Source organism: Xiphophorus couchianus, chromosome 16 (genome assembly GCF_001444195.1).
Source record: "Xiphophorus couchianus chromosome 16, X_couchianus-1.0, whole genome shotgun sequence".
Classification (NCBI taxonomy): domain Eukaryota; kingdom Metazoa; phylum Chordata; class Actinopteri; order Cyprinodontiformes; family Poeciliidae; genus Xiphophorus; species Xiphophorus couchianus.
In genome coordinates, this window is record NC_040243.1 from 13226564 (window position 1) to 13510889 (window position 284326).

The following is a 284326-nucleotide window of genomic DNA, read 5'->3' on the forward strand; positions in this document are numbered from 1 at the left end:
AACCAGAACAATAAAAATTTTGAATTTAATGAACATATTCATAAATTTTTGGTTCTATCTTTTTAATTGTAAAGTTTTCAGCAGCAACAACTCCCAATGTGGTGGTGAAATGACAAAAATATAAAACTTTGTCGATCTAAGCTATGTAAGGCTAACAAATATTTGCTTTGCTCAAAGGAAAGCTTTAGATTGCTTTGATTTATTTGTTTTATTGTTTTTTGTTTTGTTGTTCTAGGAACAGAGCAGAATTTAAGTCATTTTGCTTAGTGAAAATGTTAAAAGGACAATGTGATCCTTCATTTCATTGGCTCTCTGGTGAAACTCAACCTCATTGTTTTTTTTTCCTCTTTTTTTCAAAACTGTTTTTAGACCCACACAACAATGAATGATCTGTCATGAAAGTTCCTGTTTGTCACTAAAACTGGAAAAAAAAAGTTTGCTTTGAAGAATCAGTAGCAAAGAGGACAAATTTGTATGTAAATTTTGCTCACTATCGGTTAATAAAATACATTTTTCTTAATTTTATTAAAAATAAACAGAAATTTGGCCAAGTTTTAAGTTTAGCCCAAACTGGCTAAAGGTTTCTAGTCCCTAAAAACAGTAAAATATTATTTAAAACATAACACCTGTATTGTCATCAGTTTTGAATAGTTGCCATGAGTTTCCCCCCCTCAGGGGTTTAAATTAGTAAAAGGTGTCTGTCTGTATCAACCTCCACAAACCATCTTTCGTCAACCTCAGGCTAAAGCTACAACCTTCTTACTTGCAGCTGCACAGTTCTTACGTTATTGGCATCCTGGATCAGCCCCTCCTTCTGCTGTTCCCCAACCAATCAAAATGCAGGAACTTCTGGGGTAAAATAAAACGTAGTGTATTTCCACAAAAAGCTTGAAAAATAGTCTCACTTTTCTTAGCGGTAAACAGGCACCAACTCTCCATGTACTGCATGTTCATGAAAGCACTAAAAAAACTATTCAAGGCAATTCTAGCACATAAGCTACATTGCGCCCCTTTGCTAATGCCACCTTGGGCAACCACCCATATCAGGAAGCGCCACTGCAGATGCAGGCCTGTGTCATATATTGGGATATTGAGCATATAAACATGTCTGTTGTCGGTTTTGTCCTGACTAACTGGAAAGGTAAAAACTAAGAGCACATTAAGTTGTTTGTAGTAAGAACTTAGTCAATGACTGTTCTGGGAAGAGACAGACTCAAACCCATGAGCAGTGAGCCAAGAGTAGGTTCTATAAGAAATAAAACAAAAAGAATCCATTGGAAGCTATTGGTGCTTGGATAAACATTGCCAAATTTGTCCATACGTTTTCCTTCAGATCTATCTTTTATTACTTTAGATATTTTGGCAAAAATACGTGAGTAAAATACACAAGTTTCAAGATCATGAAAGAACAAATCAGTAAAAAATAATAATTGTCGTAAATCTGAAGGGACTAGTGAACACCGAGATATTCTTTATAAGGAGATGTTTATCAGACAATCTGGCAGCGATGGTTGAAGACAAGCGTGTTTTGATGAAACATGGCAGGAGCCAAATCCCAGTCAGCCCTCTTACTGAACCTACTGATGGAGCAGGGTGTTGGGGAAAAGACTCCCCAAAGTGGCTCAGAAGAAATACACGCTTTTCCTTTGGTGAAGGAAGAAAAACTGCAGTGATGGGGAATAATGTTTATATATTAGATTTCAAAAACTTCTTCCTGTGAAGGAATCCAGATGTGAAGCCATGTTCGTTTGCCTGAAGGATCTGACGCATTTCTTCTTCTTTTTGGTGTTGTGATGGAGTGACAGAGCCGGCCTCATCTCAACCTGCAGAGGGTGCATACAAGTTATAGAAATATATATGCATTTATTTAAATTCCTCATAGGGGAAAAGTGTGTTTTCTTACAGTTTCAGAAGCCTTTAAGTTTGTGACGGGAATATTAAAAGTGACTCCCGCTGAAGCTCCGTATAGACAAACCAATTTCGGGACCAGTTAAGTGCCTTTCATGGAAATAGGCCGTCCTGCGAATGCAACACAACTTTAATCTTCAAACGTGGTCTTATCCGGCTCCAAAGAGCTTTTCTCACCGCTCTTATCTTCTTATGTGCTTTGTCGTTGACGTGGGTTTCTATATATTCTCACTTTCTTTGTCAGCATATATAAACAAAACCTGAAGCCTGTGCAAAAAGAAAAAAAAACTACATCCTTCTCCCTCCAGAAGTCTGATAAAGACCTTTTTTCTCTCGTGTGCACACTGCTCAGAAAGCAGGTTGTTGGCGTGTTTCAGTAGAGTATCAGAAAATCTAGAAAGGAAAAATTACGCTGAGCACAGCAGCAGATCACTAAAGGATGATTTCAAATTAAAATACTGCTTTTACATCAGGGGAAAGCTACATGGACATCTTAATGAGCAGATTGCTGGAGCTTCAATATGTGTGGGTCCACTGTCTTTGAAGGAGAAGAAAGTAGAGACAGGGAAGTTTGTAATCCTGACAGATGAATTCAAGCCATGCTGAGCTGCTGACTGAGACCTGTAGCTTTCCTTCTGTGCAACTTGGCCTCTCAGGAATAGACAGCATTGTAGTTTATGTTTACAATGCTGCTTAATGTTTAAATAGAATGAAATATATAACAAAGCAGGCCATATCTAGATATGAGAGAGAAATGTAAAGACAAAGGTACATCACAAATGTACTATGCTCAGATCTATTAATCAGATAATTTCATCTTTGGTCAGTACATTTGCAGATTGTGCCAATGAAAAACAAAACTTGGTTTTGTGTTCAACGTATTTTTTCATTTGTCAGAAATTTGTGCCACCCTATAGACCATGTTTTTGATATTGCCAATATGAAAAACATGCTACTGATCAGCTTCTATTTCTTTAGAGGGAAATAGAAGCTGATCAGAGCTTATTGGAAACGGATGGAGCTAAAGAGGCAATCTTGAAAGGAAACCTGCTAGAGGATGAAAAAGACTTGATTGAAATTCATCTTGCTGCACAACAAAGATGAAAAACATACAGCCTGAACTTCAATAGAAGGGTTTAGATTAAAGTCATGAGTAAAACTTTATTTGAAGGCGTGTGCATAACACTGTCATAAACATGACATAACACCTGTTATGAACATGAAGGAGTCTTCATGAACATTTATAACTGTTGTCATGAAGTGTCATTCCGTAAATAATGACACTTTTAATGCAAACTTGACACTTTCAATGGACATTTAATGCAAGTTTTAATGGAACTGTACATTAATGGTGCCATTATTTGCCCAATAATGCAAAGTTGACCTTTTTTTATGGACTTTTATTGTAACTTTTAGTGAAATTTTACGTTAAAAGTGTCATTATTTACTGAATGACACCTAATGACAACAGTCATAAATATTCATGAAGACTCCTTCGTGTTCATAACAGGTGTTATGTCATGTTTATGTGAGTCTTATGCACACCGCTTCAAATAAAATGTTACCAAGTTATTCAGTCTTACAAGTCCAAATCTGTACTTTGATGTGGCCCAGTCAAAGTCCAGATCTGAAAACTGAGACACATTAAATCCGAACAAACTTCAACCATTTTGCAAACAGTGAGCAAAAATAACTGTCCTTTTCTTTCCATTATGCAATCATATGCTACTTTGTATTAACCTGCCTATCACACACAACCCCAATGAAACATTTTGAAATTTGTGCTTGTAACGTGGCAAAATGTAGACAAGCTGAAGACGTATTAATATTTTTGCAAGGCACTGTACCCGCTACATTAAATATTGAAAAAGCAATGAGAGGGAAATAAAGTACAACGAGGCACCGACTGTGAGGGGTTTGCTCCAAAAATAAAACAGGGATGAAAATAAAAGAAGGGGAGCAGTGAAGCAAAGAAAAGAGGCTGAAGCAGGAGAGGAAATGTTGAAAGAGAGCAAAGCAAATGATAAACAAACACGGGGAGGGAGAGGGAGACGAAAGTGTTGTTCCTCCATCTCAGCAAAGCAGCGGGAGTCTAGTGGAGCTTTGAACTTGGCCCCCATTAGAGGCGTGATGACGGTTTGAAGTGAATGGTTGAAACGAGTCGGAGCATTTTAGATGTTAATTTGTTTTTGTTGCATGGGGGCGTGTGGGTTGTGTGCGGGTTGTGTGCGGGCGTGCACCGGCGTGGGTGTGTTTTCTCATCCTTCTCAGGGCTTCGTTCACAGTCACACCCAATTTAACTCAGCAGGATAAAAATGCTTTCTTTGGCTTTGTTGTTTTCCTTCCATTTTGCCCTTCATCTCGCTTCCTCTTACTTTTCTGCATCTCAGGAAGGAAGACAGCGATTTATGGTTGTTACGGCAAAAACTTGTGTTGGATTCAGATGTTTTATAAACCACAAAAAGGATTTCTGCTGAGATGTTATCATCAAGTGTCACAGTTTTGATCTGACATTTCTTTCATCTTTTCTTCCCGTTGTCTCATTTATCACTTCAATCTACGCTGATACAGATGCAATCTTTCATGTTTAAAAATTGTCTGTCAGCACAAAGTCATCATGTTTGTGCTTTACTTTTCTGGCCCATAATCATCATGTACTAATCCGTTTTTCTATTCAAGAATTTGATCACAGTTTTTTTTTTTTATGTTGGCATAATGACGCATTTTGTGGTGGATTGACTCCACCTTTTCATGAAACATAGCAAAGAACTAGGAAGCATTTACCAATGGGGCCCACATGCAGGTAAGATCAAAATTATTCTGGCTCATTTGGGTTTAAAGTAATTTTTTTCATTCTACCAACATAATTATTCTGACTGGAGAAAATGTAAATTCTCCACAAGCCTCCTGACCTGAACCAGAGGAAAATATTAGAGCGATGGGATGGAGGCCGGCCAACCTTAATGACCATGAGCTCATTGCAACAGATGAATCTGCAACATAATAAAGGAAACATGGCAACAGTAACTTTTTTACTTTTTTATTGTTTGAGAGATGGTTGTGTCATTTGTTATTAGATAGATTTTTTTTGGTGGAATGAAAAACCTTTTAAAGATTTTATAAAATCCCTCTTCAAGTTTTTGCTTGCATTCTATCAATCTTCAGAAAACAAATGGCCCACTATCTCTAAATTTAACTCCAATTCTCTTTCCAAATCTAACTCCAACCCTAATTCCGACTCTTTTTCCAGCCCTCATTCCTGTTGTGACTTTACCGTTTAGATTTGTAAAACATGTTCTGCATGAATTTCTAATACTCTTTGGGATGATTTTTGAGTTGACTGAAAATTTTCACTCCTCTTCTACAGTTTTTCTGTTTTCCTTTATTCTGCTGCTTCTGCCCATTTCTTACATTTCTGCAGGTCTCCTGCAGTTGACTTCAAATGCTTCTGCAATTCTCATTAAAAATATTCAGCTTAAGGTATTCGCACTGTAATTTCACCAAACAATCAAATTTTCGCAATTTGCTTAGATATGCATTTTAGAGATTCTTTAACAGGTGTATCTGTATGTAATTGATGTATTTCATGTGTCTTATCTGTTTTTTTGTTTCCCCGTAAAACATGTTGAATTATCTCGGATGAAGAGTTTTGCACAAAGATGTCTGCTTTGCCTTTCCTAATGGTTAGCTAGTTGTTGGCTAGCCAAGCTGTAACTTTTTAAAGCCTAATCTGAGTTAGATTAAATAAAATTTGTACCTAATTGTGAGATCATATCATAGAGTTTGTTTCATTTACATTTGTGATGTTTTCACTTGTTATTGCTGAAATCACAAAAAAAACCATTTAATGAAATATGAGTTTGGTCAAGACAGACGGCAAATGAGACAAGGTCAGCTGACTCTTTTTTTCCAGGCTTTTTGACCTCTGCCCCCTGGTCGTATCTCACATCAGCTCAGTGGCAGCCGGCCAGTTCAAAGAGCCCGTCTGGCACCGCAACCTCTGGGTTGGACTCCCAGTTTTTTTTTTCTTTGTCCCCAAGTCTCCCCCCAGCAAGGGTGACAGATTCTGAGAAGGATGAAGTGCGACTGTGAGCACGGGTTAAAGAGTCTGGATGGTCGTACGTTAATACCAAGCATCTGTGATGCAGAGACACATGAAAGAGGGAACGACTTTAGGGCTGTTGGTCCATTAGCGGCATGTTGTCGAACGCCCTCCCACTCACCCGTACACACACTGGCAGTGACGCAAGATTTATGTATTTATGCATTGCTAGGGAACAGCGTTGCTTGGTTCGCAGATGGTGAATGATGAGTTAGGAGACAGCTAAAAGGTGTTAGGAGAGGCTGAGAGGACAGGATGAAGAACTGGGTCAGGGGTGTGAGACATCTGGTAAGCGATGGCGCTGATTCATAGGCTAGAGCTTCATCTGGTCAGCACTTTAAATGGTTCAAGGTTCTTTTCATATGATGTTAATGAGCTACTGAATTTTGTAACATATCCTACTTATTTGTCAGCACTTCCTAATACTTCATACCATTTGTTCTTATTTATTTATTCAATGTGCAAAACATATATATATTTTTTTGTTCTGGAGAATCACTAGTGCAACAATTCATGGCACCACTAAAACTCCCTGTTACATTAGATGTATCTGAACTGTTTTTTTTTTTTAATGTTTTGATATTACTATTTGTCGTGCATTACTTCTTGCTTGCTGGATTATAAATATATTGCAGCACAGAGTTCCCTGAATGGGAAAGACAAGAGAACATACTGTTTAAGTAAGGAATGTGATCATTCATACTCATCTTAACTTGTCCTTCAATTAAAGCAATAATTTAAATGTTGAAAACAGGGGACAGCAACATTTATCCAATGTCTTTGGTTTATCTAAATAAAATATGTCCAACCACAAAAAAAAAGAAAAACACAACTTGGCTATTTTTTTCTAAATACCTTCCACAGAAAAATAGTTTTCAATACTGAATTAAAGGACGGCAAATTTCTTGTAAAGAAAAACATCAAGCTTTGCAAAAAGTCAATGAATGCATTTTTTTTTTACATCTGTGTTTATGAAAAATTTGTTTAAAAAAGCACATTTTGCCACAGAATTGTGATTAATTTTTTACATTATACTTTTAAACTTATTAGCTTCAAATTTAAAAGCATTGTTTGGTTTTTAATTGTTTTCAGGCAAAGCTATTAGCACCAACTGTGGAGTACCTTGAGAACCACATGTAGCTCTTAAGTCACAGTTTGTTGAGCCAATAAGTTCCCATAATTACTATTAACAACAATTTGCAATCCAACCATTTATTTAAAATTGCTGGAAAAAAAAAAATCTGTTCTATCAACTCGAATAAAAATGCTCAGTTTGCTAAGTGCTACTGTGACTTTTCACTCAAACGTTTTGTATATAAACAAAACTATTTCAGCAGCAAACACTCCAGTTGGGTCCAGAGTGAAATAAAATCTGACAACGTGGAAAAGTAAATTATGCCCTTTGTTAAGCAAGGTGGAGGATCTGTGGTGCTGTGGACATTTGTTGAACGGCCCTTGCAAGTTATTAGACTGCATGGCAGTGAGCTGATGGACTGTACCAGTAAAGTGAAAATGAGTCGCCATGGAGACTAATAGGATAATGATCCAAAATGTTTGGACAAATTAATAGATTTCATTGAAGCAGCAGCACATGGCATCTGTTAAAAGTGTCACCTGGTGTTGATTTGGCTACACTTCAACATGAGTAAATGTTAACAGAGGTTTTGTCAGCGCCACCAAGTGTCATTGCTGTAATGTTCCTGTTGAGCTCAGAAATATGCAGCCTAGTGAAGAAATGTCTTTGATAAATGTAGTTAAATGTTGATAAATGTCCTTAATTGTCACTGTGCATAGAAAATACACAAATACTTGAAAACAGCCAGTACACACAACTGCAAATAACAAGATTAAAAAAAAAATGTTGATGATATAACAGTAAGATGAATAAAAATTAGCTGAACAATCAGATTAAATTTACAGTTTGGGAAACTAACAACAAGAGTGCCATTGATTAAGAATGGATAGCCATATTCCAAAACAATTAAACATGTCATTAAATCAACTCAAGGCACATCTTTCTGTGGGAAATAAACTTTGCCTGAGTCTGTTAGCCCGAGGTTTAACGGATCTACAAAGCTTCCCAAAGCACAGCAGGGTGAACAGCCTGTGACCTGGATGAGTGATGTCACTGATGACAGCAGAGGCTCAGCTGAGGTACCGGATGTTGAAGGTCTGGTCCAGGGATGGGAGAGAACAGAAGAAGAAAACAAGGTGTGACAAATTGCTGATCAGTGTGTTTGGTTGGATTGTATTAAATGCAGACCAGTGGCAGTTTCTACACACACACTGGTAGATATATTATGTAAGCATATGTAGTGCAGTTGTTGCACTTTTCCTTACCATTAGTTGTTTTCTGGCAGTCTGTATTTTTATTATCCCCACCTATGCTAAATAATTTTGACTGAATATGTTTCTCTGATGGAAAAAAATATTGGGATCTTGATTACTGACCATAAATAGTTCTTATGTTTGCCTTGGGTTTGGAGCAAGGGCTATTGTCCAAACCTTGTGAGCTGAGTTTTTAGTAGTAAAGAGATTGTAAACAGAACAAACTCTGATCTGCATCTGTGTATATGTACGTTTGATTTGTTTGTGCCATTTTTTTTAATTAAAATGACCATTTTCATATTGTCCCAGTAGATTTATAGGCAGTTGACATGCAAAAATTGTGAAAATGTTCATTTAAATATGATCTTGGTAAATTTAACAGATAAAAAGTGTTTCCTTGTTGCTAAAAGCATGTTGTTGTTGTTGCCCTTCAGTGTGGTGAAAACCCAACCAAGGTCGCCAATAGTCAAACTCACAGACTACTTTCTGATCACAAAAATGTACACTTGAATTATTTCAGCTCCCAGAACAATCTTTTACTCCTTTCTTCCCTCACAAACAGATTAGGCTTCAAGAGTAGTGAGAGAGAGAGAGAGAGAGAGAGGAGCAGAGAAAAGGAGAGAAATAAAGAGGATGTCTGGGGACCTTCAATAGCCTCTCTGTGTCCATCTAATATGGAGCGCTAACATGCTGGGAGTTGGCCCTCTCCTTTCAGACAGACCTCAAACTCATAAAGACGTTCTCTAAGGCCCCCAACCTGAAACCCACCCACTGAACCCCTCACTGGTCCAGGCCTCTTCCATGGGAACTCGCAATCTGCAACGTAATCCTAGTTTGGCTCCTGGAGAAGCCTTTCCAAACAAACCATGTGAGTCCTAATACCCAGAGCTTCACAAGTGGCTCCTGGCTGGGCCTGAGCTCCACCACCAACAACAGCTTGGCCCTCCTTTTTCTCTTCTCCTCATCCTTTCATTTTCTCTCTTTCCACGGATAGACAACAAAGGAAAAGGATCTCCTTCTAATTGCTTCGAAGATTGAAAAGCTGGGAGGGTCGGTGGGCGGCTGTGGAGGGAAATGAAACAGGGGCTCAGAGGGCAGCGGGGGACCGCCAGTCTGGCTTTGCCTGCCCTGGTTGTGAGGTAACTGGAATAAAGGAGCTGGAGTGGCCACCGCGTCCACTGCAGAGCCGAGCTGAGTGGATCAGAGCGGAGGCGAGTGACTCCCAGGGCCTGGCTTTACGACTCTGGCCAAACGGAGGACTATGAGAACGTTGAAGAGCAGCAGCAGCTCTGCTGGAGGCCTTCTCCACACATGGGAAAGGATGCCTGGTCTTTACAACTGGGATTCAGAATCCAAAAGGCTACAGCTTGCTGTTTGAGCCAAGTACAGTGAGACGCCACAAAGTTGTGTTTTAAGAGTCAACCAAAACTAACTGTTCCTTGTGAACAGTTAGTTTTGATCAGTGTGGTATATAGATGATGAAACGTGTGAACGCACAGCTGGGTGGTCCATGACCTTTGGATCTGTTGCCATGACATGCGGAGTTGCTAATAACATTCACTTTCACTCTCAGACAAATACTTTGACCTCTCCAGAGAGAGCTGCCATGAATTCAAGCCTCTTTGTCTTACTCCTGAAGCATCTAGTGGCAGATCTGCTGAAGTGTAGCAGAGGTGTCTGTGACAGAAGCCAGAGATTTAAAAAAACCAAAACTTTTCTAATCCTCAGAATTAGTAAAATGTTCTTTCATCCTTGCAGATTGAGGGATGTGAGAAAAAAGTGATTTATTTCTAAGAGGAATAGAGTTCAACACCTTATATATCCTGACAACCACTAACTGCAATGTACTTTATAAGGAAGGTGTTGCATATGGATATATTCCTCCCACTGTGAGAAAAGATCCTGTGAATCATCTTTGGTTGCAAAAACAGATGCCATGCAGTCTACTGGAAATACTTCACACATTTTGTACATCTAGAAAATAAATTTTAGCACATTCTTCTTTGAAAAAGTAAGTAAATTATGACCGATGGAGAGATTCTGTGAACACCACATTTCAAATCTCGCATCAATTCTCAATTGAATTTGGGTCTAGACTTTGACTGGGCCATTAAAGCACATGAACATGCTGTGATCTTGATCTAATCCTCCTCTTCTCTTCTAGAAGGTTTGGCAGGTCTTTGACCTTTGCTTTAGTCTTGAGTCTTTTGCGGCCACTAACAGATTTGCTCTGTATTTAGCACCATCAATTTTCCCATAAAGCCTGAAATACATCCCATATCATAAGGCTGCCACCACCATGTTTCACAGTGAGAATACAATGTTGAATTACAGTGTTATTTTTCTGCCAAAGGTTGCAACTTGCATGATGGCCAAAACGTTCAACTTCTGTCCTCTGTGACTTCTTTCATTTGGATCCTATGGCAATCAGCAAACCTGTCTTCTAATGACTTTTTTTCAACAAAAGATCTCCTGATGTCATTCTTTCATAATGACTGCACAATTTCAGTCCATTTTGTGTTGATCTGTGACTCAAAAACCCAGAAAAGGCGATAGAAGTCTGTAGTTGTAACGTTGCAAAATGTGAGCAAGTTCAAGGGGCATCAAGTTCAAAGGTTGAATATAAAACCGCCCTCTCTTCTACATGTGTAGTGACACAAGATCCAAAGGCTTTTGGCCTTCCTAGCTCCCAGAAGTTCCCTCAGTCTCCCCTCCCTGACCTCCTTTCATCCCTTCATCCCTCCGCCTTTCTTCTTTTTTATACAAATCAGCCACTCAATGTCATGCACATGTTTTACTGCTATTTGAACTCTGGCAGCGAACTTCAAACAGCTTTCAAAGTGAGCTGAGTTTTTTGCCTTCCCCCTCCCCCTCCTCTTGCTCCCTATCACTGCCTCTTTTTGAGAGAACACAGCCGTGCTTCCAAGTACACCTGATCAGAAGGTCGAGAGATGGGGGATTATGATATGCAAATGAGACTTTGTTATCATCGCTGACATTCGTTATAAAGCCAAACGGGAGGAGCGCTGACATGAAAAGGTGGCAACTCTCCCCCTCCTCTGCCTCTTTTTGCATAAACTCCCCTCTGCAACACATTGGCCTACCTAAGCCCCTTTTTACACTTAGATCAAAAGGTTACACACAACAAAGGAAGGTTTGTATGGGGAAGAAAAAGCACGTTGCACACACTAATATCTACTTTTACACTGTCAAAACAACTGACTGGTCAGCCAGCATAAGATGTGAAAAAGTGTTGAAGCAAAAAGAGAAACTGTCCCGATGAGACCTGTCGACTTGTCACTTGTAGCAGAATCCAGTTTCCAATCACTCCAGAAGACTTTTAAGTCTCTTCTTTACTGCTGATTAGATGCATGCTCAGACATGTTTACGTTTTAAAACAGCCCTCTTTTCAGTGGCCATATAGTTCTGCTCAGAGAGCTAAAGCAGAGTGGAGGTCTGAGGTGCTTTTCCAGCTGCTAGCCCAGCCCACCGCCTTGCTGTTGGAAGACGGGGCTTCATGAACTTCATTAAAGGATAGTTACCGGAGCAGCTGAGAGCCGATTGGCCCGGTGGCCTTTGAGGCCAACAGCAGGGGGTCCCGAGTGCTTTGATGTGTAACAAACTGTTAAATAATCTCTGAGAGCTAGAAGCAGCTCCTGGAGCCTCACAAAAGGCCAAGCACCTGCTATGTAAGTAAAATCCTCTACTGCAGTAGCAGCACCAATTATTTTTTTTTTTTTATTTTCTTAGCTGTATTTGCATTTAAAAAGTTACAAGGTTAATAATACGTCAGATAAAAACTCTGCTCTGTGCCCAATCAGTTTAAGAGTCAGCGGAGCCGGGTCAGATCTGGTATGAGGATCTGAGCTTAACTTGATTTGACGTTCACCTGCACATAAACCCACCATAACACCACTAACCTCCCAATTAATATACTTGATCTTGTTTATTTATTTGTTTGTCATCTATGCTCGATGTTGCATCCACTGAAAAAGGCTACTGCTTGATTATATATTTTCAAACATTTCATGTGAATTTAATATTTAAGAAGTACTAGAAATTATTGAGTTGGCTTCAAAGTAAGACACTTAAGAAACATCTCAAACTCTAAAGATTGAGGGCTGCCATCACGGGAGGATTATTTGGAGGCCGAATAACCAAATTAAGTAAGTAGAAACCTTCAACCTACATCTGATTAAAATACTGGGGCGTATATCTGCAAACTTAAATCAAAATGAATCTATAAAGCTGATTCAAGCTGATGAATTATTTTTTAAAAAATTGCTTGTCCAACAAGCTACTCCATCATGGTGACGGTGTCCTTTCTTTTTACCACAAGTGTGCAAACATTTTTAAATGTCTTTGCCTTTTTCTTTAGAGGCGGTATTAATGACTTTCAGATGTAATACACAAATGCTGAATCCTTTAATAACACAAAAATACAGATCCAGCTTGTTGTGATGCAGCAATTACAGCTACAATTATGTTAAATCAATTGTCATTTGAGTAAATGTTGACTTTAAAAAAGCATTTAAAAAAAATCAAAATCAGTTCAGGATGTTAAAGAAATGGAACAAATCTCAAGCGTGACCACTAGGTGTCTCCCTACACCACCCACCCCAGTACTCCTGCTCTCGTGCTGATGAGGAAAAAACAGGCTGTTGATGCATTCACCTGACGTAGATTAAAACTGCGCTTACATCATCAATGAACTCGGTTATTTCTCTTGTTTAAGTTATGTTTGCGAAATGTGTGTGGGCTACAGGGAAATCAGAGCTGACGTCCTATCTTTCAGGTCAAATTTAGGTGGACATTTCTCCATCACACCAGCAGATGGCGCCATTTCCAAGCAAATCTAATCAGATTAAACGAACCCAAACTTGGACTCAGCTCTTGTCTGTCTGCCAGTAATTCTGTCAGCTGATCGGAGAGAAAAATGAAAGCTGGTGTTCCGTGTTGATTTCGTTCCACAGTTTATTTGTTTGCGGGGTTTTTTCCCCCCCAGAGCAAAGAAAATGTCATATTTTTGGGGGGCTTTTTCGAATATGACTGTCCACATTTTTTGCTTTTTAAAGACAGCGCAGGGTACGTATTTTGTCAGCGGAGGGAAATCCGCGTCTTACTGGCACGCTGCAAAGCCGTGACGCAATCCACGCTCCGCTGCTGCAACACAATAAAATATGAATCGCCAGTGCGCCGACGGTCCGACCGCTCCGTAAGAATCATTCAAGGAAGGTGAGGAGGGGGGTGTGGCGCCAACCAACCCACCCGTTTACCAAAACAATACACGCCCCATGTCCCTTGCATGTGGAGCGTTTAATAAAGCCGGAACTAGGAGCCAGGTGTGATCAGCCAGCCTTCAGCAGCTCAGCGCCCTCCGTCTCCTCTCCTCTCCTCTGCAGGCTGCAGGGAGAGGAAGGCGCTCCAAGCGGGGAATCTCAGCGGATTACGCAGATTCGGAACCTCGATGCTGAGCAACGCAGTAGATTGAGGATGGGGATGCGATAAGTGGAAGGTAAGACTGATCACACGCAAAACAAACGAACAAACAATAAATAAATGGGGAGAGGACCTTTAAATAGATCCGAATTACAGGAGGAGAGAAATCAACAGGGATGTTGTCCTCCTTTTTGCACCAGCCTCGCTGTTTCTGGATGCCACAGTGCTGTCCAGCATCATGAAACATGTTTCTGTGCCTGCACTGTGTAAGCCATGGATTGTCTTTTTAGCTCTGTGGCGTGGGGCCGAATAATTCACGCCTGCCATAGAGAATGGGTTTATTCTTGGAAGTGTCACTGGTGAACTCAGTGAGCTCCTCATTACCCATGCAGCCCACTGTGAGCTGCTCAGGTTGGTAAGGGCTGCTGATGCTGCTTCTCAGTCCTGTCTCCTCCTCTGGGTTCCCCTCTGAGCAGCAGGCCACAGAATCACAGCCACTGGACAGATCAGCAGTGGGTTCATTCTACAGGTCTGGAGGGAGAGGACTTCTTCCATAAGTCTGATTAATTACAACAAAATGTTAAAATATTTAATCTATCTATTTGAAATTTCTAAATTTTTTGCATTCATTTTTTTCTTAAGGATTTGGCAGCCACTAACATATTTTGTCAGTATTGTTTTGTATTTACCTCCTTCACACTTCCCACAAACTCTCACCAGTTTCCCTGTCCTGCCAAAGACAAGTCTCTCCACTGCATGATGCTGCCACCACTGTGCTTCACTGTGAGGATTGTGTTGGAGACATTTACTTGTTTTTTTGTCAGAAAAAAAAAGTAGGTTTCTTTATTAAATAACTTGAATACCACCACTTGAAATGGTTAATGTCTTTTGGCAACAGCTCTCTCAGATCAAGTTAGTTAAATCTTGATTTCCATTGGATAATCAGGGACCAATTAGTAACAAGCCTTGTTAAGCTTTTGACCCGTTGTTTAAATTGCTTTAGACATAGAAATGTGCTCTGCCCTGTTACAGTGGATGCGGTGTCTGAAGAGATTAGACTCCAGCCTGTTTGGAATATGAAGCAAGACATTTCTGTTTTTTCTGATCTTTTCATTATTAGATTATAAACCACTTAGCATTAGCTATATTTTCACTCTTTCTCTTTGTATTTTCCTTTCAGTCAGGCCTTCTTGTAATCTTTTGAAGTGGATTGTTGTTGGTTCAACCTTCTGGTTAAAATTTGATCAGGAAGCATCAAGAGAAGATGCATCCTAGATGTACCGGGTTAGACGTAGCTCTTTGTTTCCGATCCAAACATCTTTTTTATCCCCTTCACAGCAAATGAGGATTGAGAGTAATTACAGTTATCTCAGACAGATGGATCACACTGCCACTAATATATTTTAATTATGTAATTTCCTGCCCTCGAGTAACAAATTTAGCAGATTATCTTTTTTTTTCTCTCTCTCTGTATGTGCAGGCTCATTCCCACTCTGATCCGTGGCCAGGCTGTCGGTGCAGATTGTGTCTCTCAAGAGGAGAGTGAATGCCTCTAAAACATCAAAGTAAAAACAAGACACCCTTGTACTTTCCTCCTTTAACCTTGAGTGTTCATGTGTGTTGGTGGTGATGTGGGAAGTGATTCACGACCTTGACCAGCCTCGCTTTTCCTCACTTTAATCTTCTCCATCTTAACTTCTCCTCCGTCGCTGTGTCCAGAAACACAACACGCTGCGTTGTGTTTCTGGATGAAGAACAAGTTTGATAGGGAACAGCGTTTCCTGTATTTGATGGGATAAACTCCTGTGAGGATAGAAACAAACAGTGGCGTCTGGACCATTTGAATTAGCTATTGTTGTTGGTTGAATAATGGCTTTGACGACGGCAGGTTGTGGCCTCTGTAACCCAGGAGATTCTGGGAAATGTGTCCAGTTAACACAGAAATAACAGTAGATTAGGGCGTGCAGGACACTAAAGCTGATTGGACTTGCCTGTGTTTATACCATGTCTGTGTTTACAGGCTTCTGTGATGCGGGCAGTGAGCGTTTCATCTTTAGCTGCAGCTCATATGCTGTTAAATTCATCCTCAGGGTGTTTGGCAAACTGTCTCTTAGTCATCCGTCAGCCCTATGCTCCATCCACCTCATCTTTAAAGCCATGTGTCGGGGCTGGAATATTTCATATTTGCTGCCGTGGTGTTGAATTTGAAGTTTACTGGTGCCGATTTATATCTCCTGTTTGACTGTAGCACATTGTGGGCAAAGACAAGAAATGGTTTGAATGCAATTCTTGGAAACAGTTCCCTTTTGTGTGAAAACACCTCATATCTGATGCACATCCTTTCTTGCCATTGACACTGTGATACACAAAACCTCAGTTAAGCTACGTAGCAGTGCTTGAAAACTGAACAAAAGTGAAAAGTTGCCACACATACTCACATGCTTAACCTCTTGGTGTTTTACCTGACAAATATTTGATGTGCAACACATTTTGCTGAGCCCCAGCATGTTGAGGCCTCTTGAATGCTACTCTAAATAATCCTGTCCTCGAACAGTCAGTCGGATTAGACTGATGCTCTTGTCTTTCAACTCAATTTGATACACCCAATTTGATTTAAGGGTCTCAAAATAAATATATCTGAGCTATGAAGGAGAAGAAATAACCCCAGCTTTTGAAGGAGTCCTAACATTTGCTTCATATCATGCAACCTGTCAGAATGCAGCTACATTGGGAGTTTTACTTTGCAGCTGCTAAATATCAGATGTCCCCTCCGTCACACATATATCTACGCTCTGATGTTAAACATAGCAGACAGTCTGATTTCCTTTTTTTTAATCTTGCTGAAAAGAAGCTGTCATGCAACACAGTTTTGCCACGGATGAATGCACGAGTGGATGTATACATAGAGCATGCAGCTTATAGCACTCTCACTGTCAAAATGAAGCTGCTTGTGGGGTATCCGTCAGCGCTCGTCACAGTGACGGGCGGCCACAACTACTACAGCTCATGAGTTTTAATGGTGCCACAGCTGCTAGTTTGGTGCTAGTACACATATAGAGCTGAGAACTGCTCTTTGCCAGGATATGAAATAAATCATTCTGGGCCATGACAAATAAATAATCCACTTCTACTTTCAGAAGATCTTTAGCAGCTGGAAGACAAAGCTGTTAAGCAGAAGATTGTTATTAATGGGTAACTTAAAAGGAAGCAGTTAGGGGCTGGAGCTTCCCTCCTGTTGTGACTATCGCAGCAAACAGGAAGTTCCGGCATCAGATAGAAACGAGGACGTTCGCGCGATCATACACAAATATTTTATCAACACACTAAATACAACCTTTAGGGATAAAGTTCACGAGAACTGACTCAAGAGTACAGAAGTGCACACTTTCGGTTCTTTCAGAATTTCCTTACATAACACTGATGAGATCTAGCATCTTTGAAAAGTTACTGTTTGAGAAAGATATATTTGCATCTGTGTTGTGTCGTCTACTCTGCTGGGGAAATAAACTGCCTGGATTAGCATGAATTATTTCACCATTTAGGTTTAACGGTTTTAGTTGCTCAAGAGGATGGGCCCGCTTTGTTGTATTTTTTGAAAATAAACCTGATAAGTTTCGCTCTTCATCCTCACAGAAGTAGCATTAAAATAAGGCCATGCTTCAGAACTTCATTTTAAATAATCTACAGGTTGATTTATTAACCTTTTATTGAAGATATATGTGGGCCATTGATAATCCAGATTTTCTATGTAAAACCTGAGCTTATTTCTACTTGGGGCTTGACTTTGCTCTGAAATACTTGGTATTTTCCAGGTGTAGTCTTTGAGGGAAGACAGTTGCATTTGTGCTTATGCAGATGTTGCAGTTGTGTTGGTAATTTAACCTTTAGCAGGCCAGGAACTTGCTCAGAGTGGCAGGGTTGAAAGTTACCTCCACATCAGGGATCATGGCTCTTAACAGAAATATTTATTAGACTTCTACTAAAACTGCCTGGCCTCATTTTTTAATCTGAAATCTCATTTTCTGTGCTACAAAGCCTCAGTTGAAGTACCATCCGGCACTTGTTGGTGGCCTAAAGGCAAAAACATATTTAACTATTCTTGTCATTCTGTAAATCCACACACACATTTGATGTTTTCCTGTTTTTCTTTTTCCTTCTTCTGTGTGTTATGCAATTGAATGGATTACATCTAAAACCAAAACCCTGAAGCTGTTTGGGTTTCATCAGCAGCAGTTACACAGATTATAAATTTCTTAATGCTTGTTTGTTTGTTTGCATGTTTTGATCTCTAAACTGTCAAAATGGGTTATGTGTCAATATCCAATGCAAATCTTTTACTTGGCGTGAAATCCGCTTGGCGCCTCTTGAGCAAATAAGCTCCTCCTAATGATGAAAATCAGCACCTTTTTATCTCAGTGTTTACAGGCAAGTGAAGAGCGGGAGTCGTCTGAAAGTGTGTCCCAAATTCACTGAAATGATGTAAAAATATTTCTCTTCCTTCCATCCATCTCATCTAAGATTGAGGATTTATTTTGCAATCCAAACATATTTGAAAAGCGCACGCTGTGTGTCTGTCACTGCAGATCTTCTTCTAACTCTCTTTTCATAAAGTGAGGAGAACAGAACAAAAGGAGGACAGAGGGATAAGTGCAGACTCAGATAAAGAGCTTCACTGTTGGCCTGGCAACCACCCGATCATGTGCATCGTGATGTTTGAAGTGATGACGATGGTAGATTCTTGGCTGGAGAGGAAGGAAAACTTGCTTCATCCTGCAGAGTACTGTCAATGCTCTTCATCTCTGTTTGTTTAATTGTTTTTTATTGTTGTCCTGCTGGAGATCCATGACTCATAGCATGGATGCTCACCGTCAAAGTACTCCTTTGAGGCCTGCTGAAGCTCATTGTTCTGAACCCAGATTTAGGGTTGTGTTAGGATTGGTTTCTGTCTTTCCTCCCATGTGGGAAGGATTCACCGCAGGCAGTGTATTTTCACAAAGAAAACTTCCTAAGTAAAGTCCAGGAAACTAAGTGCCCTCCCAAGTCTGGTAATGACTAAACAGACACTTTCTGAGGTTTATCACAAATCATGTCGGGGTCACACCAGGCATGTAGAAGAAGGTGCTCTTGTTAAATGAGTCTATAATTGAATTTTTTTGGCCAGCTCTTTAAATGCTTTGTGTGACAGAAAACAGACAACTACTAAATATACCATGACCACCCGTAAACATTATGGTGGCAGCATTACGCTGTGGGGAGGCAGAGAAAGGTTGATTGAAAGATGGACAGAGCTATATGTTCACCAGGTAAACATCACTAAACTTAGAAAAAAAGTTATTATTGCATAGTGTAACTCAGAGAATGGTTATGTGTAATTATGGCCTAGTCAAAGTTCAGACCTGAATCCAATTGAAAGTCTGTGTCAAGACTCGATTTATATTTATGTTCATACATATTGAAGAAACATGATCCAAAAACACTTCCACCTGTAATTGCAGCAAAAGGTTGCTTTACAAACTGTTGACTCATGGGAGGTTGAATACAAATGCATGCCAGACTTTTCAGATTTTGCTTTGTAAAAAAGATTCTTTTCACTTCACAATTATGCATTTTCTTCCCTGTGTTTGTGCAAAACATCAAATCTAAACGCAATTCATTGAAGTTTGTGGTTGTAATGAAAAATGTGGGTTTACAAAACACTGTACAGGTTCTTGCTACCCAATTATACCAGTTTAACCAGAATTATGACACTTTAATCCTGAGCTTAAGGCCATCTGTGTTGCATACTGTTAAAATAGTTGAGAATCCCCTCTAGAAAAACAACTTCATAAAGTTAAAGTCTTATCATGTGTTTTTTTGTGTGTGTGTGTGTTCTCTGAGTGCTGGCCGCTGTTTCTATTGTGTTAGAAATCTTAGAGAAAATATTTTCAGAAACAATCAATATTTGTAGCCTTTTTCGTGGTTTAATGTTCAGTCATTTTTGGTATTGATCAATCTGTAAAAGTTGATTTGCTTTCTGAATGAGGATATTTTATCATCACTAAGCAATGAAATGCTTTTTCTATTAACATTTTGTCTCCTATAGTGAGTCCTTTATGTGGGCATGGAGGTGTCAGGAGATCAGCACCATCACAGCCACTCTAAGCTATTTTTAAACCCTGCAGAGTTTGTACAGATGGGCAGCATCATGAAAATTTTGGCTCTCTTCTTCTTTTTCACTTCCTGTGGTTGCCATGTTGCCATTGTAATAGTTCTCTTGGCTTTTCCACCTTTGTCTCGTTACCCCTTTATGTGCAGGTGCATAGAATGTTGTGTCATTATTACTTCCCTTTTTTCCGGTTGTTTCCCAGCCTGTTTCCTTTTTCATGTGTTCTTTGATTTGTTCAAATTTTGGTGACTTCTGTTCTGGACCAAACTGACAGAAGAGCCATGCAAGATTGAGAAAATTGTTGCAATCGAGCAAATATTTTGTATCTCTGTTTTTGTTTCTTTTTTGTTTTTACACCTTATACATCTGCCTGGGGTTTCATCAATAAATCTCAAAACAATATAATTGTTTATCACAATAACTTCTAGGACAATTTATAGTCCACCAGAATTTGTTATTGTGACAGGCCTACCTCCATCTATATGCAGTGAGAGTGAATATTTATGAGGTTACAACCTTTAAGACAAGTTTCTTATGCATGTATGTATAAACATCTTTGACTCTGCAGGCTTAATTTAACATTAAAAGTAAAACTTCATCGGTAGAACACCGATTTAAAACACAGCAGAAAATGTGTAACAGATTGATGGATTAGTTTTTCTTGCGTACATGTAGAGATGTACGCAAAGAGAGACCATCAAAGAGAGACTAACATTAGGTCCATATAAAACCAGACATGTTGCTGCTTTTCTCAGGTTCATGAACTGATTTGGCTCATTTAACAATAAAAGATAAAATAAACAGACTGCTTTAGGAAAGGCTCTCAGTTACATCAGTGTGGAGCTCATTCCTTTTTGGTGCACAGAATGGCTGGACAAAGTATAAAACAGGGTTGCTCAAGTCCAGTCCCCAACGTTCTGCAACGTTCTTCTTCTTTTTTTATGGTGGTTGGCAAACAACTTACAGCGCATTACCACCACCTTAAGTATGGATCAAATGTTTTATTTACTATATTCTTCCCAAAATACCCGTTCTTACTGAAATACTGCTAAAAACTATATCCCAAGGTGGCTTTTGAAGCAATTCTCTTATATCTGATTTACTTTTATTCTTATTTAAGTTTCTAATTAACACATTTCTTTCACGAATATACTTATTTCATTCAAAAATACTGTTTCTATTTGCCCACAATAATTTCAACACCATATACATGTTATCCTGCAACATTTAGGTGCATTCCTGCTATAAAATAACTGAGTCAAAAGCCTGAATTCCCTCTCCAGCAGTAACCCAGCTCTGCAGAGGCCTGGTAACGAGCCATTCATTTGATTCAGGTGTGTTAAATAAGGGATGCATCTAGAAGTTGCAGGATGGTAGCACTTGAGGACTGCACTTGGGCAACCCTGCTATAGCTCTGCATTATTAAGTTTAAAATATAATCAATCACATAGTAGGATGGACATTTTATTAGAAATATTTCATACATTATTCAGAATACAAAATATGGGTTTGATAGTTATATTTGTGTGGGTTACAGCACATATTGGGGTAGAAGAAAACGAGAGGGCAGATGAAATGGCAAAGAGGGCAATTCAAAATTCTATTAGTTTTACAGTTAAGTAAATCTGAGGGAAAGAGTATTGTTAAAGAAAAACTGATGGAAAAAGGCAAAAAAGGTGGGATGAAGGAAAAACAGGAAGATGGTTTTATAAAATTCAGAAGATGGTAGGAGAAAGAAGAAATGGAAGACAAAATAGAAAGGAGGAAAGAGTGATAACAAGGTTAAGATTTGGACATACAGGACTTAATAATACACTTTTTAAAATACAAAAGCATACTACTGGCAAATGTGATTACTGTGAAAAATATGAAACAAATAGAACATGTTATATTAGAATGCCATAAGTATGAAAGAGAGAGAAGACATATGAGGAGAGAGTTTGAATGTAATAAGGAAAAGGTTAATTTATTAGATATTCTGAGGAAGAATTTGGGGAGTAAACATAAACAAATAGTTATTCAATTTCTAAAGAAAACTTAATTATTTCATAGAATTTGATTATAGTAGGTGTGTTTGTGAATGTGTGCGTGATATAGATGGGTAGAATATAAAGTTATATATAAGTATGTATGCGTGTCTGAGTATTGATATGTATAAATATTTATATTTATATGTATAGGAAGGATTTATTAATTGTATTTATTTATTTATTTATTATTATTATTGTTATTATTATTACTAGGAGTTTATATATATTTATAAATCGATAGACCATCACTAACCACACTCCATACCAGTAAGTGGCGGTAATGCTACTAAAAGTTTGTTGCCAACCTCCAATAAATCCAACAAGTAGAAGAAGAAGAACCCTGCTATAGAAAATACATTTCCATTTCTGCTTTAGTAAGCCCATTCTCTTTACTAGAGTAGTAAGTAATATGTTTTGAATTTATTTTTAGCAGTGGTGTTGGAATGGATATTATATATGGAAATTTTCTGGGTTACTTTGCAAAGTACTCCTTACAAAGCTTTATTTCCTTCTTTTCCATTTTTTTTTCTTCCTGAACCCAAGTCTCTAATATAGTCACCTTTCTTTTATAGAGTCTTTCAGTCTCGTATATCATTCTTCTACCTTGCTGCTTTAACCTCCCTCCCTTTCTCTCTCGTCTCCCGGGTTCTGGCTTTAGCTGATTAGAACGGCCCTGCTTGCTTTGATTAATTGGATGAGCCTTGTCTCACTGCCAGTCTCTTCTCCTCTCTGCTGCTCTCCAATTGTCTCCTTCTCATCCACAGGCAGCTAAAACAAACACAAAGCTTTTAATGAAAATGGTGCTTTGAAAACACGGACTAACTAAAGCTGCGGGTGAGCCAGCAAACATAAAGAGTATTTCTTCTAATGTTGATTGTGGCCTTTATAGAAGACTTTTAGCCAGTACGTAATACTTATAGAGAAGATGTCATATAAACTACAAAATATGTTATACATCTTAAGAAATCAATATACAGTTAAAAAAAATCAGCAGAAACATTGAGGCCCATGCTATAAATTGTGTTTATCCACTTTCTTAAAGGGATATTTACTCATCAGAACCCTGTATTTACATTGATTCAGTGGGCAAAGCTGTGTCTCATTTGTCTTTTCACTGCACCCTGCTGAACTTGACTCCAGGAAAGCTTGAAACCGTCGTTCTCTGCTCACCCTGTCAACCTTCTCAATGTTTCAAATAGTCCTTCAGGCGTCAGACACCACAACAACCACCTCCATCTCTGTGGCCCTGTCTTCCAGCCCATTTGTCTCCTCTGTCTATTCCCCTGTTCTTTATTTGCACACATCTTTGCCTCTCTTGTTTCTCTCTCTCTCTCTTGGTCATTGCGTTTCCCCTTGCCTTTCTTAGAATTTCTCTTAAGAGGTTTGTCCATGAAAGGTCTTCTGATGACTCCTCAACCCCCCTCAGCCTTTTCTTGACCAATCTTCCCTTTCCTTGTTTTCATTCTGTCTGATCTGCCCTTAGCTGCCCTTAGCAAAGCCATACCAAAATAAAAACATGCACGTACAGAAAACCCCATTGTACCACAATAGAGTTGAATGGTTGACCGGGAAAGTCAAATGCTCTGTTATTTCACCCAGGGAAAATACAGTCTCTCTAGATGCGGTGCCAACCAGAGAGCCCCCAAGGGGTGCTGAGGCTTTCTCCGAAATGCAGGCAATCACAAGAGCTAACTGCTATGTTGTTTTGCTCCGTCCCTCCCCCTTCTTCCATTACGAACCATTTCTATCTTCAATCCAAAAGCCTGAAAGCCACAGGCTTGTTTGCAGAGTGTGTGTCTCTTTGTGCACATGTGTAATGTTAACCAAGGATGATGGACTCTATACAATGTGGAAGAATAAATGGGCGTAATAAAATAGTATGAAAGACTGCTTCATTTTGCAAATTCTTTGCATGACAAATGACTTTGTTCCAACTTTACTCAGAATATCCAGTAAATACTTTTTTACTGTTGAACAGCCACTTTGTAGCAACATTATGTCCTATGGTTAGTTTTGCTTGTAGTTGTCTTTAAAAACTAAAAGGTTGTGGATCAACGGATGAACCAATTGTCATATGTGTGCCTGTTAGTGTTTTTTAATTGGATGTTTGCCCACTTCCCTAAATCCGTCATGGATATTTTTGTTTTACCAGATTAGAATTATTATTCACTCTTAATTTGCTTGAGAGTGGTTATCGAAGTTTAAGACCTCCTAGTACTCATTCATAAATCAAAATCATTTATATGAAATAAAACAACATATTGTTTGTGTAAAACTGTTGTTAAAGCAGAAGGTGAAACGAACATGAACCGGAAGTGTTCTGGTTGACTTCATCACATTGGCAGCTGCTGATGGAGAAGCTGCTGCTACTGAAACAATAGCAGCAATTGTGGTTTCAGTAAACAACTGTCTGTATGTCCGATAAAGAGGCACGTCCTATGCTTTCAACTAACATGTCGGATATGTCGAGAGGTAAAGAATTGATTATATTTTTAAAAACTTACTTGAACTACTGAAGCCTTTCAGCCAGCAGCAGAGTTTATACAGGGGTCTACAAAACTCAGCTTTTATTTTGATGTTCCACTTCTGCTTATCAGCAAGCTAATTTGCATTATAGCTAAATGAGTCTAAATATTTTATGAATTAAATATTTAGTTTGAAAATTAAATGTTTAATTTGGAAAATATTTAAATTATTACATTAAGTTTTAAAGTAATATTTAGCTCAGACTTAAACTTTTAGTTTGAAACAAAACTTTCAGCTTCCTAACTAAATATTTACATGTCAAAAATATGACTTTGAAAAATGAACACCTGCATTTTTTTGGCAGTTTAAATAAACCAAAAATATTGCTGTTAATTTCTTTTTACTGTGTAATCTTACATACAACACCCCATACAGAGCTAGCCTGCCAGTTTCATCTTTTTATAATGAGGCCTAATGGGTCGGGGAACACAGACATACTCTTCATCTTCATATTAAGATGAAGGGAGCTCAAGGACTCTAGGAATCTTACCACATCCACCATAACTTCTCAATGCTCCTTACTTTTATTCATCTTTGAAGCTGTTTTTGGTGCTCAACAGTTGCTATCTCTCTATGTCTCTTTCAGGCTGTGAGCCCTGTGGAGGGTGACGATGAGCAGCCACGGCAACAGCAGAAAGGGAAGTGGCCAGCATGCTGACACTCCTCTACGTCATGCACCAGGACCCAAGTTGCAGGTGCAGCGCTCCCACTCTCGTGACACTATCACCATCCACTTCTCCGCTCTGGGAAAGGAGGAGGAAGATGAGGAAGAAGAACTCTATGGGTTATCTGTTGAATGTGCGGCTGCTAAATCTGTTCTCGATGGTGCTGCAGGACCTCAAAGCCAAAGCACAGGGACTGATGGCCAATCTCTTGCCAAAGGCTTGGAGGCAGAAGAGGAGCTAGGGCTGGAGTCTGTTGATGCGGAGATCTTTTCTGGATCTCTACTGCCCGTTTCATCTGCCATCCTTCCTGCACAGCCGTTGGACTCGCATCCACACACACCCTCTCTTGCAATGACTGTTAACCCTGTTTCAACTCACTCCCACCTGAGCTCCACTTCTCCTGCCAGCTCCTCCTGGGCATCCGATCGACCAGCCCAGCCCCCTTTGATTAGTTCCACTTCTTCTTCTCCTTGTAAATCTGCAGCCCTTTCCTCTTCCAAGCCTTTTCTCAGCCTTGTTAGATCTTTGTCAAATGATGTCGACTCTCGAGAAACTGCTCCTGTAATTGCTACTGTCGTACCCCCACATGCCAGACACAGACACTTAATGAAATCTTTTGTTAAGTCCCTCTCCACGGACACTTCAAAGGGCGAACATCACGAAGGGCCTCTTCAGCACCATTCTCACCACCAGCAAACACAGCCAACCCACCGCACTCCGCCTCGCAACATGCAGCTTTTCAAGCAGTTCTCCCAGCCTCGTTTGTCTTCCTGCCCTGTCACAGTCACTCAAGCAGGCGGAGACTCCAAAACAGCACCTTCTTCGCCTATTATGTCCCCAGATGGGAGATCTTTCTTTAAGGTCCAGGAGGTGGAGGCCAGGATAGAAGACACCAAGAGGCGGTTGTCAGAGGTGATGTCAGATCCCTTGCAGCTTTTTAGTAAAATTATTGGGGATGAGTCCGGTGTGGGGCTTGCTGGGAGTGCCGCTCATCGGGCCAAGTCACTCTCCTCCAGTGCGTTGGAGCTCAGTGGAGTGACTGCGGTAAACGGACATACAGAAGCTAACAACAACTATAGCATCAAAGAAGAGGGGGCTGAAGGGGAAGAAGAGGAGGAGACTCCTACAGAAAAGGGCCCCGACTCGTCCTTTTTCTCTTTCCCATCACTGTCTCTTGCACCAGCTCTCACCCAGGCCTCGTCATCTACTCTCCACAGGTCTCCCTCTCTCACTCTGGGACGCTGCTCCATGTCAGCCCTTGTCGCTCGACAGGAAGATGAGGACTTCTGTGAACTGTACAGCGAGGACTTTGAGCTGTGTACAGATACTGAGACACCAGATGGTGAGCAATCCATGTCTCAGCAGCCTCATACTGGTAGCACTGGTTTGGGTAGTGAACTGGATGCAGAAGATGAAGGACTGGTGGAAGAACTGGAGAATGTGCCTATGACTGGCCTCATCTTCTTAACACAGTTGTTGTATTTGTACTTAGTCCTTCCAGTGCCTCCTTGTCTATGTTCTGTGTTACATGGGATAGTAGTTGGGTTCATGCTGGCCCTGCTGGTCCTTTGGCTGTCTGCTCCTCGATGCTCCTCATCAGGGACCAGAACAAGGAGATGGAGGAAAGACCAGCGAAATGTTCCCCAGCTGGATGTCAAAGAACCAGGAATATTCAAGGTGAGAGTCAAACAAAGCACCACAGAGTCAGATAGGGGAAACAAAGTAATCAAAGGGACATTGTATGAAAATTAAAAGCCTGCTTTGAAGGATTTGTCTAGGCAGGGATTTTAGAAGATCGTCTTGTCTTTGTTTTGAGTGTAACTACAAAGGAAGTCAAGTTTTACCATCCAAGCAGCATTTCAGGGCAGTTTTAAGATAACATCTTGCTGCGTAAGCTTTCAGATGTTTGCATAGCTAAGTTCAGATCTGTTTAGATGAAAAATTATTTCTGCTGCTTTTATTTCAACTGTGGATAAACAATATTTTACCAGTACTGACTCCTGCTGTCCTGAACAATTTGTTCAGTGCAGCACATTTGAAGCAACCTATGCTTTTATTTCAAATCTTGGGTTAATTGGATGTTGATCTACAGTTTTTGGACATTTGGTGTGGTGATTGCCCACAAAATTAATAGCAGGATTAACTGTAATTCCTCAGAAGCTCAAATTTTGGACTTTCCCATGCCATTGTCTCGGAAAGTACAAACATCCCTTCTGATATTTTAAATAAATAATCTTTTTGTGTGTGCAGTGGTAATCTAAGAATCAAATTGTATCCATCCTCATAAAAGTTGCAATAGAATATTGATATCACTGCAATTATTTTTAGATCCTTAGTCAAACCCATTGAACTCTGCAGAGAGTACGTGGAGAAATGCTTGGTTCTTCGATAAAGTTATGTAAGCATGTGTGCTTGTAGGTGCCAAGCTTGTTGCAAAGGAGAGCCTCGTGGCTAAAGGGCACAGCTGTTCCAAAACAGGAGCTCTGTGGATATGTTAAACATGATGCCTGATGATAGAGCCGACAGCGATCAGAATAGAGAAGCAACAGCAGGAGGAATAAAGTTTCTATTTTATTTTTCTTCTAAGCCTGAATAACGATTATGACAATATTTTTATGTTATGTGGCACAAAAGAATCTGTTCCGATTTTGTAGTAGAGAATTCATGTCTTGCACCTACAAGAGTGTCTTTCTGTTTGTAGCTGTTTCCGGTATCGGTTGTTATAGCAACCTTCTCTCGCTGTAACCTGCAGGGCTGGATGAATGAGATCCAGAGCTACGACCCAGAGATGTACCACGCCACCTTGACCCACTCTGTTTACGTCCGCTTGGAGGGTTCTGTTCTGCGTCTTTCCAAGCCCAACAGGAACATCTCCCGCCGTGCCGCACACAATGAGCCTAAACCTGACGTCACCTACATTAGTCAGAAGATCTACGATCTGACCGACAGCAGGGTGAGGTGCTTATGGAGGCATGCTATTTATTAAAATAGGTTTTATTTATTTTTTAAATGATTTAAAACATGAGTCTGCATGCAAGAAGACATGAAATATTTATTGTCCAATTTGTTTCTGTGTTGGATTACAAGCACAACAGATGGTAACACTAAGCAAGTTGCCTCATATTTGCTTTCACCTGATTGTGTGTTTACTAACTGGCTGAAATCATTGCTGAATCTACTCATTTTAATGTCTTATCTAGAAATGAAATTCATTGTACAACTAAAACAACTTTTGTTCAGCTTACATTGATTTAAACAAAGGCAGAACACAAAAATAAACATTACAAACGGGAGTTTTAAAACAGCAACAAAATAAAAAGCAATAAAATGGAACAAAGCTTTAACCCTTTCATACATAGTGGTCACTACAGTGGACAGCTATCTAAAAGCCATTTTCTTGTGCTTCCTGTGGATTTTTATGTTATAAATGCACACAGACCACTGAAGTGGACACTAATGCATCATAAAATATACCATCAACTACTGGCCATCAGCTGCAAATGCAAGAAATTATTTTTGTCAAATACAATATGGCCGACAGACAAAAAAGCATGAGAACCGACCCGGTCCCTCCTTCTGCTGTAGACGACTCTTGCAAGTAAAAAAAATATTGTGACATCAGATAACCCCTAAGGAACAATACTACTGATGTATTTTTCAAATAACAACTTTGTATTTGGACAAAATTACAATTGATCACATAAAAATAAAAAAAAAATAAAAAATTATTTTTACAAAAAAAATTTCCTACCTTTTTTATGCCTTAAGAAAAAAATTTTAAAAATGGAAAGAAAATTCTGACACAAAGGATCATAATTCATGCATGAAAGGGTTAAGCACACAGTGATACTTAATGTAGAACAGATCTTTGTTAAAAACTAGATGCAATTCAAATTTTACTAGGCCTCAACACAGAGTCATCTGACTGAACACCCAGGAAGGCACTAGAAGCCTTAAGTTTTCATTCAATAGAGGTCAGAATGAAAACACTTAAACGGGAGAAATGTGATTTCCATTGGCTCGACCCATCTGTGGCCCAGGAATGGCAGTCAAAACCAGAAAATATACACATTTAAAGGTTTAAAATGAGCCCATAAAACAATAATATGTAATGTGTTTGAACACTTAGGTTGTAGGATTTATGTTTTCTTAGAAATGTATTTTAAATTTATATTTTTTTTACTGATTTCTATGATCATGTTTCAAAAACAAGATCTGATATGAGCAGTATCAATGGTAGGATACACAGAATCTGCTGGAGAAACTTTATATTCCTTCTGAGCTGGAAACGCCTGGCAATGTCCCAAAATGAGCCCGAGAGTCTTGCTAGAAAAAGAGTCGTTCTTTCAATCCGAGACTTCTAAACCCAGCAAAGCCTGGTTGGATAAAGTATGTATCTGTAAATCGTGGTTTGGACCTCTTTTTCAAAATAGGTGTCCCTCATTAAATGATTATTTATAATTAAACTGTTTCACTTCATTCAAAAGTGAAAATATCAGTCATTAGTTGACGATGACCCAGATAATCCTACAGAAAACTTAATTCAACATAAATATCAGAGGGGGACATAAAAAGACCCAGTTCATCTTTAGAACCCTACCTGTATGCAAAAACTTGAGTATATAAAAATAGGCATTCAAGTGTCCAAAAATCTTTAACCTGTATGTTTAAATTATTTCACTCCCAACTCAACAGATCTACCTGATGCCCCAGAGTTTGGCTAGGAAGAGGGTTTGGAACAAGAAGTATCCCATTTGCATTGAACTGGCAAAACAGGAGGACTTCATGTCAAAAGCAGAGGGAGAAAGATCTGAAGCTGGGGACGAGAGAACCACTGGACTGGGTGAGAAGCTCGAACGAACGGACAAAGCTGAAAAAGCAGAAGTTTGCACTTCAGCGGAGGACCAGAGAAGGCCGACCGCCGGAGGAGGGGATCTGACAATCTACTTGTTTGGGAGGACCGGTCGGGAAAAGGAGGAATGGTTTCGGAGGTTTCTTCAGGCATCCCAGATGAAGTCGGAGGGGAGAGGTGGCAGCCTGTCTGGCATCTGCAAGAGTGGTGAGATGACTTCACGGTCACAGCTCTTGAGGCGTATGAATGACATGCACAGTGGAGTATTTTAGATTAACCATCTTTCTCCTAAGCACTCCCCACAGTCAGAATCACCATTATTTTGAGCATGTAACTGCACTGCAATCAGATCTGTGTGTAAGCCTCAGCTTAGGGACTACCAATCCCCTGAACTGAGCGAACAGCAGAGTGTGAAAGGGTCAGCAGGATTACATGCACAGGGGAGTAGCATATTATAGCATTGGTTTCCTCAGTGAGATATAAGCCTTTAAGGATAAGACCCCATACAAAACGATGCATAGCATTTTTGAGTCCAGTGATGTAAGCAGAACAAGTTGGACTCAATTACTGTAGATGATTTAAATACGTGCCGTTTCTGAGGTAATATAAATAGATTATGCTAATATTGTGCTGCAGTGCATTGTGAATAAGGAATACAAAAGAGATGCTAATCAGTCAAGCTTTCTCACAATCTTTAAGAAATTCATAATGAATGAAGGAATAATTCTTCCTGATGCCTAAACTGTGTCACAGTTCTCTGCTTCCTATGCTTCCATTACATTCCGCTTTTTCCTTCTGCCTCTTCCAGCCTTCTTGTCTGCTCACAGCCGCAGTGGCAGCATCCAGTCGGCCGGAGGCCCTGAGGCTGACAGCAGGGGCAGCAGCAGGGGAAGCCAGGAGGAGCTGTCTCAGCCTCGGTACAGAGAGACCCCCGCCTCTCTCTCCAGTGGCTCAGCTGGGGGGATGAAGCAGAAGATGCTGTTGGACTATAGCATCTACATGGCCAAATACGTTAACCCCCAGGCACCGCCCGGAAGCCCGCCAGCTGTCGACAGCCCCGGGCACACCCCTGAGAGCAGCCCTAAAGCTACCAAAAAGGTATGATGGGTTCATTTGAAAATGAAAATGCCTAGTGAGAACATCTGCTCGGGGGCTGCCCACAAGTAGACCGATGGGGTTCCCAGTGTGTCCAGCTTTAATAGTAATTTTGTCCTGCTTTGACATTTTGTTCTAAATAAGTTAGATTGAAATGGAGAGCTGTGCAAAACTCTTGACAACCCTTGAACTATTCCACATTTTCTGCACATCTAGAGTTAGAAATTCTGTCTCATCTTTTTTGCTCAAATTCAGTCAGGTTTGTAGTTAGCTTGTAGATTGAAACTCTGAACAGCAGTTGTCCATATCTTGCCATAGATTACAAAATGGATTTAGAACTTAACTTTTACTAGGTCATTCTAATGCATTCTGTAAACTAACCCATTTGATTGTAGCTCTGGTTGTATTTCAGGCTTATTATCCTGCTGGAAGGTGAATTTTTGACTCGGTTTTTGTTCTGTTGGAGAAAGTGTTTTTGAGTCGTGCTTGTTTATGGGCAATGTGGCTTCTCACCCAGGACATCACTGTATGATGACTGCACAAGCTCTCAAACAAAATAATGTTTAGCTGCACCCTGAACACATTTTTTTAGTGGCACATTTAACTAAAGGGAACTACTTTTGTTATGCTCAGTGTAAGCATTAAACATAGCTATAAACCACAAATGAGTATTGATGTTGAAGTTAACATTTGATTAAAGTTGTTGAATGCCCACAGTAAAGAGAGAAGTAATAATATGGAGTGACATTTAACTGTTTTTTATTTTATTTTCAGTGTTAGTTCATCACCAAACAGTGTTTTGCAAATAACCAATAAAAAGTTTCATTTTGGTCACATCTGACCTTTTTCTTCATGTTTCCACTTGGCAATCTGTTGACGGGACTCATGTATTCTTTATCTACAAGTTTTAAACAATATACTACTACCATTGTTTCACATAAAGTCTCAATAAAATTCATTAGGCTCTTGTTGTTTGTAATGTGAACAATCTCAATTCAGTTTTGGTTTCTTGTATGACATTTTGGTTTCTTTGGGGTTTATTTTCTTGGGAACAAGTCACTGTGACATTTTCCAAGAGCATGCTGGAAACAGAGGGTGGCAGGGTTATCAAAATGGTTAGCAGGGTCACTTCACTGCTCATAGGTGCTGTCTGTTGCTGCTTGATGCCATATGCTGTTTGTTATACATCCACATGGTATGTTTAATCCTTTTAAATTCAGATAGCTTTTTAGAGAGCTATCTGCCCTTTCAGACACAACATAGAGCACCTGAGGCAGCAGAGAAGCAACAACAAACAAAGACATGATCAGATGCAGTTTGATAAGGTGGAGCTGGGTTGCAAGGAGAAACTGCAGAGGTAGCCAGGCAGCCGAGACTGGTACTGTCTCCATGGAGGAGAATGATGATGTGCTGGCAACCTTGTATTAAGAAGACGAAAGCTGATGTGTGCATCTCCTTCAGTTACCCAGGAGTTCAGAGGAGGCTGCAGAGCCAGAGGCCTGGGTCAATGCCTTTCTGGGGAGGATATTCTGGGATTTCTTACGAGAGAAGTACTGGGCCGATGTTGTCTCCAAAAAGATCCAAATGAAGCTCAGTAAAATCAGGGTGAGTTGTGCCACAAGTCCGCATAAATTACCCTAACAAGCAGAAGCAATTCATATAAAAACTCTACAAGCAGTTGTGTGACTGTAAATCGTGTTGATGTCTGTTTTTCACCTCTTAATCTCCTAATTTGACCCCTGTGCTTCAGCTGCCATATGTAATGAATGAGCTGACTTTGACGGAGCTGGACATGGGATTCTCAGTTCCTAAGATCCTCTGTGCCTCCAAACCCTCAGTGGACCATCAAGGTAGGGGACGTATTATTTTTATGACTACACTAAGTAGTTCAGACATGTGAGGAAGAAGAAACCAGACATGTGGTTTTTATATTATTTATTTACTGTACACCTGAAAAGTGTGGCTTGCCTTTGTAATCTGCACACCAGAGATGATGTGTTATAGAACAAGTTTTTGCTGCAATTTCCTGAAATTCTTTTTATTGATCTTTCTATCTAACAGCTTAGGTCATTCTTGGTTCTCTATTGGTTTTAGGTCTGGACTTTGACTGGGCCACTATAACACAGGAATGTGCTTTGAGCTAAACCATGCAATAGCTATTCCATTGTAGTTGTGAGTTTTTTCATTTTCAATATTCCCCTGTATTTATGTCCATACATCTTTACGCCAACTTTGACCAATGTCCTGTCCTCGATGGGGTGAGGTGTGTAACATGTCACATCATCATACTGTCACAACCATGTTTCAGCATGGTGTGGGTGTTTTAGTTTGCCCCCACACATAGCACTTTCAATGCCTACCAAAAACTTTAGTTTTGGTCTCAGCTGACCAGAACACCTTTCACACATTTGCTGTACACCCACACCCCCACCATGACGTGTTGTAAAACTACAAATGGCACTTCCTCCATCTTTCAACAATTGTTTACTTATTGACTCACTTATAAAAGCCAAGTTTTGTGTGATCAATAGTTAGCCTGTCAACAGATCTCATTACCTGTGCTGTAGCGCTCTGTATCTTCTGTAGAATAATCATGGGCCTCTTGGCTGCTTCTATGATTAATGCTCTCTTTGCCTTGTCCATTAGTGTAGGTGGACAGCTATGGCTTGGTAACTCTTTTCTTTTGCGGGAGCAGTCCTCTGTGAGATGTTTTGTGCTTGTGATATCATTTTATTACTTAACCCTGCTTGAAACTTGTCCACAATTTTTCTACTGCCCTGTCTGCCAAGTTCCTTGGTTCTGAAGATGTTTGTTCACTGCTGTTCTGTAAAAAAAACTTCAGAGGCCTTCCCAGATGATCTGAATTTATGCTGATGTAAAATTATACTTGCGTCACTCTTCATTAACTAGACTTCAACTGACTGCATCAGGTTAGATTTAAGGATTAGAGAGTAAATGGGGTAGAATACATACGTATGCCACAAATGTTAGAAGTGTATTTGCGCACTCATATGTGTTGATTCTGCCACACAAAATACAAATAAAAAGCATTAAAATGTGTGGTTATAATGTGACAAAATGCAGAAAGGTTTAAGATACATTACATAACATATCTACATTGCATTTTATAATGCAATGTAGATATGTTATTTTTCTCGACGTTTAGGCCTTTTTTCTTCTTCTTCTTTTTTTTACTTTTCATCTTAGTGGATTAAGACATCCTGCCTCCACTGTAGTCCTGCCTGTTTGTGTGCTGTGCAATATAAAGCCACAGTAATTAAACTTCTCATCTTGGATCCCTTGATCCTTCACTGAAATGCTGACTCCTCCTGCCACCCTTAGCCACAGCTATGACCAAGAAACTGAGTTTTTAAGTAACAGGGCGCACAGGATTGTTAGCCAATGTTAAAAATGTTCAGGTTTTGTTGAACTCAGTTAAGAGAAGCAACATAAATGCTGACAGTGTAATATGAACGACTTGCTTTCATCTAAGCCTTATTTCTGCACTATCTGCAAGGCTGAGAAAACAAAACACAGGAAGATTACTAAATAAAATAATTTTATTACTTGCTGCAGAAATGAGGACTCACTGAGCAAGCAGCAGGTATTAAAATGTGAATTATTATCCCCCCACCTAACGATAAGCATAATGCCGCAGAGCTTTTGTACAGTTTTTAATAGGAATGGTCATTCTTCCCTTTATCTATTAAAGGCCTTACAGCAATTGCACATCAGAGTCTCTCTTATTTTAATGAGTGACAATTGTAAAGCTTTCTGCATCTGGTAAACGCTTGATTACCAGATGTTTTCTGTATTTTCCCTCATTCTCCTTCCAGGTCTTTGGTTTGATCTGGAAGTCTCCTACACAGGCTCCTTCCTCATGACACTAGAAACCAAGCTGAACCTGGCCCGCCTGGGGAAGGAAGGCGAAGGACTCGGGGATCATGGCAAAGAATGGTGAGAGTTTTACTTACAATTTTAACTTTTAACTTTAAGAGACCATGGCACTTTCCAACCACTAATTTCAATGTGTTTTACTGGTATTATATGTGACAGTTTTAAGTGAAGTATATTGTGAAATGGAACAAATTTGTTTACTTTTACTCAATTTACGCAAAAAGTCTAGGAAATTTTGCATTTACATGCATTTATCCTCCTTTAATACTTTTTTTTTGCAATCAATTGCATTCAGAAGACAGCCAAATGACAGAGATCCAGAGCTAATGTGCAATAATTGTTACATGGCAACTATTATATGTACACTCTACAAATGTTGTCTTTATGGAGGAGTGATAAAAAGAAAGTTACCATTGAAACCACCATAGGAAGTCCAAGACCTAAACAAACTGGATGCTAACTCTGCAGATCTGCACATAGGACCATATTTGCTATTGTGTGTTTTTCACCATTCCTACCTTTTTCTTGTTGACTCTTCATCCTCCTCCTCCTCTCTTTGTACACTAATCCCCTCTTTTGGACGCCTACACTCATGGATTTGTCCAATGAATGGTGAGTTTGGGAATGGATGCCTACAACTGCCTGTCAACGAAACAATATATTGTGTTTTTGTTTTTTGCACTGGACATTTTGGATTTTTACTTTGGATCAGTGGAGTTTTACCTCTAGAGATTTATTTTAGTTGCAATTCATTAAATAGAAGTGGGTCGTGTCCAAAACTGTTTTGTGTGAAGCTATCATGGTCTGACCTTCAAACAGTCACTGTATGTTTATGCTGCCGCGACAGGTCCAGGCCACGGACGTACTGTCTGGCCGACAGCGATGAGGAGTCATCCAGTGCTGGCTCATCAGATGAGGAGGATCCCCCTGAACTGCTCAGTGACAAACCCAATCTGCCTGCATCAGAGGGGTGAGCAAGTGTCTCTTTACGGGAGACATGGACACAAATCTGAATTAAAAACTGCTCAGATTTAAATCAACAGTGATGTTTTAAAGCACTCCAGGTCCATTCACCCACTCATTCCCACAGGTTTGAAGGCTTGCTGCTGATTTAATGTATCACCCGGTCCCCTCCCTATCATCATTGTGGGTGCTGAGTAGCAGGAGATGCTGTTATGAATAAATGATGAACCTGACTCACTCCTTTTCTAAACCCCTCCTCCTCCGTCTTCTCTCTTTCCATCCTCTGTCCTTGTAGCTATGTAGGAGGCCACAGACCCAGCAAGATCATGCGCTTTGTGGACAAGATAGCCAAGTCCAAGTACTTCCAAAAGGCAACTGAGACAGAGTTTATCAAGAAGAAGATGGAGGAGGTGTCTAACACACCCCTCTTGCTCACTGTGGAGGTGCAAGAGTGCAGGGGGACGCTTGCTGTCAACATCCCACCTCCCCCTACGGACAGGATATGGTATGTTCAGGAGCACACCAAAAAATGGGTTATTGTGGGCTGGGATTGAGTGGGAGTCCTAGCATAAGAGCATAATAGTGTGCCCTCTGCTGGACACCTGTAGGCACACATATGTTCACAAAATATGAATGCTACTGTAACAACAACAGCATTGTTTTTGATCCAATTCAGTATTATGCATCACTCTTAGTCATACAATCCCAATAAAATACCTATTGGGATTAGATCAATAGATATGAAAAGTCAGTCAAAGATCTTGTAACCTAAACATTTTAACAACTTGTGGCAAGAAAAATATGTCCAATTGATTTTCAGGTACGGTTTTCGGAGTCCTCCCCATCTGGAGCTGAAAGCACGACCCAAACTGGGTGAGAGAGAAGTCACTCTGGTTCATGTGACGGAGTGGATCGAGAAGAAGTTGGATCAGGAGTTCCAGGTAATCAAAACTCAATTTTCCAAGCTCAAGAGACCAATTGTTTAGTTCACAAGGATAAAAAGAACAGCTCCTGGGATATTTATAAGGATTTAGATGAGGATTTCTTGCTTTCTAGAAGCATTTAAAAGCTGTCTGTCTGTCTTGACTCTTTACCAATAATCGCAACCAGATTAATGATATGCCTGGTATGTGAATGCAAACTGCTAAGAGTCTCTGTTATGTTCACCACATGTCTACATTTACCTCTGCCTGACTCTTCTAGGGCTGTTATTATGTCAACCCACTTCAATCAGGGCGCCAGTAAAATATACCACTGTGCTGCACATGGTTGTCTGTTGTGGATGAGCATCTGTTTTTTTTATTTAAAAAAAAAAAAAAATCCTAACTTCTGTTTTAGAGGCAACAAAACTGGATTTGAAAATTCATTTTTCTTTTTTTTTTTTGTTAGCTAACCATCTTTCTTTTCCTGCAGAAAATATTTGTGATGCCAAACATGGATGACATATGGCTACCCATAATGCACTCTGCCATGGATATGCGCTCAAATGCCAACTTGACTTTGACAAACGATGCCTTGAAGGATCCAGAGCCGGAAGAGTCTGAGGTCTCTGATGTGTGAGGGATGTTCAAATGTGGGGCGGCAGGCATTTTATGACACGGTGATACAGGATGCCCAAAACGTCTGTTGGAAACTAAAGGTGCAGCTGCAACCCTGGCCAGCTCCACGGTTATTTTCTTTGTTTTTCAATGCTACTGTTTCAATAGACGGTTAACAGTTAAAAAAAAAAAAAAATCATCCAAAAAAACTGAAAAGCAAGTTGACGAGTTCTCTTATTTTTAAATAAAAGCAGGAGAATAGAAGGAGAATGTGATGCTGTTACCATCTGACTACATTTCTTTGATCTATTTATCTGACATTCAGTATTCGTTCAGTCTGATGAAGCAGGGTTCGTGGGTCAAGCTAAAATACAGCAACCTCCACAATTACTGGAATGTCAAGTAAACTGAGCAAAAATCTCACAATAATCCCATTTATCTATTACTACAGTTACATAATCTCATGCTGAAAACCTCCCAAAAAATCCAACGCTTAATTTGAAAGCATTTATTTGACATGGCAAGAAAAACAAACCTCACAAAATAATTGGTGCTACAATTTTTGACACTTCCTTTAAAAAAGTAACTAACATTCTTTTTTTCACTTTACATTTTACTTTTAAAGGTTGATCAGTACTTTGAAACATTTGGTAAGTATGACGAAACTTCCGGTTTCTCTGTAAAACATATGACACAAAAGAATATGTATTTGAAGTACTTTTCAAAATGGGAAAGACAAGAAAGCATCTCATTAAGGTATGTGACAGGAATGTGTTTATCTGCGTAACTAAAGACATGCCAACTTTGCTTAATTCGTCAATATCTACAATGAGAGCAATATTTAAATTTTTGAGATAACAGTTGGTGTGACAGATGAGAATGGATGACGATCTTCCATTTCTTGCCACAACACTGTGAGTAGGATTGGAAGGGAGGGAAAGAAAATGTCTTGTCATCATGTACCAACCCCCTTCAACCAGGGCAACAAATGGTGACATTTTGGGGTTACCAAGACTTTGACCCAACCAAGTAGACTCCATGCAGATGTCAACCAGTTGTTTCAAAGGATTGCAGGGCAGAAGCTTTTTCTGTCCTGTCATAATATACATAATTATGTGGAGTTATGTGCTTGGTCTAATAAGATTTCTTTTTTTTTTTTTTGCAAACATTTCATGAGGTTTTGGCATGACACAAAAAAATTAATATCTTAAAATGCATTTCATGCCCACTCTTACACAAGGGGGTGGACATGTGACACTGTGGGTCTGTTTCCCTTCTACAGCCCATTGAAGCTGGAAATGCTAAGAGATTTTCTATCAAAATCTGGAGTGCCCTGCCAGAAAACTAAAAATGGACTGTAAAGTTATAGATCAACCATGTGCAAGGTTGTGCAAATTGTTAATGGAAGAAAAGTAAATAAGTGTCGCCTCCTTGCCCCCACCTCCCAAACAATGTACCCAAATTAAATGTTTGGGTTTTTTTCGTTTATTTTTTTCAGAGATGTTGTGCTACTGCAACAAAAGGTGCAATTCTTTTTATGTTTTTTTCCTCCTTACCAGTAAGTGTGGAGGATACTGTAACACAACAAATAGCCATCCTGAGTCAGCAAGAGGAACCATATAACCTGTGATGTGTAGCTGTACCTAACATGATTGTTGGACAGTGTTAACTTTTTCTGTGAAGTTGCTAAATGATGAGTGTCTTATTGTTACTGTTATGAGGATTAGCTAGAACTGTGGCCACTGATGAAGACAAAGGGTAAAATATTTTTTTAAAAATCCCTGTTTGAGGAGTTTGCTTAGACACGATCACCTATCATTCATACAGTGGATTGCAAAGGTGTAAGATTTTGCAATACAAAAAATATTCCACCTTTTATGCAACGTTTATGCTGTACAATTCGGCTGAAAATCATTCAAATCTTTTGGAGATAAATAATTTTGAAAAAGGTGCAAAAACAGATAAAATTGCATTAGTTGTCTAGCTGGTTTCCCATACCAGTCACCTACTGTAAATCAAAAGTTGCATCAAAATAATAATAGTTTCAGGGTCTGCAACCAAGTTATTGCACTTTTTTTGTTTCGGTGAAATTGTACATAATGTCACATTGAAGGTGGAAAAAGTTTGGAGACGATTCCTTTTTTTTACATCACAAATCCCAACAGGGGTATGAACATTTTTAGATCCACTGCACTTTTCATACCATTCTTTTATCAGCAAACCACATTGCTGCCTGGAACATATATGCAAACTAATCCATGGTTTATAAATGGTTTCATAGTAGACAGGTGGTCCAGTAAAATCCATCATGGCAATTATGCTGTCATACAGCATGTGTGCTTTGTACTATGGAATAGAAATTCGAGCTAAAATGGGCTGGTTGTAGGAAATGAGGCAAACAAAATGGCTCAACCTCTGTTGGTATCTTGAATGTATAAATAAAAAGAACTCCTCACCTCTCCCAGGAAACACTTTCACTGAAAACATGTTTCTGAGCAACATGTTTAAAGCTACATCCAGAGTTGACTAAAAGTAATAATTTTCTATTTGTATTGCCAAAGGGAATATAGAAGGTGTGAAATAAAGCAATCTGTTAAAAACTTTCTGCTTTCGTTGAGGTGACGCACAGCCAGTGTTTCAACAACTGCAATTGAAAAAAATGAGAATAAATCAGAGAGTGAGACTCTATCTGTACAGCAGGAAACAGAAACCTCAAGCAGCAACACAGAGCTGGAAGTTTTAGGTGTAATAAATCTAGTTTTATTGAAATTAAAAGCATTCTGGATATCAGCCATATTATTTAGTGTTGTCTGCGGTCATACAGCTAAAGAATGCCGTTTCGTTTTCATTTATTTGCTGTTCTGTTATTTGTCTTTAAAGAGCAGCTCCACCAATAATCTAGAAACCCCTGGAACCTTTCCTGTCTACTTCAGAGGTGACTTTATGTATTTTTATGTTCAAATAGATGTGTGTTGGCTAGCAAATGAGGCAGAAAGTGCCTTTGAGATAATCAAACATTCCTTCATAGTGAGCCACCTCATTTCTCGCATCAGTTAATGAACTGTTCTTGTGCCATCACTGTCTGTTAAGACATGCCTGTTGTTTTTCACATTTCTTTGCGGTTCATTTGCACATTGACCAAGATATCAGGCTATTCTGTTCTGTGATATTGCAGAAATGTTACTGTTCTGTGTTATTGTGGATCAATAAAAACAATTTATTTGGAAAAGAAATGTCTTGATTTTGTGGAAAAAATGAGAAATGATTCAAGATGTGCACCCATGTTTGGGCAGCAAGGCATGCAAACATACGTAACATCTTGCGATTCAGCGAAACATCAAATGCGTGGTTTGGTTTATGGAGATATATTGGTTCAGCTGCCTTAAATTTCCAACATGAAACAATAAAATTTTGTGTCACGTTTCTAAAAGTATTTTAATGACTTTATTTCTTCCAAGTTAAAAGTAAAAATCATTTTGCTATTGGACATAATTTTAGAAGTTTCACAAATTTATGGTTAATAAAAATACTAAAATGTTTGTGTAATATTACATGTTATTCTGAGGAGAATATTAGTCAAATATCTTGCACCATTATACAAGAAGCTTCTTGAGGGATATAAAATGCATGCATTTAGGAGTAATTCCTGGACATCTGCAAGTATACTGCAGATATCCATGTGGAGTAGAGAAAAAGAAGTAAAACTTGTGCAGTTTTTTTTTAAATCATTGTAATAACTTGTTGCATTATGACACCCAAAAAAGACCGTTGAAAACATTTAGAGCCCCAAAAAGTAAAATGATATTCAATGTATGAATGTGAACTTTAAGTGGAACTGTACCATCTCACAACACCATAGATTACTTTGATATGTTTATGGTTGCCAATCAAATTTAGACTTAAACCATCCCCAAATCTAAAAACTGATGGAAAAAGATTGGGCCTAATCTTTATCAGCAATTTTTACTTTAAGCTTAATTGCTACAGGAGAAAAATTACAGATCTAAAAGTTAACATTCTGAAACTCCCTGCCTTGGTAAGAAATTATTTATTTCTACCATTGAGCTTCATTTAGTGGTGTTGATTGGGTTCTTAATTGTAAATGCCATTTAATAAGTTGCTTTATTTTATTCACATACATATCACAATTACATTATTTTTTTTATGTAGTAAATTTCTTAATCTGGGACCCAAGTCCAAATCTCATACCACAAACAAGCAAGGTGGCAGGACAATAAAATATTCTTGAATCAAATCAAAGAATTTTCTCCATTTGTAGAGATTATGCAACTTTTACATTTGTGTCTTGCTTTAAAAGAGCATCTTGGTAGAAAATGCCAAGAAACCCCAGTTATGACAAGACTATAATGTAGCACTTATTTTCACTACTGGAAGTGGCTAAGGAAGGGGCCATTCCAGTTCAAAAAGTGCAAAAATTGGTTTAAAGAAATCAAATTCAGACAAAGGTAAACGGGAATGTTTTTCTTTATTATGAATATGCATTGTAAAGTTATGTGAAACACTGGAAACTTGCTTCAGTTCCAGGCTAGTCACCTTCCATTTGATGAGCCACAACCTGTAAGAAAAATAAAAGTCAACACCTAAGTCACCTATGACAATTATGATTCATGAGTTATAAGCATTACTTACCATGTTATTTTGTTAATCTGTGGTTTCAGCTCCTGCAAGAATACACATATTCTTCAGTGTTTTTAGTTATTGGGACGGAGTACAGGCTTTTCTTAGTAGAACCATGTCAGATGTTAAAGATTGACTTCATTATTATATCAGAAGTCTAACACGCAAAATATCATCACTCGTGATATGAACTGTAATTTTCCCCGTTTTGTGAAAACACCTAAAAAGCGTGTATCCAAATCTTACCTTCGTGTTTCACGGCCTGCCCACGCTGCTGCCACGTGAGCTGCTCGTGCTCATTTACAAAGCGAGTACGTGTAATTTGTTCAAGCTTGAATTCACGTCACATCAGCTTTAATACCCAATATGAATGCAAGTAGCTGAAGAGACATACTTAAGATCAGTTATTGCAAAATATAGGGTTCAGCTAAAGCAGCACATGACAACTGCAGCGCATGCTCTTGAGGAATAAAATGGCTCCGGATGTAAATGCTGCGTTTTTTATAGCACATCCGGTGTGTGGAGGCGTGTTTTCATTGGCTGAGAGGCCTATAGCGTTCCCCCTCCTCCACTCCTGTGGATATGAATCCAAAAGTCCAACCTCCGCAGTGGTAATTTCAGGAAGAAGCATCTCTACCAAAGCTGTAGCAAACATTTCGACCCATCTGTCTGTGGAAGTCCGAAACGAATTTTCTATGTAGCGACCAGCCGCCCTGGACCACCCAGTCAGTCTGTCCCGGTTTGAGACCCGATGCTGACATGGACTGGCCAGTGCGAAAACGGGCTCTACTGTGCTGCATTTTAGCCTTGTTTTTCTACGCTGGTCCCCAAAAGGTAAGAAAGCTTGCTGAATAAACTAACTTAGACGGAATGAGGTTATTATTGTCGACTAAACAACAAGTATAACTTATAGTGGGATTATTTTTTTTCTACTTTGGGACGTTTTAATAAAAATGTTTGTGCTTCAATGAAGCTAAAATTCAGTCCATATGCTGCATGTTGACAGCGGTTAGCTACATACGAACGTTAGCTAGCTTGCTAAACTATTCATTTGACAAGTTTTGGGGTCTAAAATAAACTCATTTGACGCATTACAACCTGCGTAGATACGTTTGTTTTTTTATCTGTCGAGTTCCAGGAAATTACGGGAAACCATTTGTCCTTATGTCTGTACAATTTCAGATTTGTAACACATCACATTAATTTTTTTACCACTCACTAATACTGCATTGTGCTTTATTTAGTTGTTATTAAGGCTGCGTGATATTAGAAACATATGCAGTTGTGATGTCGTCACAATCTAAATTTTTCTTTGTTTCTTTGCAGTGATCAACAACCAAACTCAGTTCAGCTTAGAATAGACTTGACAGCCCAACACCATGTGATGGTAAAAATACGCAGTCAAGGGTTGAACTTTTGATAGGTTCCTTTTTGATAACAGATGCAAGATTTTGTGTACAGATTTTTGACTATAGTTTCAGTATTACTGGACACAATTACCCTCAACTAACACAAACAGTGGATATCAAAAGTTTACCCCTACTTTTAAATCCAGTAAAGCCCATTTGCTGATTAGGACTAAGAAAATTTTAGGTAATTTTGAGTCCGATTACAACATTAATTGTGTACAGATGTCAATATGATGTTTCAAAGGCTTGCTTATCTCAACACTTGAATTCAACAACTTGATGCATGTGCACAAGGCACAGTTGTACTCCTGAAGGATGTTTTGGTGTTTTTGAGGGATGCTCGTTGTAAAAGTAGCACATAGTGACTTCTTAGGGAAACTTTAATATGGTACTGTTTCACCAGAAAGTCTGTCTATATTAAGGTATAATTAAAGAATCCAAAGTCCTTAATTAAAGTCAATTAAAAATTGGTGCCAGCCATAAAAACCCAAACAGTGCAACTCTTAATAATCATGTAGTTTTAAAGTTTTTACCCCCCCTAATTTCAGAATTTTTAATTATATTAGGGCATTACACTGTTACATTGTTTTTTCAGGCATTTAAATTTTTGGAAATATACATAACAAGTGCCTTGTTTTGAGTGTTCAATAAATAATGAATTGGTGGAATCTGTGGTATGTAGTTGTGTACACTTGAGGTTAGATTTAAATAATTTAGAACCCTATAAAGCCCTGGTCATTCATACTTTGAAACCTTGATGGTGTGTATACCGTCTGTTTACGAGGACTGAATCCATAACAGACAATGGACCTGTGACCATTTTCAAAAACCATTTATAAGTTCATGCAAATCAAAGTAATATCATATTGGGTATATGCTCTGTAAAGTACATTAACACCTTGGTTTTTGATGGTTGGAATAAAGCATTGATAATCTGCTATCTTGGCTTTAATCTTGATCAAAAGTAATTAACATGTTTAAAATGAGCCAAAACCTTAAAAGCCCCGAGGCTGAGACCCTTCACTGCTACATGAGTAAACCAGCTCAACTAAGAAGCAGATTAAAGTGGCTTTATAATCCCTTGTCATGTCTCGGGTTCTTCTCTTAGCCTATTAGAGTAAGCAGGTGTAGTGTGGGTGACAAATGATAGTCCAACTATATATTCTGAGAGAAACTTCATGGGATTTCTAGAGAAGAAAAGTTCTTTTTGACAGTGTTTTATGTCACAGTTGACACATTTCTTTCTTTAAAAGCATGACACATCAGTGACTCCTTTGTGCGTTATACTTACACAAACTTAATTTAATGGTTGACGGGCGTAATAAATGATGTAAGTTTATAATTGCTCGAAACTACAAAGAGGTCAATTTTACACACTTTCTGTTCAGTGCAAACATATTTTGAATTGCTACATCTAAAGAAAAAGTAGATGTAATGGAAATGGCTGTGCTTTATCTGAGTCTGCCAACACGTGGTATTGCTTTCTTTGTAGCAAAACCCCGAAAGTTCTCTATAAAGATGTGACTTGTCATTTTAGAAATATTATAGCATCCTAATTCCTTTTTATTGTTGCTGTTGAGATGTCTAGCAATAAATATCTGATCCTACTCTTATGAAATGGCTATGGTGTTCTTTACAGAAGAAGGATGTATAATTTGACATATTTGTTGATTAGTTATGCACTTCCCATGACACATACACAGATGTGTGAAAATATATTTTTTTTCTTGGTTCCTGTGTTGGTTTGTTCTGCACACAGGCAAGCTGCAGAAATTGCTGATGGCAGCAGACAATGTGATTGCTTCTACAAGAAATTCACTTTTTACCCTGATGTTTTTGTTGTTGCCGTTTCATACTTTGACCACAAGGCTTTTTTTCATGCTCTTTTAAAATGTTTGTTGTAACTTGAAGAGAAAGCCGACAGTTCTGAGCGGCTCTATGTTCGGTTTGGTTTGCCAAGCAGCAGGCTGCGAGGCGCGGTGACCCTCCGCTGACCGCTGCCGGTGATAACACAAGCATTGAAGTCCCTTTTGAAGCTGACCTCAGTTAAAAAAAGGTTGAAAATTTAGATTTAGGAACAAGAGTGAAGAGTTTTTTTAATACCCAGTTTGCAAGTATTATGCAACCCTTATTTTGCAATGCTATTTCTGTGTAACGCACAGAATGAGGAAATGGAAGGGTGTGCATTATTTTAACCGTTGCTTTTGTAAATCACATCCATTTTGAGCAGAGAAACTGTGAAGCAGATGTCGCTGATATGCAACACTTCAACATATGCATCAGCTGCTAAATGTTGGTGTCCATGCAAACCTAGAGGGCCAGCAGATGTTTGGGAACTCATTTGTTTGTGAAACCAAGAGAGCTGCTAGAGGTTACGAGGGGGGCGAGAACAGATTAGTTATGACTCTTCCCAGCACGCTTGTACGGTGCTTTGTGAGGTTGAGGCCCAGTGGGAACAGTTGCAGGTGCATATTATTGACACGCATGCTCATAAAGGATGGATGAGACCACGGGGAGAGAACTTAGGGCCAGAGTCGAACGATATCTTTTCTCTCTGCAGATGATCTGAAACCTTCAGTTGTTTTTCTTTGTCTTAGTTTCTGTTCATTTTGGTGCTAGAAGTTTCAGAACAGTGTGATGAATAACTAGAGTACACAGCTTATTGTGAAATGGCCTTTAAAGGGTGTCTGCCACTGGTCACTGACGGTGTTTACAGAGGAATGGTAGGCTGTGTCACTGAAGGTGGAGACAAACTGCAGTAGTGGTTCAACGTGTTCTTCATTGCACGTGCATTAAAGGCTGGATGGATGGAAACCCTGCTGGTTCTGTTACTTTAAAAACATTTTTTATTTTTCAAAAAAAAAAATTCAGAATTCTAAAAATACATCTTAAAATATCAAAAGGACGATCTGATTGACCTTATTGAATATTAGTGGTTTGGTAAGCAGACTGTGTTTGTCAAACTCCTGACTGGAGGAGCCATTAGCTAATTTCTGCTTCTGAGGCTTTAAAAAGATACACTTCCGAAACCACAAAATTTCTCAGCATATTGTTCCCATGTCTTAATAAGATGCAGGAGAAATCTGCACACTGCTAGTCAGCTGGCTGAAAGAAGACTCCTGCATTTAGATTAGACCCCTTTCTGTGACTGTTAGTGGTGGTCTATTTGGTCCAGATAGGGCTCCATCTGAGGCAGACCCTGGCCCTGGTGCCATGTGCGCTCCAGTGTCACTTGTATGTGAGTAGGCGTTGAAGGGTTTGGAGAGAGGAGTGCCCATCTGGGCTGCCAGCCCACTATTCAGCTGTGTGTGCTAAACTTGAAGAGCTCCTTTGGCGAAGTCCTTAGATACATTTCAAAAGGCAAAACCAACGTTACAAGATCTACTGGAAGGCAGGAATGCAACTTTTACCCTGTAAGGATTTACCAACCATCTATACCATTATAGTATGTTTGAACAGTAAAGCTGGAGACACAATGTGTTAGAAACCTTCCACTCTGTCAAACCAAACACTGCATGTCTTTTTGCTCCTTTTGCACAGATTGATCAGGTGATCCTGAGGGGATGCAGTGGTGCATTACATGATTCTCCCCGTTGTGAAAATCTAGCTGCTTTAGAAGTTGTGGAACTGTCCAGTTTTGGGGTAACTACATGTTCTGGGACCAATAAATAGATGTAAAAGCATACTTCCCTTAGTCAGGATAATTTCTCTGAGGAAGCTATTTTCAGTTGTCCAGGAAGCTCTTTATAGGTAATGCCTTTTATCAATATTGCTGTGGTTTAACAGGCAAATGAGCACAGCTTCCGCTGCTTAGATTTCCTGTGACAGAGAAGTCAAAATCAAAACACAAACATTTTTGTTCTTATATTATATAGGGGGACATATTGTGCAAAATTTACTGTTTGTACAAGTACCTTTATGGGTCTCTATGGCTTCTAGAAACAGTCAAAGCGCTAAAAAAAATAAATAAAAACACCTAACCATTTGCTGGCAATAAGTTTGGTGTATGATTATTGTTACCTAGCAACCCAAATTGATGCCAGCCCAGGTGGAATTCCAGCAAGTCTGGTCAGCTGGTTTTACCGCTGTATGCGCTGTGCAATGGCTGCTGGAAAAGACAAGTGTTTTATTGATAACTTACTGTTGCTGCGTCCTTGATGGTTGTGCAGGAAGCTCCATTTCTGTTTGCTTCTGGGTATGACTCGGGGTCAAAGATGTCCCATTGTATCATTGTGCAACAGTTTGCAGCCATTTTCACATGTATTAGTGCTGCCTTCCAATTACCTCGGAAGTTGTAACTTGGAGCTGGGTTTGATGTCAGACCTGAGGAAATGGCGTTCTAGTTGACAGGCTGGAATTTCACCATGGCAACACTCAGAAACATTGTTTGCAGTACCGTAGTAGCATTTTAAGCTTTTCTTTCCATAACAAAAAACACTTTTAATGAGTTAATTTTGGAGTTGCAGGTTGCATATGTAACATTAGTATTAGACACACTTCTACATGTGTGTCTTGCGAAATAAACATGTTTCCTCCACATCTTACCACTGTAGATGTAAGAAGCAGCCATATTGAAACACGAAGTCAACCTTACAAGTCGGCTAGGAAACTAGGCCTTAAGAGCTTCTCCCTTTTCTCAGCTGGAAATCCGACTTCCCGGTAGATTTTTCCAACTGGGAAATCAGAAGTTTCCAGTTCCTAGTATAACTGGAACACAGGAAGTGTGCAGGTGTAAACATAGAGTTGGGAGGTGTGGCCAGCAGCAACTCATTTTGATTTAATGTGAAAGAGCCTTAAAACGGCTAATTGTAAAAGGAGCTGAAAATAGGCAGAACTGAGCAGGTGAAATCTGATCATCCGAGAAAGATTTTGTGAAAAGAAATGCAACAAACGTGCTTTTTATAGACGTTTGTTCGAGAATAGGCCCCCTATTAAAGTACTTTTTAAGGAACAAGAGAAAATTCAGGAGTGAATAAAGTTTTCGGAGGCTATTGTGGAGCACTGCCCCTTCTGCACATTGCCAAGTTCTGCTGCTTATATTTGCAGTAGTGATAAACACACAAACATGTTATGGAAACTAAAGTGGCCCCACTCCCAACTCTTAAGTGACATTGTTTTTAACTACAGTTGGAAAGCTAATAGGGGCCAGTCCATTGAACAGTCTCCACCCATGCTGGCAGTCTGACTGATTGACCAGCTAATATCAGCTTGTTATACAACTAAAATTACTCTGTGAAAAGGAGAATGGTTAATAAGGTTTAATATTGTACTCAAAAAATGCTTGTTCAATATATTTTTGTGAGTACGTTATTCAGAATCTCAAGTCCAAGATTAATGTACACACCATGTGAATAGAGATTAAATGAGTTCAGCATGTTAAATTTTCCTCTCCATTGCCACCCTTTGCTAGTTTGCTAGTTAAGGCTTGCAGCAGCTCAGTAGACTAGCTAACACAAGTCTATTATCCTGAGCCAGGTGTCTTCAGATCATTACATGATTATTTCAACATTTTGATACTGTTTGCTGTGTGTGACGCTGAGTAATAGTTGAGCAATTGCAGACTTATCCACTGCCCAAATGCAGGCGCACATGTTCTAACCTAACCTGGTGGTTTAAATGGCAGGATGCATGCATAAACACATCTACTGGTTAAGAACCAGACATCCTGCCAGTGTTGCATGATGATCATTTATTTGAGATGTTTTCTGTTTTTGTAGGGATTTTGCAGCGCTAGCACAGTTGCCCTTCCTGAAAGCCTGCTCTTTGTGTCCACACTGGATGGAAACCTGCATGCTGTTAGCAAAAAGTCTGGCTCTATCAAGTGGACTCTGAAAGAAGGTAAGAGGAGACGACTGGTGTCAAGTTAAAGTGTTTGTATGCTCTTCTCCTTGTTATTCATACCGCATTTCATGCACAAAGTACAATTGTTGTCCTGATGCCCGGTTGAAAACAGTGGAATCCTTGTTTTGCTTTGTTGGGATGCAGCTTTCATTGCAGTAAAGCAATAAATTGATCACATTGTAGGCAACATTTTATTGTATTTAGCTAATGTGAATCGTCCTTACAGCATGTCTACACCTGAACTTTTTTATGCAATGTAATTAGTATCACTCCCTGGATCATCTGGTCTAGCCAGGGTAATTAGGACTTTCTAATGCCTCATACACCTGGAATCTAAAAACAGAGTTTGTCGTTGTGTGTCAAATCAATTGTATTCCTTTAAAAACATATTTACAGCCCTGAAAAAAATTAAGAGACCTCATGGTTATTCCACCAAATGTTGATTTCTGAACTCTTCCTGAGTAAAAACATTATCATTGTTGTTTCTAAATGAATATGAACTTGTTTTCTTTGCATTATTTGAGGTCTGAAAGCACTGCATCTTTTTCATTATTGTGACCATCTCTCATTTTCTGCAAATAAATACTAAATTTTTGCTCGAAATTTCAGAGACAGGCTGTCTGTAGTTTATAGAATAAAATGACAATGTTCATTTTACTCAAACACATATCTATAAGTAAAACCAGAGAAACTGATCATTTTAAGTGGTCTCTTAAGTTTTCCAGAGCCGCATCTACTGCCTTGGTGCCTAGATTTATTATTCCTATTTTTATTGTGTGGTCAAGTCTTGTTTTTAGACAGTACTAGAAGAAGCTGTTCATTCAGGTTCTCTTGGCATTGGGAAGCGGGTAATTATTAACGGAGAAAGAGGGAAATGCTGCCTCTAATCAAGGTCTGAGTGGGCCGGGATCAGCAACTTTGTAGTGTCACCTGCACTCATGACCCGCACCATGGTTACCATCGTAAGGCTCTGTATGCTTTGGAATTGCATTAAGGAGGCTTAGAAAACTAGCAAAAGAAAGATTTTAGGGGTGTTTGTCTATGAACTCACAATTTTAAGTGTGTATTCTCCTATTTTTGTGGATTTATTTTAGGCTTGACTTTTTAGGTAAAAACAAATTTAGTTTGTGCTTGTTAATCCTGCCTGGCTCTACTCAATAACCAAATCTGCGATGATGAGGCAGAGGCTGCCTCCTCCGCATCATCTGTTTTCCTGGAACAGCTACTGAATATAAATTTCACCAGGCTTTGCACACACCTGTTGCATTTCAGTCAGGAAACGATGAGAGGGAAGCAGAAATCTTCCACCTTTGTCAATACTGAACAGTGCAGTTTAATATCAAACCTGTCATAATGCTGCTCGCTTCTCTCTTTGCAGACATGTATTTATATTTCAGCCAGTCAGATTTAACCCTCAAACATTTGCTGAAGACTAATGTTAACTGAATAAAACGGTTATTTAACATCTTTGGATTATCTCACACCTAACCCGTCCCATTGTGGACACCTTACAGCTCCACCTGCTCCACACCCAGTTTGTTCACACTGGTGGGACTTGTATGTTTGTCTTTTTGCAACAGACACTTCAGGGTTGGGGTTTGACTGGTTTGGTAACCCCGTTGAAAGATGGAAGAAATCTTATGTAGGCTCCTCCCAACAAGATTATTATCTTTTTTTGTTGAGGACAACTTTTAGCAAGACTTTATTCCATGCATTTATACTAGGATAGGTCAGTCGGATGTTGCGATCACATTGAATGATTGTTATTCTTGTTCTCATTGCTGGTGTGTCATGCCTGATTTACTCACAGACAGCTTATCTGTTTGCCCTTCATGTTTGCCACTGGGGCTTGCATGTCCATTTGGACTTTGTGTCCTTTGCAGTCCGACGTCTCCAGCGTTCATGTCGCTCACTTACTCAACGGCCGCTGGCCATGTTTTCGTCTGCCGGATGATATTCTTGTCAGTCCTGACTATCGTCTTTGTGTCCTCACAGATCCAGTTCTTCAGGTCCCGACACATGTAGCAGAGTACGTATCCAAGTTATCTTTTTTTTTCTTTCTTTTGTTTGATACAAGTCAGTGTTTTGCAAAAGTGTTCACACCCCTTAAACGTACTGGCTGTTCTCAAAGTTTGTCACATAAGATACAAAATATTTTTTTAAGATAGCCAGCATTTAGATTGGGAATAAATAAAATGCAGTGCAACCAATTGTCTTTAAAAGCCATCTAATTAACAGGGAGGTAATTTAGCTTCAGAATAAATCCAGGTGTTCTGTGAAGGCCTCAGCGGTTTGGTTTAAGCTTCCATTCCCACAGTGAAACATGCAGAAAAATCCTTGGGGAAAACAAACCACCATGACTGAAAAAGACTTCAGGCTGTGGTGGAGGTTGCTTTTCAACAGGACAACTACTCTAAGCATGCAACCAAAGCTGCAAGACTTGAAAATTGTCTGATAGTCTGAGCTGACTGAGTTTAAGTCATTCAACTTTTTAGATGTTTATTGGTTTAAAAAAATGACACAAAATCTCTGGTTGTTCCAGTTCATGTTGTGCTGGTCAGTCACATTTATGGCCGTAAAGTGGCAAAATGCGATAAAAGTTTACAATTTTTAGAATACTTTTACAAGACACTGTGTTCTACTGTATCTTATCTCTATGTAGCAAAAGACAGTATATGCTATTCAGTATTGCCACATGTTGAGCTCGACCTGTGACTTAACAATAAACTCGTTGCCTTTACTCTTCTCACCAGACCAGCGTTTCTGCCGGACCCCAACGACGGCAGCCTGTACTCTCTGGGTGGAAAGAACAACGAAGGCCTCACGGTAAAAGGAAATGCGTTTTGTCAAAGCATTTTAATCTTCCGTCTTTGGTATGATCCACCACTCAGTTCCTTGTTCGGTAGAAAAATAGTCATGCTTTCTCATTATGAGTTTGCAGCTGTGGTTGTTTATACTACGTGGTGCTATATTTTGTTGTTAATCCTTAAAACCACAAGGTTTATCTGAGGCTTTTTGTTGTAACAGAAACTACCTTTCACCATCCCTGAGTTGGTCCAAGCCTCACCATGTCGCAGTTCTGATGGAATCCTCTACATGGGTAAGACCCAATCATAAATTTCTCTTTGAGTTGGCCACACTGTGGTCATGGCATACGCATACACGTTTGTAGATCCGCCTGTGTTCCTTTCATAAAGGAGTGGGTGTTATCTGGTGTCAGCAGAATACAACACATTGTCTTCTGGTTCCACTAAATCTACAGCCTCAGCTCTTTTAAATTTTTAAGTGTTAACGAAGGAACGTTGATCTACCATTGTTTGAACAAAAGCTAGTCACATTTGCCTGCTTATTATCATCATCAGTCAGGCATTTAATTATATAGATGCAAACTGTTGCTGGTTGAATACTTTAATAGATAACTACTTTTCATGTGTGTGGCTTCACATTTTGTGAAACTACTGTGTAAAGTGTAAATGCAAAACTTTGAAGGACTATCTACCTCACTATGGAGTGATAAAACTCATTAACATTAAGGTTAAACGGTCGCAGGTTATTTTGAATAACTGGTCTTGTAAAAAGTGCCTCATTTAATCAGATTAACAGTTCTGTTGGCAGGGAAGCTATAAATGGGTTTTTTTCACAAGTGGGACAATTTCACATTTGAATGCATTAGAACCACAAACCTCAATGTGTTTTATTGAGGACCAGCAGTATTTTAAAAGGCTTGCTGTTTGGGGCATGTCTCTGCCTGTTGGGGCATTTTTACCTATTTTTCTTTGCAAAATTGATTAGACTCAGTCACATTAAATGGAAGGCTTCACCAACTTAAGTATTTTGCAGCCAGCAACAGGTTTTGTTTCCAGTGTTTCCTTTTTATTATATTGCCACCTATCTTATCAGCTTTCACCAGCTTCTGTTTTTGTTTTCTAACCCAGTGTTAAACTTTTCCCTGGCCTGCCTGCTGTGATCTTTGGTCTCCAGGATGCTCTTTGTTCTCTAACAAGCTTTCAAATAATACCTGCATTTATACCGAGATTAAATTGAGCACAGGTGGAATCAGTTTACTAATCGGCATTCATTTAGGTCCATCAGACTAAATGGGGCTGAACACAAACTATTTTCTTACTTTGTTGGTTGACTGCATAAAATCCCAACAAAGTACATTGAAGTTTGTAACACGACAAAATGTTTTGTAAGACTGCTATCGCCGGGTGCAGTTTTAAAGCTGAAATCACCCAACTAATCAGTTTCCTGTGTGTGTTTGTCTATGTGCTCTCCTGCAGGTAAAAAGCAGGACTTGTGGTATGTGGTGGATTTGCTAACAGGTGAAAAACAGCAGACACTGACGTCATCGTTCGCTGAAATGCTCTGTCCGTCTTCATCCCTTCTCTATCTGGGACGAACGGGTAAAAACAAAACTAGCTCAGCTGTTGTTTTTGTTTGTTTTTTTTTAATTCTAACCAGAATCTATGACACACAAGATTTAATCGAGTTTACCAGAAGGTTTTATTTATTACCTTTTTTTGGTGAGACTGTTATATAGTCATTACTCATTAGTGCAGCCAATTTATTTAACTTCCAAACAAGACAACTACCTCACCAATAATTATCTCCTTAAATTTTAAGGGGCTAAGAGTGTTTTCAAGTTGAAAGCTCACATTAGCTTTTGTTGAGCATTGTTAAGGAAATTTTACACAATTCAGCTTTGCAGTTTTCTAGTAAAACTGACACTGAAACCCTGCAGTGTGTGTTGCTTATGTAACCATGCATGTTTCTGTTTTTGTTAGAGTACACCATCACCATGTACGACACAAAAAACAGAGAGCTGCGCTGGAATGCCACTTATTCGGACTATGCCTCCACCCTCCCTGATGATGACATGAAATACAGTAAGATTCCTACTCAAGCATGCTCGTTGCTAGCTTAACTCTGTAATACACTGGGTATGCTAATTGCATCTCGTTATTCCCTCCACAGAAATGGCTCATTTTGTCTCAAACGGCGATGGCCTCGTGGTGACCGTGGACAGTGAGACGGGAGACGTTCAGTGGATGCAGAACTACAATTCTCCTGTGGTGGCGATGTACATCTGGCAGCGGGAGGGTCTTCGCAAAGTTCCCCACACCAACGTCGCCGTGGAAACACTGCGGTACCTCACTTTCATGTCCGGAGAGGTCGGACGGATAACCCAATGGAAATATCCGTTTCCAAAAGAGAAAAAACCCAAAAATAAATTTATGTAAGGAAAAGCTTAATTTGCCTTAGATTTTTTTTTACATTTTATCTTCTGTATTTCCTTATGTATTTAGTTCCATTTTACATATATGTTCAGCGATGAATAAATAATCTATGTAATGTAGCTAAAAAGCTGGCTGATCAGTCTTGTATTAATTAAATTCATAAAATGTTAAGTGGAAGGAAAATGTCTGGTTGAAAAATCACTTCTTTGGCTGGAATTGGAGCTTCTAGAGGCCTCTTTTCAAAATGAAGTAAATCCTTATTTTTTCTGCGGAAATAAAGCTCCAAAAGCCTGGAGGGAAAAGCTGAAAAGTAAAACCAGGACTTGTTGGTTTTCTCTGAATTGTTTTAGCCTTGTCATTTGGCTTGACAAGATTTTATCTGTGTCACTGCACAGTTTATTGTCAAACATGTTGAAATGTTTTTGGCCATGAAGTAACAGGTTTAACTGACGGTTTTTATTTTTGTTCTTTTCAGGGCCACTTTATATGTGGGCAAATACTCGACTAGCCTGTATGCATCACCGTCTCTGGTGCATGATGGAGTCACAGTGGTGGTGAGCACAATCTGCATATTAAATCAAGTACAACATTGATCACGTGAACAGCATGGACATGATTTAGATTATTTTAAATCAGTCTTTATATATTTGCATTAAGTTGGATTTCTGTCAAGGTTTTTATTTACTCTTTCTTGGTTAATAAACCTTGAAGACTTGATTGTTTGAAGTAGGAAGCTGCTATTTCTACAGACTTCCTTTTTATAGAAGCTCATGAGGCGTCTGATAACAGGAAGTGTGTGTTTGTCTTTAGCCTCGTGGAAGCACCTTCCCCCTGCTGGAAGGCCCCGATAGCCAGGAGACAGAGGAGGATAAGGAGTGTGTAATCACTCCCAGCACAAGTGTGAAATTCAACGCTGGCCTCCGAGAGCGAAACCGGATCAATTTTATGAGGAACTATCTACTTCTCATAGGTACGGCACAAAACAAATCACAGCCGTTAGAATCTTTTTAGGTTGAAGCTGGGAGAAGAAAAAGAGATTTGATGTCATAATGGTTTAAAAATCCACTTTCCTAAACAAGTTTTGATGTCGGCACGCTTAACCAAAGACTTAATCAGTACTTAGAAATGTTTATGCTTTAAGTTTAATGGTGCCTGACATCTACTGGGTGACTGGTGGAACTGCAGAAATGTTTTTGTATCGTTAATATTAGCCTGAACAGAAGTGAAATGTTTCGCCAATAATTTGTCCTTTAACATTGCTTGTTTAATCTGTTTTGAAAATCTCAAATAAAAAGTCTATCTTCCATTTTTCAGCTGCCTTCATGTTTTGCTGGCTGTATCCATGGTGCTGACTTTTATTAACATGGGACAATTTAAAGCATAACTTTGTGTTTGAAATATGGAAAGTAGCTGTTTTCTCTTTTATTTTATATTAACTGCAGCTGAATAGAACAAGTTTTGTTTAATGTGTGCTTTAAGGCTACTTTATGAACGCATTCTCATAAGAACATTCTTATGTTGACAGCACCTCTGTAACCTGGTGTGGTGAGGGGTGGAGTGTCCACTCCTTAAACTGGTTTCTTTAAAAAGAAATTCATTGTTTGGTTGAAATGAATCTGTTTCTGTAGGTGTTTTGGATACTTTAGACTTGAGTTTCTTTGTTTGTGAAGTTTTTTCCGTATTCCGTTTCAGGTCACCATGAAACGCCCCCGGAGGCTCACACCAAGATCCTGGAAACTTTCCCTGAACACTTCCCTCGTAACCAAGGCAACGTCATCCCACCTACTACGGATAAGAAAGGAGAGGAGGTCCGGGTCATCTCACGTGTGATGGAAATATCCTGACCCTCCATGCACTCTTTTTCTGTTTAACATCTTTCCTGGTCCTCTGATTCCTTTCTGCAGAAAGTCAATGACAGTGGCATGGATGATAGGCAACCTTCAACCTCCATCCAGGAACCAGGGACCAGCAGCCGCACGGCTCGCTCAGAGGCCCCTGTGGACTCCATGCTAAAAGACATGGCCACCATCATCTTCTCTACTTTCCTTCTCGCCGGCTGGGTGGCTTTTGTTATAATCTACCCCAAGGTAAGAAAAATTCTCACCTTTTATAAAGCATCAAATGTACTTATTACAGAGGATTTCTATCACAGCTGTAGCTAATAACTACAGATAAACCCTGTAGAGTTCTGACTACATGAATTGGCCTGTCATGATGACCAATTTTTCTGGACAATAAATTGTCCCAGAAGTTATTGCGATAAACAATAATATTATTTTGAGACCATTTTTAAGTTATAAAATGGTTATGGCATAGTAATGCAAGTACACCCTCTCAAACATCAATAAAATTTAATTTATAATGAACATTTAACACTTAAACTGGAAGATATTTTAAAGAATCAAAATAAATAAACAAGACACCTGAAACAACAAATAAAAACAAAATTGTCCTTCTGACAGAAGCCTTTTGTTATCCAGTCTTTGATAGAAAAAGGGAGAGAAACAAGAAAAACACATCATGCAAACGGAAATTATCGAGGTTGTCTTAATTTAGCATTTGATTAAATGAGTTATTGCTTATTGCTACAGGCTTAACTGTTCCACCATGCAGCAAGCACATTTATTATACCAATTATTTCTTAACATCTTTGTTTTGACATATGGATGGTTGGATTTTTTTGTATTTTTCAGTGCAAGATTTTTGTGCGTCAAAAAAAATAATATATATATATATATAAAGAATTTTTATACATCTTTGTAAGGGGTGCCAACAATGAAGATTTTTTTATTAAATTTGACTAAAGAAAATATATCAAAGTTTCAAAACTAATTTAGTACCGAATTAGAAAATAATAAGGGGACAAGGTGCTTGAGTGTGGAAATACCTCAGCATTAACCTGTGGAAGTTGTACCTGCTGACTTTTTATTAGCTTTATATAATAACAGGTTTATATATTGGATCTCAAATAGCTTAAAAAGGTTCAAGAACACATTTTGTAATTGTTGCATCCTTTATGTTTTCTGTTGTTTTTGTGACAGAGCGTGCACAAGCAGCAGCAGCTGCAGCACCAGGAGTTCCAGAGACAAATGGAGGAGCGGCTGGAGCTACTCCAGCGGCAGCAGCCTTTCCCCCCTGCAGACGTGGGTTTGGCTCCCGACAGTGACTTCCTGGACGTGGCTCGCACTCGCTCCGACTGCTCAGACCACAGCAGCCCCAACATCACCCCCCGTGCCTCCAACCACTCCAACTTATCTGTGTCTGAGGTGGGCAGCTCAATTTATGAGCATGAAGATGGGGGTAAGGCTCTAATTCTGTTTTTGTACATCAGCTGGTTTGTTGTGGCTTCGTTTTCACTGCTTGAAATCTGTTTTTGTCAGAGGAAGACTTCTCTACGGTCAGAGTCGGCAACATTACCTTCCACCCCAAACAGGTGCTGGGCCATGGTGCTGAGGGAACTATGGTTTATAAGTAAGGGAATCAAAGTAAAATTTCATATATTCTCTTGCGTCACAGTATTACATTTCCACTTTTTCTCCAACAGGGGGCAGTTTGACAACCGTCCAGTGGCAGTGAAAAGAATCCTCCCAGAGTGCTTCAGCTTTGCGGACCGAGAGGTTCAGCTGCTCAGAGAGTCTGATGAGCATCCAAATGTTATCCGTTACTTCTGCACCGAGCGGGACCGCCAGTTCCAGTACATCGCCATAGAGCTGTGTGCTGCCACGCTTCAGGAGGTAAATAATCAATCATGTTTTTTTTCTTTTTTTTTTAAATAAAGTTATTCTGATCTTGAACAACAACTGACCCCTAAGGTGCTGTTAAACGTGTGCTCAGTGGCAGAGCTCCTAGACCTGAAAGCTTCACTGTCACTGTTTTTCTATAAATTACAAAGGATGCTCAGAGAAATTCAGGAAATCTTGATACTCTCTTCAACTATGATTTGCGCTAACATAAACTTATCCTCAAGCCTGTTTAATATCTCGCACTACCTCTAGCTTGCCCACTATAGCTTATCATTTTTAAGACCAATGACCACTAATATTTTACACCCCAACCAGATTGGAGCTATTGGAAACATAACTTCCTGTCATGAATGACAATCTTATATCTGTCCACAATGCATTTGAGAAAACAAATGATTGTTTTTTTTTTCCCAACTTGTTCTTTGTCACGAATTTGTCCACTCTCCCTCTCACTATTTGAACAAACATATTAATGGTATTAAAATGGCTAATAGAACCTACAACCATTCCATTACAGGTTGATGCTGATATGTGTTAGCTTGTTAAAGTGTGTTAAAAACTAATACAATTACCCTGCGGAAAGCTCTCCCTTTCTCACATATTTAGTTGTTTTTTTCACTCTGGTTTATTTTTATGTCTTTTTGTTTTGTCTTAATTTGTGGGTTTGAAATGTACCCACATTTGACATAAAATGTCTTGCAACATTGTTCTTCCTCTCAATCTATAGTAATGTTGAAGTCACTTCACTGTAGAAAGTTCTTACAGATTCCAGTGTATGATGGACTTGACCTTTGGTGATTCCTGGGATGCTTCTAAATGTGTTAGCCAGTTTCCGTTCAGATGAGGGTGATGGTTTTTGTCAGCTTGTTGAAACTAAACGCACCTCTGCATCCCAGCAGGACAATTACCCAAAAAACATCAAAATTAATTTAGCCATGGATAAAGTTGGCTAATATTAAACTTCTATAAAGGCCCTGACCTCAGCCCTATTAAAAATGAATGGGCTGCAGTTAAAAGCCTCATCCAGGCCAAGGCTGACCATCTCACCACCCTGAAGAAAGAAATTCCCATCAAAATGTTTTCTCCACAGAATGCTTTTTTTTTTTTTTAATTTAAATTCTATTTTCAACATCGTTTTCTTTCCTCTTGCTAGTATGTGGAGAAAAAGGATTTCAACCGTCATGGACTTGAGCCAGTCATGCTTCTGCAGCAAACCATGTCCGGATTAGCCCATCTGCACTCTCTCAAAATAGGTAAATGTCTCTAAAACCTAAAATACTTTCACTGTCTTCATGTCTTTGGTTGCTGTTGAAACATAATTTTCCCTCTCCCTCTAGTCCACAGAGACCTGAAGCCCCACAACATTCTGGTATCCATGCCGAACGCACACGGCCGAGTCCGGGCCATGATCTCCGACTTCGGCTTGTGTAAGAAGCTGGCAGTGGGACGTCACAGTTTCAGTCGAAGGTCCGGGGTTCCAGGGACCGAGGGCTGGATTGCTCCAGAGGTCCTCAGTGAGGACTTCAAGGACAACCCGGTGAGTCAGGGATGCACATCTGTCACAAGTATTGAAATGTATGCTAGTGTTTTCCTGTGAAGCCATCTCAAACTATGTGATGTCTCTCTTCTAATGTGATCCCTGTAGACCTATGCGGTGGATATCTTCTCTGCCGGTTGTGTCTTCTACTACGTGGTTTCTCAGGGAAGTCACCCATTTGGGAAGTCTCTACAGAGGCAGGCAAATATCTTACTGGGAGGATACAGCCTCGACTATCTGCAAGGTGACAAACACGGTGAGAAATGCACTCAAGAGGAGTAAAGTAGTTTGTTTTTGTTGCTAATTCTCAGAATGGCAAAAAATATATATTTTCTCTTTTCATAATTAACTCAACACATTTGTGTTTTTTTTTGTTTTTTTTTTTATCTTCCTAGGTGAAATTGTTGCCAGAGATCTCATAGAACAGATGTTGAGCATGGATCCCCAGAGAAGACCTTCAGCTGAAAGTGTTCTCAAACATCCTTTCTTCTGGACTCTGGAGAAGGAGTTGCAGTTCTTCCAGGTTTGGGCTCTTTTCACACACTGGACTTCACAACCAGGGTTCTGCAATTCTGCACACTCTATGAAGAGAAGCAGCAACATTTGTTACCATATATAGACTGATTGTACTATTTTACATAAATGCAGATTAATGTACAGGGTCAAACAGAGATGATACCAGCTGACTTAGTATTGTTTTGGTAATGCTAGCAAAAACATTTCAAGTTTTTGTAGAAGGCACATTTTTTCCTAATACAAAACTGAATATATAAGTGTAATCTCCTCAAAAGTCATCGCCATCGACATATCTCCCAAGGTATTTATGTGGTCGTTATGTATTTTTAAAAAGGTTTAAAATTAGAGCACAGTACAAAGTGATCCATTAGATTCTTTTATTCAGCCTTATATTATTGCTGCAGATTAAAATAATGCTTTTTTTTTTTTTTTCTGTCAGGATGTGAGTGATAGAATAGAAAAGGAGCCGCTGGACGGACCAATCGTGAGGCAGTTGGAGCGAGGAGGGAGGGCTGTTGTCAAGGGTGACTGGAGAGAGCACATCACGGTGCCACTGCAGACAGGTATGATGAGGCTGATTAAACGGTGCAAGCTATACCGCAATTAAGCGTCTTCTAAAGAAGTCGCCTTATTTGGTGTGGTGTTGTTTGGCACCTTGATCTCTTACATGTGGTTCGGTTTCATTTTGGGTGTTGTAGTTCTTTGATTTGCTCTCACAGACGGGACTGAATGTTTCCTGTCACAGGAAAGAAGAAGTCTGTGAAGTAGGCAGCTTTCTGTCTGCAGTGCCACACTTCAAAACCTAGAACAGTGGTTTGATTAAATATTTCAGAACTACCATTTTATTTTCAAGTCATAAAAAGGGCAAAAAAGTAGTGACTGGGTTGTATGTTTATCATTTACCAATGATCTCAAAAGTATACAAAATATATTTTTTGTCAGACCTTTTCAAATTTGTTTATTTCTCGTTTAAGGAGCCATAGAACAGCATTCAACTTTTTAATGTCTCTGCTTGATGATTGTCCTTTTGAACTCAGTGGAGCCATAATAACTTTACATGATGAAATCAAATGTACACCTTTTATATGAGGAAAATCTTTTAGCTTTTAATGGAGTTATTACTGACTCACTGAAAAAACTCTCTTGTAATAAAGCATAAATCTCTGAGATTTCTGGGCTTTTTTATTCATTTTAACCCCATAATGGATTTATTTTGTAAAAAGCTCAATGGGTTTGATTTTTCTCTCTGTGGTAGATTTGCGGAAGTTTCGCTCCTACAAGGGCGGGTCAGTCAGAGACCTTCTGCGTGCAATGAGAAACAAGGTGAGGCACAGTTGTTGCATAATTTAAAATAATCTTACTCCTCACTGCTGTAGTTTTGAGGATTTCTCTCATCTCAACAGAAACATCATTACCGAGAGTTGCCCGTCGAGGTACAGGAGACCCTGGGCTCCATCCCCGACGACTTTGTCTCATACTTCACATCCCGCTTTCCTCACCTCCTGATGCACACTTATCTCGCCATGAGGACCTGTGCGCCTGAGAGGCCTTTCCTGCCTTATTACCCCACTGCAGAGCAGCTGCAAAAAACACAGATCCAGGGTTTGCAAAGACTCACTGAGCCATGCACCCAACCCCTGCCAGATCATACAACACTACCTACGTTGCAAACACAGGAATCTACTCCTTTGACACCGTGTGGGCAGTCGCTGCCCTCGTCCAGAGAACATCCGGTACCTTCAGACTTTTCCGTTCACACAGCTCACACAGACGACCTGGGGCTGACTCCTCCCTGCGAAAATGTCTCTCAGTGTCCTACGGTTCCTCTCAGGCCGGAGGTACTCGCTACCCTGGACAACAAAACCTGTGCGGACTGACCCAAAGCCAAAGTGGACCCAGAACTAAGGGAGCTTTGCCTTAAACAGTGGAGAACATTCAGGGGTTTGCTGCTGTGCTGCTGTGAGGTCCAGGCCTGCAGTGCCTGGAGTCGCATGCAAGCGCCGCAGACAAAACAAAAGTGCCTTCTGCTGGTCTGGATTCAGGTTTGTCCGTCTCCGTTCAGACGTCTAACTGCCTACAAGGTGTTGGATATTTTCTTGTAGCTGGACTGCACAAAGAAATTGCTTTTTAATGTTAATTGTGTTTTATTACACCGTGCAAAAAAAGTGTCCAAAAGCTCTCTGCTCATTGTTGTGGGAAATGTCTGCAAATGTCGTTGAGCAATTGGGTAGTTTTATTGTGCAATGTTGTGTGTTTCTCAGTAAGGGTATTTGCTGAAGATGCTGTATGTGTAGATTTGTACAGAAAGATTTAAAGTTTGGGTCATAAATTGCTTAATATGACCCACGTGCCTTTATATATATATATATATATATATATATATATATATATAAAAAAGAACGGTTTATTATATATAAACCCATCACTGTGCTGCATGGGTCCTGCTCATTAAACAGACTATGCTTCATGTGCTTGATTTCACTAAATGCTGCTAGAATCTAATCTGTGTTGCTGACTCAGACTGTTCCAAAGTATCTGAATCCAGGAAATGATTTAATCCTCATCATGATGTTGAGAATGAGTTAAAAAGTGAAGCCAGAAAATGGTAATGTATGACTTTTCTTGTTAGTGTCAGTGATGTTGATGACTTGCACATATTAAATTCTTTATTGTTTTCTACTCGTATTTTTCTTGTTGGTTCATCTTGTGTCTTACAGGGTTGCTGCAAGATTTTAGAAATCTATTTTCAAACTTTACATATTTTTTTAAAAATATGCCAGGTTTTTCATAAATTATGTCTACTCCTATATTTGTTCTTTTGATCATTCTTTTATTTGATGTAGGTTTTGAATTTAAATTATGGTGGTTTTAGAAGGGTTTTGAATTTATTTGGCAGAAATATTGATGTTTATTGGGGATAAATAGAGTATTCAACAACCAGAGCCTGGGCCAAACTGAAATATGTTTATGTATTGTGGTCTAGAAAGAAGGGTGTACATATGGAAGAGCAGGTTCTTTGTCTTTAACTACAAACAAATGAAATTGGCATCTATTAAACCACACTAAGTTTTGCAGTGTCTGTTTGGATTCAGATTTGTAAGACTGACCAAGGTAGAGTTGTTGGCCTTTTTTTTCTTCTTTTTTCTCCTGTCTGATTGGTACCAAATTGGATAAACTGTACCTCCCTATTTAATGGTGGCGAGTGTGTCGCAACAAGATTGCACCAAAATATGGCCCTTTTTTGCTTTTCATCTTGCCTAGATAAAATGGTAAATCAAAAATGTACCTATCACGTGTTTTTGGTTTCAGCTTAGCTGAAAACTAAATGATTGCCATCCGCTTTTCCACTGAGTCAGATTAAATCATAAGTCATGTTAGCCATGTGGGGAAACAAGGATGAATGTGCTAAAGCTAAAATCTGTAACAATTTTCTCTAAATAGATAATGCTACGTTGTCGAATAAAATTCTATCCTCATTTTGATACACAGTGCTGATAGAATCGTGCTGAGGGAATGCTTTTTAATTTAATAAATTAAGCACATTAGTAATATAAGGTTTGCAATTGCACCACTAATCGGCATAAATATTTGCACTCAATCATATTAGTTTAGTCATATTGGTATTTATTGGTACCATTAGTGGGTAAAATAGCCAAAAATGTCAGTCTTGCCATACTGTTAGTTTTTGGTACTTGCAAAAATATTGAATAAGTTGATTAATGTTGTGATGAATCAAAATTCTTGTGAGGGTTTTTTTCTGCCAGTAATCATGGACACTATAAGTGCTCATCTCTATTTTTGAGCTGGGCACTTATGGGAATTTTTTTTAATTAACAAAAATCTGCAAAGGTCTTGAGACTGGGGCAGATGTTCACCTTCCACTAGGGTAATGACTGTAAACATACAGCAAGAGCTACAATTCAATTCAGTGCTTTAGGTCAGAGAATATGCTATAAGATTAACCAAAGTCCAAACATAAATCCAGTTTAGAATCTGCAAAAACAATATTGCTGTTCAAAGGTGATCTCCATCTATTTTGATCGAGCTATTTTTCTAAGGAACGTATGGGACCTGTTGGGGTTAACTAAATTAACCTATTTAAACTATAACAATTGGTTACATAGGTCATAGGTGGGTATTAAGGAAGTATTAATTGTTATAGTGCCCAGTCCCAGTTTTTACCCAATATTAAGCTAGATCACCTCTCTTCATGCAGTTTTATGAGCCTATCCTACAAACCTGCAAAATCTGATGGTTCCAACCAATTTTATCCCATAATCGGCTACTTGGAGGGGAACGCAATAAAAATGCATGCTATACTTTTCAGATTTTTAGTAATGAAAAAGTTGAAAGCATTATTTTCCTTCCACCTTGTATTAGTTCAACATATTAAATTCCACTGAAATACTATAATACTATACTGTAGCATTAAAAAAGAAAAAGTTGGTTAAAGGCTTGTTTCTTTATCTTAAGGCAATTCAATACAGTTCTTATCAGTAAATATATTCAGTAGAAATGTAATTGCCCCGTTATATTATGACGTTTTGTGTCCTATAAAGGTACAATTGTGATGTTCCGCCCTGTTAGTTTCCTCAAAACCGAAACTCAAGGCAGCAGGGTTTCTGAGCATGCGCAGTACGGTCCGGAGCCCGGAATTTGACTCGAGTTGCAGCTGGAGAGAAAAGACTCGGTTGGTCAGACAGAGCAGCTCTGGGCGGCAAAGTAACCAAAACCGTCTGTTTTTCTCGCGTTTTCCATCCAACGTAGGAAACGGGTTTGTTAATCTTTTTCCATATTTAACATTCCGCATCTCACCGTTCATATAATCCTCCTCTGTTTTTTTATAGCCTTGGGCGAGCCTCATGGGACGCACGACTCACTCTGGAAATCTGCTGAAGTGAGTATTTCTGTACATTTAGGGAATTGTATCTAATTTTGTGGTCTGTCTGAGGTATTGATAATATAATTAGACTGGCAGCATGTTTTTGCTTGTAGCATGAATCAGCACTTTGTATTATGTTCAGCTCATTTTTTTGCTTTGTTTCTTTCATCTAGAAGTAAACTATAGATACTGTGTTACAGATAATGATTTGAATTGTCTGCTGTCATAAAGTGGTGTGAACAAGTATTTTCTCCTTTACTGATTGCATCTTTTTATGTTTGTTGTCCAACAAATGTTTCAGACAATTATCAGACACAGATAATTTGTGTAAATAGAGAATCAGGTTTTCCAAAAAAATATTTCATTCATTTGTAAACAAAAAGCTATGTGGCCCTATGTGAAAAAAATCAGTCAATCAAATTTTATTTGTATAGCACTTTTCAGCAACAAGGTATTTCAAAGTGCTTTACATCATAAAAGCACAAAAATACAAAGTCAGAACACACAGTCAACATTACATTTTGGAGTCATTACACATCAGATTATTAATTAATGTTTCATGATTATATTTCAAAAGCAACTTCAAGCAGGTGGGGTTTTTAGTCTAGATTTAAAGGAACTGAGTGTTTTGGCTGTTTTGCAGTTTTCTTGAAGTTTGTTCCAGATTTGTGGTGCATAGAAGCTGAATGCTGCTTCTCCACGTTTGTTCCCCACCCTAAACTAACTGGTTGTTCTTTGCAAAATTGTTTACATTCACCCATTGTAAAGGCTTTTCAAGCAAAACAACTTGTTTAATGTCATACAACAAACAGATTTTAGTCCAGATTTTGACTAAGCCACTCCAAAACCTTCATTTTGTATTTTTGAGCACATACTTTTTAACTTTCTCCATCAGGATTTTCCTCACTTGAGGCATCAAAGCAGTGCCTGATCATAACACTGATACCATCATGTTTACTCTAGTACTAAGTACATATATTTAGACTTTTATGTGTGAATTTTATGAATTCTGTTGTGTGAGTTAATACTCTTGTGTTTTTTGTACTACTTGTGCCTTGAAATTGCCCCACAGGGACAAATATAGTGAATTGAATTAAAAGTTTGACTGTCAGTTTGACGCTAGAAATCATACTTTGCTGCATTCATGCATTATTATATTTTTTGCAGGGTGGAGATAATGAGATGCAAATGTCACAACTGAGGTAGTGAAAAAGAAAAAGAACCATGGGTAAGTTTACCTGCACTCAATATACAGTTAAATCATTTAATCATATGTTCTCATTGTCTAACATGAATTTTGACTTAGCATTTCTGGTTTTAGGTCAATTAATATTGTCGATATTATTGTGCTAGATTTTCTATGGGACTAAGTTCAAGGCTTTGTGTTCAGTTGACTCAGGCGTGTTGGCTCAAACTTTGGACCAGCACGCCCAAAGTTTGGGCATGTTGGCCACGCCCAAACTTTGACTGTGTTGTCAGTAAGCCTCTGAAACTAGTTTGATGGCATGCTTGGGTTCATTGTTCATATGGAAGACCTATTTGTGGTCAGGCTTAAACTTTCTGAGACTCTAAAGATAATCACGAGGTGTTTCCACAACATGTTCTTTCCCGATGATTCAATTTATTATGTAAAGTACAACGGTCCGTCTTACAACAAAAATTTGATGCTGTTTCCCCCACCACAATTAAAATTATGTTCTTTTAATGCAAATCTTCTCCTTCTGAATGCATTTGCCCAACTGTAATCTGGCTTTTTCAGCAATTAAGTCTTTTTGCGGTGGATTAAAACACTGTTTTGCTAGCTTAAACAAGGGCTTTTGGTTTTGGTCTGGAGGTGATTTGCACATTTTTCACCTAAACAAAAAATGCGTTTCATTTGATTCATATTGAGACACAGAGCCCATCTCTTTCCTAAATGGTATGATACCTAAACATATCCCTGGTGTTAATATTTGCATTTAATTGAACAGAGGAGTGTGGTGCTTTCAGACATCTGGTAATTCACCTCCAGGGAGGAACCTGATCTGTAGAGATCCACAGTTAGCTCCCTGATATCTTGCCTGATTTCTTCTGCTTTTGTATGATATCACATAAGGAAGTGGTATGGTCCAGTTATTGCCTTCAAAACATCTACAGGTGTGTCTCCAGTTAACTCTTGTGAATTAACCTGTCAGAGGCTAATCAAACCTGTACGTTATCATTTGGGCTTTCATAAAGCACTAAAGGCATAGTAGACTTACACAAACTTCTGAATTTGAAGGAAGTCAATAAAAATCTCTAGAAAATAAGTGAGATACAAACTTGGGTATGTGTGTAATGTTTACGTGTGTCAACATGTAAACATTATAAAATAAATTGTTTTTCTGATCTCTACAAAAAATAGAACTTTAAGTATTTTTGTCTCTTCTTTCTAGCAAAACACCTTGAGAAGTCACCTATAAACTGGACTGAGTCTGATGTAAGTGCCTGGCTGAGGTCGATTGGAGTGAAGGAGCAATATATAAAAAAGCTCCATGAAGAGGAAGTAGATGGACAAACCCTACTTGCTCTGACAGAGGACTTTTTAAAAACAGAGATTTGCATGAAATCGGGACCTGCTCATTTGATTATCCAAAAAAGAGATGCATTGCTTAACTCTCAGAAGAACAAACAAATCACTATAGGCAAAAGGTCTGAGTTGGAGCAAAAAAAATCAGTTGAAGGTTCTCAAACAACAGAGGAAGGTTCTGAAGCTCCTGCCAGAGACAGAGACGTTTCCAAAGAGAGACAAAATGTTCAGAAAGAATGTGTGTTGTCTTCAAAGGAGGACTGCAAACCAAGACCGTTTGATGAAGACGGGATTGATTTGATCTACTTAAAGCACAGAGTCCTCCAACCTGAATCAGGGGCTTTCAATTTAATATCTCCTTGCCATGAATACAAGTCTTTTGCTACAGCTGCCACACTGGACCGTACAAGACTCCAAGCAAAGTTTGCCAGGGAAGTTTTTAAATTCGCAACTGGTTGCATGAATATCAGATCAAATGGCACCATACATTTTGGCGTGATGGACAGCAAGGAGAATGAAGGATATGTGCATGGTGAGATAATTGGGATTCCCATAAAAGAAAAGGACATCTTTGTAGATGCTTTGGACCTCAGTGAAAAAAGTTTCCGCTCTGACAAGGAGCAAGTACTTCAGTGTGTGCGGCCGCCAAGGTTCATTGAAGTTATGGATCGAGAAAGTACAGAAAAGAGATATGTGGTGGAGGTAGACATTGTGCCTTTACTAAGCATTGTGAAGAATAGGGTGTATACAGTGCGCCTGCCAAATTTTAAAGAGGCGACCAACAAATTAGAGTTTGAGAAAGAAGTGATTTTTCGAAGGGTTGGCTCAAAAACCGAGCCGGTGAGTGATAAAGACTTAGGGGATTTCTACCAGAGAGTCAAGGATCGGGACACTCAAAGAGACGAAGCAGAGAAAAAGCAGTTTCTCATTGCTCCAGAGATCTGCCAAGATCTTGGAAGGAAGCTCACAATGCTCCTGACAAGTGGAAAGAAATTCATCACAAAAGACAAATGGTTCATACTAGTCACAAACAAATTCAAATCCAGCGATCTCAGTAATATCGACTGGCTGCTCAACATGAATGTGTTCTGTGTATTTGACTTTGACCCAGATTCAAAGATATCAGGTCTGTGCAGCAAGTACCTTGAGCACCATGCTGCAAACATGCATTTTCTGCAGAGCTACAGAATGCCTGCTGGCATGAACATAAAGGATTTCACCAACCACCTGCATCTGTTTGAGCAGACTAGCTGGATCTTTTGCAATGGCCGCTCCGATTTCAAAGGGAATGAAACATCATGTGATGAAATGACCTGGATCAAGACAAAAATGACTTTCCTGCGGGAATCTGTGTCTCTAATTTGTAAACAAATTCTCCCAAAAGGGACATTTCAAGTAATTTTTCTGCTAACATCTCCTGTAGAAAAGCCACTCCTGCACACGTTTTATGAGTTCTTCACAGACATGGAAGGTCATGAGGACATAATCTGTATCTGTGAATGTGAAAAAAACTACCACAAGTGGCAAAGCTTTGCAGAGGGTTCCTGTGGAAAAGAAGCTGTTAACAACTCGAGCATTGTTGGGATGAAGATGAGTCATGTTAATGCAACTTTGCAGCATGTACAGCCCATCAAAGCACATGTCAGGAAACACCTGCCTGTCTTTGTGAAAGGGACATGTCTTCTTGAAACACAGATAGAAGAGCAAATGTACTCCCTGGAAATTATTGCCGTCAACCATTGTGATGAAAGCACCAAAGAATTCATCAAGGAGGAGAAAGAAAACATTGAACATCAGTTTTACCGAGGTGGGAGAGTCACCTGGCTCAATTTCTGGCTTGCTGACCACAAGTATGTCGAAGACGTTATTGAAAGAGATGCATATCATGAGACATCCCGACTTCTTAATGATGTCTTGAAATCCAATGCTGATCAAACTCCTGTAAACTGTATAAACATTTACCATCACCCAGGAAGTGGTGGTAGCACTGTGGCAAGACAGGTGTTGTGGCACAACAGGAAGGATCTGAGATGTGCAGTTGTGAAGTCTTACCCAGCCTCTGTAGTTGCTCAGCATGCTGTAGAGCTAAGAGAATATGAAGAAAAAGATCCACAGTTGTGCCTCCCTGTGCTGCTTCTTTTCGAAGACATTGACAAGGAATATATAGGTGATCTGAGAAATGAACTAGAGGCTGCTGTGAACATCAAACAAATCCAGTATGGAACCCTTTGTTTCATCTTGTTGAGCTGCAGACGTTCCCACGATCCAGAGAGGAAATGCAAAGAGTCTCCACTACAGAATGTGTCTGTAACCCACAAACTGTCTGATCAGGAAAAGAGAAAGTTTGCTGGTAAACGACAAACTCTCGAGGAACGCTATGCACCTAAGTTCATTTTAACATTTGTTTTGATGAGTGAAGGATTCTCCCCAGATTACATTCAAGACTTTGTGAAACATTTACTTCAGGATATTGATCAAAAATCTGTTGTGACTCATCTTATGCATTATGTTGCTTTACTGAACACGTATGTTCAAAACTCCTTCATTTCTCAGTCTCATTGTGAAGCTTTGCTTGCCTTAACCGTTCACCTAGAGAGGTTCCGTCAGCATGCGTTTGAGAGTTTACTCAGTGATCAGGCCAAGCTGGTGTTCTTGCACCTCAGAGATGACAAGACACACATTGAATCAATCAGAATCATCCACCCCCTTGTTGCAAAAGAAATTCTGCAACAACTTCTGAAGGGCAAACAGACCCAAAGCAGACTGGCAATGAATTTGCTCTGCGAGAAGGTGCTGTTTGATCACCGATTTGGAAGGGAGGAGTATTTGACATTTTTAAGACATCTCTTCCTAAGGCGGTCCAGAATCAGTAAAGGGGATGAATGTGATAGTTTCTTCTCTCCCCTTATTGAGCATGTGTGTGACATTGAGAAAAACCCCAACAAAGCAATTGAGTTGTTAAAAAAAGCCTTTGAGTGTTTCAATGAAGACCCTTTCTTTGCCCAACAGCTTGCTAGACTTCATTACACCTATGAGAAGTTTGAAGAGGCAAAACACTGGGCGGAGACAGCAGCTAAGCAGCTGCCCAATAACTCATACATACTAGATACAAAAGGGCAGGTGTACAGAAAATGGTTCCAAGCAAAATGCAAAGCAATAGAAAACGAGAGCAAACCAAAGACGCCCCAAGACACAGTGGATGCTGTGGAGACCGCCCTGAAAGCTCTTGAGTGCTTTCAAGAATGTGAGACGGCAGCCAACGCAGAGATGGAAGATGTTAATAGCTCTGGATTTTTTTCTGAGGTTGAGGTTGGATGCAGCCTACTCAAACTGATTTCCTCTCTTCAAGTGTTTGCAAACAGAACCAATGGCCACGCTGAATGTATGAAGTACCTGTTAACAGATTACATCCCAGAGGAACTCAACCGTGCCTGGGAACCATTTCATGGCCGTTTGAAGAAACTTCACAAAACAATGCAAGATGCCCTGGAATGGATTTCAGAGGACCTCAGCTACTTCCAGACAGACATTGGAGATGAAGAGGAGACTCCTGAGAGTCCTGAAGAAAAGATAAGTCATCCACTCACATGGCTAGCAAAGAAATCTGCTGAATATGGCAAGTACTTCAGTGAAGCAGATTCTGCTATGCTTCTGAAAAAATGCCAGACAATCGAAAGCAAACTTACACCTTTTCAGAAACGCATGATTATCTATCATCTTGGTGGAGGAAACATCATATCGATCCTCTCAAAACTAGCTGACCAGAAGGATGCAGTAGGTCGTTTGGAGCATATCCTTACTCTATATCCCAGCAACCCATTAAAGGCCAAATTTACACAAAGGGATATTGTCAATTACGTAGCAGCACACATTTCCCTAAACTGTCTGTCCCCTCAACCACAAAAAGCAGACCCGCTGAAAGAGCTACAAGCTCTTTGTCGCCAATTTCCAAATGATAAAAGGAAATGTTTGCCAAGTGCCTTGTTCTTGCTTACCATACTGTTCTGGCCTGAGGATAATGATACAGACCAAGAGAGACAAAGCAAATATGAGATTGTGCAGTCGGCAGTTGAACACCTTGAAAAAGGCTACTGGGCCAAGATGAAAGACATTCCCCAGCGGAAAAGAAGGATCTACACCCATTTTTACTTGGGAAACGGGGATGGGCTGGATAAATTTGTCCACAAGAGAAAGTTTGACAAAATCACAAAGGGGTTCTCGGTCTCTGAGAGGCGTCTGAAGTGGTTCAGAGGTGAGGCATGGAAAAGTCCTGAAATTGCCAGCATGTTGAAGCGTGTTTCTGGATGGACCGAGGACAGGGTGGTGTACCTTGAGGGCCCCCAGAAAAAGAAATTTAATATCCTGCCTCTCTTTGTGCCTTCGGTGCCTCATGGTAATGAAAACATTACCTTCTACCTGGGGTTCACCTTTAGAGGTCCCGTTGCATGCAACATTCTTGTCAAAAAATAGCAATCACAAGAATTGTTTAATTAAATGCTAATCTCACAAAACAAGCTGATGCACAAGTTATGTTAGTTATCGAGTACTGCACTGTCGTTTGTTAGTGGTAAGGTTATTTATGGACATTTCTCACTGTTTGCTCTTTTCTATTTCTCAATGTATTAACATAAATGACATTTCATAAAAAGTGTTGACCACTATCTGCTGCTTTGTAACTGTATTGTACCTATATGTTTGTGAGCTGAAGAACAATGTTTTCCATGGCTGAATCAAGAAAATCCTAAAGTGTCCAATATACTTTCCAAAACTTTGAGATTGTACAGTTGGCAGTTGAACACCTTTAACACCTTGAACACCACTGTTAACGGTAAACAGATTTTGATAGAGTAAATCTGTAAACTAGTTAGTGAGCACCGGTTTTGTTTCATATTAAATGTTTTTTATCTCATGAAGGAATCGTTGGAGCTTTTAAATGTGTTTGTTGTTCAAAGTCCTATTTGTAACATATCTGCATGAAATAAAAAGTTTTTTTAAAACTGAAGTTGTATCAATTTGACTCTATCAAATTTGATACAAATTATTTCAGGTAAGTCCATGTTTTGAAGATAGACTTGTCAATCATAAAGAATATTAGAGAAAAAATAATTGAAGATGTAGGGAAGTGGCATTTACCTTTAATGTTTTTTCTTAAAGTCTTTGTTAAGTAGCATTATTACAGTAAGTACAGTCCCTTCTAGATTTTTGTTTCTTCTCCAAGACTTCATTGTGACTTGGATGTGGATGTCCTCAGACTTTCCATTTTTGATTGAATGTTTCATTATTTTTTATTGATGCAAGTTAATCTAAAGATGAGGAATATATAAAATATATTTGTTTCTATAAATTTGTGGTAAAAATATTGTTCAGCATTAAGGTAAAAATCCATCCATTGGTTTTGGTTAGGTTATGAGGCATATTTATTTACATTAAAAGTAGTGAACTAAAGTCTATGAATATAGATAGAGTTGACCAAAAGTCCTAATTAGCAACAACAAAAATAATATTCAGTACTCTGCACATTTAAAAACCGTTTTTATTAATCGGTTTGTCGATAAGAACTTTTCATTTACTGGATTTTACCCTGAAGCATTAGCATTTTAGTTTGTCCTAGCACGCTTGCCTTACTATTTTTAGCTTCTCTGTTGCTACCTCTGTAGCTGCTGTTGGCTTTGACATCGTTACAGCATTATTTCTCCTGTCACTTATTTTTGTTAATAACAGTTTAATTTAAATTATACATATGCCACCGTGCATCGGGTCTTTTTTTTATTGAGTCATATGTTTTTAATTAGCAGCAATAGCTTTGACATAGCACGGTGTGCTAAACAGGAATTTATTTAAGTGTTTTGAAAAGGATGGGTATTTTGTCTACCACAGTGCTCCTCCTTTCTCTGTCTTTGTTAGCGTGTTTATACAAGGATCTTTTGTTCAACAATGAAGGCAGACTCGTTAGGTCAGGTCATTTTGATCATTATGAAGTCATGCTACGTAAAAAGCCTGGTTATTCTTATCCCAGAGAACCAAAGAGTGACATCCACCGAGATATTTCCCAAACAACCGAAAATTCCAGAGAACCTGAATGCACCACAGCTCCAGAGAGTCGGTTTGACTGTGGCAGGGACAGGTTGTTGAGCCAAGAGGAGTGTGAGGACAGGGGATGCTGCTATGCTCCTCTACCTGGATCTGCAGGACCACCCTGGTGCTTCTTCCCTGCCCTGTACCCAGGCTATGACATGGGACCCCTCACCCCCAGTAAGAAGGGTCAGACTGCCACCCTGACCAGGGCCAGCCCTTCCTATCTCCCCAAAGATATCGTCACTCTGAGCCTGGAAGTCATAGCGGAGACTGCAAGCTGCTTTCACGTTGTTGTGAGTATTTAAAATCAAAAATGTGCGCAATTCTTATCATTTAAAGTGTTTTTGCACCCAACACGATTTCTCAGTGCTTTGCTTAGAGCTTTCTTTCAGTTTGTGGTTGTTTATGCCAGTAATTGAATATAATGCATTAGATTTAAATGTTATTATAGCCTGGTTCCGAGTTTGTTTTACAGTACCCTCCAAAAGCATTCATAACCCTCGAACTTTTTCCACATTTTTCACATTACACCCATTAACTTCAATATATTTCACAGAGATTTTATGTGTTAGGGGAGCACAATGTGGTGCATTATTGCAAAGTGGAATAAAAATGATATGTGGTTTTGAAAATAAGTAAAGTGAGATGTGCTTTTGAATTAAGCCACTTAATTTTTATAGTATTTGTGATGATGGAAGGTGAACCCCGTTTATTTCCAGTGTTTAAATAAAACCTCTAATTGATTTAGTTTAGTTATTTAATTGGGTAACTTCTGCGGATAATTATTTGCACACGTCAAATGAAATAACCAAAGAAAAAAGGGAAATGTTTAAGTGTATAAATGTCTCTTCCAAGACAAGCTCTATTTAAATAACTTTTTTCAGGACTTTTAATCCTTCACCTGTGATTATGTGAATGTTTTTGGTTGTTTTTGGGTTTGAGTGACATAAGTTTTCTCTGTAGTTAAAGGATCCATCCTCTCAGCGGTATGAAGTCCCCCTCCCAGCTGGTAGCTTTCAGACAGAAACATATGCCCAGGATGTTCTCTACACAACCGAATTCCAGCATGATCCCTTCGGTTTCATAGTGCGACGCAAGTCCAATGGAAGGGTTCTGTATGTATCTCTGTCTTTAATCCCTGTGGAGGTCATGCATGCTCAGCCTTTCCTGTCTGCTGCCATTATTAGTAAGAAATTGATAAAAGATTATCTGTGTCTTTGCCTTCTGAGTTTAGTATGAACACCACAGTTGCTCCCTTGCTGTTTGCTGACCAATACCTGCAGCTGTCCACCTCTCTGGCCTCCTCCTTGGTGTCCGGCCTTGGAGAACATTACACCTCTCTCGTCCTGGACCTCAACTGGACATCATGGACTCTTTGGAACAGAGACATGGCACCACATGTGAGTCTGTTACAGTGAGTGCACCAACCTGAGTGCACCAAGTCGGTTTCCAAATATTAGCAGCAGAATGATATTCAGCAGAATGAATTGTATGCATTCCTGCTGTATATATAAACTTCTGTCTTTCACTACAGGCTGACGCTAACCTCTACGGCTCCCATCCATTCTACATAGTGCAGGAAGATGACGGCTTAGCACATGGGGTTTTTCTTCTCAACAGCAATGCAATCGGTAGTCCTCTCTTTCCCTCTGCACATTGTTGTTGACATAAATTATTTTACCTCTGAAACATGTGCAAAATAATACATTTTCATGTATTGTCTCATCTCATCATCCAAACGTTGATGAGATGTTGACTCTTGACTGGTGCAAGTTTCTTCACATAATTTTCTTACTGGATAATAAACATACTATTCTATAGTGCTTTGCAAAAGGTATTCATACCCTTTAAAGTTTTAGCATCTTTTTACATTATTATCTCCATAATGACATATTAGGGCTATTGTAGATCATAGAAAAAAAATACTGCATCTATCTTGAATTAATTTCTGACCTGCTTTTCTGTCCTTGATGAAAGATTACCACAGCATGATGCTGCTACTACTATGTGTCGACATAGGGACAATGTGTTCACAATGTTTTATTTTCTTTACAATAATTACATTTCACAAAGGAAATAAATACAAATGAAAACCCCACTTTTCAAATTTTCTTTTGAAAACTATGGATATTTGTGTCACTTCTATGCACTAATGTGTGACTGGAGGATGCTGGATGTAGACGGAAAACAAAAAAAGTAACCTAAAACAGAGGTTTTTAAATGTAAACTGAGATGCGTAATAAAACTCAGTGAAAGCTAATCAAAAACCTCCGTAATCTTTTTGTGATGTTTCTTTTTTTAAAGTCTCTACTCTGCGGACATATTGTATCTTATATATAGTATATGCAACTCCTTTGAAATGTCCCTGTAGAAGTGATACTGCAGCCAACACCAGCTCTCACATGGGTATCCACTGGTGGAATCCTGGATCTGTACATTTTCTTGGGTCCTGACCCTCAAAGTGTGACACGACAATACCTCCAGGTCATTGGTATGTATTTTCCTGTTTTACTGAGCTCTAGTAACACATATCCAAATGGTACGAGACATACAAACATGTATGTGACTTGTAGCTTTTGAGTGGACATTGTTATGTTTTTTTTTCCAGGGTATCCCATGATGCCTCCTTATTGGTCTCTGGGCTTTCATCTTTGTCGCTGGGGATATACAACTACTAATGCAACCCGCATGGTTGCAGAACGCATGCACAGTGCAAACTTTCCTATGGTAAATGAAACAAAACCACGTGCTAATTGTATGTAGGAAAAAATATACTTGGTCTTTTACACATTTTTATTGTTAAAAGTCTACATATCTGAGTTTAGTAATATGTTAGATTCTTAATTATGTCATAAATGTTAACTGCATGCAGAAGAATTTTCCAGAAGTGATCTGGAAAATTTTGGTTTTATTTTGTAGAAACATATTAAAGAACTTTAAAAATTAAGTTTGCAAATACAGACAGGATCAGTAATTTTATTACTTTTATAATAATACAGACAGGATCAATTATACCAAAATCAGTCGGACTTTGTAAAAGTCGAAAGTATAAATATTTTGATGCAGTTGCTTCATTTATTTTTGAGAGTATTTAATATTTTTCACCTCCAGGATGTGCAGTGGAATGACCTGGACTATGCAGACAAGCGAAGGGTGTTCACCTTCGACCCTGTGCGATTTGGTGATCTTCCGGAGATGGTCCAGGAGTTTCATAAGAAAGGCATAAAGTACATTCTCATTCTGGTAGGACATCTTTAAAATTTGACATTTTTAACTATTACAGTTTGTTTTAATAAGAATTCAGAAAGGAAGCAGGATCTACAACCATTTTTTCACAGCAACTTCAATAAAATGAAAGTAAAAGTAGTCGTTGACCAACTTATCCAGTAGATGGCAGAAAAACTCTTTTACAGTGAAACTCCAGTATTTTATCTTGGTTTGTTTCTTCCCTAGGATCCGGGCATTAGCAGCACCAGCCTCCCTGGAACATACCCGCCTTTTGAAAATGGTGTGAAACGAGACGTGTTTATTAAGAATGCATCTGGAGACATTCTGATAGGCAAGGTTTGAGCCCATTTTTAGATCATTATATTGAGTCACCTGAGTACTAAGCTCTTCATTTACCTTCACATAAGCCAGGTGTTTGTCCTGTGCACACAGGTTTGGCCCGGCCCAACAGCATTTCCTGACTTCACCAAACCCGAGGCCAGGCAGTGGTGGGAGGACTGCATCAGAGACTTCTTCTCTAAAGTTCCTGTAGATGGTCTGTGGATAGTGAGTACACAAAAACAAAGAAGCATACTAAACAGATCATTGGTTTACATCTAAAGGACATATTTTCTGATTGAGTACTTACAAGCTTAAATCTCTAAAATAATTGACATTGTGCTGTTGCTTCCTACCAGGATATGAATGAACCGTCCAGTTTTGTCCAGGGATCAGTGGTGGGCTGCCCTGACAGCGAGCTTGAGAAACCACCATACACACCTAGTGAGTGTATTAGATACTTATCACTGGCTTGCAACTATAGTAGCCCAAAAAAGTATTCACACCTCTTGAATCTGTATATATTTTGGATTTTATTTAACGAACTAACTAAATGTAATGCACAATAGGGATGAATAAAAAGGCTTTTTTAGATTTTTATTTGTGAAATTATTTGAAATTAATGTAGTATATCTTTTCACATAACAATTCTTCAGTACTTTATGCCACAGAATTACAATAAAATATTTTGAAGTTTGGGATAACAAAAAAATCTGAAAAAGTTGAAGGGGTAGTAGTACTTTATAGCTGGAAATGAAAAAAAAAAAAACTTTCTTTCCCCCAATTAGATTGAAGCTATAAATCTTCTCCAAATATCACACAAACAGGGGTGGTTGGAGGCCAATTGAACTCAGGAACCATATGTATGTCGGCACAGCAGCAGCTGTCCAGTCATTACAACCTGCACAATCTGTACGGACTGACTGAAGCGTATGCAACGCACAGGTCAGACTATGCAACCATGTTATTATTACTTGAATTGGTGTTACTCTAAAATAACACAAATTCAACAATTCAAGAATAAAGAGATAAAAACTACAATAAAGCAACTTCTTAACATGCAAATGTAGGTATTGGTTTTGCTTCACATTAATCCTGTTTACTATGTTTTCATTCTCAGCGCTCTCATGAACATTCAGGGGAAGAGACCCTTTGTTTTGTCTCGCTCCTCGTTCCCTGGCATCGGGCGATTTTCTGGAGTGTGGACAGGAGATGTGAGGAGTGACTGGGAGCAACTTCGGTTCTCCATCCCTGGTGAGTAAATGCCAAGTGTCAAAGGTCATGCCAGTGCATATTTGTGGAAATTTAGTCTCAATACAAACGTGCGCCAGAATACAATGGTTTCCCTTTGTATTATTTTTACATAGCCGTTCTGCAGTTCAGCCTGTTTGGAGTCCCCCTGGTGGGAGCGGACATATGCGGCTTTGAAGGCAACACCAACGAGGAGTTGTGTGTGCGATGGATGCAGATTGGCGCCTTTTATCCATTTATGAGGAACCACAATGACAGGCCCAATGCTGTGAGACTCAAAGTTTATGTGATTGTTTTTATAGTGTAATGGGGATTTGTGAGCGTTTGTTTCATATTATGAGAAGTTTCCCTGTTTTCACTTGTCCTGTCCCTCAGCCTCAGGAGCCGTTTGTATTTGGACAGAAGGCCCAAGCAGCCATGCGGACTGCGTTGAACCTTCGCTACTCCCTTCTCCCGTTCCTCTATACACTCTTCCATCGCGCACACACATCTGCTGACACTGTAGCTAGACCCCTCTTCATGGAGTATGTACTTTCTTCTTCTGTCCTTTTAATGTCACATGAAACTAAAATATCTCAACCCCTTTTCATTCCTTTCTCTGTGTTTTTGTAACTCTCAGGTTTCCCACCGACCCTCATTGTCGGACCATAGACCAGCAGTTCCTGTGGGGGAGTTCACTTCTCATCAGTCCTGTTTTAGAGCAAGGGGCAGTAGAGCTGAGTGCGTACCTACCTGCTGGAACTTGGTACCACCTGCACAATGTAAGTAGCAGTGCAGTCTTTGTTACTTATGAAAGTGTTTACACCTTTTGAACCTGTTTATATTTTCATTTTACAACTACAACCACAAACTTTGATGTGCTTTTTGTTTTGGAAATCTTTTTACACAAAAAATTGGATAAGTGCTTTTGTGTTTAGCTCCCTTTACTCCGAAACCCTCCATAAAGGTCGGTGCTACCGATTTGGTTCCTAACTCACCCATCCATCCATCCATCCATAGAGTCCACTTGTGTATTTTAAATCACAGAATAAAGGTGCTCTGCTAAAATGAGACCAAAATTAAACCTTTTGGGCAAAGTGCAAAACCCCATATGTGGTGGGAAGCCCTCTGCAAAATATCTGAGACTATAATAAAAGATGAAATAGTTGTCATGTGTTTGAATGGTCAAGTCAAAGATCAGTGCTAATTGGTAAAACATAATGCCTAAAGATTAAAATCAATTCTTTTCATAGGCTCTCTTCATCCATTCAGACTGATCTTGAGCTATTTTGCTAAGAATATCGGGCAAAAAAGATCAGCATTTATAAGGGCAAAGCAAGTAGAGAAATGTCTTGAAAGACAAAATAATGTTCTCACTTTTTTAATTGCAAGAAATGTTAAAAGTCATACATAATTTTCTTTACACATCACTATTATGCACTACTACTGTTGGTCTATTACATAGTACCTTGGTAAAATACATTGAAGTTTTTGGTTATACAAAATATGAAATGCCATATGTAAAAATTTAAAAGACCTTTCTATTTCACTTATATCTCTTGCTTTCTCACAGGGTCAGCCGTTCCACAGTAACGGTCAGTACGTTCAGCTATCGGCCCCGCTGGAAACAATCAATGTTCATGTGAGGGAGGGGCACATCATCCCCCAGCAGGTGGGAGTCAGCTCTACAGAATTACAGAGAAAGTAGCTTGGATTTTATTTCAGTTTTTGTCTCGGCTTAATGGATAAAGTGAAAATTTGTTCCTCGTGTTTTAGTTTACAGGATTTGCTTGATAAACTGCACAAATCAGTCTGAAGGTTAATTCTGGTATGTTCATTAGCTTGATAGTGTCTTTCATAACGTGTTGCTGTATTTCAATAAAAAAAAAAAAACTGTTTTGAAATACTGCATAATCTTCTTTTGTTTTCTGTGAAGGAACCTGCTTTGACCACAGCAGCTTCACGTGAAAACCATTTCTTCCTGACGGTGGCGCTGTCCACTGGTGGCTGGGCACGGGGGGAGTTGTTCTGGGATGACGGAGACAGCCTTAGAACTTTTGAAACACAAAATTATTGTTATGTTAACTTCACTGCTGGACAGGTAGGTACAGTGGTTAGCAGAAGTATTCATACCACCTTAACTAAACCCTTTCGAGACGTTTGAAGTCTGTTTAATGCACCTTAAGATGAGAGTGAAGTTGTGTTTGATCTGGAAGTTTTAATCATTGTAAATCCTAAATATGATTAGGAATTTATTTGGACTCTGACTAACAGATGTGTTTAATTATTTCTGCTTTACTTCAGTCACAGATAGTCAGCAACCCTCTCAACCTCAATGGAGCCTTGGCCAGTCTTCTTCTGGGAGGCGTCCAGGTGTTTGGTGTGCCTTCACAACCTCTTTATGTCTTGGTTAATGGCGAGAAAGTTATAGACTTTACGTATAAGACGGACACAAAGGTGAGTTCTGGGTCAGACAGTACTTTTTGCTTTGATGCTTTTCAATTACAGCAAAAATAATAATGCCTTCCAGTTCACCATCTTGCAAACTGAACCACATTTATCTTTGTGCTTGTTCTTGTAGGTTCTAACAGTGACTCCTCTGGTCTTGCCTATGTCAAAGACATTTACAGTCCAGTGGGTTCTTTGATGCACCAAATTTGTCATATTCTTTGCCTTTGCCCTGTGCTGCTAAAATGATCAGCTGCATTATTCTGTCATCACACCAGCAGATTTTCTTTAAGCCTTTGCATGTAAACTAAAAAGTCATTTGTTTTTTGTTTTTTTTAAAATCAGGATCAGTTATATTGATCCTATAAAAATAGTTTTGTAAATATTGCTTTGTAAATAGTGTTTGTAAAATATGCACAAAAAAAGACATTTTTATCTTGTGATTTTACTTTTTGACCTTGATAAGATGCTCTATTTGCTTGCTGATAATACTTTATTACTCCTCAAAGTCAAGTCACTCCACCGCAAGATGCATTACTAAAAATAAATTTATTTAAAAAATTCAAATTACAAATTACTGAATTTGCCCTCAGAATTTATGGATTTATAAATTTCAAAGCATCAGAGTAAAGACAGATTAATCCAAATACATTCCACTCTTTCATCCTCTTCTTTGAGTTGATGTAGTAAACAAAATCCTAATGAAATTTAAGGTTGTAACCTGAAAATTTCTGAAAAAATATCCCTCGTTATGCATATCTTTTGAGGTCGCTGTTGTGTTGTCAGAGACCGGCTTTTAACAGGCAGCTGAAGACAGCAGAAGTGTGATGATGCTCTGAATCCAGCTCTGGTCCTGATGGTGGACCAGAGTTACAAAAGATCTAAAATCCATCATAAAAACCCAAATTTCCAGTTATGCGTCAATAATACTACGTGCCGGAAGTAGCTATATTTGAGGAGTGATTGGTTAGGGGCTGTGACGTAAAGTCGAGACATTAAAGAGGCAAAGATATTTCAGGAAGTAAAAACCATTGTATTTTACATTAAAGTGTCAAGCATGTTTCAAATATAAAGGCATATGACTTCTTAAAGGTCATTTTACTTTGAAAGTCCAGAGCGGAAGTGTGTACTTTTGCCATTGAAACAGCAGCAGTTAGGCGTGCGGCGGTGCCTCATACAGTGATAAACCTCTGCGATAAAAAAAAGAAAAAAAGAGAACTGAGTTGATATTAACCCGAGCTAAACCCGTGGAAAGGAGCCGAACCTGGGGCTCTGTCCGCTTGCAGAGATGGTTGTCCGGAGTGGGCTGTAGATTCCTGCGGCGGGACTGAAGGTGAGAGCTCTCCACGCTGCTGCTGTATCTGTTCATTTATTCCTGTCGCTGGAGCAGGTGTATGCACACCAGTCACTGTATCGTTCACTGTGGCCGATAAGCATGTATGTTTTTTACATGGTGTGTATTGCAGAACCTCAGGCGTGCCTCTGACAGCTAAAATATTCACGTTAGAGGTGGTACTGACAGAGTCCCTGCTCGGACATGCAACCCAGAGGAACTAATGTTAGGCCTGGTGTAAATAGCCTTGTCCATCTGCTGCTGTCAGGCGGATGCTGCCGAGGCTTGTCCCGCCATAAGCAGGCTGACAGGGAGAGAACATCCTCACTCACCCAGCAAATACTAAGAATTGCTGCTGAGAAAAAATACAGATGCTAGATTTCCATCTTCATTGAACTGAAAGCTGAGACTCCTTTCTTGTTCGAGCTTTAAACGCATCGACATAAGTATTTATTTTGAATAACTTCAAATTGAATGACAATAAGACTCCAAAATGGAGAAAAAAATTGACCCCTCTTGTTAAAGTCGACACCCTCAAATCCACAATTTATAGTGTAACTAACCCCTATATTAACTTGATGTTGCTGATAAACTGTAAGTATTTAGCGCTCCATCTTCATGTTTTTGTGCAAATTTTGGCTTTTTTTGTGTGTAAATTTGTTTAGTTCTGCAATATTTTGCCTAAAACTGCCTCGGTGCTGGCCTCCTTAGGTCGAACAGTGCCTAAACAGTCAAAGTTTCCTATTGGTTGCAGTGGTACAGCTTAGTACAACCTTATCACAGTCTTAGTCCGGGTATAAAACCATCTCACTCATTGCCTCACCTGGTGGAGAGTCAGGAGTTGGAGTAGTGTGCATGGCTGTGGCCAGCTTTGATCGATTGCGTTACTCAGCTTAACAAATGTGTGATTTATTTCCAGTGTGGACACCAAGGGAATGGCTTTCCTCTGCTCTGACTTCTGACGGTTATTCTGCAGGACACTCATCCCCACGCTTGACGTGTCTCTCGGTTCTGCCCACTTTGGTGGACTTTTTCAAAATTTATCTGGGGATGGGGGTTGTGCTCTCAAAGAGGAGTCAATCGCACTTTAACCCTGCAAAGTTTTTGCTTCACTTAGAGAGGAGTGTTTTGTTTTTTACATGTGGCTCATGGGGCTATAGGAAAAGCAACAAGACATATAAAATATATTTATCCTGGGTGAAATCAAAATATTTTGTTTATTTTGTTTTCTAATGTACCGGTAGCTATATTTATTTTGTGATTTAAAAAAATGCATGTTGTGGTGACTGAATTTTATCACTGCAAACCAGTTATAGAAAAGCAAAGCATAAAAAATGTACAAAAATGTTTGCTTTGAAATACAAATATCAAATTGAAATTCCAGCCGTTGTTCTTTTTAGTTGTCAGGAACAGATACTAAAAGACTATAGAATTGGTTTTGTTTCCTTTTACATATTTAAAGTGATAAAAACTTCAGAAAGAAGCAAAAAAAATTCACTAGCTTTCTAATATTCTACACCTTGTACTTTTGCTTCACAAATTTTGACACACTCCGATCTTAGATATGTAAACTTGTTCAAGATTCTTCCTTCATTATTATAACAATTTAAAGAAAAGCTGTGATGATGATAAAGAGACCAAATGCAATCGTACACCTAATGCTTTACGGCAATATACTAGTGGCTGTCTAACCTCTGCAGGGCTATACATTTTGCTGTTCAGTTTGCAATTGAGTTTCTAGGTCTTCTTTGGATTTAATTTCTGGTCCTGAACCTTTAGGAGATGCTGTATATTAGCTTATGACATAATCGTTAAGATAACATTCCTCCTGAAACAGGAAACATGTTTTTGAAGCACCCAAAAGAGTTTAATCACGACTTAGAGTCCATAAGGATCTTGTTTTTCAGGGTGATCTGTTTTCAGCTGCCCCGGGCAACCTCGTGAATAGTGGATATGAAAGAGAGATCTTCCATTCACATGTCAACAGAAGTGAGAAGCTATCTGTGGCTGCTGCCCTCGCAGGTGAACTTTCTTTGTGTAGTTTTTATTCTCTAATTTAAGGTTCAAAAAATATGTCAGAGAGTTGGTTAAGAAGAAGTGGGTAAAAATGTTCCATTGATTATCGGACAGAGGAAGTGAATCTAGGAAGGGGTCTCACTCCTGAGATGTCTGATGAAACACAGAAAGGTCAGAGGGGAGAGTCCGTCTGTGGGCACACTGAGGTGTTGACAGGATTAAGGATGAAGTGAGAGCAAGAGGCCGCTTTTTCTTATCAGCCTGTGTGAACCTGAATCTGAACCTGACACTGACCCTGGTTGCCCCCGCTGCATTGAAGCTCAGCAGTAAATAGCTCCTCGTTGCTATGAAGCAGCAGAAAACTGTAATGTACAAAGATCTGAATTCCACATAATCAGAAAGTTCACATGGGGTCAACCAACATTTTTCATGTTGTACAGCTGCTGCTGTTACTCTTTCATACCAGCAAGCAGTTTTGTTTGGTGTTATTTGATGAAGCACCTTGTTTTTCACAGTAAATGTATAGATCTGGGGCCTTGCTATGCCTAGATGTAGTTAATGAAGTGGCTTGCAGGATAGAGAGGCCGCAGCACTTGTCTAGAAAAGTTGGATTATTTCAGACTCAGGTCCAGTTGATAGTCTGATTTGATCTGAATTAAATTCATTATTTTGTATATTTCAGTACAAATATACTGGTTCTGAACCAGTGTTTCTTGTTCAGTGGTTCTGTGTTTATTAGTATTTGTTTTCTGGACAGAGGCAATTGACAAAAACTAGTGCTTCCATTATCTCCTGTGTTTTGCACAGACTAAATTGTGCTTACTCTCCTTGTTTTTCTTCCCTATAGAAAGTACTCCTTTCTCAGTACTTCTGCGGCTAGCCAGCCTTTTTTTCTCCTGGACAAACATATTGACCAATCATATTCTGCTATCGCCAGTGCATATTCACTGCCATTACTGATGTCTACAGTTTTTTCTTTTCTTTTTGTTGTTGAAAGTACTCCTCCCTCTTTGCTATTTTGCTTAGCTGTGTCTTTTTCCTGAATCAGGTAAATTGACTACGCTATTACTACCACTAGGTATGTATATTTAGTTTCCTGTCTCACAGAAAGTATCCCTGGCTAAGTGCTTCTTTGTATAATTGTTCTTTTTATTCTGGATTGAGCTATTGATTGAAACCTTCCTGACATGAACTGTGTGTACTCTCAGTACACACACAGTTTTTTAAAATCTCCTTAGAAAGTACTTCTGTTTTTACCGATGGACTAAGCTGAGCAATCAATAAAGCTATTGCTGTCAGAAGTACTCTTGCTTCTGTGTTTAGTTGTCTTTTTTCCTTAACCCAACCTATAACCCTTCTAACGCTGTCACTATCTATATGTGCTCTGTTTATTCCCCTTTCTATTGAAGGTAATCCTCGCCGTTAAACTGTATTGTATTTGATTTTTTTTCTTTTATCTGCTTCCTGTTCTCTTAACCTCCAGCCAGTCGTGACATATAGACACTTCTTGTTAAGAGTCTCGATGCATTTAGCTAGGTTCTTCAATTTTTTTTATCAGTTTGCACACAATTATCTGTTTCTTAATTTGATCTGAGTATTTTAAATATTTTCTTTAATTTTGCATTAACAAATAATCAAAACTTTAAGACTTACTTTTAGATATGAATCTCAGCATTAGCTTACCAAGGTTCTTGAGATAGAAGACACTTTTTTCTGTGCCAACGGTAAATCTCTGACCTCAAAAACAGCTGCACTTCTACTTTTTTTTAGAAGGAAGTGAAATGATTGCCAATCACATAGCTTCTCTTTGAGTTAATGCCCAGATCTTGTGTTGGTAGGCTTCCTGTGTGAGGCTTGGCACCAGGAAGTGGGGTGCCTGCTTAATCAAGTGGTGGTAAACATGCTCCCCTCCCCGACCCCCCGCGTTCTTTCCCTGAGGAAAAAGGAGGGAACATTCCAGAGATAGAGTGGGGAGTATGTGTCAGAGTGTTCAGCCAAGTAAGGAGCAAGGTTACACAGATATGACTTTGATCCAACATGGAGAACGTTAACCATACAAGAGGAGATCAGTGGGATGAACCGATTACAAAAGCAGAAGCTAAAGGAAAAAATGTTAGACTTTAATTGCTTTATGTTTTCTTTTAATACTAGAGGATAAAAAAAACCATTTAAATCAAAGGAGTTCCTTCTGTTACAAGTGAAAGTTTAGTTTATCCCACAAAGCTTTCTCCAGAGCGGACAGTTCAAACTCAGGCAGCGTCACCCGCTGGTCCCAGTTCAGCGCTCGACGTGGACGACATCTGTTGGCTCCTGATAACAGCTTGGAATTTCACACAGATGGAGCAGAGTGTGTTTGCTCACTGTCCATCACTGTGTTTCTCTGCTGTTTGCAAAAGGTGGGAAACATTTAGTCACACACAGCTACGACACACACACACATGCAGGCGCTGAAGCTGCTTTAGTAGATGCAGGTGCACAGCTCTGAGAATCGCTGAACAAGTCAGGAGAGGTGAGGGGAGTTCTGCAGTAAGGACACTGCAGTAAATATTAGCACATGTGTGTCTGAGGAGGGGAAGTTTGTTGAGGATTTCTGCAACTTTAGAGCCAGGCTGGGTTGCATTTGACCTTAAACTCTACACCTCATCTGTCTTTTTAAGTTTTTACATGGTCAGCCATATTTAGTCGAACGCCTAGTAAAGTAATTTGATGTTTAATTCCATCAAAAATAATTTTAAAAAACCCTGCCTTTTAATTTGATCATATCTATTCAGCGGTAAGCAATAATTGTTTTTGACATTTAAGTTTATCAGAATTTCCAGGGACCTTTTTAATCAGTAACTCATCCTCTCACCGGAGGATCATTACACATGCACTTTGTTCATCTATATTGCACATAGAGATGACTTTTTATATATTTCTGACCCAAACAAATGTTTGGGTCAGAGGTCCATAGCTGTGGTCTGGATCTGGACCCTGGTCAACTGCTAGGTTTTAATGGAAGGATTCATTTTCAACCTGTGCATTTACAATTATATTTACAGTAGTTTATTTCTGGACGCACTGCTTTTTCTGCCCTTATGACAGCTGCAGCAGAATTGGTTTAATTTGCTTCAGAATGAGAAAGATTGAGGCACTTTTTAATGCTGTTCTAGTGAAGCCCAAAAGATGCTTTCTGCAGCATTGAAGCTTTTGCTAAAACAAAAAAAAAAAATTTGTTTACAACACAGTCCTCTTTGGTGTCATCTGGTGGTCAAACGTAAGAAGAACAGCTAGGAGCTTCTTTATTTGGTTGGTTTCTCTTCAGAGTTCAGTTGACAGCTTCTGGTTTTGTTGGGGTGACAATTGAGCTGTGCTTTCTAAAAATGAAAGTAAGATTGAACTTTTCAGTGGCAACCATTTGAGGTGGATATTTCCTAAGATAATCTGTGATGCTGTGGCTCTGGTTCCCATCCCTGCATGGCATCACAATTCTTGGAAACACTTGAAATTTTAAATAGCAATATTGTTGGGGTGACGATGTTCATTGAAACTGGGTCAACATTGTGTCTATTAAATAGACAGAAATGATTTTGCCTGATACCCGACCTTCTTCTCTGTGCTCCATCCTTATGAAATACCACATGAGGCTCCAACTTTGTCTCTCTCTGCTCTCCGTCTCCTTTCAGAGGATGGGCTCAGTGTCCCAGTGCCTGAGGAGATGTCTCTGGGTCGGCTCCTTCGGCGTGCCTCCTCCAAGGCCTCCGACCTCCTGACCTTAAACCCCGGGGCGGGGGGTTCATCGTTGCGCTCGGGGCTGGATGGCGAGATCATCTTCTCAAAGAATAATGTTTGCGTGCACCCTGCAGAGCCCCTCCCGGGCCTGGCTGAGCACCACCCAGGTTTGGCTGCACAGATACAGAACTACCTGCTTTTTCTTACACCTGTTTATCATGGAGAGCTCTGTTGAGGTTGGAGGTTATTTGACTGTCTAGTATGACAAAAGAGATGCGTTATGTTGGATTTAAACAATTACCTAAAATGTACCAAATAATAAATTATTATGAGCCGTAATAAATAAGTATACAGTTTCAGTTAGAAGTACACTCCATATTTGAAGGCCTACTGGTTTCTGGGATGTGGGATAATAAACAAAATGCAGTCCACAATAAAAGGTGGAAATTCACAGAATTCACCGATATTGTTAAGTAGGAAAAGCTATGCAGTGGATTCTGTTGTATTTTGGGTTCTTCAGCTCCCGTACTTTTTGTTACAAGGTGGGGCTTGGCTCAGCTCAGCTCTTCTCTTCACATAGACATAAAAAAACTGAGCAGCAATGGCTAAAAAAACTCACTGAGAATCCAACATCCTCCAAAAAACGTGAAGCTCAGCTCAGGGCTCAGGGCTAGAGAGTTTTATAAAAACACCAGCATGTCATGTAGTTCAATGGAGTTGTCTGGGACAGAGTCATAAATAAAAGTGAACTAATGTCCTGATCATTATGGGAGTGTGCACAAGGGTTTATTTTTTATGAGACATATTTTAGTATCGAGTTCAACAAAAACATTTTGAAAAGGGAGATTTTTTTTTAGAAAGAAAATCACTCTTAACATCAACATGGTTTTTATTGCCCCCTGCAGGCTACTTGTGCGTACATGTGGAGAAAGACGAGTGCCTGGGCTCAACGCTGATTCTGACGTGGGTGCCGAATTCCCGCATCCAGAGGCAGGACGAGGAGGCGCTGAGATACATCACTCCGGAGAGTTCGCCTGTGCGCAGGAACGCCCGCCGCAGAGGCAGGAGGTACGAGGGTGTGCACCAGATCAGTGCATATTAACATAATATGGGTGCATACCGGAAATAAAGAAGCATATAAAGATGTGCCAACTTATTATTTTGTAAATAATGACACTTTAATGCAAAGTTAGCACTTTTAATGGACTTTCAATTAAACTTTTAGAGCAGCTTTGCATTAAAAGTGTCATTATTTACCGAATGACACTTCATGACCATAGTCATAGACACTCATAAAGACTCCTTCATGTTCATAACAGGTGTTATGTCATGTTTATGACAATTTCATGTTAGTCTTATGCACACCCCATCAAATAAAGTGATACCGAAGATCATGTTTGTGATGTTTCGAACTAACCATCCTCCGTAGGCCGCGCTCACGTCCTCCAGCGGCCGCTCCAGAGGAAGAGGATGATGAGGAGAGGAACATCACCAGCAGCACCTCAGCCCACAGCCTGGTGGGTGAGAGCGGCTCAGACCCCTCCTCTAACCAGCAGCAGCTTCTTTTAGCCGGGGAGGAGGGTGACGAAGGGTCCTACGAGCTGTCGGACGAGGTGAGCCGGGACAGCACCATGGGCTCCGACTCGGACACCTTCTCCTCGCCGTTCTGCCTGTCGCCTGTCAGCGAGGCTCTGTGTGAGAGCAGCGGCTCCGTCTTCCTGGACCCAGAAAGCAGGTCAGTGAGACAGTGGATGACATGGGTTTGGGGTATTTCTTTTTTGTACATACTTCTGCACAAAATATTACAAATATATCATTATTGCAACATCAGTGTGCAATATTGTTATTTTAGAAACATCTCACCCATTGTACTTCTTCCTTCCTAAGAATAAGCTTTTTATTACTATTTTGGAGGGAAAAATATAAATATTTCCTGATGATGCATACTAGTTTTTCCACAACTATAAGTTTATAGTATTTGTGTACTTACAACTCATAGGTGTTGGTAGTAGATGCATTTTTTGGCTCCTGCCCCATGTGTAGTTTTCAGCCAATTTTCCCTTCATTGCCTCTGATCGGTGAATGGCAGATTAAATAGTAATATGTTGTGTTTCTGTTTTTATTTTTAAAATATCAAACGCCTCAACCAATTGCATTTACTTTGCTGTTCATGTTCAAAACACGAACAGCACTACATCTATTAAAACTCGTATAGCACACTGTTTTTTGTAAAGTATACTATAATATAAAATCTATATTTTGTACTTAGGTTATCTTTGCTGGATAGTATAAAGTTTTTTTTGATGATTTGAAACATTTAAGTGCAACAAAATCAAGCAGCAAAAACAGAATCTATAAGGGTGCAAATACTTCTACATAGCGCTGTATTAAACGTTCCTGTAGATAAATGATAAACAAATTAATTAAATATAGAAAAAAGTTGCAGGATTCAGGTTTAGTTTTTTCCTCTTATTGATAGAAACTTTTACACAGAACAGATTGTATAATTTTCTTGTTTCTTTTGTTACTTTAAATCTACAAAGTGGGTTAAAATTTAAGCGTTCATTTAAAAAATATGTTGGGTATTTTGTTGTATTACTACTTACTTGCACTTATTTGCTTTTGATTATATAGAGCAGTGGTCCCCAAAGTGTGGGGCGCGCCCCCTAGGTGGGGGCGCAGTGCCATTGCAAGGGGGCGCAGGAAGCGGTATGGATGAATGAAAAAAAAAAAAAAATCAAAAACAGTTACACAAAAGTGTTTCACTGTAGAGATAGTTTGTAATGTGTTTTGTTGCAACCTGAAGTGTGAAATAAACTTCAATGGAGTTTGAAAACAAAATATGTGTATAGGTTTATGTCTGGTTGAACGATGTGTGTGCCCAGTTGATTTCTTTTTTCTTTTTGGGGGGAGATTTTATTGTGATCCATAGGGGGGCCCAGAAGAAGATCTATGGGCACCACTGATATAGAGAATGGAGAAGCTTGCATTCCTTAACACTGGATTCATTGTTTCAGACAGAGAGTCATTGTGGCACAAAGTTCTATCAGGTGAATCTGACTGAAAGTTTTACATGTTTAAGACTTGATGAATGTTTTGTTTCAGTAAACCTTTATATGCACTTAGAACTTCAGAGATTTGATATTGAGATCTTTTTAAAATCCTGTTATCCAGCTCATGTCTTCTTGCCTCAAAATAAGTTAATCCAAGCTGATATAAAATTAAAAGTGTCATAAGTCATATAAAGTTGTGTTTAATGAAGTCAGAGGTGCCACTAATTTTGCCTAGTTGCACATATTTGCTTTGATCACATTTTAAATGGTGTCTGAATATGCTTCCTATGAGTTTAGTGCAAAAGCAGTTTCTGAAGACATACAACTGTTTTAAATTGCAGATTAATATATGAAGAGGTAGTAATGACTTTTTTGTATAACTAACTGAAACCCTGGTTATAATTTGTTGTAATATTCAACCAGTTGTCATTCCTTCAGTTGCTCTGATCATCCAGCAGGTGGAGCCAGAAAGAAAAGAATTGAAGGCATTTGGAGCTGTTATTCTCGGGCCACATTTTTGCCTCCAGGCTCTGCAGCCCGAGGCCCCTGAGGGACTGAGAGCAGGTAGATGACTTCAGCAGGAGGGATGAGAAATATTTTCGACTTATTCAAAGCAGCTCACAGGAACATTGATTGTTTCCCCTCATCCGAAGCTTAAACACCACTGAAACTGTGGTGCCTGCACAGACTGCTCTCTAATCTGGGGGAGCCATCTGGACAGCGATTGTGTTGCTGTTTGGACCTCGGAGTCATTTAATTTTATGATTCCCTTCGTGGTTGTTTCCTCACGCAGCTATTCGGCCTGACATGCAGCCCAGAATGTGTGTGCCTGTGTCAGAGAGAGTGAGTCAGTCAGTGTGTGGGTGTGTGTGTGTGTGTGTGTTTGAAGCATTTTTAACCTCTTTTTCTGACCCCAGCTGGCTGTAAGCACTGTTAGTGTGTGACTTGGCAGTGTTGCCCGCCCCGCAGACTCAAACCTTTACTCTTCTTTGCTGTTAGTCTCTGTTTTTGCAACTCTCTGCCACTCAGATGTTTTTTCCCGTCCATCACTTTCCACTACTATCTACTTTGCATCTCTTCTTTTACTTGAGCCGTCACCCACCTCTCAGATCCCCCCAGCCCCTCACATGCACACAAACTCCTCCACCTTTTTCCCCTTCTCTTCCTAAAGTCTGTGTGAAGCCCTTTGATTCCCACTGCTCCCAGGGTTGCTGTGCTGGGCTGAATGTCAGCTCTCCGGATTAGAGCGCTGAAGAGAGCGGAGTGGCAGCCAAAACCCTGGAACCCACTCAATCTCTCTTTCTCTCTCTCTCTCGCTTGCTTTAATTGACACTGTTAAGGGGCCAGGAACTGGAAACATGTCACTTGGAATCATTCAAAGAGAAAGAACCGCGTATGGGAGAGTGAGAGTGGATGAAAAAGGGGGGCAGGATAAGAGGAGAGGGGAGGGAGAGAGCAAAGAAGAAATCCACAGCAATGTCTGTCAAGATTCTTAACAAGTTTCTTTAAAGTTTGACTGTAGATTATGGAGCTGTCAGTGTGTACTTCCTTCCCAAGGCTTTACTTAAGGAACGTGAACATGTGATTAAAGCTCAGCGCATTGGTTTGCTGTGGTGTTGACTTCTGACTTTAGAAAACGAGGCAAGTTCAACTCGTAAACACTTATCAGTGCAGTTCACAACTAGTATAATAAAGAGGCTTTAAGCCATGTCTGATTTTTGTTATTATTTGTCAGTCTTGTAATCTTTAATAAGTACCTTATTTGAACGTTGTTCTTACTCTGTTTTTGTTCAGATCATTTTCTTAAATCACTTAACTCTGACCTATTAGAGAAGATTGATCAAAGCCACTTTTAAAAGACTTTAAACTCTGGCTGAGCGGAGTAAAAGTATAATGTTTAAAGTTTAAAAGTTTTGTATAGTACTTCGTAAAAGTATTAATACTACTTGAACTTTGGTGTGGGGCTGTGTTTGACTCGGATGGCTCTAAATAAAACCCAGAAAAACCAATTGTCTACATTTGTCCTATTAGCCCATGGTAGCTCGGGAAGAGCTGCAGCGTTCCACAAGTCAATGGACCTGAACACATCATCCCCATGGGGAAGTGTGGTGGTGACCGCATCTTGCTGAGGGCATGTTTTGTTAGCAATGAAATGCTGGTGAGAGAGGATGACGATCGATGGAAATAAACCTGTTAGATGCAACAAAAGTGTTGAAATTGGGGTGGAGGGATGGTGATCTGAAACATAAAGCAAGAGCTGATGGCTGTTATTTTTTTCAGTAGATGAGATGTAATTTGTTTTTTGGTTTTTTTTTTTACAGATGCTTCCTGACCAATCTGACTGAATTTGAGCTATTTTGCCAAGAATACATGAAGGTTTTAGTCTATGAAAAGCTGGTAGAAACACGGCCCAAAAGACGTTCAGCCACAATGGCAGTAAAAGGCATTTCTGCAAATAATTGACCACTAATCCATGCCACAATATAAGATTCTAATTTAAAAACAGCATACTATTTACGTTTCACTTCACGATGACGCACGATTTTGTCTATCACATGAAAATCTCTCCCAAAAATACTTTGAAGTTTGTTGCTGTAAAGCGAGGGCTTGTGAAAAGCAGTCTGAGTACTTCTGCAAAGTGTTTTTAAGTGATCTGCTGTTTAGTTAAACTAATGTTCCTCAAAACAAATCTTGACTCATGACGCCATTAAAGTTTCCATCTGACTTTTATGTGCGTCCGTTTGGGATTATTGGTAGATCACGGGTTCTGGCGAGCCGCACTGACCGTTTTCCAGCATGTGGCTGCAGTGTGGCCCACACCACCACCACCACCCGCCCTCTTGTTCTCCTCTGACACTCTGTTCCTTTTGGGGATTAGATGAAGGACCTGGAAGTCCCGGCGGGGGAGGCTTGGGGGTGAGGGCGGGAGGGTGTGTGTGCTCGGCCGTGGTTCTCAGGGTGACCTGGCAGCACTTTCCTCTGGAGAGGAAAAGTGTTATGATGAAAGGCCTCGGGGCCGTTTCGTTTCGCTCTGGCCTGATGGGACGTGCCAGCTACAGCGGCTCGACGACATCAAAACAGCTTGTTTACACTTTGCACAGTGTGGCCTGATAAATGTTTAGAAAGGGCTTGTTAATTCTGACATAAGCTTGTCTCTGTAGTTTTCAGCATGATCTGTGCTTTTCAGTCCATTTCCTTGTTTTAGCACTTTTATGTGCTCCAAGCATGAAGGACAGATGGAATTAACAAGACTTGAAGGGCCTTGTAAACACTCCTAACTTGACAGTCACTGGGGTTATGAAGACAGGACTCCCTCCATATTTCATGTTACTTAACTCCCTTAGCAGACCTCGCTGTGCCTCTACTTCATCCCCCCTCTACCCCAATGATTCACTCTGCGGCGCGATACACGAGACGGAGCGCAGTAAATCAGCAGATAACACAGGGAAGCTTTGCAGCCTGGATTGATCAGGCTTGTTATTTTCCCATCTGCTAACAGGGAAATGATTAGCCAGACATGACAGAGACAGGATGGAAAAAATCAAACTGGCTGCACCCTTTTCACATGAGCACCGAGCTGCCACATGTGTTCGCACCTTTTCAGTAAATAATGTCAAAACTATTTCACTGCTGGGAGATGATTAGTTTTTCACGCCTCCGATATTTGAAATGCCATTTTTAAATTGGGGAACATCTGATTTTTGGTTTTCTGTTGGTGTGTTTCCATGCAAGCAATGCTGAAAATCTTTATTCAGATGCCTGATTCTCAAATGTCAGTGGGTTTAACACGTCTCCCTCTCTCTGCGTTACCATGTCTAGATTCGTGTTTGAGAGTGCATTATGGTCATTAGCCATGGTTCATTCACTTATGTGTAGGGGTGTGTGTGTGTGTGAAAGAGAGAAAGACTCAGAGTAATCAAGTCATTTAAAGCTTCTTACAATATATTTTACTGTTGTGTGCTATGCATGTTTTTGCCAACATATTTTCCCTGTTTTCCTGCATATTTCCATGTATTTGTATGCATAATGTGTGATTGTGTGTCTTCTCCTGCAAGCCGAGGAACCCTGAGCTCAGGTTTCAGTGCCGGGAAAAACACACTCACCATGAGGGGAATGACAAGGGAAATTGGATGGTGGACAGTGTGATTTGTGTGTGTGTGCTCAGATTTTATTGTACGTATATGTGAGTGTGTATTTGTCTTTGGTAGTCTTCATGCATTCCTCCTACTCGCAGCCTCTTGGAGTAATGTAATAGAGATGCAAACATAAATGCAGTCCTGAGCTGCAGATTTGTAATCACTGTGATGCGTCTTGCTTCACATGTTGTTTGGAATTATTTCTCATTGTACATAATGCAAAATGTACAATGAATTTTAAGAGAAATTGACTGATTTTGTTTTTAAGTGTTGTTTTTTCTGTGTTTTATCCTTTAAATTTTTTACTTTCAATTATTTAGATGAACCTTTTTGGTTTGATGACTTACTGACGTGCTTAATAATCAAACATTACAGTGTGAACTCTGTCACACACAAAAATAGTGAGTAACCAAATGAAAATATGAAACTGTACACCCCTGCATGTGTGTACAGTTAATTAAATCAATACTTTCCAGAAACACCTTTTGCTGCAGGGACTCGCAGCTGGTAGGATTTGTCTCTAGCAGTTTTGTTTCTATACAGACTGAAATTTCAGTCCATTCTTCTTTGCAAAATAGCTCAAGCTCAGTCAACAGAGAGTGTCTCTGTTTTCATAATTTGTCACAGTTTCTCACAGATTTCAGTCTGAACTTTAACTGGGCTACTAAAAATATAGCTCCGGCTACATGTTTTAAGGTTGCTGTCCTCCTAGATAGTGAACACCAAGGCATTTGCAGCAGGTTTTCTTCATGACTTTCTTTTTTAATAGCATCCATTTTCTTTTAGCTCCTTCTTTTGGCTAAAGGAAAACATCCACACCGCATGATGCTGCCACCAAAATGTCTCATGGTGAGAATGGTGTGTTCAGACTGAGATGTAACGATGGATTTTTTTTTTAAACTAATAAAACATTAGTAAAAATGTTTTATCTGTATCTGCAGAAAGTCTGATACAATAAGTCATTTTTGAAAGGGAAACAGTTATTTTAAACAAAAATAAGTATCAGTAATCAAATAACAGCTTTGATTTAACAACTTTTTATTATATCATGTATCATCATATGAAAAAAATGTGTCTTTACAGGCATGTAAAAATATTCCACACAAGCATTTAGCAGTATTTTTTTTGAAGTATATTACACTTTTATTCTATGCTTTTTGCTTTTTATTGCACAGAATGTGTAAGTTATAATCAGCAACATATTTACTGTTTACAGGATGTTTGATGGAATGCGCAAAACTTTTTTAACACACTCAAGGCATCTGAAGAACTTGTATCAAAAATGACATGTTAGGCAGTGAAGGGTTAATTGTACTGGATTTTATTTGGAGGCATCAGAGTAAAGGGAGCTGAAGATAAATGCATCCCATGCTTCATCAATTCAATTTGTACAATTTGAAAATCACTTCAAACTTGTGCTCTTTTTTTTGTGTTGGTTTGTCATAAAATTGTGTAAAAGACATCAAAATTTGTGGTTTTACAGCAACAATGTGTGGAAACATTCGATGAGTACGGACATCTTTACGAGGGACATGTGGGGCACAGTGTGAAACTCGTTAAAATCTCGGTCATGTTTTTGCAGGGAACTGTGTGAGGAGTCCATGAACCACTCTGTGAGCTCTGCATCCAGTCTGGACAGCCACGCCCCGTCCGAGGGCTGCGGCCAGTCGCAGGCCATGCGCTGGGAGGAGCAACAGAAGCTGCTGGCTCTGGAGCAGCTGTGTGGAGTCTTCAGGGTGGACCTGGGTCACATGAGGTCGCTGAGACTCTTCTTCAGGTCAGCGGGGAGCAAATGGGAAAAATCCCCTGGGGGGATTCTTACAGGGTCATGAAGTTGAACCGCTTGTGAACTTGTCTTTGCATCATTTATTGTTTTGTTGCAGTGATGACGCGTGCACTAGTGGCCAGCTTGTGATAGCTAGCAGGGAGAGCCAGTATAAGATCCTTCACTTCCATCATGCTGGTCTGGACAAGCTGGCTGAGGTCTTCCAGCAGTGGAAATGCTGCAGGGAAACCCAACCTAAAGACCAGGTCAGACTTAGGCGAAGGTCAACCTCTCCTTTGGGTTTTTGTTGGTAAAACTTCGATTCATTGCTTTACTCCTCTTCCTTACTCTGTGTGAAGGTGTCGGATGAAAAGTCCTGCATGCAGTTTTCCATCCGGAGGCCCACACTGCCATCAGCTGAGACGCACCCCGAGGAGAGGCTTTATAGGCGGGTGGACGTCGCCGCCTGGCTGCGTCACATCAACCACAGCGGGCAGGTGGAGGAGGAGTACAAGCTGCGGAAGGTAAATCTTCTTAACACTCTTAAAGAGTCTGGAAATACGATTTCAGCGTTTTCCAGGAGATTGCGGAAAACATTTGCCACCAAACGTTTTCCGCACATTTGGTGGAAAGGCTGCCATGCAGCAAGAAGGTCCTGCGTTCGAGTCTGAAGCTGTGGGTTTTTCTGCTTTGAGTGCATTAGGTTCTCTCTGGGTACTCTGGCTTCCTCACACAGTCGAAAAGAAGAAAATAGCCCTACCCAACGATCCTGCAAGAATGAGCGAACGTAGACAATGGATGTGTGTTTTCCATTTCTGGATACGGTTGAATAAGGAACATACAAGCCTTTACAAATAGTTGTATGTTTGGACTTTATCCCCTATCGCATCATCTAAATGTTGTCTCCCTCCTCCTTTGTGTCCTTCATTACTTCCTTATTTTTCCCTTGTTTATTTATTCTATACTTCTTTGTATCTTCTTTTCTTTGTTTCTCATGTTTGTCCTTCTTCTTCTTTGTCTTTCTTTCCTTTCTCTCCTTTTGTCTTACCTTGACTCTTTCTATCCTGATTTACTCCACACCTTGTTTCTTTGTTTTCATAATAACCTGTTGTCTGTCTCTGTCCTCTTGTTGCTTTCTTATGTCCACCCTATCTAACTTGGGTCCTAACTCTTTTATTTTCTTTTCTTCCTTCCTTCCTTACATTTTGTGCATCTTCTAAACTCTAGAAAGTCGGGGCTCCTTCCCTCTACATTGTATGGATGAGAAACCAAGTCAGAGAATGTTTCACTACTGATGAAAGTGGCCATTTTCACACCTTTTTCTTTTATATTTGTTAGTCAAGTCATAATGAAATTCAGCTTGCAAGCTTCTCAGTTTCAGTTTCAATCATCAGCTTGGCCTGTAAATAATGGAAGGGTTTGTCCCTGCCAGTGTACCCCCTCTGAGTCATTTGCATTCTCTGGAATTGAGTCGCTGTTTGGTTTACCCGTCTACTGTAATGACTCAGTGGCAGTTAGACCATGACCAAGACTTTTTTTTTTTCAGTAAAAGTTCAAATAAGGAAACAGAAGAGTCCTGTTTTTGCTGGATGTGCTGAATAAACACTCATTGTTTTCTTTTTTCACAGCGTAATGCAGAAAGTAAGACATGCTCTCAGGAAATGTCAACATGCCCTGCTGCCAGACCATGTCCCTCCCTTCGTGTTTGCCGTATTTACCCACCTGCTGCTTCTTCGACAGGCTATCTTTTTTGGCGGCATCGACCCATCCATCAGAGGCGAGGTGTGGCCCTTCTTGCTGCACTACTACAGCTACGACTCCAGCTCTCAGGAAAGAGAGGCCTGGAGGCTGCAGAAACGAGCTCACTACCACGACATCCAGCAGAGAAGGTGGGCAGTGAAAAGATGCTACATAATCAATCAATAAATTGATCAATCAAACAAATTTCATCATTAATTTAAAAGCACATTCTCTTACAACGCTTTCTCTACACAGGAAGAAGAACATTCTTGTAGAAATCTGCCTGAAATATTATGCATAGTATTAAGATTGATAATGATATATCCTTACTGAGAGGTATGACCATGTACTGCATAGCTGATGGACTCAATACTTGGTCTGGGCTCCGTTAGCATAAGATACTGCTTCCTTTATCTGTGAGATGGATATGATCAGCTGAATATGCAATTAATCAATTAATCGCATGATAAATTAAAAAGAGTTTGATAATTCCTATTCTGGTCATTAATGCTTTTTAAATGGCAAATCTGTTTACAGAGATGTCATAATCCTTTTTATTTATGATTTTGGTTGTGCTTTAAAAAATATCTTTCAGTTCCAGTGTTAAGTGTTCTTTACAAAATAAAAGTTTATTGGTCTTTGAGAGGGAAAACTTGCGTTATTATGCCATTATCAGTATGTTACTTGAAAATGGTCTCCAAACAACAATATTATCGTTACAATTAGTGGGACAATTTATTGTCCAGTAAAATTTCCTATTCTGACAGGCCAACAAGCTAACCAAAATAAAACTGAATGTCAAGTTTGCATAACATATAGTTCTCTTTCTATAAAACAAAATATCACAGTCAGCCTTTCAAATTGGTCATTATTTGATTGTAAATTGTAATTTAACTGGATAAATAACTACTATAAACAAGCTTCACTGATGTAGCCCATGCAGGTCAGTGAGCTACAAACATGGCTCCACTTGTATTTTGCACCACTGCAGAAATTCCCTGAACAATATGCTGAGAGGACTGGTGTGTGGCTGGATAAGTCGGCAATAAAAGCCGGTCATAAAATAGGACCAAACTGAAATGGACAGACTTTTTTTTTTTTTTTTGAAGTTCCAACTTAATATAGAACATCTGCCATAACTAGCAACAATGATTGTCAACCAGGCACCTCCCATGGTCCAAGGCACATTATTCATTAATAATTAATTAAGATTAATAATGGGTAATGGTAACTGGTAATGGTAGTAAGACTTATGCGGCTTCTGGTTCAGGTTGGATTTAACACAATGAAAGCAAGACCTGTATCCCACTTCCTGAATGGTTTTGTGTGTTGTGCATCTTAAAAAAGCCAACTGGACCTCAAGTAATGGCTTTGTGAATCCTTTAATTGCGTTTGCGTCACGGTGTTTTCCATGGAGCTGTTGTAACACATTTTTGTTCCACAGCTTTTCCTTCCACTTAACTTTCATTTAAAAGTTTAGACACTCTCAACATCCAATTTCCTCTGGGACTTATTCTTCCTTGTGAAGGCTGTGTGTTTGACAATTATCAAGTCATTAGTCTCCCTCATAATTTCTGTATTAAAATAAATTTCTGTTGATCTTATGTCTAGAAAACTGAATTTTGGGTTTTCGTTAGCATGATCAAAATTAACACAATTAAAGACCTGAAACATATCACCGTGTATGTAATGAGAGACTTGCATTCTAATTTATAAAGATGCACCTGTAAATCTTTATTTTACTTGAAGATCTCCTGCTGATAACATCTGCACCTCAGCTCGATAACATGGAAACCACTTTGAAATCATGTCTGAGACACTCGGCTGCAGCGTTGGCTGCCAAAAGCTCAGTCGGTAAAACATTAAACCGTATGTGAGTCTGTTGCGGCTTCCCATAGCAGGCGTGGAGCAATCAATAGGCACAATCAGAGAAGTGTTAAGGGGAGGTGCCGGGTGTGATATAAAAGGTCTCTGGAGAGAAAACATGTCAGCGCTTATCAGATCAGATCATGCTCACATGTCAGAGAGAGGGGAGGGAAAAACCACAACTTTGGTATGCACAGACCAACCTAGATCCCAGAGTCTTTATTTATCCACACAACTCCATCTCAGGGTTAAGGTTTCCATGTTATATTTTTCTGCATCTTTGTGTGCTACGATGATGATAATTGACAGATTTCATTTGTACGGGCTATTATCGCTTTGAGTGCACCAGAAGTTAAAGTGACGCTGATGTTGATTCCTTTAAAGAGCCTCCGGCAGCCCTCCAAGGCCACTGGTTGATCTTTAGGAGCAAGGAGGCCAGTGTGTGGGCTTTACCTTGTCCCCCAACCTTGTGTCCTCATTCTAACAATAATAATTCAGCAGCTGCACATAGGAGTGCAGCTTCCCTTGGATATAATCTGGATATTTAAGTTTGTTAGAATCTGTGAAATAATGCTGTTTATGTCTGGAATTCAACAAAGCTCCAATACGAGTTAAATTTGTTTCAGAGAAGACGGTCATTTTCACTTGTAAGTAATTGTTTAATGAAAAAGATATCTGCAGAAACATTCAGCTGAATGTCACAGTCCCTATCTCCTTTATTTTCTCTTTTTATATAAATAATAATAAAAAATTCTTGTTTGAAACACTTTAACTTTATCTGGTTTCCTTTTCTCTGTAAATAATTATCTGACAAAGGACTCCTTACTGGCTACTTCATCTGCTAAATATTTACAGATTTCTTCAAGGAGAGTTATTGTTTTTCTTTAATTTTTTTCTCTCACTTTAAGATGTTTCTTTTTGTTTCTTTGACACAGAAGATCTGATCTACCGATAAAGAGCTTTATTTTTCAGGCAGAAAGTATGTCTTAATAAAATAACAAAAATATTTTCACTGCAGTTTTTCTGTTTCTGTGATGGGTTTCATGTTTCACTTGTGAAAAATGCATAAACAAATTCAGCCATATTGTCTGTTATTTTAATATTTTATTTACCTCCAAAAATATTCTGAAAGGTTTTATTTTTTGTTGAAATGTAAATTCCAGGTTACAGTAAGAGTATTTCTTGATTTCTTATAGATGATGTGATTTTTTTTCCAATCCTAATTTTGTAATAGACAGACTGCTCCTGCTTATTACAAAACTCCTGAACTCAGTTTTGACAGAAAATGATCAGTTGAATCATCTTCAATGAATTTTTCTTTAAAGATAATCTGTTAAAAACTTTATGAACTATTATTTAGTCTTTCTGGGTGAGTCATAATAGATTAATTTCAGTTTGTTAAATGGAATAAATTACATCTCTGTGAATAGTCATTCATCAATCTATGATCACATTTTAGTATTTTATGGGTGAATTTGTTCCGTTCCCGATATTGTAAATTGCTAAAAGACGCATGAAAAGAAAGGCATTGTTTACTTTTATTATCCATATCTGACAATCCCTTTTAAGGTATTTGTATCCTTTGGATTTATCAGATTACAGACTCCAATCCGTTTACTTGAATTTTATGAGACACACCAACGTAAAGTTGCAGATAATTGTGCATGACTAAGGCACACATTTGTATTTAAACCTATTTTACTCTGATATAAGAAAGTTCATCCAAATGCCATCAGAAGTCACCTGACCTAACTGAACTGTTGGTTCCAGATGCCAAACAATGATTGAGGAGGAGACAAATATTTCCTGTCCACCCGTTACATGCCATCCCCACTGTGAGACATGGCAGTGGAAGGATCATGCTGAGGGGATTGGCTTCTTCATCATTAAGAGGGAAGCTGGTCAAAAATTATGGGAAGACAGAATACAGGATGAAATACAGGAAGAAAACCTTTCAGAAAAGTGACAAACTCAAGCACTTATCCAGAGATATAAGGAATGGTTTAGATTAAAGTATTCTTATGTGTTAGAACGGCCCAGTCAAAGTCCAGGCATAAATCCAATTAAGATTCTTTAACGAGGTTTAAAAATTGCTGTTCACCTAAAGGCTTCATTCCTTCTGTCGGAGTTTGAGATACTTGGGAAAATATTTCAATCTCATACACATTTAAGATTTTTTTTGTGAAAAACTGGATCATTTCCCTTCCTTTTCCTAGAGATGCTCTCCTCTGTGTTGGTCTGCCCCTTTAAAATACACAACAGTTAGCGTTTGCAGCGTCACAAAAAGTTTAAAGTGCAGGGACACTTTTGCAAGGCAGTTCGCTGAGCTAATCCGTGCTCTTCAGGAGCCTGGCTTTTATTTTACTGCACAACCCATAAAACCACTCAAGTGGTGCAAACATGTTCCAAACTCCTGAGCAGCTTCCTCCTGAGAAAGCGAAGCGTAGGACGGTGGCTGGGGAGGGTCCAGCGACACAAACACACAGACCTCAAACCAAACAGTTGCGTGGCGTTGCATCAGCTGAGGTGGCTTTATTCCTGGTGGGGCCGCATGGAAAACAAACAGTGTTAATTAAATCCCCTCTGCTTGTTAGGACCTGAGTACATTAGTACACACGGAGAACACTGGTAATGTGCTCCCTAACATCAGGATGGATGACTGTGGTGGGATCCTCCGAGGAACACTTGTGTCCACTGCTCATATGTTTTGGGGACCTTCTGCAGCAGCTATTAGGAGTAGAATAGCAGCACAGTCATTTCTATGTGTTTATGAGGATTATTGTGTATTAAGCATCCATTGTTTCCCCCTTCATAATCGGTTCCTGCTCCATTTGCTTGACTCCTCAGATTATCCATGAGCCCAGAGGAGCACAGCGAGTTCTGGAGGAAAGTCCAGTTCACGGTGGATAAAGACGTGGTCAGAACGGACCGCAGCAACCAATTCTTCAGAGGAGAGAACAACCCGAACGTGGAGATCATGAGGTTTTCCAACACCGCTGCCCCTTTTTGTCCATCACCCTCTATCGTTCCCACCCGTCCACTCACCTACACCGTTTATTTCATATTCAGAGCCGCAAATGAGTTTCATGCTTTATTGACTTTGACTAAGCCGTCTGAGCACTTTCGACTCGTACTTGCGGCTAATGGCTTTCTAAATGAGGAGCAAGAGGATTTAAATAGGGAATTAGTTATTTTTGCGACTCTCGTTGAGACGCCTGGTGTTTGTCTGGGAGTGATTCTACATCTGAAGCCAGCCTGTGGTTTTCTGGTGCTGATAAGTCTCACCCATGTTTGTCTGGTTCATTTACTTTTAAACTGCTGCAGAGCTGAAGGTCCTGATGTCCTTGTTTAGCAGACACTCATCAAATTTTTACTCTAATGCTGCACTAGAACAATGTAATGTCCTCTGGGTTTTGGGCTTTGTTTGTACTTTCGTTACTAATGCATGAAGACGACCGGGGAAGTTTTCTTCAAAGTAGAACAGGTCTTAAAAAAGAAGGAAGAAAGAAATGCCAGTAATTAGCTCCCTGGTTGCAAGAAGAGGAAAAAAGTGTGGGGGAGGTTGGGAGGGGATTGTTGTGTTATTTTCCCCCAATGAAAGGCATTCAAAGTGTTTGGGTTGGAGGAAAACTTTTCAGGGCTTCCTCTCCTGTTTGGCCCTCTTCATTAGAAACTCTGTCAGCAGATGTTACGCCAGTACTCAGATGTGTGTGTTTGTTCTTGCCCCAGGCGGATTCTGCTCAACTATGCGGTGTTTAATCCCGACATGGGCTACTGCCAGGGCATGTCCGACCTGGTGGCCCCCCTGCTCACTGAGATCCAAGACGAGAGCGACACGTTTTGGTGCTTCGTCGGCCTCATGGAGAACACCATCTTCATCAGCTCCCCGCGTGACGAAGACATGGAGAGGCAGCTGGTAGGAGAGTCTTTATGCTAGCCGCCAGCAGCAGTTTCTGTACAGTACATACACTACTAGGCCTGTCTCAATAAGCAATAAATCAATTAATCGCATTAAAACTCTAACTTTCATTTGCTTGATTTATTGTTTTTCTCTTTTCCCTCTCTGTTTACCAAAAATAGAACAATAAAAGTCTTTCAGTTTGGTGCTTTGGTCTCAACTATCGCTATTTTTGAAAGACAATTTTGTTTACACAGACTTCATAATTCATTTTATTTGTTGTTTCTGTTGTTTCTGTATTTATTTTGGACATTTCAAATGTCTTCCAGTTCCAGTGTTTAAATGTTCATTAGAATTTAAAGTTTACTGGTCTTTGAGAATGAATGTGTTCTAGTATTATTTTGCCATTATTGCTATTATGGAAAATGGTCTCAAAACAACAATATTATTGTTCATCGCGATACGTTCTGGGATTAGTGATGAGTTGCTGTCCCACAGATCTAAAATGTGTCTGCAAAGCTGAAAATGTGAAAAGCTAAAAGGGAATGAAAACACTAAATATTTAACATGCTTTTCATCATATCTAGCGGACCATCACGCCTGTCTCCTCTCCATGATAGACTTTGTACTTTAGCCTTTAAGTGTGTTTTTTTAAAGAACCTTCAATGTGGTAAATAGTAAATGATTCACATGTTTATAGTAGCCCTTTAACCTTTAAAGTCTACAATGAGGTTTTCAGTGTTTTTCTTAGTGCTTCTAACTAAATTTGAAGCTTTGGTCTAAAGTTAGAGTTTGTGACAGATAATAGGTTAACAAAAATAGCTAAAATAAGCAATTGTGTCTTGTTTCATTGATTTATTTGCAATGTTTGTATATTTCAACTAACATTTGTCAAAGTTGTAATGTGGAAATGTCAAATATTCCGCAGTTTTGTAAATGAAATCATCAATAAGTGATTACCTGATCGAGTCACTGCTTTAATAAATTTGAAGCTGATGTGCAAATGTGACACTTTTGACACAAATCTGTGCCAATCTTATTTAGGGTGTCAGCACATGCTTAAATAATCACTGAAAAGTACATGATGATAAATGATTTTTATCAACAGTCCCAAGAAAGTTATTAAACACTGCTTAGAAGGATTCTTCTGGTTTATTTTTTTTTTAGAGCGAGAATATATTTAGCTAACTTTAAACAACTTAGAAACAGTCAGCATGTCTATCACATTCAGACAACACCATAATCGGATGTGTAAACCCGCACATAAATAATGGTTTGTGGGACATTCAAGGATTCTGAGCTCAATCCTGCTAAATCGCTCATGTGCAGACATATAAGCTGTTTGACAAGCTGATGTTTCTGACCATCAACTTGGTCGGATTTTGTGCAGAACAGAGGAAAATAACTTCTCGATCTGCAGATGTACCTGCGGGAGCTGCTGCGCCTCATGCTGCCGCGCTTCCACCAGCACCTGACCCGCCTTGGAGAGGATGGCCTGCAGCTGCTGTTCTGCCACCGCTGGATCCTGCTCTGCTTCAAGAGAGAGTTCCCCGACACAGAGGCACTGCGCATGTGGGAGGCCTGCTGGGCACACTACCAGGTTAGGACAAAGTCCAAACTGATCCTCCGCATGCACAAAGTAGAAAGATGAGGTTTGCATACGCTGGTAAGTGATACAGAGGAATGTAGTGGTAATTTTTTTTTTTTAGCCACTTTAGAGTGTGTAGATTTTTCCAGGAAGTGTGCAGGAATGAAATAGAACTATTGTCTGCAAGGACAAAGTAGGACAAGTTCTTTCAAAGCCTGACTTGTAATCCTGTTGAGTGAATGTAAAAATGTCTATTAATATTTAAAGAAATTGAATTCCATTGTTAAAAACCAGTTGGATTTAAGACTTTGCATATTTCACATTTTTGCCGCCTACTATGCAACCATATTAGTTTTTTAAAATGCAATTTAATTTAAGGGTGATTGCATTGGGTATATTTTACTCGGTGCAGTTCCACGTCTTTTGAAGCGCTGGAAACTTGTAGCCACGATGCGTTCCTTGTGTTTAACACTCCCACTCACTGAGGCCGAGTCAAATGTCTTTGCTTCACGCCATCTGTTCAAACACCTTGCGAGATGTTCGTATCTGCTGCTCCAGGTGGCGATAGAGCAGATAATGTGTGTGTGCGCGCGCGGGTGTGTGTGTTTGTGTGAGAAACCTTGGGTTAGACAGTTAAAAGTCATGTAGCAGTTGAGCTTTAAGTAAGAATTTCTGATTGATATCAGATTTTTCTGTGAAGAGGACGTTTCATGTCACTCTGGGTGGCAGCTGATTGTTTTCTGCTGTTCTTGTGTGAATTAGAGTTTGCAGAGCAACTGTCATCAGGTTGGTTTAAAGGAGCTAGATGCAAACTGAGATGCTGATAAAATACACACAACTATTTGTACCAATAAAATAAATAAATTTTCTGTACTTGGTCTTAGATTATATTTTGTTTAGTCTTTAAATTTTTGTGGTTGTTCATGTTTTTCTCCCCGTCTTGATTTATTAAGCTGAGTGGAAACTAAAAATCTGTGAATTTTAGTTTTCCTTTTGGATTTAGCTGTTACTGTGGTTAAGTAAAACTACAAGTCCCATCATGCAGCAAAGCAACAATCCAAAATGTGCTTAGACATTCAACAAGCCTGCAGCATAACTCTGCTCCTAGAATAAATGTGATCAGATTTAATCAAGCTTGTCTGGGTTAAAATCGGTCATCAATAAATGTTTTAAAGCATGTTAATATTAAGGTGTATGTAGAAAAGAAATAAGTTGCCGATTTAACTGACCTCGCAGTTTCCTTTCAAAATTTCTTCTCAACTATTAATCCTCTTTGAGGCAGAGAGAAAATGTCCCATTCTCAGATCTGCTACATGATACTAGTTAAAGGATGACATCTGCCCAATCAGAAGGTAAAAAACTCTAAACTTTAGTCGTTAACATTGATCATGTCTTTATTTTATTCTATTAAAGGCCGTTGGTAGTGTTAGGAACTACATGAGTTGAATCGAATCAGTCTGACAGGACGTCTGGTACTAAGCGTGACATCCTGCTCCCTTCATCTTCTGCCTCTGACCCCACTCTCCGTCTTTGTAGACAGACTACTTCCACCTCTTCCTGTGCGTGGCCATCATTGTCCTGTACGGGGAGGACGTGACGGAGCAGCAGCTCGCCACCGACCAAATGCTGCTCCACTTCAGCAACCTCTCCATGCACATGAACGGAGAGCTGGTGCTGCGCAAGGTAACGCTGCTGCTTCTGTGTTGGCAGGCTTTGTCTCTTCCTTGTTGTTTCGTTCACCGGCTGCTCGGCAAACTGCAAGTTTCCACACTTGACTTTCTATTCAGTTTTCCAAAATAAGTTCCATCCATTTGTAAGTTGGCTTTCTTTCTTTTTTTTTTGCTCAAAGAAATCTGATCATTCCTCACATCCAGCAAATTAATAAAGCCTCTGTCAATTCTTTTTGTACTTATTTTAATATAGCATCAAAACATAAATAGAAGTATTGAAAATAATTGCAAAAACTTCAGTTCAGCCTTTCTTCTTTCCAGAATCAACACACCCAGGGTTGGTTCGATTCACATCCATTTATAAAAGTCAATAAACATTATCAGACATCTATCCATCTGCAACATTTCTTCCTGATAAAATTTAAATTCATTTTAGTCTGCACTGAAGAGTCCTGCCTGGTGCTGCTGCAGAGTAAGTATAGGATGCAGAGGATTAATGATCTGCTCGCTCGCTGCAGTCTCTGTTCCTGCTGCCTCATCTTTATGGATGCTGTTTGTGCTGCACATTTCTGTTTGCATGCAGCTGTCGTAATGCGTTTTGTTGATGCTTGACTATTCTGCATATGATAACCCAGCAGCGGGCATGAGAGCTTTTGAGATACAGCCAGAAGAAAAAAGAAAAAAATAAACTCCACGAGACTGACCTTGACATTCTTTTGTTATCTTGTAGCCAAGAGATAACAGGAGCATTGATTTATTTCAATGCATGCATCCGCAATGTTTGCCTTCTCTGACAGGCCAAAGTGTCTCTCCTTGAGCTTGCTTCCCCTCATCGCGCTCGCCCCTCTCTTCCAGGCCCGCAGCCTCCTCTACCAGTTCCGCCTTCTTCCCAGGATCCCCTGCAGCCTGCACGACCTTTGCAAGCTTTGCGGCCCGGGGATGTGGGACAGCCGCTACATCCCCACGGTGGAGTGTTCAGGCGAGCACCCAGACTCCCTGAGCTGCCCTTATGGAGGCACCTCCACCCCACAGCCCTCCTCCCCCTCACCGTCATCCTCTCCAAACCACACGCCCACGCCGGACGGCAAGAGGGGCTCCAAAAAACGGGACATTTTCACCTTCCGGAAGCAGTCCTGAGGGGTTATTACTTTACTATTAGTTTCACTATCTACAACAAGATTTTTTTTTCCTTTTTTATTTTGTTCTTGAACTTTTCATTTGGTGCAATGTTGAACACTGCCTTACCAGGGCGTTGCTGTTGACGTTCAGCATCGCATGATTCTGCAACGAGGGCAGCTTGCAGTCAGACGGATCGGAGGTCAAGAGGCTGCTTTCTCCTCGGAGCAGAACAGACAATCACCAGGCGCCGTGTCGATCTGGAGCCACTTCAGGTTCAAGTCTGCTGCTGGTTTGGCATTCTTCCACAAGATTTGTGGGCACCGGGGAGGTCACCGTGGGGTCATCACGCAACTCTGCTCTCAGACTCTGACGGGTCAAAAAGCGAACTGGGGGCGTCTTTCACAGAACTTGAACTTGGACTCTTGGAAAATGTTTTTGGGTTCTCACAATGGCATAATTGTGTGAATGTCAAATATAATGTGCATATTTAGAGTCTGAGAGTCTTTTTGACCTCGAATCCAAACTCTTTGTGTTAAAGAAGTAGTAGAAAAAAAACATTTGTCTTTAGCTTTTGTTTTCCAAAACAAATGAATGTTTTTGTTCTAAATATTTAGCAATATTATCTTTGCATGAGCAATTCTTTGCAAATAGAGGTCACAACATATTTGTTGTGAGGGGGGAAAAAAATCCCAAACAGAGGCGAGAGTGTGTTTATGTGACAAACACTAGCATCACCACAGGGCTCCTCTTATCTTCCCATCCTATAAGTTCTCTTTCTTGAACAGAAAGAGCATCAACATTTGCACATTAGCACCATTAATTGTAAAATATCTGCGAGTAAAGTACTGAATTTATTTAGTAGCAGTTTCACCAAAGATACGGTGCTTTACAGAAGAATTTCTGCCTGTTGAAATGTTTCACATATTGTCAAGTTGCAACAACAAACTTGAGTGTGTTTCATTGGTATATTTTGGGTTATGTCAAAACAAAGTGGTGTGTAATTATGTAGACGTTGCTTTAGTTTTGCGGAACCGAAAGCTTTTACTAGTCATCCACTCCTGACCCTGGAATTTTTGCCCATTTGTCTTTGCAGAATATTTGCAAGTCATTCAGGTTGGGTTTAACATCTACATACCAACCCAACCAACTGCAAACAGTAGTCAATCATTTTCCTTCCACTACATAATTATGTATTACGTTATATTAGTGAAATTCCAATAAAATACACCAAAGTCTTTGGATGGTGTAACAAAATGCCCTCAAGTTGCAGGAGGTATGAATATTTTTGCAAAGCGCTGTAGATCAAGTTATTTTCGGATCACTTCTTCTGTGCTTGGAATTTCATCCTTGGTGTTTTGAGCTGTTTTCTGTAGCTCCCCACCCCCCATCTTTACACTTAAGTACACGAAAAGGCACACGAGTCTAACAACGAGTCCACATGAATGTAGCTTTTCACATCAACACAATGAAAATCACACATACGTGTGTGATTGTAAACTGAAGTTACTGTTGCGACCATTAAACGAAAACGCATCGAGGAAAGTGGAGCAGTGAGCCTGTCATTTAGGCTTCATCCAGGGAGAAACTATAAATTAATGTTGCCTCAAGTGTGAAGATGATTTCCCCTCGAGGAGCCTTTGAGTGACACCCGCAGGATTGTAACATCTGCAAAACGCTGCTATAATGTACCACAGATTCCTTTAATCAGCCTTCCGGCAGCTTTGCAGATAAATTATACCTGCTTCTTCATTCCTGTTAGCTATCATGAAGTGCTTTAAATGGCATAGAGGCTGTCTTGAAGGTGATGATGGGTAATGTTCAGACGGTGACCTCATGGATTTCTTAACATTTAAATCACGTTGTTTACACAAAAGCCACCAATCACAGTCGTTATTGCTGACTTGCCTCTTTTGGAAAGGGGTTGTTATTATGAATTGTGGTCATGAATGTAAAACGTTGCTGTTTTTCTTTTCTATATTATGTTGACGTATTACTGCACACCTCACAAGAGAGCTAAAGGCTATTCTTATTACTGGTGTTAATAAAAACATCATCAATAAACTGTATTTGTGCTTTTGTGACTCAACACTGGATTTTTCTCTTTTTTTGAGGGGTAACGTCACAAATATAATTTAATAAGCCACTCTTCAAAATTGGTTTGTTCTGTTGTCTTTCTATTTGAGTAAGGAAGGATACACAAAGTATTAACAGTAAGGGGTATCAATACCTTTCCCCATTTTTTAGATCTAATCAAATTAGTGATACATTTTTTCTCAGTTGTATGGTGTGAGGTTATTCTGCAATATGAGATGAATTTATGTTTTTATCCAATTTTTACTGGTGGCACCATTAATAGTTTACCATGCTTTATTGACTATTTAATTGATCCGAAATTACTATATCAAAGAATAAACTGTTAGGATGAATTTCTTAGAGATATTTACAACTTTCACAAAAAAAAATTATAAAACAATTTCAAGCTTTTGCCAAACTGTTTTTCAAATAAAATTAAAAAATCCTGGCCAATGTTTGAGCATTCATTTTTATTTGAATGTGGCTAGATGTATCTTTTTTTTGTTCAATAAAACGTTGGGAAACAGGTCAAACTTCACAGTGACAAAGATTAAAGAAATGAAAAAAACAACCTCAAATGCTCTATCAATGGTACAAAGAAACACTTGAGAGTGAAAGACAGATTATTATTGTAAACTTGACTAGTAAAGATTTCAGATTGCAATGAAAGCTTTTTAAGTGAGAAAAAAAATGTCCTTGCTTGAAGGGTTTTCTGTTTAGAAGATTCTGATGACAAATAATTTGGCAGCGGCTACCTGAAGCAGCAAAACACTTCTTGATCAAAAGGAAAGTATGAAGGGTACGATTTATGATGCCAAATATTCTTTATCCATTTTTCAGTTTTTAATCATGTATTCACATTTTGTATATGTGCTATTATTTGACACAGAATCCTTTAGTGTGCTAAAAATCTTTATATTGCAAAAGAATATTCGGATATAATAAAACATGTTTCCCTTTCACTGATTACTGGATGTTCTCAAACAATTTATTTAGATGGAATATGGTCGTTGTTTCTATTAAGTTCAGGTTGTAGCTCTGGATTCTGACTGAACCTTTCCGAAACAAATTTTCCTCTCAGGAAGTTATTCTTTTTTGAGTTTGATTAAATGCTGAGGCTCACATTGATGATGAGAAACGAAATGTCTTTTTCCATTTGCTTAAAATCAAGCTTTGTTAGTAATACATATAAGCACTGTGTTTTTGAAACTTTTGTAAAATGTTTAAATATAAATGCATGTTTACAATATATTCTTTTATTTACTTTGAATGGCAAAGATATCTGCAAGACCTGCTTTAGCTCATTTTTTACTGATAGTTTTTAATCAACCTACATCTGGGTTGGTTCATACTTTATCAGTATAACAATAGAACCCAAATTAGGTTATTTAGTCAGCCTTTAATAGGTTTGACAATCAAAAGAGGAGGGTTTTTCTCTCAAAGAGTTGCCTAGTTTTAATGTAATGTACATTGATTATTCTTTAGGAATAAGCATAGTAACTGTAATTTAGTGGTTTCTTATGAATACATGTTGTTTTGTGTTTTGTTTCTTTGTCTATGAAACCAGTTTTACCTGACTTAAAAAGAAGAGCTGCCAACTTCCTGAAACTGTTTCCAACCAGATGTTACTAAGATTTAAAATGCCTCATTCAAAGGAGGAGAAAAACAAATTTACTTTCTACCCTAAAACACGTTGGTGAAGGGGCTGCTGCCTTCACATAACAGACACATTTATCTTTTTAATATGTTTTTCGTTGCAAACAAATATTGGTTTTCAATTAACCCTAAAACGTGACATTATTTCTGCACCTTTGCTCCGGTCATTCACTCCTCTATGCAACTGGTCGCTTTGACATGAAATGGCTTCTAGTTTCCTGTCTTTTATCTCTGGAAAGACGGAAAAGATGAGGCGTGAACTCTGCCTCACATGGGATTTGCATTCCAGTTAAATGACGAGCAACGAGCTGGGAGGCCTAACACGAGGGGAAAAAAAAACAAAAAAACCCCGGCAGCAGCAGGAGTTGGACGGTGTGTTTCCCAGAGTTTAACCCTTCAGTCTTATCAGCACTGCTGTTTGTTGTGGCTCTTTGACAGTCTGTGTGTGATGGCTCAGGTGCACGACAGCAGCCAACCGCCTGTCACAGACAGCTGTGGAGATGCTATCAGGCCTTATTATCAACTGGCTGGCTTCTCAAAAATGTGAGGAAGTATTTGGGTTGGCAGGTGTCTGTGGGGAGTGACTCTGCTGGTGCGTGTGTTTTTGTTCAGTCACTTTGTCGTTTCAGGAAAAAACAACCATTTAAAATGTTTTTCTCTGGAAACTTCAAACACTAATGACTTTGTTCTGTGACTAAGCAGAGAAGTGTTTTTTTTTTTATTTTTATTTCCCCAGTCTTCCTCTTTTACACCTTTGATGACCAATGTTGGCCATAAACAAAATGAGTTTCAAATGAAAATCAGATGGAATTTTTTTTCCCCAACCAATAACCTGGAATCTCCAGTGTCTTTAGGGGAAGTCCTGTACTCTAGACAGTATTATTCTTTTATTTAGTAACCCTGCTGCTTTCTGTTGCTGGTGAGCAAACCTGCCTTTAATTACCATCCATTAGCATTGGAATAATGGCCACTCATTGGGATAATGCATTTCTGTTTGAGAAAACTGAATGCAAAAATATCACCTCTTAGTCTGTTTTGTTGCGTTTGTAACTTTTTAAATTCATTGTGATTAAAAAAGAAAACAAACACAGTTTGATATCAACTGTGTTAATCAGCTTCCAAAGGCAATTTATTGCACTGCATTTTACTTAGTGGTATGACAGTAAAGGTGGCTGAATATATTTTTTAAATGATTTTAACAGTTACCACAGATTCTTAACTGGACTTAGGTCTAGATTTCGACCGAGCCATCTCCTGACATGAATAAGATTTGATCTAAACCAGTGATGTCCAACTGTATTCCTTGAGAGCTAACATCCTGTAACTTTTGGGTAGTAGCTTTGTACGACTGAAGTTGGTAACCTTGATCTAAACCAATCCATTGTAGCTAAACCCCAGTTTCTAGTCTTTTTTCCTCCAGTGTTTCCCAGTATTTAGCCCCATCCATCTTCCCATCATCTGTAGCCGGATTCTCCATCCCTCCTGAAGCAAAACGTCCCCACAACACGACGCTGTCCCCACCGTGTTTCACAGTCAGGACTATGTGGGGTCTTTAGAAAACGTGTGTTCTCATTTTAAGATTAAATTACACAGGTTGACTCTTTTTACCAAGTAGGTGACGTCTGTCAGGTGTTAGAGCCCATTTTGCCCAAATGGCCAGATTTTTATTCATTAAAGATTTTAATAGCTATTTCTATTTTTTCTACTTTATAATTACGCAATAATTGTGTTATTTTGCATCATAAAATCACACTAAATGTGACAATGTTCCAGCGCTGTAAGTACTTTTTCAAGCCACAGCACTTAAAAACAAACGTTGCATCAGTTTGTCGGCCCCTGCTGAAGCCGGTTCAGTTATTTTCATGCTCTGTTAGATTAGAAAGATTTCATTGCATCATTTTGATTGATAACATCTGTGGTTTAACGGTGAAATATGCGTGTGCTTCAAACGACATGCCTAACCTGTGGCACTCAGTGTGCCACAGCCTTTTCTTTGTTACCTCCACTATCACACTCACATACTATCAGTGACCTACGCAAAGCACATGTGGAGGCTCTTTGTGTTGTAGTGCAACTCAAACACTCCGTCTCTGCTCTATCGTCTTTTTGCATACACATCACACTGAAACCTCTCTTGAGTGCTGCTCTGAAGCAACCACTTCTTTCTTTCACCCATCAAATACTCTCATTGTGGAGTTACTGCCCCCTCCTCCTCAATTTTCCAGTTTCCACATCCTCCTCCAACTGGGTGATAGTGTGGGGGCCTGGCTGGTCCCCTGTCACAAGACCAGCACTGAATGTTGAGTTATTACCCCCTAATTATCAATTACTGCACTCAGCTTCCACACCTGGAGCAGGCCAGGCTGGGAATGAGCTTAGCCCCATTAGGATGGACCTCTGGCTGGGCTGTTTATGGAGGGGGGCTGGGCTTTAACCCTCTGGAGGTGTTAATGGGTCTTTCAGGGGTACTGTCAGTAGGCTGGTTCACCAGGGCGTCTAACACCAGAGGAAGTAGATGCAAGCTGAAATGTTAGACAGAATAGGCTGTTTTATTAACATTTAATTTCCCTCTTGGGTTAATGAAGTATTCTGGAATTGACTTTTGGATTGAATTCAATCGAAGCGCATCCCTTTCTTAAAAGAGTGAGAACTCCCATGATCTTACTGCAATTCACATTTTGAAAAATCTGTATTTCTGATGTAGCATGTGGCTGTTTGCATTGTGGTTTATACAATGCCAAAGAATGCATACAAACAGACAGAAAAAGGAAATTAATTTAATGGCAAAAATCTAGAGGTTGTTTTGAATGGAGCTGGACTTTTCACTTGAAGAACAAACAGAATGTAATAACTTTGTGTTTGTTTAAGCAAAGTCCAGTTTAGTGGAGATCCTCGGTAGCAGATCAAAGCCCCTTTGTTTTAAAGTCAGCGGATGAACGCGTCTCATTTCAGGAATGGATTTACTTATTCAAAAAGACTTGAAAAGAAAGACATACACTTGAAAGTGTTTAATAATTTAAAAATTCGATGTTGGTCAAAAGATGTTAAAATGTCTTAGATATAACACAATCTATTGTTTTGGTTTGATGAAAGATTTTGTTTGATAGTTTCATATTTCCAAACAGAATACATTACAGTCAGACTCTTATTTTCTGGAATCAGCTCTGGGTCTGAACTATAGAGACAGAAATATAAATATGGCTACATTTAGATATTTGGACAGATTTAAATATCTGTCATACATTTAGCCTAAAACCTTTTCCTTTTGATAAAAGTAGTTGTTAATTCTTGCAGTGTACACTAAGAGTCATTTTGTTCTTGATGTTAGTGTTTAAAGCCTGGGTCACCAAGATGTTTCTTCCTGTTGAATTGGGAATCATTCTTCTCCACTGTGACGTTACGCTTTCTTAGGAAGGGAGATGAAATCGATGTGAAGATTTGATTCAATCTGCTAATCTTCTTAGATCTGGGGGTGTCCAGTTTTTGTCCTTGAAGAGCAGCTTCCTAGGAAACCATGAAGCTCTGATATGTTCAGAATGCTGTTTGTCATTGGTTTGCTGTGTTGAACAAGGATAAAGACACCGTCATATGTCAGCAAGCGGCTGATAAATCTGTCTTTGAGTATTATTGATGCCTTTAGGTCTCAACTCTGACCTTATTCACCTTTCATGACCAAAAGTTTAAATTCAAGAGGCGTGTGCATTCTTCTCCTAACTTACTAATCCTCCATGAGTGCATCTGTTTTCTGGAGCACAACAAATCCAGTTTAATCTGACTGATCAACTCGTCATATTTTATATGGTGGTCCAAAGCAATTTTTCATGAAACCTACCATTTTGGAATATTAGTCCATTATGTACTTGTTAAGAAGATGTTTTACATGTAAAAAGGCTGAAGCCTGTCCCGGCTCGCTTCAGTTTAGGTGCTGATGTAATTTTAATTTCAGCAATTGGGTGCCATTTTTGTGTAATGCCTACAAGGAATAAACTTTGTTGTGTAGATTTGTACGGTTTAGATTAAAAATCATTCATTTTAGTACCTGATTGAAACCTGATTGTTTGTAAATCATAATGTGAATTTTCTTCTTACCATGACAACCAATCAGCTTTTAATATTTTTGTTCATTGCTGCAATTTAAAGACACTACCTTTCATTTTAAGTTAGATGTTTAGAAGATGTGGAACTTGGTTACAACTTTATTAGGAGTCCTCTTATTTCCTGTAAATTATTCCCCTAATGTTTTCACCATGCACAGTACTGCATTTAAAAAGCTAAACCCTCCTTAAAATGTTTCCATTTCTAAAGAAGCTATTTATTTAGAGTGCTGCATCCAAGCATATTAATGGAAAGTTAAATAGAAGGAGAAAAAATCCACAGTAAAAATTCCACCACCAACAGAGTTAACCACAGAAACAAAGACTATTCAATAGTGTTTTAAAATGTCATGAACATATTGGAAACACATAATAATATCATGAATTATGTAGACTGTTCTAAATCAGGGAAGATATGATTTACTAGAGGCTGAAAAACATTCCCTAATAAATTCCCCACTACTAATAATAAATAATTAATTTAACCTTTTGTAACATTGTTTTGGCTGCACACAACATAATTTCCTGCACAGACATGGGGGCTAATCCCCAGCTGTGTTCCAGCCTCAGTAACATTCTTGACCTTCACTGTAATAAAACAGAGACTAATTTTCATCTCATAGACATTTAAAGCAGGGCGAAGAGCAACAAGGACAACCGCCTTTATGCAAGAACTCTAATCTTCAACATGTCAAAACAGTTCAGTGCGACTCTGTTTTATAAACCTTTAATGTGCCACCACATTTATAGTAGACGGTTATTGACATTGAAGTTTACAGTTAATTAAATAAAAGACCACGTTGGTAGTAGTTATAGCTTTTCTACAAGTAATACCAACAATAAACTGAAAATGCTACAGACTTTAAACGATAACTGCCCATAAAGTCCTAACTGAACCCCCAAATAAAAAAAATGAAATGTCTGTGTAATGCACAATCTTGAAGTCACTCTTGATAGCAAATGACTGGTTGGTACATGCTAATGAAAACAATTTATAAGTCATATATTTTCCACTTGTGCAGCACTAAATAGAAGCTTCCTGTAACGCTTTGCAGTTCTTGTGCTCTTTTGTTTGTGTTCCTGTCCTTTCTACCAATTCTCAGTCCAGCACATCAAGGCAGGTAGAAGCCTTAAATAAAACACACAAGTGAGTCAAACTGTGTGACTGGAATGGAGAATGTGAATAGAGATACTGTAACAAAAAAAAGGTGTAGTCTATTCAGAATCAGTCATACAGACTCATATACAAGTTCTGTAAAAGGTTTGTCACATTACAACCACAAACCTCAATGTCCTTTTTTTTTGTTTTTGGAATTTTATGCAGTAGATAAGTTGAATGTGCTGCATATTTGTAAAATGGGAGGAGAAGGACCTGGTTTTCAAGCCTTGCCAGAGCCAGATGGAGCTAAATGTGAAGCAACTCTGGAAGAAAAACTGTCAGAAGCTGCAAAAGAATGGACACCTTTTTTAAATTCTGGTTCTGCTGCTGTTGGTGTTCCTCAAACCCGGTTCAAAGCAAACCTGAAGTGAGGAATCTAGTAAAAATGAACATCTGATATAATATAGAGTGTATCTTGAGAAATGGGATTCAATTGGGTTAATGAAAGATTTTAACCTACATTAGATTATTTAGCGAGTTTTATGGTAAATCTTCCTAAATTGGACAGATTTTCCAACATTTGCATTACAGAAAAAAATGTTTTTTAAAATCCACCTTCCTGCTTTGCTGCAACTCTCGCTGTGTTTTAATTCATTCTTCACAATTCTCCTTAATTACATGCAGAAAACACACAATAGAAATGCAGCATTACAAAAAGTCTGCTGCTCTAGTGCTGCAGCTCCTCCATGCACAAATTCTACTCCTCACGTAGCATGTCATGTGCTTAAGGCGCCTTATTTCTCTCTTGGAGTAATACTCATCAAGCGTGACAGAAGACATGGACTGATCAATGCTGTGGTTATCCCCCATTCTCTTCCCTCTGTTCGAGCACGAGAAGGCACAAAAATAGATTTCTCCCCCCTCCGCCTCCTGTTGAATGCAAATAGATTGACTTGGCCTCTCATGATTACAATAGACGCTCTTTCAAGCCTGCCTCGTCTGCGCTCCATTCAACTGCTACTGTCATTTAGGTGAAGGAGTCAGCTTATGGCAGCTGTGCAGCACATCATACAGAAGATTGAAATGAAAATGAGGCATTTCTCAAAATAGCTATGTGGGGCGGGGAGGGAGCAGGGGTGAAGATGTGTGCTATGCGACTTTCTGCTTATTTGAGAGCTCAGTCGTTGTTGGACTTCTTGAACGCCTCTAAGATGTGTCACGGGCGTTATGATGGATCGCAGGGTGTCGTGTGCGCCACATTAACTTTGTGACCAGTTTACACACCGTGCAAGTGTGACATGCAGAAGAGCGAGGGAGAGGGAGAAGGGTGTGTTGTTATGAGCACATAGTCATATTTTTGTTGGGGCAAAAAAAGAGAAATAAATAAGTTAAATGGAATCTTTTTAATAATCTGAAATTTGGATTCTATTAATGCAATCTACATAAAAGAAGTGTAGGATTGATGTATTTAGACCTTTACTACAGGTTATCACACACAAGGTAATTTAAATTGCTTCACAGGATAATAAGGGAAGAGACGTACAGAATTTAACTTAAAACATAAGAAACAATCATTCTTTTTTTGTCCCACAGTGGGGAAATTTGGCTATCCCAGCAGCAAGGTAAAAATAAATAGAAGCATGCATATTCTATTTAGGTCAAAGGGAAAATATATCAAAACAGAACAATTACAGTTTATGAGGATATGAAACTCTACAATGCAGGGAATTTAAAACATAAAAAAATGAACAAAAATAGCATGATTAGGTTAAAAGAAATGAGCTGCTGAGAAGGATAAATTAAAGGAAAACTGTGCAAGATACACATTTGTGCATAAAAGAACCCCAACAGACTGATTTACTGGAAAGAATTGACAAAAAAAACAACTAAAATTAAAGCCTCACATAAAAAAAGAAATGTAATTGACTGTAGTGGAAACAGAAATGCAAAGATGCGTTTAATAGTAAATAGAGTGCACATGTGTGAGAAGGCCTGAAATCATAAAACATGGAGGTGGCAGCATAATGCTGTGGGGCTGAACACATTTTCACCTCGTCAGCATGTCATCAATATCTGCAAAACTCATAAGTCTGTTGTGTATCAGCAGGGAAACATCTAAAACATGCAGGACTGTCCCCGAGGACAGGGATTCAGGTCCATTGCTTTTTTTTATCAAAGAGTATGGATGCTAGAATGGTCCAATCAAAGTCCAGCCCTAACTCAAACTGAGAATATATGGCAATACTTTAAAACTGACCACACATTTTCTCCAGTCAATCTGACAGAGTATGACCTTTTTTCTCTTAAAGGACAAAGCTGCTGGTGTAATGAATACAGTAATGTTTCTGGTTGGAGCATGACTGAAGTTTTACCTCTTGAATGTTTTTACATATATGACAAATCTGCAGTATCTACTAATCCACAAATGAAACCAGTGACGCAACATTTTTATCCATTTTTAAAATACCAGACAGTGAAAACAGGAGCATGTCAGATCTTGTTTCTGTTTACTAATGTCTATTCTTTGATATATTTGTCATCAGAAGGTGCTGTTTGATTTCACACCTAGGGCAACACCCTGCGTTATAAATTTAAAGAGGATTTGTTGACAAAAATTCATATTTATAGAAGACGTGTTGCTGTTATCTTTAGCAGCAACAGACATAAAGAAGGCACTCGTCTTTTCGTAGGATGATTCAGTGCATTAAAATGCTGATCGAATTCAGAGTTTGCAGCCGTGACTCATCCTGACAACCATTAGCAGCGTTGCCATGATGTGTCCACATGCAGGTGCATTAGGGCTCCCGGCAGCGCCTGTTGTTGCTCACTGGGGATGAGGGATTTGTGCGCTGACGCAAGCGGCCGTCTCCCGCGGGCATCCATGCAGGTAAATAAACTGGTGGTTGTGGGCAGAGGAGAGACGTCACAGGGAGAGATGAAAGGACCCGCTGATTGCTGCCTGTGCAACTAAATCTGAATAATTCAACTCATAACTTGAACTTGCAGTTGTTGGAATTTTCTCTACTTTTTTCTTTTTATCAGCCAGTAACATGGACTCTTTCATTTTCAGCCTTTTTGTTTCTGTGGATGACTTTTCAGGACTTTGTGATTGTCTCTTTACTCCTATAAGTCTTGAGTTTGTGACTCATCTCACCTTAGTGAGTCACAGCTCTTGGGCGTATGATCACTGACGTAGTGTTTTTAATGACTCTTCTGTGTCGCTTTGACATTTTTGTAGCTTTTCAAGTGACCATATGTGGCTGCTCTCAGCTGGGTTACGTCTGCATGAACACATTATTTCTGTCTTGTTCTACTTTTGTCTCTGCCACATGTGTGTCTGTGATAGCGCTCTATTTCTGTTTAGATTATTCATGCGAAGGTAGGAACAGACACACACACACAAGTGTGAGGTTTCTCATTAAGACAATAGCTGCCACTTTTAACAATGCATCAATTAGAGTGTGTCTTGTGTGAACAATTAGCTTTGTTTGGAGCTCCATCCCTTCCCCAGTCTTGAATCCTCATCTTTGTCACCTCGAAAGAAAAGCACTTGTAACATCACAAGGCCCATCCTCGGTTATCCCTCTTAACCATTATTCTTCTCCAATAAGCACTGCAGCTCCCCTCAGGGTGACACGGCAATGTTTGCAGCAATTCAGGCCTAATCTGTCAGTGTTTGCCTGTTTTCTTTTTCGGATTGGCCGTTTTGTCCTCTCTTGGGCGCCTCAGGCACAGCTGACTGTGACGGAGGGTGGCGGGGTGTAGGGGGGGGCGGTGGGGCTCTCGTAAGGGACCCCATGGCCCGCTCCACAGGGGAGGAGTTCCTAATCCAGGATTATTCTTCCAGACCCGCAGCCAGCTGGATTAGGGGTTAGTCGGTGGAAAAGGGCACCATCAGCACTCTTTCCTCCTGCAGCTCAGTGGATTAGACTCGCTGCAGACGCTGAGCTGCCCTGAGAGGTGCAGCGAGGCTCGCCGGTCCCCTCGCAGCTACTCTGCAGCACCATACATGGCAGTTGGGGGTGGCGGGGGATGGTTGAGTGCATGCTCAAACACGACGTAGAGTTGATTTTTCCATTCTTGACTTGGAGCGATCAAATGTGGGGTAGGGAGACAATGGCTTTTATGGATTAATTGGGCTAGATGCAAATAGTTTTTCTAATGAAAGCATGTCTCTGGGCCTGTAGGAGCAGAACAGTTAGGGAGACATTTCTTGTTATTTTGTCAAGTCATACAGCATAGGCTAGTAGACGTCTATCATTTCCTTCCATGTTGATTAAAATCAAGCAGAGGAGAATCTGTTGTGTAACCTTTAAATAATCAAGATCAGTCTTTCCAAGGTTTTCATTAAACTTTTGCTGCTTTTTGAAATATTTTCTGCTCAGTACCTGATCATTCTCAGTACATTGTAATTTGTTAGACTTACCAACCTTACTAAAAACCTTTACTCTACATTCACTCTTCTCTCTCATTACAGTCGAAGCTGCCTCTGTTGCTATTTTGGTCTGCAAATACTTCTGCAGTCACTGTGCTATTTGTTTCAGACTTTACAATATCAAAATGTTCAACTCTTTTAGGACATATCTGCTATAACTTCTGCAGGGTCTTTAAATTTCATTTCTGTTACACTAAATGACATTACAGAATTTTAAAGAAATGCAGGGAGATTCTTCAAAATCCTAAAGTTTGTGCACTGTGCACCGCAATAGCTTCTTCCACTTTCTTCAGGTTTTCATCACTCCCCATTGTCTTGCCCAATATTTTCTTCCAAAAACATTGATTGTTGTTAGGTAAGCTCTTAGAGCCAGTGACATCACACTGCACACACCAACCTTTGAACAGTTCAATGTTCTCTGAACAAAATCTGTTTACTCCTTGAATTTTCTCTTTTCACAAACAAATACATCCAAACATATGTCACTTTGTCCACTTTCAGTCCACGTGTCCGGCATTGTGCTGAGAATGATGTTCATCTCTATTGAATTGTGTCAGATAACCCTTCATTTGCAATTTTTATTTCCTCCAACTTTTACTACTCAACACATTTCAGTTCAGTGTTTTCAATAAGTCAACTCACCAATATAACTTTCAAATAATATTCACACAGCATTTTCTTGGAAACATTTTATATCTTGTTTGCGTTAATCTGTTTCAGGCTTTTATCTAAAAACCAAATAACATCCCAAAGAAACTCTGACTCATACGCTTGCTTTTTCAAAATGTTTGAGATAATCAAATTCGAAGTAAAATAAGTACAGAATGCAGCTTTCAAGTTATGATTCTTCCAACTATTGTCCTTTGTAGGAATTTTGAGTCACTTGGCAACAATTTGACCATGAACAACATGTTTAAAGTCTCAATCGGACTTTGACTAGACACTCCTTCTTTAAAACCCATTGAAAGGCCCTTGAACGGTGGTGTGGTTACAATCTGTGCCACACATAACACATAACACGTGCATTTTGTATGCCTTTAACCTACTTCTTGTTGACAGACGCTCTATTTAGGTCATTGTTTCAATTCTATGCATCTGTCAGTAATCAGATGTGAGTGTGGCTCTTGAAAGTGAGCTTAAGTTTCCAGAAATGGTGGTCAATCACACTTAATGATTTAAAGGAGGCGGGCATTACTTTATCACACAAGTCTAGGATGGTTTGGATAAATAATGATTTAAAAACCATATTTTTCTAATGGGAGAGTGATGAGCTGAAACATTTAAGTGTGAAAAATGAGAAAAAAAGAACAAGGTGAATACTTTTTGGTGACGGTAAGTTCATTTGACTGGTCTGGATGTTTGAAAAATAACCCCAAATAACACAGTTTGAGAAGCCAATAAAAAGGGTTTTGTTCTTTTATGTCACCACAGCGATTCCCAAACAGCGAACCATTGTGCTGAGGATCTCGTGTTCACTGGGGCTTGCGTTTGTTGAAATGCGAGTGCATGATCAGAGCAGCAGAGCAGACACCAGCGCCAGTTCCTCCAGCCACTAATCAGTGCGTATTGATTGTGAAGTAGTCAATGAGAGTAAAGTCTCAATGTGCCCTCAAAGCTGCTGCTGACAGATCGATTAGGGCCTGCTGCTGCTGCTGCTGCCGAACCTTTGTGTGACCAGAGTACGGGAAAGAAAGTGCATGGCAGAGTGCAAAGTTTGCCTTCATGATAAGACAAAAAAAATAATTTACTAAAAAAAAAATGTATGCAAGATAAACAAATTAGGTTCTCTTTTCACTGCAAATGTTGCATGAAACAAATGCGTCCAGGAGTGTGAGATCTTTGCAGCTACATTAACTCTCCATCAAAACCACATCCCATCTACTTAATGCAGATAAAGAGGCCATATTGAAATTGCCAGGTACCTAATTTGGTCTTTGTCACAGATAATTGAAATCACTCATCCCTGCCCCCCGCGGCCCCCGTCTGAAGAAGAGGGGAGAAAAAAAAATGACAGGGGAGGGGAGAGACAGACAGAGAGAAATAGAGAGAGAGATAATTGCCTTATAAGGCAGTGGGCTGTTATGATTGTGACGTCTCATTCCCAGCAGCACCCTGGCAGATGATATGGTAAAGCCCAAGTCTCAGATCTGTCTGAAGAAAGCTGGCTCTCTCTCTCTCTCTGGCTCTGGTGTGACTGCTCCAGCTGTCTCAGTTTAGGATTGCATGTGTGCACATATATGTATGTGTAAATGTCTGTGCTGCCGAGGGCGGGGGATGGTGTGTGTGCGCGCGCTGGCGTGTGTGTATCTGGGGTGCACAGTGCGATGCTCGCCACATTATTGACCACTGAGTTACTTCTCTGAGGGGGATTTCTGTGGAAATGTTTGTGGTGTGCATTTATGCGTGTGCGGTAGGGAGATAACACGAATGAGGAACAGGGAAATTTGTGGTGAGTGTTTCCGTGAGGACAGAGGGTTGCGTTGAGTCAAGTGGGCAGGTGGAACAGCAGATATGCTTTGACGAAATTATTCTCTCTTTTTTTAGGAGCAGGTCTTTTTTTGTCTTGTACTGAAAGCCTCCTTTTCCCTCTGGTCCTTGTTGCATCTGTTCTCATCTGCTGTTCTCCTCTCCATCACTATCCATCTCCATCTTCCTGCATCACAGTGTACCCTTCCCCCAACTTGACAGTCAGGCTCATGTGTGCAGGCGTGTGTGTGTGCGTGTTTGTTCTCCCAACTGGGGGCAGCAGTAGGGAGGGATGTTCTTTGGGGAAATGAAGGACGATATGCAGTCTGCTCTGCTTGGAAAAGCATCAGTTCTTCTCCTCCTCTGTCCTTTGTCAGCTTCAAATTTCCTTATTTTTTCAAACAAAATCTCCCATTTGCGTTCTTCACGCCCTTTGTATATTTGAACGTTTTTTTCAATCCTGTCTTCTTATATATTCCCATGATCCTCAGTGATGCACCAGTAATTATTTTGCGATTCTTCCTGGTCAGTGGCAGGTATTTTTATGGGTGATGTGGCTTTCTACCTAGGGGGGCATATCCTGATGGGTGGCACAGTTACTGACTGGATAAAATTTATTTAAAAATAAAGAAGTTCCTTCATTTGCACCCCTCCAGTTGTTCATGTCTCATTTGCAAATCCAGTTTAGCATAGACTTCATAAACTTCTTATTTGTAATGTTTCCCTTATGTGTAGTAGAATGATGCCATATTCCTGTGAGGTTGTTGGAAATTAAATAACTCTATAAAATGATGGATGCCCTTCAAGCCAGTCAGACATACTGTACATTATCTGCTTTGCTGAGTTTTGCTAATTAAAACCAATTTAAATTAAAATGTTCAAATATTGCTGATGTTGTTAAATCATAATTTCACAACTGTTGTTAGCCTGGTGCTGTTTTGATTAGCTTAGTTGTGTTCCCATACAAACGTACACCGGCTGAACCTGACAGATATTGAAAAAAGTGAAAACCTCAAATGGATGTATCTACGCTGAACAGATTCTTTGAAAAACAGTTTTAGATTTATTAACCCTTTTTTATTTGACAGAAAACATTTCTAAAGCAACGCAGAGGCTCGAGCAAGTAAAAAGCATGGGACAAAGACCGGAAAACCCTGAACTCGGTAACCAGAAGTTGCTTATAGACGGTTTAAAGCCTTTCATAATCTAAGAAAGCATAGATATCTTTATTCCATTCATTAATGAAGGTAATTCTTTGTTTAGTCAGAGGTTGTTTAAATTCCTGTACATATATGTGTCTTTTTCCCATTGGGGTGTGTCAGGGGAGTTGGTGTGTGTTTAGTTGAGTGCAGGGCAGAAGAAGGAGGGGCTCCTTACCGTTCCTGGTGTTCTCTCAGCATCTCCCACTCCCCCCACACAGAGCAAGGTCTCTCCCGTTGCTTCCCTCTCCTCTAAGATCTTCCCTCGCCACCACCACCCTCGTCTTCATTTATCTCGGCTCCTCTTCTTTCTGAAAGAAGAGCCACAAGCTCCCTTTCAATTATCCTCCCCGTCCTCTCGGCGGTCGCCTGGAGACAGCTTTTCTGTGCAAATATTTGCTTTTCATGAAAACGCCGTCATTGAGCCGCTTGCATAGGTGTGGGCACGGCACTGACGAAATGTTAATTGCGCCTTGGTGAGGCCCTCTTTTGCATTCTTCTCCTTGTAGGAATCTGGCAGGAGCTCAGACGAGGAACAGACGTCTGGGTCAGGGCAAACTCAAGCAGGGAGAAACGGGAAGCAAGAGGAAAAAAAGGGGAAGGAATGGAAAAAAGAGAGGGAGATGCAATCCCTTTTAGAGTGGGCATCCATTCTAATCCTCCTGGACTCAGGTCAGTCATGAACGTCAGGGAATTTGCATGGCGGCAACACATTTCCGAACCACTTAAAGGGACCTGAGCCTCACAGTACTCTAAGCTTATTAGAAGCTATCTGCAAGTGCATCACCGTTTCTTTGTTTCCCAAGTTTTCAATCAGGATCCATCTTAGTCCTCTTGTTGTCTCCATGAGATTTGTGTCTAATGAAACATGTGTTTTTTATAAAAAAACCAAAAAAAAAAAACAGCATTATTGCTCGTTTTATTAAAGGCAGGGGGAAAAAAACAATCCGAGTGCACATGCCCCCGGGGGAGTTCAGTTGTCAATTCTCCTACAACTGGATGAGGACCAAGAGGCCAGCTTGAAAGGAGGGATTAGGAGTCCGTTTCACCACGGAGCTGGTATCTGTTGCAAGATTGCCTTAATATGGTGAACAGCAACCGCTTTGTTTTAGGCAAGGAATGTAGCCGGTCCAGCTAAATGAAAGGGTGGCCATTTCCGCTGGCATGGGTCCTCGGCTAGATTGGCAAAGCTTCTTGTGAGGGGGGAATGGGGACCGGAGGGACGCAGGGGGGACCATCAAGCGATATGGAGTAAAGCAGCTCAAATCACTACAGAGGAAAACCAGATGATTCAGCTGAGTGAGGACAAAACTCCTCTGCACAACCAGTGAAGATCAAAATAAGCAAATGATTGGTTTAGATTGCCTTTTTTTAATGCACTCAAACTGGTTCAACCATTTTATTATTATTGTTTTTTTTACAAGTGCCAGTATCTCTGTAGCTTCAGCATGGTGTGTTGGGATTAACCAAGACAAAGTAGTGCATAATTGTGAAGTAGAAAGAAAAAAATACATTGTTTTCAGAAGGTTTTTTAGAAGACGGTGCAGTGTGAACATCTACTCAGCCCTCCAGCCGCAACAGCTGTGAATCTTTTAGAGTGTGTCTCCTCTGGTTTTGCGCATTGTCAGGATATTTGCCCGTTTTATTTTGCTCAACAGCTCAAGTCGGCAGCCATTTTTTTAAAGTCTTGCCACATATTTTCAATTAGATCCAGTAAGTAACTAAATGTTATTTATAAAGTGTCTTTCATGCAGATAGTAGGATATATAAAAGTCACAAAGTGCTTCACAAAGACAAAGCATTAAAATTAAAACATGATTCAAGTGAAACATTATGTCTGGACTTTGACTGGGCCATCTTAACACCTGAATATGATTTGACCCATCACAGCCATGAGTGTGTTAACAGGGTCTCTGTCCTTCTGTAGGTGTGTATTTCTGATAGATAGTTTGTTCCTTACAATCACGATGTTTTAGTATCAGTATAATAGAAGGAATTAAGCTGTGGTGTTGTTGCCACAACTACTTTAATCTCGTTGAAGCAGCGCTTTAAACAACCAGAGTGGGAACCAGACTCTTCCTTTCACTTCAGAGCAGAATGTCTTGATCCAACTTTTTGTCTTTATCTATTGGAGTCAACTGTGCAGGATCAGCAGGAGTCATCAAGAAACACTTGACCTGCTATGTGCCTGCTGTACTTACTGAAGTATGTTCTTTTTTCTCCTTTAACCTCTTTGAAGTGTTTTTGTTTCACTCCTCAAATCCCCTCAAAATGTGCAGCAATGTGTAGCAGCCTCAAGGCACTCAGCAGTGTTGTGCTCATCCTCAGTGTGATGAAGAGGAAAAATGTCCTAAAGGAAAGACAACAGCTTGGGCCTAATATGCTACACAGACCAGTAAACAATGTGCATTTATTTACCAACTTCAAACTTTATTATTTTGAAGTTATTTTTGAAGCAACAGTGACCTCTTAGACAGCTCTTTGCATGTTATCTAATGTGTTATAGTAACTTTAACACATGTAACTTTTATGAAAATTTTTTAAAAATAAATTTGTTGAAACTGCCACCATGCCATGATGGTAATAACATGAGACAGATAAAATGTGAAAATATTGAGCTTACGGTTGTCAGTCACTCTCACGTATGCGCTGCTCACATCATCTCCCTTTCTCTCTGCTGGTTCACCACAGCAGAGTCTGCTATGAATGCTCAGGCTAGTTAGCATGGCCACCGCTGACAGTGGATAAACAGTTTTTCTGTAATGGTAAGTTGCTAGTCCACCATTAGCACATTCAGTGCTAATGGTTCACATTTTAGCATAATGACAACCTAAAACGTTGTCAGTCATACATGAGCATGACTGACAACGCAAAACCCTCCTTCTGGTTCTGATTGGTTGTTTTTTCTGATTATAAGGAGGAGGAAGAGGACCTTGATTTTTTCACAGATCATCTCTATCATTCTGCCCTGCGACAGACTGGCGACCTGTCCAGGGTGAACCCCGCCTCCCGCCCGGAACGTAGCTGGAGATAGGCACCAGCAACCCTCCCGACCCCATTAGGGACAAGGGTGAACAGAAAATGGATGGATGGATGGATGGATCTCTATCATTCAGTAAATACATAAAGAACATATTACATACTGCAGTGTTAGAGCATGTGTTCCTATGGGGTTCCTCACCTTCAAACTGGCGATTTAAAGACGCTCCAGGAAGAAGTCTGTGTTGACACAGACATTTTTGAACTAAAATTAATTTTAATTCATTTGAATTTTTTCATTTAACCTTTAATCACCAGGTTAGAATCTCTCTTTTTTTTTTTTTAAGAAAAATTTATACTTTACAACAGTGTCCTGGACAATACTTTAAAAAATTACAGATCTGTGCATCAGTCTGACAGGATCTGTAGTCAAATGTAGAAGAAACTGTGAAGAGAGGCTATGTTCATGAGCTCTTTGTAGACGTACAGACAGCATCCCATATTCGGCTTTGTTAGCTCTAGCATATAGCTCAAACCATAAGCACTGTCAGGCAGTCATATCTTGCCTTTTTTGGTCACTCTCTGCATATGGCTAAGAAATGTGCTCCAATTCCAACCTGAGGCGTCAACACCTGACACTACACATGTCTGATTTTAACCTGACCTGCACTCATCTCCCTTTTTATTTCCGGATTATCCTCAAATGTCTCCCTTGTATTTCACTGCTAGAATTTGTTTGCTTCATTGGAAATCCTCCTTCTCCCTCCTTTTCATTGTTTTCTTCACGCCTCACTTCAAATCACTCCAACCTTTTCGAGGGAAATCCATTCTTTCCCCATCACTGTCAGGTGTGTGTGGGCGAAATATACCGCCTTTTTTTCACAGGTTCCCCATTATCCCCTCTTATCTTTTTTTATTTAATTTTTTTTTTTGCCTTTACCCAAAACCCATCCTCTTTTTGATCTCTTCCTCTTTAAGCTTGGTTCTTTCTCTTTTTTCCACAGGTGATATTTTTTCCACCCTGCAGCCTCCCTCTTTGTCTCTGCTCTGTCACCTTCCCCCTCCCCCTTTTTCACTCTGCCTGCTGCTTTCCCAGAGAAGTCGACCTGTTATCGGCAGGGTCTATGAATAGAACGGGGCTGGAGCTGCGACCCGCTCACCTCCTCCGTGTTGCTCATGTCTTATGTATTGCTCCTGCCTGCCAGAATCACTTTACTGCTGTCCTCGCTGCTCTGCTTTGACTCATTTTTTCTGGGAAAAAAATAAAAATAAATAAAAAATCTGGTCCAGCCCCAAACTCTCTTTAAGATAGACATACCTTGTAGAGGGTTAAGCATTATTCTGATTTTAATATGTAATTTTTAAATTTATCTGAGCAGTTTTCTCAAATGTGGATTGTACTGGGTTTTTTTTTTGTACACTTTTTCTGCAGATCACATTGAGGAAAGGATGAAAAACATGTTGAATAATTCCACCTATACGTCCACCATTCCAGACAAACATATCCACAAATACTACATTTTTATCTCCAGTTTCTTTCTCAGAAGGCGACACATATACCCCAGATGCAGCACACGGATAAGCGTCCACTGCCATTGATGCCGTCGTTCCTCTTGTGTTGCTCCTAGAAACACACGCATCACTACATGCCTATTTTTCCTAACACTAAAACCTGTTTACAATGCAGTGAGCGGTGGCATCCCTCCTCCCAGTGTTTCTGCATCTCCAGTAATACACCAGGGAACAAGGAGCTTAGCGGTGACAGCCCCAGAATCCTTCTTTCCACTGCACCGATTTCTGAATTAAGCAGCGGAGATTTCCACACCTCTCGACTGCATTGTGTTACAGTGGATAACGCATCTGCTCATGCATTTTATTCAGCTGCAGTGTGAATCAACATTATATAGAGAGAGAGGTTCTGAATGGAGGATCATTGGATTGGCTTTAAAGTGTCTTACATCTTGAACTTTTTCCCAATTTGTCAAAATTACAACCACAAAATTCCATGTTTTTAGGGGAATTTTATATGATAGAGCAAAAAGAAAAAAAAGTTGCTCTTGTTTGTAGAGGACACAGCGGACATGTGGAAGAATGTGGTCTGGACAGATGGAACCAAAGTTTCACTTTTTGGACTAAATGCAAAATGCTGGGGGGAGTGGAGGTTCACATCTTAGCAGAATGACAACCTAAAATGTTCAACCAGAGCTACATTTGAATAGCATAAAGCAAGCAAGCACATGTGTTAGTCAGAGGCCAGAACTAAATTCATTTGACAATATGTGGCAAGCTGGCCAAGCTCAGCTGTTACACAAAGAGGAACAGGAACATATTTCAGTCTCTAGAAGCTCAAAGCTGGAGAAGAACTCATTACTGAAATCTACTTCCACAGAAATACTGACTCAGTGGTGATGAATACAAACACATGCAATTCTTTGGATTCTTATTACTATAAAATGTTCAAATTGTATTATTTTTCCTTCCACTTCACAATTATGCAAGAAAATAATAATAATAATTTTAAAAAATCCAGAGCCTTGAAAAACACCTTTTCATAGCACTACAGTGAAGAGATCGGTTGAAGAGAGTGTTTACATTTGTTTTAGTTGCTGAAAATGTTCCCTGAAGGCAGGGTGGACTCTCTGTTTGGCTCCAAATACCAGCGAGGCTTCACGTACGAACTCTTGTTCTCTCATTACTCTGACACATCTGAACTGCACTCAGAGCTTGGGCATATTTTCATTCCATTGTGATAAAAACTACTCCCTGTTTCATTCCTCCTCTTCCTCCATCTCCACCTCCTCCATTTCTGGACATTCTTTTTTTTTTTTTTCCCTCACCCTCTCACACTGTCCTGTCCTTCAGGACCCCACCCCGTGTACTTCGTCAATTTTTCCTCTCATTCCTTTGTTGCAACATTGTTTTGGCTTTCCAGGTTCCGCATTCTTCTGTACAGCATACCAACCTGCCTGTCGGACCGCCGGAAGAATTTCTGGCCCGTGATTATCTGCTCATATTTCATGAGCACACACATACATGAGCGCAGAAGGAGAAGCAATAAATTCACAGAATTGGGTTTACTCTTTCATTACCTCTACAGAAAGGTTTATTGTTTCTTGTTGCAGGCAGTACAATAATTCACTGATATGGTTCAGGCTGCCTGAATCGCACTGATTTGTTTTTTTAGTGATCACTTGGAAGAAATCAGTGTTTGCTCTATCAGATGTCAGACAGTTCTAAGTGTTTGTGTTGAAAATTAAAAACACGTTTAGTGGGTTAATTTTACTCGAATTTGGAAATTGATTAAAATTAAATGATATACGTGTAAAAATTCTGAAATATTTATCTGCACATATGTACATTTGTAAGAATTTTAAAATTTGCCAAGAAAATGTACTTTATGTTCCCTAGAATGAATAAACCAGTTGCCGTCTTGTATGCAGCCACAGCCGACAGATTAATGCATACTCTCTCTGATGCATGCACACGTTCACTACCAGTTAGCAGTGGGTGTTAATTGTGTTGGGCCTCAGGGCAAAAATAACATTACACCCAAGGCAGAAAGCGTTCTCTTTTCTTTTCCTCCTCCGTTAAGACAAAACAACAGTCTCATAAAAAATTGTGGGGATAAACTGTACCTTCTTCAAAAATATGCAAATGATTATTACAATTTAGTTTCACACCTTTTGTCCACGTTTTCTTTCTTTTCTTATTTAAACCTCAAATCCCCCAGTGAGTCCCTGTAGAGGGTGCTTTCAGGACTATATGACTGTTAATTGCTAATTAGGCCAGTGTAGCAACAGACTCCTGTGTGAGGTGATGGCACTGTGTCGCTGTACAAAGAATAATTACAATGAAAGGTGCTGGAGGAACGTGTCAACATCTGTTCCCTGTATGCCAGACACATATATATATAAAAAAAAAAGGTTTCTGAGAGGGGCTTGAACAAACATGGCAGGGTTGAGCTCGTGCTGGTGGGGTGAGAACTGAGGGGAATGCTCAGCGGTGGTTTTAACCAAACTTGTCCATAAAATAACCACTGAGAACAATCACGTGTCGGTTTATGTGAACTGAATGTTCTGATGCTGGTGATTGTAAAGGCTTTTATTGCAGAAATTGTCATGCAGTTGGGAACCCATGGTGTTGTTCTAGGACATATGATGTCTGGGGGCGATTTAACAAGACAAAGCTAATGAATTTGTTCTGAGTAAGGTCATACGGGGAAAACCTGTCACTATATGTGCTTTTGCACACACACATTCTCATCCTTCCAAACTGCATCCCATAAAAACACCAATCCTCTGCACTGATAAAAAAAAACTAAACAAATATCCGGCAATGATCAATTAAATTGATGTAAAAGTATGTATATATTTTATTTGGTATATTTTATTTCATCAATGTTTCCTGGAAGAAGCTAAGGGTTTAGCAGCTAAAAGACACCGACACAAATCACAGGATTTTTGCAAGCTTCATTTATTTATTAATTAAAAATTTAGACTTAATATGTTAATGTAATAACTTAATTACCTACTAACATATTTAGTGTTCTGAATAACTTAAACAGCTGCAACATAGTTTTATAAATTTAAGTTGCTGTTTTTGAGCTCTGATGTGAAGCTAGTGATTGCACATCCAAAGACTATAAGGCTTGTTAAATATAAATAGCTGCTGGTGGATAACTAATAGGAATGTTGTTTTTTTATTACCTGAAGGAACTAATAAGCCAAGTTTGGCAGGGTCATTTTTTAGAGGTCTATGGAAAAACTGAAAGCTGAGCTTTTAAATTTCTTACAACCGGATTGTTTACTGCCCTCAATCAGGAAGCATGGAGGTTTTTTTGTGTGTCTCTGTTTGCCTGTCTCTTATTTTGCAAACTAAATCCAAAGGATTTGCAACAACATACAACACAGAGAATAAGAATTTACCAAAGTACATCAAATTTGTCTTTATCAATGGTGAAATGCCAAGTATATATATAACGCTGCGTTCCCTACATCCCAGGTGGAAATGCAAGAAAAAACGTCGCCTGAAAACAGAATTCCTGCCTTGGAAAGTCAGAGATCTACAAGCAAGCCTCCAGTTACATGTGAAATATGGCTGCCATGAATATAAAACATAGTGAAAGATGCCATCACAAATGATTTTGTTAGCACTTCTGACCGTTTTCATGCCATTAAAACCAGTGGTTCACGCACGCACCGATATATACTAAAATGTTTCTTTCTTTAAAATGGACACATATACATTGCTACGCATGAGCTGAAACTGGATTTCAAGGTTCAGTTTTGACCCAGTTTGGGAATACCTGGTGACAATTGAAGCCGTCAGAAAAATAACCAGACATACACGTGTTCATCTCTGTTTAACTGGGGGTTAGAGTGTAAAGGTCAAGGGGAAATGCGTCGCAAATCACAAACAAAATAGCATTTTCAAAGAACACCATTCATAACGATCTCAGGAGTCAATAATAGCAGAAGACTTGCTCCCATGCATGCACACACAAACATCTCCTCCCTGTGCAGCCCTGACTCTGTGCCCTTTTGAGGTTTGGGGGATGCAGCACGCTTTAGAGGCTTGTCTGTGGGCTGAACTATTCTGCAAAACACATGTTGTTCTAATAGATTTAATATGGCTGTAAATTACAGCGAACAGAGTGCAGCAGCATCAGTGCCACTCGAATGGAAATGAGCACCACTCGAGTGCTTTTTAGCAGTTTTCACACTCCATCTTCATATCCATGCTAAGTACATTCTATTCTGTAGCTACAGGCTTGTTATTTTTTCACCTCATATTTTAAAATTACCCATAGTTCATGTTAGTTTTCAACCACCAAAGCACATAGCGTGCACTTCTTGTTATTCTATGATTAATTTATTGCTTCATTTGAATTAATTAATTATTCAGGCAACAGATCAACCAAAATAGATGTAAATGCCAATGAAGGTGAACCTACATTGGGCCCGTCTCTTATTTTGCAACCTAAGTCATTAAAAATTCATCCATATTCTTGGTTTTCTGCTTTGCATGTTTTTAAAATGCAAATATCTCGACCGGTGGTATTAAAACAAAGCACATATGGATACACATTCATATGAGATTATTGCAAAAGGTGAATGTATGTGAGAGAAAGCGAGGGAGTGTATGTTTAAACTGTTGATTGCGTTTGTTTGGGAGGAAGTGGGGGTGGAGGCCCACATGCAAGGCTCATTTTAACCTGCGCCACTGCCTCATTAGGCCTGCCTTCGTTGCCATGGTTGTCTATTAGAGCAGCGGAGATTAAAGACTCATTTACATGTGAAAGAGAAGAGCAGTAAAGGAGAGCGAGAGGGAGTACAAACTAGTGCTCTCAACTCACTTGAGTGTGCTGCAGAGAAGAGGGTCACGTAGCCCCTCGGGCGAATGTTTGCAGAGGCTTTAGCCAACATTTCGGCCTTTAGCGTTTATCAGTGTGTGTGGCTTGGCTTTCAAAATATTGCGCTGACCCTTGTGTCAGTTTATGCAATCGCCATGGCTTTCTGCATTAGCTTTATCGCAGTTGAATACATTGAACCAGATTCTAACTATTACAAGTGAGGGCCCGTGTGGCTTGTGGTTTGAGACGCTCATCCTGTAATTTGCTGCATGTGAACTACTCTGCTGCTCCTCATGTTTCCTGTTTGTCTGTAGCGTCAACTGGGAGCAAAATGTCTCATAAACACAAAGCTTCTGCATACATTACTTGTTGTGAAAAAGTAATACCCTTACAAGCATCTTCTTTCTTTTTTTTACATTTTGTTACACATCGAGTAAAACCAAAGATTGCCAAAAGATGACAGAGTAAATAGAAGATTACAGCTTTTCAAGTGATGATTATATTTATGAGGGGGAAGGAAAAGCTATCCGAATCAACCTGTCACTGTGTGAAACAGTATTAGACCCGAAATCCAATATCAGGTTGTGCCACTCATGGGTGCAACAACTGCCATTAGGGTGTTGCAATAAACAGCAATGTCTTTTACATGGCTGTGGAGGAATTGTTCCCCTGTCTTCCATTTAGATTTGTTCTAATTCTTCCCCAGTGGAGGATTTTCGAGAATGAAAACCTGTTTAAAGTCATCACAACAGTTTCAGAGGTGAATTAGCTGGTGTGTTTTGAATCATTGTCCTTTGGCAAAACCCAAGAGCGGCAGATATCGTCGTCGTTTCATTGGTCGTGTTAATGCCGTCTCATTTCACAAAATATCTTCCACCGAGTGATCATTATAATGCTTTTTGGCAAAAATGAGAACGGTTTTTGTTCTTTTTGGTCAGCATTTTCACCTTACAGCTCTTTTGACATAATTTCTGTCCAGTCACATTTTTATTGTGGAATTGTGAAGACTCACATTAACTAAGGCAAGCTAGCTCTGTAGTGTATTGTAGGTTTTTCTATGTGCTTTTTGACCTCCTTATTGGCTCATGGATGAGCTCTTGTAATCATCTGGGGGCGTTGGACACTTTGCAATGTTCCATGTTTTCTTCAGTTGTAGTTAATGCCTTTTAATTGCTTTAGATTGGGGTGTGCTTTTTGCTTTTTGAGATCTTCACTTTATTTCCTTCATGTGTGACAGGTTCTGTTCCAGTAGTCAGGCTTAAGTGCAGAAATTTTAAAGAAATACAGAAGCAGGTTGGTTTGTGGAACTTTTTCCCGTTTGAAAATGAAATCCAAAATAAATATAAAACTCGGTTTTATATTTACTTTAGTTACCTAAGCTAAATATTAGAATTTTGCTTTGACGATATGGAAAATCCACGTGACAGAAGAACAAAAACTGAAGAAATATGTAATGGGGCAAAAACATTTCCACTGTGTATTTGATGGTGCAGAGAAATTAACACCAAAAATGTTTGTAAAGTTGCATAACTTCCTGGTTTTAACAAACACTCTTGTTTCTAGCTGTTTCCACAAAACTCAACAAAACTAATGCAAATGTTCCAAAATGATGATACAGGCAGTTGTGGATGGTTTTATGGATTTATGACACATTAGGAAGCTTTAGGACCGAGACTTCTTGTCGCAAGTTGCTACAATTGTCAGGAACTTTGGCAATAGACACACAACTTAGATTTACTTTTTGCATTTTTGCTTTGACTTGGAACAGTATGAAACTGTGCATTTTATGAGATTATTAAATTATTACATGGAATTCTTAAAATCTAATAACCAATAACCCTGAGTAAAAAAATACCATGGTTTTATGAAATATATTTCCATATTTACTCAAAAATAAAAACATATGTAGCACAATTTATTTGCTTTTATGTAAAACAGAAAAGACACAAATTCTACAATAACACAAAGTGATTAAAACAAGTATTATAATGTTATACTATTTTATTACCTCTTCTTTTATTTGGATAAAATAAAAGAAGAGGTAACATAGGCTATGTTAGCCTATAGGCTGTAATCGGTAACCAGCCAACTGGCTTAGTTAAGTCAAATTTGCAAACTTTAAGATAGGATTTAGCATATTGAACACTTTAAAGGACTAAACTGGAATCTATACTCACATTTTGGTAGTTCCATATGAAGCAAGTTTATATTTACCACCTTAAAAAGAAAGCATATTAACATATTTACATTAAAAGGCATAGAACATTTTAAAAAGAAACAGTTGTGGAAAATCAAAACCAATAGATAGCTAAAACATGACATTAATCAAAATCAATCAATATGCTTTTCCCTTCACAGGAAAACATCTCCATATACTTTTGGTTTTAATCATTTCATTTAAAGGATCCAACGCTGCCTCTCCTTGGAAAGCTCTGGTCCTGTGAACATTGAGCAGGCAGGACCAACTGGGTGTTAATTATTCCTATATAACAATGAACCATGGGTACCTTTTGCACTGAATTATTGATCAATAGTATGATTTTAAAGTCTTTTCAATTCAGTCACTTTAGAGCTGGTATGAAATATTTTCCTGGTTTTGGCCATGACACTTTAAAGACACCAAAACTTCAATCTAACCTGCTGAAAACAAGAAGACCCCCTAATTCTGAAATATTTTTGGGAAAGTTGCCTGATTTAGATAAAAACCTATTTGTGTACTAAGGTCATCTCAATTACTTGAGTTTTGGGACCACAAGCAATGATTTCTAAATGTTCCATGTCAAACTAAAAGAAAGTCTAACCCATTCATTCAATTATGTAACAGCACCAATTAATCAGTTACTGCAAAGGACTTTGATCAAGTGGTGACAAAATAAAATAAAGGTGACTATCATCAGCATACAGTATGAGATGATACAACACTTAATTTGTTATACACCATAAAAAAAGAATAAATATATATATTCTTCCATATATTTACGTTTTTTTTTTTTTTTTTTTTTACAGTGTAGAGGAAACCAGTTGAAACCAGGGGTGGAAATTAATTTTTTCTCCACCAGCCACAGTGGCTGGTAGAGAAATTCTTTTTACCGGCCACTCAGACATTTCACCAGCCACTGATTTTTTCTTTTGATTACAAACCCCATCTGTACAACAAATTTATAAAATATACGATTTATTCTTAACTCTATGAAAAACGATTTGCTGACAATAAGTTTACCAGACATATGTACATATACAGACTAATTTAGCATAACAAAGCATGGATACCTTAGCAGAGGTGTAAAGCAATAAGTTCACTTGAAGTAATTACTAACAGCAAACTTTAACTACACAGCCCTAAAATTCTTGCAATCATTTCCTATGTTGAACGTTTCCACATTTAGGCTACAACTCCCCCAGATAGTATTAAGTTAAGATGCGTCTAGTGATTCTTTTTTTTAATTTACATTTTTAAAGGGTTTCAATAGCTGTTTTCTATTCTATTTGTTTTACCTTACTTATTACGTTTTCTATTGAAATTCACAATTCGTATTTTTACTAAAAATATCTCAGAACGTGTTTATTATTAATTCCACGGCCATCATTATCCCAGTGTTTTTCAATCTGCCTGCTAGCTTAGCGTTAGCTTTCCCCACTCACTCACACCTGCCCTCCTGCCCCTGCGTGAACATGTTCACTAATTCTTACAGGGCAGCAGCAGATAATCTGAACTCTTCCTCAATCTGTCCCTCCTCACATCTCTCTCATCCTCCTCCTCCAACGATAATAAATCCCCTGAATCGCTAATTTTCCCTCCTTCTCTGCTCCTCAATCTGCTCCAGCGGTCAAAAATTGTGTGGTAAATTTATCAGTTAGCCTGAATGGGCTTATGAGCTTGTTAGCTTTGTTATCGTAGTTTTTGTGACCCGCCCGGTCTCATATCCGCTCACTTTGCTCTGACTCCGGTAGCTGAAATAACGCTATTTATAAACTTAGAGGGGAGGACTGAGGGATTTCATTGGATAAACCCAATGTCCGTCAATAAAATCAACCAATGGGCTGTCGCCATCGATAAAAATTATATTTCATGTACTTTTTTGTTAAATTATGACAGCATAGGGCCGCCACATATACAGTATGTGCATTAGTCTGTATCCCAGATGGTCAGTCCTCCCCTGGACAGAAGTTCAAACTGAATGGAGCTTTTTTTTTTTTTCTGTTCAAATTGTCAACTTGCCACAGTGGCGGGTGCTAATTTCCACCCCTGGTTGAAACTCTCAGATTAAAAATGGTTAGATGTATTAATGCTATGATTTATGCTTCCTCTCCTAACCAACCTCATTGACTATTGATCATTAATAAGGCAAATAAGCTAGCTATCAACATGTATTTTCATTGAGTAGAGAATTTAACATTATAAAAAGAATCAGAATGTCTCAGTGTATTTGTATTCACTGCTGGATCTGTTTGTGGAGAAGTATTAGATTTCATTGGAGTGTACATGGGAACCTGGGTTTCACTGTGTGGACAGACAGCTGGAAGCTTTGCATACTGCATGTGGATGAACATCTGGCATCTGTCACAGCTGATCCTCCAAAACATAATCTGAAATAGGATGTGAGGGAAAGAGGTGTGTGTTTGTGTGTGTGTGTGGGGGGGGGGGAACGGACGGACCTGAGACTGAAGTACAGCTTAGGATAACATTTTAGAAAAGACATTCAACGGGAGTAGCATTATTAAGATTTGAGGTTTTGTGTTCCACCTGCTGCATCTTCTGCAAGTTGCACAGGAGAAGTTGAGCATGCAATCATGGGAGGCATGAGTCACGTCCTGCTCTGAGTCGCTTTAATGTTCATCTTCAACCAAAGCAGGAAAGGCAAACTGGAGCACTCTGTTTCACTCTGACTCACTCCACCATGGCGGTTTTGACCAAAACAAGCCACAAGATCTACCCATTGGCCTGTGAACCTGTGTTGCAGCAGTGAACCGTGAACGTGCTACTTCTTAGAACAAAACCGACAGCAGAGCAAAACAAAGTCTTAACATTTTACTGAAAACAACAAGACACACACACTGAGTGTTACCACCACTGGCCTAACAGAACTGTGGATTATTACCACCCCCTCACATGAATAGTTCACACAGCTTCTCCCAGCAGAGATTCAGCCATATTTTAGATTCCAAATAATTCTGTGGGCCACAGGCAGCAGCAGACAGCGAGGAGAGATTCTTCTCTATGAATATTAATATGTGGTGTAGGGGGGTTTGGGAGGGTGAAGAGGGAACCAAAACCTCCTCCAAATCCTTGGCAGATAAACTGGTGGAGGAAGAGAGATGATTACACGCATGGTTTTTCACAGGGCTCCCCCAGATCTCATTTTCTATAGTGCATTTTAATGGGATCCTCGAACATACCTCGGCCAGCTAAGTGTCTGTATGCCATCATTAGGGCCTGCTTATTTATAAGTATATATATATATATTTTTCTAAAGTTTTTTTTGGTGAATTTTTAATGTGGGTCTGGCCACAGCATGGTCCTGTCACGGCTTTTATGCCAGCAGAGAAACCAGGCTGTGCCGACCTTTTGTCTTTGTAATGCGCCGTATGTATCACTGTCATTTAAATGCGGCCTCTGACAAAGGAGGGATGTGAGAGATGGATGATACGAGGCGCTGAAATAGGAATCAAAGTCCTTCTCTGGTGGCGATGATGGAGGAGGTCTCCATGAAGGCCTGGGGGTGGAGGTGTGGGGGGTTTGGACATATGTGTGACATGGAAACATGACAGAAAATTAGCTCAGATGAAGAAGAATCACCTACGTTTATTGATGTTCTTCTGCGTTTTCAGTTTTTGTCTTCATTTCAGGATTTTGGTTAACATATTGAGAATAAAAATCCAGAATGATCCTTTAATCTCCCTGAATTAGTTTGACATGATTTCCAGTTTGGAAATCCGACACTCTCGTATTGATCCTCATCCCCTCTCTGTCCACCTCCTGTTTATTGCTGATAGCCATCAGGGTGACCCGAGCACACTCAGGGGACTATTTAATTACACGCATTCTCCTCATGGCCATCAATAATCCAAGCCATGCAATCATTCATGCAGCCATTTTTATCAATACTTTCACGGGAGCTGAAGTCAAACTCCGCTTCAGTGAGGTATCATCATTACTCAGTTCATTTTATAATTTTGAAGTTCACAAATGGCTGTCAGCTGGGTGTTTAAATGGGCTTGTGTGTGCAGTCTGATTGGGACTATTTCAGTATGTGGGGTCAAAATAAAAATATTATATAATATCTCTTTCTTTATCTAAATAAAAAATTGTATTTACATATAAATCATGGTTATTATGGTCATTAAAACTTTACATTTGAAGTCTAGCCCATATTTTAACAATTGTTTTGCATGAATAACTCAATTTGTGCACTTCAGACTAAATTTTCTACAAATTGAAAAAGATGAAGAACCTTATGGTTTTTTTATTTTTATGATAGAGTGGTTAGTGTTTCAACTTGTAACTTTTCGGTGCTAATTTTCTCAAATAATCAGATGACGTCTTTACTTTAAAAACACAAAGTGTTTTGTCATTTTATGTATTTTTTTTATAAGACTTCAAATTATTTCAAAAGTGGTTTCTCCTTGTAAAATATGTCAAGTGAATTTAAACTTAAGAAAACAAATCAGTGTTTGCATGGAGAGAGATGAGAAGCTAAAAAAGGTTGTATAAGAGTGCACACTTGTATAACACTTTGCTGAAGCACCTTTTGATTTTATTACTTCACCAGGTCCTCTTAAGTTCACACTTCCCATCAGACTGAGTCTCACAAACCTGAAATAAAGTTCACCATTCCTGTTTTTTTTTTTTTTATCATTTATTGGAAGCTAATGTGCAGAAAGGGATTATGGCCAAAGTCTTTGGGGAATATATGTTGAAGTGTTATTGATATGTTTGACACAAAAACAACACACCATGTGCAAAAACACAAACACCACGTTCACATATTGAAACTGGGTTGAGCAGATGATGAATCCTGTGAACAGTGGAAGCGTTGTGTCCCGTATGGCGCTGCTTTTCCTCTGGTGGAACTGCAATTTTACCAAATCGGGTTAAAATTAAAAACAGTTCTAAGTTACCTAGAGGGCTCAAGATGAGAAAATTTCATTTTGAGAAGAACTTTAACTATGCATTCAAATTTTAGATGCAGCTATGTCTGGATGCAAGAATCAGGTTAGCAAAGTTTTTTTTTTAAATTTGTTTAATTTCCACTTCCCCAAATTTTTAATACGCTGACTTGTACTGTCCTAATGTCACATTAACCCCTTTAATGCCTCAACTATTTCCAGTTGGCCAAAAAATTTATGTCTTGTGTTTTCGCTATCAAGACATGTTGAATAGAGATTATTAATTTGAAGTTTGCACCTTCCATTATCATTTTTTTTTAGCTAATTTATTTATGATGGTGTTAATGTTTTATGCTTTGCTGGGAATGTTCTGTAAACTCTGTGTGCTGCTGCCAGCCTGGTTCAGGATTCTCTTGCAAAAGAGATTTTTAATCTCAATGGAGTTTTCCTGATGAAATAAAGGTTTAAAAATAAATAAAGCTAGTGTAAATGCATGTATGATGCTTATAAACACCACTAGTCACTTGAGCAATGATACAATTTTTTATTTCAGTATGTAGGTTATATATTTTGTATTTTTCTGCTGATGCGTGACTTTGGGTCAATGCATGATGTGCCCTCAAACTCAGGGTCACTTTCTTTTGCTCACTGCAACAAAACTCATTTCTCTGGCAGAGTATACCTGCCTCTGCCTCTGTTAAAATCCTAAGCTTTTGTGGGTTGAAAAATAAGACCAGGTATGAAACTGCATGCAGTGTCCCACCATTAAATATACTTTAAAGCTGGGTTAGTTGCGTGAGAAGCTGCATTCCATCGTCATGCAGAATGTGTTGAACCTGTGGTCTGGGTTGGCCTTGGCCACAAAGCGCTGTCTTGTGTTACTTTCACAACAGCATGCCTACCAATCTAGTCAGCAAAATGTTTAGCATATAATTTTTCTAGCACTATAACTGAAAATCTGCAATATTACAGAAAAGAAATCTCAATTTTCTATGGCTTGAAGGCATTACAGGTAAAGCTGTGCAGACAGACAAAAGGGTTAACAATGGCGCAGCATGCACATCTTTGTTGTGCGTGCATGTGCCCCTGCATATGATGAGGTGCACTCTGCAGGGAGATGAATAAGTGTGAGTTCAGCTACTGTGCTTGAGTTCAAGCTCAAAAAGTGTTAGATTAACATCACACATCCCAACTCTCCCACCCGCTCCGTCACCCACGGCAATGCAACGTCTGTGTGCATGTGTTTGTGTGCCAGAGAGAATTACAGAAAGAAACTCTGATCTCTTTCATAATTCCCTTTTACCTGCAGTAACAGTAGTGTGTAGGTGTGCGAGTGCATGTAACGTTATTCATGATTGGGTATTGAATGCGCAGAGATGAGTAGTGTTTGCAGAGCTATGAAGTACACTCGAAGATCTGAGGCATGATAAACTAAAGCTGTATTCATGAAATTACACTTCAGCTCTTCATCGCGCTTTGTAATGGCTGGTGTGCATGCAGTGATGGAGGTTTGTGAAGAGGTTATTTTAACACATCTTCCATAACTCATTACACTGTAATATTTGTTTTATTACTGCTTGTTTTATAAGATATCATTAAAGTTCTTGAGCCAAAATGGACCCAGTAATGAGAACTTTTCATGAGTATCTTCTATGTGTTTGTTAGTTGGGAACCAATTTAGATTTTTATCTTGTATTTAAGAATTAAAGCAGATCACTTTAGCAATATTAATAATGCGTTTGTTAAAAAACTGCAGAACAAATCTTCAGTTTTTAAGCATAAGGATGTCATAAAGATGTCAGTTCGTATCCCTCCCTGTATATTTAATCTGGAATTTATCCACAGCCCTTATTTTTATTCAATAAATCTGTTTATGATAGAAAATAGCATCGGCACCTGGTGTAAAATAATGAAGCTATTTGAACGGAGAATACATTTTGAAAATGGCTCTTTATTTGTTACATGTAATATTTAGTTGTGATAAATGGATTAGTCTTTCAGGTTGCCATTACCCTAATCTTTAGCTCCCTCCACAGATTTTTTGTCTGATTCGAGTCAGGACTGTGGCTGGGTCAATCCAAAGCTACTTCCAACTACATCTGTGTAAATAATTTTGGGCAAAGCTGTAGCCATTGGAGTGAAGATTAAAGTGCAGCGGATATCTTGAGGACATACTTTAGGACTCTGACATTTCTAATTGGCCATTAGTATATTTTTTACTTACCTAAATGGTGTTTCTTTTATTAGATAATAATGTACTTTAAAATAATAAAAATTGTGCTAACGTACAGTATTAACCTTGCAGTAATTGATTTTTTCAACATCTCCTGCCCAACATTGTAGCACTCAGAATTTTTTTTCTGAGTGCTACAATGAGAGTCCAACAGATTTACTTCCACAAATGGAGCATTACAGCTTTTGCTATAATGCTCTACTTCATATATATATATATAAACTTGATTAAAAATTTGCTTTAGGTTTTATTCAGGAAGAAAATAAGAAAGGGAGAGAGGTGGGGCAAAAAGTTGAAAGAGAAAGAAAGAAATAAGAATAGAAATAGATGAGAGAAAAGAAGCATGAAGTTAATACAAGATAACCTAGAAGTCTGCTTCTACAACTGCAAAAGAGAGAAAAAACAGAGAACCGAGAAACCACAGTGACGAACAAGATCATTCTTGTCTGCTACTGGTTCAGTGACAAATCACTTGTGTACAATGCTTTAAATGAGTTGTTGTTAAACCTCAATTAAAAACTCTAAAAAGAAATGCTAAATTGAAACATGTTGAACTAAATTGTTTAAAGTGAATCAAGCTAATGTTAGTAAAAATGTTTCTATTACGTTTTGTTGATCTGTTTCCTTTTTTCTGTAAATGTGAGAAAAAAATATTTTTAGCTTAGATTTATAAATACATTTGACCAAACAACAGGTAGAAGATTTATGTCTTATGCTTAGACGTTACATTGAGACACATTCACAGAAATGTTGTTTGATTCACTTTGGTAATACATTTTCACTCATATCAATTTTCACATTTATATAAGCTAAAATACTTTTTATAATTTAAAACATACCCTTTGCTAGGGGTGATATGGCAAGAGATGTGGTTAAAAATAGAGACCCCACCAATATACAAAAACTTTACATTTAAACAAGAAGTTAAACTACTTGGACATGAATAGACAGCAATAACAGAAAAGGAAAAGTCAACAACTCTGCTACCTGCTTTCAGAAATAATTTATGATGTAAATCATTGGCTTCAAGTGTTTTTCATCACAACATAATCTGTTTGCAAAGTCATACTCCCATTTAGAATTTATTATTTTATCCAACCAAACTTAAAAGTTCATTCACATGCACCATTGCTTCATTTTTTGTTTTGTTATGTTTTTCTCGTGTTTACTAAATGTATTGCTATGTAACAGCTCAGATCTTCTGTACTATCCTTAATCTTTCTTTTACGTTTGCCTGTAAACACAGATGTTCTTGTAATCTTGTGAACTGCAACTTTAGGCTCTTTGTTCTTTATTAGTGGAAATCTTAAAAATCTCACAGAGGATGTTTATAGATATTCCCCCTGCATCTCAATTATTAAGCGAATCCAAATCAGCTCAGGAAGTTTAAATGACCAACTTTTAGAATTTTAACCCAGATTATTTAAAGTATTACAACGTAATTTCCGCAATATTTTTAAGCTGAAACCATTTGTAGTTTTTACAGTGCAGATTTGTTCGGATCATGTCTCCATGGCAAACCATGGGATTGCTATGAAGGCTTGTTAATCACTGGGTCTTCTCAGGATGCAAGAACATAAAAGAGTCTCTTTAAAACAAGCCGCCGTCGCGACCCAAAGAGTTTAGTGAGAGCTTTCACCGTGACAAGAGCTCTCCAACTCGCAGCTCAAGGGAGACAACTGGGCCTTTGTCAGAGTGGGAGAGAGTGGGCAAAGCTGAGCAGCTCCTAAAATGTTGCTTCAGCTGTCGTCATATCTGGAAATGTAGCGTTACTCCCCTTTTTTTTTATTCCCACTGACTGCATCCACAAACTTCATTCATACCCAAAGGCTATCAGAGGCGCTGCCGGAGGGAATGATTAAGCAGGATTTGCTGTTTTTCCGTCCATCTTCTCTTCCGCCTCCTTGTGCAAAGCCAGGTTCACAGCACTTCAGAGTGCGGTGAGTCATTGAGGGATTGGGAGCCGAGTCTCAGATAAAGACGGTGGAGGGGGCAGAGGGGAAAGTGTAAACACAGAGGACCTCCAGGTGTCTTGTCTGTTTGACAGCTTCCTCTTGTCGTGTATTCATCATTGTTGATGGGTTAGCGGAGATTTGTTTCCCTTTTTTCTTTTACTCTTGCCATGCTCTCGCTCTCTCTCTCTATATATCTATATATAAAAACAGTCTCCTCTAAACAAACAGCAGCATTCCTCTGGGTAGTGTTCTCTGCCCAAGTAGGAAACTGGTGTCCAATCCATAAGTCATGATAACAACCGTCTTCCTCCTTCCTTCCTTACACACACACACATGCACGCCTACGTGCGCACACAAACACTTTCACTCTGGCTGTGGAAAACCTCCTGCTTGTTGACTTGTTGCTATATGAAACTGGAAAAGCATGCAAAAGGATGTGAAGATGCACTAAATTTGAAACTTTTAAACAATTATGTCATATAATTATGAGATATTTCTTGTCAGACTCCTTTTATGTTAGAAAATTCTCCAACTCATCTTTTTCTTTTTCACAAGAACTCTTCAATTTAGCCACCTATTCTTTAGGCTCCTCTGTAAGACGCTCACTCGCCTTGTATGGTATTGATTTGCCATTATGTTGCGTGGGGGAGAAAAATCCATGGGTCTCCCTTTAAATAACCATCACATGAAGACAAGAGAGATACATCACGGAGGAACCATATCGAACAGGAACACTCGGGACGCCCATCTTTTGGTGTATTATGGTAACCTGTGCTGAATCAGGATATTCTGCAGACCCTGTTTGTGTGTAGACTTGACAGGGATTTTTCTTTACAAAGACGCTCCACCAAAGAAATCCGAGTGCTGTTATCTACCCCATTAAGCATGGTGAATACAAGACAGAGTGGGACGGAGGGAACATAACTCTTCATGACACGTTGTTCTGGAGGACATGTTGCGTTACGAAACTGTGCTTCTGTCACGTGTCTGCTCATGAAATATGGTGCCGTTTAGAAGCTTGTGCAATTCTTGGGTCAAAATTATTCATAATTCTGAATTGAACAGACGCAGCAACTCATTTTGGGCTAAAGGTCACTTTACAAGCCACACTTTTTTGCAGCTATCAGCAGACTCCTTTGTGCTTTAGTATGGTTCAATCAATTTAAAAGTAGCTCAGGTCAACCTTAATGTTACCCTGCTTGATTTTTTGAGATTAGAGATGAAATCAAACAATTATGAGCAAATCCTCCATCATTAGTTTTGAGCATGCTTCATTTTTCTGGAAACTTGATCATTATAATGGTGCACTTCCTGTTCTATGTGAAAACCTCATGGATGCAAATCGCTGCTGCCAGAGTCCTGACTGACAACAGGAAAATGAATCGTACCATTCCAACCCTTAGATCACTGCAAAGGCTCCACATTTGTCAAAGGATTTATGTTAAAATGTGTTGATGGTCTACAAGGCACAGAATGGTTTTGGGCTTGTATGGTTTCTCAGAGTTTTTTGGTCAGGTATGAATCTTGTAGACTCTTCAGATCATCTAAAACTTAGACAGAACTAAACAAGGGAAAGCAGCATTGAGTTTCTTTGCTCTCCAGCTCGAGAGTCAAAAATTTGCAGAAATTGTTACCTGTTGTTTTCTCGTAGAAGCCAAAGTTTTCTTATTTATTGATTTATTTTAATTTATTGATTGAAAGTCTTGGCTTTTCACTTGTTTTTTTATATTTATTTTAGAATTTGGGTTAAATAGTTAAACCTGGGACACAATGTGATGTTCCTACAGGTCAAGGGTGTCAAACACACTTTTAAACTGGATTTAGGATGGAAAAAGTGGCCTGACATTAAGTTTTTAATCTCTGGCAGAAGACCAAGGAATTACCGATTTTTAGGATTTTTTCTTAATTACCTAGGAGTATTACCTATTCTGATTAGAAAAATTAGCAAATATCCAACCAGAATTATGCCAAAAGCTTGTAAATGGCTGTAAAAGGTATGTGGCTGGGTGGTAACGTGCTAGATCAGATAACTTGTGTACACACACCTTGTTTTTTAAAAAACAATCACTTACATTATTTGTTGTACAGCCATTAAACTCTGAAAAAGAATGGTTCGAATAAAATTTTAAGTGCCTCCAAAACAGAGGTTTTTGCTTTGATGCAAAATACAAAGTGGGGGAATTATTGTTTGCTTCAGCTTGACCTATCTCTCTGAGAAGAAACCAGTTTCTAATGTGATTTTTCTAATGGGAGACATTTACAGCCTTCATTCTGCCAAAAAAGCTGCTTGATTTTCGGCCAAATCTGATGTAAAACCTGACTTTCTGACTTGGATAAATGGGTTAGGTCTCTAATAGAATTACATATTCTAAAAGAGAGCTCCAACTTTGATACACTGCATCAAATTATCTAAACATGTGTTTCACGTCTGACTTTATCTTCAGTTCTTTCTGTACAGGACTCAGATTACAGAAGTTTAATCTGCTGGTATGCTGGGATTACCTGCATGACCTGAAAGCATTTGTGACAAAACACAAGCAGAATGTCATTTTTTTTTTTTCTTAAGGTTTTACCGAAATGGGTCGAGCTTCAGTTTTATATAATGATTGCTGGAAACAAACATCCCGCAGCCTCCTTTTTGGAAACTGGTTTGGTAACATTACTGTCTCATAGTTGCTTATTTTCTCATTTAGAGTTACAGTAATGCAGAGGAGGAAGAACTCAAACATCCTGGACCGGTGATAAGAATGAAAAGTGTTTCATAATTTGTCACAAAAGCACAAAACCCATGATAATTACAATGGATGCTGCATCAGGAGACATTTTATTTATTTATTTATTTATTTATTTATTTGATAAAACAGCTCTTTATTGTTGTTGAAATGAGTAATAAATGATCAGACATAGTTCTGTTCACACCTTAACAGTAGACTCCTTTTAGTGCCAACAGATGAACATGGTTAAATCCCTTTAATAAGTGGAGGAGGACGTACCAAGCCTGGATTTGTGGGAGAAAATGTATGTATGCCCCCTCTGTTGTCTCAACGGGCTAATTAGAGTTGAACAGAGTGGAACGTTGTAAATGAATAAATAATTCAGCTGTTGTGGAGAAATGGTGGGAGTTTTCTTCTGCACACTTGTACTTGATGTTGCTTTCAGTTAAGCAACGGTGCACTTATGAGTCCAGTACAAGTCAAAGAAGATCATTTAGTAATGTAATACTCTTGCTTGTACATGCATGAGGTACATATTCATGCTTTATATCTCTGCTGTGAACTCTGAGGTTTCCTGTGAGATTTTCAAAACGGAAAGTACGACATTTGCTGTCCTGCGCCACATTCAGTTGCTAGAAGATTTTCAAACACCTTGAACTTCTTTCACATTTTGTCTTGTTGCAGCCACAAATTTCACTGGATTTTATTGGAATTTGATGTGACATTCTAAGATGGAGCAGGTTTTCAATTTTCCCTCTCTCTACATATAAATATAAAAAGCTGAAACATGCTATGTTCAGCTCCCCTGATGAATTACTCTGTAGAAACACCTTTCACACATCTTTTGGGGGTATTTCTTCTGAAGATTTCCATTTATATCCATTCGTCTTTGCAGAGCCGTTAAAGCTCAGCCTGCTTGTGAGCAACAGAACTGTAGCTCCTTTTGCTCCTTGACGATTTTCTGCAATCTGGAAAAGAAACGTCTTCCTTTCAACAACTTTCTTCTTGAGAAACAGAAAGAAATTATTTATTGGATGAGGGACTGGCAGTTGTTGTGGAGATATATTCTTGTACTTGAGCTGTGGATCCCTGAAGCTCCTCCAAAGTTATGGTAGGTCTCTTAAATGCTTCTAAAATGAACACTCTCCATGATTAGCCTGTATAAGTAGTTCAGCATGTCAGCTAACGCCTTGAAGCATGTTGTTTTATAATATAACCCCGCTTTAAATTTCTCCACAACCTTTTTCCTGGCCTGACTTGGTCCTGTGTTTCTTGGTCTTTATGATGCGCTTTGTTCATTAATGCTCTCTAACATACACTGAAAGCCTTCACAGACCAGTGGCATTTCCACTGAGATTAAATTACTGCTGCCTTCAGCACAAACATGTTTTATTTATAGGTATTACAATAAAGGAAACTTAATTCAAATGTATTTATACATTTGTAATACCTTTATTTATAGGTATTACAATAAAGGAAACTTAATTCAAATGTATTTATACATTTGTAATACCTTTATTTATAGGTAAAGGAAACTTAATTCAAATGCATTATATTTTCAGATAGTTCTTCATATCGTTTCCCTTCCAATTCACATTTCTGCACCAATTTATGTTGGCCTACTACACAAAATCCTAATAAATTACACAAAAGTTTGTACTTGCATGTTGACAAAATGTAAAAGTTTGCTTATTACTGTTTTTTGGGTCATAAAATAACCAGTTGAACGAAGCAGAAATCCCAAAACCAGGATCAGATCATGAGGAAACACATATTCCTGAGCAAGTTCATACAAAGTTTGTGCAAATACAGCTGAAGTTTGAAGTGTATGCCATCATTACACATGTCTTCCTGCAGCAGTATTAATATTGATGTATTTGTTGTGTGAGTGTCACACAGTTCAGTGACAGCCGGACCTCGCAGACAGCAGAAAAGGTGGCGGTGTGGGGGTGGGGGGATACTACAGGACATGCAGCAGACAAAGACCCGTCTGTGCTGCTGTGCTCAGGAGGAAGAGGCCTTCCCTGCTCTGATGTGGCGAGCTGCAGTACCTGTGACACACACCGAGTTCCTGTGTTGAGTGTATGATGTCTTTTGCACGCACTCTAGAGTGGCGGGCTGCTGACTGACAGGAACACACACTGGCAGCCCTGTTTTCCTGAGTCCTGACAGCCTAGCCTTGGGGCTATCAGTGTGGGAGTGAGAGGTGATTATATACAGCGGTGGGCCTATCCTGGCTTATTGTCTGAGAAGTTTTCAGTCATGTGGAGAAGTTTTATGTAAATCTGAAAGGCGGAAAGATGAGTTATAGAGGCAGTGGTGTTAACTTGCTGACGTGAATAAAAACGGGACAAAAAAAGGAGAAGAACAAAGCTGGAAAAGGAAAGATAATATGAAGCAACTGTCTTTGTTTACTTTGAGATTTAAAACTGCTGCGGAAGGCAGTTTGCCACCATTCCGGGGGAAAAAAGAAAATGCGCAGACGCTTCATGGTGGGCTGATTATCTCTTTCTAAATTGAATACAAATCTAAAACCCCGGTTGTGAAAGTAAAGGAAGCCTGCTTTATCTCCCTGATTCTCTTTTTCCTCATTGCTCTCCATGCAGCCAATCAAACCAAAATGAATTATGAAAAAAACAGAAGAAGAGGCAGCTGCGAGTGAACGCCTGCATAGCTAAATTTCCATATAGATAGTGGAGCACATTTTACTTGCCTGTCTGTGAGCTCCTTGTCCACTCGTCTTCTCATTACATTTTGATGGAGAGATGGCTCTTCATCTACATCATCCCATTACTCCTCTGATGTTCTTATCTGACCCGGACACTTGATTGTTCCTGAACCGCTGTTGACCTGTACCCATTTTACTGCCCCAGGATATATCTTCTGTGCTCCAGAAAAAAACCCCCAATGAAATAAAAAAAAAAAAAGAATGTCTCGCAACAAATTCTCGCACTTTAGAGGATTTACAAGTAAATTTAGTTGGAAAGTGGGTGTAGATAGACGTAGATACTGGGAGTGTCAAACTAACAAAGCATTTCAAAAACAGGAACATCATACTAGCAGTCAAACATGGTATGGAACTGCTTCAGGATCTTTAATTCAACTGAGAAAACCCTGAAGGAGAAAGTCCAACCATCAGTTTGTGGCTTTAGGTCAACTTGGATTATTGAGCAGGACAAAGATCCAATGTATGTCAGACATCTCTACTTTCATGGCTAAAAAGAGTCAAATTTTGTAGATTTAAATCCAGTTGAGATTTTTAAACAAAGGTCTAAATTGGACCTTTGTGATAGAAAACTGTTCAATGTGGCTGAAGGAAACAATTCAACAAAGAAGAGTGGGCCAAAACTCCACAGTGACAAAAAAGATTCATCAGCAATCTTCACAAATACTGGATGGCAGCCGTTGCTGGCAAGGCCAACACAACCAGCTGTCAGGCTTAGGGAGCAATTATATTTCACATAAACCCAGGTCAGCTTGAATATCTTATTCCCTTAATTAATAAACCCATCATTTGAAAACTGCATTTTGTTATTATGTAGGCTGTTTCAGCTGGATATCAAAATTTGCAAAAAAAAAAAAAAATTATCTTCTGTCCCAGCATCGCTTAATGACTGGCACCCGTCTAGTTGACCTCATAAAAAAGGAACCTGTGCCTGTTTTGTTATGGTTGCTTTGTTATTTCAACAAGCCACAGTTTCCTGCATCCATTTGTGGTCCACAGGTTCATATTGCTCCATCCAGTCATTCTTCCTCTTGCAAAAGCTGCCGTTTGTGTTTCCTCCACCACCCAAGAAGAGAGAGAGAGAGATAGAAAAAAAAAGAGAAAAGAGGAAGAAGCAGGTTGCTTCATGTATAAAATCAGCTGCTTCCAGGCTTACATGTAAATTAAAACGCAATTAAAAACGGGGCAAATAAGCCGTTCCCGGGAGATGAGGGAAGAGAGCAAGGAGGAGAGGAGCGGAGGAGCTCTCAGGATAAGGGCCTGTGTCACTCATCATTAGCATGGCATTAGAATGAAGGGAGCTAAATCTGAACGCTGGGTCACGGGCACATTTAGACGAGCTGTGCCTGCCACACAGATGGGAAATAACCAGCCCATCCTGAGGAAGTCTTTTTTTTTGCTTCAAAAGCAAACAATTATTTTGTGGATTATTCTGCTATTGTTCTCGAGAACAAGCTCGCCATTGTGTGTGTGTGTGTGTTTTTTTTTCAGCACAGCGCTGCAGAGTGCAGCCTATCTATCACTGATGGCAGCGAGTAAATATTTCCAAGCATGTAGCAGCAGAGTGTCGTGGACCGCGCTGAATGCAAAGAGCAGGGACAGAAACCTGCAGTTTCATATGGTACGGACAAGTCGAGCGTTCGCCCACAGCTCCCAGAATTCCAGTGCACCGCCTCCTCGGCCCTCGCCTCCACCCTAACTCTCTGAATGCCTGGTGCTCTCTGTTCTTCCCCCGCTCCTCCTCCTACTCTTCACTCTCTCCCAGGCTCCCTGCACCCCAAACCTCCTGCCCAGGAGCCAAGGCAGGAGGTGGTGGTGGGGGGGATCAATGTGAGAAGTGTATGGTAGTGAAGGTGGGGTGGTGGGTGAACCCCACACGACGGCTCAGAGAGGAAGAAGAGGTGGGGGGTGAAGATCCTGGCAGAGGAGTACCCTTCTTCTCTGCAGACCTGTCGCCTCAGTGCAACAATGGCCGTGACAATGACACTGGAGGAGGAATTTCCACTACACCTCCCCACCATCACCGATCCCAACACACACACACACGTCCCCTCCCAATCTCTGCAGCGCATTAAAATCAGCAGAGGCAAGATGAATGAGTCCCTAATAGCTTTCATTTGTTACAATTATCATAATTAAACATATGTCAGGGGCAGACAATGGAAAGGGGAAAGATTTCTGTGTTAACACCTCAGGCGGCGGAGGGATGCAGCCACCTGAAAGGGATCTTTTCCTGTTATGTTATAATTAGTCAGAATAGACTTGGAGCATATTTACAGTAATTAAAGACCCTCTGATTCAGTAATTCAGACTTTCTATCATCTGTTTGCAGCAACACAGCGGACCTCATTTTTCTGTCCTCGTGTCCCTGCTGCCTGTTTGAGGAGCACCTGCTGAGCTCCATCAAAAATGTTTAAGGGCCCTTAAAACGTTTTTGAAGCACTCTTGTGTTTTTGTAAATTATACCATAGAAACTCACTCCTTCCTTGTTTTAGATTAATTATTCAGATACTCAGAAGAGCAGTGAGAGGGATTTCCCCGTCTCGTCTCCCTTCATTTTAATTCTATCATTTCCTCATCCACTCACTTGTAACTAGAGCGAGTCTTGTATAGGTCAAAGCCCAGGGGCAGGAGGCCTCCTAATTTAAGCACTATGCCATTCTTTCTAGTTAGTTTTAGGTGCATTATATGTTCATGTTTGTGGCAGTAATGCTGTGGGAAGGCTTTCTTCATTAGGGTCAGTAAAGCTTGTTAGAGATGAATACTGGGTGATCCTGGAGGAAAACTAAGAAGCTGTTAAAGACTTGAGACCAAATCCTGAGGGGCCCAGAATGACTTCATTCTTCCACTAAGTCCCATCAATTCGCCACTGTCTTTGCAATTCTTTTCTAGTCAATGTTTAGTTACAGCCTTTAATCCCTACACTAAAAAAAAACATGAAAAAGATTTTCTCGTTGTAATAAAGGATTCATTTGTGTTAAGCTGTGTGTTAAAGAATGTTTGTTCAGTTAAGAACAAGATATTGTTTTATTAGGACTTAACAATGATTCCTTAAACCCCAGATTCCTTAAAGAACTGTGAAATTCCCCTTTAATTTAAGAAGCTGTGAACTAACTGTGAACTAACTTTAGCAACATCAGCCAGCCATTGATTGGACATGAAAACAAGCCAACATGAAGCAGTTGATGGATGATTTTTTTTCTTTTTTTTTAACGTACCCCAAAGGCTGTGCCGCCCTGGGTGGTGAGCCATGTCACCCATATAAAAAAGAAGTAGGGAAAACTTTGTACATGCAAAGCATTGTCCGGAATTAGAAACAGGGAGAATGGTGAAAGAATTTGGTCTTGAAACAGGAAATAAAAAACTAATGACGCTGAGTTTTCTGTTCTGCCTGTAGAAACTAAACCAGAGATCATGACTTAACTTGACCCTTGTCCTCCTACATGGACACATATGGAATATCTCCAGCAAACACACTTTAACCCCCCTTATTTTTCCTTTTTCCACGCACACGCTATGAGACAAACTATTTAACTCAAAAATAAATTACAAGCTCTAACATAACACGGCCCCCTGAAATTGTATTGATAGCTTTGTTTAGATAAATACAACCATCGAGGTTTTCTCACAGAGTCTCTTCAAACAAGAGATTAAAAACGGTGGACTGCCTGACCCTGAGTTTAGCCTCACGTTTGAGATAACAGTTCATTTAACCTTGACAGCCGCATGTGAGACAAAATAAACTGCAGATGTTTGCGCAAACGCGCCCATGTGCGGTTCTTTTTTGTGGGGGATCATCAAGTGCGCAAATTTGGATTTTCACGAGATTTCTGAATGTAGATAATAATTATTTTGGATCCCTTACGAGGTTTTCTTTCTTTCTTTCTTTTTTTTACATCGGATCTGAACAGATTAAAAAATATATATCAAGAAGAAATAGAAACCTCACTCGCTCTGTTTCAAACACTGACGCCCATTTTTTAAAAAGTTTTCAATCATCCGATTTGAATCTCTCTTTTTTATCTCATCGAATGTGTTCTGCAGAGCTTGTTTTGATGCTCGGTAATCTAATCTTTTGGCAGAGTTTTCTCGGTTTCACCATCTTGAGCGCAGAAGTTACAGGTGGATTAAGTGCAGCAAGACATGATGAGCTCACCTGAGCGCATAAGAAAAAATGCCGCAAATGTGCACTCGTGCAGAGAAACAGATGCGGTTAAAGTGAGAAGATTTTTTTTTCAGTGCTGTGCAGGATATGATAACTTCATGAAGTGAAAAGGATTTCTGAGTGATGCAGATAAATTTCACCCAGGTTTTACAGATTTGCGGAAGAAATGCGGGGTATTGATTTGAAATAAATATGATTATTTTCATCTCCTCCGAATGTTTCGGAAACTCTCCGATTCTGTGAGACTGTTTCACCTTAAACAGCCGAGAGATTACTGAGACCTAATGAGTGCAATAAGCAGTGTCACAGATCTGTGAGGGTTATATCAGAGTGACTGCGCTGTGATCTGATCCGACAGTCTGAGTCAGAGGATTTTTCTTTCAAACGATTATCTTTGTCTTGACGCAGACTCCAGGCGTCCTTCTCCTTTAGTGCAAACACGGAATGATACATAATTTGTATTTTGGGTACCTGCTGGATAAACAGAGCTGACAATGAAGAACCGCAGCTCCAGACAAAAAAAAAAACAACAAAAAACTGACGTTTGAACGCGCGTTTCGTTTAAGCATAAAATAACCTTGTATAACACATTTTCCTTTGCGCACTACCATGAGGCACTTGTTTGTTTGTTGCAAACTTAAATTCTTGTTCTCCATGTCCCCCACTGCGCTCCTCTTCCCCCCTTTTTTCATGCTGTTGCTAGGGAAGCAGGGCGTATTCGCTGCCTGGCCGCGGGTAAAAACAGACGTAATGCGTAAATTAGGGGCTTTCGTCGAGCTTTTTTTGCAACAGTCACGATCTTAAACCCTCACTGCACCCAATTTATGACTCAAATCCGGGAATTATCGAGCGCAAAAAGCCACATTTCGGCGCTTTTTCTCCATTACCATATATGGCAGGGCAGAGATATATCGTGCCTGTATTTAATAGGCTGGCCGCCGCCGCTCTGCTCCTCGGCTTCAGTTTTTTAACCCTTGTGGTGCTGAATTATTTTTGGAGCAAGGAAAACCGTCCGCTTAATTGTTTTTCACGCCCTTTCTGCGACAAAAAAAGTAACGAATTTACTAATTCTGAACCAGCTGTACAGGCGGAGCGCAGTTTGCGCGCAGTAAATGGGAGGATTTGCGCACAGAGGCGCTTTTTTGTGCTCATGTTAAACTCTCTTATAAATCAGTCCACTTGGTGACATTTATAACACAGAAAACAAGCTCCCCGGTGCTGCGCTCTAAGCTGATGGATTTAGATTGCCCCGATGTGGATTAAATAGCAATATTTCAACCAATAACAAGATGGCTTTCAGGTGGCAAACGAACCGAGCGCCGTGGCAACGGATTAGTAAAGTTGCCTCAGGTAAACCGATGGCTGCACTGCGACTCTGCTGCGTGTCAAATTAACGGTGCCCCGCATGGTTTGACTATCAGACTGTGCCTGACCTACATTTGCAAAAAGCTCTCATGTGAAATCAAACTGAGTCCACATTTACAACTGCGGGGAGGGAGCGACAGCATCAGTTACTGTGAAAACAACAGTTTTGGTCACACTTAGACTTTCACAGGTCGACCACCATCTTTGTTAATGCCTTGTTCCAGAAACAATCATTTTAAGTAGTAAGGCAGCAGGGGTGTAGGTAGACATAGATCTACGCGATAAGAATGTAAAGCTTGCACGCTTTCTTCCAGAATAGCCCATCACCAACTCTGGTGAAAAAGAGGTTCCCCACAGGATGATGCTGCCACTACCATGATGGTATCATCGCGATCTAACCAAATAAAAACATTCAGTAAAATAGTCTGTCTTTGTGCTCAGTGTGCTCCGAAAACACAACAAGCTAGGAAAATATAGAAGGGACCAAAACTTTGGAGAGAAAAAAAAAACTTTCTTATGGTCTTAATCAATGACTTTTACGCCTTCTTCAGTACAACTGGATCTCTGTGTCCAACCGTATTTTGCCCACCTTATGAATTCCAGGTTTGGACATGCATATGCAACCTTTCTAAGATGTTCTGAAGTTTTATGGTGTTTTTATGTGCTTTGCAGCAGCACGCTGCTGTGCATAATTATTATTATTTTTTTGTCTTTCTTTTATGTTTCACTGCCAAACAGCTGGACTTAAGTGGATTTATGGGCACTTTGTTGTTTTATATGATTGTCTAGATCTTCCCAAGGTCCAGAAAAGCTCACACTGTTGCCTAAGCTGTTACATTATGTCCACAAGGAGCGACTTTGCTTTCAAATGTGGTTTTATGTACATTTTGTTAGAAGTCTTTTGCATGCAGCTTCATCCGTCCTCTCATCAAACTGACCAGATCTCCTTTTTCTGCTGAGTAAACGCGTCTGCGCAGCATGACGCTGTATCTACCATGTTAAACAAGGAGGGTGATGTTAATGTCTAGATGAGTGTAAGTCAGAGAAATTATCTTCCAGTTTATTTTAATAAATAATGGCAACTGGAGCAGGCACTTCACGTACAAATGTGCTTAAGGACACATAATCCAGCTCTGGACAAAACGAATATGTTACTGTGGATTTATTTATTTATTTTTATTTTTTGTACACTTTTCTTCAGATCAGGTGATGAATTTTGAATTTCAAATCACGTCGACCGTTGAAGTCCAGCTTTTGGATGAAGGAAAAAAAAAAAAAAAACACAACCTTTCTGCAAGGTCTTCACCCATCTCCCCTCCTCCCGTCCTGACGTCACTGCACGAAAAGAGCTGCTTGCAGCCGCACGGCTGTGAATATCTCTACGCTCACTGCCAGGACCGAGGAGTGTGCAGAGAGAGGAGGACAGAAGGTGAAGAGAAGTCGATTTTTTTGGATCCAACTGGAAAACTACCGGGCGCGCACGGCGCGGCACGCACCGAACGGAGGGCATTTCAACGTTTTCGCCGCGCGCACCCCCTTTCCTCCCCTCGCCTCCTCACTGCGATCGGATCGGACCGGAGCCGAGAATGGAGCTGCCTGCCGCCGGCGAGCACGTCTTCGCGGTGGAGGGCATCGAAAAGAAGCGCATTCGGAAGGTAACAGCGGGGGAAAGCGACGCGTGCACGGCGTCGAAATGTTGCATCTGCTTGAATGCGAGCCTAATCCAATTTTTTTCCCCTCCTCACACCACCATCTCAGGGCAAGATCGAGTACCTGGTCAAGTGGCGCGGCTGGTCTCCAAAGTAAGTCTGAAACACGCCCGACAAATTGCACCAGCGCAGTCATTAAACAAACAAACAAAAAATAATAATAATAAAAACATCATTAACGAATGCAAGTGTTGCACCTAGTTATGAAGGGCGTTGCGCGCACGAATCCGCGGGTGTTTATGTGAGTGTGTGTTTCAGTGGATCCGCGGATGCCTTCACTAATTTATGCGAGGGAAAGGGATGGGGGGCGGGGGGTAGGCACAGCCATGTAATCCCGTTTTAATTATTTCTGCTCTGCCAGCGAATTTACGAGACATAGTGGTGCTAAAATGGCCGACTCGATGTTGGAGCTGAAGGAGCGTTTGGATAACACATACGCACTCACACACATTCAATTATGGTTGGTACCCCCCCCCCTTTGCCTCTGCGGTTGGACATCTTCATTGTTTTTATAATTCACACTGGAAATAAGACACACAAAAAACCAAAACCTATCAGTTGATTTAGCGGATCATTTGTATCCAAGAAGTTTTTCTGTTTTCGCTCTGTTCCTGCTTCACCTGTCCAAACACTGTTGAAGATACAAGGAATGTGTCCGCGGGAGACGTGTGTGACAGTTTGAAAAAGGAAGTTTGCACGTGACAGCCCAGCAGCTCCCTGACAGTTGTTGGCTCCTCTCCTCTCTGCAGGTACAACACATGGGAGCCGGAGGAAAACATCCTGGACCCGCGCCTCCTCGTCGCGTTTCAACACAGGTGAGCGACTCTGTGCACAGTGGTGGACTCCGGACCAGGCCGCGCAGCCTCAACTTCAACTATGACCATATAAGGGCATGGGAGGAGGGGCGATGTAATATCTCAACCTCTCCCCAATCCCTCCGCCTCCCCCTCACTCCCTGCTTTTTTGCCCAGGAGAGGAAGGTGGGGTGGCGGAGGGGTCTAAATACTCTGGATGTGATGGTGTGAATTCATAAATCAAGCGATTTGAAGGAAGGACTGGATCTGAGGGACTAAGCATGGATATTTGATATCAGAGGACCTAAATCAGAAGTTAATTAACACCCAACCAATGCCAGTGGGTCCTGATGGGACGTTTTTATAGAGAAAATGAAGTAAGAGAGTTTGCTTGCCCACTGAAAAATCCTGCTAGGGAGGATTCCCATGTGGATCAAACTACAATTAGATGCCTTTGTTTTTGCATCCCAGGTGGTAACTTAGGAGGTGATCTGCACTGGAGGGCCTAATTGAAGGACTGGAGCCTGGTTGTTTATTGTGGTTTTAACAGGAGGAGGAGGAGATGGCGGTGGCGCCAACGCATGAGAGGAGAGCAGGGGCTGACTAAACAGTCTCATCTTTAAAAGAGATTCAGGGGAGCGGTCAAGCAAAGGGTTGGGACACACATTTATTTATTTAAATGTGTTTATTGTTAATTATTTATTTCTATGTTACTTATTTGTGTTTTGTATGTCTGTCTGTCATTCATTCCCAGCTGCTGGCTTCTCTAAATATGACAAAAACCTGATAAAGATCATTGTGTTGCAAATTAGCAACTAACACCTTACAGCAACCAAGCCCATGCTGCTTTGTTGGGACACAAAACTACAGACAAAACTAAAATCAAGCCTTAACTTAATTAAATGTGGTGTCCATCGAGCTAGTCTTTTTATACATTTTGTTTTCGGTTCTGCTTTTTCTTCTTTCAGTAATAATGCTCCAGCCTGACCTGTCATTGACCTTTGTCACAAATTTCTCCTTTTTCTTTCTTCCATCATACAGTAGCAGTTGTGATTGTCTGTCACTCACTTCCCTGTCTTCCCTAAATGTATTATATGTCTGCCTATCTTTGTGCAAAGTCATATGGGTATAAATAATTGCCTTCCCTAAATATGCCATCATAAAAAAATTGCTGATGCTGCACAGCAACCAGACCTACTGTACTATGCCAAAGCCAGCAAGACGCCAGACATTAAAAAAAAAAGATCCTCTCCCATCTGGACACCCATTTCAAAACTTTCTGGCACTGACCTGGAAGTGGGATTACCTTGAACCGCCCCTGCCTCCCACCCCCTTCACAACTACCTTTCAGAAGATAGCATATCTTTTCTCCAGATATTTGCAGACGGAGGTCACAGTCTCAACACAGGCCTTAAAAAACAAACAGAATCTCTCGAATGTTACTTTCAGAGGCCAGAACGTCAATTAATTCAAATGCCAGTGTCACTTAATCTTGCACAACTGTATCTCGCGCAGACCCATGAGGCCTCTGACATATGCTCCCTCTGTAGGCCAGCAGCCTGCTCATGGGGCCGAGTGAAGACGTGATGGCTGGGGAAAGGAATTCGCCTTTCTGAAAAGGCTAATTGACACATAGTGCTTCTCAACGCTTCTAGTGTACGGCTCTCATATTCCCCCGCAGTCCGCTTGCCTCCCCTGCCTGAGTGTATAGCTGTGTGCTGGGATGGCTATGGAGAGCTGCCTCTGCACTCTCTGTTTCTGCATGTGTGTGTGTGTGTAGCGGATTCCTCTCTGCTCTCATCGGATGGGGGGAAGGGGACCCGAGTCTGTAATTGCTAAACCTTGTGTGAATAGGGGTCACCCTGTTAGACGGCGTTTTCCAAATTGCACGCATTACAGCGGTGGTGACTGTTTATTGTGACAATCTTCTGGCAGCTCTGATCGTTTGAACATCTGCAGCACGAGGCCAACAATGAGGGTGGGTGTTGGAGCGCGCCTGGGGGAAGCATATTTACAGCTGGCCTTCGCCCACCTCTGCTTGTTTATGAGCCGATGCTGAGTCAAGGCTTATATCAGGGGGCGATTTCTCACACATGGGGCTGTCCTTGATCTGACCAGTTCTGTTATAATAACACGCGTCCCAGTCCCTTCTCATTAGAAATGGTTTAGAAAGGTTTTCCATAGACTTTCTGTGCTCCTTCACTGCCAAGTTTACTATTCGTACCAAACTATTCGTATTCCTTAAATGATTTTATATTTTGTCACGCTGAAACTGTAAACCTTCATGTTTTATTTGGATTTTTCATATAAGAAATATGTGGAGTATGTCTCTTCCGTCTTTGGATATCTATATCTTTTCTTGTGCGTTCCTGTGGTAAATATATCTCAACTCTTTCAGATTTAGAATTTCAGTTGGATTTCAGGCTGGACTTTGATTGGACCATTTTAACAGAGATGCACTTTTATTTTTTGGAGCCTCTAACAGCTTTTCTCCGAGTATCGCCGTGGTTTTTGCCCTATCTGTCTTCTCATTAACTCAATTTTCTTTGTCCTTGCTAAAGAACAGATGTACACACACCATGTTGCTGCCACCCTCATGTTTCGCAGTGGGAATGGCGCATTCAGGCTGTTTTGATTTGGTCCATCTAAAAAAAAGGGAATAAAATACATTAAATTTGTGGTTGCAGCATAAAATGTGGAAGATTTCAATGTCTGACTGTCAGAGGAGGAAGGGTTGACGTTTCAAAGACGTCCCCTAATTGAATTTCTTGAGGATAATGAGAATATGGAATGGGCTGATTACCATGGAGAGCTATGCAAATAGGGATCAAAATGCTTCACAGCATTTGGACATTCATTACTGCTCTGAATCACGGCTCCACTTTTGACCTTGAATAATAGGTGGAGGAAAACGAGCGAAAACCTGTCGTTTCCAATAAGGAATAATTAGATTTTGAAGGTGTCTGGTAATGCTCATATATGATCTTTTCTTTTCTCAGAGAGAGGCAGGAGCAGATGATGGGATACCGAAAGCGGGGGCCGAAACCAAAACATCTTCTGCTTCAGGTATTTTCTTGATGATTCATCACCACACTGTGGAAATAGCCTGACTACTAAAAACACATCAGAGAGTTTCACTTTGTAAGCGGTTCGAGAGAATGGGAGCACAGTCAGGTGCGCCACACCTGCTGTCAGTGTGCTTTTCTTTAAGTGCAAAAGAGAGTGTGGGAGGGAGCCCTCCACAGTGGATTTATCTTGACACTCAAACTGAAACTATGAACCTTGCCTGAGGTTCAAAACATGCTGCTCGAGTGTACTCATTTTATCTGTGGGCTTATTAATTTTCATGCAAAGCAACCATGCAAAACCTGGTTTTTACCTTTCAAAGCGACTATAAATCTTCCTTTTTGCACCAACTGGTCTTTCTTTTATGTCATGTTTTGGGACAAACAAATCATAATCCTTTGACTCTCTTCGCTGAAGCATTTACAGCAGCGCTTTTAGAGCCAAGTGTGATTATATATTTCGAGTCTGTCCCAATTGCTGTGCAGCATTGCTCCCGAAGAGGCGTGCCACGTGGCCGGCAATCGGGGGCAGAGCGTGACATGTCTGGTGGCACTTGTGTGACCTGGAGGTCGCAGTTCGGAGCGTCTTGATCGTTCCGCTGCAGTGCCCCTCTGACGGCTGCGGGGTCAGTCAGGGGTAGTGGGCGAAAGGGGCGTAGGCTTTAAAATGAGTCCTGATTGGTTGTTTTACTCTTCCACCTTATTTCATGGGGATAATCAAGCAGCTCCACCTGTAAAACAGACTTTATTGGATTCAAACCATGAAAATGTTGCATCACCTTCTTTTGCAGGGTGTCCGGTTATTTAATTGTAAAGCATCTAGTGCACAACAAAAGAAGATTATCTGGGATCATTTAAGAGATTAGTTTGTAAAAGGCATTAACATGCAACATAAATAAACCGTAAATTAAGTCAATCGATGCAAAGCGCATAATCATTTCAGCAATTCACTATTTTAATATGTTAAGGCAAAAATCTGTGTAGCAGGTGGTTCTGCTTTTGATGTTGGTCCATTTGCCTAATGGCAGCAGATCAAAAGGTTCAGGTTCTCTGCAGGGCATGCCTTCTATTGCTTTTTGGGATCAACAGATTAGATCAAATGGAGGAATTTAAAGACAATATATGAAAATACAAATAACAAAAAAATTGGATAAAACTATACTTTGCAGGCCTTTCTTCATTTTGCCTTTCTGGGATTGTTCAACAAATTACATCAAATGAATGATTTTAAAGGTAAAACCTAAACATATAAAGTGTATAAAACAGATGTGACGGATTGCATAGACTCCAAGTGACCGTTTAGATCTCCTCACTATTTGCAGGACCCACTTTTTAATTGTGAGATTATTCAACAGATTAGAGCAAAAAATGGAAAAATAAAAATATATGAAATTGGAAATCACCCTTTCAGCTCCCCTCATCATCCTTTGGCAGGGTTATTTTCTCCCATATTACAGACAAGAGAAGTTGAGGAGGCTATTGTTACTATTTTCTTTAAATTTTGGTGCCTGTAGTTCACATTTTTCCAGAGGTTTTATCAAATAAGGGTGTCAGAATGTGGGTAGAATGATTAACAATCCTCTCCTGTCTTCCACTAAGGTGCCATCATTTGCCCGGAGGTCAAACATCCCAGCGGGATTTGAGGAAACGGTCCAGGACACAGAGGGAACCTTTAAGTTGGATCCCGTCCAGCGTCCTCAGCTGCAGCATTACCAGCTGAACAGCAAAAAGCACCATCAGTACCAACCCAACAGTCAGGAGATCCCTGCTGACTCTCTGAACAACAGCAAAAAGAAGTTCATCTACCAGCTTAACAGCAAGAAGCACCACCATTACGAGCCCGACCCACACATGTATGATGCACAGGTTTCGAGGCTGAAGGAGGTGGTCAAAGTTCAGGAGCCAGCCAGCAAGCTTGCGAATCCTGGGTGGAACCTACCTTTGGCCCTGCAGCAGAAATGGATCCGGAACAAAGACACTGGGTGCTTGAGCAAAGTCAAAGAGTTGGCGGTGGAGGTGAGGAAACCGGTTAAAGATGCGCAAAGTGAGAATGCACTAAAGCCCAACCCTAAGGAGGCTACTCTGCCTAGTGCTGTGAGCAGCAAAATGAAGATAATCAAGAACAAAAACAACAACGGACGCATTGTTATTGTCATGAGCAAATATATGGACGGCAACAAGGTTCATGGAGCAAAGGATAAACACAGGGAATCATCAAGAGACGAGAAAACGCAAAGCTCCAAAACACAAGAGAACAATCCGCCACCGGGGGCCAAAATGACTGAACACCCGGAGAACGGGATTCCCAAAGAGATCTGTAAGGGCAGCTCCGTGTCTGTTGCGGAGCATCCCTTGAAGTGTTCCCCCAAAGACAGGCATTTTTCCAAACCATCTCCGAGCACAGCCGAGGAATACAACACTGAAGTGGCCCGCGGCCAGGCGGATTTACCGGACGACTTGCCCCTGCAGCTGACAGCCAGCTCCCCCCCAACATCTTGGACCGCCGACACGGCCATCCCGACGCCTACTGCCGTTGACCAAATCCGGATCCCCTCGTTCCCCTGCGACCGGAAAAGGAAGCTGTCGGATCCGGTGGAGGACAGGAACCTTGGTAAAATCCTCCTGGCGTCCAGGAGCTTGAGCGTACCGACGGCTGCGGTGACGCCACCTCAGGACAAACCCATGGACCTCCACTGCAGCGTGGCACGTCGCAGCAGTATGTGTACAATGTACGACGCGAATGGAAGCCAGGAGGAGCCGATGGACCTCAGCTGTCCCAAAAATAGGAGGCAGGTGGAGGCAGAAGTCCAGCCACCGGTGGAGGCGGAGCCTGTCGTTGAAGACACACCTCCTCCAAAGGAGAACAAGCAGGAATCCTGTGAAAAATCTCCAGAGGAACCTGCGAACAAAATCTCCCCTTTTATGGGGAACATCATCATCACTGACATCACGACAAACCGCCTCACAGTCACCTTTAAGGAATACGTTTCTTTCTAAAAAAAAATTAAAAAAATAAAAATATGGGACTCCCAGCTTCTGATTGGCTGATCCTGTGAATATGTGCATATGTAGAAAAAATTAAGAAAAACACAAGAATTTTGTACATATTGAAATTTATAATTTATAAGTCAAATCCAGTATGTTTCCTATGACATTTTATACTGTAACTCCAATGTGATGTTGTAGCCAAGAAAGTGCCCTCGACTATTTGAGCGAATGCATCACTCTGATGGGGGATTCTCCACCAAAAACAAACAAAAGAAATCTTTGTCATATTGAGCTTAAGGAGGGAACTATCGCCGTTTTTCATACTTGTACCAAACTTATAACCTGAGATATATGAAGGTTTATACATGTTTCGTATTACTAATATCTGTTCATGTCGGTCGAATAGAAGATTTGTGAATGGACTGCGGTTGCAGATCGAATTTAAAGCACTTAATGCATTTTCATATGTTTTGCTTGTGTCACTGCCGTTGGAGAAACAGTCACAGATTATTTTGTTGCTGTAATAGACAGACCCCTTATTGTGGATTGGCATATTATTTTTGTGTTTTGTTTGTGGGCTGTTTAAAAAGAAAAACGTTACTCGCCGTGACATGCAAATTCAAAAAGCGGGTGTGTCAGGATACAGTGTAAACACGAGCTGCTGGGCACAGGCATGTGTCTGCTCCTTTGAAGCAATCTGACTGCAGACTGAAATGAATCAGATCTACAAGCCAAACTTATCTACCTTAATTTTAGGAGATGCTTGAGGTGTTAAAGAGATTGCTTATGTTCTTTTCAAGTGAGGTACTTTAAAGTTAGTGTCGGTAATTGTTGGGGAAAGAAATGATTTTATTGAAACTTTGTGGAAAGGAGAATAAGTCCTGTCAGGCTAATGGTTTGCCTTTAGTTTATATTATCAACTTAACCCTTCAAATGTTTATATCTGTAAGATGCAATGATGTTTTTAGCAGATATAAATTGCCACTTGTTAAAAAATGCTGTTAAATTTGTGATGTTTTCTCAGCTTGGCGACATGAATATTGCTAAACAATATCAATCTGCCTCAGTTGTGTTAGATGCAAATTGCAAAATTCACCAAGAAAGCAAATATAAGAGGATTAATTGAGTTGAGCCCCCAAATTAAATTCTGCTAAGGTCCTCAGACATTGGGCTGTCTCTGAGTCAAAAACACATATCTGTCCTAATACCCATTTATACCCATAATAAATTTAAGATTTATTATTCAACAAGACCCATCACAGACCAAATATGACTTGCAAATTGTGGATATTTTCCTTCGACTGTCCCTCTGGAGTCTTGCGTTATTTGCATGGCACACTTTTGAAATTTCTTCTCTATGGTAGTGTGAACAACCATTTTGAGTTTAATTTGCTTTAAGTTGCTACAGTATGCAAAAATGGGAGACACGTCTGCCTAACTAGTATCCTTCTACTAATCTTATATTTTATTAACTTTTTTTTTAAACAAACTCACTGCTATGTGATCTCTTCCCACTACCAGAAATGGAGAAATTACTGATTTTAGGTCCTCAGAACCTCATTTTAAAAAAGCAGAATTATTCCTTTTAATATATTTAATCTACTCCCAAATCCCAGAGCTCCTAAAAAATAGTGTCATTTATATATATATATATATATAAATGACTCCTGTTACTTGAGTTTCGCTAAATCAAAAGTTTTGCTTTCTACTTCTTGAAATGCAAGAGCTCATCTCATTGTTTTATCTGTCAAAGCTCACTGTAACATTCTGAAAGCTACCAAGGTTGTTCATTATACAGACTAAATGGGACTTTCCAGTGATGTCCTGGGCGTCCAAGCCGTTTTGATTATTCATGCTGCTGATGGTTACAAAGCTGTGGGATGTAAGCTACAGCAACGTTTGAGTCCTAATGGCCTTTCCCGCACATTTAATGCAAATCCAGTCAGAATGCTAAAACAAAAGGCTGTGTTGATGAAAATGAAGAGTGCTTATTTATTGATGTTAAAGTTTTAGTTAAAAAGAAAAAAAAAAAAGCAGAATCTGCATTCTGTGCTTTGTTTTCACCAAACAGTTTCATCTCGAGGAATTTTCCAGAGTTCCTTTTTGTTTTTCCTTCGCTTAGTCTTTGCACTCTGTTTAAAGTGGAAATGATTGTTATAAAGTATGCTGTATTGGCTGACCATGTATGCCTGGCTCCCTGGATGGTATGTCTCACAATAAAAACGGGAGATTTGACCTGTGGCATGTTGTCGCACTGGTATTTCTAATCTTTATTTTTTCTTCATTCTGCAGACTTTGGTATTTTCCCGATTTCCAAAAAGAAACAAATTTTGGAAGCAAAAACAAAACAAAAACTGAGAACTAAAAGAAAAAATAACTTGTGTTTATGAGGCTGAGCTTGTAAAAACAGATTGAGTTGCATAATCACAAACTATTCTGCACAAAGGGCTTTCTGTGTTGCATAACTGCACCGGTCACTCGTGTTATTAAAACCTCAGCTGTGCATTATTTCCCTACTTCGACTTGAACCCGAGCAGGAATGTAAACATCCAACCTGATCGGAAAGTGGAAGAGGCCAGAAGAAGCGATTGTGTAATTTTAAATCTTATCATGGAGGAACAAACCTTTATGGAAGGTGAATAATCAGTCAATGGGGGTGTGCTTTGCAGGAAATGGTGCTGGGATGACTTCTAATTATAATGTAGCCAATTCTTCCTGGAACAGTGGGTAAGTTGTTGTAAAAGACTGTGTTTAGGTGGCCTTTGTCACAGTGACACAGCAGTTTGTTTGCTTTTTTTTACTCCACAATATCGTCAGATATCCTCACTCTGCAGGATCACAAAGCTGAATGAACTGTAAACTCTGACCTCTTCGTGCCTCAGCCAAATGTTGCAGGGCCTCCTCAATAAAAGGTCGCTGAAGGCCTGGAGCCAAGAGTCTGCTCTCAGGGCACAGACGGAAATAGTTTTTCTGTTGTTGCGCTGAACTGAGATCTCAGGCTGAAAGATTAACTGTTGAATGCATTTGCTCAGACAGAAAGGTCCTGGAATGTGTGCAAGGTGTCTTTTAGGAGGCGCCAATCAAAGAATGTTGACTTAGACAACTCAGACAGCTTTAAAAGGCAGACAAAACGGACAAAACGCATGCAAAAGACTTTCAAAACAGCATCAATTATGGACATATAGCGGACGAGCTGGCGCCTCATTTTCTCAGAAAACTGTAAATCAGTCTAAATGTTGAGCATTTTCAAAGGTCGGGTGAGTTTTAAAGTGGTAAGATTATTTTAGACAAACCTCTGGGATTGAACCGATCAGGTCGTCCTGAGGTATCAGCAAACTATGCAGCTTCTCTGTGCCCAATTAGAACTTGAATTCACACAAGCATGGTTTACAGTTGCACCAGCAAATTCTGCAAATGTGGTAAAGTTGCATTCACTTTTTCATAAGTTAAAGCAAGTGTTGCGTTCACAAGAAGTTGTTCAAGAATTATTAACCCGTTGCTAATTAGGCTACAGTTTAGATACAGACATTAAAAAGTTAGTGCATTTCATGAACTTTCCCCTGAGCTGGGAAGGTTAGACTGAAACACTCAAAACCTTGCCAGTGTCAGGTGAAAAAATGTTCCCAGAATCTGAATCTATTTTAAGTAAGATGATCTTAATTTATCTGACTTGAGCATTGTATCCCAGCTGCTACAATAACGATAGGGACCATCTTTTTAAGTTTTCTGTCTAATTACAATTTTTATTCAAAGTCTTTTTCACCTTTATTTGTTTTTTTTGTTGTTTTTTTTTTTTTTTTAACAGGCTATGCTTGTCTTCACCTCCATCCATCAGTTCTGACCTGCTAATGTTTGGTCTCAAATTGGACCCCACAGCATGATGCTGCCATCACAAATTTTATACATATATGTACTGTTGGTCTGTCGTTCCTCTTAATGTTCTTCAACACTTTATCATTTAAAAAGAAACTGGACTGCACTTGTACATAAGCAGAAATGAAATTTTAAACCAGCAAGAAGTCAGACAAACAAAGAAAAGTTTTGTTTCCTGCTTTTTTTTTGTTTTTTGGGGTGTTTTGTCAAAACATTCTTATTCAGTGTGAATTTATGCGTTTTGGCCACTTTAGGACTTCCATATTTGGTCATGAGTAAACACCATTTTCGCAATGTTCTTAACTTTCATAACCTTTTTATTTTTTTTAATTTTCTTCACACATTCAAAGAGAATCTTCGCGAACTTTGTTGTTTAAGTATCTCAACATGTGACTGAAATTTGATCGGAAATTTGACTTGAGACTGATGATATGTCCTGGCGCATTTGAATTTATGCAACTTCCCCAAAGTAAACGGAGTAAATAAACCTACAGAAAAAAAACAACCTTCGGGTTTTGTTCTGCAGGAAGTGGACTAAAACAATTAGGTGTATCAAATGCTTCAAGCAAGGCACATTGAAGTCGCAGATTAAAACGGTCACGCACGATTTAACTCTTAAAAGCCAAGTTCCAGAGGCATTTTCGGAGAGGGGCGTGTAACTGGTTGGATGGGAGCCCTTATGGCTTTGAACCATGTGTGCGTCAGCCCGCCATGCATCAGCGGCTGTATAGGAAACTGAAACATCTCTGAGCCAACCAACGTATTTATAGACGAAGTGTGATGTTTCACATTCCCCTTTTATCATAGTACCAAGCTGCAGCGGCGGCGGCGGCTGCTGCTGTCTGCATAAAGTTGCTTTTATTTTAAGGCTTACGTGTGACCAGCTGCAGGCCTGTGGTGGCCTCAAGATTGCATAAATGCATTTGGTTATTATGTGGAAAATGAAAATGAAGCTTCTCTTGAATAATGCCTCTATTGCATTGGTTGACGAGTTAACTTAAGCTTTAACTTATGAGTCATGGGGATGCATTGTCATCAAGGTGCATGTCGGAATATGTCAAACCTACAGCATGATAAATGACAAGCGCGGTGCATTCATCACATGACGCTAAGCTTCGCCCTGAAAATCATGCAAAGCTGCAGGGTCACGCGGCTTCGAGTTTCTGCCGTGTGGTTTTGTGTCTGAGGCACCTTTCAGCACAAAATGTCGCTCGGAGAGTAAGTGGGACAGCGAGCGGTGAGCAGCGTGTTGCCCAGAAACCAGAGAGCCAATAATGTTCTCACAGAGCCTGCTCTGTGCATTCATGTGCGCCCGTCGCCATTGCGGCTCCCGCTCTCGTCCAAATATGGAGACCCGCGGCAGCGGCAGAAGCGGCGAGCCGTGTGCGCGCCGCGCACCAGCACCAGCCTCCGCAGCAAAACCGTGTAGGCTTCAGCCATTCCAGCACCGACAGGAAATGTCGGTCTGCGCGCTGAGAGTATCAAAATGGTGGTTCATATTTCGACGGAGGCTGCCTCAGCGCATCTTTTGTCCACGCCGTGTCTCGCCGCCCCGCGTCTTCGTGTGCGCCGCTGCCGGGGAGAGTTTCATCAGACGCGATAAAGCAGCGAACATGTCAGTTTCGCGTTAACGATCGGGGGGATAAAACCAGAGACATGCGGCCGCCTGCAGCTTTAAACGGTGCAGACAGACTGTCTTCTGGCTCAGACAGGGTCCCAATTTAACTATTTGATTCTGAACATGTTTTAGAAAGCTAGAAACTGACTGAAAACCTCCTATTAGGGGAAATCTGCGGCAAGGTACATCTTCATTCGACAACATCAAGAGCAAAGAACAAGATCAACTTCGCACAGATCGAATTTTTTTTTGTCCCTTCATTTCTTTAACTACATTTCTTTAACTGTTAAATATAAGTTCCACTAACGTGATGCCACCCCGTCAGTTTTATCCCTCTGAGTTCAGCTTTTTCAAAGCCCCAAAAGGGCTTTTTTAAAAAAAAAAAATGATCAAATTATACAATAATAAATTCAAATTATTGTTGAGACAGTCACAACAATCTTCTGAAAACTTATAGTCACTAATGATTTAACTGAGCGACATAAAATTTATTTTTTCATTTAATCGACTCACACAGGCCTGCCTGTACGGGCTGCCCAGCCTACATTTTAATCTCGTTACAAACAAAAAACCTCAAGAAGAGGAGTATGCCACAGTACAATATATTCCAATTACTGCCCAAAATGCTGTCTTGACTTTGGATCGTTCTTATCAGAATAAAGCTCCTTGGCTTTCCCTTTAGCTCACCAGAAACAGCGTAGGTCAACTCAAATAAGACTGTTTTCATAGCAACATTTTAAATGTTTCAGACCCGTGAATTTAGCTTAATTTATTTTTTACTCGTAATTTAAAAAGCGCTGGTCGATGTAGTGAGTTTGGGAAGTAAAGAGTTTGTGCACAACTTTTCAAGATTTGGCCCAAATCTTGGAATAAAAGGACTTTCTTCTTCCCACAGGCAGAAATTGTTGTTGTAGTCGCTCAGTTTAACTGTAAATCTGGAATGCGGAAAATTGGGACACAGAAAGAAGCTTAATTAAACTACAAAAAGAAAAACAGCCTGTAATGAACCTGGATAAAGTAGTAAGAAATTAAGCAAAAAAAGAAGAAAAAAAAAAAAACAAAAAAACTGCGCTCTGTGAAGGAGTCAAGAAAAAACAAATACAAATCGTGGTATCCTATAACAGTTCCTACATTTAAATTACCCATGGTATATAATAATAATAATAATAATAATAATAATAATAATAATAATAATAATAATAATAATTTTCAGAAATAAATATATTTAATTAAAAATAATAATTACAATAATTTAATATCTACATATGTTATGTCCATATTTTCAGAAAACAAGGAAAGCAAATGAATATTTAAGTTAAAATAAATAAATAAATAAATAAATAAATAAGTAACAAAGAAAAATATCATTATTGTTAAAAATAAAAAAAACACCCTGCGCATTTTTGCATTATTTTCCCAACCATTATGAAAAACTGTGCATATGTGGAGCTTTACAGAAAGCCAGAGATGATTGCAAGGGTTAAACGTGAAATGTGTCAGACTTTAAAAAAAACAAACCTTAATGAGCTCAGTGTCACTCGCCCAAAACTAAACTGTAGTACCCACTAGCCATCTTCTCTTTTGTACTCTCTTCATTATTTCTTTTACTTATTTTTTTGTTTGTTTCCCAAAATGTAAAATTTTATGCAACTTCGGGATTTTTCTCCCGTCATTCAGCTTCACACGTTCAACTTTAGACCTAGGGATAAGAAACAGTTTCTGAGGGTTTTTTTTTTTTTTTTTACTGAAATGCTAAACGATTTTTTTCTCCTCATGAAATAAGGTTCATGTAGTTTATCTTCAGGCAATTGTCCCATATATTTGTCTCATTAGATTATGATTAAACTGAAAAATAAAAAAATAAATAAATCAGTTGACATTTTATTTTTCACTTACTACATTGAGTATCCTTAAAGCAAAATGAAATAATAAATAAATAAATAAAACAATTGTTGGAATCTGACTTGAAAATTTCTACAGCGGGAAAAATCCGTAACAAAATCCAACAATCTGTCATCAGTACTCTTTTTGTGCGATCGTGTCTTTTTAAACATCTCCGTGAGTTTTTATTTTTTATTTTTAAAGAGACACGGCGCAAAATCCCAATTAATCCCTAAAGCGCAGACGTCCATTTACGCATAGAATCTCAGTGGCCTTGTTAGATGTTGCAAGAGAAACTGCCAGAAGGGTTAATGAATAACCTCAGTCTCACAATATATAAAATAATATGTCTTAACTAATCATTTGTGAAACTGAGGCCAGTCAACTTTGATTTTGTTTTGGTTTTTTGGGGGTTTTTTCAGGACCGTTTGTTGAATGTGGATATATTATTTATGATTGTATGCTGTTTATTTGTTTTCGTATTTTATTTTGTTTCCATGTATATCTTTCAGATTTTTAATTGTGGATTGTGTGTGTGTGTGTGTGTGTGTGTGTGTGTGTGTGTGTTTGTGTATTTAATTAAACACATTCTCTTCTCCATAGTTTCCACAACAGAAGATGATGAAATGATTTGCTCTCCGCTGTGGGTCTGGTCCCCCCCCTGCCCTCCCTCCTGACCCCCCCATAGGGAGATCGAGGGTCAGCGGACCCCTCTCCGGGACTCTCCTCGGCTTGGCTCCCCGCACTGTGCCAGACATTCCTGTACAGCAGCCAGAGCGCCGGGGCTCCTCCCCTCCGCTCAGAGACCCGGAGCACGTAGCAACAACTGAGCCAATGTGCTCCACCAGCGATCCGTCCTACCCCGACCGCGGTGCCTGGCAACAAGAAAAAGACGTGATGACGTCCACTCCAGATTGCGTATTATGGGATGTGCGGAATTAAACAGCCCGGGAGAGGACGTAAAGGGGGAAGGCAGAAATAATAAAAGCGGCAGAAATCGACGTGGTTGCATGGTGAATCATGGAGCTGTCGGCTGTCGGCGAGAGCGTCTTTGCAGCCGAGTCCATCATCAAACGGCGGATCAGACGGGTATTCGCCGCTTTTCTCTCTCCCACCCACACCGCTCCGACAGCATCTGTTACGCAAAAACATGTGTCCGTGAGGGCTCGACTGGCCAGTTAACCGATAACCTGAATGTTGTTCTGGATCTGCTTCTCTCTCCCTTTTTTTGCAGGGTCGCTGGGAATATCTGGTGAAATGGAAGGGCTGGTCTCAGAAGTGAGTACAGAAAAACAGCAGAGGCAGCAGCGAAGGACAGCGCTCCATCCTGGTCGATCTTACAACTGCAGCGCCTGGCATGCTATTATTATTTTTTTTTTCTTTTCGTTTTGCACGCATTTTCTGCGTTTTCTGCGTTCTGTGTTCTCGGTGACGCAGTGTGCGCCAGTCAGGTGTTGGTAAAAACACCCGATTATGTCGTTTTGTAAAGTCCACGCGCTTCGGCTGAGGCAAGAAGTCAGCATGCGTCATGGTCCGCTATGGTCGCAGCTTCACGCAGCTTTCACATGTGGGGGGGAAAAAAAAGAGAAAGCAGACAACAACACACATGCACACACGGCGTGACAGGACGTTTGACACGAGTTCTGAGTCAAATAAATAAGGCCCTTCTGGTTTCTGTGGTACAGGTACAGCACCTGGGAGCCGGAGGAAAACATCCTGGACGAGCGGCTGTTCGCCGCCTTCGAGGAGAGGTGAGATGGTTGACAGCGCACCAGCAGGCCTCTCTGCAGAGAGGAGATAGCACCGTGCGATCTGCACCGCAAAAAAACTTGCACTCATAATAAAATCTCTCGGTCTAGATTCTAATCTTTCACATATTTCGAATCGTCTCAGGCAAGAATGTCTTGTTAAGAGTCTTGGATTTTCCTGTCGAAACCCCGCAAACATTACTTTTAATCTCGGGGCAGTTTTGACATTTTTGCAGATGTTTTCAACTTTTCGGAAAATCGTAGAATTGATGAGAAACGCGCGTATGCAATTAAGTTGATTTGTGATTTGTGCTCATCACCCAGGGAGCGCGAAAGGGAGCTGTTCGGGCCCAAAAAGAGGGGACCCAAACCCGAGACTTTTCTCCTGAAGGTGGGGAAATCTTTTCATAAACGTTTCTCAAACTTTTTTTAATGAATCATTTCAAGCTATCGCTGAGTTATATTAAAGTATCATGTCAATAGTGAAACCGATTCTGTCAGGGAGAAAAAGTGACTAACTATGAAGGAGAGGATTGACCTTTTGTTTAAATTTATTTAAGAATTTCTAAGTAGACATGCGCAATAGTTTTATAGTCTGTCAAAAATATATATGACCAATCAATACCAAGTTTTATAGGACATAAACCACACAATTATCTCCTTGGTAAAATGTCCCCTACACATTTATTATTATTGTTGATATTAATATTATTTGTATTATTATTTGAATAATTGACAGAGATGGAAGATTAAAGTTGCAGAAAGGTTAAGAGTTTCTATTCTCCACTTTTAGGGAGGGCTGAAATCCCAATTCAATATTTAATAAATGTATTTATACTAGTAACATTTCATGGGATTGAAGGCCTTAATTAGGGGGCTGAAGACCACCCTTACCCCTAATTCTCACCTTGTCTGCACTTCACTTTCTCTGTTGAAACCTAAACATCTTCCATTTGACCTCTAATTTTATTTTATGAAATCCACACATTCTTTATTCTTTCTTCATTTTAAATATCTATTTTGAATCTGTTGCAATAATAAAATATTTGTCATTATTCTGCACTTTATGGTAAACAGGCGAAGAGCAGGAAAGCAAATGTGCAACTATGCTCTGCAAACCCTGAATGTCAATATGGAAAAATGTTTCTGCCCAAATTTAGCCTAGCAAAGATGTTAAAAATCTGGGTTAGACATTTTGAACAACCATAACCACCAAAAATGGAAATGTTGTGACATGGATTCACACAGAGTGATATATTCCAGGCTTTCATTTCTGCTTCTTTTAATAATAATTACTTGCAGTTCATGAAAACATGTAATACAGTTTCTAAGAAAATGAATGACAATATTACATAAAACCAATATAATTTTTTTTACATAAGTCTTAACTTACTGAAAAGTATGTGAACTGCATTGCTCTGTCTAGGTGTAATGGAAGCCCAGATTACCTTAATAGTAGCCTTCAGGTCATTTGCATTGTTTGGCCTCGTGTTGATCATATTCGTCTTGACAATACTTCATAGTTTTTGAGATCAGGACAAACCAGTTTGCTAGCCAATAAATCCCATGAATGTCATGGTGAGATAGCATGTGGGCGAGTCCCAAATCTTGCTGGAGAAAGAAATCAGCTTCTGTGGTTTGTCAGCAGGATGAATTGTTCTAAAAGGATCCTGTGAGTAACTGCCCAGTTCCTTCCCTCTTACAATACTTCTGTCATTCTCTCTGGTTCAGGACTGCTTTCAGTTGTAGCATGGATAAATCTGCGTGTGGCTCTTGAAGGTCTGCCCACCTGTTTTGGCTTCCTCTTTCTCCCAAACTGTAGAAGGTTATTTGTTTCACAATCCTCTCTCAAGGATAATGGTGTGCTTAAAGCACCTACTTGTGTGTCTTTTTCAACAGCATTCTTCCTTCCGCTTAACTTTTCTTTAAGATGCTTGCTGAAAACAAATTTTTTAGCTATTAAAATTTTTTTTAGCTTGACTGGACAATTGTCAGCTCAGCAGTTTGTTGTCCGTAGGGCTTCTGTAATATTTTTAATTGTCTTATAAATTGTTTTAGCTATAACCACTATAAGAAAAAAACGATATAAGGATATAACTCTGTGTTTAAAGTATACATGAGTTTTACTTTTTAAATTGGATTGCTGAAACACATTAGATGACGATAATCTAATTTGTTCCTGGTAAATTTTCCTTTCTGACTCGTTCTTTGTTTTCAGGCCAAAGCCAAAGCCAAAGAGAAGACGTATGAGTTCAGAAGAGAGGCTCCCAGAGGAATCCAGGTTTCCTATCCCATCCCGGAGCACGTCGTCACGCCGAGGGCCCGTGAGGGTTTACGGGCAGTGGTTCCCACCATCTTCCCTCCAAGCGCGGTCAACAGAGGGGAAAGCGTCCCGATTCGACCCCCAGAGCCGGAGAGGAGGCCCAGACCAGTTCCGCTGGAAGCTCTCCTGGACCAGGAGTCCAGGGGGTCCCCCAAAAAGCGAGGTCGCAAGCCGAAGCTACACCCACATTATGATCCGCATGACGCCAGCGGCTCCTCAGAGCCGGCCCCGAAGCGGAGCAGGTCACTGGAGGAGCAGTCCATCATGTCTCGACGCCTGCATCATCACGGAGAGACGTCGGATCACAGCCTCCTGCAGCTGACCAAGAGGTTTCAGGAGGAGACCACGATCACGCCGAAATCCAACAGCGAGCAGAAACACGCAGGGCTGTCGTACACATGCGCCTTCAGTCCAGGCGAGCGTAAAAGGGATCCAGAGGGACACAGGACTTACAGTTTGAGCAGGCTGGATTTTCCTCAGCACGGGAAGCTGAAGCGCTCCGCAGAGGAGCGGGGGCACCAAGCCGCTGTGCTGTCCTCACAGGCCGACCCGACCGCGCCCTCAGCCCCAACCTGGACCCCCTGTTACACCAACTGGGACACTGTGACGGTGACGGATGTCACCATGAACTTGTTGACTGTGACCATCAGAGAGAGCAGCACCGCTAAAGGCTTTTTCAGAGATTAAAGATGAGTATTTTCATGTTGTAGTTCACCGTGGAATATTAACGCGCAACTAACCAACAAACAGGCCTACTGTAAGACTATATCTTTTCTATGTAACTTTCAAACGTGTACATACAGATATTTAATACGCTGCTGGAGAAAATAAAAAGAAACATGAATTGTACAACGAAGACGTGTTGTTCGTTTTGACCATTTTTTTTTTTTTTACAGTATACAGTAGTTTTAACAACTAAATTTGAACTAAAACTAACGCACATACACCGATCATGCTTGAAGCAGTGATTCAATAAAAAGAAAAAGTAAAGTTAAGGCTCGGCGTTGTTTTTAAATCTGTTCTTTAAGGAATAATAAAAAACATATCACAAATTATAGTCTCTTTTGGACTAAAATAGCAAAGTGATCTTTCAGAGACAGATTTTCTGGAGTCAAAGTCTCAATAGATCTATGCATCACTTTCAAGAACCATGGCATGCTGATATGTCTTTTTTTTATTATTATTCAAATCCTTTTTAGGTCTAAAATAATCCACTAATTTTACCCTCGCTTAATTGTGCTAACATTTTAGGCAGGTCCATCTAGACGTCCGACTTAAGTCTGATAGAGAATCTGTGGAGGAAAAATTAGGGTGATGGCAAAGACGCCTTCCAAACTCAAAGACCTGGAGCTCTACACCAAAGATAAATCAATGGACTATCAATGGAGATAAGCAAACAGCTGGCCGACAGTTATAAGGTTTTTGTTTCAATTACTGAGAAGGGTATAAACAATTTTAATCATGGCGTTTAACTTTCAATATATTTGATCATTTCTAAAGTTGTCTCATTGTCTCATCATGAATATTTAAATCTACAGCTACATAGATTGTGATGGAAGCATCACGCGGCGGGAATGTGACAGCATGACAACATTAGAAATTCCAGTTGAAAGAAACATTTTAGCAACCTTATGAGATTTTTCCTAGTGTTCTTTTATCAAGACTTTTAAGATTTTACTACCAACCCCGAGCCCGAATGCATAACGCTTTAGTCTTTCATTTAGAAAATCCTTTCCGACAGTCAGAGTTTCTTGTGAAACTTTATGTTCTTTTTTTTAAGAGTCGCAGCGTTACAATAAAAAAAAAAAATAGGGTAATTTTACTGGCGCAGAGGTGTGGAATCTGGGTATGCATGCACAATGCGACGCATGTAGGGTCGGCAGAATAAAATTACTTAATTTTGTTTAATTGAATTATAGAATCGCTGCTGATTACATTTTAAGCTTTAAAAGAGATTGTTACACCGAAGGCAATTCTCAGAAGGACTCCAAAGGTCAGACGTGGCTGTAAACACAACAGCCGTTTTACGATATCTTCAAGTGAAACACATTGAATTATAATATGTGATAGTTTGAAAACCCAGTGAACCATGGTGTATTGTTCGCCCGAGGAAGCCCTGACCCCGCGACTTGGATAAACGAGATTTTTTCAGCGTTCTTCTTCTTCTTTTTTTAATGCATCAAATTATGTTTGAAGGGAAGCTTCGGGTTGAGATCGGGGGGGATTTTCCATTAATGTCATGCATCACCTTGATCCATTAGGCCTGCTGTGGAAGCCAGGCGTCTCTGTGACTCTGGGCACAAAGCCGCCATTCAGTTGACTTTACTTTCTCTCTGCGCAATCCTGGATAATCACTCTAACCAGTTTCTTTTGGCTTTATGCCTGTTCTTTTTAGCTTTACTTAAATGTGCCATCAATAAATAAATAAATAAATAAATAAATAAATAAATAATAATCTAACAGTATTAACTTTAGCTCTCAATAAACCTAACAGTTGATCCGGTGAACCGACAAATATGATCAGATTCCTGCATGTTTTCATTACTCTGATATGCAGAGTTCAGCGCAGAAACATGACATGAACCCCGAAACCTTCATCAGTTTTTTTGTTCCTCCTTAAAGCCTCTAAGAAGCAGTCTTCATGAACTGTTACGCGCCACTGGGTTTAACCTCCACAAGATGTCGCCAGGCACCACTAAGTACTTGAAAGATGGCCAAGTTCTTTGTGTGTACGTGTGTGTAAAAAAAAAAGAAAAGAAAAAAAAAAAAACCCGCAGCAGGTTAAAATGAAGTGGAACTGCTGGTCCTGGCTGGATTAATCATTGATGAAAGCTGGTAACTAATTCCACAAGGCTCTGCAGCTACAAAATTGCAGCCCGATGAGTTACAGCTCTCCTCTTTAGACCACCGCAGGTTGAGCTTTCCAGATGTGAGCAAATGTGTGCCTGTGCGTCTCCATGCCAGTAGGTGGAAAACAAACGCCACCACGCACCACTCCACGCTGCCATGCTCTATGTGTGCTCATAATTGATGTTATTTAATTAGGTGCTTAGATTTCATACTAATTATACGTTTATCTTTTTTTTTTTAAATAAATGTATTGTTCTGAGTTCTGGGTCTACCAGTTAAAATTAGATTTATTTATTTATTTGCTTTTTTTATGTTTTTATTTTTTTTGATCATGCAGCTGCAATGAAGTTGCCCAGAAATAAACACATTTTATGGCGAAAACAATTGGAGTTTTTGGCTTCTCTCCCATTGCAACCTGTTAGCCCTTATAGACGCCCTTAACTCTGAAAACTCAGCTTCATAAGCAGACCTTAAACAGTTTCGGGAGTTTAAAGAACCTGAATGGACACTTCAGGACCAGTCTAAAAGTAAGATAATGGACCTCTTCGAGTGAGTGAATGCTGCTGCAGAAAAGCGCACTGCTCTCAACAGATGGCTGAAGCCTTTTCCAACTGACCGGGTCTTAAGAGAGGCAAAGACAAAAGGCTGCAGAGGCCAGCAGCCCCCCAACAACTGGATCAGGACTAATTGGATCCTGAGAGAGAGAGAGAGAGAGAGTGAGAGAAAGAGAGAGAGAGAGAGAGAGAGAGCGCGCACTCTGCTTGTCCTCTCAGCTCGCTCTTCAGGTTTCTCTCGCCGACTTTTCAAACCATGCACCACTGTCGGCCTCTCCGTGGATTTCTCTGGAGATGTTGCCAGCTGTGATCATTCTCGCCTGTCTGCCTGTCCTGGCTCTTCATTGTGCAGCTGATCTGTGCAACTGGACTGGAAGGTGAGCAGCTTCTCAGATTTAAGTTGGGAAATAAAAAAATAACAGAGTGGAAGTAAACTCATTGAACAGGAAAAAAAAATTATATATATATATATATATATATATATATATATATATATATATATATATAAAGGGGGGTTCAGTTTGAAAACAGGTCAAATAGCAACATAAACAGAAAAGTAAAAAAAACAAAAAACATTTTGGGTAGTTGTACAACAAAAGAAAACTATAGTCTATTTAATGATTCTAACAGTTGAGTGTGTTGTTTTAACATTTCACAGTCGCTGTTGATGTGTTGGAATAAGTTATTTAAATGTTTTACTGCAACTGTAATGAAGACTGAAGCTGGTTCAGTTGTGGATAAACAATCACTCCAGGGTGTCGGGTTAGAACAGCTGATATATATGTTCAGCAACTATCAGCTGTTATATTTCGTCAACGGGTAGTTTTTAAAAACTTTTCACGCAATAACCTTTGTCCATTCATCGGTGTCGCTAGAGTAAAAAAAAAAAAAAAAAAGCTGCTAAAACCCATTCATTTGTGTGCAGCGGTTTTGCAGCTGGCGTTGACCGCAGGATCGTTCTCCAGGTGCGGCTTCGCTGCACGGAAGGTCTCGTGAGCTGGGTCTACCCGGGTCAGGCTCTCAGAGTGGCGCTCGAGCCCAATTTGTCGTCCATCCGGTACAACACGGTCTGCATCCAACCGTCTCCATCCCTCAGCGGAGCCAGCGTTTTCATTGAGCGGGCCGGAGAGCTGGACCTGCTGGAGACGGAGGACGGCGGGCGCACCGGGCGGCAGGTGTTTTGTTTTCGGGCGGATGAGCCGCACAGTCCGGTCATCTACCTCCAGGCCGGACCGCAAAGTCCAGGAACGTGGATCAGACGCACAGTGGGCTTCAGATATGAGTTGCTGCGCAACAGGGGCGTCTACGGTGAGTTGGGGCGTGAGTGTCGACACTTTTCATTGAGTTTAACAGATTTAATTTGGTGCTGCTGTTTGAACACGAGTTTAGGAGTAGCTTATTGGTCAATAAAAAAAAAATCTTAAAGAAAGAAAGAAAGCGTTTTGTCAATAACACAATTATCACACCTTTCATTTTTGTAAGGACAGTTTCTAACGTAAATTATGAATGAGCTCAGTGTAATAATGTTACTTCTCGTTGTAAGAAGTTGAACAGGCGCTCAGATTAGGACAGATAAATCTAAATAAATGACCATTTTTAACCCATGTTGAGAAAGGAAGTTTTATGTTCTATCTCTTATTATTTTAAGCTTATTATTGACAGCTTAAATAATGTCAATAACCCTAACGCTAACCGTTTTTGCAAAAAAAGAGAAAAAATTAAATAAATAAAACAAATAAATACAATTAAAACAAATAAAGGGACAAGTGAGTTATATGGAATCCTGGATTTTAAAAAAATCCCAATCTTGTAATAAACATAAATATATGGTAATCCTTTTCTTTCCTAATACTAATAGTCTTCAAAGTACACTTTTAATTCAATAAAATAGATTTACAACTAGTATTTTAAGTTCAATTTAAAAAAATAGATCAAAATGAAATGTGGAGCCACACAAGCAATATAAAACAAAAACAAAAAGCATTTAAACTCTGATTTTAAGTCACTTTAAGTCCTTAAAGTAAAATAGATGACAAGTTAGTTTGCATGTCAAAAAAATACTTTGCTTATTTGTTTTCCATCATTTTTATTTGACAGCATAAGGACCAAAATGTACATGAATACAGAATTTTTGCTCTTTATAATTTCCCATTTGATCTTTAAAATTGTCTGGACAGTTCAGCAAGACTTTCAAGAGAGCTGAAGTTCACATTTGAAAAGGAATAGCAGCATGACAATATCATGATTTATTTTCTTTTTTTCTTTGGGCGGAAGCAAAATGAGTTTATGCAAAAGGAGAAAAAGTACTGGACATAAAATAGATCTCTGAGGACCTTCACATATGAGGGCACAGCTACACATTTCTGTCAAAGCCAAGAACTCTGATATAAATATCTGGGTGTCTCCCTACACTAGGGTGTAAAAGAACTAAACGTGCATAATCAAAAGTTTTAAAAGTTTTAAAAGTCCAGGGGGAAAATCTGGACATCTTATCTTCATATATTGGTTCCTTCCAGCTCGTTCTAGGAATGTGTTCCCAGGCGAGAAAGAACATTTAATTTATTTAATATTTAATATTTTAGGTCACCTTTGGTGTCTGTTCTTCCAGAGGTATGTGTTTGGAAAACCTCCAAATGAAGACGCCCAAGCAGTTGATCAGATGTTTATCAGACTCTTTTCTATGCGGAGGATAATCTTTCACTTAGTGAAGTAATTTCAGCTGTAGACCAACAAGACCTTGGGTGTTTAGTCTCAGTTCTTCCTTCACCACAAAAGACAAGGCCCAAGTCATTGTCTGCAGAAGCCAAAACAAAAACAGAAACAGACGCAAAAGTGATTAAAAACACATGAATATATATTAAAGCCAGGCACAGAAATAGTGCTAATTTAACAGAGCCGAGTCGTGCTGAGAGGAACGAGCAGCTGCTGGTCAGTCTGGTGTTTTGTCTGGTTGTCTGGTTTCCATCAGGACACAAAGCAGAGAGGACGCAGCAGACCACAGGGTGGTCGGAGGGCACCGGGCCAGCAGGCCTTCATTCAGCACAAAAATACTTTGCAGATTCCACAAATGCCTCATCTTTGTGCCTGTCTGTTTATTAGCATTTATCCAAGTGTGCGGGCCATTCCTGGCATGCTGATGTCATCCCAGGCCCTTTATAGACAGCTGCCTGTTTATCTTTTCTGTATTAGCAGGCTAGCAGAGCATTTGACTCCTGCAGTCCTCTGCTTCAGCACGAGGTCATTCAATTAGGTCTGCACAAAAGAAGTCAAACACGGGGTCACTACTGGCGTGGGGTTTATATGTGGAGGTGATGCTGTAGGCGGAGTGCAAACGCAGGAGCAAATGACATTCCACTAACTAAACCATGGTGCTTGGAGATGAATGGAGATGGTGTGCAGGTCAGGGAAGAGCTGACAACCTACTCTCAGGCATAATGGGTAAAGGCATTTCAGAGGGAAGGAGCGATGTATTGATTGAAAGTGGAAAAATGAGTCAGAAAACAGCTTCTATTGACACGTTGTGCCCATTCTGTCCACCCACAGCTTCATGCCGACCCTGCAATGACACAGAATTGCTCATGGCTGTTTGCAGCAGTGACTTTGGTGAGTACATGCAGGATTTGACACAAAGTAACCCACATCTGTTTGAGGAACCACTCACAAATCAAAACGTTTCACTTTATTCATAGTGAAGATGAAGACATTAATCAATAAGTATATTTTTTTTATGTCTATAGCCAGTCAGACAATAAATGAATAATTTTGGGGGTGTAATTCAGAGTTGCAATATTTATCTTAAAACAGAATGCAACGGATTTCTGCAGAATGCTGAGCCAAACAGTTAAAAAAAAAAACCAGATAAAATTTCAACACTTTACCTCTGAGTTGCATCACTGTTTTGTTGCAACCCACCACAGAAATAAATTGTAGCGGCCCAGCAAAGTTTTGGGAACTGAAAACACCAAATGCTGAAGTTTTACAAGTGGTTCCCTTTATTCACATACTGTATTTTAACTGCAGAAGACGACAAAATATTATTTTTAATAAAACTATTTATTAATACTGACAGTCACACTCCATGAGTTTGTAAAAATAATACTGAAAAAAATATATATCTTGTATTGCAACAGCATAATCTCATAATCTTATATCCAATTTGAGTATATTTATTTAGTAGGGAAAATAAATCCTATTTTAAAAGAGAAACCACAGAATTACTGCCACAATTATGCTGGTGAGTTTGACACTCCTGAGCAACCTCATGCTTCTACCAGTCACATTGGGCCACGCCTTCTACAAATGGCCAAATCAAGGATGGAAAACAGAAGGAGGGTAAGAAGCTGAATATTTGTTCACAATGGTAAAGCACAGAGCTGTTAGTATTGTGTTTGGAGGAAACACCAAAATGTATTGTAACATGAGATTTTAGATAAACATTAAAGCTGGGCTGTAACGTGTTGCAAGTTCTTAATTTTGGCCTGCTGTCTACTTGATTTTGATACTCCTCGTCTAGAGAGACTATAGAAAGTGGAATGCTCTCTCCATGTATGATCAGACAATGTGAAAACTTCCTTACATCCTGAAATGAATCAACATTATCCAAGTTGAGCATCATTCATAAAACACACTTAGTTTTTCAGCATGCACATTAGTAAAAACAGGCACTTTTGGACAAAACTCCAACCACTAGATGTCAGCAAAGTGATTTTTTAGTATGTGCAGAATGTGCCACAACAGGCATTAGTGGTATATCTACACTACCTTGGATGAGGTGTATTTGCTATGAATTGTCTACAAGGTGTCAAAAACTGTCCTGCTAGAAAAAGGCATCTTACACATCTTACAGGTGCCATCACAGTGGCACCTGTGATGTTTATAAATTTTTTTTATTTTTTTAAGGATGTATTTTTAATTTTTTTTGCAGTGGTTCGAGGCTACATCAAGAATGTCTTCCATGACTCTAGAAGGCAGTCATCACTAGTGGAGGTGTTGACAACAAAGGTTTACTGGCAGCGTAGTGGAGTGTTTGTGCAACAAATGCGTCCATCTATGTCCCCTCAGTCCTGGCATGGACACATCCGGACTCTCCTGCAGTGTCACGTAAAGCCTGGGGACGGACAGTTCCTCTTCACAGGGTCAGAGCACTTTGGGGAAGCTTGGTTAGGGTGCGCCCCACGCTACAAAGACTTCCTCTCCGTCTACCAGAAGGCCAGGATAGGACGAAGGACTTCCTGCGACTTCCCTCTGGACTGAAGAGGTGTGTGGTTTTTGGACCCAAATGAACTCTGTAATGGCGCTGCGGGAACCTTGTAAAGCTGTCATGTGCCAACAAGGTGGCATCAAGGTTCAGCAGCAGGGACACAACTGTTGAAATGCTGCTGAGAAACACATGTGGAGGAGAAGAACAGCAGGGCCTCCTGAACTGGGGCTCAGAAAGTGGCCGCCTTTGTCTGTCTCCAATCACTGCCTTTAGTCCTGGCAGACTTACGAGGGTTTGGGTTGCTGCTCTCTTTTTAAGCTCTCCTCACATTAGCTGTTGTTCACTTTGCGGTCTCTGTGCAAACGGTGCTCTATGATCTGAGGAGGGAGGGAAGACAAAGGTGGGCTATTTGTCCTCACAGCTTGGCTTTGTGAGTTTAGGTTTGTACACACATATGCCTGTATAAGTTTATGTTATATTGTTTCCCATCATGGCAATTTAGTTTAGTTTTATTTGTTTCCAAACTGACAATAAAATTAAAAGTTACTGATATTCACATTTTTATTTTATTTTTTTGAAGTTTATACAATGTTTTCTACATTTTGTCAAATAACAACTGTAGTGTATTTTAGTTAATTTTTTGTGACACAGTCAGTCCAACATAAAGTAATGCATGATGATAAAATAGGAGGTTTAGATATACATGTATATCCAGTCCATTCGTCAACTTTGTGGAAATACTTTTTGCTGCAGTTCTTTTGTTTTTATGCTTCAATCAACCTTCTGCCTCTGGTGACTGATTTGTTTTTTCCTATTATTCTTTCTAAAATCACTCAAGCTCTATCAGATGGGATGGAGAGCATCTCTAAACAGTGTTTTTCAGCTTTATATTGGATTTAAGTCTAAACTTTAACTAGACCATGATAACACATGAAAATTATTTGATCTAAATAACTCCATCTTAGTTCTCAGCATGTCAGCACCCCCTCCAGAGTCACCACAGGTCCAGGGTTTCTACATGGGTTAATACTCTCCTTATCTGGTCTGTTGGTTGAATTGGGCAGCCATCTTGACAGGATTTCTTTTCATTTCAAAGTAATTTGTGAGATGTTGAAAGCTTGACACATTGTTTTATAGCCTGACTCTGTTTTAAACATCTCAGCAGCTTTATACCCAACCTGGCTGTTGTGTTATTTGGCCTTTATGATGCTGTTAGATCATTAATGTACCCTAAGAAATCTCTGATTCCTTCACACAGAACAATAGCATCCACAATGAAATTAAATTGCTTACAGGTGAAGTCCATTTAGTAGTTTGGTGACTTCTGCCTTGGATTTTAGTTTGGGGTATCAGAGTGAAGGTGGCTGAGGTTTATTGTTGTAATGTGACAAAATGTATAAAAGATATCAAAATATGAATACTTTTTAAAGCCCTGTTTGTTTATATGTGTGTGTGTTTCTTTTTACAGATTAGATGAATATAGTTTAATTCTTTCCTGAGGAAAGAGATAATAATAAAAAAGTACTTCAATGTGTTCAATTTGTAACTTTTTACTTGTATCTTTAATTAAAACACCTACAAACATTGAAATATATATTTGTGATTACTCAATTATTAAGTAATAAAGCTGATATTTCCATTCCAATCATTCATTCAGAATCCCCTAGATCAATAAATTAAACCCTAATTCCTCTTTTTTGTGTAAGTTTTGTCTTCTCCTCAGAATCTCCACCTTCTCTCCTCATCCGGTTGTTGAGGAGAAAGGGATTTCCTCCAGAACTGTCCAACACGTCCCCTTTCCTACATGATAACACTATTATAACAGTTTTGAAGAGTATTCCCAGATCACCACAAGTCAGAGTCTGAATCAGAATCAGAACTTTCCTTTTAGGTTTTCTTCTTGGCTCAAGAAGACAAACAGACAGATGTGAGGCCCCTCAAATCCCAGGGATCCCCCAGTCCCCACCCAGCCAAGACAACAATTAACTGACTTTTAAAGCAACTGCTTTCTGAGCTCTTCCACGCTTCTCTCCCAGGCTGGGCTGAGCTCACAAATTGGTGTGCTAAACTTTTTATGAGAACTAAATAGCTGCCAATGAAAGTGTAAATGACTGAGCGGTGAATGACGAGCGCACAATGGCCCTGTGGTGACAAGGCCTCTCGCAGAAATAACAACCATTGTTCCAGCGGTGGTCAAAGAAAAAGGCCATCAGGGTTCCAAAGTCAAAGAAAGAAGGAGGATGAAATGGGGTTAACGCTAGCAACAATATTTCTCCCTGTTGGTTTTTCATTTTTACTGAATTGAATTATGTTTGTAAAGGTGTTACTTGCTGTAGTGCCCTTTATTTGAGAATGATCAGACAGGAAAGTGGGTGATGAGAAAGGGGAAAGATATACAGAAAAGGTCATCAAACCTGTGACTGCCGTGTCAAGGAGTAAGGCCTCCATACATGGGTGGTGCTGTAGCCCTGAGCTACCGCAGGACCTCAAATTATTTCTCTAATCAGGTTCAATAGAACCCAAATGTAGGCCAGCGTCATAATAAACATGCATCATGTGCCGCAAGAAAAACCATTAGTTCATATTTTTGTATTACGTGATGTATGTCTAACATTCTTCTAAGTCCACAATAAAATGTGAGTCTGAGGTTTTAATTAATTTTTTTTTCTCTCATACATTTTCAACATTTAAATACATTTATATTTATCATGCAAGCTCCTTGCTTTAAACTTCCAAGAGATAAAAAGAAAAAATCTTGGCTAAAACTGACACTTAATTCAGCATAGATAATAAATACTCTGCATGTTTAGTGCCCTATTCATAAAAGGTTTTTCTTACACCTGCTACTGTAGAGGACGTTTCGAGATTAGACTTGATTTTGTCTTCTTGTTTTTGTGTCTCTTTTTTACCTATTTCTATCAGTACGAAACAGACTAATGTGATTCTTAGTTACATTGACGACATTATACATAAATGGTTTTCCTCCCTGATTATTGCAGAATCTCTTTCTTTTTTTTCTATTTGTGATAAAGACCATTCAGTGTGAAGATTAAGCACTCATCCCTAATAATAATGTAACTAAACATTTACATATGAAGGCTAATATAGCTTATCATAGCTACATCATGTTTCCCCCTAAATAAACTCTGCAGAAACCCAGTATGATATCGCCTCCCCCAGTTCTTTCCCAGGAGGCCACCATGTCATTTTTTCAAGCGAAATATAGTCTCTCTGCAGGCCTTTGAGACCACACAATTCCCATCTCTGGGAATTCCAGCTGGCTCTCACAGGGACCGAGCCTAGGAGGGCTCGGGGCCCGGAGCCGCGGCATGGTGCAGCGGCAGGAGTCCGCCATGACTTGGGGAGTAATTGGTTTATCCCACTGCCAGGCCTGCTTTCCCATGTGGGCCACTGCTGTGGGGAGGCCTAGGGGTACAATATGGAAACAGCATGACACCCTCCAGAGCCGCGCCGGCATTCACCTCTGCAGCTATAGAGAGCTGGGATAGAGTAGCAGGAGCACAAAGCTGCAGAAGACATGTTGTTTGGCTTTGAAAAGGTTGCTATTTGGTCTCTTTTTCGTTTTTTTTTTTCTTTCGAAAAAAAGTGGGAAACATTTGTGGTTGAAAGCGAGAAGTAATCAAATTTTGACTGAAATACTTTAAATAAATCTACAGCTGAAAGGAGTTTGTGTCTGAGAGATTTTGTGAAGGTCAGTTTGTAATTTATCATTCATGGAAATATATTTATATTGCCATCTTGGATTAATAGACAGAGCAAAGGCTGGGTTGATTTTCAGCAGCTCTGAAAAGAAACATTGTGTTCTTGAAAAATTATGATAAATCTTAAAGTGTATGTTTCTGACTTAAAGTATTTATAGTCGTGAACATTTTTATTTTTATTCAGATTTAAACTAGAAACTTAATTGGTTGACAAAACAACCATTAGCTTTGTAATGTGTTGGTTGTGGAGATACTCCTCTGGGTGAAGCTGATTGGAGATGAAGGTAAGGTTGATAGAAATCAATAACCCTGAATCTGAGCTTATAGAAAATGCTTCAAATAAAATCATTTTGATTTAAAACCCAGTTGAGAATCTGTGGCAGGATTCTCAACTTGCCACAAGTTGAAAAAATTTACGCTTTTCAAGAAAAACGTATTTCTTTTAATTTTTTTTTTTTACATTTACGTTCACAGAAGCTCTCAGTCCAGCTTTTCACAATGACTGAGTAGGAATTTAATTACAACTTGGCTTCCTTAGAATGGGGAGCGGTTGGCTAGAAGCTGTCATTACACACAGTATCCACAAGGTGGCAGCAGTTCACTCTAAAAACCAGCTGTTGATTTGAACACATTGTGCAAATGTTCGGGAAAAAAATGCATCTTCTTATTCAGAAAATAATAGCGGGATTGACTTTTGTGCATCGTAAGCATGGAAGGAGTAGCTACAGGTAAGATATATGGAGCAAAACCCCAGACACTAAGGAGGTGAGGGGCCCCCATTCACAGAAGTTGCTTGAGGTCACTATGATTTCTACTCAGTTGTTCAAAACGATCATAGAAGCTGCAAAAATAAATCCGATCAGACACAAAAGAATTAAAAGAGACTTTAGACGCGCAACGAAGAGGCTCCAAACAACTCCAGCTATACAATTCCCAGCTGAGCAACTATTTTAGCCCTGTTTACGTGTTTTTCTATTATTGTTAAACTGTGCACAGATTGTAAGCAGATTTATTCTACGAGAAGTCCGACTAGCAATGACAACAAAGCAACAGAGTGAGACCAATGGCTTGTTCTTGCAGAGGTGTCACATGTCACCAGGGGGCCATGCGGCTTGCTTACAGTCGGGAAGTAGAGGCACTTCCTCCTTCCTACCTCTCCTTGTTCCGAAACCCCGTCTGTTGAAACAGATATTTTCAATGGGGAGCCAGCGGCCTGTCAAAGCTCCGAAACACTGACTTCGTTTGAGGGAGGAGAGGTTAGACCCAAAGTGGCGGCGAATGTCAGCCGGATCGCTTCTGAAAGCCTCTCAGATTTAGTGCGTAAAAAGAAAAAGTGACCGCAGTGAAAATAACAATGGCTGCGACGTAGCGCAACTTTTGGATCCAGGGTTGGATGATCAAGAGTCGGACTCAGTCGGTGCTGCAGGTTGGTGACTTTTTTTTTTTTTTTTTCGGACTAGAAGGAGACTTGGAGGACGACTTTCAGCATGAAGAAGCAGTTCAATCGCATGAAGCAGCTGGCCAACCAGACTGTTGGAAGGTGAGTGTCGGATCTGGTGGCATATGCTGCGCTTTAAACTGGCAGACGGTAATAATGTTAGATGTGGTTAGTTTGGGTCTTCTGTTGTCAGCCCGTCTGCTTGTTGTTGTGGGCGGCGTCGGGAGGACTCGGACGTGATTTTAGGGGAGGAAAAAGTTTATATATTAGTTGAAAAACATGTTTTATGTAGTTTTTTTTTTTGTCGTCTACAAGCGTAAAATGTTTAATAACTGGAAGCGTTTAACTCTTAAACAAAAAAAATCCCTGAAAAAGTAAAAGTTGAATCGAATCAACGCTTCCTCAAGGTTCGCATCTTATATTTTTATTCATAATTTGACCCTTTTTGAATTTAGCTTATGTTTATTGCAAAACTGGACACAATCTTGCTGGATATTTTAGCTTGAACAGAATGACTAGGGGGCAGTCCTAACTTAACCTATCTAATGTACGCGGTATGTAACAATGTTTTTGAATGGGACATGGGCGTCTCCAAAACCTTTTCCAATGGGCGACGCAATGGGGGCCAATAATAATCCTGTGGTGGCACACCCAAACAGATTTTTTTTTAATGTATGCAGCTGTGGCAATAGGTCCAATTAAAAACAATTGGGCTGATATAAATAGTCTGTAGTAGTTTTTAAGTTCATGTTTTTATGTACTTGTTTTCTCTTGTCCATGACTTTAAAACTCAGCAAGTTATCCCATTTTTTTTTTTTTACCAAAAATGTACTGATATCATTGGAAGGTGAGGCCAGGAGTTGTTGACAGACATTCAAGACTGGAACTATAATAAGAAAGCATATGGGGGAAAAAAAGAATAAATAAATTAGTATTATCAAATCATTTATTTTTGTTTCTTTCTTAAATCCACACATAAAGAAATATAACACATGTTCAAATGTCTGACATGAAGGCTGGACATGCTTTAACTCTGAATTATGACTCAAAGACATAAAAGACTTGATGTGGGCAGACACATTTATATTATTTCCATTTTTTTAAATGAATAATTTTATTTATATTGGAACTGTTTTAATATTATATTCCATATATATGTACTATAAGAAAGAGATGTATTTTTTTGTCCCTTAATAAAATAACACTAAAAACTTCATGATCAACTGCCTACAGTGTTAATGCTGTTAATACTAGGCTAATGCTTAACTTAATTACTTTAATCAGTCTTTTTGTTTTACCAGGATTAATTCTGAGAACTAAAAAATAAAATATCTATCTAAAGGTCCCAGATCTAGATTTTGTACTCTCCTAGAGTGGAATCTCTTCAGAAATGTGCTTTAGGACTCATTTCCTGATAGCACAGCTGATTAGACTACCCAACCCGGCCTCTGCCCTCTTCGCTGTCCCTATGGGGCAACCTCGCCTTGTCCTCCGTCAGCCACAGCTGAGCCAGTGTTTCCACCTATTACTGTACACCGCTGAATAAATCTGTGGTTCCTCTCCATGCAACAGCTTCCTCAGAATGACTTGGCCATCACTCCGAGGGGCTTGGCCATGGATTCCTTCCAGTCATTGCTCCACACACGTTGTGCAATGGCAGTAAAAGTCAACTAAGCCCCGCTCGGAGGTTGCTTTATTGAGAAGCAAAACTGCTGCAAGCACACGCCCTCCCTGGATTATGCCCGGGAAGGGTTAACCCTGCTCGAAATGCTTAAAAAGTACAAGTGCAAGCTAAAAAAAAAAAACATAAATAGCTTAGGTTCTTATGCTTAATTAAAACCACAGCCAGCTGGTTCTGATATAATCCTTTTGAAATTGAATTGAAAGTTGGTTCTAATGCGCAACAAACCACAGCTAAAAGAGTCTGCATGAGATATGACAACACATAAACAACAACACAGCTGGTCTTTGCAGGCAGTGTGTGGTCGGCGGAGCAGGTTGGGACAGTTTGCTATGGGCAGCACACTGAGGGGATTTTGTGGAGTAAGCATTCCCAGCGTTGAGGACCGGGGGACCCTGGCTCAAACAAAGTCTCTTTCTTTTCATAAAGGAGGAAGCCAGCTGGATTTCCATTCGATTAACAGGAGGAGGCAGTTGAATCACCAGAGTTCAAACACAGCAGTGTTTACAAACAGCTTTACCGAGTTATTTTAATAAAATCAGAGGCTGCAAAGTGACTCAGGGATGTGGTTGGATTTATATTTTCTTCACTGCATTTGCTCAACGTGGTTTCATAATATCAGTATATTGCACGTGACGTCTTCATGCACAGTGCACGCCCCACGCCGAGCCTCTGTCTGAAGGAGTCTATTCTTAGAACAGTAGCTGCTGCCCAACTCTAAGCCGGATCAATGCTAATTCAGTATTGATAAGAATCATGAGATTGTTTTTGTAGCTTACTCCTTGAGAGGTTCGCCGCTGCAGTCTGATGCCTAATGTGATAAGAACGGAAACTAAAGTTCTTCTATTGGGATGTCGTGTTACTGTCCAGCAAACCAGTCAGTAATCAGGGAGTGAAATAAAAATAAAAGTTTTAATTATTTATTTATTTATTTTTACAAAATGCCCATCTGCAGATGTGCATTTAGATTTACTCTGACATCCTTAAAATTGAATCAAATGCAATATAATTCTCAGCTATTCTTTGACTAAATGTTTTTTTTTTTGTTTTTTTTTAAATATCAGCTTTTCCTTTTTTTTAATTTTATGAACAGCGAGGGCATCTGAGGCCCCAGTGATGTAAGCCTTTACTGTATGCAGAGGGTGGAACATAAGGATCATTTTCTCAGAAGCTCATAACAGCATTGTGTAATACCTCATGTCTGAGCAGGAGATGGTTAATTGATCCCTGCGAGGTTTAAATTCACGGTGTGCGCTCAGACTGCTGCGGAGACAGACGAGATCCACGGGGAGTTTTGTATGGAGACACAACTCGCGGCACATTTGTCAGATATCGATTGGAAATGATACAGGTTAAAACACATTGGGCTTCTTCCGCCTGCAAACTCCAGGTGCTAGAAGGCATTCTGGCATCCTGTCAACATTTCCTTGAAGCTTTTAGAGCGATGACATGACGTTGTTTATACCCAGATTGTGTCACAAAAAGCGTAATGTGTTTCTGACATCAACAAGCCTTGTGGCAATTCTCACCCTCATGCATGCACACATCGGCCCCTGTTGCCACAACAAACAGGTTGCCGATGAGTCAAGAAGTGTGCTTTTCAGACTGGGTGGAGGAATCTGACGGGTTCAGTTTGGCCTCTGGTGCATACTCGTGGAGCTCGGCTGTACAAATGATGCACGATAATTAAAGCTCTCATGCTCTCTGACAGGTCTTCATAGGTGAAGCTTAATACCAGGTTTCTATTCGCCGCAGGGATTTGTAACAACCTGCACACAGGAGGAGCTGTTTTTGCTAACCTGCTTTAGTAAACTCCAACCAGTGTGGTTGAAACAACATTGGATTGTTCTCAAAAATGTCAGTGAATGCTGTGTTTACGTACACAAACACATGCAAATACGCCGGGCAGCATTATGGGCTCGGATAAATCTTCTGATCTGTGTTTTTCCTCCACAGAGCTGAAAAAACAGAAGTCCTGAGTGATGACCTCCTTCAGGTAAATATCACGTCTTCAAGTGTATCTGCTATTATGGCTCTATCTATGATTTTATTTGTTTCATTATTTTCCGTTGGTTTATTTTGTATTTCTTCGCTTGATTTATCATTTTACATTTTATTATTTAACTTTGTCTTAATTTTGCTTATATTTGTATCTTATTTTTGTTTTGTTTTGTTTTATCCTTTGTTCTGTTTTGTTTTTAATTTCATTTTAGCTAGTAAACATATTTTTTTTATTTTATAAAGATTTTTATTACTAAAATATGTGACCATGAATAATATTTTAGTGAAAGGCTACTTTATATAAGTGAAATGTAAGCTGCATTAATTGTTGCAGCCTTAGCAGGAGGAGCTGAAGCAGTTTGTTTAGTTTTTTTTTATGTGGCTGTGATTCAACATCCATCTGTGTTAAAAAGCGATCTGGTCTGAGCTTTGTGTTACATCGGCTTTAGTTGAACTAATCTGCATTTCTAAAAACTTTTTTTCGTTTGGTGGGGCACATTTTCTGGAGAGGAAAAAAAACTGCAGAAGTTTCAAGTGTAGCGTTCCCATCTAAGACTCTGTTAAAGCCATTATGCCTTTGCTGCTTGTTGAAGCCAAACTCTCTAGGCTTTGAGTGCAACCGCTTGCGTTTAAACTTTACACCAAAGTTTAAGCACAAGCGGTTGTGTGCAGTCGTACGTTCAGTAACGCTACACCAGCACAAGGTGAGCGCTTCAAGAGAAATGCCTCACTACTTCAACGGTGAAGTCAGTTTCGTGTTTAGGAAATCAAAGTGGATGCACGCTGCTGAGTGCGTATGTTGTTGTTGGGGGATGGGAACACTTTGGCTTGTGAAACAGTGAGATCATCTTTTGAAAAAAAAAAAAAAGTGGGAATAAATACAGCGGAAATGAAGAAAAGCAGTGCAGAAAGGTTAATCGGTGGAGAGTAAATCTTCAACAACCGTCATTCGGCCTCAGAAGTGGAGGCTTTATGACCAGCAGCGGTGAACTCTGAACCGTATGCGGCTCACACCCAGTAACTCCCAACACAAACTGGTGCTAAACATAAATGTTTCCACATAAATAGTACTTCATTTCTAGCTAAATATATTTGTTATTTTTATAAGCCAACAGAAGAGAACAGACTCAGCCGTCCCACTGAATACTCTTTCCCGTCTTTGACGCTGAACGTCAGGGAGTTTTGTGCTGCGTTAGACATTCCTTAATCTCCGGCTCTCGGTGAGGAATGTTATTGTCAGGAGGTCAGCATTGTTAAAGTAGCTTGGACATCTTTTGGCAGCTCCAGCTTCTGACAGGATTTTTTTTTAAATGGCAAAAACACGTCATGCACAGATCTCTGTTAAAGTTTCAGGTCTTTGTGACCTAAAAAAGACCAGACCTCGGTGGATTACTTAGAATCTTGTTCCACCTTTAATTTAACACAAATGCTGGATCATTTCTTCAAAATTCAGAAACATAACAATTGTAATGAAACATGAACAAATATGTTGGGATATTTTTTCCCTTTGGTCCTGCACAAGTTTTGTTTCGTTTCTGGTCTATAAAGATTTTGTTTCATTCTTCTGTGTATTTGGACATATGCTTGGACTTGCTGTGATACTAACAAATAAAATCCCTCTTTATCTTAAGGCCGACGATGCTCCAAACCAATAGAATTTAACCCCACACCATGATACAACCACCACCATGTTTCAGTGTGGAGTAGTTGTCTTGCAGTTGGAAAGTTGTGGGTTCCCTTGGAGAAGGCAATTAGCGCAAGGTTTCCATCTTATCTGCACATTGATGCATAAATGTGAGGGTGTTGTATGTGGGGTTTGTTGAAAGAAACTCTAGTGCTTTGATCAGTCAATATGACTGCTAAATTTGGGAATTGTCATCTAGGAATATGCCTGAGCCATAAGGAAAGAAGAAATTTACTGATTATATAATTTAACTTCATATCTTTGGACAATTATTGCTGTTTAGCCAAGATCACAAGACCACAGCTCATAGCTCTGCCCCCCCCCCAGCCTGGTGCAGTAGGCAATATGCACGATGGGAGCATCACTTCATGTACCTCTCTTCTTAAACTGATTTGCCAATACCTCTGTATTGGCATTTCTAAACTCATCAGACCACAAAACCTTCTACCATTACTCCAGAGTTCAATCTGTATGCTCCCTTGTCAAATTGCAGCCCTTTTTTTCCAATTACCTTCGCTCATCAGTAGTTTGCTTGAGGCTACACAGCTGTTGAATCCCAGTCCCTTCCCTTCATATTTTGTGTGTGGAACTGTTGAACATGCTCTTGTAATCACCGATCACAATCATTCATTTTGTTCCGACCACAAATTTTCCACAAGTATTATGGTTTCGCACAATTCTTCCAGTTTTTATTAATTCATTAAACAGCCTGTAATACAATATTTGTTAGTTTTTTTTCCCCTTGCTGCATGGCAATGATTGGACTCTTCTGAAACAAGAACAGGATTTGTCTTCCCATATGGTTAGTTTTAGAAATAAGGTGCTACTCAGTGCATTTCTAAAAATTTATTATTTTTTTTACTTGCTGAAACACAGCCAATAATCTGTAGGATAGTTATTACACAGATGATTATTTGTTTAGTTGAAACCAGATTCTTGGCTGCAATTGACTTTTGCTTTGGAAAGGTAGAGAAACCGCTTTGTCGGACAAATGTCAGGATCATTCTGCTAGAATGACAAAACAAAATCAAAATGTTTCTTAGCAAGGTTTCTTAGCAAGGTTTCTTAGCAACCTTAGTAAGATTGCATAAAGTTTAACTTTATGCAACCAGGTAATTGCATTTTTTATGTTTCATATTTCCTTCTCTAATTGTGTAGATTTCAGTTAAGTTGTGAGTCACTATCAGAACAATGGGCGACATTAACGGGATTGTGTGCTCTTTGCACATCTGCTGACTACTGATTTGCATGTTGCTAATAGTCAGTTGTTACATCTGCAATGATCTGAGTAAAGTGTGCGGCTTACACACATGCAAGAATAAATCAACACTGTTATTTAATCACTCTGCCTGGAAAAGCTTTTCTTCCATCTTCCAAGCGTGAGACCAGAGGGGATAATTTTTCCTAACCCACTTCCCACAATCTCCTGCATCCCCCCCCTCTTTTCTACGAACAGTCCAATATGAAACTCGACTCTGTTATTTCCATGCTGTCATAGTACTCTCTTCTCTTGCATTTTCCATAATGCTTTGCATTGGGTAAGACATTTCTCTTGTTTGGACTCGTCCTGCTTCAGTGGGAGGGCCTGGGAGGCTGTCAGACTGGATTGTATCCTTGCCTGATCTCAAAGTGAAGGGCATCGAGTTGGAACTGGTTCCTGAAGTCAGTATTTGAATATAACTGAAGATGAGATATCCAAATGGGGTGTTAGATGCTCTACTATGCTCATATTTAATGGTTGTATGGTAAGCGAGTATTGCATTGGGTCAGTTGGTGAGGGAAACCTTTGGTGATCATGCAGTTTTGGTATAATCAAAAGTGCATCATCATACACCAAAAGTGTACATCATACACTGTTGGTGGTGTATGATGAAGGTTTAAACAGCTTGCACATGTTTAAACCTACAACATAGATATTATTGTTCTCACAGGTGAATTCAAACCACAATACTCTATGTTGTAGTTCAGTATAGTTCTTTTTTTTTTTCACTGATCATCACAAATAAACTAACCTTGCAAAATAGAGAATGGACATTCTGCGTTGTCATATATTATGTCACACTGAATAAAAGTGGGCAAGAAATTGACTTTTTACTTTCCAAAATGCAGATATAGTCATAAGATAAGCTATACTCTATGACTTAATGGATTGTTTAACAAATTGTGGCAGAAATAACTTCAAGTAGTTTATTTTTGTTAGACCTTATCCACTGCTTTATTTGTCGTGTGAAATTGGCACACTTCAGTGGTGCTTCATTTAATGTAGATTTGAGTAAGTTTGTTACATACACAGCTCTCTGGGGCATTTCAGTCAAACTGAGGTCTGGACTTTGACTGGACCATTGAAACACCTTGGCTATGTTTTTATTTTCCTTCTGTTGTATATTCATTGCTGTGCTTTGCATCATTTTCCCATTGAAGGCCCAAATCTTCAGGACATAGGTCCTCATGTTTGACTATAGAATACTTTGCTCAACTCGGTAACTGCAATCTACGCAGATGTGGGCAAAACAGCCCACATCACTACACCAGCACCACTACACTTTAAACTTGGCATGGTAGGTGATAGGCTTTTCATTATTCATCACACTGTGTATGTGATTCAGCATCTCAATTGATTCAATCAATCCAAACAATATTTTCTCCAGAAGTCTTGTGTTTTTTTCTTTTTCATCTCAAACTTTTCAAACGTAAGTTTTGCTGCAGTATTTGTTTTAGCGAGTAGAAGCTTTCTCACACACTCTTTAATTGTACGGTTAGCTTTGTCATTGTACTAGGAGAGGTCTCCAAAATATCTGACATAGATCTAGGTATTGCTTGTTGTCATGCCTCTGAGCATTGAATGGCCTGACTTTTAGGACGATCACTCCAGGAAAATTAGCAGCTAATTGTCTTTCTCTCTGTTGAATGGATGGACTTCAGAGAGAGGTCTATCCATTCCTCTCTATTCAAACCTTTCTGGATTTTTGGGGAGCAACAATTACTTCTCTAAACTGATTGCTGATGTCTTTCCAACACACTTGAACAAAGTCCAAATCAATAAAAGTCTTGCCATTACAGAGGTGGTCTCATTTGCTGATGAAGCAGTTAATGAGAAACAACCTGCTGTATTTCATATCAGCTCTTTGTTGTATCTAGAGTAAGTCGATTCTCAATGTTAAGATTTCCTTTCTCAAATTAGAGTGGCTTTCACCCTAATTATATAACCACTTGATAGTTTGAATTTAAAACTGTTGGAGATCTGACCACGATCTAGTAGAGCCAGCATAAAACTGATGTCTTTAAGCCTAAAGGCATCATTAGAGAGTTCTGGCAAACAGAGTTGGAATCCCAAAATTACTTAAAGATGCTGTTTGAGGCAACTTCCACTTCGCACATCATCCATTACCAGCCGACAGGCATGTGATCTACAGATTAACTTTAAACCTGTTTCTTTCTTAAAAAAAAAAAAGAAATAAAAATAGGGTGCACATTTTTATTTAATGAACAGGTTTCCTTGTTTTCACTTGCACAGTTCTTGCTTAAATCTCTGCTCTCACACTAAAAAATCTTCCCTGTTTACAAATATGCTCTGTTTCCCTTAAAAAATGTTTCTATGTTCAGCAAGTATCTTCTGCTAATATTCGAGTCATGCACTTCATGCTTTAACTTTGTATGTAGGAATGAAACCAGCGCTCATTTATGTTCTGCACCTGCAGATTATCTACGCTCTCGTATGGAGGAAAATTGTGTCATGGTAACAGTATCAGCTAATAGAAAGGCAGTGTTGCTGACATCGCTACCTCGTTTTCATCATAGAGTGATTCGTGAACATGTAGGACAGAGATGAGAGTGCCCGCAATCAGAGGAAGTTTGACGAGAGAAGCAGAAACATCAGAAACAAGAAGCATTACATCTGAGTGCAAAAATATTTTTAGGGATAAGCAGATCAACATTTCAAGCAAGCAAGACATTTTTTTAAGTGTGTGTGTGCATGTTTTTTGGAACTCAAACTGTTTCATTAAGTTAACAAGGTGATTTTTCAGAGGTACAGTGATTCTTCAGGGGAGATGTTAGTCACCACCTCTTATACTGGGGTCGTGGTTGTCAGCTGGGGGTTAGTATCAAATTCAAACTTCATCTCTGTTCCGGGAGAGAAGAAAATGCCGTGCAGTCCTGCACAAAGCACATAAAATAGTTTCCCTATTCTCTGCAGCAAGCAAAGGGTGGCAGTCCCCGTTTTACTGCTCATGACTGAAAGTAACAGAAAAGGTCAAACTGACAGATGAGTCATTTTTTAATTGGATTTGGCCTAGGACAGAATGAGGAACTTGAAGGAGATCACAAGGCAGACCAAGAGCTCACTAAAGCGGCTGTATGTCCATTTTGACCTTGAAACATGTTGGTCGATCTCTTACCGCTGCAGCCTGATCTCAGATGAGCAGAAAGCAATGGATGGATGGTTGTAATGATAGTCAGCATCCTACTTAAAATGTATCTGGTCTGATTTGATTCATCACTACAAATTGAAAAAAATTTCCTTGGTTTTTAGCCTAAGTAATTTCCCAGGAAAGGGGGGAAAGTGTTTCCTTTCTCTCCTTCTTTTTTCTTTTTTTTCATTCTGATGTTCAGAATCACATGAAAACACTTAGACACTTAGCTTAATTGAATTTGGACTTTAAAGTAAAGCTGCTTACTCTATTTTCTTTTTATTTCCAACTAAAGCAACTTTTCTTCTGAGCTAGTCTAGCTCTCTGGAAGATTTCTAGATTCATTTCTTACTTCTGGTTCATCGTTATCTTCGTAATTGTTAGTTCCCGCCTGTCGGGTCATCCAGCTAATCATCTTCGATGATGCAGCTTTTCAGTCTACCAAAGTGAAAACGCACCCGTCCACACACGGCTTCTGAGTCACTCACTGAACATTCCACATTTCTGCTGTTGTAGGTCAGAGGTCAGCAACTGGAGCTCGCTATGCTCAGTTTTCACTGTTTGGAAAAGAAACAGCAGAAAACTGAAAAGTTGGCAGTGAGTGTGAACCTTTGGAAAGTGTGGTAACAGCAGAGTGGAAGCAGTCATCTCTTAATTTTTAGTGTGTGTGGGCTTGTCTGAGACAATTATCAAGCGATTTGGCCTGTTCCTTTTTTTTCCCTCTCATCCAACTTTTAATCCACCGTTTATCAGGGCGTGTAGTTGAGCTTGTGCTTGAGAATATTTAATTGAGCAAGAATAGAAGTCTGAGTTTGGGAGGACGGTGAAACCAAAACACGGAAGAGACTCTTAGCCAGAAATCTTTGAGAAACCCACCAAGATTTTCCTTTTCTGAGAGACTTACTTCTGTACCTAATCTTTATATTTTCTTGTTTGCTCTGTGTTCCCTTTTCTATAAACTTCCATCTCTTATATGCATGGAAAGAGTTTGTACTAAAGACACAGGATGTGATCAATATGTTTGTAGCCCAGCCGTCTCACCCACAGTGCAGACTCTCAGAGCTCTTTCTTTTCTTTCTTGGCAGACGTTATTGGAAAACCTGCAACTAATCAAGTCATCATCAGATATTCCTAGAGTTAGGGATTGTATTTATTGTCTCTATTGTATCTTCCAGCGTAGAAAGTGGAATCCAGCTGTGATATTGCCCTAAAAGGGAACAATGAATTAGAGAGGATAAAAGTGAAGGAAGAGGATGAGATCTGACAGCAAATAGACTCAGATCTTTGGGTGCAGCTGGATGTTTACATCAAGAAAGGAAGAGGAAGATAATACTCAACAGGCAGGGAGCTATTTGTGATCTAATGTAAAAAAAAACAAAAAAAAACAAAAACAGCATGTCCAGACCTCAAGAAAAAGAAATGCAATAATTATTTTACAAACATGACGCATTGTTTTACCTACTGAATAACCACACACCTGCATTTTTCACCTGACAGACTTAGCATCACTGATACAACTGTTTCTCTAAATTCTCCCTAGGTGTGAGTGTGTGTGTGCATGGTTGTTTGTCCTGTATGTCTCTGTGTTGCCCTGCGACAGACTGGCGACCTGTCCAGGGTGTACCCCGCCTCTCGCCCGGAACGTAGCTGGAGATGGGCACCAGCAACCCTCCCGACCCCATTAGGGACAAGGGTGAACAGAAAATGGATGGATGGATGGATGGATGGATACAACTGTTGACTATTTTCCACTAATTTGATGTATATCATAAAGTAAATAAAAAACTAATATCGCCAAATTAAAATTAAGTACCAATTTTTCCCTGGTTCTCCTTATAATGCACTTCCTTGTGTTTTATTGTTGTAAAATTATCCTGAAATCAATGCTGTCTTCTCAGATATGAGTCAAGTGCTTCTTGCAGCAGCGCAGGACACAAGCAAACAAGTTTTGCAAGAATAATGTGGTGAAAAACTGGTGCTTAAAGTAGAAAAACAAACAAAAAACAAGTTTAACTGCTCAAAGAACTGAAACTAGTTGTGTTATACCTCATGTGTTGTCACTAGATGCATGTGCACATGGAGATTTGCTATCAAATCTCGAGTCTAGATTTTATCTAGACTAGAAAATGAGTTGCAACAAAATATCAAAGCAAAAAGAGAACCTGAATGTGACATCATGTACGTTTAGATAGCATGCTTTAATGTTTCAAGTCTTTCACTGTTTGAACGAGGCTCATTATAATGTACACTGCACTGTTTATCGTTACAGCATTAAGGCATGTAAAACAGCAGGGAATATCTGTATAACAACTGCTCAGGATGGATAACCTGTTAAGTCAGTTTTGCGGTCAATATGATTGTTTTCTAAAGTTTCACATGTCTCTGTCAGAAAAGCTTTCCCTGCCCTCCTTAAAGAGCCCCGTCACTGCATTCCCTCTTGACTCATCCTTGTGTCTTTGTGTCTTAGCTGCTTGTTGTTCTGCTGCTAACACAGTCAGATCCTCCATGACGTCCCAATACCAAGGACAGGATGGAAACTTTTGCAGATGAATGTGGGCTTATCCAGCCGCTGTGTTTTGATTTGTAGCCTTCACCTGGGTCGTATATGTTGAACAGGAAGATGGAAGGTTTATGTTTCCTTCATCCTGGTTCGAACCAGTGCACTGATCTTTTCCTACTGTTTTCTTTGTTCACATATTGAATTATGATTTCTATTATTTTTTTTTATTTTTTTTTTGTCTTGTGTGTTCATGCAGATCGAGAGGCGGATGGAGCTGGTGCGCTTGGTGTCGCACAACATGCACAAGCGGCTGGTGTCCTGTCTGCAGGGTCAACTTGGCACCGACACAGAGAAGAGACATGTAAGAAGAATGTGTTATCGCTGTTAGCCTTTGCTTTATTACTTGAGCTGAACTTTAAACTAAACACAACTTTACTGTCAAGTCACATTATAAACATTCGATGCATTGCTGCAAAACTTTACAGATGTTTCTGTGCCATATGAATGGCATGTGCTGAGATTATGGCTCCGGCCACCTCTTAGGGTGATGGTAACAAGGATCGGTATCTTGTGCAGTGAACACATGGCATCTGTTCTTATGTAACACATAGATATGAAAAATGGCTTCCTGCCAAAGTCATAATCCCTGCAGTCGGTGTTACCAATGAAACTAACTGCTCTTGTGTTCCTCTGCCAAACTTGTTTATGTTGTTGTCACCTAAATTATCCAAACAGGATATTGTGTGACTTTCCTAAAGTTATAACTCAGCTTCAAGTCGTTTTTGTTTTATAAGAGCCTGACTTTGTTTTTATGTCCTGTTGCAGAAAAAGCTGCCGCTGACGGGGTTGTCCCAGACCATGCAGGAAGGTGGAGCTCAGCTAGGAGACGAGGGCCTGATTGGGTGAGGAAAAACTGTAACACTCCTCGAACATTTCCATGTTTTGTCACACTACAACCATAAACAGGAACATATTCTATCGGGATTTTATTTATTTAACCCTTTTGTGCAGTTTTGTGAGTGCCTCTGGGGTTTGTTGAAGAACGTTAGGGAACAAAGCATATTATGAAGATCTAGTCAGAGGTAAAATTGTGGAGGAGTTTAAAGCAGGGTAAGGTTATAAAACAACATTCGAAACTTTTAACACAGAGCTCTGTTTAATCCATCATCTGAAGAAAACATACACAGATGAAGAGAGCATTAATCAGAGACACAGAACAGAACAGGTCCGTGGTAACTCTGGAGGAGAGAGATCTGCTCACCATTTTATAAAAAATGGAGGAGTCATCATCAAGCTATGGGAATTCTTCAGCAGTCAAATATTACATATCTCAGTCTAATTTGCAGTAGGAAATTTACTATTTTAGCTGCAAATAGTAAATTTGCAGCAGCACTTCACACGAGCTCCTTTTCAGATACAAATGGGCAAAAGTTGGTCAAATGTACAAACAAGCTGCAACAGCAGCAAAAGATGTCTCTACAAAGTACTGCCTCAGAGGTGCTGAATGACAACCTGAACCACACTCTTTCGGTTGTTTTTTATTTGTAATAACACTTTAAAACCTTTTGCTTCTACGCCACATTTATACCCAATTTCATGCTGGTCTATGACATAAATCACCAATGAAATACTTTTTTCTTTTCTGGTTGTGGCTTCACAAAAGGGGAAAAGGTTTACAGAATTTCAGGAACTGTGAAGCAGCAGCATTAACCAGAACTGTGACTACTTGAATGACTGAAAAATCACCTGTCTCTGGTAGAAACTGCATGTAGAATTGTGAAAACAGTGAAATTATCATATATTTGTGTGTGTTGCAGCAAGATGTTGGAGGTGTGCGGGGAGACCGAGAGCCGGTTAGCCACCGAACTTATGCAGCATGAATTGCAGATGGAAAAAGATATTCTGGATCCTCTCAACCAGCTGGCAGAGGTAAAAAAAACAAACAAAAAAAAAACACAGACATAACTCATTTTATGTTCCACAAACTATTCGGTATCTGTCATGCAGCTGCTCTGTAACAGTTGTTCTGTACACTTAAGCATTAAATTTACTGTGTAATTCACAGACTTGTAGGAAAGACGTTCTCAGTGCTGTGTTACGTGTTTAGTCAAGTCTTTCTCATGATTCCTGAATGTTTTTCCCACAGGTGGAGATTCCTAACATACTGAAACAGAGGAAGCAACTTGCCAGGCTAGTTCTGGATTACGATTCGGCCAAGACGAGGTGCATTTGTGTGAAGACTGATGCCTATTTATTAATTAATCCACAATTTATGAAGCTTATAGTTTTTACATTTTCAACTTGACATGAAGGCTTGGTTGTTGTTGGTATAGTTTGGGCTAAAAAGGCTAATTTTGGAGATGATCCTGTAAATACAGTTGAAATCAGAGATGTAACCTAATTTTTCCACTTTGGTAATGAGCAAAAAAAATGTTTAGCCTGATTTAATGTCAAACACTTTTCAGCTCTGCCCACAAGTTTTCTATGTGTCTGGAGTGTGAGATGGCCACTCCAAAACACTGACCTTATTATGCTTATTCCGCTTTACATCTACTTTAGTGATACAGTAAAGTCTACTGTCCATGTTGAAGACCCACTGGTACCCAAGTGTTAACTTCCTGAATAATGTCTTCACGTGTTGCTCAAATATTTCCCATGATGCATCCATTTTTGAAAAGCCACCACTATTATTTACAGTTGGGATGATGTACTGAGGCTGGTAGTCTTCTCCTTCATATAAAGTTGTCATTATGGATAGATAGGGTTTTTACTTTCATCCTAGTATGGATGAATCAGTACATCTTAAAAAAACTGAAATCTGGTGGTTTTTTTGTTGCTTTTGGAGTAATGGCCTCATTCTCTCTTAGTGGTCTTTCAGTCCATGTTGGTACAGGAGATCTTTATGTGATTGATTCACGCATTTTGTTCCAAATTTGTTTACCTGTAACACAGAACCCGTCTCCTTTCAGACTAAATTGATCATTGGAGATTCCCAAGCTGTTTCGTCTTGCATATAATTATTTGAACACATGTACGGGGCATTTATAATTTATATTCATCCGGAAATTGTATCCAAGAATGAACCAATTTTGTGGACATCCAGAATTCTCTTCTTAAATTCTTGGCTGATTGCTTTTAATTTCTACATTATGTCACACAAAGAGGCAGGATGTGATTGAGATGTTGCCTTAAAATACATCCACAAATGTGCCTCTATTTAATCTTATGAAACTTGCAAAGCTTCATCAACTGGACCTTTCCAAGTTGCTTTAAAGTAGCAACTTAGAAAAGTTGCTACTTAAGTTAAATTGTCCTTAACTTAAGCTAACTTAAGCTATAATTGAAGAGAGCTAAAGCAAAAATATATTAAATATGGTCTTATTTTGTCATTTTAGCAAATCTTCTTTTTTTAAATTCTAACTTATCTAAAGCAAGAAAGATTTAATATCAGTCAATGAGAAAAATAGGTTGTGTTTTTTTATGTAGTGTATATAAATATGTTTTTTTTTTTTTACTGTAAGCTACAGTGTGATTTGTTTTATGTCCTTCAGGTGGATTCAGTCAACAAAGTCCAACAACCAGGCCATGGCCGCTAAAGTAGACTCACTCAAGGATGAGATGGATGAGGCTCTCAATAAAGTAGAAATATGCAAGGTAACAATCAGTAACCATAGAGTAATCTACTTTTCATGGACTTTAATGGAGGCTTGTCTGAGCTAATAGGTGTGCATTCCTTGGTTTAATGAAGTGGCTGAACAAAGAAGGCCTTGCAAGAATGGCTCAAGGCAATCATGCCAGGAAGATCATTAGTGTAATTAAAGGTCTAAGCTTTGTCATGTGGGGTTCATCGTTGTCGTAATGAGGAGTTTATGGTTAATGCTCAGAACAAAGGTTAAGGATGCTGTCACCTTCATTCATCCCGCAGGACCAGCTGTCTGCAGACATGTACAACTTTGCCTCAAAAGAGGGAGACTATGCTCGCTATTATATCATGGTGAGTGTGTCAAAAGTTTAGTAGCTCACCTCATAATCCAAAAAACTGATTCATGGATGGCAAAGTTTTGCATTTTTGTGTGTTGCAGTTATTAGAAGCCCAGGCCGAGTATCACAGGAAGTCTCTGTCAGCTCTGGAAACAGCTATTCCTACCATCCAAATGCAGCAAGGTGAGGACATGCTGTTTATAGTAAGGTCCATGAGAGTTTGCTTTATTCTGCAGTAGCGTGAAAATAGTCCAACCGGGCTTGTGATCTAAGCCAGCTCGATAGCTCTTGGTGTGAAATCACAATGAGAGTTTCATTTTCTTTCAATACAAACAGAAGAGAATTGAGTTTTACCCAACAAAAGAAAATGAAAGCACTAAGTCAGAATCAGTCAGTTTATCAGCTGATGCAATAGTTAGACCTTGTTTCTATAGAAAGGTTGGGAATAGATTATCTGTTTATGTTTTAATAAAACCATTTGATAATTTGGCTCATCACATATTTCACTGTGGTTTTATTATATTGTGTTCAAACAAACCGTAAAGAAAAGTTGTTCTGTTAATTAAAGTAGCATACTGCTTCATAAGTCGTGAAATTCATTGTTTCAGCTGCTGACTGCACAGTTCTGTTGGGTTTACCTGAACACAGAACAGGTCACGGGACACGGACAGAGAGAAAGCAGAGTACTGTCTATTCCACTGCTGAAGTGCTTGGATAATAGTGGAATAAAAACCCATATTTGTTAGATCAACAAATATTTTTGTTCAGTGAATGAGAATAGGCCAACAACGGGTATCATGAGTTGAGTTTTGTCATGGACTCTCGTAGGGATTATTAAAAGGAAAAACTTGATTGAGATCCCAATCCATGTCTGTGGTTTATGCCTAATAATTATTGAAGTAAAATTGTTCTAGATGGGAAAATAATGGAGTAATTCAACACCTTTTCCAGTGATTATTTTCTTCTCTCTAAAGTTTTTTTTTCAGATATTTGTGGCTGGGTTTAAACTCACAAATTAGTAAGTTAATCAGTTTCTCAGAAGTCACAGACATGTTTATTTTAAAATCTATTTTAGTATAGATGCATCTTAGAAACTAACACCATGAAATTGTGAGAGTATAAATGGAGCCTAAGATGAAAAATAATTTGAATAACAAATTCTTCATTAAAAAAAATAAATAAATCAGGCCGAAGGACTTTCATTTAGCCTTTGAGTCAGACTAAAAGCCACATAAAAAAAACATTTATTATTCGATTGCCTCCGACATGTTAATGTATTTCATTTATGTAGATACATGGATGGAGAAGCCTGCGTTTGGCACGGCGCTGGAGGAACACCTGAAGAAGAGCAATCGAGAGATCGCTCTACCCTTAGAGGCCTGCGTCATGATGCTGCTGGAGACCGGCATGAGGGAAGAGGTAAAGATGAAGGGAAGGCATGAGTCAGAAAAAACCCACTAAAGTAGGGGCAAAGTGGATACTTATTAACCAGAATTTCAACATAAATCTTTGGCCATAAAAAATGTAAATGCTCGTCTCCGTTTGAGCTGGAAGGAGAGGAGGCTCCATAAAGGATGGCATCTACAGTCTGGAAACATCTGTTGCCAGGTTTTATTCAGCTAGTCTTGGTCCTGCAGGGATAAAACATGTGTATGTGTGTGGACATCTGTTCGCCATTAGCCTCTCTGCTGTTGCACACTTTAAATGTAACAGTGCTGCTGGACTCCCTGTTGACTGTGATTTAAAGCATTTTTATGAAGTGAAACCAAACCATTGTGCTGCGTCTGTCTGGTGCTCAGTCAAACAGAGACAAACAATTCTGACGATAACAGAACGGTTCCTCTCTTGTTTCAGACAGATATCTACTTCTCCTTTCCTATTCCCGGCGCTGCTCTAGCTTCTTGAATTTTTAAGGTGTTAACCAGAGCTGGGTGCAACAGTGCTGATTTTTTATTCCTCTGCCTTTCTCATGTTCCTCTAAGGGACTCTTCCGGATTGCTGCTGGAGCTTCAAAACTTAAAAAGCTGAAAGCAGCACTGGACTGCTCCACTTCGCAACTTGAGGAGTTCTACTCAGATCCACATGCAGTCGCTGGTACAACTTCCACTGTGGTTTAGTGAAAAGTAAAACCATTTTCTCAAGATCCTTTTTTTAAAATTGATTTCTCATAGTATTTTTGTGCTTTTCACAGGAGCTCTGAAGTCTTATCTCAGGGAACTACCTGAGCCTCTAATGACGTTTAGCATGTATGATGAGTGGATACAGGCCTCCAAGTAATAAAGCATACATACACATGCACAGAAGGGATTTTTAATATCCTGCAAGACATGTTCCCTGCAACTAATGCAACTGTTTTCTCTGTGTTTTCAGCATTTCTGACCCCGACAAAAGGCTTCAGGCTCTCTGGGTGATATGTGACAATTTGCCAAAGGCTCACAAAGCTAACTTTAGGTATGAGAACGCTCAGCAATGTTTCACTTCGATGTTTGGAAATTATGTCACCAGAACTTAAGTTGCACTTTAAATGCCACACCTTTGTCGAGAATTTATTGTAGAAACTTGTAGAAACTATGGTAATAAAAAAGTCAGAGTAATTTAATTATGGATCTTGAAATCTTGGAACAGTTTCAACGTTGTAAAATTAATCACCAATAAGCAGTGGCTGTGGTTGTAGCAAAAGAACAGATAATTGCACATGTCACAAAACTCCCTTTTATAACTGATGCTAAAGAGCCTGAACACATTACTTCACTCTTGGCATTTCTTCACTGGTTTTCTGTCAGTTTCCCAATTGATTTTAAGATTTTATTGCTTACTCTTAAAGTTCAGACTGCTACAGTCAGCTAGTTTCTCTCAGATGTCCCAAGACCCAAATTGAAACATAAAGCGATTGAACCAGTTTGTTTATAAAGCGCTAATTGAAAAACAAATGTTATCTAAAGGAAATTTACAAAAAATTTAGTTTTAGTTTACATTAATTTAGAAAAGTCATGCCAGTTGAAATGATCAGAGGTTGCAGCAAATTTTTGTTTTAGTCTGGAAAACAGTGACATCAAGTTTGCAACTGTAGACTGTAGTTTGCAACAGGTCCGTGTGCCAGAATATATTGATAAAATACATTGATAATCTGTTAAAAGATTAGTAAATAGCAGCCTCTGCCTTCAGTGAGTAATTCTTTAAATTAAATAAAATTGAATGTCTTTTCACATTGTTTTAACTTGGCTGTGTGCAGATAAAACTGCTTTGTTATGATTGATAAAATAATATTTAAACACACAACCTTTACTTTGAAGGTTATATTTATGATTTATGTGCCCCTAACATTATTGTATAATCTGTGCATATAGCTCCCATATTTATATTTATACACAATATCTATATCTCTTGCTACAACCCCTTATAGTCCATACATACATAGTCTTGTACATCTGTAAATAAATATTTATATCTCGTAGAGCACTTCTGGATAGGTGCAAACTACATCTGTACTGCTTGTACTTGTGACAGTGCAATGACAATAAAGTTGAATTCTATTCTATTCTAGAGCAGGGGTCCCCAAATCCAGCCCTCAAGAGCCAGTGTTTCAAAACTATTGAAACATTAGGCATTTCAAGCATCTCATATGTTATGAATGTAGCTATTAAATGCATTTATAGGCAAATTATTTCTTTCTACTTGTCAGTTATGAATATGCCAGTAGAACAATAAAAGGGCCCAGTCATTGAAGATGTAAGGTGATTGTGTAGCTTCATGGTTGCTCCAGTAATTTTATGAAATTACAGCCAACACAAGTCTCTTATTTACCAATTTATAAACTGGATTGTAAAAGCAAAAGAGTTTCTTATGCTTACTGGGGTACTGGTTGTTTCTTTTGCAGGTATTTGGTGAAGTTCCTGGCCAAACTGGCTCAGGAAAGTGAGGTCAATAAAATGACTCCCAGTAACATCGCCATAGTCTTGGGGCCCAACCTGCTGTGGGCAAAAACAGAGGGGTAAAAGACAGGTTCTTTGTTACAGTTCTCTTGAATACTTAGTACGTACATTTATTCCCGGCTTTTGTTCGTTTTATTTTGCTGCTATGTCACTGCTAACTCAGGACGCTGGCAGAGATGGCAGCAGCTACATCTGTCCATGTTGGGGCCATCATAGAACCCATCATCCAGCATGCTGATTGGTTCTTTCCTGGAGGTAAATTGAAATAAGCTCTAATTAGCACTTAATTAATCAGATATACTTTTTAATCATTCCCCACCAACAACAAATACAGAGTTTTGACAGTAAACAGTTGATTCCATTTCTTTCTGTGTTGTGTCTGAATTAAATAGGAGATTTTACCTCTGTTAATCGCATTATCTATTCTTTCTTTCAGAGGTGGAGTTTAATGTTTCAGGCATGTTCTCCATGCCCAGCCACCCGCCGACCCCAGACCTGGAGCCTGGGCTGGACAGGAAGCGCCCCGGCAGCACCGGGCACGAAGGGGATGCTCACACGCCCCGTAAAGACAGGTACCCGTCTCGTCCCAACCTCAACCTCAGCCTGCCCCTCGCCCTCCCTTCCCGCCCCAAGACACTGAGCAGGCAGGAGTCGCGGGGCCCGGCAGTCTCGGCCCTTTACGTAGTGGCCGACGAGTCCATCACGGTCACTGAGACGCCCACTGAAGATCTGCCTAGCCCAGACTTCAAAGCTGTGCCATAGCAGCATGTAGCGTTAATGAATTCAGTTACTGACCAGTGAAAAAAGGGATGATGTTTTCTTTTATCGCTGCACTTTTTTTCCTGATCTGTTTGCAAGATTTCACTACAATTTAATCACGTACTGTTTCATGGTAATGAAACATTTTTTGCTTCTTTCTATGTTTTGAAGAAATTTTCATTGTTGGGACATGATTTTGTCTGTTTCTCTTTGTATTACTGCTCTGTACTCTTGTCATCTTTTTAATTTCCAATTAAAGCTTAGGTCTTTCTGTAGGTTTATATTTTGTGTGGGCTTCCTGTGTTACTTTTTGTATCTCTGGTGTCGCCTGTAACTTTTATAGAGTGCAGCCCAGTTTCAGAGATAAGTGCTCAGTTTCAGAGATGACTGTGGCGTGGTTTTATGTGCTCTTTGGTTCTTCCTGCTGGCCTGGTTTCACTGCTCTCAGGAAGTACCGTCTCTCTCTCTCTTTTTCGTATGTCTTACATCGTCTCTCACTGCTCCTAGCTGTCTCTCTCTCTCTCTCGGTCTCCTGCTCCCCGTCACTGTTTGGTTGGCGTGTGGTTTTGCCCTCCTGAACTCTCTTCCCTTTCCCCCTCCTTCGTAGCCCTGTTAACAAACATCCGGAGCCCGCTCCACGCAGAATCGGCACTGTAAATAGAAAGCAGACACAACTAACCTCACCCACCTTCCAACCCTCACTGCCTCCTCTGGAAGCTGAGGGTTCCTCCCAGTCCGAGCTGCAGTCCCCCCAGGTTCAGTCGCCAGGTCCAGAGGCTCAGCAGCCGGGTCTGTTCACCGCTGCTGCTGCTGGTGGTGATGGAGGCGGTGAGGCTCATGGGGGTGGGGTCCAGGCAGCCGCAGTGCAGCCTCAGGGTGTAAGGCAGCCCAGCGCAGAGGACAGCAGGTAAGGAGCGAGCTGAGGTCGCAACAGTACTCCACCGTCGGCTCGCAACCAATCAACCAGTCCGGAACCCGCCCAACCTTTGTGTTTGCCATGTGTTTGATTGGTAACTGTAAGAACCACTCTGGATCTCTTAGATTAATAATCTCCACCTCATGCACAGCATTTAATTTGGCTTCCGTGATTAAGAATGCGATGAAAATCACGTTTTGCTTTGATCGTTCATTTATTTTTTCTCTGTTCTGCTTGCGATTTTGAACCTATTTTTACAATACAATGCGCTTCTTTCCGCCTGCTAACCGGCACGTTCCAGTGCTCGTCTGCTTCTTGGGCTTTTTCGATTTTGCATTCAACACATTACTGAAACAGTTTTATGTCTGCATCTACTGACCTTATACTGTTTTTGCATCTTGTTTGCCTAAATCTGAGTGATTCCTCTTGTTTTGACCTTTGTCCAATCTCGTGATGGAAAATGTATGTTGATGTTTGTGTGCATGATCTATTTATTTTTTGATTTTGCACCATTAAAAAGTGTTGTGTCATGTAAAGTACATTATTGATATGGTTTAATGCTTTGCTCTGTTGTATTTTAACAGCCAACCCCGGGAAACCTTGTCCACCCCTCCTCAGCAGAGGAATGGTTCACCCCATCTTACAGTCGGGACCCCGCACTCTCAGGGTGGGTCAAGAGGGCCGAGCCCACATATGGTCCGCAGAGGTGAGAACAGAGCGCACACTCATATTCAGTTTACAGTGTTCTGCAAATGTTTTCACACTTTTGTAACTTTTTTTTACTTTGTTATATGTTGATGTTGTCGTGTTGATTTATCGCTTAATATCTCAATGAAATGCATTGAAGTTTGTGGTTGTAGCATCAAAAAACATTAAAAAAGTCAAGGGAATAAATAATGTCTTGTTGATCTTATGCACTGAAGGCACCAAAAAGCAGGCACCAGCTCCGCCCAAGCAGCCCAGCCTGTACGCCTCTCAGTCCAGCAGCCCCCAGCCTCCAGGCTCTCCCGGTCACCCGCCCCTCACAGTCCGTCGTCACTCCAGCAAAGATTTCATCCAAGCCCCAAACCACCCACCGCCGCAGCCTCCTCAAGCCCACCAGCCAGCCCAGGGAGACCCCTCGCCCCCGACAACTCCCACTCCGCCTGATACTCCGCCACCGTACGCCACTGGATCTCTGCCCCGCCCCTCCAGGCCTGCCCCGAAGCCAAGAGTGCGACCCAGCATGCCGCCGCCACCACAGCCCGCAGCTAATGACAACGGTAATGGCATCTGCAGCTCTGCATCCAAGATCATAACAGGTAATGACATTATTCTGCAGGTTCAGAAGCAGAATATTAAAAGTTATTTGATTTATCAAAATGAAAGTTCTTCATTTTAACTTATCAAGTAGACTTTTTTTTTTAACATCAAGTTGTAATTAGTCCAGGGTCTTTGTCACATCTGTTAAGCGTGTTGGGTTGTTAACAATATTCCAGATGCATGTTTATGATAATAAGGTAGCTGATTGCGTCAGATTCTGCAAGCTGTTCACATTTTTTGACATTTTACTCAAATTATTCTTCTTCTTGGTTCAAGTTGAAGCGAAGAAAACAACATCTCCAGCCAACTTCGAGCAATTTTTTTTCCCTCCCCCTTTCTGCTCGTCTGCCGATAACCGTCTGAAGCTTCCTCTTAGGGTGCTGCTGTTTTTAGATCTCTAGCTTCTTCTTATGGTTTCACTGTCTCGATTTGTGTCACTCTGAACGGAACTGTGGTGATCTGAAGCATGACAGGAAATGTGTGTAAACATTGCAGATGTCTGAGCTGCTGACCTGCCTGTAAGATGAGCTTTGCCGGGCAGGTGATGGTAAGGTTCCTATTGGCTGGGTGTATTGGCACTTTTTGCTGCTTCATGTTTGTCTGTCTATTTTGGGGGGGGAAAAAGCAACTAGAGCTTTGTTGCATGTCTAATACATGTAACACAGATAGGTACATGTGCATCTCAATACATTGTGCTATCATTAGAAGGTTAATTTGTTTCTGGTAATTTAATTAAGAAAGTGGAAGCAGTGTAGATTCAATACAGAGGTCAGTATTTCAAATGTTTTTGTGTTGAAAAATGTATATCTAACAGTCTAGAAAAGACAAAAGACAGTCACTTGTAAAATAAAAATGTTACATAAGACCAGTATTAGAATGACTCTGGGTGTTTGCTTCACAATTATCTCAGGGGTTTTCATTTGTTCTTGTTGGGTGTGCAATTTTCTACCAGACTTTTTCCCCCTTCCACTCAACTTTCCAATGGTATACTTGGAGATGGCACTCTTTAACAGTGACAATTTCAGGCTTACACTCCATAAAATGTTAAATGCCAAGTGAACAGTCTACCTCGTGATTGCGTAGACCATAACACGATACTTCTGAAGTAAATGGTGCATGTAATTTAGAACAGGAAGAACATAATGTAATTAATCTTTGACAAATAAAAAGGGGTGAAAATGTGGAAAAACTGAACCTGCGTACAGAACACTAATTGAGGCAGAAAACTAGCACTGTACACCACTTTGATCGCACCACACCGACAGTGATACATGGTGGTTGCGGCGTGATGCTGTTTATTTTAGCAGGGACAGGAAGCTCTATAGATGACGGGAAGATGGATGGTGCTGAAAGCTGAAAGAAAAGCTTTTAGAGTGAAAGAATAAAAAGTTTTGGAAAGGAGAGTGGGCAAAACTGTTAGGATTTTGGATGATTTTCCAAAATTTTGGATGATATTCTAATTTATTGAGATGCATCTGAATGTTCATGTGTGAAGGCATGTTTTGTGCATTTGTCTGTTCATAACCTGCTTGCATTTAGGTTTAACCCCCCCCAACGGTCTCTTAACTGTTTGCTGTGACACTAACTAACAGGCTTCTAAACAGGATCAGACTTTTTGTTTTGTACTTTCCGTGGTCAATGCTCTTAGCCACATCTGTGCCATAAAATTTTTGTTACATTTACAGATTAACACACCAAGGAAACTGAAAAAGAAATCCCTAATTTTTAGCAGAATTGACTATATTTAAATTGTAGAAGAGTCCTTGGTGTCTTAAAGAATGTGGAGTTTGCAGGCGTGTGTGTGTGTGTATGCGTGCAACTGTTTGCTTTATTTCATGATGTGTTTGGTGATTGCTCCATCTGGGTTTTTCTCTTGTGCAGATGGAGGCCTGGTTATGAAGGGGATCACAAGAGCTTTTGTCCCTCAGGTGATCAAGGAGCAAGTAGTGAAGGGCTCTGCTGGTCAAGAGCCGACCTCCACCCTGCACCCAACCCCCCAAATCAAGGCAGAGAACACTGCTCTGTAGAATGCACTCCAGCTTTTATTGTTCATTTAAGACAAGGCACCAGTTCTGCTTACAAGATGCCAACAGCTTCTTTTTATACACATATATATATATATTTTGTCTGCTCCACTGAGTCAAACCAGAAGCCTCGTCGTACAGTGGTGGCTTAAACCATAAAACCCATGTGCAGCCATCGCTTCCAACATTGAACTCTTTTTGCTGTACGCTCTGCTAGGTGTCTAAAAATTGAATTGCAGAGCCAAAGCTTAAAGGACTTGAGTTATATAGCAGCTTAACTAAGGAAAGAAAAAAAGAATGCTGGAGAAGTTTCACCTTTTTGTACCTCTCTTCGTTTTATGCCAAAGTGTCAAAGCTAAGAATCCTTTTGGAGACAAGCATCTGAGTGCAGTTTTAGCTTTTGTTTTGAGATTTTAACCTCTGACATCGGATTTGAATTCAAACTGTCACTTATCATGACGCTAAACTGAATTTTCATTTTTCCAAATTTGGCTGTTTCATCTGACAGAATGAAATGTTCACAGTCTGCAGGATGGTATTAAGAAATAGCTAAAGGGCCAAAGATAACTGTGAGTTGTTTAGCACAGATTAAGAGTTGCGATGACCAAATACATTGGGAAGGGTGCAATAAGAGATGCAGTTGTCTTCCGCTGATGGCCTTTCAGAGCTTGTTGCTGCATTTTCAGGTGGTTTTACTTAGATACCTTGAAGAATACAACAGGGTGAGGTTTGATTGTCTCATTTTTAATCAAGATTCCTTTTTGACATCCACTAAGCTGATTTTTAAATGGGAAAAGTCCTATTTGAGGAGCTAATATTTGCTCTTATTGTTAAAAGGGACAATCTTCTTTTTGTAATCACTCCTACTCCAAAATCAAAGCTTCGACCAAATACAGAAAAACCATTAAAATCTTTATTTTTTTTTTCTTTGAGTACAATTTACTACGAGTTTGTTTGTGGTCTTTTCTACTCTTCGGCACACCATGCATCATTGTTCTATATAATTAGTTTTATTCAAATCTTTAGAAAAAAGGTTGCAAATACAGGTATTTACCCAGTAAGACGTATAAAAAAAAACACTAAATGTGAACTCATGGGATTGTTCTTTGGGCTTTACTTTGAATATAATTCAGTTTACAAATAATACATAGAAACAGTATTTTAGAGGACAAAATATCACTATTCTGGTTAATTTCGGCTAACTCCAGGTTAACATTATATATTAAAATATGTACATATTTTATATTTGCAGCATTTGTACCACCTCAAACATTTTCACAGCCACATGACCAAATAGTTCAGTGCATTTTATGAGCGACTGCAGCTAAATGGATAAAATGGGTGCTTCAGTCTTAAAGTTGTGGGCTTGATTCCAGTTTTCTCCTCTGTCATTTAACCCCAGATTGTGTGCTAAACTGATCACCTGTTTGTGAATATCTGTGTTTGAATGCGAACAGGGCTTTATAAATTAAGTTTATTTACCATTGACCAGCACAAAGTAAAATAATAATGAAATAGGAAGAAAATGATGAGTAAACTATCAATCACAACTAGAGACTTGCATTATTATAATATGTAAAATATCACAAAGATTTTCTCCAACTGTATTTCCAAAGCTCATTTGTCATTGCTGGAAAAAAAGGATTCCCACAGTATTATGTTGCCACTGCTGTGTATTCCCATGGTGCTAGTGGGTGTTGGTTGTGCCGTACTCCTTATTGTCATGTAATAGATTAAACTTCTCCATGAGTCGTTCAAAGCTAATCTAAACCTGCTTTAAACTTCTCCACAACTTTAGGCCATGCCCCCTTTCTTGCTGTTTATGATCCTGTTTGTTCCCTAATAAAGCTCTTAGGCATTCACTGAACAGATTTATACTGAGATTAAATCACACACCAGTCTGTTTACTAATTGGCAAACTTCTAGAGGCAATCGGTTTTAATTTAGGGGTGTCAAAGTAAGGGGAGGAGCTGAATAGAAATGCAGGCCATGCTGTAAAATGTTTTCATTCATATTTGTCTATCCCATAAGGATCCAATAAAATACATTGAAGTTTGTGGTTGCATAGTGAAACAGTCTGAGGGGATAGGAATACTTTCATAAAGTTTAGAGTTCTTCCCTTCAAGCCCAGTAGCCGATGATGAAGACCGTTACCGAGAGGCAAATGATGAGGTTGGCGTTGACAAGGTGCCGTAGACTTGGCTTTTCATCCAGAGTGCAGATGATCTGCTCAGGCGCAGCCGGGGCCACAGTGTTGCTGTCCGCCTCACTTCGTCTTTCCATCCCACACAACCAGTAGATGGCAGACATGAACCTGGACTGACTGGGAGGACTGGACACAGACGAAGCTGAGTCTGCAGAGGTCAGTGAAAAATAGCGTTAACTAGGCAGTTTGGAAGTAGAAGTTGGGAGATGTGCAGTAGAGACAGACCTCTCCTTTGATCGACAGCTTGTCCGTTTCTGCTTTCTGTACGTCTGTGTTCCTCTGGGATCTCTTGCTCTTTTGGCTTCACCGGATCAAACCTTGTGAACCAGGTGAGACGACTTATCTGTTTAGAAAGCAAAGCAGTAAGAACATGTCACGGCTGGAGTCTGCCTGTATCTTAGCACGTTATTGACATCTAGTGGTGCTATCGGTAATTCACCTGTTCTGGACTGGGCTCCTCGGTAGCCAGACTGACTACAACAACCACAGCCAGGGTGATGAAGGACAGCAGCATGGAGAAGTAGAGGTAATGAACGTATTTCAGCACACCGGGTCTGTCGTCCTCTTCAAAGCACAGTGGTGCAGGGTAGATGAAGTCCAACAACATGCGTATGCAGCCCACTGTGAGACCAATAGCGAGACCCCAGAAGGCTCCCTGCATGACATAACAAACCCATAAGCAAATTGGAACAAAAGGACTCATTTTTAAATGCAGTCTGATGATTAAGCTCCTCACTTGCTCATTAGTCCTCTTCCAGAAGCAGCCCATGAGGAAGATGATGCTTACAGGGGGCTGCAGGTAGGTGCTGATGGACTGGATGTAGATGAAGAGCTGGCCACCCTGACTGGCCTGGACGACAGGAATCCAGAGCACTGACACCGCCACCAGGACGAGCACAAACACCCTGCAGGGTCAACATGTAGTTTAATGCCTTAAATAAGCAAATTAGCTGTCTGCTGAACTTATATGCATGCTTTTAAGCTGCAATGTTTTCTGTTTTTTTAAGGATTAAGGTGAAAGCATTTGGAAAAGTCATGACTTTGGAAGTGCAGTGCCTATTAAAAGTACCATTTGAACTTCAGTACATCACAATATCAAATATGTATGGATTTCATAGAAATTTTAGACAAAGTGTAATGCATAATTGTGAAGCGAAAGTAAAACAAATGAATTTGACATTTTTCAGAAACAAAAAACTGAAGAATATGATACATATTTGTATGACAGAGTCAACACTTTGTAGCGTCGCATATTGCTGCAATTAGAGCTGCAGGTTATTTGTGGTCAAACTCAGTTATGTTGGATGGAAAGTGTGCATTAATATTAATTTTTAAGTCGTATCCCATATTCCTAATTCTACACCAGGTTTTTAGATAGAATGCACAACTAATAGCTGTAATTGTCCCACCAGAGCTGGCTAGTTATAAGACTTCTGAAGGCAAATGATGGCCCCAGATTGTTTTAGGGTTAATAGAGTAAAATCATAAAGTGATTTTTTTATACAATCACTTTTCAGATTTTCATCATTAATTTTTTTTTTTAAAGTGTCTTATCTTCCTCTAACTTTACAATTATGCCCTACTTCAAGTGATCCAGGGGAATGAATACTTTGGTGTATAGAGAGTTAGATGGACAAAACGGCCATATATCAAGCTGTATTTCTTTATAAAATAAAATCTTTTCATAAGTTGAAAAGACTGGAAGCTACAGTGAGTCATACCTCCCCACAATCATGAGCTCCCATTCAGAAGCACGAGATCTGAAGGTCTTCCATAAATCCATGGTGAAAATGGTACTGGAGCTGTTGAAGATGGAGGTCAGAGACGACATGAGAGCAGCAATCATCACCGCCATCATGAGTCCTCGCAGTCCTGAGAAGGAAGAGTGGCAAGTAGGGAATTGTCTGTGTGAAAGGAAGATGGGGAAGAGGGCAAGTAACAGCAGAAACAGCGTCTCACCTGCAGGGAGAAGCTCCATAACCAGTTTGGCATATGCAATGTCTGAACAGCCCACTGAGTTCCCACAAATCTGTTTACACAGGTCAGGGTCTGCACATGCCACTTCATCTAGACACAATATCATACAGTGAACACAATAAAAAAGGGAAATACACTGACTGATCCCCTAACAGCCCAATCTGAACCTGTGTAGAGGATCCTGCTGATCAACCCAGGGAGCATGATGGCAAAGAAAGGCAGAAATTTCAGGTATGCAGCCAGAAGAGACCCCCCCTTAGCGTGGGTCAAAGTCTTTGCAGCCAGAGAGCGCTGCACAATCACCTGCAGAGAACCAAGAGAGACTCAGCTTCCTGGCTTTGGTGAATGAATAACTGAGATCTTCATTGGAAGAATCTATTTTGCATAAATCAGAATGGGAACTGTAATCCTATAACTCAATGTTGTCACTTAACTGATAAGTCAGTAAATGATCAGTTGAACTGCTTGTGCATTTTTCTCTTAGGTCACTAATACTGTGAAGTGGAAAGTTTTTAGCAGAAAAATATGTCAACAAGCTAAATCCAGGAGAAAATTTTAGCACATAAATAAATAGAAGTTTTCGTTTATTCTAGAAATCATGATTCTTAAATATAATTTTGTACTTTACCATTCATTAAGTCTACTTCTTCTAATAATACAACTCTGCTTTACTCAAAACAAACAAAAACTACAACAGAAACATTTATTTCACTGATAAAGCAAATGTATTCATTATTCAGCTTTGTGTACTTTGGATCATTTGCTTAAATACACATAAATACGCTTTCAGTTGACAGCATATTCACGTGTCAAAGCTCAGAGCTAAAGCCAGCACATAGCAAGACTTAATGAGATTCTCCACGAATTTGAGATATTTTTTCAAGAAGAACTGACAACATTTTCACTCTGGATGTACAAAGATGGTAGAAACACAACCCAAATACCTGCAGTTGTATTTAAAGCAATACAGTTTTTGCTTAGGAAGACTAAATACAATAGTAGATTTTGAAAAATCATTTTCAATTATGATACTGGACGTTGGTATGTCAGATAAAATAATAAAATACATTGCAAGTACACAAGAGTTCACATCATGGTTATATCTATATATGAAAAGGCATATAAATGTTTTTGTATGTGACTGGATCAGTTCAAAAATAAACTTATTGCAGTACCTGATCTGAACACCAATACCACATGGAGGGGACGGACATGCCGATGATGACACCAGGCCAGGGCAGGTCAGAGTGCACCGGGTCTCTGAATATGTGAAAAGCGTCATCTCGAGGGATGCCGCAGGTCGAGTTGGGGACACGGACCGAGGGAATGGCGGTGAAATATCCCTCCATCAGCGCATCCCAACCTCCAACCTCAACAAAACCTCAGAGTGGAGACAGAAACAGAAATAGGTGTGTAAAATTAAGTAATGGGAAGTGACAGAATCAGTAGCATCTGACTTACTAAAACCCATGAGGGTGAGAGCTCCGGCCAGCATGATTGCAGTTTGAGCTGCATCAGTGTAGATAACTGCAGCAAGACCGCCTAGAACACGACATATGGCTCATTAGGCACTCTCAACAGCTAATGCAAAACAGAAGATGCAACGCATGGGACTCCTACATGCAAATACATAACATGTTTTACACAATTTAGGTGATGGAGGGAGAAAAGTTACCTGCTACAGTGTACAGGGCAGTCACCGCGAGCAGCAGCACCACGGCCAGGTAGATATTCCATTTCAAAGCAAGCTGGATGAACACAGCACCTGCATACATGTCCACCTGACCACACCAAAAAAACAGTCAACAATTTGAGTTCATACATGCAGGTTTATGCAATTTTCCACCCAGACACAGAAATGCCTGTTGTATTTATGCCATACCGATATTTTTGTAAAGATGTAAATAAACAGGGACAGGACGGCTATAAATAACTGCGTTCTTCTTCCACCGAAGCGCTTCTGCAAATATTCTGGCATGGTTGTAACCTGGAGAGGAGATAGTGTTGGGAGCTGCTCTCACACCATTAGTGCACTCCTGTGCAAGTTGGGTGTGTAGGAAACTCACCCCAGAAGAAATGTAAATGGGCAGGAAGAGCCATCCGAGCAGCAACACCATAAACATTCCCTGTTTTGTTTTGTTTTTTTAACAAATGCGAAGACATTAACATTTATTCTTCTTCAGACTTTCTTTTTAACATTAAAGTTTATGTCTTACATTCCATTCATAAGCTATCGCCCCAATTCCTGCTGCAGCTCCTGACCCGGCCAGACCGATGAAATGTCCACTGCCAATGTTACTGGCAAACAGTGAGGCCCCAACCTAAATATAGTTGAGGAAATTGGGATTAAGATCAACTTGGCCTCATTTTTTTAAAAGAGGAAAACAGCTCTTCTACAAATGTTTTAATCAGAAAATCAGTCCATCTTTTTCTTTTCCAAAGATTTGATGGTGTTTTACTTACTGGCCACCATGTCATACTCTTGCCAGCTAAGAAGTATCCATCCACTGTGCTGCGCTTCGTTCTCCACATGGACTAATAAAATAAAAGAAAGTTGATAATTTAGAGTATACAGAAGAAATTGTTTTGTGTTCAGGGCAAACTGGACACCTGGACAAACAGGTGTCCAGTTTGCTCTTGAACATCATACCAGTTTTGTTTCCCTTTAAGTTTAGCTAAAGTTGTTTGGTTTACTGCTCTGTCACTTCCATTTCTTGATGAGAGCAAATAAAAAATGTGTGATTTGTGAACCATGAATGCTGATACTTTAACAGCTCCTGTTTCTATCTTGTAGTCTGACATGATTCTGAAAAATTACTTCCAATATTATAAAACATTTCTTTTTAAAAAAAAAAATTGCCTATATGCATCTTTTCATGTGGTACATCTGTCTTGTACCACATGCCAGATCTGAAACCTTTTTGAAGGTAGTTTTGTTGCTGTTTTATTCCATACATTTATAAAGATAGCTTAAAATGTAAAATCTACATTGCTATATTCACAAGCATGAAATGTATAGAATTAAATTTATCAACAATCGCTAAGTAACCATACATATCTTATGATAAAATAAAACTGGATAAAAAAAAGACATTCAGAATTATGTCCATAATTTTTGAATGGCAGAATTTAATAAATGTGAAATTTATTCAATTAAAAACATATGTTATGCTTTAAAATCATGAAAGTCTTAAATTAAAATATTATATTCATATACCGCAAGTCACTATGAAAGAATAATAATAATATTTAATAAGAATAATGACAACATGTGACTATTAAATGCAATATAATCAAATATAGTTAAATAACCCTAGCCCTGATAATAAGGGCTTTAATAACTAAAATACATTAATTTATTATAACCCATATATGTAATTACATATTTAACAACTTGCACATTTTTTCTCAATTTTTAATATACATTAACAGATTGTAGTTATAATTTTGTATTTTTTTTCACTGAACTGTTGCACTTTTTTTCCATGCATGATCATATTTTCTACACTACAAGATACTAAGTAATTAATGCATCCTTGGTCATGTATGTAAACCAATAAGCAACACATAATTTCCTGTTTCACACCTGTTTGAGTTGCTTTTTCCCTTCTATCTGTGACATTCGTAGATGTGAATAAAACAGTTTGAAGACTGATAAACTTGGGATGGCAAAGGCTGCACAAGGCTTGGTAAAAGGGCAAACACAGCTGATAAAACCAGCATGGTTCAGTATGTTCCTGTTTCAAAACAAAGCCTCGTATCTTAACCTTTTTTATATCACCAATAGCAAAGAGGGGAAAGATAAAGACAGGCTTCTTACCCAGAAACCCACAGCCAGAATCAGCAGGAAGTAGACAACCAGGACCACAATATCCACAGTGACCAGGGTGCTGCTCCCAAAGGAGGGCTTCTGGGTTGGGGGCATGTTGGTTGTCGGTGCTCTTTCACCAGTTGCTTGTGTGAAGGTCATCTGGAAAATGCAACAAAGATTGTTTTATACTAAGAACAGCGAAGAAAGTTTACTCAGATGAAACAGAAAAGGGGATTTTCATTACACTTCTCAAACCATATGAAGTATTACAGTATTCTGCAGTCTTTTGTATGAAGGCATTTGCTTTATTTGTTTCTTTTTACTCCCTGGCAGCATGATCTGACATTTAATATTTCTAAACCTTCCACGGGTAAAGGCGATGATCTCAACCTTCTCATTTTTTGACACTTCTTGCAGATTTGTACCATAAAATAAAGAATCAGCTTTAACCTTTGATGTAAGTAGGTTATTAGTTACTGCAGTAAAAGCTACAAAAAGGTCTTTAAACTACAGCGTCTCAAAATTTGCAATGTTTGATAAACTCACCTTTCAGTAATTTGTCTTCTTGAGTCTCATACCATGGGTCTGCCTTGCATCCAAACAGTACAGCATGTCAGCAATATCCCTCAGGCAATCCTTGTATTCTGGCTTTTGTCTTGAATTGTCTTCTACACATCATAAGGTTCAAACTCCACTTTCCCAACATGCACAACAAGGTTTAGTTAAAATGTAAGGGATTTATTACACCTCACTGGGAGGCGTGTGAAAGAGAGTGTCCTCATGTCTGTAAAAAGCCAAATGATTGCTGTAAGAGGTTTGAATTCATCCAAATTACTCATGAGACAAAGTAAGAGCAGAATAAGTGGAATACCTATTTGAGTTCATGTCAGCAGTGATCAGAGAAAACACTTACAGGCACAAAAAAAAAAAATACTATTTATGTCCACTGCAGCGACAGCAGGAGACACGTCAGCAGTTGTAAAGAAAAAGATTCATACAATAAAAAGGTCGGCAGATGCACTTACAGAAACTGACGTTATATACCAGTCTATTCTCTTTGGCGCGACAAGAGTTAATGTTACAAAAATGCAACAAAAGCAGTCTTCATACAACTCTTTATATTTGTCTGAATTTATTTGCCACAATAAAAAATACAGATGTAATATTTTATATATGATAACTGGAGAGCAGTGTTTTAAATATAGCTTTTTAGTACTCAAGCACAAAACAGCATGTACTAGTACATAATTTGAAAACTTTGCTTACAGTGGTTTAAACATTTTTTTTTAACAATTGCACTTCAAATAGTAAAAACTAAGGCATGCATTTATGTACAGGGCCTTGCAAAGATACTAATTGCCCTCTTGAACTTTTTCTCTTCTATATCATGTCACAACAGCAAACTTTGATAAACTATTTTGTAATTTCACGTGACAGATATTACTGTGCATAACTGCGTGGTTAAAGCAGTGCATAACTGTTCAAGGAAATGAAAATGATGCATGTTTTTTTCATGTAAATAATGAAAAGTGTGGCGAGAGGAAAACAGGTCAGAGATGCCTAGAAATTGAAGAAAACAACTTTGATGCACAAGTTCATCTCCTAGATTGGTCTGGGTGACAACACCCAGAGTTAGAATGGCCTAGTCAAAGTCCGTACCCAAATCATTGAGAATCCATGGTACGCTACGGACACTTTCCATCCGATTTGACTAGGCTTGAACTTTTTTTTAATTCACTAATATTGACCCAACATTGGCTAAAGAACACTGCATGCTGCACTTTTCATATCTTTTATCTTTTTCAAAAATTGGTTGATTCTTTGTTCTCTGCTTCAGCGATGCACTGTCTCTGTCACATAAGATCCAATAATAGGAAATTGAGGTTTGTGATTGCAGTGTGACAAATTTGAAAAAGCTCAATGGGTTTAAATACTGTAGTTATTTTTAATATGAAGGTAAAATCAGTTTCACTATAAACTAAAGAACATCACTGTCCTCTTTTAGTAGAGTATTACTATGCTTGGCCCAGAAACACATTAATATCCAGTTAAATACAACAAAATTAAAGGAATGTAGAGATAATGAGAAAACAACAGTGCTCTGAGTTGCAGCATATACATATTTTACACTCTCATTCTGTACAGATATCACATTATACATGTCAATTACACATTAATGAGTGCAGTATCTAACAGTGCAGCACAGTTAAACATTGGAAATTGCAACACGCCCGATTTAAGACTCACATGGTTCCTACTTCTGCAATCTTCTCTCTGTATTCAGATTACAATTACATTATTTTCTATGAAACAAATAGCCAGCTGCAGCCCGTGCAGACATTACCTCCTATACAAAAGTTGCAATAATCATCCAAAGTATCATCCAAAAGAAGAAAAGTCTGCAGACAGGGAGGTTAAGGTACACAAAAGCGAGTAAAACAGCCTTTAATCTGAGGAAATTTATTTAAGAAAACACTTAGTAAAGAGCTTATGTTACATTCAAAGTGGTGGGTGTCTGACAAAAGTAAAGAACAAGTTCCCACAGCTTCTGTGATTTCTGAAGAACCACAGAGTGCAGTGAACAAGTTTTGACTAAAGCTTGTATCTATTTCAAGATGAAATATATAAATACATCTTATTTAAAGATTTGCTACAAATATTCTATTTTATTGTCATTGGACCTCACTAATGCGTGATTATGGAAATGAAACTTAAACTAAGGTACATTACTGAGTAGACACTCAGTATCTGTCTGAACTTTCAGACAGTTTAGACAGATGTATCGAAAACTGAACAAGGTTCTTGATCACAATCCTTTTTGTTCTCTCTGCAGGATGTAACATGAACAACACTAACGTTTACAGGGTTAGCATAGAAACGGCCATCTTTAGTTTCTCTTTTCCATTTCGCTTGTGTGCACATGTTTGTGCATGGTATGCCTACGTCGGGTTTGTATGTGTGTGTAAAGTGTCTCAGCTGCTGCAATGTTCTGTCTCATCTGCAAATGTGAATGTGTGTTACCAGGCCTGGGGGGAGGCCATTCGAGGACTCCTGGGGCTTTTTGGGATTTCTGCCGCTTGTTGATCGCTGAGAGCTCTCTGGAGTGAAAAAAGCACACAAAAATATCTGTTAGATTCATTAAATCATTATATGTCTAATGGCTTGAAAGTAAATCTGTACTCCCTGAACTTCTTCACATATCATTATGTTGCAGACACAAACTATAATGTATATTTTGGGGATTTTGAGTAAAAGAATACATACCATTCTTATGCAATATATTGAAGTGATAAAAGGTGAAAAAGTTCAAAAAGTGCTTATGCCAGATACATGTGCAAAACAAACTACAAAAAAGGGAGAAGATATGATGCATCCAAGTTTAAATTCGGTAGTCATTTAAATAGTTAATGGCAAAAAATGATTTCCTTACTTCAAACTTGTTCATAAACTCTGCAAATATGCCGAAGAAAGCCTCTGTAGTGGTGGCTTTGCCATCTTCACCAAAGTATGAGGCTGTCTTGCTGAATTCTTCCATGGCCCTCTGCTGGAGCGATTCCAGGGACTGGATTGCTGGATGACTGTTTTCCAGGAAGTTCTGCACACATTAAAGTTAAGGAACTACAGCATCTCATTTCTCCAAGTAGATAAAAATTCCCTCTGCTGCTTTTCTATCTCTCTAAAGGATACACTCATGACGACCGCAAAGCGATCCTCTGCGGTCGCAGGCATCTTCTGACAAGCTGAGCGGATATCCTGTATCGCTGTGTGGATGTCGCTTACATCCGATGTAATAGTCCTCTGGTTCACTGGAAAGGAGTGTGAGTTTGTTTGGAGAATGGGTTTAAAATAAAAGTTGAAATGTAATGTGTTTCCTTACCTTTTGTTGCAAGAGGGACCATATTAAGATCTTTGGAAAAGTCCAACACTTCTGGAAAGTGCTGACACAACGACTTGACCAGGATGTGCAGAAACGTCGACTTCCCATCAACAGTTTTAGTAGTGCTCAGCTGAACAGGACATAGGCAGGATGTTTGATGCATATTCAAAGTAGATGTCGGGACTATAACAAACAATTTATGGCATACAAACTACAATACCTCTGTCAGAAAGTTGATCTTGAAGCCTGTGGTCTTGTTGGTTTTAGGTTGGCTGTTATTTAAATAGTTCCCCATCGCCAGCACAAACTACATAAAAGATTAATGTTATGGGGGAAAAGTGGTATAAGAAATGTTTTTTCAGCTACACAGAACAAACTGAATATATCAACTGCACTGTGCAAAATTCATACTTTCCTTGAACATTTTATACTTAGTCACATTACAAGCACAAAACTCAAAGTGTTTTATTGGGATTTCAGGCAATAGAAAAATTCCAAGTAGGGCAAAATTGTACAGTGGAAGGTTAAGGATTTGTATCCTGAATTACAGAGTCGTGAGTAGGAATGTTCTCCTACCAAATGTGTGAAAGTTTCACAAATGTATAACACATTTGTCATTTTAATTAATTTTCTTGGAAGAAGGGTACCTCTAGTATCTTAGCTAGCTTCTTGCTTGTCTTCAGCTCCATAGAGGCCTTAATGATACAGTCAAATGCTCCCCTCAGCTCCTCTGTCTTCTCCTGAAGTGAACACTTGAACAGGAGGCTCTGCAGACGGGTGTTATACTCTGGTACAGACAACATCTGACAGACATCAACAATAACCCTCAAATCATCACCATGATGAAACTCTGTTCCTTCACAGCTGTACGACAACAACAACACTCGCTCCACAATGTGCCAGGACTTTACCTGTAACATGAACTGGTCTGGTTCACTGAGTTTACTGGGGTCCTCTCTGTACGCTTCGTATTTTTTCACCTCCTCCGCATCAGGAGCGTACAGCAGCAGTTGTTTAATGTGAGCTGCTTCCAGTCTGTCTGCAGCCATGTTCATCAGCACCTGACGCAGTTCTCCAGGAGAAAGCTTCAAGTGGGCTATCAGGATGGCTGTAAGATGAAAAACAAAAAACAGAAGATTGGATAGAAAACTAAAATGAGGAAAATGTAAATATTAGTATGAGGGGCACAATGCTATACTTACAGGCATTGTAAGCCTTCTTGTGGGAGAGGATTTCTATAACATCTTTCTTCTTGAAGGTTTCCAGGTGTGGCAGAGGCTCTGGAACGGGCACTACAAATTTGACAACATTTATGTTTATTTCTATTGAAACTAGATTTACAAGTTTAACTTGAAGGGATGGAATATTTTTTAAGTACATTTTTGATTTAAAAGATATATGACATCAACATGCCTGAAAAGGCTCAGTGACTTTCCACTGCTCATAAAACAATGTTTACATAAATAACAAATATTTCTCTAAGATGAAAGTGATAGCTGAATTATAGCTGAAGCCTGATTTGGATTTGGTCGCTCTTGGACTTCAAATTTAGCCTCCAAACCTAACTAATCAAGATTTACACTAAGTAGTAAAGAGTTTTCTAATGAATGAAAACAAAAGCTCCTTATAATATTTGGCTTATAAAAATTATTTCATTCATTTAAATATCTTATATAATGGTAAGTAATGGTCTGAGTATAGACTCTTCAAATTTAAGCACGATAAGAACATCCTTTTACATCCACTCACACGAGCCTTTCTGTGTCCCAAAGTGCAGCTCCAGGTCCAAATATTTCACCATGTTGTGAAGTTTTTCGTAATCAGAAGTTTCCCCCAACTTCAAAAGGAAGAGAAAGAGAACATCAGCATTTGTCTTCCAGTGAGATTATCTAGCTTATCTGTGTTGATGAAGTATAAACAAGAGAAATTTAGAATTTTAAAATAGAAAATAAAACATTTCGGTGTTACTGTGTATTTGAAGGTAAGCGCTCTCATTGAAAAACATCCTTCAGGGGTTGTTTGGCGTTGGCCATGTGCATAGGGGTCAAGTCTCACTCTTCAGTGGAAATGTTTGACAGTGCATTGAATCTGGTCATACCCCTTCAACTCTTTTACATTTTGTCACATTTCAACCACAAACTTCAGTGTATTTTGTTGGAATGTTAATATCATGCTATACATTGTGCATAAAGTAAAAGGAAAGAAAAAAAATCACAAGTAAAATTTGTCAAGTGTAGTACTCCCTCTTTACTCCAACTGCTTTCAGAAGCCACATGATTAGTAAACAGCCTACCACTATCACCACCATTGCCCCAATGTCAAGACTTAAAATCAACTGAAAACCTGTGTCAGGGTTTTAAAACTGATGTTCCCCAATGTTCTCCATCCAATCTAAGAGGCTTTGGGCTATTTTGCAAAAAGAAAGCTTTCTAGCCTGTAGATGTACAAAGCAGGTTGGGCTATACTGTGGCCCAACCTGCACCACTTCATAATTACGAGCTACACAGTATTGGTTTATCACATAATATCCCAATAAGTTTGTAATTATAATGTTCAAGGGGAAGGCCTTGAACATCTGATCCAAGCCCCTGGCATACTATTGTCTAAAAGGGAATATTCTGTTTCTTCTTTAATGTCACTTTTAGAAATGTCTCATAACTTACCTGTCCCCATATGGTCCCCTCTGAATTCTCCACCTGCTCCCAGCGCAGCCTCTTCACACTCATATGGTGCGAGTCCATTCGTGACAGAGTGGGTCTTGGCAATGGTGGAGGAGAACATGGTGGTGGAAGAGGTGGAGGAGGAGGCAATCCCAAATTCTCTGTGGGATCAGACATGGAGTGAGGGAGGGACTGGGGCTGACTCTGGTTGTGAGATTGCTTGTGGTGAGGTTGGGTTTGATGCTGTTGTTGGGACTGCAAGAGATGATGTGAGGGCTGTGACTGTGGACGGCCAGTTTGGGTGGCAGACTGGACCTGATGCTGTGACTGGTGGAGCTGGGGCACAGGCTGAAAGGTGGAGAGGGTGGGCTGGTGAGGCTGGAGGGGCTGAAAGGTGGAAAGGAGTGGCTGAGGTCTGTGGGGCTGCTGAGGAGGATGGATGACTTGAATCTGGTGTTGGTAATTCTGGGGAGGAGGAGGCTGTGGGGTCATGTGGTAGATGTGGTGGATCTGAGGTGTACTGGAATGGTGGTGAGTCTGCTGGATGGAATGGGGTCTTTGGGGAGAAGGTTTGGTTGGCTGGGGTTGGTGAATTTGCTGGATCTGCTGGTCTTTGAGTCTTCCCTGCAATGACACATCTGTCTGATGATGACCTTTAACACTCCTGCGACTCTGATGGGACTGGCTCTCACGCGTAAACTGGACTGGGAGGGAGGCAGGCTCTTGCTGGATTTCATGGAGAAGTTCTGTGGAGGAGTGATGGGCTTTGGGTTGGTGTATTTGATTGACTTGATGGAGAAGTTCTGTAGATGAGTGATGGGGCTTGGATTGATAGATCTGATGGAGCAGCTCACTTGAAGAATGGTGGGCTTGGCCTCTGTGCTTCTGGTGAGCCTGGTGGAGAAGTTCAGTTGAGGAATGGTGAGGCTGCATTTGCTGCAATTGCTGAGACTGATGTAAAAGCTCAGCTGATGAGTGATGGGCCTTGGCTTTGTGCATTTGATGAAGCATTTCTGATGATGAGTAGAGAGCTTGGGCCTGCTGCATTTGTTGGAGCATCTCTGCGGACGAATGGTGGGCCTGTGATTGGTGCAACTGATGGAGCATCTCAGAGGAGGAATGATGTGCTGGGCCTTGGTGGAGTATCTCTGTTGATGAATGGTGGGGTTGGGGTCTCATGCCTTGATGACTTTGGTAGATTCCCTCTGTATACTGACCTTGCTGGCCAGGGTGGAGTGGCGGATGGGGTGATGGCTGATGTGGTGGAGGTGCTGAACGAGACAAGCGTCTGTGGTGGAGGCCCTGGTGGGCCAGTTGCTGCTGCTGTACTTGTCGCATCATATAAAGGTGGTGGTTATGTTGATGGGAGGTCTCTTGAGAGGGGAGCGGAGGTAAAGACTGGTGTGGTTGTTGGAGAGGAAGAGGTGAATGGGCCTTTTGTTGTGTTGGCTGAGCAGGCATTGATTGGTGACTCTGGTAAATCTGCTGCATCTCTTGATATGCTTGACGTTCCTCGTAAATTCGACGCTCCTCATAGGCTTTTTGCTCCTGGTAGGCTTGAAGCTCTTTAAGTGCCTTCTGCTCTTTGTAGGCGTGATGCTGCTCATGTGCTTTTTGTTCCTGGTAAGCCTGGTGCTGCTCATAGGCTTGTCTATCTTGGTAGACTTGCTGCTCTTCATACATTTGCTGCTCTTCAAAAGCTTTTTGCTCTTCATAAGCCTTCTGCTCCTCATAAGCTTGTCTGTCTTTGAAAATTTTCTCCTTAATGGCCTGTTGTTCCTGATAAAGCTGTTGCTCCTCGTAAGCTTTTTGCTCCTCATATGCTTGCCTCTCCTCAAAAGCCTGTTGTCTCTCTTGGTATGCTTTTAGCTCTTGTAAGGTAGCTTGAACATGTAGATCTTCTCTTGTAGGTAGGACTTTATGCAAGGAATGGCGTTTTGGTGGTGGATTGCTTCGTGGAGGAGGTGGTGGAGGGGGCCCAGATTTCCGACGGATTGGCACATATGCCCTCGGCATGTGCTCAGGGGTGTAGGTAATGGATTCCTGCTGTGGCTGGTGTTGAGGCTGACTCTGTGGGGGTGCCGGAGGAGGTGGAGGAGGCGGGTCATTGAACTGAACAGGTGGAGGTGGAGGTGGTGTCATAGGGGGAGGAGGAATGTGATCAGAGGAAGAGGAGTATGTGAGGGAGGAGGCGTTCTCTTCACCGCTGCTGCTTTGAACGTCACTCGGGCTGCTTAGCTCTGGAGCTACGAATCCTCCGTTTTCTTCCTCATCCACACCAAGCTCGTCTTCATTATCTTCATCTTCCTCATCTGGGAAGTCCATCTGCACAACATCCTGACATTAACACCAAGTACACACCATTAGACCTTTGATGTCAAAGTGGAAATTGTGGAAAACGTAAAATTTTAAACAGGTCTGACAACTGTTCAGTATATAATGGCACCACTAGTTTATGATTAGGCTGGATGTTCCCTTAAAATACACAATATATATAAATAAAGTAATGCCTTTTTATATTGCTGATACATTAAAAATGGACCACTTTGCTATAAGCTACAGTGAAGAAAAATGTTGAATTTTAGATGATTTTGTAAGTTTGCTCACTTACAGAAAAAAAGTTCCTTCAAATATTTCATTCAAAATAATTCATTCAAATATTTCTTCTTTTATCAAGGGTTAAAAGTGACAGTAATGGTTTCACATGTTTGGCTCTTCATATAGCCTGTTAACACAAAACCATTAAATTGATAATTAAATTGTGTCAAAATCATATTAACATTTTCTAAATAGTTATTTTTATTAAAAACAGACTTAAGTGATTAAGTACTAATGAAATTATTTAATATTTATTTAATATTTTTATTATTAACAAGAAATGTGATAGTAAATTTAGCAATTCATTTATTTGCTTAATATATGAAGCAAGTATATGGCCCTCCAGGCTGTGCTTATTCTGTACATTGGTAGGTTAAGGAGTTGTGTCCAAATTTTTAAATAAAGACAAATGAAATGTTAGTTGAGAGATGACTGTGATATTGATTTTTGATTTATTAGAAGATAAGATGCCATTCAATTTACAAAAGTTCTTGTGTTGACCATACCTCTTCGTAGTCATTGTCAGGGGTCAGGAAGTCATCCACAATCGCCACCCTCTGTCCCAGCTGCTCACTCAGAGCATCGAGAAAGCGATCTGTGTCTTCTGAACGAGGAGGTTTTGAGAAGGTGTACCGCCGTTTGTTGTTGCGGTGAACAGGCGGGCTGCATGGAAAGTCAGGTTCCAGAGGTGAGGGAGGGGGACTGTCCAGGCTGATGTAGGGGTTAGACTCCCCACTGGTCTGGCTCGTCAACCCTGGTGGGTAGAACTGGCCTGAGGGTGGACTGGGTAGAGGATCTGGCCACGAGGGATGGGGTGAGGAACCTTTGCGGGCCCCTGAGACAAAAGACAGCTATAATGTATCTTATCTTTTATTGGACAAAATTACATTATACTGAAATTGTGGGTACCTGTGTTTACATTCCCTGTAGGAGACCCTGTGCGGGATAAAGGTTCCAGGTCCAGCAAACTCTCAGGAGCAGGAGGAGGGCGACTTTTCAAAGACTTGGACCTCTTGGCTGAGTACATATTTTCCAGTTCAGCATACACAGCTGACAGCTGTTATAGGGATACATACATATAAACTAGAGTAAGACTTTTTTAAATAAAACCTAAACAGTCTATATTTTATAATAAAATCTGGCATTGGTACACACATTGGTGAGGTTGTTGGGAGTCTCAGGAAGAGATGTTCCATCTCCTGACTGTCTCTCTCCGGGGGCCAATCTCATACCACTGTCCTGTCCTGGCTCTGCACGCACGCCTATGTCAATACATTTATTAGAATAACTTTAATACAACCCATATGCCCTGGTAGTATTATTGAATTTACAGACTTTGGGGTAATTCTTGAACCCTTTTAGCAACACATTGCAAGTGAACAAATCCCAGTTTTAGATAAAGCAACTCTGACAACATAGAAGGTTCAAATAAAAAACTATGACTAAAAACAATGGTAAATATGAACTAAAATAAGCCACAATGAACACATAAAAAATGAATGTTAAAACAAAAATAAGCATTCAGTCTTCTTTAGCTCATTTGATTAGGCAGGTGAACTGTCTAATAAAATATTGTTGGGATATTGTTGGCAGTGGAGGAAGCATTACAACAAGCTCTTCTCAGAAAATAACCTTTTGCATTGTAGAGTCAGACAGACTGACCAAAGATGACTGAATCCTTAAAATAAATCAGAAGGTATTTCAAGATTAGTTTAAGGGTGTGTACACCTAGCAGCCAGGTTGTTGTACCTTTGAACTTTTTGCCCCTATTGTTGTTAATACATTTGTTTTTAAGTAGAATTGTAGGTCATTTATGTTACATTAATGACGATACAAGTTTTGAAATAACCTCATGATTATTTTTTTTTATGTCACAAAAGCCTGGCATTCTACACATGGGTGTGTGCAATTTTGTTAACAGAGATAATGACATTAAAGACAACTGACACTGCTTAAGTGGTCTCAGTGTTAGTTTTGTTCCTGATGCAGAGATATTGAATATCAGTACCCATGCCCAAGTGTGTGCCAATGACCAGGTCATCAGAGCTACGTCCCCTAACACTACTCCTGTATGTGGTCCCTGTCACCCTCATGGAGCTGCTACGGCGATGGGGTTCAGGGGCAGCAGACTCGGGCTCCGGAGGAGGAGGGGGAGGAGGAGGAGGTGGTGGAACTGGAACACACATACAGGTCATGCAGAGGAAGAGGAAACAAAGTTTGAAGGGTCGCAGCAGTTCAGCAAACCACTGATTTTGCCCAAGATTCCCATCACATTCTCAAGACAGTCCTCAATGAGTCACATAGACGTTAATTGTTGCAATAAATGTGCACAAACCTGGTGCTTTGTATCCAAGAAATCGCGAAATTTTGTTCTGGCAGTGTTCTTGCTCTTCATAGGTCAGCAGCTGGTAAACAAACTGCCAGATCACCTGTTTGGCTGGAGTATCGAGCACCGGGAACACATCCACAATCAGCGTGTCGACGTTCCTGTGACCATGGAAACACAGGCAGGGTGAAAACGATCACCTGGCTGTCCAATTAACGGTCACATTGATTAAGAGAAAAATAAGGAAAGCTTAGCTTATGTTTAGGGACAGACCATGCAGACATGTGAGCTAAGACAAACATAAGTATCAGAAATATCTGAATTCTCTGAATTTCAAAAACAGAATTCCCTGCCTTATTTCAAATTGATTAATATGCTCCAAATTTTGATGTTAGCGAGAGATGTTACTCAATAGGTGGAATATGAACTGTCTTTTTATTATTATTATTATTAAATCTGAAGAAATAAGGATTACAAAATGACATCTAAATAAAATGAAACAAAACTAAAAACGTAAAACATTAATAGAATAAAAATGAATATTGTAGTTTAAGATATGCTGACAAGATGGTAACACCCTGATAATAAAAAAGTAGGGTGGTTGGAAAACATAAATCTCAGCAACTGTAAAGAGGAACAAGATGTAATGAAAACCTGTAATTAGGAAATACTACATAAAACCAAAAAAAGTGGAACTTTAATATAAAAAACAATTGAAAGAAAAGACTAAAATATGTTTAAAAAATAGAGCAACAAACAACAATATTCCCCTCAGATCTTCCCTCATTTTTGCTTTAATAACTGCTGTGGTCCAACATTTTTTTTGCGTTCTCTTCTGCTTTTAGTTTTCCTTTTTGTGCCCACAGTTTTGTTGTTTTACACTTTAGGACCACAACTAAAAAGCCCATAAACATCTCTCAAACGTTTACTCTACCATAGTTGAAGACATTTAATTTAAAATGTATTTATTGTTCTGGATCACATATACTCATTTGTCTAACTTCTTTTTATCTCTCCACTCATGATCTCCTCAACCTTTTAGCTCACCTGTGTTGGAAGAAGTTCTCCAAAGCCTTGCAGATGGTATACCGCTCCTGGATGGTCAGTAGATGTTCCAGCTGTTGTCCAAAGGTACGTCCCTGAACCCTGATGCTGGGAGGCAGGATGTCAGCCACCCACTGCAGGGAGCTGAGCACTGGAGACCGCGCCCGCTCAGTGGGAACGCTGCCTCCTGCGAGGTCCTGCTCAGCCAGAGGAAAAGTAGGAGGACCCTCCTCCACAACCAGGGTGGGCATAGCTCCACTTCCTTGAAGCATGGACACAACTTTTTCATGAGAAGAGGTTCTGCAGAAAATTATATTTTTCACAAAAGAACAAATGTAGAAACATTAGGACATTGTTTTCGAATAGCACCGATTTAGACAGGAAAAAATATCCCCCAAATCACAATATACTAAAGAAGAAGCAGCAAATTATTTTGCTTTATTTATGCTTGAAATAGCAACCGAGTACTGACGTTTTCTTTTCTCTCAGAAGACACTTCTACAATCTTTTATCTGTGTTCTTTTTATCTCTTGTCTTTAAAGTTGAGCTATTGTTAGGCACAAATGGGAATATGTAGTGCGGTAGCTGTAACACCTACAAACAGAAAATCTTTGACAGTCAGACAACATGTTTACATATTTTACACAGTTGATCTTTTGTGGCATTTTTTGCTCATTTTGAGGTAAAGTTGTTGATGTACAACAGGCTGTTTATGCACGTGGATAACATCTATGAAATGAATATGAGCAGGAACTCAACCTCATGTCCAGCCCATTCAGAAACAGGATCCGATCTCCTGGTTTCAAACCGGCCTTGTCTGCAGGACTTTCTGCAGAGTAAAACAACATGCAAGGGGATACAATTCTCAAGCAGCCACTGTTCAATGGATATGTAGCCTCATGAATGTGTGAACTGCTATTTGCAACGCAAAACAAACACTGAAACCTACCGGGGATCACAGAGTCGATCCACACTGGAGCGTGGCCTCTCAGGGTGAAACCAAAACTCATGTTGCCCTTACAAACTCTGACTGTCCTGCAGAAATGGATTTCAGAATAGAAAAATCAGAAAAATCAACATTTTATACATTAACTGTTGTTACTATGTTGTCTGCAATGTCTCTAGGGAATCAAAACTAAATTGAAATGCTATAAAATGAAATAACTGCAACTATTCATATTCACCTGCCTTAACAGTTTCACAGTGGTGAAGTTGGATCAAAGTGCAAATCACAGTTTTTACATAATTTCCTTATCAAAGCAGACATTATATTTTAACATCCACAATGTGAACTTCTACTTAAGCATAGACAGCATATTCCTTACAAGAGCTTAATGATGCTATAGCCTTAGAAGGTTTTACTAAGATGGGTTTAAGCCTGTAGTTTTCAAAAGACGGTGACAGGATGTTTACAGGGGAGGTCTCTGTATTTGAAAGTATTCTTTAAAATGTCTCCAGAATTAGTTTATATTCTGGAACAACGTGATTGAGAAGAAGTGCAGGACAACATTGACACTGATAAAAAAGGAATGGTGTTATCACAACAGGATCTAATTTTTACTTTTTTTTTTACTGTAGTTGGGTTTTTTTGTCACTCTTAGATGTTTCAGATTATCAAACAAATTTTTAACATCACACAAATATGTTAATTGATACTGGATTGATACAAAAAGCAAATTTCAACTCATGATGTGCTTTAATAATGAAGAAAAAAAGCTACCCAAACTAATGGCCTTTTATTACAGCTTAATAAGCTATAATTATGCATTTTTATAAACTTTCCTCCTTTGCTAATTGCCCCTGAAAGCCCAAATTGTCATTTGATGCAAACCTGCAGTTGGTGGTGGTGCCACCCGAGTGGCCAGCTATGAGGGAGGTGGTCTTGCGCATGCCTCTGGCAGGGGGGACCACACCTTCTTCTGCATGGGTGCGTGGCACAGAGCTGGCGCGGGTGGAGACGAGGAGACGCTCAGGGTGGTCCTCACTCTGGCTGCGGCGGAGGTGGCTGCGGCTGGGGTCACTGAAGCTGCGGCCCTTCAGCCTGCTCATCAAGCTCTGGGAGACCACCTCGTCGAAACGCTCCCGGTGCTTTTTGGGAATGAAGATCCTGGCAAACATTGAGGAACCACACAAACAATCACAAACTGACTGGGAAAAGCTCACTTTATCGTTTTGGCGCAAATCCCCTCGTAAGTCCAAGTTATTGCAAACGAATCACTCCAGGGTTTCATGAGAAACAGATCAGTCCACATGCTTTACAGAAGGAAAGAAACCGGTCCAACGTTTGAATAAGAGTGCCTATGCTTGCAGGAGGGGAGCTTTGTTGTGAGATCACAGCAGCTGTAGGTAAGAGTGCTCAGAATCAGTGACAGCTCACAGCTATTAAACAAAAAAGGAGGGAGCTCAGTGAATGAGCTACCTCTGGGAGACAGCACTGCACTCCTCCCTTATAGTGTTTTTCCTCCTCTTATTATTCAACATTTGGCTCCTCTTAAAGAAGAGAAAACTAATAACTGAAGCAATAAGAGTGTATTATAGTCTGTGATTTTTGGTGCTTTTGTGAGCCAACTCATATCTTTCCTGTGCAGAAAAGGGCATTTACAGTACATGTAGGGTTAAAATATGGGTTCTAAAATGGAAAGCGATAAGAGAAGTTTGCAAATAATTATTTCCAATACAGAATGAAGCCTAGTGAAGGAATCATATTGTTCAGATCAAATTTAAGACAGTTTCCTCCCTGCAGGACAGTTTATCATCTCCCAACAGCTGAAATAAAGAAATGTTTCTTGCAAAGGAATTCAAGGTCAAATGAAGTCTGCTTCCATTAAACATCCCCAATGCTCAGATGTGTGCTGCATGGGTTTTCCTTGAGCAGTTATCTACAAGGGAATTAACAAGATGTAGCAAAATGAGAGAAATTAGAATTACCACAAACTGTGATGAGAAGTGGTTTAGTGCGTATACGTTTTCAGTAAATGAAGGGCAAACACTCCTTATTAGTTCTTTTTATCTCTGCATGCTATCTTTCTTGTCCCACCTGAAAAATTGTGCTGCCTCGATCATAAGCACGGCTCGCTCTCTTTTCTATCTGTGTCTCTTTGTCTCTCAGGTGCTTCAGTTGTGCAGAGGAGGAAAAACAGCTTTTGGTTTTGCATTAATTCCAGTGTGCCTCCATTGTACACTGCACAACTCATTATTCAGGCTCAGCAATGAAGTAGAAATCTCTAAACAGCTATTTCTGAAAACTTTGTGATAAATTAAATATGTTCTCTCCAGAGATGCAACTGATTTTGAGTTTGATTACCTCTTATCTGTAACAGTACAGAAACATAAAAGCAAGATATTTTCCTTGTCAGTGAACCCACCATTCATAACTACATACAGATTACACTTACAGCAACACTCTTCAGTGTGGATTTTGTTACTATGTGGAGAAGACACAAAGTTATCCATTTTGTTGTGACATGTTTAAAATGAAGTCAGAGGACCTACAGAGATGTTTAAAGTTATTCCGGCTGCAACACAGTGAGAAAAAGCAAGAGACTTAAAACAGATGTAAGGTAGGCTGAAGGTTTACAGTAAATGTTATCTGTTTGAGCTTTCAACTTTTTCTGTTGTGGAAGATGCTAGTCATTGAAATGTTGAGCCAAAAGGGTTTCTCTAACAACTTCTAAGGTGCAGGGAGACTGTTACCGATCTGGTGAGGTGAAGACTCCAGCAACACTTGAGGTGCTAAGAAACAATTTAGCACTTTGGCTTGTGGCCTACATCAGGGTCATTCAACAAATAACCCAAATGAAGGTCACAACGGCTAGCCTGTTTTCTAGGTTTAAAACAGATTTAGCACTCTACAAGCGCTAAATCTGCTTCTGACTTAATTAATGATCACTCATGTCAAGATGACTAGAAAAAATATTTTGACTGCCGTTCTTATATCTTCTGCTGTTAAAGAGAACTAACATGTTTTCCCTCTTTAGGCATTTTTAACAACACAAATCTCATTTTCAGTCGAATCTAGAAGATTTATGCAAACAGGCATACACAAACAGACAATTGATAACACAGAGTATGTTGATTACCAGTTCTAAAAGGTCGCTTAAAACTGAGCATCATCAAAAATAACAAATCCCACTGTGAAACACAGTGGTGACATGATGATGCTTTTGCTAGACAGAATGGGCAAATATTACTAAGTCAAGATAAGGGATTCTGATAGAGTTCTACCATGAAAGATGGACTGGAAAGTTCCAAAATTTTGATTGTTGTGCTTTTAATGCTGGTTTCAGATTAGGTCAACACATTTATCCTATGATCACCTATAAGCAAAAAGCTTTCCTGCAACTTTTGCAATTTTCTCCTTCCACACTTTCTGTCAGTCTGCAGACTCACAACGTCAAATACAATCATCGAGGGAATCTTTAAATAACTGCTGATTCACAAGGGTATTTTTTTCCAACTGATTGACAGCTACAGTCTCCTTAGCCTCACGCAGCAGCCGACACGCTCACTATAATTACACACAGCATTTTTAGGATGTAATCTACAATAGGTACTGTGTTTGATATTTGCATGAAAATGCTCTCTGTTGTGTTAAAGCAAAACCTTGTAAATTACAAACTAAGACAGATTGTGTAAGTAGGTGATAGTGATTAGGTGTTTTGTGCACTCTTGCAGAAAAACAGTCAACACTTCCCCGATGGGGTGGTCATCTGTCACACCCTGCTACAACCCCATCTTCATGACCTGTTTTTATGTAATAAGAGGATGTTGTCTTAATCTCAGTGAAAGACGCATTTGAAGAGGCACAAGCTGCTGAATCTGAAGGAACCACGTGAGCAGAAAGAGACACAGCAGAGAAGTGGCGCCCTTTCTAGGCCAGGGTCATGTAACTATTGGAAATATATCTGTGGCGCCTGTAGTTTACAGTTTATGTAGGCCATATAACTTTCCTGAAAAACATATCACTGCTGTCCATCATTAGTTAAATGATGGACAGGGGAAAGAAACTAATTGAGTTCATTTAATGGGTGAATCAATTTCTACCTCTTGCTCAAAGCACTGAACCTTGCTCTACTTTTTTTACTAAAAATGTACAATTGCTGCAACAACAAATTATAATGTCTAGTTTCATAATTAACTAATGTTATGTTTCTATTATCTTTGTTAATAAGCATTAAATTATAAAAAAAAAAATACATTCAACCTTGATCATGTCTAATGGTTATCCATTAGACATTTCAGCAACTGATTATTTTGGAAGCATAAAAAAGTTATTTTTGTCCTACCATTACAAACACAAATGTTGCTAAATGTTTCTTTGTGCCTTGGTCAGATTAGACAAAGTTTGTGTTTGTAGACAACAAACAATCATTCGGTGGGTTCAGTGTGAAATGAAGGATAAATATGCAAAAGTGTGTTTTTTGTTAAGTATGACAGAGGATCTGTGATGCTGCAGGCCGGTTTCTCTTCCAGAGAATTTGAGAAAATTTTGTTATTACTAAGTATTAAAATCAGGGGTGCTAATAAATTAGAAGTATAAAACTAAGGAAGTTGACTTGTACGTTTTGATTTGACCTGAAAAAACATCCCTTTCAAACATTAGCGCTTTCCTTCACTAAAGTTGGATGTAGGCTCCGGGATGCCCTAAATTATAAGGAGGCCGAGAAGAGTCTATAATTGGGTCTGAGGGAGGGGTGGATCAAGGACACAATGCACAGAGGAATGAATGACAACTGCAATCAGCTGGGAAACACATTGCAAGACCAATTATTAGCAGACCCACTTCTGATCAGCCAGTTTGACAGCTGGGCCAAGCATGAGTGTGCATATGCATGGCACATTCAAAGGCCCAAAGATATCAATTCTAAGGAGTGGAAATAATAAAAAAAAATCTTTCAAAGTAAAAAGATCAGAACTTTTTCTATTTTAGAGTTTTTCTAGAATGGCTAAGTTTTCTTTCTGCAGATTTAAAAACGCTAAATGCTTTCAGGTACGGTGTAAGTTTACAGATATACAGAGAAGTGTGAAAAGTATCATCAAAACATGCTTAATTAATGTAATTGCAGAACAGTAGTCAGCAACTTCAAATACACCCCACAACAAAGCACAAAAAATGCACAGTCTACATTTCTGAGATCAAAGTAAAGTCGTCATACCTAAAGTGTCTAGAAAGGCTCCTGTCCCTTCCCATGGCTCCTCGGGGCTATGAGGAAGTGCTTGAATTTAGTCAAGCAATGTAAATGCCTCGTCCTTATCACGGTGGCTCTCCGTGCAGTTGGAATTCTTCCGGACAAAGGAGTAAGATAAGGCAAAGGAGAAACGGGAAGGTGTCCTGGATCTGAAAAGCACTCGCTGCAGGCTTGGGAAGCAGCCAAATGAAGTAAGAGAGAAGCTGGGACTCAGGGAGGGAGAAAACCAGAAGAGTGGCTGTAGTTTACATCCTTCTAAACCTCCAAAACATCCTCATGCAGCATCTTCAGCTGTTGTCCGCCTTCATGTTGGGGGCAGCTCTCTTTACGTTGTCCCATTTACCTTACCTAACTGAAAGGTAAGGGTCAGGTTCAACACAGGTTGACCCTCTCGCTAACAGCTGGAAGCTAATCCTCCCCATTAGGTTGTCCATCATTCTGCAGTCAGAGGTAGTAAGTGACAAATCATCCAGCCCCTCAGAGGAGGAAGGAAAGAATGAGATGAACAGAAGTGGGGAGGGAGAGATGAAAGAAGTGGAAAAGAGAAAGGAGTCCCTGTGGACTTTCATAGGCAGGTCGGCACAATGAGTGGATCAGTGTAGGAAACAGTAACACTCGCAAGCAGACATAAAGGAGCGTTGACAGATTTCTCTGCCTCTTCTTAGTCATATTTTCTATTGAATCCAATCACATTTTTGAAAAGAAAAGAATGAAAAACAAACATTTGGTGTGCTTTGGATGTATCCATAATCCCAACACAGAGATTTGATGCATTATGTGCAAAAACTGCTTTCCTCAAGGGTTTTTTTTAGATGTAGTCATAACAACCATCTATCCTGTGCTGATGGCTTCTCCTTGAGTCTAACAATGTGGTTTAAAAACTTACTGTTTACACAGGGTAATCTGAGTTTCTCTTCTTTCTTAGATTATGAATCTGAGTTTCTCAGATTACTCCAAATACTCTTCTGAGTATTTTGACATTGTCTTCCTTGAAATCTCTTACTATCTCAAGCTGAGTTCTGACTGTGACAGAAAGCAACAAAGAACCGGTGAACGCATGAAGAAGCTTTGTCCAACCTGACTGCCCTCAATAGGTTCAGTTGTAATAAATAGGTAAAGTTTTTCTTCATATTGACACTTTTTACTTTGTCCCCTCGCCCCTATTCCCTGGATGTGTTCATGATCGCTCCAGCAATCCAGTGTTTCTTGTTTATTTGCATTTTTTAAAGAAAGTTGTTCATAAAAAAAATCAGTCTTACTGATTTTTATTACATTTTGAATCTGATTTATATATAAACACTACTATAGTTTATTGTAACTTGTCAACATGACACCACATATAGATGCATTGTCAGAATAAAGCATAAATTTTCCTATATATTCAAGAAATTCATTACAAGATAATGAAACTATATTAGAAAAGCTCCTAGGTCTTTCAAGCTTGCCTCCTTTGCCACTGCAGATACCCTGCAGTAGCAAAGGGTATCTGCCACTGCAGATATCCTTTGCAGTGGCAATGATCCAATGATCAGTGACCTTTGAGCTCAGCCACAATTTAAGAATTGACACCAGCGAGTGACTCAGAAACCTAAAAGAGAATTTATTCAAAGAAGTAGGCTGCTTAAAAATAGAAAACGTCCTGTGGGAGGCAGCGGCAGACGGAGCACAGCATGGCCCAGCTGGTCAGGCCATATGAGACATGAAAACAAAAAGTAAAACTTCATATAAGCTGTTAAACACACCTCATGTCTTTTGATACGAGACCTCCCGCAGAGGTCGACGGGAGAGCTTTGACAGCTGTGTGCAGAGCGCGTCACTGAAGACTGTCACAGGGAGAGACAGCGATTGAGAGGAAGATGTTGACAGAGCGTGATGCACGGCTACGGATAGGCGACAGCGGGGAAAATAAGAGAGCGATCCGGTGACAGCAACAAACACCTAAAACTTACATCCTAGGCACTCAGATGGTGATGAAGCACCCCAATAATCTTTAATTCACTATGCTGGAGTTGGGTTATTTGATCTACTGGAGAGTAATTTGTAGATTTAATCAGACACAACATATTGAGACTATCAAGCTGACAGATCTGCGATGCGATGCTTTGATTCAAAAGAGCTGTAACTAAATTTTGACATTACTTTATCTGACTGTTAAAACTGACAATAAATTATTTACCTCAGTTTAGTATGTTAGCAGTGGTTATATTTTACCAGTTTAGCATGTTTTAAGACTGTTTTAAGACAGTTTTTCATCAATGAGACTCATTGAGATTCATCATGTGGATATTTTAAAGAGACCTTTGCATCGCAGTTTTAGCCGAATAATCCATTGACTTGGAAGGTCTTTCCCAACAGGAGCAACATTTGGTGTTATTTTTCCACTGAAGACAAATCGACCCAGTCATTATAAGTTTAACTGTGTATCTTTCCTATATGGAGTTAATGATTAAGTTCTTTCACTAACTCTGAGTGCTTTTCCAATAGAAAGTCACAGTATCCTGGCTAAAAGCTTACGTGTTTAAATCTGTCTCCTTCCTGAACAAATTCATTAACACAGTTGTTGCTCCCACTTTGTGTTTTCCTTTCATTGACGGTAACCCAGAGACAACCCTGCAAATTGTGTTTAAATCTATCACTTTGCTTAGTCAAAGTTATTACTCCAATTAACCATTACTAGTCTCTGTTTTTCTTTCCCATAGTAAGTACTGTTGGCTGATTACATCTCTGTTTAACTGTGTCTTTTTCCTGGAAGGATTAATCAATATATCCATTAATGCCATTGACTATAGCCACTTTCAGATCATTGTACAGTAATAAACCCACTATCACTAATACTCCTTTACAGATAGCTTTGTCATGGACATCAAGCATGTCAATCCAGGGAGATCGTAAGCTGTTTGTGCTTTTATATCATGCAGCTGAGATTGCTGAACCCAGGTGGTGTGGCCTTGAACTCATAGCATTAACAAGAACAATATGTGCCAAAACTTTCTGAGTGGCCTGTTGCTGCCATTAACTTTGTATCATCTTTAATTACATAAAAAGTAATCCTGGACCAGCAATTTTGTGGAGATTTTATCAACCCATCCATTTGCATAACATGGTAACAGTATAGATTTGTTCCTGTAAGAAACTAGTTGTCCTTCTCTAATGGACAGGATCAGACCTGTTTGTGCTTTGAATTGATAGTGCGAAATTTGCACTGTAGGAATAAACTGAATGGATTGAAAAACACAATGAAGAATTGGGGAATATGCATATTCATCTCTCTTAAAAAGATGTGTGAGCATCTTCTCCATTAATTTCATGAAAATTTCAGGTATAAAGGGATTAACAAATCAACAAACATCCTCCCCAGTCTCATGATTTTAAGTAAACAAGCAGACCTGAAAGATGCCTTTAAAATATGTAAGTAGCCCCAAGAAACTGAGTTTTTTCATCTTAAGCATTTTTCTAAATAAGATTCGGGGGAAACAATATACATCAACACAACACCCTGAGGCAAGGCTTGTGGGCAGCCTGGAAGCCCAACCCCCTGCAGTATGCCAGACTACAGCTATCCTGAGTTTCTACTGGAAAGGTTTGCTCATTTGGAGCATTTAGCAAAATCTGCACACCCTGTTTGAAATTGGGACACCTAGGACAAACACATGAACCGAGGAGAAGATGGCTCATTAGTTCTTGCCCATTTGAACAAAACAAACCAGTTCACAATTGTTGTTTTTTTTTCAGAACTAAACTATCTGGATATACTTTTGATTTCTCTACAGACGGTTTGGGTCTCATATAGGGAGAGTTTCTGTATGTTCTATTCCATATGCCAAAAAACAGCCAAGGAAAAAATCTCAGCACCACTTATGCATAATTAAATCATATGCAAAACAAAGAATAGAAAGAATATTCACAGGCAGCTTTATGAGGAAGAGGATAGCACATTGTGAGAAACTGATATACACCAACTACTATATTCTCTAGCTCAAGACAGAAACTGATTACCCTCTAAAAAAAATCAGCCATAAAAACAGCAATAAAAGGGTTTTTTAATGACAAACCACAAACTGCCTCATGAACAGAGAGCTTAGACAGCAAACTTCACCACGGTTTCCATTTAACAGCATGAAAAACTGAAACCAAGCTACGCCAAACTGTTTTCCAGCACTCACCTGAGGCAGCAGTCCATAATTTCCCTCAGCATGGAACTTCAAAGCGGCTACGTCTGCATGTGTGTGAGGAGCATCTGCATGATTCCCTGCATTCATACGGGTGTACATCTCAAGCACCAGCAGCAAACTGGCTGCAGCAGCTATGAGCTGTCTGCTGAGGAGGGAATATGAACATCCAGTGATGAGATCCACAAAAATAATAAAATAATAATAAAAAATAGAAAAAAACAGATTGAGCGTTTCACAGAGCGAGAATCTCAGCTGACAGGGAGAAACAGGGAAGAAAGAAATCAACTGAGAGAAAGTCAAAGTGAGTGCGAAGAAGACAGAGTGAGGCGAAGTGACACACAAAAAAAACTGCAAACATGAGCAGCGGTGTTGTGTTTAGGGGGTTTGGTTTTCTAATCAGTGCTGAGGAAGAAGAAATGCAATACACGGCAGAGATTTTCTAATCATACTGTACAGTTCCTGAAAGGTGAGAACGGATGAGTGACATTCACGCATACGAGGATAAGAGTGAGTGGTTGATATTTGGGCAAACTCATCCATTGGAGAGCGTGATTTCCCAGTCAAATCATGAAGGGGTGGAGTGGGTCTAAATTATTTATTTCATTGTGGATTTAAGCGGGTTTTGCTGCCTCAGTGAGCTCCACTGTCGTGTAAGTCTATACTATTATGGGAAGCAATATGCTAGACAGTTCAGGAGTATGAAACTAGAGATGACAGAACATCCGTCAGTTCGGTTTGTTGGAAATATTTCTGACATTTTATTCACTTCACAATCAGTTGATTATTTGTTCACAAAAACAGTGGACTGGCTGGAAAAAAATCCACTAATAGAGGAATCTGTATGTTTTTGTCACATATTTACAACTAAAACTGTTTTTGCTTTACTCGTGCAAACTATTCCCAATAAGTGAAGCTGGGATGAAAATCAACTTTTTTTCCTGCTATGTTTTAGTTGCACACATTTTACATTATATAACATGGCTTTCATAATCCCCACAAGAATGGAACAACTGGATAGTTATTATGGCATAACTCTTTTTGAATGTGTTAGGTTGTGTGTTCCCCACACACAACCCAACAAACACCCAATCAAACCAAAATCAATTCTGCCCATACAGATGGACAGAAAAATACAGAGAATCAGAAGTTTACCTACACTCAACTATGAAATGAATGTTGTATTGTCGTGGACTTTTAATAATGCACTTGAATAGTTCTTCTTCTAGTGTGATTTTTTAAAAATCAAGAATTTGATGCACAAAATGTGTGCGTATGCATTGTTTATCCTCTGTGTTGCAGTGGAATATGTAGCCGATCTGTCTAAGGCGCACCCCACCTCTAGTCCAATGACTGCTGGAGAAAGATACCCATTCCCACCCGCACCCTAACAGCCAACCCCACTCTAAGGACCCCCAGTTTGAAACACCATTGAATTCATGTGCTACTTTCTTTCTGGTGGAAAACCTTAGTTCTGTTCTGGCTTCACAACTCTACATATGCTGACAACCTTTTGTATATTGTTCTGACAATGACGCCTCCAACCAGACATTTGAGTTTTTAGAGGCGTTGGGGTGACCCTCAAAAAACACCGCCACAGTTAGAAATAAGCAGCTACCTGACGCTGTCGATCAGCTGCTGATGGTCTTCTGTGATCAAAATGTCAGGCAAGGCTTCAGCCAGAGCCTCCACGTCCCTGTCAGAAGCGTACTGCTTGAGCACCTCAAACAGCTGCTCCTTCACATCAGGCTCCTCTATAAGAACCTCCTCCACCTGATTTGATAAAGACAATGTTAAAAGGACTTATGATGACAGAATAAAACTGGAGCCATGTGAGCGAAAGAAGTAGCTTCACACTCACCTTTTTATTGAACTCCATAGCCTTGTGAGCTCGACTCTCCCTGATGCTGTCTCCGCTCTGCGACAGTACCCGCATGCTGCTGCTCAGCCGCTTGGGCCGGCGGGCCATGCTGAGCACTCCCAGTCGGAGGGGTCGGCCCTGTGCCGCCTTGATCATGGCTGCTGCCGTTTCATGATGCTTCACCGTGATGCTGTTGACCTCCATGACGTAATCATTGACTTTGAGGCCGCTGCGTGCAGCCGGACCACCAGGCATGCTCTCCTCAACCATCAGAGGGCTGTCCCCCACGATGGTGAAGCCAAAACGGCCATCTGGGCCTGGCGTGATGTCAATCTTAGGAACAGTATGTTAATATTTGCCAAATTATTCCAGATTCTACAAAGCGGAGACTAAATCTGAAATATTTAGGCGTCGGCTGACCTGTTCAATCCGTGAAACAACGCCAATACTGGGGGGTACAGTCTTGAGGGTCTGAGCCAGAGCAATCAGAGCTGGTGTGCTGAGGTTGGTCACATCCTGGCCTTCAATGTCCACCACCTGGTCACCTGGCTGCAAGCCGGCAAGGAAGGCACTACTGCCTTCCACTACGGATAGGATGTAGCTGGGCCCAGCGCCTCCGAGCCTGAAGCCAAAGGCCTCTGGCCAGTTCTGGTTGGTGGCAGGGAGACCAAGGTCTAAAAAACACACAGAAGTTGGAGAGGCTCAAACTAATATGGTGCTTGAATGATGGATACATAGTGTCTTACAAACATATTTCTACCCCTTAAAACCTTTCAAATGTTGTTTTATTTCATATTTTCATCATCTGTTTTATCTTATTTTATTTTTGTTTTATTGACCAACACAGATAAGTGCAGAATTGCGAAGCAGTAGAAAAGGAATAGATCATTTTTAATTTCCTTTTACAAAGAAAAATAAGTGTGGTGTGTGTTAGTAGTCATCCTTCTTTCCTTTAATATCCATTAATCTAACAGAGAACCTTAAGGAGTCACCTAATTGGTGATGCGTTCACTGTGTAATTTGCTCTTAGTATAAATCCAGCCATTCCGTGAAGGCTTCAGTGGTTCACAGAGAATATCAGTGAACAAGAAGCATCATGAAGACCAAGGGCCACGGCAGAGAGTTCAGGGGTGAAGTGGGGGAGAAGCATAAAGCCGAGTTAGGTGATAAAACAACATCCCAAGCTTTTAATGTCTCACTGAGCTCTTTTCAATCCATCATCTAAAACTGGGAAGAGAACAACAGAGCTACAACCCTATCAAGGCATGTCCACTCAATTACAGTATGTGTGATGTTGCCAGGAAGAGTATCATTTATCAAAGAACCAGCCAAGAAGTTTATTGTAACTCTGGAGGAGCTGCACATATCCACAGGATAATATGCTAAAAGGACAACAGTAGTTGTGCACTGAACACTAAAACAAACCAGGTTTCCAGGTCACTATCATTTATTATTATCATTGTCGTTATTTTTACGTTGAAACATGGCAGCCTCCTGCTTTGTGGGATTCTATTTGGGGGGCAGCAGAGATGGGGAAAGTTGGTCAGTTGATGGAGATAAGGGGAGGTAAATACACAACAATCCTGGAAAAAAATCAAAAACTTGTTTAAGGCTGCAAAAGGAGGAGGTGGTTCATTTTTAGGAAGCATAATACTCTAAACATACAACCAGAGCTGCAATGAAATTGTTAAGCTAAATACATAACTGTATTAGAATGATCCATTTGAAGTTCGGTGGCAAAAGATGAAAAATGCTGTTCACAGATTATCGACATCTAGTATGACTGAGCTTGAGCTGATTTTCACCCAGATGTTCACAGCTGCCAGAAACGTACCCCAAAATTTAGTAGCTGTTACATGCCACACTTTTCAGGGTTTTAGGAATTAAAAATAAAAAAAACATGGACCGCTTTATGTTTGGCTACAACAAAAAATCTCTGAACAATACCGTGAGATTAGTGCTTGTGTCATGACAAAATGTGAAAAGCTTTGATGGGTAGGAATACTTTAGCATGGCGCTGTTCTTTACTTTACATTAAATAAGGGACATTATCAGGTTTTTTGGGTAGTGTTCCTTTAAGAAAATGTCTGCTTGCATTAAAACCATAAAGGAGGCCTGCTAATTAAGAATCTGATTAGCCTAGTGGGCTGTGAGCAGGTACACTTGTCTTTTTGTTGGAGCGACAAAAAACATTTTGTAAGTCGAACAAATCACAGCAAGATGAGAAGTTTAACAGAGAAGGAGGTTATTTGTGACTGCTGGTATCTGGACCACATGTTGAACCGCTGGCCTTCCCCTGGTCACTGGCCTCATTTTGCTGCTGTACAAAGTGTCCCAATAGAGTCTTGACTTCATCTGTACAGGACATTAATCTGGGTACATTAAAAATATGCAGGTTATGGTGCAGCACAGTGAACGAGCAGTACATTTTATAGCAATTTTTGTATTAAAGGAGCACATCAAAACCTAGTCTCTTGTGCCCTTGCTTTTTTATTTTGCCTTGTAGATTTGCTTAAAATAAACCATACTGTGGTTCAAATGATGTCCTTGGGATTTGTGAATTTTGTAACTTAATCGCCTAAGTAAAGTGAAAGTAGTCAAACAATTTGAATTCAAATCAACAGAGCATAGTTGCATAAGTGTAAAATTGCATGCAGTTGTTTTATTTCTTTTAAAGGTTTTAGCAGGTCAGACATGAAAACTGACACAAAAAAGGGTGCAACAATTTCTCCTAAAAGTCAAATAGAAAGAGTCTGAATTGGAAATGATGTCATTTCTGCTGAAGGGCAAATCAGATCTCAGTGGCACACCAGCCTTCAGACCGACTGTATGAAACATAAATCAAAGAATCAGTGATGGAGAAACTGCTGTCAGCTCATCAAAGAGAATCAGAAGAAAACTGATTTAAAATAGATAAGGACATCACGGATGGATCCTCTATTTGCCTTCTCGTAACACTGAGCACCACTGTCAGGACTCATCTTCTGTTTTCTCCACCCTCCGTCCCAGATACACGCTCTACTGTAGCTTTTCTTTATCTTCTCTCTCGCAAAAGAAGCCCTTCAGGAATATCGTCATACAACAAAGATCAAGTCAGAGAAACAAGACTTACAGAAATCTTTGGCGGCGCTCCGGGTCCCAGACTTGCTCTGGCGCAGGGAGAAGCGGCCCTTTCTGCTCAGGAAGCGCCTCATCCTTGCCCGGCTTGCGGCAGGGCACGTTCCAGCCAGCCTTTCCTCACCCCCCGACTAGGGGGTCGACGCAGCCAAGGAGTGCCCCTTGGACACCCTAGAGCTGCTCCTCCACCTGACCTGACTCACCTCCTCCCTGAAGCCTCTACCCACCTACACGGATGCTGGCCCCCCAGAAGGTCACATTTGTGGCTTGTGAGGGCCAATTCTTCCTTCTGCTCTGAATCAGCAAAGTAGCTGGGAGAAGCTGAGGAGCTGAGAGCGTGTGAGAGTCGGGCTCTCCATCCTGGGTGAGGCTGTCCAACCTCAGCCTCGGTCCAAACCCTCTGGCTGAGCAGCGAGCATAAAACTGGGACACAGTAACTTGGTCCTGAAATGGTTCATTGCAAGGAAAGGTACTGCGAAGCCCCATTTTTCTATAAATACCTTCACCTCTCCTTCTCTCTCACTGTCTCCCTCTGTTGCTCATGTGGATGAAGCCCTCTCTGAGGGCTGAGGAGTGACCCAGAAACGGAGCCGCGAAGCAGCCCAGCCAGGGATGGTTCTGATTATAGCGTCTAGTACTGGAGCACCAGTTAGAGCTGTCGCCTGCAAGACGGGCTTCAAGGTTACAAGCACCAACTGGAGCAATATTTTCCCAGCAGAAGTTCTAGCAAACAAACAAAAAAACAAACTTAGAAACAAGAGCTGTAAGAAAATAGCATTTATTTCAAATGTAATGTGCTTGGGCTAACACATTTTACATTTAAGCAGCTGTGCGATATGCAAAAGGACAAAATACCTCTCCAAACGGGAACACTGTATCATGTCAGCCTTTAAAGGGCACCGCACTTCAAATACGAGATAAAAAGTTCAAAAACGTGACTGCGGTTGAGGCAGGGAACTGGGAAAATATCCCATACAATTATAATATGCAAGGCTTCCATTACAAGACCTTATCCTCAGCACTCGGGAGGATCTCAAAACATGCTGCACGTTCGTTTAAAAAACCTTTGCTTTTGAGGTTATTTATCTGAATGTTCAAACAACAATTCAGCAGTTGTTTGAACTGTTGAAAGGATTACAGCATCTTGCTAAAGATGCGTCGAAACCAACTTCACTGGGATTTTATGTGATTGAGCAACACAAGTAACACATAATTGTGAAGTAGAAATTAAATACACCCATTGATTTCTTGCATCTATTATTTTAAACCTACGCCCTGTTAACATTTGCTTCTTCATCCAAAGTGTATTTTATTATTTCCATCACTATGAGTTTTATAAAAACTTTGGCCTTAACTTCATATTTGACTCATCCACACACAAACGGACTATAAAGCCAGACGAGTTCATCGGTAGAATCCTCTTTGATCATACAACTACAGTCTGAATTTCCACCTCCTCCGGCGAGGTGATGACATACTCCTCTTGCTGCTGCACCATCTCTATTCCCTCCACTGCTTCCTCTGTGGTAACCATGGTAACAGTCCCCCCGACGTCCTCAGCGGTGCCCGTCGTGGCCAGCAGCGTCCCGTCGCTGATGGCGGAGGCAAGCGTCATGGCCACCTGCTCCGTCAGGCTCTCCGGCGTGGCGATGGTGATGGTGTCCCCGCAGTCAGAGATGGAGGCGCTTTCCTCGTCCACCCCGACGTTTCGCACGATGATCTGGTGGCTGGCGGCGCCGTGGGACTGGCTGACGATCTGTTGCACCACTTTCATAATCTGGTTTCCCATCTTGGAAGAACGGAAATTCAAAAAACGTCAGAGGACTTGTGAGACGGGCTTAACGAGAACTTAACTTTACGTATTAATGAGCTTACGTTTTGAAGTGAGAAACAGTTATATAGATAATGCATAGGTTCTCTTTAGAGCTCCCCAAACGTGCACACTGACCTCGTTTTGGCTGTCCTGAATGAGTGTAACTTCTTGCTGCATTTCCTCTTCAGTTTGAGTCTAGATGGTGTGAAAGAATCAAGAAGTAGAAGAACTTTTGTTATATTTTTCATGTAAATCTCCGGACCGGAAGGCTTCCTGCATAAAACCCCTGAAATACTATCAAGATATTATAAAATATGGAAAATAATAAATGGTGTTCCAGTCAAGATGCTTAGAGCAGATTAAAGAAGGTCATTAATTGAAAACTTATTAACCAGAACCAACGACTGGATTAATTAGTTCCCGATTCTAAAAATCATTGTATGTTAGATATGAAATGAAAACATGACTTCAAAGTAAAAGGTAAAAAATAGAGAGGCATACAACAGCCTTTTTTCATCATTGTAAAAATAAACTATTTCACAGAATAAACAAACGGCTGCAATGGTTTTTCTGTGTAATTTTCCTTCAAACTTATGAGCTTTTGCTCCCACCTTTATAATATACTCCTGCGTGTCCGCCACCACTGATGAGAACTCCACCAGCACGGCGTGAGGATCTTCTGTGATGACTTCTGCTGCGCAGAGGCTGTCCGCAGACGCCTGCTCCTCCGTCACAACGCCCTGCTGCTCATTGGAGTTCTCCTTATTGCAGCCTCCTGGCGTGGAAACAACCAGCAATACATCAGCTTGTGTCAGAGCGATAAACACCTGAGTCGTTTAAGTTTGCTTCTGAGCGTCACCCTGACCTTTGGCGCGCATGTGCCGGTTGAGCGTCCCGTGCTCGGCGAAGCCCCGCCCACACTTCGGGCACTTGAAAGGTCTCTCTCCTGTGTGGTGGCGGACGTGTCGCACCAGAGAGCCTTTCTCTCTGAAGCCTCTGAAGCAGAACTCGCACACGTAAGGTTTCTCATCGCCGTGAGTCCGTTGGTGAACTTGTAAGGCGTTCTGAGAAAAATGAATACAAGAATTTTAAAAAAAGCCAAAACAATCATAATTTTAGCTGTGTATGTACAGCCACTGTAATCCACCTTGGTCTTGTATCCCTTGTTGCATCTGTGACAGTGGTAGGGCCTCTCATCCGAGTGGGCTCTCATGTGTTCACGTACGTGTCCGATGGTTTTATACAGCTTGCCGCACTCGCCGCATTTATACCGCCTCTCACTGACGTGGACCTCCATGTGCTTCTTTAACAGGTAGCCAGTGAGAAACTCCTTTTGACATAGTGTGCACTTAAACGGTTTATAACCTATAAAACAGGGATAAAGGCACAGATCATATATATAAAAAAAAAAAAAAGAATCAAAACATTTTTTATCTGTATTTTTTTTTTTTTTTACCCCTCCAGGGGGTCTTTTGTGGGCTCTAGTGTCCCTTATATGACAGTAGGCTGACAGGAAACGGGGAAGGAGAGGGGGGAAGACATGCGGCAAATGTTGTCGGGTCCGGGAGTCGAACTTGCGACGGCCGCGTCGAGGACTCAAGGCCTCCAAATACGGGTCGCGCTAACCACTACGCCACCTTTTATCTGTATTCTTATTATAAATTGTCCCACGCATCAGAAAATGGTAGTTTATGTTTGTATTCAAAAGAACCAACACTGACTGTGTCTGATTATGGGGTCCCACTACGCTACATTACACTTTCTATTGGTCTATCACATCTAACATCAATAAAATACATCAAAGTTTGTGGTTGTAACATGACAACAAGTGAAAAAGCTTAACAATAAGTTAGTAACTCATATCTTGCACTCCAAGAAAAAAAATCTACTAGGAAATCTCGACTCTTGTGTATGACATTGGAAAGAGCTGCAACATTCAATAAGGGCTTACCTAAATGACCTTTGACATGAAAACGGAAATAATTTACGCCTTTGAACGACCGGCTGCAGTGTGGACATTTGTAGAGCTTACAGGGTGCTCGATCTTCAGCCGTTTCCTGTCCAAGAAACAAGAAAACAGTTATGATTCATGGAAAATTTCTTCAAAGCAACCTTTTTCAACAAAAATTTGTGATGCACATGCCTCCTCCATCTCGTGAAACTCTTCTTTAACCTGGATCTCAATCACACTCTGATCAACATCAGTAGAATCTGGAATGTCTTTGTCCAGCTCCTGCGTTGTTGGCGAGGATTCCTCCACCACCGTCTCCTCGGTGCCCAGGGCGATCCCGGAGTTGATGATGGCCTGACAGATGAGGCTGTCGCCGGCGGCGGCGGCAGCAGCCAGAGCGTCCGCCTGAGACTGGTCGACCACCACCTGGTTCAAGCAAAAGAAATACAGCAACTTGAGATTCGACTGAAAGAGAAACACACAAAAGACTTAAAGCGTGCGCTCTCACCTGCTGCTCTTGTGTTGTCCCGTCCACCTCCATTGTGAAGTGAACCTGACGGAGGACCTCCTGGGAGCCAGCCTCCACCACACTGACGACAGCAGTGTGAGCCTCCACCATCTCCTGCTCCTCAGCTTGCTGCTCCACGACTACCACTTCCTGTTGGGCCACTACCTGGCCTTGGTCAGTTTCAACTCCTGAAACATTCACACCGTCTCAGGATTTGTTCCATTTACTGTGTTATTGCACTTCAAGCCAGATTAACCATGGAGACATTTTGCTAATTTTATAAATAAATTAAAATATTATAACCCACTTCATGATATTTATGAAAATAACTCTGCATTGGTGCGACAGACTGGCGTCCTGTCCAGGGTGTACCCTGCCTCTCGCCCGGAACGTTAGCTAGAGATATGCACCAGAAATGAATGAATGAATGAATGAATGAATGAATGAATGGATGGAACTCTGCATTGGGAGACTTACTAGAACTAAGTTATAGTAAGGTTTTAGGAAGTTAAAGTATTAAAGCTTTTACAATTTTGAGAGTTTTTAAATGTAAGTGCTAATTGAGTTTACTACAACTCTATAGATCATAGATGTGTCCCTCCCCCACATGTTGCAGGCACAGTTTCCCACAATTACAAAAAAGACAAATTTAGCTCTTTGGAAACACTGTCAGCAGTGAAAAACACATAGAAATCATAAAATCATGATATGAATTTAAAAGGAGCATCACTGCTGTTGACAAACTACAAGAAGCATTCATGTTAAACAGCTGACCACAAAATAGGTGTAAGCTAGGTTAACATGACTATATCAGCTTGTTACACTGCTGGATTTGCTAAGCTGACCAGAGTTTAATTTATAGGTATATTTAACTCATAACAACCAATAAGAAATATTAATAAATTACATTACAGTAGCTATTGTAACCTGTATTATATATTGGAAGTTCTCAAATATTGAATACAATTTAAAGTTCAATATTTTTCTATACATAAATTGGCCATCATTTTTTAGCTCAGGCTTTAAAATGGAAACCTGCAAAAAATTTTAATATTAAAAAAAATTATTTCCAGATGGATGACTGTAGAAAATACAAAAAGACAGTCAGACAGAAGGCTAGAGGAATGGATAAATAGTGGACGGATATATGGACAGATTGACTGATGGATGGATGTAGAATGGATGTAGGACTTGTCGGATGTATAAATGGATGCAACTGTGCAGTGACTGCACTGCATTTCTTTCCCTTTGAAATTAGTCTGACCTTTCTGCACTCCATCTTTGCTGACCAGGATTTCCTTGTACTGGACAAACCGGATCTTCTCTGTGCATGGAGTCAGGGATTTCAGATGTCTGGTGAGAGCCCCCGACTCTCTGAAAGACTGCCCACACAGGGTACACCGATACGGCCGCTCATCTGCAAGCAGTGGAGAAGAACGCAAAATAGAATAGTTTTGATTTCTGGCACACATGTCAAAGTGAGTTCATTTCAACAGTGCTGTGTGACTCCAGTTCATTCTCCACACCAGTGTGCCGACGGTTGTGACGTATCAACGAGCCTTTGGTACGAAATGAAGTCTCACACAGGCCACAGGAGAAGTTCTTCTGGTCACTGTGAGTTTTCATGTGAGTCCTCAAGATGTTTGTCTACGCAGGGAAACAGAATCACAGAGTGAACAAAAGTTAGAAACAAGCAACAACTAAGGTAATTACATCATGTGGCTAATCAACTGTTTGACTCACAGTTTTAAATGTCTTTTCACAAAGGTGACAAATGTAGCGTCCCTCCTGATTTACTTTGAAAGTCTGCTGTTCACCATCAGCATTGTCAGATACAAACGTTGTGCTTTTATCAGACTGGTCGGTGACTTTAATAGAAGCGATTTTCCTCCTATGACCTCGACCCATTGGACCATTTCTTTCATCTGTGTGGAGAACAAAATAGCAGAAATTTAGCGCAGTACCGCGGAGAAATTCAGATATCAAATTAACTGAGCAAACATAATACATAGATGGATAACAAACTGATAAATAACTGTGCAAAACTAGTAATTCAAACTAAGTACTCCAATTAAAAACATGCATCTTTTGTGGTTTTTAAGGTTCTCAAGGATTCTATAGAGCAGCAAAAAAAGTTTTTAAAAAAAGACAAAAAAAGACATACTAAGGTTGATAACCTACCATCGGTGGTCGTTGTTGGTTTAACTGTAGATATGCCTTCAGTTTTCACCTTAAACGCTGAGCTTCCAGTACTTGAAGAGACCTACAGAAAAGTAAACATAACAAAATGACATACTAATGAAGTTTCATGGACTAATTAATTACATGTGTACAGATGGGAGAAAAACATAGTCGTACCATAATCATACATATACATTTTTGTTCTAAATTGTGTTTATCTTGATGGTCAGAAAAAAAGACTTGCTCCAGGTTGTTGTTTGCTAATAGGAGTATTTTTGCTTTTTGACTGTTTATCTCCCTGGACTGAATCTGACAGCTAAATTTGTTGTTAAAGGCAATATATAAGAAAAGAAGAAATTAAGCTTTGTTTTTAAATAAGAATTACTTTTTCTGAAGTGAACACATATTCCTCTAGAATGTATCAATATTAAATCAATCTGAAAGATTTCCCAGTGGATGATCAAAATTGTATTGACCACAAAAACACAGTTTTTTGGATATACGGGGAAAAAAATAATAATTTGAGCTTAAAACTGTCTGAGGACATGCCTGTTGGTTGGCCTCCTGGGAAGCCTGTCTGGTCTCCGGGCGTTTACAGCTCTGCTGCAGCTTGTGCTGGATGAAAGCCTCCAGGCTGGAGAACTCGCACTGACACCGACCGCACTTGTGGACATCATCATCTACAAAAGGACGCAAAACAACCATGTAAATGTGAGAGACTTCTGGGGTTTCTTGTGACTTTCGAGCCTTACTACTGCGGGGGGGCTGCATGTTTGGTGCACCGTTTTCAAATGCCAACAACAACTGGGCAAATCTACAGCGATGCAGCAAATTGGCTAATGTTGCTAACGTTAGTTAGCTGCTACTAGCACAAATTCATTATGGAGGAAGTTAGCAAGGCCCAAACGTGATAACAGAGATAGAATTTAATCTTGTTTTATGCCGTCAGGGGTCTAACCTTCATCTCCCAGTGTAGTCTGAATGGTGATGGTGTCGGTGCCGTTCGTCGTTTGCTCCTTCTCTGTTTCTGCCGTATGATTATTTTCTGCATTCATGTCGTTTGACTTCTCCGTCTCTGTCGCAACGCAGCAGCAGGGCGGGAGCAAATATGGCGGATTTACGACCGCGTAGTCATAACAACTGAAGGGCTCGTGCACATGTGGAATGAAATAAAGAGATTTTCTGCGAGGGATTTGGTCATAAACTGTCTAATTCCTCGTCGTGTCCCTTTAGAGGTGACTCTTATTTCGAAATAATTTACACATTTGGACAATGATGCACTTGAAACCCGAAAATCTGACTTTTGGGTTAAAATAACACTCCATACAACCTTCTGTTTTGAATTCACTGAACACAACATCAGATAGACTCGGTCTCAAACTCCAGGCCTCGAGGGCCGCAGTCCTGCAGTTTTTAGATGTGCCACAGGTACAAAACACTGGAATGAAATTGCTTAATTACCTCCTCCTTGTGTAGATCAGTTCTCCCAGCCTTGCTAATGACCTAATTATTCTGTTCAGGTGTGGTGCAGCAGAGGCACATCTAAAAGTTGCAGGACTGCGGCCCTCGAGGCCTGGAGTTTGAGACCCCTGCTGGACTGGGCAAGCCGGTTATGCATAGTTTAGTTATCATAGCTATAGCAGGAATATAAAAAAAACCTTATTGATTTCACTTAGAGAAAGCAATGGTATTTTCTGGGTGTCTTGGTCAAAACAACAGCATTTATAACATAAGAATACATTCAATTAAAAAACACTGTTTATCCCAAAAGGAAATTAAATGTTGACGTAACTTATAAGTATCTTTTAAAAGTGGACGGTGATGCTGTGGGCAGGAATCGGCAGTAGCAGTCAGTCTTGTAACAAATCTGAGGAGGCCTCTGACTGAAGACTCTCTGTGTGACAGTCTCTTATGTGTCATGACATACTTAGAATTCAATTTACAATCAGCAGAGATGATCTTCCACAGTAACAAGCCCTGGATGACATCATAAGTTTTGGCAAGTTTTCTAATTTGCCTCATTTACTTTAATTGCTCCTCTGTAAATATCTGTCTGGCTGTATAGTTATATATTATATATATATATTCCTTGATTTAATCAGGTAAACCCCGTTGAGATCTAGATCTCATTTTCAAGAGGGACCTGAGCAAAAATTTGCAATACATAGCAAATTAAGCAAGTTAAAAGACAGACAGAGAAATGTTTAGGAGTCAACAAAAAAGTGCCACTTTTTTATACCATCGTCTTTTGAGTTAATTGTTTTAATTTTACATTGATATATTTGTTGTTCAGTTGAGGTATCTCTGTCTTTGTTCTTTTCAATACTAGTGTGTTTGCTTGAAAACATGACTGATAAAAAAAAAAAAAAAGATGTGACCAAGATAAACAAACAGACTAAAACATTTTGAATCTAGTGTTGACATGGTAGCATCTTATCTGATCACTTTTGGTGAGAAACAAGTTTCAACAATTGAAAATTAGGAGATGTTTTGTAAACATTTGATCAATGATATCGGGATGATGGCTGTGATCTTGAACAACTCAATGGTCAAATTAAATAGTCTTGTTGTGGTTCTCACAGCTTGCTTTTGGGAAACAACACAATATGGCAAACATCATCTAAGTTTCCCCAAACCCTCCTTCTTTCATCTTCAAACATTTGTTGCAGAGTTCACAATGTAACGTTGATATGATCTGTAAAGAAAGTTAAAGAAGACGTTTAGTAAAGGTAGTAAAGGTTTTTTTATATTATTTTCAACGAATAACATTGCAAATATTGATTTTTTTTTGTGTGTGTATTTAAGCACCTAAAGTATATTTTAGTTATTCAAGCCATATTATGATTACTATTTTGTTGTAAAATAATGTAGAAGTACATTTAAGTACATATGATGAAGGATCTAAGTGAAAAAACATTCTCAGAGGTGAGCTGTTGCGCAGCTTTTCCAGTTGTGGATAAAGTTGAATCAAGACTTCACGACACTAATATAAACAACAACTTTACGGCAGTGAGTATGGCGTCTCACTTCAGCGGTGTCCTGCAGCTGACGGATCTCGACGATTTTATCACCCCGTCGCAGGTCGGAAACTTCAACATGTACAACATAACGTTGCAGAATATTAATTTTGGTAGAATGAGATAAATATGAATGATTCCTCGGCTTTTTGAGTCTGATTTTAGCAGCGTAAAAACATGGTGAAGTAGCCAGCAATCGAATGTGTAGTTGTTCTTGTCGCCTGTGTTAGTTGATTGAGTAGCGACCCAAACGCAGCACCAACAGTAAACGATTGTTGTCTAAAGATAATCATAAATCGATGTTTACTGTGTGGTTGGGGCGTTGATGCCTCCAAAATACAGGCTTAAAAACACAATAAGCCGCCGTTAGCTTGCTAATGATAAGGGGATGATGTAAAAAGACTGAAATCAGCCCATCTCTGATAATTTGTGATAATAATGCTCTCATAGCTTGTGGTAACTTGAAGTCTCTAATTTAAGATCATTTAAGAGCACTGACAATTTTACTGTGATGACTCACTGGGGGAGGTTTTTGTTTTAGAAGAATTGAGAAACAAACAAAACACTCAGCACGCCAATCAGGAATAATGTAGTTTATTTAAAACATATTTTCCAGTTAAGCTCAAATGTTCAATAAACCTTGTTTGGTTTCTATTCATCAACATTTTTGATAACTTATCTGGTATATTGACACAAATAATGAGGTAACTTACAAAGCTTTTAGTATGTTAATGAAACCATTTATCTCCTTGGACTGATATCTACAGGTTATAGCAGTGAACTAAAAGGTAACGTGACCAGTTTAAAACGAAATTGATATTTTAAAATCCTATCTAAACAAAAGAACTATACACATTCCCCTTATAACTCTATCCATCCAACTCTGTTCTCATCGATAGAAATGTGATCAGATCAAAGATGGAATAAACCAATGCTTATAATAAAGCTACCCTGATTAAAAGAATCCTGTTAATCTGAAGATACAGCATTGTTTATGGCTGACACATTTTAGAACGTGATGACATGAATGCGCAAACAAAAAGTGAGACAAGGTTCCACTTTTTTTTCTTATTCCTTTTTCTGTCTTGATTGTTGTTGAAATGATGGAAAACCTTATTTTTGTGGTTTTTAAAAAAAATCTAAAAATATGTTGTTTCATATTTGCCCTCTTGTGTCTTTTTTTTTGTAGGAATGTGTCAAACCAGTCAAAGTAGAGAAGAAAAAAGGTAAATCTGTGGCCAAAATACAGATAGAGGATGATGGAAGTTATGTGCAAGTCAACCAGGTGGGTATCATGGCTCGACTGCATCATGACTTTAAAAACCATGTCAGCTAGAACATGAACAGTCTCTAGGTTGCATCATTATTGCGTTGTGCTCACTGTTACTTGTAATAGAGCACGCATGTGCTCTGCACACCTGGATGGCTTAGTTATCAAAATTTTGTGTTGGCCAAATGCTAAACTTTCAGCCTAAGGGAGAAGCAGCTCAGAGCTTTTAATATATTAATACAATTTTACAAAAAGGCAAATTCAGATCACCGGTGGGATCTTTTCAGAGTTTTATGTAAAAAAAAAAAAAAAAAGAAATAAAAAACATTGGTTTTTAATTTTGTTTGCATAACTCCATTTTACTTCATTTGCAAACAATTTTACACAGAGCAATGTGCAAGGTCAAAATTATTGCACAAGACAGCACATGCTGCAATGCACAGCACTTTGTGCTAAAAATCTATTCACCTGCAGCTGCTCATGGTGCTGCTGTTTATCAAAGCTGTGTTGGCTGAACCTGATGGTAGAGGCATATAGTTTTTATACTTTTAGTACAAATTCTTGTGCACATCTGACTCTAGATGTGATTTCAGTGGTGATGACATTATGACAGTAAAACTGCAGGTTTTATGGACATGTAAGCCAAGTACTGAAAGAATACGAGTGCCATAATTCTTTTCTCAATTAATGTTCTAAATAAAGTTGTCTAGATTTCTCATGGCACAGAAGTGCTGGACCTTATCCCACAATCTGTTTTGGGAATCATTACATTCTTATTGGTGTTTTTGAATTAAACCCACTTGTCATTTAAGGATGGAGGAAAACAGAAGCTGGAGAGAGCAAAGATCACGCTAAACGACTGCTTGGCCTGCAGTGGCTGCATCACTTCAGCCGAGAGCGTCCTGATCACGCAGCAGAGCCACGAGGAGCTTTTAAAAGTGCTGCGGAACAACAAGGTAGAGCTGCGTTGTGTTACTGGGAATAGTTCTGCGATGTTTTTGATCCTGAATTTGCTGTTATTGTTTTCTGTCTGCATCATGGCGACTTCCCATGCAGACCAAAGAGACGGAGCAGAAGACTGTAGTGGTGTCGGTATCGCCCCAGTCCAGAGCCTCCCTTGCAGCACATTACAACCTCAGCAGTAGCGAGGCTGGCAGAAAGCTTACTTCTTTCCTCAAAGGCCTTGGTGTGTACATGATTTGTTTTTTTGTTTATTTATCATTTACTAAATGACACCTAATTGAGGCAGAATAATTTTGTCTCTGTGATGTGTTGTTGTCTTCCAGGTGTTCATCATGTGTTTGACACCAGCTTCAGTCGAACGTTCAGCCTGCTGGAGAGTCAGAGGGAGTTTGTGGATCGTTTCAGTCGGAAACAACAGGACAGCAAAGCCATGCCCATGCTGACATCCGCCTGCCCAGGTACAGCCGGGAACGGGGGGGAAATACTTAGTATGCGCACAAAACTCAACAAATTATGTCAAAGTAGTTGTGGGGAGAAAATACTAAAATAATTTATTGAAGCAGAAAATAATGCTAAATCTATTCACTACTTCATAAAATAAAACTGACAAAAATTACAAAAATGCATGCAGGATGGATCTGTTATGCAGAGAAGACTCACGGCGACTATATTCTCCCATACATCAGCACCACTCGCTCTCCACAGCAGATGATGGGCTCTCTGGTGAAAAGCTATTTTGCTGAACAGCAGGTATGCTTTGGACCTGATTATAAATTACCAAGCAAAAGTATTCTTACGTATCGCAACATTTAGTTACGTTGCGACCTCAAACTTTAATGATCTTCTTTCAAGAAATGATGTACCAGTGTTACAAACAACAATGTTACCACTGTTGTGGTGGTGCTGCTTTTGGTAGAGAAGCGGTTTAGAGTTAAGAGGAAGATGAATAGATTGGAATATGGGAGAAAAGCCTCTGGAGGCTGCAAAAACCTGAAACAGGATCTCAAACCATCACCCTGTACATAAAATCCAAGCTACAACTGACTTATATCAAAGCATATTTATGTGCTAGAATGGCCTAGTCTAAGTCTAAAGCTAAATAAAACTGAGAATCTGTGGCAGGACTATAAAATATATTGTCCATCCAATCTGACTGAGCTCAATCTAGTTTGGAAAGAGATTGTGAAACTGCGACATGAATATTTTTGCAAGGCACTAAATGTAACTACATTTAATAGAGAAGAGTTGTTGATCTATATGTCTGTTAGGGTCTTAGTCCACAGCAGATCTACCACGTGGCTGTGATGCCCTGCTTCGACAAGAAACTCGAGGCATCACGCTCCGACTTCTACCTGAGCAAAGCCGAGACCCGAGAAGTGGATTGTGTCATCACTTCAGGTACACCAGCTGCCCTCATTCTGTCTTTTTTTTATGCTTCTGGAAATAAAACACAAAAAAGCTCCCGTTGCTGCTGCAGGAGAGGTTCAGAAAATGTTGGAGGAGCAGAATGTGTCTCTTTCTGATGTTGAGCCTGCAGCCCTGGACACAATGCAAGTTTTATCCCGTCTTGAAGAATTGCTCTCAATCCTTGCAGAATTTAAACCCACACGCTGTGTGTTTCACGCAGGTTCAGCAGTGTGTGTGGGGATGAGTTCCTGAGCCATGCTGGGAGTGGTTCGGGAGGTTACCTCCAGCATGTGTTCACGTATGCTGCCAAGCAGCTGTTTGGGGAGGAGGTGAAAGAACTCACCTACAAGACGCTCAGGTCTTCAAAATGAATTATCATTTCATATCTTCTGATCATAAAGGATCCGTTTTTAATTACAAATTTTTAAAAAACCTGATTACGTCTCACTATTTTTGTATTCTCTACTCTGTGATGCAGGAATAAAGACTTCCAGGAGGTGAGACTGGAGAAAGACGGTGCCGTCCTGCTGTGTTTCGCCTCAACTTATGGCTTCCGCAACATTCAGAACCTCGTGCAGAAACTCAAGAGGGGAAAGTCGCCCTACCACTTTGTGGAAGTTATGGCCTGTCCGTCAGGTAAACGGGAGAGTATTTGCCTTGAAGTCTTACCTTCGTGTTCCAAAACACATGCTGTACATGTGAAGCTTCCTGCAGATCGTGGCTCTGCATGCAATAAATGCTCAACCGGAAAAGTTTGATAAACAGTTTACATTGTATTAAGCTGTTTTATAAATTCCAAGGACTTTTCTGAGAGAAAAATTCCCAGAATAGTTTTAGTTCTAGTCCCAGGAGCTTCTTTCATAGTTCTGTATATTAAGGAATCACATCTTGGTTTTATCAATCTATGCTGCATTAAGCCCTGTTCAACATGTTTCCCGTGTATAAAAATAAGGTCTTCTTGTCAAACTTAACATGTCTCATTTGTTGTCCTGCAGGCTGTCTAAATGGTGGTGGGCAGGTGAGGCCTTCATCCAGTCAAAACCAAAAGGAGCTTCTCCAACAAGTCGAGGAACTCTACAAGGCAGAGCGTCCCCTGTTGCCAGAAAACGACACCCGCGTGGCTGAGTTGTATGAAAGCTGGCTTCACACCCTGGGAGCAGAGAGAGCCAAAGAGCTGCTACACACACAGTTCCACGCTGTGGAGAAAATGACCAACGGGCTCACTATAAAGTGGTGATCTGTGCTCTTGTCTAGCCAAGATGATGTTTGCAGACTTGTAATTTTGCATTCAGCTTTGGTCCTGACAGAGATGCACATTTTTGATTGTTCTTTTAGGTCTTTTTTTTTCTGTGGGCCTAGTAGGGTGGAATACCAGATTATAAACCAATGCTTCTGCACTGAATAAGTGCAACTGTCTACCCGTTGTCCTCTTAATTAGCTAGTGATGTATTTTGTGTGGAACCTGTTACACTCTAAACATGTCATTTCCAATCATAAATAGGTAAAATATGATCACTCTTTGTTAATTTGTGTTATTTATGTAAATTTGCGCAGTTTGAAAACAAAATAAACAATTATTTAATTATTCCAGTGTTGCGTACCAACGTGTGCTCTAGTCTGCTTTTGAGCAAGAGTGACCCTGATACAGGAATTAGGTTGTTTTCTACTTTTCCTGACTAAATGTAGAAACCAACCTAAAAAGAATTAGGAAAGTATATGCCCCTTTTTTTAAATAAAGCATCTAGGCAATTTTTAAACAATTTTTTCCAGATTGACGCAACTTTGACATCACATTTCTTCAACAATCAGACTACTTTGTTCATTTTATTCAAACATGGCATGTTTAGCTGCTGGTAGAACAAAAAACAACTCACAATGACTTTACTTCATTTGAAGTTACTTCTTTACTTCAAATATTTGGGCTTCTGAAAATACTTTTTTGAGAACTTCTAACTTGACAATTTTGACCCCACATGGATAAAGTTTGGGCACCTTGGAAAACAGTATTCTCACACAACAAAGCTAGTGTTTGTGCCATTCACATCTGGAAACATCTGAATTCAGATAATTTCATATTTAGAGGTCCTACTGTAAATTGCTGCACAATAATTATATTTACCTGTGATTTACTGTTAAATTCAGTGGAGTTTTCTATATTTTATCCATGTACAAAAATGTGAATAGCTAACATTTACTGTACCTCTCATGAGCAACATTCTATATGTTTTTGGAAGCAATAGAATTTTTTTTTATTTGCATTAAATAAAAGCAATCCGAACTGTTTTAAATATTTGCATCAGAATACTATGAACCGAGATCATATAGCATAAATCTCATTAGCCCATGCTGACTTTACAGTAAATATTCTATTGCCTTGTGACATTTTTGTGTTTTAATATTTATATGCAATTTTTGTTGCATTAAATTTCACTTTAATGTCAGGACTTTTCTACCGATAAAATGTTCTGCATAATTAAATCAGAACTAATATTTGGGCTTCTGAAAATGTCCTAAACACTTTTATAAAAATAACTCATCCTGTACATTTAGGCATTTACTCCACATTCAAACTTTACATTTATTAGTATTGCTATGGATGAATGGGTCTGACCACAGATTATGAGCCATAAAAGCAAACGGATTTATAGAACAGGGTCGAGCTAATTAGCACAGTTCTGTGTCCCAACCTTGCGTTAAATGTGCAAAAATGCTGATTTATAACAAAAATAAAATCCCACTAATATCTCTTAATTTAAGAGAGACAGCTACAGGGCTTCCACGGTCTTTAGCGTGATGCAACATTCAGTCACTGTCTTTAATCGCTGGACTTAAATGGTCCTTAGAGCTCATGAGCAGACCCCACTGCAAAGCCAACATGGCTTGAGGCGGAAGTCTTTCCTTGGGCTTCTTAAATTTATCCATTTCCTTTCTCAGGACTCTCATCACCTCTACAGGCTCCATCTTCTCAGTAAATTTCTGCACTGCTTTCTCCCTGTAATAATAATAACAATAATAATAAATTAGGACAGATTAAAAACACAGAAACTGAACATTCCAGCTCACATTCTTCTCATATTAAAAGTTAAAACAATAAAAAAAAATGTTTCTACATTCTTTCACTTAAAAAATACTCATCTAGGCATACCTTTCGTGTTCCATAAACACTGTATATGAGCTAAACATAAAAACTCACGAGAGGCGGAGAAAGGGGTTGTAATCAAACTCCTCCTTTAGTGTGGATGGTACAGTGGGTTTGTCGTCATCATCTCTTGCCTGGCAATGGAGAGCAAAGCATACATATGGAAAAAATTAATAAAAAAAGAATTAAATTACACGCAGAGCACCTAACACTATTACTATGTCATAGATTATTAACAAATGACTAAATCTAATTTATACTAAGCAGTATTTTAACAACTATGAGGAAATAAACACAAAAAGCTTGAGTATTGTTAAAGGAAATGCCTTATGGATCATAAAGTTAATTAAATGAATCAGTCAACCTATGAATGAGGCATATTTTTTCTAAACTCAAGCAATTTGTTTTTTTTGTTTGCTTGTTTTTTTGACCAAAAATGCTGTAAAAATGTATGTGAATTGACCTAAAGTAAATAATTATAAACAGTATTATTATTTAACATTTTGGATGTATCTTACTCACCCTGGCCCAGCTCAACATCTCTTTGACCTTCTCGTTCTCTGGCTCCACCAGCAGTGCAAACTTTAGGTTTTTGATAGTGTTCTCATGTCCACAGAACACTTTCTGTTTTAAAAAAAATATATTTTAAACAGATTCTTGGAGAGGTTTTCGTTGGTGCATCAAGAATTCAACACACTGTCTATTGTGCTTGAAAGTTTCCCGACTGGTTTGAGCATAATAGGAAAAATGTTTGTGGTTAAAGGAGAATATCAGACACACCACCACTTTTGGTGACATTGGAGCTTTCCACATTACTTCCCGTCAGAAGTAACTGAAAGGATTTCAACAATGCAGCTGAAACCATACATGAGCTCTATGCCAATAAACAGTGACAGCGTGCCAGTCCTAATTTGGTGCAAAAATGGCCTAAAATTAAGTAGTAGGATTTTTTTTGTTTGACTAACTCACTGTTTCTTGAGGTAGGGAAGCAATCACTTTGGTGAGATTGTGGTGCATCTGTTCTGCTGTGCCCTCCAAAAACCTCCCACATCCACCAATAAACAACGTGTCTCCTGAAAGCCAAAAGAGAGAACTAGATGACAAAGAGAACTATGGTGCCTCTCCCTTTACATTAAACAAAACCAGCTAGCGGAGGCGTAATTTCTTAATGCAAAAAATGGGAGATTTAACTGGTTATTCAGCCCTTTACGTGTACAAACATAGACCTGTGAACACAGCGGGCGCGTCTGTGCATTCATCCTCCCAGACGTAGTAGCACATATCACCAGAGGTGTGGCAAGGAGTGAACAGGCACTTCACATTGATGGAGTTAAACTGCAAATGGAGAAAATATCGTCTTAAACTGCAACCCTGACTGGTAAATGTTTTTAGTGTCAAAGACGACGTCTGTTTACCTTCAGTTCCTGAGAGTCTGTGACTTTATCTGTGAGCCCCTTGATCCGATCATCCGCCCCATAAACCTTGAGGCTAGGAACCTCATTCACCAGAGCCTCATTTCCACGAGCGTGATCCCTGGAAGCACAAACGAAAACAAAAGAAACACAGCTCAGTTGTACAAATATGATGCAGTTACCCATATTAGGGTATACTGAGGTTTTAAAAGTTATGTCTTCAAAACTGCTGACACTTTCCATCATACTGTTTCCAGGGAATGACAGAAAAGTTATTTTTCACAAGCCTAGGCTGGAGAGTAACATCTGTAGATGAGCAGTCAGTCAGAAAGCAATTATGTCTATACTACGCTTCTAAGAACAAATTTACAAATATTTCTGAATATTGTCCCTACACTATAAGCACCACTAACTACTCTTAATAAGATAATGTAGGTATGTAACTAAGCTAATCAGCTCATCAAATTCTATATGAGCTATGGCTCATAGCTAATCACACTTGAATAAAATAGATAATTTGTCAAATTAAAATGATAACGGACTGAATACGTGTAGTTTGTTTGGACCCATATTCTAACCTTACCAGTGGTAATGCGTTGTGAGAACAGCAACGAGAAACAAGCCTTCTCTTTTGACAATTTCCAGCAGCTGTCAAAAAAAAAAAAGTTAGCCATTACATTAAAGAAACACAAATAAAATGATAAAAATGCAACATAATATTTTCGTTATAGTTGGCTTTTATTTTTATTTGTATTTATTCATTTATTTATTTGTAAAATATGTCACTTCAATGTGTTCCTATCGATAAATTTTTCTCAATTAAAAATGTAATAAAACTTTTTTGTAAAAGTGCCATTATTTTTCTCTTCCACCGTGAATCCCTTTCACGGCTCACCCGGTGAGGTACAGCGGGGTCCACGGCTAAGGCCTGCTTGCTCTGCTCCTCTATCACCAGGTACATGTAGTTGTCCTCCAGGATGGAGATCACCTTCACCTTCATGGCTCTCACGCGCGCATGCACGCACCCCGGCACGCGACGTTTCCACAAACCACAACACACGTCCTGTAATATCTGTGCTAATTGGTTATAAACCAATCCACACTGTGTAGCACACTCTGTAAACCCAGCTCGGTTATTAACTAGGTTAAACGCTTTCTCCGGCTTGTTTGACAATAACTTCATCAAAGCGCATCGACTAACAGAAGGTAACGTTTTTAAAGCTCTGTTTTGCATTCAGACCAGGAAGTTATCGTGCCCTAATAAAGCCATTGCGTCAAACGTCATAACGCAGACATTTTAATCGAGTCAGACAAATCCAACCGTTAGCAGAAATGCCCAATTTGGTAAAAATCACAGAAATATTAACTGCATATCAGCTTGAATTATTGCTGAGTGTTTATATTGGGCTTTAAAAATTAGTTTAATTTCTTTTCACATGATGTCAGTCAGAGCTTAAGGCTGTATGAGGCCCAAACCACAATCAACCACCTCAGCTTAACAAAAATGGATGAAAAATAAATGCATTAAAAAGCATAACATCTATGTTTTTACAAATGGGAAGATCAGCCGCAGTCATTTAACTTAGAATTGGGTATGCATTACTTGATTCACATTTAATTTACAAGTTTATCAAGTTATGCGTAATAAAATAAAATCACACAGGTAAACACCTACTGGGACTTATTTAGTACTAGAGATCAATTTTAAATTTACAAAAAACAAATAAAAAACATTTATTCTCTCAGAGTCACTTGGTATATTTAACCCTCCTTTTGTGTTGCGGGTCAAATCGACCTGTTTTAAAGTTAAAAAATGTTTTAAAAATAGTTGAAAGTATTTTTTATGCATGAAACTTTTTCTATTTGTCTTAATAGATACACTCTACATATAAATTGAAAATGGTTCATTTTACACATTTGTAACCCCCTGCATCTACATGTTACATACTGTTCGGATCAATTTGACCCGGCAGTCAAGTTGAAGGGTAAAAAGGGTAAAAAAATGTCCAATTCTATTTGCTTCCTTGCCACTATTAGACATATTTCACCACACACATATAGTACATGCACACAAAAGACACCAAAGTACCTTGTCTCATAAAAAAGATTTCTGATACATCAAAAAACATCCTTCCATTGACTTTCTTCCAACAGATGTGTTTTATTGCTTTTTCCAAAGAACATCATGCGGTGTTCTTTTTAGATTGTGCTTTACAAACATTCAGGAAATCTAACCAGTAATGCTGACAACACCAACCACTCATAATAAGATGAGAAATTAAGTATAGGTTCTGCTGCATTTTACTCAAATGAGGCTTTAAGCAAATATAGAACCAACACAAAGGCAATCAGAGTAAAACAATGTTGATCTTAAATGAGATTATTACTTCATATGAAATCCACTTACAGAAACCATATACACATATGGCTGATTGTTCCTTACACGGCTCCCTGTTTTATGAAATGGGCCAATTTAAACACTGAATGAAACTGTTAGTACATCAATATATTAATATATATTTTAAGCATTTACAAATTACAATAAATTCATCTCTTAAAGCCATATATTCTTCAAAACAGTCCCATCACCATCAGCCAAACAAACCTCACATAACAGGATGAGAACATCTAGTAATTTCATACATCTGAGTCTAAAGTAGTATAACTGGGCACATTCAGTAAGGGGTAAATGTAGTGGATCTATTTTAAATGGTGTTGAGGTTGACTTGTAATTATTCTTTAATATAATGTAGAACTTGCAGTGCTTTAAGGGGGTAAAAACAGGAACACACTGGACTTCACTCCTTCGGGACCCGGAAGTTGTCTTTTTCTTTCCGAAGGCTTCTCATGGTTTCAATGGGATTGGTCTGCTTCACGTGGTCTTGAACAGACTTCTCTCTAAAAGAAACATCAAAGTGAATGTGAGTGAGTTTAAAAAAAAAACACCTCTTTATTTAGTTTTAAATAAACTCCAATCCTATAATTGTCAGTCAGGCTGTACATACTTCACTCTCATAAAGGGATTAAATGTAAATTCATCTGCCAAAGTGGACGGGATAGTTGGCTCTCCATCACTACATTTCTCCTGCAGAAAAAAAAAGCAAACACACAGGAAGCTTTAATCTTTACAAAGACTTGGATGTTTTTTTTAGACATCTGATTGAAGCGATGGCACAAAAGTCCAGTACCTTTGCCCATGCAAGCTTCTTCTGAATGACTTCATTATGCGGTTCAACATGGCGTGCAAATTTCAGATTGCTGACTGTGTACTCGTGGCCACAGTAAACACGCTACAAAGAAAAACAGAAGTTAGGTTCCTCCTGCGATAACAACTAGACACTATCAGGTTATGTTGCAAACACCAGAAAAACAATAAAAGGTTATGGTCTTTTATTGGTTCAAGAAGTCTACCTTTTAAGATTCTATGGGGAAAAAAAAAATCAGCACTGATGCGTTTATGTTTTAAAGTACAACAGTGTGCAATTATCATGTACATACCATCAGTACAGTTCGGATAATGTAGTAAAGTAGATTAAAATACAGATAGATGGGATCCGTTTTTCAGATTCAGATTTGTTTTTGTAATTACAATTTCTAACATACACTTTTAAAAATGGTGCATTATTCTTATTTTAGTTCCACAGTTACTTTGTGTCAGGTTATCATATAAAATCTCAAGTAAATACACACATATTTGATTTACATGGTGCTACATTTACCGTTTCAGGGGGAAGACGTCCCAGGATTTCTATCAAGGCTTTGTACATCTGCTCTGCCGTACCCTCGAAGAATTTACCACAGCCGGCCACAAATAACGTGTCACCTGCATGTAGAAAAAGAGAGAAAAAACAAACAAGAAAGAGGGATACAACTTACATTGCATTTAAACAGAACGTGTAAGAAAGGTCATAGCATTTGCAAACCTGTGAAAACAGCAGGTGGCTCAGAGCTGCTTTCTTTAGTCACATAGTAACAGATGTGGCCGGTTGTGTGACAGGGTGTGAACAAGCATTTCACAATGAGTGAGCCAAGCTTTAAAAAAATAAAAAATGAATAAAAGGTGAGCTCTTTAGCCGGGGGGAGCTTACTGTAGTATTATAATAAGGAAAGAACAATGCTACGCTCTTACCTTGAAGGTGTTTGAGTGAGAAACTTTCTTCGTTATTGCATCAACTCTGTCATCTCCTCCGTAGACCTTCAGCCCTGGCATCAGCTTCACCATCTTCTCATTTCCACCTGCATGATCCCTACAAGAGCAGAAGAAGAGGCGCGTTGCAGGCATAAAACATGTATGGATGGATAAAGCCTGAATTGTGTAAAGCCAGTACATGTTTGGGTTAAACTTGTTAATGCTAATACGTTAATACGAAACATACCAGTGATGATGGGTAGTCAGAACGGTTGTGAGTTTAACGCCGTGCTTTCTGACAGCTTCCACAACCTGATGAAGACAGAAAAAGAACCGATGTTATGTTAGAGAGTAAGGTTATGCTAGTGGCGTAAAAACGGCTGGTGAGAGCTAAAATGGGATTAATTCGTGCTGTGAATCAAGCAAGGACAGACTGATAGTGGAAGCTTTGTATGTCAGTTTGAGTCACCTGGTGTGAAGAAGATTTTACGTAAAAGGAGTTTGTGTCAATAGAGCCTTGAATATGTTCAAAAACAATGAGAATACGAGGTGTTTACAGTCCTAAACATCCAGGATCTCCCTTGTTTAACACATCTAAATGAAAAAAAACCCCAGAAAAATAAGAGACTTAAAAAATAAAATCCATACCATATGAATTTATTAACAGGCCTCTTCAAAAATGTAATGGCAGACTGAGGTTATTCAGTCCTTAATGTAGTAGTGTTTAAGCAAAGACGCATAAAAAAAAACATAGAGTTGAAAAAATCTTATTTATCATCTACCAATTTGTCTACAAATTTCTACTGCCTCATCTGCTGTAGGGTGGAAGAGGGCTGGGTCTAGAGTCTGTCTGTGTTGTCATAGGGTGAGAGGTGGAGAACGTCACAGGACAAACAGAAAGACACAAGGCAAACAACCATGCACACTCACTTCTTAAGTTAATCTAAAACTAGGTATTAAATCAACGTGTCTGCAGCTGGTCTTCAGTGTGATTAATGGTTCTCCAAGTTATCTGAAGTTAGTTCAAACTTTCTGTTTGGACTTTGGATGCTTTTCCATTCATTTTCTGTTGTCCAAAAAAAGTGTTCTAAGGTCAACTTTAAAATTCTTTTTGAAGCAGATGTGTTAATATCAATGAGCCTGCAGTTGTGGTTTTTACCCCAGTCACTTGACTGACTGAGTCATTCTCTCAAAATCCCTTCAGTTTCGCAAGTTGCAGAAATGTCCATGCTCTGTGCCTGGATTATCATAGCCACGCAGCTTACAGTATCTCTCTCATGTTTGATTCACCATGAGAGAAGAAGCTCTCAAGTTCCAAGAGAAATCTACTAATTTAATATTTCATCAGCCTATCAAGGACAAAGGAATAAAATGATTTTCAAAAAAAAAAAGTTTTACAAAACCACATAAAACCAGCTTATGTTGCTATTCAAAAACTTTACCTACACATTTCATTTGCCATCATAAGTACAGACCTTTATTGGCTCCACTGGATCAACAATGGCAGCTTCTTTTGACTCTTCATCGATCAGCAGATACATGTAGTTGTCACTGAGCGCCGGCAGAAGTTCGACCCTCATGTTGGCTTGTTGGACCAGGTGGGATTTCCTCACCGTGCTGTGAAGGAGAGCGGCTGTCTGGGCTTTCACTTCCACAGGCGCTTCATGGAAGGACACAAGACGACATGTGTTGATAGAAACACTTTGAGGTTGACTTTATACCCATTACTGTGACCGCAGTTTGCTCATTAAAACGTGTTTTATGCTGTTAAAAGTAAGAGCATACGGACGACGTGTTGACCACCCTAAAATTAAACGTTAGCTTAACCATCCTCTTTAAAGACACAATCGTTTTGTGTTGATGTTGTTGTTTTAGTTAATATTTGAACATCAGTTACAACTTTACTGTGTCCGATTTTATAAACAAGTATTGTAACAACAACAATACAGAGACAGGCCAGCTGTGTTCACTCGCCTCACTGGAGACACAAACATAAACACATCATCAGCATATAAGTACGTGACATCGAACTTAATCAGGCTAACATGCTAGCCAACTGTAAAACATTTCGGACATACCAAACTTTATCGCTGTAGCTGCTCCTATCAGAGTGCAGGCACTCCCCACAAGTGACTTGATTAACATTACAGTTACTAAAATCTTATCACGGCTGAACTAACCAGAAAAGTTTGGTTTTGGTTCAGTTCCGCCTCCGCCTCCTAATCAGCGCCATCCTCCTAGACATTACCAATCAAATCGTGAAGGTATTTTGTCTAAATGATGATAATCAGTCTGTGGCTACGCATTTGATCAACACTTACCGTTTGTTTTGTTTACGTGATAAACATTTATGTGACAAATATAAACAGATCAAATGTGAAAATGAATGGTTTTGATCTCAAGTTTTATTTATGTATAGGTTTCCTCTGGCTTGCCGTAGGTTGATGATCAAGTTCTTTGGCATAGATACAGGCGCGTTAGATGCTGCATAATCTCCTGGTTGAGACGTCGCCGCCATATTGTTAGTGTCAGAGTTAACTCAATAAGTCCTAAACTTATTTATTATTATTATTATATAATATTTGTGTCAGTGTACTTGTTTTTGTTATATTCAGTTGAATTTGTTCATTTTCATTCCATTGCACCTTTTTATTTTATCTTACTGATTTATTTATTTAATCTAATCACCTTAAAATCGTTTGTAAATGTACTATAACCCAAAATAACCCTGTATGGATAAAAGGGTGTAGAAAGTAGTGTAGATATAGATGAGTAGACAAAAAAAAGTGATTCACAAATATATAACTTGACTGAGGTACAGAGAGAATAATAGATGTGTGGAGAAATGGATGGATAGTATATTTTCAGAAACAAATTATTTTGATTTCCAGGTAGTTCTAAGATTTAGGCTGCATGGTTTAACAGCTAGCATAGTTGCCTTGCAACAAGAATATTTTGGGTTCAAGTCCCAGCCTGTTCTCCATATTTCTTTGGATAATATGGTCCTCTTAGTCCATATGTGTGTGTGTGTGTGTGTGTGTGGAGGGGGGGTGGGGGGGCGTGAGTGTGTGTGCGTATCTTGTGTTGACCTGCAATGTACTGGGGACTTTTCCAGTGTGTACCCAACCTTGCACAGACATAGATACCAGATGGGTGGATTATGGAATTTACTGAATGAACTGATATTCTTTCTTTCAAAGGCAAGCCTGCCACTCGTAACATGGCGGGCGTGCTGAAGCATCGTCTCTTCGGGTAAACGAGGCCAGAGCGGCATCTCATTCCTCTATGTCTATGGTTTTATTTCAGGTCGGTCAAAGTTTCCAGGGCTGACCTGCTCGTAGCGCCTCAAACTACACACACTAAGTTAAAGTTTTCCCATGATGGCATCACGGAATATTTCTCGGTTCTGGGAATGGGGACGGAAGATAATTTGCGTGGGGAGAAACTACGCAGAGCACGCAAAAGAGCTTAAAAACGCCATTCCTACAGAGCCTGTCCTGTTCCTGAAACCGCCATCTGCATATGTGAGAGAGGGCTCCCCCATCCTGGTGCCTCTCTACAGCAGCAACCTGCACCACGAGGTGGAGTTGGGGGTGGTCATCGGCAAAGGGGGTACAGCCATTCCCCAGTCCGCCGCCATGGAGCACGTAGCGGGGTACGCGCTGTGCTTGGACATGACAGCCCGGGACATCCAGGACGAGTGTAAGTCCAAGGGTCTGCCCTGGACCCTGGCCAAGGCCTTCAACACCTCCTGCCCTGTCAGCGACTTCATCCCTAAAGATCGCATCCCTGACCCGGGGAAGGTCAAGCTCTGGCTGAAAGTGAACGACCAGCTTCGGCAGAGCGGCTGCACCTCGCAGATGATCTTCTCGGTACCCTATCTGATCAGCTACATTAGCGAATTCATCAGCCTGGAAGAGGGGGATCTCATCCTGACCGGGACCCCTAAAGGGGTCTCCGCCGTGCAGGAGCACGATGAGCTGCAGGCTGGCATCGAGGACGTAGTTACTATGAATTTCAAAGTGGAGAGACCAGACCACTAGGAGGAAGAAATGCGCTAACTGACTGAGAGAAGCCAGCAGATGGCAACACTGAGCCACAAACTATGATTAGTTTCCCTAATTGGGATTTGGTTGATTTAGAGATTGCTGCGTGATCAGGTTAATCTAAGCCTGACTCTTATTATCTTCTATTATTTTGTATTGTTAACTGAACTCAAATCTGGGTCAAGGATATAAAAATCTTTTAATGGACGATGTATCAGCAGAGATTTAAAAATGTTGACACACACTTTGATAAAGTGCTTTATTACAAAGATTCAATATTTGAAATTCAACTATAAGTAAAATTAATATTTTTTTACAGGTGATTTATTTTCTGATTCTAAGATTGTTTTTTAATTTTAAAAAATGTTGATGTTTGTGGCATGAAATTATTTTAGGTATTCCTTTAAGTCACTTCAATACATTTCCATTCCTCCAACTAATTTGATGCTAAATTTCTAGAAAATATAAAGAAATGTGCTCATTTTTACATAGTTAAAATTGATTAAAACCGACACTCTGTCCAGCTTTCTAATCCTATGATCAGACAAAGATTTTGAGAGAAGTGGCAAAATTCACCTTTAAAGCAACAAAATCTTGGCTGAAGATATTAGTAAAGTATGGACAGTCTCCAGATTTCATTCTTACAGTACATGTGTAGTGAGAGCTGAGGCTCTGAGGTGCCAAGCTACTGCCAAAAACCATGAAGGATTACAGCATGGATAAAGGAGTGGGCCAAAATCCCTGATGTGTGCAAACCTGGTGACCAACTATAAAAAACATCTCACTGCTATGCTTGCCAATAAAACAAATTCTCAAAGCTGAGTGCCAACCCAAGTTTTGTTGGGAATCTTTCACTTAGTGACATGCAAATCAATTTGAACTTCTATGAAATGTACTTTTTTCAGATCTTTGGTTAATTCACTCTCTGTTTATGACTAAATGCTCTCTCTCTCTCTATATATATAGTATATTTTAAGAGACTTTTTGTTTCTTTGCAAGTGAGCAAACTTACAAAATCAAACCCTGACTGCATTTCCAGAAATTTCTGCTTGGCTTTCAGCTTCATTTTTGTAAATAGCTGTATCAGTAAAGGATTTTTTTCTAAGGACACATGCTAGGAAATGATCCTCTTTGGTTTTGCTTAAGTTTGGAAAAGTTTTTACTCTATTCTGGATTTGCTGAGATCAGTTTTCCTGCAATGGTTGGATTAAATCACATGCAATCCTCTGCTCAAAGTGAGAAAAACAATGCCAACACGTAACAAATGATCAGCGACGCCTCAGTGCTTAAATAGCAATATTGATGTGTGCTTTTAACATAACATAACCACATTGTTGAGAGGTGCCTTTTCACAGCTTTCCCAGGTTCGGGCGCTGTTCTCCCACGGGCTTCTCTCTTTTCAACATCAAACAAAGTCTCCATCAACCTGTCCCAGGCTCCTTTGCTGTAACCTGAGTCAGAAAACATCATCATGTCTCACCTGTAGGGCATGTTGTCTGGAAGACTCACCTATCCTGGTCGTCAGGGAACACATGTGTCCATCATTCTAACATTTATCACAACATTTAATAAGAGCTGGGAACTGGGAAGCATATCCACAGACCAGTTTCCCCCACCACAGAGTAAGAGTGGCGCTTTGTGTCGCTTATGTTCACAGCAGATGTTGTCTTTTATAAGATATGAATCATACAACTCCTCTTCTTTTGTGTGATTGGAGGTATTACCTTCTCCCGGCTATTAACAAAGGCTTCAAAGCCAGAGCCCGGCTCTGATTTAACGCTCACCACATTAACAGGGGATGTTGTCATCAAGCCCCGGCCCAAAAAGGTACATTTGACTCTTCTGAGGGGAGCCTGGATTACACGGAGACCACAGGTTTCCGATCTAACACAAGCCAACGGTGACGTCAGCCTGGAGAAAACGGAGCCAAACCGTGGCGCTGTAAGGGGAATGAAGACATCAGAGGACATTTTCACACACCTGTCAGCGCAGCGTTGGTACTGTGTCCCTGCATGAGTTATTGTTGAGGGTCAAACAATCCCAAGACAGGATTTTAACAGAGGTAAAAATAAATAAATACAAGTATTTATTTTAATACCAGAAAAATTATGCCTTCCTAAAAACTAAATAAAATTAAATATTATTAAAAATAAAGACAAAATAAAATAAATAAATATTCATATAAAGAAACAAAATATAAATATACTACCAATAAAAAGTATAATAAATAAATATTAATATATAGACAATACATAAACATTTTTAGAAATAAATTAATATAAATAAATGTATGGCTGACAAGTAAATAGAAATATAAAGCAGTAAATATATAAATATTCCTATATATAAATAAAAGTGAGGTAAGCATAAAAATCTAAGCAAAAGTCAAAGAGAATTTAAAATGAGATATGGTTAGATCAACATCTGTGTAGTTATTATGAACAATGTAACTCTTAACCCGTTTCACTTCCCTACAATAAATCATAAATAGAGCAATATATCGGAAAAATGAGCAGAAATGATCTGAAACATGCACGTTTTATTTATTTATTCTAGCATCCCCAGAATCAGAACCAATCATTAAGAAGCAGATTTTAGGTTTTATTGTATGCTACAATAATCTGGGCCAAACTTCCAGAAAACTGCAAAGTGCTGAAGCACTGAGGCCAAACACGCATCTGTTTAGAGTTGCCTTCGATTAATAATAAATGGAACATGGATCAATTCTACTCAAAAGTAAAATGTTCCATTATTGGTCCAATATAAGTTCAAAAACCCTGACAAAGACGCATAACTCAATGTCATTTTGACGAAATTCAATGTTACCTTATGTGAACTTAAATTATTAAAATAAATCCATTAATGACACTTAAAACTGTCCATTCTTTTGCAGAACAAGGCCCTTTTCCCCCTGGAAGAAAGAATCAAAATGCCATTTTCAGAATGGCAATTTGTGATGCCTGGCTTTGCGTGCTGCTCTGAATGCCACCAGACGGGTCTGTGGTGTGGCTATTTTGAGGACACAACCACCAACACTCAGAAGTTTAGGAGGCTCTGAGTCAGAGAGGATATGGAAGACATGGAACATCACCGGGAATCATGCTCAGGGTTAGCAAATTGGCTTAATTTGTTATTTTGTCGACACACAGAAGGGCTATCTTGCATGTCAGGACTGTAAATGTGTTATTGTAGCACGTTAACCACATGCCCACTGTTTTCTTCTAATGTATCCTGAAATTTTGACAGGCTGTAACTGATATTCATGCATAATTACCATGCTTTACAAAAAAGAAAATATCCACATCCTTTGAGATTTTTCACACTGTGTCATTCCACAAACATTTAAAAACCCCTAGTTGGAATTTAGAACCACTGTTCACTATTACAACTTAATGTCTGCTAACTTATGCCACTACCACCTTCAAACATCTGAAGACTGAGTTTTTGCCCGTTGATCTAGTTAATGTTGTGCCTCGCAAAAGTATTCACACCCTTTTGAACTTTTCCTTCCCTTTTCATGTTACAGCAGTAAACTTTAATGTATTTTAGTGACAGTAAAAGCACTGTAAACTGTGTTTTGCGTTCACATTCAGCCTGAGTCAGTACTTTGAGGAGCCACATTCTTGCAGCCACATGTCTTTCAGGAGAGGTTGACCCATCCTTCCCTTTTAAACAGCTCAGGCTCAGGGTGATTAGATGGAGAGCGTTAGTAAACATAGGTTTTCAGGTCTTACCACTGATTCTTGGTTGGATTTATGTTCGGGCTTTGACTTGATCGCACATGATTTAAGCCATTCCATTTTAGCGCTTGTTGTTTGGGGTTGTTTTGCTGCTGTTAAGAAGTTTTCCTCCAGTATTGTCCCACATTCAGCTCCATCTTCCCCTGAACTCTGACTTCCCATAGGATCATGCTACCACCACCATGTTGCACAGTGTGGATAGAGCCAAACTGCATGCTGCACTGTAAAAAAAAAAAGAAAAAGACTAATTTACGGTAAACTACCGGCAGTTGAGGTTGCCAGAATTTTACTGTATTTGTTATAGTACAGTTCTGGCAACCACAGCTGCCGGTATTTTACCGTAACTTACAGGCTCGTTAACTTACAGATTTTTATTTTATTTTATTTTTTTACAGTGTATACTTATTGATCCTAATTATGCTGCTGGTTCAATACTGTTCACCAACAAACCCCACAGGTAAAAAGTTGCATTTATTCAGATCAAATTGCACAAAGAAAGACTTTAGGTGACTTCTAAAGATAATCAATTTGATTATTTTGAGGTATTAGTGGAAAAGGGGCAGAGTTATACCGGTATACAGTACCACACTTTTTAGTCTATTGGTCCAAATCCAAAATAAAACACACTGATGAACATTTTTTAAAAGTATAAGAAGCAGGAATAGTTTTGAAAGCTGATGAAGTTATTTCACTAGTCATTAAATACTGTGGTTCTATAATTACACAAATGAGGACTTTGACAACTGAAAAAAAAACTTATGCAATAAATACTGGTGCATAACCTTTTCAGTTTAGTTAACAGAGATGCAGGTGAGTTATGTTAAGGGAACATGTTATGGTTTTATTGGCTAAATATGAGGCACTTTATTTTTGTTCAAATGTGGCCACAGCCAAATGAAAATAAAGAACTTTCCAAAAGCATTTCCACAGATTTTTATTTTTAGTGTGAAAGCTTTCCCTCTACTTGGCAGCAGCGTCTCCATTCGTACCTCGTAAACTGACTGGAAGCATGTCTGTGAATTTTCATCCTCCATCTTTTCCTAATCAGGGCCCCATGAGCAGACAAGAGTTGGCATTTTAAAGGCTAAAAAAAAACTGCAGAGGTCTTTCCAGAAGCATGTGTGTCCAGAAAAACAATTTTATGTAACGCTGCAATAAAATTCCCTAAGCCCATATTTGAGTTCCTGTTTTCACTGAACTGCTGTGACCAAAATCTTTCCAGCTCAAGTCGCTCTCTCATCAAATAAAGTTGGAGTCCCAGGATTTAACAAGATGGTAGTGGTCCCTGATCATGAAGAAGAAACTAAATCCTAACAGTTTTTACTAAATAAAGGGAGATTATAATGTGTTTTTCTTTCTTTTACCAGACATCTGTCCTCTTGGAAATCTAATATTTTATTCCTACTTTTAAACTTAATGCGTTTTATTTCTCTGGTTGGCTTTGTAATGCTTTTTTTTTTTTAAACCCGTTTTATCCAATAGCTGGATGAGTAGCAGGGTTTAGAAACCATTCTGAGCTATGAAATTATATCGGATTTATGGGAATCACCTTGATGTTGCCATACTTTTAAAAAGATGAAGACAAAAATGAGAGACAAACAAAAAAATTTAGAGCAGTGTGATGGAGCTGTTTGTGGAGAAGGATAAGTATAGTGACTTCATGTAAAAATAAAGGTAAGATTGCATGAAATTGATTCAAGCTTTCATGCAGTATAGGGTCAAAATTGAAGTTTATATTGGATTATGAATTTGTACATCTGACTCAATAAATCATATGAATGGGGTTGCCACTGCCCCAACACCCACTGACTACATAACAAAGGCAACGGGAAGCACATCCAGCCACATCAGGCTAATTTCTTTCTTACCCAACCACTCAAGCTGCCCACTGACATCATAGCGCTCTGAGCAGTAAGCCACATTGCCTCTATCACAACAGGCCACTACTTGCCTGTCCTTCAACTCAGCTGAATTTCTCACATAATTAAAAGTGTTTAGTGAAAGCTGTAGATTATCCTAAGTGCCATGATGTTATGCTGATTTAGGGAAAGCTTACTTCTGGGGATTACCCTTTAAGGACATTAATGTCTTTTCCAGCTGGCAAAATGGGTGTATCTGTTCAACTCGGCTGCTGGGCTGGCACAGAACAGCTCTATCAGCAGCATGCTGCGTAATTATTATAGAGTAGCAAAACACTTCAGGAGGGAAGTTAGAGTTGGATATTTAAAATTTTAGTGTGGGTCTTTAAAAACTAAAGCCGGGAATAGCAACAAAACAGAAATCCTGACTGAAATTTACAGAGGCAGGAGGT

At 39.6% G+C, this 284326-nt stretch overlaps 16 protein-coding genes and 2 long non-coding RNA genes across 31 annotated transcripts; 12 read left to right on the plus strand and 6 right to left on the minus strand.

Annotated features, from left to right (window-relative positions):
- Window positions 1-13242: 13242 nt before the first annotated feature.
- tex2 (testis expressed 2) lies at window positions 13243-40717 on the plus strand. 3 transcript variants are annotated; one of them, XM_028042378.1, is made up of 14 exons: window positions 13243-13573; window positions 13741-13853; window positions 15258-15342; window positions 25065-26820; window positions 27896-28096; window positions 29839-30202; window positions 30804-31093; window positions 32552-32695; window positions 32841-32940; window positions 34927-35047; window positions 35835-35957; window positions 36246-36455; window positions 36771-36891; window positions 37364-40717. In XM_028042378.1, the coding sequence occupies exons 4-14, from the start codon at window positions 25090-25092 to the stop codon at window positions 37508-37510; spliced, it is 3552 nt and encodes a 1183-aa protein (XP_027898179.1). In that variant the 5' UTR covers window positions 13243-13573; window positions 13741-13853; window positions 15258-15342; window positions 25065-25089; the 3' UTR covers window positions 37511-40717. The 3 variants fall into 3 exon arrangements, with proteins under 3 accessions (XP_027898179.1, XP_027898178.1, XP_027898180.1); XM_028042377.1 differs by having other exon boundaries at window positions 13243-13853; XM_028042379.1 differs by having other exon boundaries at window positions 13243-13853; window positions 35841-35957.
- An 874-nt stretch (window positions 40718-41591) lies between these two features.
- LOC114160030 (uncharacterized) lies at window positions 41592-42620 on the minus strand. Its single transcript, XR_003598703.1, has 3 exons — window positions 42373-42620; window positions 42139-42170; window positions 41592-42064 (listed from the first exon to the last, which is right to left on the minus strand). It is a non-coding gene; the product is annotated as an uncharacterized LOC114160030 (long non-coding RNA).
- Window positions 42621-42707: 87 nt separating this feature from the next.
- ern1 (endoplasmic reticulum to nucleus signaling 1) lies at window positions 42708-63097 on the plus strand. Its single transcript, XM_028042002.1, has 22 exons — window positions 42708-42960; window positions 49253-49373; window positions 51372-51405; window positions 52130-52202; window positions 52404-52476; window positions 53660-53782; window positions 54164-54265; window positions 54354-54615; window positions 55092-55170; window positions 55427-55586; window positions 56309-56424; window positions 56521-56703; window positions 57658-57916; window positions 57997-58087; window positions 58161-58350; window positions 59513-59612; window positions 59697-59896; window positions 60005-60152; window positions 60292-60419; window positions 60852-60975; window positions 61668-61735; window positions 61816-63097. The coding sequence occupies exons 1-22, from the start codon at window positions 42886-42888 to the stop codon at window positions 62287-62289; spliced, it is 3183 nt and encodes a 1060-aa protein (XP_027897803.1). The 5' UTR covers window positions 42708-42885; the 3' UTR covers window positions 62290-63097.
- A 1941-nt stretch (window positions 63098-65038) lies between these two features.
- On the plus strand, window positions 65039-72844 carry samd9l (sterile alpha motif domain containing 9 like). Of its 2 annotated transcripts, none has more exons than XM_028042000.1 (4): window positions 65039-65175; window positions 65260-65309; window positions 66462-66522; window positions 67712-72844. In XM_028042000.1, exons 3-4 carry the CDS (start codon window positions 66519-66521, stop codon window positions 72310-72312), a joined length of 4605 nt encoding a protein of 1534 aa, XP_027897801.1. In that variant the 5' UTR covers window positions 65039-65175; window positions 65260-65309; window positions 66462-66518; the 3' UTR covers window positions 72313-72844. The 2 variants fall into 2 exon arrangements, with proteins under 2 accessions (XP_027897801.1, XP_027897800.1); XM_028041999.1 differs by having other exon boundaries at window positions 65040-65175; window positions 67709-72844.
- Window positions 72845-73448: 604 nt separating this feature from the next.
- Window positions 73449-85794, plus strand: gaa (alpha glucosidase). 2 transcript variants are annotated; one of them, XM_028042348.1, is made up of 19 exons: window positions 73449-74210; window positions 74881-75032; window positions 75152-75317; window positions 75452-75548; window positions 76289-76408; window positions 76526-76644; window positions 77029-77160; window positions 77371-77481; window positions 77578-77691; window positions 77823-77907; window positions 78291-78408; window positions 78584-78717; window positions 78831-78982; window positions 79090-79238; window positions 79334-79475; window positions 80267-80365; window positions 80630-80794; window positions 80998-81150; window positions 81275-85794. In XM_028042348.1, exons 1-19 carry the CDS (start codon window positions 73698-73700, stop codon window positions 81338-81340), a joined length of 2787 nt encoding a protein of 928 aa, XP_027898149.1. In that variant the 5' UTR covers window positions 73449-73697; the 3' UTR covers window positions 81341-85794. The 2 variants fall into 2 exon arrangements, with proteins under 2 accessions (XP_027898149.1, XP_027898150.1); XM_028042349.1 differs by lacking the exons at window positions 80998-81150; window positions 81275-85794 and adding an exon at window positions 80470-80521 and having other exon boundaries at window positions 80630-80740.
- Window positions 82379-111122, plus strand: tbc1d16 (TBC1 domain family, member 16). 2 transcript variants are annotated; one of them, XM_028042350.1, is made up of 13 exons: window positions 82379-82474; window positions 88156-88368; window positions 89107-89269; window positions 89631-89936; window positions 96973-97167; window positions 97274-97421; window positions 97515-97679; window positions 98896-99044; window positions 103609-103743; window positions 104491-104677; window positions 106080-106259; window positions 107784-107930; window positions 108715-111122. In XM_028042350.1, exons 2-13 carry the CDS (start codon window positions 88188-88190, stop codon window positions 109177-109179), a joined length of 2421 nt encoding a protein of 806 aa, XP_027898151.1. In that variant the 5' UTR covers window positions 82379-82474; window positions 88156-88187; the 3' UTR covers window positions 109180-111122. The 2 variants fall into 2 exon arrangements, with proteins under 2 accessions (XP_027898151.1, XP_027898152.1); XM_028042351.1 differs by having other exon boundaries at window positions 108773-109172.
- Window positions 111123-158977: 47855 nt separating this feature from the next.
- Window positions 158978-168450, plus strand: cbx4 (chromobox homolog 4 (Pc class homolog, Drosophila)). Its single transcript, XM_028042862.1, has 5 exons — window positions 158978-159308; window positions 159412-159455; window positions 160112-160177; window positions 163156-163222; window positions 164821-168450. The coding sequence occupies exons 1-5, from the start codon at window positions 159240-159242 to the stop codon at window positions 166216-166218; spliced, it is 1644 nt and encodes a 547-aa protein (XP_027898663.1). The 5' UTR covers window positions 158978-159239; the 3' UTR covers window positions 166219-168450.
- LOC114160335 (uncharacterized) lies at window positions 160186-161426 on the plus strand. The gene is made up of 2 exons (XR_003598746.1): window positions 160186-160533; window positions 160628-161426. It is a non-coding gene; the product is annotated as an uncharacterized LOC114160335 (long non-coding RNA).
- Window positions 168451-174390: 5940 nt separating the features above from the next.
- cbx8a (chromobox homolog 8a (Pc class homolog, Drosophila)) lies at window positions 174391-178508 on the plus strand. 2 transcript variants are annotated; one of them, XM_028042872.1, is made up of 5 exons: window positions 174391-174670; window positions 174816-174936; window positions 175267-175332; window positions 175654-175720; window positions 177548-178508. In XM_028042872.1, the coding sequence occupies exons 1-5, from the start codon at window positions 174505-174507 to the stop codon at window positions 178337-178339; spliced, it is 1212 nt and encodes a 403-aa protein (XP_027898673.1). In that variant the 5' UTR covers window positions 174391-174504; the 3' UTR covers window positions 178340-178508. The 2 variants fall into 2 exon arrangements, with proteins under 2 accessions (XP_027898673.1, XP_027898674.1); XM_028042873.1 differs by having other exon boundaries at window positions 174399-174670; window positions 174816-174859.
- A 2782-nt stretch (window positions 178509-181290) lies between these two features.
- On the plus strand, window positions 181291-187723 carry LOC114160332 (meteorin-like protein). The gene is made up of 4 exons (XM_028042888.1): window positions 181291-181433; window positions 181982-182382; window positions 184600-184659; window positions 185981-187723. The coding sequence occupies exons 1-4, from the start codon at window positions 181351-181353 to the stop codon at window positions 186307-186309; spliced, it is 873 nt and encodes a 290-aa protein (XP_027898689.1). The 5' UTR covers window positions 181291-181350; the 3' UTR covers window positions 186310-187723.
- A 3386-nt stretch (window positions 187724-191109) lies between these two features.
- Window positions 191110-218402, plus strand: arhgap17b (Rho GTPase activating protein 17b). 3 transcript variants are annotated; one of them, XM_028042856.1, is made up of 21 exons: window positions 191110-191518; window positions 195054-195093; window positions 203948-204052; window positions 204517-204593; window positions 205509-205620; window positions 205838-205914; window positions 207243-207345; window positions 207617-207685; window positions 207774-207855; window positions 208964-209091; window positions 209655-209766; window positions 209864-209945; window positions 210043-210123; window positions 211550-211663; window positions 211768-211859; window positions 212041-212176; window positions 212971-213270; window positions 213864-213985; window positions 214203-214580; window positions 215077-215128; window positions 216463-216608. In XM_028042856.1, exons 1-20 carry the CDS (start codon window positions 191466-191468, stop codon window positions 215082-215084), a joined length of 2271 nt encoding a protein of 756 aa, XP_027898657.1. In that variant the 5' UTR covers window positions 191110-191465; the 3' UTR covers window positions 215085-215128; window positions 216463-216608. The 3 variants fall into 3 exon arrangements, with proteins under 3 accessions (XP_027898657.1, XP_027898656.1, XP_027898658.1); XM_028042855.1 differs by lacking the exon at window positions 215077-215128 and having other exon boundaries at window positions 216463-218402; XM_028042857.1 differs by lacking the exons at window positions 212971-213270; window positions 215077-215128 and having other exon boundaries at window positions 191112-191518; window positions 216463-218402.
- Window positions 217480-225292, minus strand: slc5a11 (solute carrier family 5 member 11). The gene is made up of 16 exons (XM_028042860.1): window positions 225146-225292; window positions 224609-224758; window positions 223252-223323; window positions 223005-223109; window positions 222855-222914; window positions 222671-222775; window positions 222464-222569; window positions 222250-222330; window positions 221964-222169; window positions 220956-221091; window positions 220771-220878; window positions 220533-220683; window positions 219548-219716; window positions 219251-219466; window positions 219037-219154; window positions 217480-218959 (listed from the first exon to the last, which is right to left on the minus strand). Exons 2-16 carry the CDS (start codon window positions 224756-224758, stop codon window positions 218727-218729), a joined length of 2016 nt encoding a protein of 671 aa, XP_027898661.1. The 5' UTR covers window positions 225146-225292; the 3' UTR covers window positions 217480-218726.
- A 416-nt stretch (window positions 225293-225708) lies between these two features.
- Window positions 225709-252904, minus strand: grid2ipa (glutamate receptor, ionotropic, delta 2 (Grid2) interacting protein, a). Of its 5 annotated transcripts, none has more exons than XM_028042848.1 (23): window positions 252435-252904; window positions 249743-249996; window positions 249323-249655; window positions 249080-249234; window positions 238936-239211; window positions 238054-238139; window positions 237864-237933; window positions 237108-237404; window positions 236070-236221; window positions 235743-235907; window positions 234890-234996; window positions 234644-234791; window positions 234241-234569; window positions 231140-233461; window positions 230226-230313; window positions 229679-229768; window positions 229388-229584; window positions 229124-229279; window positions 228697-228783; window positions 228477-228606; window positions 228287-228405; window positions 228030-228194; window positions 225709-227697 (listed from the first exon to the last, which is right to left on the minus strand). In XM_028042848.1, the coding sequence occupies exons 1-23, from the start codon at window positions 252514-252516 to the stop codon at window positions 227617-227619; spliced, it is 5889 nt and encodes a 1962-aa protein (XP_027898649.1). In that variant the 5' UTR covers window positions 252517-252904; the 3' UTR covers window positions 225709-227616. The 5 variants fall into 5 exon arrangements, with proteins under 5 accessions (XP_027898649.1, XP_027898648.1, XP_027898650.1 ...); XM_028042847.1 differs by having other exon boundaries at window positions 231140-233473; window positions 252435-252903; XM_028042849.1 differs by lacking the exon at window positions 235743-235907 and having other exon boundaries at window positions 231140-233473; window positions 252435-252903.
- Window positions 252905-253201: 297 nt separating this feature from the next.
- e4f1 (E4F transcription factor 1) lies at window positions 253202-260063 on the minus strand. Its single transcript, XM_028042858.1, has 14 exons — window positions 259851-260063; window positions 259442-259572; window positions 258893-258974; window positions 258455-258636; window positions 258238-258358; window positions 257976-258128; window positions 256712-256899; window positions 256396-256629; window positions 256204-256309; window positions 255400-255617; window positions 255118-255316; window positions 254864-255027; window positions 254388-254447; window positions 253202-254228 (listed from the first exon to the last, which is right to left on the minus strand). Exons 1-14 carry the CDS (start codon window positions 259945-259947, stop codon window positions 253866-253868), a joined length of 2298 nt encoding a protein of 765 aa, XP_027898659.1. The 5' UTR covers window positions 259948-260063; the 3' UTR covers window positions 253202-253865.
- A 1783-nt stretch (window positions 260064-261846) lies between these two features.
- narfl (nuclear prelamin A recognition factor-like) lies at window positions 261847-267134 on the plus strand. The gene is made up of 11 exons (XM_028042866.1): window positions 261847-261973; window positions 263099-263194; window positions 263992-264135; window positions 264236-264365; window positions 264466-264600; window positions 264774-264892; window positions 265411-265540; window positions 265620-265692; window positions 265770-265907; window positions 266028-266185; window positions 266545-267134. Exons 1-11 carry the CDS (start codon window positions 261908-261910, stop codon window positions 266784-266786), a joined length of 1431 nt encoding a protein of 476 aa, XP_027898667.1. The 5' UTR covers window positions 261847-261907; the 3' UTR covers window positions 266787-267134.
- Window positions 267135-267342: 208 nt separating this feature from the next.
- hagh (hydroxyacylglutathione hydrolase) lies at window positions 267343-271381 on the minus strand. Its single transcript, XM_028042875.1, has 8 exons — window positions 270996-271381; window positions 270684-270748; window positions 270104-270221; window positions 269915-270023; window positions 269658-269761; window positions 269211-269312; window positions 268743-268822; window positions 267343-268541 (listed from the first exon to the last, which is right to left on the minus strand). Exons 1-8 carry the CDS (start codon window positions 271332-271334, stop codon window positions 268352-268354), a joined length of 1107 nt encoding a protein of 368 aa, XP_027898676.1. The 5' UTR covers window positions 271335-271381; the 3' UTR covers window positions 267343-268351.
- An 855-nt stretch (window positions 271382-272236) lies between these two features.
- On the minus strand, window positions 272237-276501 carry LOC114160322 (hydroxyacylglutathione hydrolase, mitochondrial-like). 2 transcript variants are annotated; one of them, XM_028042877.1, is made up of 9 exons: window positions 276410-276501; window positions 275705-275889; window positions 274477-274541; window positions 274230-274347; window positions 274024-274132; window positions 273820-273923; window positions 273289-273390; window positions 273106-273185; window positions 272237-272998 (listed from the first exon to the last, which is right to left on the minus strand). In XM_028042877.1, the coding sequence occupies exons 2-9, from the start codon at window positions 275807-275809 to the stop codon at window positions 272899-272901; spliced, it is 783 nt and encodes a 260-aa protein (XP_027898678.1). In that variant the 5' UTR covers window positions 275810-275889; window positions 276410-276501; the 3' UTR covers window positions 272237-272898. The 2 variants fall into 2 exon arrangements, with proteins under 2 accessions (XP_027898678.1, XP_027898677.1); XM_028042876.1 differs by having other exon boundaries at window positions 276308-276476.
- Window positions 276502-277368: 867 nt separating this feature from the next.
- Window positions 277369-279097, plus strand: fahd1 (fumarylacetoacetate hydrolase domain containing 1). Its single transcript, XM_028042885.1, has one exon. The coding sequence runs from the start codon at window positions 277607-277609 to the stop codon at window positions 278270-278272; it is 666 nt and encodes a 221-aa protein (XP_027898686.1). The 5' UTR covers window positions 277369-277606; the 3' UTR covers window positions 278273-279097.
- Window positions 279098-284326: the final 5229 nt, after the last annotated feature.

Bases quoted from the DNA above. Each gene is read 5' to 3' on its own strand.
- tex2 (XM_028042377.1), top strand. From the start codon at position 25,090: ATGAGCAGCCACGGCAACAGCAGAAAGGGAAGTGGCCAGCATGCTGAC. The intron at 28,097-29,838 runs GTGAGGTGCTTA...CCAACTCAACAG, and splicing joins ACGATCTGACCGACAGCAGG to ATCTACCTGATGCCCCAGAG. The intron at 32,696-32,840 runs GTGAGTTGTGCC...CCTGTGCTTCAG, and splicing joins TGAAGCTCAGTAAAATCAGG to CTGCCATATGTAATGAATGA.
- ern1 (XM_028042002.1), top strand. From the start codon at position 42,886: ATGGACTGGCCAGTGCGAAAACGGGCTCTACTGTGCTGCATTTTAGCC. The intron at 54,266-54,353 runs GTAAGATTCCTA...TTCCCTCCACAG, and splicing joins TGATGATGACATGAAATACA to AAATGGCTCATTTTGTCTCA. The intron at 56,704-57,657 runs GTAAGAAAAATT...TTTTTGTGACAG, and splicing joins TTGTTATAATCTACCCCAAG to AGCGTGCACAAGCAGCAGCA.
- gaa (XM_028042348.1), top strand. From the start codon at position 73,698: ATGGGTATTTTGTCTACCACAGTGCTCCTCCTTTCTCTGTCTTTGTTA. The intron at 75,033-75,151 runs GTATGTATCTCT...TTCTGAGTTTAG, and splicing joins AAGTCCAATGGAAGGGTTCT to TATGAACACCACAGTTGCTC. The intron at 76,409-76,525 runs GTATGTATTTTC...TTTTTTTTCCAG, and splicing joins ACAATACCTCCAGGTCATTG to GGTATCCCATGATGCCTCCT.
- tbc1d16 (XM_028042350.1), top strand. From the start codon at position 88,188: ATGTCTCTGGGTCGGCTCCTTCGGCGTGCCTCCTCCAAGGCCTCCGAC. The intron at 89,937-96,972 runs GTCAGTGAGACA...ATGTTTTTGCAG, and splicing joins TTCCTGGACCCAGAAAGCAG to GGAACTGTGTGAGGAGTCCA. The intron at 104,678-106,079 runs GTAGGAGAGTCT...CTCGATCTGCAG, and splicing joins AAGACATGGAGAGGCAGCTG to ATGTACCTGCGGGAGCTGCT.
- cbx4 (XM_028042862.1), top strand. From the start codon at position 159,240: ATGGAGCTGCCTGCCGCCGGCGAGCACGTCTTCGCGGTGGAGGGCATC. The intron at 159,309-159,411 runs GTAACAGCGGGG...CCACCATCTCAG, and splicing joins AAAAGAAGCGCATTCGGAAG to GGCAAGATCGAGTACCTGGT. The intron at 163,223-164,820 runs GTATTTTCTTGA...TCTTCCACTAAG, and splicing joins CAAAACATCTTCTGCTTCAG to GTGCCATCATTTGCCCGGAG.
- cbx8a (XM_028042872.1), top strand. From the start codon at position 174,505: ATGGGATGTGCGGAATTAAACAGCCCGGGAGAGGACGTAAAGGGGGAA. The intron at 174,937-175,266 runs GCATGCTATTAT...TCTGTGGTACAG, and splicing joins TCTTACAACTGCAGCGCCTG to GTACAGCACCTGGGAGCCGG. The intron at 175,333-175,653 runs GTGAGATGGTTG...CTCATCACCCAG, and splicing joins TTCGCCGCCTTCGAGGAGAG to GGAGCGCGAAAGGGAGCTGT.
- LOC114160332 (XM_028042888.1), top strand. From the start codon at position 181,351: ATGTTGCCAGCTGTGATCATTCTCGCCTGTCTGCCTGTCCTGGCTCTT. The intron at 181,434-181,981 runs GTGAGCAGCTTC...ATTTGTGTGCAG, and splicing joins CTGTGCAACTGGACTGGAAG to CGGTTTTGCAGCTGGCGTTG. The intron at 182,383-184,599 runs GTCGACACTTTT...GTCCACCCACAG, and splicing joins CGGTGAGTTGGGGCGTGAGT to CTTCATGCCGACCCTGCAAT.
- arhgap17b (XM_028042855.1), top strand. From the start codon at position 191,466: ATGAAGAAGCAGTTCAATCGCATGAAGCAGCTGGCCAACCAGACTGTT. The intron at 191,519-195,053 runs GTGAGTGTCGGA...TTTCCTCCACAG, and splicing joins GCCAACCAGACTGTTGGAAG to AGCTGAAAAAACAGAAGTCC. The intron at 207,856-208,963 runs GTGAGGACATGC...TCATTTATGTAG, and splicing joins TACCATCCAAATGCAGCAAG to ATACATGGATGGAGAAGCCT.
- slc5a11 (XM_028042860.1), bottom strand. From the start codon at position 224,758: ATGACCTTCACACAAGCAACTGGTGAAAGAGCACCGACAACCAACATG. The intron at 222,170-222,249 runs GTAAGTCAGATG...CTCCACTCTGAG, and splicing joins TCTCACCCTCATGGGTTTTA to GTTTTGTTGAGGTTGGAGGT. The intron at 219,467-219,547 runs GTGAGGAGCTTA...TATGTCATGCAG, and splicing joins GGAAGAGGACTAATGAGCAA to GGAGCCTTCTGGGGTCTCGC.
- grid2ipa (XM_028042847.1), bottom strand. From the start codon at position 252,516: ATGAGGCGCTTCCTGAGCAGAAAGGGCCGCTTCTCCCTGCGCCAGAGC. The intron at 238,140-238,935 runs GTTTGCATCAAA...CCATTTCTGCAG, and splicing joins GGCACCACCACCAACTGCAG to GACAGTCAGAGTTTGTAAGG. The intron at 234,570-234,643 runs GTACCCACAATT...CTTTTGTCTCAG, and splicing joins TACAGGGAATGTAAACACAG to GGGCCCGCAAAGGTTCCTCA.
- e4f1 (XM_028042858.1), bottom strand. From the start codon at position 259,947: ATGAATGCAGAAAATAATCATACGGCAGAAACAGAGAAGGAGCAAACG. The intron at 258,359-258,454 runs GTGAGTCAAACA...TTCCCTGCGTAG, and splicing joins GTGAAAAGACATTTAAAACT to ACAAACATCTTGAGGACTCA. The intron at 256,900-257,975 runs GTCAGACTAATT...TGAATGTTTCAG, and splicing joins CAAAGATGGAGTGCAGAAAG to GAGTTGAAACTGACCAAGGC.
- narfl (XM_028042866.1), top strand. From the start codon at position 261,908: ATGGCGTCTCACTTCAGCGGTGTCCTGCAGCTGACGGATCTCGACGAT. The intron at 264,893-265,410 runs GTATGCTTTGGA...TATGTCTGTTAG, and splicing joins GCTATTTTGCTGAACAGCAG to GGTCTTAGTCCACAGCAGAT. The intron at 265,541-265,619 runs GTACACCAGCTG...TTGCTGCTGCAG, and splicing joins GGATTGTGTCATCACTTCAG to GAGAGGTTCAGAAAATGTTG.
- hagh (XM_028042875.1), bottom strand. From the start codon at position 271,334: ATGCAAAACAGAGCTTTAAAAACGTTACCTTCTGTTAGTCGATGCGCT. The intron at 270,749-270,995 runs GTGAGCCGTGAA...TTTTTTTGACAG, and splicing joins ACCCCGCTGTACCTCACCGG to CTGCTGGAAATTGTCAAAAG. The intron at 268,823-269,210 runs GTGAGTAAGATA...CTCCATTGCCAG, and splicing joins AGATGTTGAGCTGGGCCAGG to GCAAGAGATGATGACGACAA.
- LOC114160322 (XM_028042876.1), bottom strand. From the start codon at position 276,374: ATGTTAATCAAGTCACTTGTGGGGAGTGCCTGCACTCTGATAGGAGCA. The intron at 274,348-274,476 runs GTATGTTTCGTA...CTGCTCTTGTAG, and splicing joins CTGACTACCCATCATCACTG to GGATCATGCAGGTGGAAATG. The intron at 274,133-274,229 runs GTAAGAGCGTAG...ATTTTTTTAAAG, and splicing joins CTCACTCAAACACCTTCAAG to CTTGGCTCACTCATTGTGAA.
- fahd1 (XM_028042885.1), top strand. From the start codon at position 277,607: ATGATGGCATCACGGAATATTTCTCGGTTCTGGGAATGGGGACGGAAG.